This window comes from Falco rusticolus, chromosome 4 (genome assembly GCF_015220075.1).
Source record: "Falco rusticolus isolate bFalRus1 chromosome 4, bFalRus1.pri, whole genome shotgun sequence".
Taxonomy (NCBI): domain Eukaryota; kingdom Metazoa; phylum Chordata; class Aves; order Falconiformes; family Falconidae; genus Falco; species Falco rusticolus.
The window spans coordinates 91,722,439-91,980,661 of record NC_051190.1 but is presented as its reverse complement, the minus strand read 5'-3'; the positions used below and the strand labels follow the sequence as shown (position 1 = coordinate 91,980,661).

At 40.5% G+C, this 258,223-nt stretch overlaps 3 protein-coding genes and 1 gene segment (V, D, J or C); 1 reads left to right on the top strand and 3 right to left on the bottom strand.

Moving 5' to 3' along the window:
* The first annotated feature begins 8,499 nt into the window (after window positions 1–8,499).
* Window positions 8,500–66,394, top strand: LRRFIP2 (LRR binding FLII interacting protein 2). Of its 9 annotated transcripts, XM_037384772.1 has the most exons (27): window positions 8,500–9,035; window positions 18,811–18,915; window positions 28,825–28,911; window positions 30,381–30,431; window positions 33,249–33,302; window positions 33,393–33,437; window positions 36,502–36,543; window positions 37,500–37,565; window positions 39,023–39,097; window positions 39,836–39,883; window positions 39,958–40,002; window positions 41,410–41,457; window positions 41,556–41,609; window positions 43,817–43,954; window positions 46,273–46,317; window positions 46,990–47,103; window positions 47,555–47,626; window positions 52,169–52,339; window positions 52,894–52,986; window positions 54,997–55,089; window positions 58,874–58,975; window positions 59,227–59,359; window positions 60,727–60,776; window positions 62,213–62,333; window positions 63,386–63,465; window positions 64,615–64,719; window positions 65,471–66,394. In XM_037384772.1, the coding sequence occupies exons 2-27, from the start codon at window positions 18,826–18,828 to the stop codon at window positions 65,579–65,581; spliced, it is 2,133 nt and encodes a 710-aa protein (XP_037240669.1). In that variant the 5' UTR covers window positions 8,500–9,035; window positions 18,811–18,825; the 3' UTR covers window positions 65,582–66,394. The 9 variants fall into 9 exon arrangements, with proteins under 9 accessions (XP_037240669.1, XP_037240661.1, XP_037240660.1 ...); XM_037384764.1 differs by lacking the exons at window positions 30,381–30,431; window positions 33,249–33,302; window positions 33,393–33,437; ... (6 more) ...; window positions 41,556–41,609; window positions 43,817–43,954; XM_037384763.1 differs by lacking the exons at window positions 30,381–30,431; window positions 33,249–33,302; window positions 33,393–33,437; ... (6 more) ...; window positions 41,556–41,609; window positions 54,997–55,089 and having other exon boundaries at window positions 43,847–43,954.
* A 16,508-nt stretch (window positions 66,395–82,902) lies between these two features.
* LOC119147179 (immunoglobulin lambda-1 light chain) lies at window positions 82,903–104,690 on the bottom strand. The gene is made up of 6 exons (XM_037385827.1): window positions 104,376–104,690; window positions 103,951–104,260; window positions 93,863–93,912; window positions 86,331–86,624; window positions 84,822–84,893; window positions 82,903–84,019 (listed from the first exon to the last, which is right to left on the bottom strand). Exons 1-6 carry the CDS (start codon window positions 104,416–104,418, stop codon window positions 83,886–83,888), a joined length of 903 nt encoding a protein of 300 aa, XP_037241724.1. The 5' UTR covers window positions 104,419–104,690; the 3' UTR covers window positions 82,903–83,885.
* A 5,317-nt stretch (window positions 104,691–110,007) lies between these two features.
* On the bottom strand, window positions 110,008–111,051 carry LOC119147038. The segment is given in 2 exon segments: window positions 110,008–110,499; window positions 110,622–111,051. Coding segments are annotated over 2 exon segments (357 nt in total).
* An 8,376-nt stretch (window positions 111,052–119,427) lies between these two features.
* On the bottom strand, window positions 119,428–240,219 carry AMPH (amphiphysin). Of its 14 annotated transcripts, none has more exons than XM_037386516.1 (24): window positions 240,058–240,219; window positions 184,138–184,218; window positions 172,266–172,320; window positions 165,531–165,625; window positions 162,885–162,980; window positions 161,427–161,534; window positions 160,943–161,028; window positions 158,944–159,019; window positions 157,980–158,062; window positions 156,180–156,188; window positions 155,156–155,294; window positions 153,534–153,662; window positions 148,534–148,641; window positions 145,272–145,295; window positions 143,637–143,660; window positions 141,567–143,351; window positions 140,984–141,016; window positions 139,551–139,601; window positions 137,412–137,528; window positions 130,843–130,899; window positions 126,581–126,730; window positions 125,057–125,323; window positions 123,147–123,248; window positions 119,428–120,608 (listed from the first exon to the last, which is right to left on the bottom strand). In XM_037386516.1, the coding sequence occupies exons 1-24, from the start codon at window positions 240,124–240,126 to the stop codon at window positions 120,501–120,503; spliced, it is 3,852 nt and encodes a 1,283-aa protein (XP_037242413.1). In that variant the 5' UTR covers window positions 240,127–240,219; the 3' UTR covers window positions 119,428–120,500. The 14 variants fall into 14 exon arrangements, with proteins under 14 accessions (XP_037242413.1, XP_037242421.1, XP_037242416.1 ...); XM_037386524.1 differs by having other exon boundaries at window positions 142,851–143,351; XM_037386519.1 differs by lacking the exon at window positions 126,581–126,730.
* Between the last annotated feature and the right edge of the window lie 18,004 nt (window positions 240,220–258,223).

Here is a 258,223-nt window from a genome sequence, read left to right as displayed (position 1 = left end):
TGGAAGCCCACAGTGCCTCCCACCAACTGCTGACCTCCTACAGACTTAGCACCACGCCAGTCACAGGCTGGGTCAGAGCAGCTGGGTGAGCCACTGGTGTTACTTTCCAGGCCATATGTTGGGCTGTAACCTTTTATTTCTCAGTATTGAGGTAATTTCAAATTAAAAGCCTCTGGATTTTTTACAAAGTCTCCCAACAAAACTCACATTTCTCATCTTAACCTAGCACAGTCACTGGCGGATGTAAAATAGTTTAGTTCAGTGGTGCCCTTTAATCTTATACATTGTTGCCCAAAAAAAGAGCCAGTAAGTAAAATAACTGCATCTAAGAAAAACTTAGATGAGTTTCAGTTCAGTGTCTTCCTTACAACTTTTTTCTTGATTTCAATAATTTCTGGGGTAACTCTTTATAAAAACATCTCATAGTATACTTTCTGGATATAGTACTATACTACTTCTTTAAATCTGATAAATATTGAACAAGTGCAAACCTCAAAGAGCTAATTTGAAATAAGAGTTTCTACTGTTTTTCCTCATCCCGCATGAAAAATTCACACCCCCTTGGGGCTTTTTTTTTTTTTTTTAAATTGAGGTGTGCATGTTTTAACAGTAAAAACATATAGATAGGAAGCCACTTTTTTCCTGTTCTAGGTTATAGTCCACACATTACTTCCACACTTATAGATGACAAATTATAAGGAACACAACTGTTATGTATTTTCAAGTAACTAAATTTTAGTTGTATCAACCACATTTTTATGTTTAGGTAGCAGTTATTATCCTACTGGTTAAGCCTGGTACCATCTTTTACAAGCAACCCAGCCAAATGTCCTCTCTGTAACATACAAAAGTAGATAAACGCAGGTGCAAAACTGGTCGTTCTAAAAATGAACGTGGCTGTCTTCCTTTACCAGGAATTGAAAGCTGTGGTATTTTCCTCAGGAAACAGGCAAAGCTTGAAAAGTCAGCACACATCTTACTTATTCTGGTCTGGTGACTATTTAAATTTCTTCTCAAAGGTTTTGAATTAAAGCAGACATGGAGAGTTAGGAGAATACTGCGACACCTTCAGTGAAGGAGTAACCTAACAGCATGAAATTGTCATTTAAATTGCTTGTCATTAGACACTGCAACCTGCTTGAGATTACATTTAGCCTAGTTTAATATTTTAGTACATTATGTCCTGGTTTATACATATTGCATTTATGTGTATTTTTTTTTAATATATATATATATATAGACAGAAGTTACAATCTCTGTTGGTGACTTGAAGGATTCTTAAATCAATGGATTGAGATGTTTTATTTTCATTAATAAACCCTAAAAGTATATGTTTTCATCATTAAGTAGTTAAAAGAATCTGAAGTCTATAACAAAGTAACAAAACTAGGTTGTTGCATAAAAGCTTAAGGTGTGGTTCAAAGTACAGCTTTGCTCTGAAAAGTTACTGTAAAAACAGTATTAAAAAAATATCCTTATTTGTTGCGCCTTCATTCTGACACCAGATATGCTTTCTGTAGTCATGTAGAAAGCTTGGGGTTTTGGTTTTTTTTTTTTTTGGCAGTGGTGGGGTGGTTAGTCCCCTTCCCGAAATATCCAGGCCCACAAACCTGACCTTGGCCCCTGTAGTCACCCAGCATTATTTCCTGCTCATGTCTCACTTCCTGTAACAAAAGTTCTCCCTGCCAAATGGTGTCCTCATTACAGTTGTGTAATCCCAGTTTTCAAAAGTGATGCCCTTGGTGACACCTGTGTAAGCTGAGCTGAGGTTGCATAAGTAAGCAACTGGGTCTCTTTAGGTGGATGCTAATAAACAAGTCTGCACAAGAAATTGTAATCCAGTTTGTGTGTGCTCTCTCTTTTTGAGCTGAACTGCTCAAAATAGTAAGTGTAGAAAATCCTCAGGCATGAATCATCACAAAAGTTACTGGATCTCCTTTTGAATGCTACAGAAACATTGAGCAAGACCATTGTGTCACTCTTCAAAATTAAATCATGCTGCAAGTAGAACTGCCCAGTATACATGTGGCATGACATCTGCTTGCTTTTATACTGCTTTTACATTTGCTCAGCCTAGAAACAGCAGAAGACAGATTCTTTCTGATGCATCATCTATAGCTTTGTTCCGTTTCAATTGGTTTGACTTTTGCTAATGCAATTCAAGAAGTCTCACAGAGTTGCACAGATATCATGCACAGGTGTAACAGGATATCCCTTAACAATCACGATTATTTGCATGATCATCTTAAAAACCTCTGAAAAGGCAAAAAAAAAACCCTTAGAAATTGCAAATAATCTTTTCTTGTTCATGTATCAAATAGAGAACTCTGCAATGTAAAGTTTTCCTAGATCAGAACTGGACATTACATAAAGACAAATACTTGCTTTTTACTCCAAGTCACAAAGGCTGAGCTGCCATAACCCTCAGATAATTCAACATGAGTACACATAGAGATAAATTTGCTACAAAATCTAAGTAGTAATCCGATGTTCAAGCTCTAAAATGCAATGTACATTTAAAGGAATATTATAAATGTAATTTAGTTTAATTATTTTTAAAAAATACTTTCAAGTTATATATCCACTTTGCAGGTTGGCCAGTTCAAGTGTTTTAACCAGACATTTGGAGTCTTCTAGTAGCTTCACTCCCTAGCTGAATGAAAGATCCACATATCGTCATAAGAAAGACTGAAGAGGAATATGCTATATTAAAATCCAGTATAAAGTGAATGACTAAACTAAAGACAAATGTCAACAGGTTAGACTTTACAGACAAGTAAGACACGATTTTAACTGTATTTAATTTAAATTAATTAAGTATGATGAACATTTCTGTGAGCTTTTCACATTTTTCTTCTTCCTTGTTGCTTCCTAGTGTTTGAATTCCATTAGCATTGCATTTCTCTAAAATGTCAAGAATAGGAGCATTATTTTTTAAAATATTTGTACAGTATGATAGTCCTAAAATCTCAAGCATTGGAGCTACTACCTGCTCTAATTACCACCTGGGAAAGCTGGTTTTGCTCTAGAACTTGAGTGCATATACCTTATAGACAGATTTTCCTGAATTCCCAGGACTAGCTTCTGTGACCAATATACAGATTTGACAATCTCTAAAGTGCAGTGCAGTTCAGAGCCTGACATTTAAAATTTAAATTACACTCTTCTTTTGGTTCTCCAATTTAACAGTACTTCCGTGAAGGAAACATCCACCTTCCCCTTCAAATAATGATGCAGATTTATGTCAGACATACAGCAACAGAAGAGGAGAAATGCACTGGAGCAGCGAGCAGCAGCATGCAGCGTGTAGGCTCAATACCGATCAAAAAGAAGCATCTTTCTCTGTTTGGCTTGCAGTTATTCCATTTGGTTGTTCATAAATACATTTGACAGAGGGTCAACTTTGTTGCTGGAGAAAGTAAGATGAAGGCTCAGTGTAAGCTATTTTTGTTGCATGGAGAATCTGCGGACTTGAGATTTTGAAGAGAATTGTAAAGGAGTGGTTCCTTCAGGTAGCAAGCAAAAATAAAAGAGTAGTTTTATTTTTATTATATTTTCTAAAGAAGACAAAAAAATCATAGTAGATATATCTTAGTTACACTAATAATTTGTTCACCTCTGCAAAGCTGGTGGGAGCACTGTAGTAGGTGAAGATAATTTGGGTTGTGGTGGTATCAGGCATAGGAGAGTTCTGATAAACGCCCATTCGATTCTAGTGTTATAAAATCTAAATGTATTGAAAAGTCATATTTAAACTTTACATTCTAATGGCATTTCTACATAAAAAATATAACAGCTATCAGAAAACTGGCTAAGAAAAACATGTGAGTACATACTAAAAGACCCACGTTTACTGACTTAAGCTTAATATAGACCCTGCTTGTTAGTTTTGCAAACTCAGCTATGTAAGAGTGAGGTGATTTCCTTTATGTGGCTTGTGTGTCATCAGTAAAATTAACTAGCATTTAAACAAGTTCTTTTGCGGGATACGTAACACAAAGAATAGATCATAACTTCAGACTGAGTTTTCAAGAAAGGTATTTAGCATAGGAAATTATCAGTATCTCCATATATATCAAACAGAACATAAAGACAATTTAGAAGTGCATCTATCAGGTCTGTAAGGATGACAATACTTGGGTCTCTAGTTGTTTTTACAATGCAATAATAATGAAAAACTCTAGAGGAAAATTAAATATACTGCTATGTATAATAAAAAAACCTTCAAATTGTGAAGGAAAACTTTCATTTTAAAATTAATTTTTCCAGAATATAGCATCACTTTCTTAAAAAAATAAAGGTTTCTCACAAACTCTCAGTCCACAAAACTTGTGAAGATATTGCATAATTTATCTACATCTAAATCCGATCAATCAAAATAATGCCAGTATCTTCCCCTTATATCTCATTTATCAAGCTGACCTTGGGACCCAGTTCAGAACACTCTAGTGCTTAAAATTTTACTCTATAAAAGTTGTTACTAATCCATAGCAATTAAAAAAATCTTCCTATAAACACATTATAAACATAAACCACAATATTCTAGTACGTAAACACCTTAAACAAAACAAAACAAAACGACGACCAAAACAGTAAAGATAAAAATTTAGAAAGTGGGAAGCACTGTTTTCAATTGTTATGCCAATTAACAAATATGTGTTAAAAATGAAGTTTTCTACGAAAGATTGCATTTACTTGGAAATCTAGATTTCTGGGAAAACACCAAAATGCAAATTTTTCAGTTAGCCATACCCACAGCCATTCAACAGACAGTCTAACCCATTTCCCTGCTGAGGATGCAACAAATCTGATCCAGAGCAACTTATGCAATTCTACTGCTGGAAAACACCAACAAGATTTGTGGGTGCTAATCCCCATCAGAATGCATCATCCCTACTGTGCCCTACAGTTTTTTGCACTATTAGAAGTAAATGAGGTAAAGGGAAAAACTTAATCTCACTGATTCTGCAGCTACCTACCAGTAGCAGAAACCTTCCTGTCTATATTAATCCCTACAAGAACAGCTGTGAAATTTGCATAACCCCACAACAAACAGCCAGGAACTTTGAACGGTTGTTTTTTCCCACTATTTGGTAAATGTCATATGTATGCAAAAACTTTACAGAGGAAGCCTGGTAGTAGTCCTCTGGCACTCCAATGAATTCTACAAAAGACTTAAATGAATTTTGTGATAACATTCAGCATACAGTCTGCATGCATTCTGCCTTGTAACTATTTCAAATATTCTCTTTAAAGTCTTAAATTGTTTTCCATCATTTACATTTAAGTAATACAACCCTTTGCTTATTGCTTTGAATGTAACTGGAAATTGACATTACTCTGAATAAAGACAAATGCTTCAACAAAACCAGTACTGAATCATTTTAAAGATCTTTTGATTATGACAGAAATGTATCTTTAGCAGAAATTAAACTCTTAACAAAAGGTGGGGGAGCAGAAGCCTCCTGTAAGCACATCCACCAACTGTTTTGAAAAACAAAACAAACAAACAAGCAAAAGTTACACTCTGCTTTACAAAAGGGGTTTGCACTTACTTTATGGTATAGCCACACAAAGCTGATTTTCCACCTGTCACAAGGGAGTAGCAGAACACCTTTTTTGTGGGGACAGGGGGAACAAGCAGTTACTAAGAACACTGGGAATCTCTAAGAGAGGATCTACTACAGCTGGAAAAGAATGTATGTTCAAATGTGCCAAATGAATTGTTGAGTGATGGTATCTAAACTGAGGAGATGGAAACTAGAGGAAAGGGACAAAATGAGAATGAGAGAAGTAAGTGGATGTAGGCGGTCAGAACTTTTTAAAATGCAATGTTAAACCAATGGGCCTCCACCAGTAAACCAGTCTACCAGTTGAAAAAGTTATTCTTTCCGTAAGTGACAGGGGTGGTGTGGTAAGAGAGAGAGAGTGAAGAATAGGGGGGAGACAGAAGGGGAAATACATAGAATGATATCAGGGATTAAATCAAGACTATAATCCTACATGTGTGCCATCACTATTACAGTGTTAAGCAGAAGATATAATAATCATGAAACAAAAGTTTCATGGGAAGACTAGAAATGCTAGAAAAGAGGACAAAAAAAGAAGATATTCAAACCTGCACAAACAGCAAATGTTATACAGGAAAACACACTTTTCTCTCATCAAAGTTGTTTCAGCAACAAAATCACTTTAAAACTGTATACAAACTATTGTGGGAAGTTGACATTGTTGAAAGTGTTCTATACAACTGACTTAGATTCATCCTAGACATACTTTCTTGTGTGACCATCTAAGAACAAAGATTTCACCCACAGAATGCCTCAACTGAACCAAACTGTTTTACAGAGAGATTTCCAGAGAAAAGGGAGAGTGTAAATCAGCAGGTTCAATTACATACGATGAAGAATCTATACTAACCTACCATATAAAAAGACAACAGTGAAGAGAAAAATATATTGAAAGGCAGATCCAGTGATACTTTATTCATTCCTTCATTCATTTTTAGCAGAAACTCATCATTAACAGAGCAAGCTTCATAGTAGCTTCAGTAATTCATAAACAACTGTGTATTTTGTAACTGTAGCCGTTTCACAGCAAAAGTTCAAATGTAACTTTCATTTTCTGGCTGCCCATTAAAGGTTTATAATGAAACTGTATATAACTTGACTGTTTAACTACTCATTAATGATGCTGAACTCAGAATTGCTACTGTGACATCCTGTACCACTGCCTGTAGTAACCGCACTGTGTATACACACACTGTGCACTGCTTCTCAGTCAAGTAAACAATTGCCCTTTCAAGCAAAAAAAAAATAATGCATGTCTGCTCTCAAGGAGACATGAGTTTTGCTGCATCATTAAAGAAGAATGTGCAGCCTATGATATCAAAAGACTAAACGTCTGCAGATAGTAACACCTCATCAGAAAAAAATGTACAAACAATTGAAAACTTTTTTCCCCTTTATATAGAAATATATTAACGGAGGATCATTCCACACAGACCTGGGACATCCCACATTTCAGAAGATTCCACACAACCCCCCCACTGCAGAAGGAACAAAAAGTTCTCCCAGCCAAACCAAAATGATCTAAGATGTTTTTAATGAAGACTCTCCATAAAGCCCAGAAAATCAGCAGGTAAGTCCTTCTGTAAGAACTAACTTCAAATAAAACCACAGTTGTTAAGCCAGTACTTTTTCTGGTCTTTCCTACAGATGTCCCACAAGAAACTTTCTACTCCAGCTCCCTGTGGTGAGATCATCACCTATTACTACAGAAATTAATGTGATGTTAAAAATAAGCACGGTGATGCTATGATACATGATCAACCAAGGAAAGATTGAGGCTGTATAGGATTTCTCAGACAGAAAGTTATAACATACTAGGGAAACTCAAGGCAGTTGTTTTGTCTCTACTATAGTAGTTTTAATTTACTTGCATGTCCTTTTTTCTTTACTTTATGCACATCCACTTGAGCTTATTTTAGTAAGACATTTGACCTCTGCCAAGGACTCTGGTGAATGTTCTTGAGTCCCAGCAGTAGTCTTGTCATTTCAACAGTGCTTTTTCATTCCCATGTGATTTCTAACGTGCAAAATGCCACCTCCTCCACACCTCCGATCATCTCCACGTTCTTACACACCCCCTGCACTTACTGACAGAGGTGCTGAAAAGCAAATGACCCCCAGGTCTGATCCCAAGTCTTTTTCACAGCAGAGCACCACCAGCACTTCCGTGAACTTCAGTTGATTTTTTGCGTATAAACTCGAATAAATTTAAGGGTTCCATGATTACTTTTTTTTTTTTAAATGCATTATCCGCAAGGACTCTGACGCTTGCTAATATTGGAATTTCGATAGTGCAGAAGTGCGGTCGCGTTTGGGCCGCTGCCAGGTGTAGATGCTCCCACAGAGCTGCGCCCGCAGACCCTGCCCGGCGCCCCCACAGCCCCCGCCGCGCTGCGGGCCGGGGCCGGCGGGGCGCGCTGAGGCGGCGGCGGCCTCCCGGGGCCCCGGCTGGGCCGCTCGCTGGAGAACGCCGCTCCAGAGAAACCCCAGTTAAAGCCGACAAGAAAAGGAAAAGGCGAAGGCGGCAGACCTACCTCTCCCCGCTACAGCAGTCAGCCGGCCTGCCCGGGGGTAAAGCGAGGGGGCCGCGGCGGAGCTGGCTGCCGCAGCCCTCCTCACCGCGAGGCGCGACCCGCCGCCCTCCGTTGCCTGCTAGAGGAACGCGGGGAGAGGAGGCCGCTTCTCCTCCAGCACAGAGAGCACTTAACGCCAGGGCTACCGGCCGGGGTCCTCGCCTTCCCTGAGCTGGGCTGAGCAGGCGCCTCAGGACACGAGCGCCCGGGCCGACCGGCCGGACCCCTCGCCAGCGGCGCGGAGCGGAGCGGAGGGCTCCGCCGCCGCGGCCACCCGCCCCACGCATGCGCCGCCCTCTCGCCCCTTCCCCCTGGGCGGCCGCCGGCGCCTGCGCGGTTCCTTCGCCGGCCGCCGTGAGGGGCAGGGGCGGGCGGCAGTACCGGCCTCGGTCCCGCGCCGGTCCCGCCGCCGCTGCCGCGTACCCTCCCCTCAGCGCCGGCCTCTTCCTCCTCCCGTAGGATCCTGCGGGCGGTTTGAAATCAGCCGCTCTTTCCTCTACGAGTTCTCGATGTGGCCGTAACCGCCCGGCATTGAAGGGGAGGAGGCAAGAGCGGGGGGGAGAGAAGGGCGGCCTGGAGCGGTGCGGCTCGTCTTTGCCGAAAGCTCCTGTTCCAGCGGCCCCTCGGAGCGGGCCGGGGGCCGTGAGAGGTCGAAGCGAGGAGCAGCCGCCTTGCCGCGGCCCCTGGACGGTTCCTGCCCGGCGGGCACTGCGTTCGCCCTGGGGCGGCTTCTGCCGCTGTTCCTTGGACTCTGGGCGTGGGGAGCGAGGGAAGGAAGGAGCCTGCGGCGCCGCCGGGACCCACGAGCCCCCTGCACCCGTGGAACGGGGTGGAAGGGAGAGTGAGCCACCCCCGCTGAGGCGTTCTGGGGCCGCGGCGGGCTGGCCCGCAGGTGAGGCTCCCTGGGGCCCGGGCGCGGGGGGAGGGTGCCGTACACATACAAACCCGGACGGGGCGGGGAGGCAGGGTGGGAACCCGGTTCTTCGGGTTTAGGGAGGCGGGGAGGGCCCGGCGGCTCAGCCGGGACTGCCGCGTCAGGTAGGTGAGCAGAAAGGGAAACGGTAACGCCGGCGGCGTGCGGGCCTTCCCTCGGTGGCCGCTGTCAGCCCCGCTGCGGGCGGGCGAGGGGAAGCCGGCAGTGGCCGAGCCCTTCCGGCTGGCGGGAGCCACCCGCCGGCCCCGGGCCCTGCTCGCTGCCGGTCCGCAGCCTGCGCCGGGCGCTCTCCGCGCCAGGTGGGCACGGCGGGGCGGGCGGGCGGGGGGGAAGGAGGGCGTCCCGGGATCACGGCTGTGTGTCGCAGTGCCTGGTGCTCTCGCACTTCCTCGAAGCACGTTACCGCAGCTCCGCCGTTCCCCAGCAGCAGGGCGTGCCCGCTCGGTGGAGAGCTATGGTAGGGTGCAGCCAGGCTTTCTGATGCATAGTCGGGCTTTTTTTTTTTTTAAAAAATATTTTAGAGCACGTTTATTTCTTTAATCTTAGTACACCCTGCTGCTGTCATTGCAAAGGTGAGAGATGGGCACATTCGTGATTTTGGAAGGAGTCGGTAAACAGCTCTGGGCTGTGGTTTCTGTGTGTTTCAAGTGATTTCCAGTGTGAATCCTAGCGTTGTACTTTGAAGGCCAGTGTTATGTGTCTCACTGATAACAGCAACACGTTGTAGATGAAGAGGTACTACATTGAATTTGTACGACCTACTCAGTGACTCCCTCAATTTAGAGAGACACACGTTTTTGGCTTGACATGAGGAAAGTCTAGGATCAGTTTTATCCCTTTAAAGTACCAATGAACATCTTCGGAGATACGTGGCATTTTTTGTTACAAATTTCCCGCAAGATTAAATCAACACTTGTCTGGTGAGTTCTTTAGATGTTCATTGTGTCTTAACTGTAGAGTGATGTAATTAAAGGTATTGGGGCCCAGAAACAGTTATCATCTGTTATTCATCTGCATTCTTGGTTAATGTAATTGCTTAGTGATGATGTAAGAACAGATGAAAGTCGCTTTAGCAGTGCGAAATAGTTTGATGTACGTGACATGCTTTTTCCATTGTGTTGTGTTACTGGGGTTCGAAGATGTTTACCTTAAGAGTGTGAATTCAGTCTTACGTGAACTGAATTCTTGGCTGTAGTTGAGAACTTGTGAATAGAAGACAGTTGTGTGAAATGTGTCAGGTGTAAGCTTGTTGCTCTGATCATCAGTACTTCATCTGAACTGGCTCCAAAGGAGGTTATTTTTTCTTCAGTGGCTCTCACAGTACTATGCCATCTTTTGAGATGTTAACAGATGTGAACTTTTAGGAAGTTCTGTTTATATTGGATTCCAAGTCAGTGGGGATCTGTAGAACATGTTAAGGTCTAGACTTTCACATAGCGCACAAATTGTCATGTACATGTACTCAAAAACATAGATTGGTATCATATAATTGATTATCTCTGGTATGTAATGCCAGCAGAGGATTAGAAACCACTAACAGATTTGATACTATGTTGTTGTTTGTGTTTTTAAGATTCTGATGTGAAGGTGCATGTGATAGTTACGGATCAGTACAGTCTTTTAACATTAAAAAAAAAACAGAGATGCTTTCTGAGAAAGTAATCCAAATTTATTAGCTTAAACTTCTGGAAACTAGGTAACATGTCTGTGTATTTAATGGACAGATTGTATTTATCCATTACATATCTTTGAAAATAGTTTATGTAGATAGTGCTGTCTGCTTGTGAAGATGTTAAAGTGAATATTTTTTTGTATTGGGCATACAGAGTTAGAGCTGCTCCAAAGGAAGAGGTGAAGAGGCACCTCCCAAAGGGCCAGGTGGGAACAAGTGTTTCTAAGCCTACCAGCCTGCTACCACAGCAGAGGACTAGTCAGCAGGAGTGATCTCAGCTGATTGAAGAAACAGCAGGTGGAGAAAGCTCTAAGGGGGTACCCAGGAGGATTTGTCCTGCTTGCTTCAGTAGCTTTTCTTAGTGTACTGTAACTGTAGCAGTAGTAGAAAAGAGTGTAGGAGTGTATTAAATTGGTAATGGAAAAATATCTTAAATAGTTGCAGCTTGTTCCTGAATGTGGGTTGTTACCATGGGCGGCTCTGTTTGTTTCATTAAAAAAAGGAGCTTCAATGTAACAGCAGTGTTTTGCTTTGTTTTGGGGGGTTGTTTTTGGATTTTTTTAATGAGTAATGAATCATTCTTTTGCAAAATGACAGGATACTTATTTTGGAAAAGCTGACAGTGTAAAAATGATGGTGGTTCCATTTTAGAATAAAGACTTATGGAAGATTCTTGTGACTTTTCTTTTTATTATGCATTCCTGTCATTTTTCACAGTGCTCATTATAGTACTGTCATTTCCTCATATTTTAAAATCATGTTTAGTTTCTTAGTTTGTTCCTGGATCGTCAGCATTTATGGTAGCACTGATTCTAGAAAAGTCCAACTGTTACATTGATTCTCTGAAACCTGCGTATGCTTTACATCATGCCCTCGGAGTTCCTCTGGTGAAGGGACTATTATAAGAGCTTTGCAGACGCTTCTTGTCACTGATGACAATATCCTGTATGTCATGTTTTAATTTGTGGAGTAACGCTATCTCAAAGCGCAGCTGTTAGCAACTGACTGGCAGAGATCTTGTGCTTCATAAAATAAGTACCACTGCTTGAAGGTGCATCACTGCATGATACTGTCTTGGAATTTTGGTGATTTGCAAAGACAGAGGAAGGTCACCAAAGATAGCTGGTAGTTCTACGGGAGTGTAGGATACATTGGTACAGTTACGGTCTTGCATTGTTTTAAGTCATGGCTCTGGCAGGCAACAGTTTTGCGACTGCATTAGGGCTTTTGGTTGTCTCAGCTTGTGATTTTCTGTTCACCTATAGCTTCCTAACACCCACAAACTGAGGGATTTCAACCCCCTCTAAGTAGCTGTCATTCTATGACAATTCTCAGATTTTAAAATGGCAAATAAACTGCTAATACACCACATTGAAGCAGTAGATTGTGCAGTTGTCAGCTTGTACTGGATTAACTGTCAACTATCCAAAGAGTAAATTTCTTTCCTGGAGAAGCTAACATGAGCTTGTCTGCTGAGAGCACAAACTTTGTGCCAAGGGTTTCTCAAGTGGGCCATGATTAGAGATCACAGGTTATTTAAAATGGAAACACTGTACGTGAACTGGAATAACTTGGCCTCCATCATAGTGGTAAGCACTGTAATCTTTTGGCAGACAGTAATTATATGCTTTCCTCAGTCTTTGCTTTTTCCCTTTAATGTTAGGCTCTTTTACTTACATTAGCAGCTTTTTTTTTTTTTTTTTTTTTTGGTAATAGCTCTAGCTTCAATTAATTCTATCTCAACAAGGTTGTTCTGAATGAAAATTCTAAATAAGTCTTTAAAACTATTGCATTAAAACTCTTATTTCCCTCCCTGTCTCCCCACACAATCCTTTGTTGGATCGTGGTGCTCATGCAGCTCCTTTTCTTTCTCATTTGCTTTTGGGCCCACAGACAAACATACTAATTCCAAAGTCTGTACCCTTATATAGAGCGTTCTTCTGGAGAAGGTTTATGTTAGTCTTGCATAATTTTAATTTGCATGAAGTTGTGTACCTTTATGCTATGTCCATTTATTTCTGTGTCTCCTTTTAGTTTGCTTTGACAAAGCACCAAAGGTTAAGCAAATAACGTGATTTCCAATGTGATTCTTTCTGCTCTTTCTTAAATTTGAACGCTACTTCTGCTGTTTTGCAGTAATATTACCTTAGGCTTGTTTGTAGCTTTGTGTTGCTAGAGCTGCAGTTTCATGAGACAGTTCTCTAAAATTGCTGGGTTGGGTTTCCCACTGTTTGTTCTGAGCACATCAGCTTTTAGAACTTCACTTTAATTGTGGGCATGGTAGCTTCCATACCTTTGCTCATCTGCAGCATTCGTTTGTTGAAGTAAAGAGCAAGTGTTCAGTTAAGTTGTGAAGTATATTTAGATTCTTTAATTTAAACTCTGTCATCATTACATAGCACTCCTGCTTCTTAGATCTTTTTTTTTAGTTAGGTATTTGGAAAAGCTTTTCCTTTTTTTAGTAGATCTCACAAGTGTATTTTTCAGTATTTGTGGAACTGTCAAAAATCAAAATGCTATCACTGTTTGTGCTTTATCAGTAACCTGTGATTGGTTTGCTGGTGAGGAATGCTGGGCTTTTTTATTCTGTTTCCTACATTTCATCCTCCTTATCTATTAATATTTCTAACATTATTTGTCCAGGTAACCTCCATTCAGATTCTTTCTTTTAGGTTTTCTTAGACTGTTCTTTTTCAAGAAATTCTGGCCTTCCTGTCTGTTAAGTTCTCGTCTCCCACTGGCTTCATTGCCTTTTTGTTCTTTTGAAATAAAAGAATTTAAGCACTAGTTTTAAATTGAATCAACTTATAACCGAAATTGATCACACAGTCTATTACTACTTATTCTGTAATATCTTTGGGTTACGCTGAGAAAATGCTTAGGGCTATGTCAGATAAAATTCTGTAGCAAACCTAGATATTTATGTACTTTAATACTGTGAAATGACATTCAAATAACATTTTATGATGAACAACTTCCCAGTAGTGTTTATCTGTCTTATTACATGCCAAAGATAACAATTTCCAGCAACAGGGGCAGTTTAGTGCTACTGCAGTATTCTGTAGAACCTCTTTTATGGTCCATTTGATTCAGGTGTTTAAAGGTCTATAATAGGTAAAACCACTAATTTTGCAAGTGGACAGCTGCAACAGCAAGAAACTTTGCCTGGATATTGTGGAGAAAAGGTGCAACTCCTTCTCAGAATTAAAATAATTTACTGCTTTAAAGATACAAACTTCTATGTTTGTGGTTTTGGACTTGAAATGCAAGGCTGCTGGTTTATATTCCAGTATTAATTAGGAAACCGAAGCTGGTTCTAACAGCCCGTAGTTCTAGAACAGAGCTGCTTTTTTTCTGTTGTTGGATCAAATATACAGAGATTGTTTCTACACAGGTGAATTTTAATTATCTTGTGGTCTTACTTGAAAGAGAAAAGGAGAGTTTAAGTCTATTTATAGCCTGTTCACACTGTAGCGTCTGAATGCCTTGCATGTATGTGATGCCAAACACACTGGCGTAGACCCAGGCATCAGAACAGGTGGTGCCATTGAAGGTGGTGAGTGATAGGGCCTGAAACTGTAGTGTAGCTTCTGTTTTATGTAAGACAGGTCACACTTCCCCCCCCCCCCCCCCCCCCCCCCGCGAAGTGATAAAGATACAAAGAGAACATTTAGGCAGAAGTTAAAGAGCAGACAGCAAAGACTTAGGAAAGGTAAAATTTCTGTATGTCTGAGGTGCTGACAAATAAGAGGGAACTTGAGAGATTTCCCCACAGGCCTTCTGGTTTGTCTAGGGATTTCAGACACTGCAGATTTTTGGAATGAAATACGACAGGATGTCACTTCATCAGTTGTGTAATACAACGTGTAACTCTGCCTACAGTAATTGATGAACAAGTAATAGATGTGATTTAGGAATTCTGAACTGTAAATGTAGCAGATAGTAATGTACTTTCCTTATATTATCTCTTACAGTTTAGGAAGGCCAGTGTAACACTGTTCTTTGTGTGGTTGTTTTTTGTTTTGGGGTCCTGTAGTTAATTTCTGTGAGAATTCTGATGTTGCTGTATGTATTCCTTATAACATGCAGCAATTTTTATCCATAATTAGCATGTTATGAGAGTGAAGCACCTAAGAAATATTTCTGCATGCATTTGAAATATTTGGCACCTTATATTTTTCTGAGAAATAACATCATGATACCTTTAGTATTAGACTAATCAGTCTATTAGCAATGGGACTAGATCTCTTTAGTGCTGAGCCGTATAGTAAAATATTAAATACTCTGACATGCATCAGCTCAATTAAAAGTTACATGAAACAGAAGAAATTGTGACAAGACTCTTGAAGGACTATTAAAACATCTTATTAAAGAAAGTTTATATTGAGGCTTAGTTTCAAAGCTGGAAGCAATAGTAACTATAGAACCACATAACCTTTTATTTTGGAAGGAGTCTCTGGAGGTCACCCCTGCCCAATGTGTGGTTCGTTAGGGCAAATTAGTATCTTCAGGGTTGGACATTTCACAGCCTTGCCAGGCCAGTGTTTAACTACACTCTCAGTTCTTCAACTCCAGGGTTCCCTATTTGCATGGTTCCTGTTGGAGATGTGGGTGCTCTAGATTTGCGTGTACCTGTGCTGCTCCCTGCAACGCTTTATTGCACACTCCGGTGAGAGTGTAGCTCACAAGCTCCCGTTGTTGTACTTAAGGTGTGGGTTCTCCTCCCTTGCTGGGCCCTGTACTGACTGCCTGCTAGCTGGAATGCAGGACCTTGCATCTTCCAGAAGGGATGCTGTGCTCTCTGGCCTGGACAGATACCGTGATGCACTTAGTGGGATGACTTACAGCAGTGGCAAATGGGGTTTTGACTGATGCAGTTTCCTCTCCAAGGTCTCTCCCGCTGCTACAGACTTTCTTATTTTTTATACTCCTTTTCATGAGGAGCCCTTAATTTCAAACACTTCTTTCTAATTGCCTAGTTACTGTTTAATCTAACTGATGTAGTCTTGCTCTTCACCATGACTGGTTTGGGGCAAATGTCCTGTTAGACAATTTTGCATGTTTGATTCACACTCACAAAAATGGTCTTTGCATTTGTTATTATCCAGACTATTCTGCCAAGGGAGGGTCCTTGCAAGCACACCCCACTGTGTCCCCTGCATCACTAAGCAATGGCCCTACAGTTTTCTTAGTCTTTCTCTTGTTCCCAAAGTTCTTGTGGTAGCCTTTCTCTTTGTCCTTACCAGCCTTCGCTAGTTTTGATTTCAGCTGAGCTTTGGCTTTCCTATCTTTTCCTTATAGGCAAAGGCAACATCTTGGTATAACTCATAGGGAATCTGTCCCTGATACCTTTTTTGGGTTTGGGCTCAGTCAGGAGTTCTGTGCTCATCCTATGTGAGAAGTGTGGCAGATGGCTGGCAGGGGTGCCACAGCTGCCTTCCTCCACAGTGACTTTGGCACCATTATAGAATAGTTTAGGCTGGAAAAGACCTTTAAGATCTTAAGGGTCCAACTGTTAGCCAAGCACTGCCAAGTCCACCACTAAAACTGTGTCCCGAAGTGCCACATGTATGTGTCTTTTGAATACCTCCAGGGATGGTCACTCAACTGCTTCCCTGGGCAGCCTCTTCTGATGCTTGATAACCCTTTTGGTGAAGAAATTTTTCCTAATAGCCAACCTGAACATCCCCTGGCGCATCTTGAGGCCGTTTCCTCTTGTCCTATTGCTGCTTGGCCTGCCTTGCTATAACCTCAGTAAGGTCTCCCCTGAGCTTCTTCTCCAGGCTGAACCCCAGTTCCCTCAGCTGTTCCTTGTAAAACCTTAGACCTCATAAGACTTTAGACCCTTTACTAGCTTTGCCCTTCTTTAGACACACTCCAGCATCTCAATGTCTGTCTTGTAGTACTACAGTGAGACTAAGATGAAGTGCTTTTTAAAGTGCTCATTTAAAGCATCAGCATCTGATTTTTATAAATTCACTACTTTATGTATATACATTAGCACTTACTGTCAGTCTGAATATAGCTATACTAAAAATAGTATAACCTGTTAAATTCCGTTTCCCCGAATCAGTCTGTCAGCAAAGAGAATCTCGCTGAATTATCAAACCAAAGTTAGTTGTCTGTTAGAAGTTGTGTGTTGTTTAAAGAATGCCCACAAATGCAGTGCAAGTCTACGGTGTGTGCAGTTATTGTGCAGTTTATATTTGTGGTAAAAATTGAGTTAGGAAATAAAAACCTTAACATTCAAATTAAAAGCATTTTCTATTTTATGCTTAGTGGCGTTTTTTAGTAGATAGGCCTGAGTCCTTTTGCTTACATGAACTATCCATTGTAATAGCATGATTTCTTGATCTTATTTGTTTTTATAATATATAACCTTGTGAAAACCTTCTGTAGTAGGGCAGTATTATGTTGTGTTGATGCAGCTTCTACTTTGGGCCCTATCTGCTTTTCTTATTTGAAGTCAGCCAATAAAAATTACTGGGAAAAGATGCAGATTTTTGGAGGCATTTCTTCCAAATGTGGGCAGCAACCTGAGCTCTGAGCTTTTTTTGTCACAGATTTCCAAAGTTTCTTCTGCATATGTATATCTACATTAATCTGAGTACAAAACATAAGTTGACTTGCTTTTTTTTTAAGACTAAAAAGACAGACTCGTACTGAATGGATTAAGTGGCAGTACTTGTCCCAGGCTTTATCTCAGAGTCTCGCTTCAACCTGAGTTTAAGCTCTGCTGTCCTGCTTCCAAGACCCATCCCAACCTCTGATAAAGTGAGGCTGCAGTCTTGTATTTCTTCCTGAAAGTGTGCTGCTACCTAACACCAGAATTAAAGCCAAAACAAACACCACAAAAAAATCATGTTATGGGGGAGTAACAAATAAATTGAACCATGAGCCACAGGCAGATGGTAAAAACACTTCCTGGCAGGTGAGTCCTGTGTGTTGGTCCAAATACCTGTGTTTTATCCAAACACTCTGTGCTGCAAAAATGAATGAGCAGCCTGGGGAGTCATGGATGGAATCCAGGAAGGTACTTATGTCTGCTCTTCCCCATCAGGAGCAAGTTCATTACTGTCTGGTAGAACTGCATCTTCTCTGGCCCTTTCAGACACTGTGGGTTTATTCCTCTGACTCATCTGCAAATGCTTTGCTGTCCTTCAAGTTTTTTATACAATGGAGTTGTTGTGTACCTGTGCTATAGAGTACATTTAGTTTTGGTCTCAGAATAGCAACTGGAAATGAGTAAGATTATTGCATAATTGTTTTATCTGTCCTATGCAGGTTTTTATAGGAAGGGGGACATCTAGTTTCAAGGCTTTGTCTTTTCTCTCACCAATAAATATTCTATTTCTCTTGTCTAAGCACGTACAGAATATTAAAATACCTGCAGAATTTGAAGCAGAATAAAATGTATTATTCTGGGTGTATGATGCTAGTATGTTTCTCTCTTCACTTGCCAAATTAGGAATCTTGTTTGGCAAAATAATGTTTGTTTGTCTAGAAATGTCCTCTATTATAGTAAAACTTGAGTAGAAGACTGCATGAGAGCAACTGCATTAAAATGTAAATAAGCCTCATCTACCTGCTTGGATGCTTTGAACAGTTTGCTGAATCTCTTTTCTGTTTTGGAGAGAGCTCTAATGATTGTGTAAGTTTATTTCTTGAACCCATTGTTGCCTATAGGTTTTCTTCATGTCCATAAATTAAATGGATACTTATTTTTAGGAGTTGTGAAAAGTAACAGGGTACCTAGCTGTCATCATGGAGCTAGGAGCAGTTGACGGTCGTGCATAACTTTGAAGCTGTAAGTAAATTGATGGGTTGTGTTCAGTAGAAAAATGCTCTGTGCGTACCTTGTAGGATGCACTGTTCTATAAAGCTGTCATAAAATGTTGTGATAACTACTTGATGAATTTGTGCCAATGGCACTTAGGTTTCTTGAACATTATGTAACTAAAATGTTGGAAAATCAATTACATTTTGTGGTGTGGATTGTTTATTGGTTTTTAATTCCAGATCTGAAAACTGAGTTTTTCCTGTCTGTTTTTGCAAATACAGAACCAGAGAATAAACATGGGAACTCCTGGATCAGGACGGAAGAGGACTCCAGTGAAAGACAGGTTTTCTGCAGAAGATGAGGCGCTGAGTAATATTGCCAGAGAGGTTTGTTTATTTCAAATTGTCTTAAATTCAGAAATAGGGATGAAGGCTATTTTGTTATTCAGAAAGTGAATTAATTTTTTTTTTAGGCTGTGCATTAAGAAGTGTAATGAGCCCGAAATATGAGAATTAATACAAACTAAAGAGTATCTTCAATCAAATAATCACATTTATTGAATTGTTGTCACAGTGAGATATTAATTGTATGAATAGTTTAACTTTACAGGATCACACTCAGGCTTGGGAGGTATTGCTACAGATAGTTATATGCATAGTTAAAAATAAATGAGAAATCCAGTTATGTCAGATCTAAAACTGAAGAAATACCACACTTATCCCATTAAAGTGTGTAATATTTTTAAGATGGCCAGTGTTTTAGTGTTGAATAAGTAATAGTAATTATTAAAATGTATTTTTAATATATTCTGTTTCAAATGTGGTAAGTCACATTTCTGTCAAAATAAGCCTAGTATGTACTCTATACCAGGACTTTATTAACAGTCACCACCTGAAAAATAGGGACCCGGGGGAACCAGCCAAAATGCAGTTAACAAGAACTTGATACAAAGGGGAATTTTGCCCCACCGGATGTAGGGAGGAGGCAGCTGGGATTTAGTCTTACAGATGTCTATTTGGACTTGAGTTTTTCTGGGAGGAAGTGCTGTGACTTGGAAACAAAAGCCTTAGTACTGTTTGTATACAAGTGCATACAGCAGCTTTGAGCTACATCTACAAAGTTGCTCACCACAGATGACATAAATGAGTGCAAAATGCAGATTCTAATGGGCTTTGTAATGTACATTGCCTATATATGTGTGCATACAGTATATACATATAGGTGTAAGTAAGACAAAATAGGTAGATTGAAACCATTAGACAGGTCATTGAAAACACAGCATCTGTATGCTTTTTGAAATTAGCCATCAGACTGTAGGCAGAGGAAATGTTGTCAGCAAAAAATAATTTTCATTTAATTCGTAACTTTCCAGAAATCTATGTTCACACCAAATCTAATGAAAGTTCTTGCCCTATGAGAAATGTTCTATGTGGGGCTCTAGGTCATCGCTCATCAAGTTCCATATCCTGGTTTTGGGGAAAACAAAGTTAATGAAGGAGAAGGAGTCTGGCTTTAAATTTCTTTTGAGTATTCTCTGCACGGTTCCAGTACAGTAACATCAGCTTGTAATTTAGCCTAGAAAAAAGGGGTCTCGAAGGCAAGGTGTAATAAGTATTATCTTACTTAAAATTACTGTGAGGCTTTGTTCTCTTACATTGCTAACCCCCTTAATTAAAGTTTGAGTGTGCATGTAAATTAAACAAAAATTCAGGGTTCCCCCCCTCCCCTGCGTAATGCTAAATTAAAATAGTACCAGGCCTCACAGCTAGAGGTGTTATCTCACAGAGATAACTGGTCGAACATTTCTGTTCCAGGGAGTAATCTATATGAAGTCTTCCCTCCTCCTTGTTCAAAAATGAACTGGAAAGCAACTTGCTGACAAGCTCATAACTTAAGTATTCTGATATTAATCTAAATCTGCTGATAACTAATTTTTTGTGCTGATAAGCATATTCTTTAAGGGGTAGGCATTTCATATTGTCTTTAACAGGTTTACATCTATTAATAATTCTTAACACCTGTTTGAATTAAACTGTTCTTGAAGTTCCTTCTGATTTTCTTATTAGAATTCTTTTTTTCCCTGTCTAATAGTCACATATTTCAGTATTTCATGGGTCACCTTTCATGGCTTGTTAGGGAGAAGAGAATTCAACATATTTCAGAATAAAATGGTTTGTTACCTTTAATACAGGTTTGCGATGGTGTGTTGCACCACTGCTTCTTTTGTGTTGCCATATCCAGATTCCATTTAGAGTCTTAATTTAAAATTGTTATCCAATTTTTAAATAGTGTGAAAAGTTGTATGTCATCATGAATATTGTATTATCACAATATGTACTACTGTCAGGCTGTTAATCCCTTGGTCTGTGTAGGGAAAGCTGGCCCACAGATCCCAGGTCAGACAGCAGCTGTTGTCGTTGAATTGGTTGCTGTAATTCCTAGTATTAACCAACTTAGTCTAAAGAGAACTTTTATTGTAAAGGAACAGAATGCATTTCTTAGGATATAACAGCAGAAGCCAGTTAATGAAACTAAGTTCAGTCTTTAAATAACATCTGATTTTCCTGTGCTGTACATATGCCCTATCATTTGAGGCTGGGGAAAAGTTTTCAGTTACCACACTGACATAGGGCATGCCAGTTCTCAGTGCATGGATATACAGAGTAGATGTACTTTGCTGCTCTGAGGTCATTATCTCAGCAGCATGGCTTGCTTATCTTTTTATTGTCAAAGGGTGTTTTGTTCTTCAACTTCCTTTTCTAAAATTACCTATATAGCAGATGTTACTTAGAACAGTTGAATTGAGTCCCGTAATCCAGAAGTCAGATGTCTTGTGAGGAAAACATTCCTAAAAGATGTTCTAGGTATCAAGAGATGGTAAACAGAATATGCTGAAGTAAAATGCTGGCACTCGGGATGATCTGCATGGAAGAACTGCACAGGAGTGCTCTGGCATTCACAGCGATCACAAAAAGGTGCTAAGAATTATCAGAGTTTGTAATACCAGCAAAGAATTCTAGTGTAGTATATGAAGTTTGAGGGTGTTTTCCTCCAAAAGTTAAGATTTTGGGAAGCAGTAATCTTAATCTTTCTCACCGCTCTTAACTTGACAAAATTGAGATTTTCTTGCTCTATGGGACTTGCAAAAAACATGTGATATCTTCCTTTTGGTACCAATAAGCATCTGCTTTCTAGAAAATGTGGTCTAAAGAATTCTTTGGTACTGGTCCCTTAAATTCCTTTCTGTATAGTAATTTTTCTGCACTGGTTGAATCTGGTGTGTCATCTTATATGAAAATATTTAATGGAAGGCAAGGGCACTATCATAGGATCTCTTTGTGAGATTTCTTTCATTTCTCCATCTTTCCTCTGCATCAGAAAGCTTTTCTTCTGTTTGTTGTGTTTCTACCCCTTCATTCACTGTAGCAGTAGCACTGTTAATGTACAGAGCGGTTTCGTATCTTTTCCTTGCTATGAGAGTTTGTATTGAGACAAGCTCTTCTGCAGTGCCTCTGCACTAAACAAAGAGATGGTAAAACATCAACAGTGGTGGAGTTACTGCCTTATTCCAAGAACTTCTCAGTTACCAGACCTCTTTCTTTGGCACCTACTTTGTATTCTGTTGTGTGTTACCCTTTCTGGCATTGAATTGCCTGTGCTTACTGAAACTGAGGAAGACTAAAGGTGATACACTTATCCAGGGACAGGGATCTACTCAATCCTTTTTTGGGAACAATGTACTCCATATTCAGTGTCTTAAGAGAGATTAGTTGCAGTTGATGAGTTTGGAAGTCTTTCTTTGGTACAACAGAGAGGATTACCAGTTTATTGAGTTCGATTCAAAAGCTGTGGGAACAGGTATAGGTATATTGTCTAGGCATTCCCTGCAAGGAGAAAAGGAACTCTGAGTATAAATGCACCCAACTACATTGAAGTTAAGTATTGGTAATTGTCTTCTGAATATGACAAGGTTAATGTGGAGTCAGGTAATCTCTTATTAAAAAAAAAAAAGATTAACAAATTCCTATCCCTTGAAAACACGAAGAATTCCTTTTATACCACCTTCTAGTTCCTTTTTCTAGCCGTTGTAACTGAAACTGTTACCTTTCTCAAATTGACAAAGAATGTAAACCAGAGTCTGTCTTGTGGAAAGTTCTGCCTTTCCAAATGACAGATAGGGATTGTCTAGTGTGACTTGGGCTCCTGTCAAGATTACGTTCTTACAGTCTACACTGGATATGGCTGATAAAATCTCAAGATCTGTTTTCCCTGTGGGTTTTGTTGTGGAGGTTCTCTGCTTATAAAATTTTTCAGGACAGAGTATCATCAGCTGACATCTGTATTACTGTTTAACTTGTCTTTTAATTTACAGACAAGTTGTGTTTATTTGGACTATTCAGTAACAAACTGTTGTCACTAGACATCTCTGACTACTTGAGACCTCTTTCTCCAAGACCAGCCTTACGTGCAAGAGTACAGGTTTCAGTCACTTCTGTGTTCTTACACTGACTTCATTTCAAGGTCAGATACATTGAACATGATGCCAGATAGTGAGAAGACTGACTTGCCATCTCACCAGCCTCAACCTGATAAGCAGCATTTGAAGGGACAATCAAGATTTATCTTATAACCTTCTATTCTTCAGGGATGAATAACTAGCTGACAAAGAACTAGAGGTTGTGGGATGATTGCATCACTGTTCACTTGATGGCCACTTGTAGTATCTTGTCTGTACTGTTCGGGAACTGTTCTCATAACTGTTTTCACTGTAGATCAGGAGCCTGGAAACTCCTAAGAGGTGGTTTTTTTATGGGACAGAATAAAGATTCATTTGGATTTAAAATTCACTCTGTAATTGCTCAAACTTTGGGCAGAGAGTAAGGAATAGTTGTTTTTCCTTTAGTAAAAAATGTCGTGTTAATTGAGAGGGTAGAAAAAGCCAAGAGTTCAATATTAAAATGTTTGAAGACTATATCATGATTTTAAAACCAGATGACAACAGTCTTTGTCGCATTCAATCTGTTCAAAGTTCAGTACATGTTTCTCTCTGCATACAGCTTGAACTTTTCTTAAGAAGACAAAACCCCAAAGAACTCCACTCTCATACAGAGATTGTCTTTGTAGATGCTAGATGATTTTTTGTTTTAATAAGAGATCACTTACATATTTGTAAAACAGCTGTTTCTACCTCAGCATTAATTCAAAATTTTGTTTGCAGTTTGTAATAGTGTTTAAGGATATTTTACAGGAGAAGGTATATAGAGATTTTCTAATCAATATATGGATCTGGTATAATAAATAGAAAAAAAATAACAGACAGCAGAAATAAAGAAACCTGAACCTTTCAGTCATATAAACCTTAAGTTTTTGTTGTTTATAGGCTTTACATTATAGGCAACTGGAGAAAGAGTAGGGGCATCAGTAATAAGTGGAAGGCAGATATTCCTGAGGAGGCCTAAGAAACACATTTGGCCCATGAGTGATGGTGTTGCCTTGTGTCTGTAAGAGGTAGTAAGGAGAGGAGGAGGTTAAGAATCATGGAAATGAGAATACCAAAGCAATGAGCAACAAGAGAAGAATAATGCTGCATGTTCACATAATAAGAAATGATGTGATAAACGTTATATGAAAGTGTGTAGCAGTGCACTGAGAAATCCGGTGACTGTGAAACCCTCATCCTGATGCTTTGCTGGAGCACGCGGCGCACCTTGGGGCTGTGCCAACACAGAGAGACCGGCCTTCCTGGGCCTCCTGCCTCGGGAACTGCAGGACTGTAAACATCACCTAGCCCTCAGCACAGCGAGCAAAGGAGGTACACATATTGTAGCCCATGATGACAAAATAATTCTAATTTTTCAGTGAAAAGCATTCCTATTTTCTCAGAGGTGAATAACATTGTAGTATAGCCTGTGATTTATCCTTATGAAGCTTCTGTTGCTGCATCTGAGCTAATTAATGAATCCCCTCTTCTACAGTATGAAAATAACAAACAAAAACTATTGCTTTCCAGTGAATTCGTCCCACCATGTTGAGTGAGGAGAAGCGTAACATCTGTCTCCACAGTGTAGATGGGCGTTATGCTTCTCCTCACTCAACATGGTGGGAAGCTTCTACCACATTGATGCTGTATACTAATATGTTTCTTACCTTGGTGAAGAACTTGATTGTTGCGGTGAAGAGATGAAGGAAAAACACATCAGAAGGGGGATACTCCAGGCTCAATCTTTACAAAGGCATTCAAATTAAAACCTGGGGTTTTTTTCCCTTTCTCCTTTCTTTCTTGCCAAAAACATCTTGGATGTTATCCTTGGAAGTTGACAAAAAATGGTTTGAAATGTTTTCAAAAGACTGTGGCTGAATATGTATTAAAAAAAAAAAAAAAGAAAAAAATGGGTTAAGCAGAGATGGTCTTCTCAATGATTGTTAAGTAGTTGTTGGTAATTGGTTATTAGGTTAAAATGAAGAAACTGACCATGTCACCTGTAATGGAAGGAGAACATCCTTGTGCTACCCCTATGTTTAATAAACATGCAATAAAATAACCTAAGCAAAGTGAGTACTGCTCCTTAGCTGCTTGGAACACAGCCAGAATCAGCATATTCTTCCAGAATGAAATGGCGTTTATGCAGGTGCAAGGAAGCATAACTTTTTTTTTTTCATATAATAATTTTTGGTGCCTATCTTGAACTGAAGAATTCCAGGACTCAGCGTTGAACAGATAGCTTTGTTTTGTTACTCGAAGCAAAGCTAATACCCAAAGAAATGCAGATATGGCACCTGACCTAAAATCATGTATCAGTCCTTAGGGTAGAAGGCAGAAGATAAGGACTAGTATGAATGTTCTTATACAAAAATTTTACAGATTTAGTTATTAATTCTTTATTAATTGATCTTTTATCCTATTCAAAGTCTTGAGGGCCCCTTCCTTGTATATCTTTCTACCCGCTGTCTTTTGCTACAAAGATCTTCTATGTAGTCCTTTACTTCCTTTCTTGATCACTTCTCTGAATAAATCCCATGCAAAATTTTTGTATCTATACCTAAGGTTTCCAGTTTGCCATCTAGAATATATAACCAAGTGATTTCTTTCCATTTTAGCCACCAGTGTAAGCGTACTGGTATGACTGTAACAGGTTTGGATATCTCGTATTTGCAGTTGAAGTGTTCAAGAAAATTCAGCTATCGCATTTCTTTTTAGCAGTTAGAAGTCCCCTTCAGAAACTTTTAAAATAAAGTGTCAGATTTTCTAGATCTTAGACAATCCACAGTTTAATTTTTACTTCAGGAATATAGGAATTTGGTATGTTCTCTCACTTTTTAACAAGCTGTACTTCAGTCACACGATACTGTAATATATCTTTATCATAAATAATGTATTTTATTTATGTGTCTGGTCTGAAGTCTGTATAGAGAACAGTGACCAATGCAACTGAAATTGAGACTGTAGTGGCCAGTCTGTGGTTTTCTAAGACTGGGATTTGTTTAATACAAGCTGTAGAAAGCAACCTGGGCTGACCCCCAAGCTCCAGTGAGCAAGGTATAGTGATATATTTGGAAAGATCTTCAATTCAAATACTAATTGAATTAGAAAAGCATTATGACTGCCTGTCCTTTTGCTGTTTCCCTCACACACAGACACCCCCTCCCCAGAAAAAAAAAAGGGGGGGAGGGTATCAAGATTTTCTTCCTCTGCTGCTTCTATAGTGCAAACAACTTCATCTTTTCTGCTCGGTTGTCTATCCAAAGCTGTTGTGGCACTGTGTTTCCCTTAGCAGATATTTAAAGACTTCATTTCAATACAGCTGAAGAATTTAATTTCTGAAGAGCTTGTTGGTGGAAACTTTTTTCACAACTTTTATGGGCTTCTTCAGCAATACAGTAGAGTGAACAGCAGCAGCCAGGAAGAAAATTGATGTCCTTTTAAATTATGGCTATTTCTTTATTTACGTTAATTTTTAATTTCAATTACATAGTTGTTAACATTTGTCTGCATGCTCTATAAATAGCGTGAAGTCTGCTCTAACAGTTCTGCTGAGAATAAAGAATTATTTGGTATGGTGACCTTTCAAATGGTCATGTGATTTGTCCCTTGCTCTAAGGTATGGTAAAGGAAGCCTGAGAACCGTGTCTTCAGCTGACAAGTTAACTCCTTGGTCTTTTCGAAACTGTGTACTTTTTAGAGGAATCTATTTCCTCAGATTAATAATTAATGTAATATCAAACCATTTTTTGCTTAGAATTTTCTCTAAAAAGATAAAGGTTTTATTATTCAATTTCAGGCACCCATTTTATGATAAATGTTTGTAGAATTGTCCTGTTGTTGAGGGTTTAGTCAATTGGAAGAACTAGTTTCCCCTCTACAGTAGGAATGTGAAAGTTTGGTGTTTGGCTGTAGGAGTAAGAGTGGTGAAATGTCAATTGATTTTTAGTGTGAATCAGTAAACAAATGCACTTTCTATCTTTAACAATAAAGCCGTGCCAGAGTCTGAAAGCTAGATGTATGTATCTGCTGATCTGTAGACAGAACTAAAACTAGACATAGCAGCTGGTTGAGTCCTTTCTCTTTCTGTGCTGCGTAGGTGTCTACATGAAAGTATATGCCACTGACCTGTGATTACAGACAGTAACAGAGTAGGGCTGCAAGTGAGAAAAGACTCCCTGTTGCATGGGAATTCCCTTGCTTTTATTGTCTGCTGTCATCAGGTAGGAAGAAAAGTAGCTTGATGCTGCTCTGAAAAAGGATTACATTATGGCAGTCGAGAGTGCTGACACAGAATCATTTCACCCAAGTGTGCAAAATAGAGGAAACAGTCTTAATGAGTAATTGGAAGTTGAAAAACTATTTCAAGTAATAAAGCTACAATGTGTTTATCTTCTTTATTGTTGTAATTTGTCAGATTTTTTCTGTTTGTAGTTGAATTGTAATTTAAAGTTAAACTCTGAGTTAAATACCCCTTTTTCCTGAAGCACAGTAAAAGAAAGTTACTTGCAATTGTAGTGAATTTTACAGGTTTCTAATACTTTACATAAACCTATGCTGTGATAGAGGCAAAACCAGAAGAAAACTATCCTTAACCAAAGGCAAAATCCCATTGAATTTTACGTTTTTAAATTGAAATATTTTGGATGTTGGCAGTTCTGAATTTTTGGCTGCTGGTATTTCTCAGAAGTTTTTAATTAGTCTTAGATAGACCGATGGAATTTTTAGCAGAAAACCTGTCTTCAAACAGATTTAAGAATTTAAGAGAAAATTTTCACCATCTCATTGTTCAAACATGAAAAAACTGAGCTTGCATTTTCCTCAACTATCAATTTTATGTCAAAAAAATATTGCTAACCAACTGATTAAATTGGAGGGAGCATTTAGGGTCTGAAAGACTGTTTCTTTTTTGGTTGAGGCTGGATAGAAAGTGGTAAAAGCATAAGAGTTGAGTAAGCCAATAACCAGGTTTCACACGTAGTGCAGATATAACAGCTTTTTGCCACTGAAAAAAGGGTGGTCTCTCTACTGTTTGTCTTGCTTGTCTTTTTTTTGTTCGTAAGATCCTTATACAAGCAAATTCATTTCGCTAATACAGCAGAAAACTCAGAATTTTTTTGTTCTTGTTAACTTTCTGCTGTGCTCATTAGTTAGATTTGCTTGCAGCAGATTCTTGAGTGCTTGGAGCTGTGTCTGCAGAAGGTGTTGGGAGTATAAGGGCTTGAATGGATGGGTAGGGAAGTCCCTTTATGGTGACGGTCACTGTTTGTTCTTGAGGAATCTTAAATTTCTTTCTTAGATTTTGTCCAGTAGTGGATCTGATTTTGATTGCCATTTGAAGTAATTCCATTTCTAAGTGATATTCGCTTTTTTAAATAATTGCAAATGATAGCAGAGCCTTTAAATATGACATGAACAGTACTGGTTTAATATCTTCGGTTTGATTCTTTCTTTTTTGCTTTAATGTCTTCCTGTGGCCGAAGATTCTGCAGCTGCATACAAGCCTGTTTAAATACTATGCATAGGGAAAGTCCTGTTAAAGTCTGAAAGACAAAAAACTTCAGATTAGTGATAGTAATATTTCTGAACTCAGTTCTTCTATCAACATGTAATTCTTTTGATGTAATGTTCTTTTTACAGAGTTAGGTATATATCCTTTCTGAAATGCCATCCTGAGAACTTCAACTTCCTTACCACTTACATTTCATGATGTTAGATTCTTAGTGATTTCTGTGAAGAGATTATTAAATTAAGTACTTAAATGATTATACAAAAAATGTCATTTTAAATTTCCGTATTTTCAATTTCTGTGTAGGCAGAAGCCAGGCTTGCAGCCAAACGGGCAGCTCGAGCAGAAGCAAGAGATATACGTATGAGAGAGCTGGAGCGACAGCAAAAAGAGGTAGTGTAAATCATTAGTAAATAGTGCAGACTTTTAGTAAAAGTCTTAATGTGCCTTATTTCTGTACTTGCATCAGATTTTGTCTTTTGGTGTAATTCAGCTGCGTGCTACTATTTTCAGCATCAGGCAACTGCTAGCTTCTCACTTTCCCTCTCTCACATGCCCTCCTCTTTTGCCTAAGGTTGTATAGCTAAAAGGGTAACTTGCTTTGTTTTGTGGCATCTCATGAAATATTAATCTGAACATTCATTATTAACTTCCTTAATAGTTACACTTGTATTGTGGAAAAAAATCTAGACAAAATAGGCTGTTAGCACTCTTGCTTTCAAATTAAAAAAACAAAACATTTTAAATGTGATTTTTAAATTCTAGCGAAATCAGATGCTTGGATGTTTTACCTTTAACAAATGCTGTAAATCAATGCTAGCAATCAAAATGGGCAAAGATTAGTCAAATATTTATCTTTAGATATTTAAAAGGCTGAGGCTTTGCTTGTTACTGCTTTTTTGGTTTTAAATGAGCAGGAGAGCGAATATAATGATAATGTCCAGAACTCAGGCTGGCATAAACAAATTTTGCATAAAGAAGAACAGTTTTCAGCTTCTAATGTGAAGTTTAATGTTCTCTGGATTTGAATTAGTACATTTGTGTCTTGAGTCAGCTGGTGACTTTTGTGCTTTTGTAAGAGTAATTACTTGACATATGGCAAATTCTTTGCTGCTTGTTGCTGTGCAAAAGGTCCATGTAAACATGGATAACTGGCAGCACAGCATAAATAATAAATGTGACTGTATGACTTTTTCATACAACTATGAAAAAGAGAATTATTTTGCTCTGTTTTTACTGTATTCATAATATAATTAGCAACTGGATAATTTGGATATGTGCCTTTGGATATGCGCCTTTGGATATGCAGTTTTCAATTTCTTCCCATATGGATTATACTGAAAGTATTCACAGTAAATATCTATTGTCAGGATCTTTATGTTAAAAAAAAATTAGTAGGTTTGGGATAATATTTTCACATATAGTTTTGTGTTGCCTCATACTTTTTTTTTAAAAAAAACCCCTTATTTCTTGAGTAAAAAGATTAGGAACTAGATTTTCAGCAGTCTGGTTATTTCCAAGTTATTAATTTGATTCAGGTTTTGATGCAGCATGCGAAAGACCGAAAACTTCCTATTTATCATGATTACATTCAAATCCATGTATTACTGATAATTTGGGGGTAGTTTTGCTATGGTAATAACAAGTGCAGTTTTAAAAACATGGTTTTGCCCAGGTTTTATGTGTTTCTTGTTATTCCATACTTTCAGTTTTCTAATTGCTGTAGGTATCTGATATTATACTGAAGATTACATGACAATTAACGTAAATTTTTCCAAATCTTTGATTTAGGAATCCAGTTTTGTGTGGTTATTAACCTATATTGTAAATGTTTTGTTTGTTTTTGTTTTTACGTTCTGTAGTTTTCTCAGCATTCATATGATAGAAAATGGGCTCATATCCAGAAATGGATGGTAGGCTAAAACCACCTGTTGTGCATGTTTTTGCCACTCAGAGAACTAATACAGGATTTGGAGGAAGCAATTTACTAATGGTTTGCTGTGTGTCATTTCAAAGTGTTTTATTACTGAAACCAGTTACATGTAAGCTATGTATAGATGTGGATATGCAGGGTACTTTGTGGCAGCAAAAGACAAACTGAAACGAGATTTATTTTCTTAAACTGGAAAGTGTTTCGGTTTTGCCATGTGCTGGTTAAAGTCATGAAAGTATTTTACATGAAATTACATTAGTTTCAATCTAGGTAACTATTTTTTCCATAGTAAATGTTTTTATTGCAATTAACTTGTAGAGTTTTGAGTTTTTTACTTTTTCATCTTAGCAGGCTTGCCTTTATTTGCTGCTGCTTTGAGTCATGTAGCAAATGCTAGTCTTCTCACTGATGATTATTTCACTTCTAAGACTTAAAAGATTAATCATAAAAGAAAAAAACCCAAAAAAATCCAGACCCAAAAAATCACATATGTATCATCTGTATCCTTCTACCCTTTGCCCCTCATTTTCAATTAATAATGATAAAATATTTGACTGTTCATTTATTTAGATTAAATCCACTAAGCAGGACGAAGTAGAGCTAGTTGGGTTGCAATTTGAGAAAGCTCCTGTTCAATTTATGTTAATTTAGTGCAGTATTTCTTTAGGGAGTTCCTTTCAGAAACTTAATGTACCTCTTAAAAAGGCATATGGGAGATGCGAGTTTCTTTTTATGTTTTTAGGGGAGCGCTCGCTGAGTGTTTTGGACCAAGAAGATTTTAGTAGTATATGCTAAGAGTAACCATAATTTCAAATAGCTAAAACTACCGTGATGGTTAATCAGCACTTCTGTTGAGAAATCCGAGAACCATCATTAGGATTTTATTTGCAGTTGTCCTGACTTTATATTGTCTCTTTGCCTAGCTGACATTCATGTGTATATTAGTTCTATAGTCACTTGTAAATAACATAAATTTCTGGTGTCTCTTGGTAGAATAAACATTTGAATGCTTTTTTTTTTGTTGGAGAACAAGGGTTTTCAAACTGTGGAATGCAGATTGCATTTGTGAGCAAGTTCACTTTGAAATTAATGCCACCTTCTTTTTGCACTTGTAAGAGGCACATCTGCTGCAGGAGGTTTCTGAGCAGATGTGTGCACTTTCCTCGATTGGGAGACCTAACCTGTTTTAGATAGTGAGTTTTTCAAACTTAAATACTTAGAAATTGAGTTTGATAGCTACCGGCAGCAGCTATCTGTTTGTAATATGTACTGTGGTAAGTACTTCGTCCTTTGACCTGAAAATGCTAAATACTCAATGCTGGCTTTCTAATTTTTGATTGTACACCAGGAAAAGACTCATTACCCAAAGTACATTACCTACGGAAATGTACAGAAAATTGTGCCAGAAGCTGAAGTTTTGCATTATAAGATCGTATTATTAGCTGGGGTGTATACCAGTGGTTAGGAAGAATCTTGCATAAATAGCAAACTGTCTGCTTGCAAGCTGCAGATAGTATTAACAGGCATTTGTCCATTTAGACCACAGGCATAAAGTATATTTAAAATTGGTAATGATCTGTCTATAATATGTTTAAAAGTTCTACGGAATAAATGTTCATTTTAATCCTCAAAGTAGATGCTATAGAGAGAAAGACTAAAGTATCATTAGAAAGTTAAACTTACACACACATACCCTTTGGGAAATTATTTTCTTGTAGAGTATTAGCTAAGCCTCTTGAATAGTCCCAAAATAATATTGAACAAGTTAATGTACCCAGTAATAATGTAGCAAATAACCATGTGACTATAGGCAGTATGAAAGCAAGCTTTAGACTTTGGATATCCATCTATGATCTAGAGGCTGACCTTTTAACTGTAAAGATATCTGGCTTACAACCTTCAGAATATTTTGACCTATTGAAAACTGTAGGAAGTGAGGCATGTAAAGAAGGATTCCTCCTTTGAGCTCTGTTGTATAGCCTTCAAGTGGGATAGTTTAAAATAAGTTATTCTTAATACGCTTACCTACTGTTAACTAAAATTTTGGGAAGCTTATGTCATGTGAAACATTTTGATGCTTAATTTTTAAATAGTTGTACTTTTGTTCCTGCTGCTTCTCACATATTCCTTTGTGTGAGGCAAAATGAATGTTCTCTGCTCTTTCAACAGAACAAAAGATAAGTTGCCTCAGCTAGTTGTCCTCCCCCAAATTTTATAAGCTGGGTTTATTATTTTCACTGTCACTGTAGAGCAGAACTACCTATAGAATTTATAATTGACCAGTTTGCTTAAGAAGCTTTGTTTCTATAATAAAGGAGAAAATCTGAAGTATGTGTGAGGAAACAGAGAATGAGAATTTCTATTAGGGCTAAAATAACTTTTTAAAATGTTCACATTCTGACTAGTAATTATAGTAAATTTCTTACTAATGTACTTGGAGTTTCGTAAAGCTTTTCTTTAATTTTTACTTTGATTTCTTAATTTAAAAAATCTTGTACTCTTTTCTGCATTAATATAGTAATCAGAAAAAGGATTGACTACTGAACAGTGATTACTAATTTTATTAACCCCCTTTATTTACGTCTCTTAATGTAGTGTGTTGGCATACTTACCCAAATTGGGTGAAATCACAGTTCTTCTGACTTGAGTGAGTTCTGTTGCCACACTTGATTATTTGAAATTATACACAGCATTAAAAGTGCTAACAGCATGTTGCTCACCTTTGCTTGCTTTTGCTTTGTTGTCTTTATTTTTTTTTTCCCTCCTGTGGAATAACTCTGCGTTTCTTCTTTCTCAGGAAGATTCAGAGAGGGCCAGGTATTCTCACCGGTCCAGTCGACATTCATATTTGGTTTGTGTTCAAACTGTGTACTTATTCTTTTCCATCATGGCTTTTTTTTTAAAAAAAAAAAAAGTTTGGGTTTTGTTTTCATTTTCTTAGGGAGCGGATGATGCTTCAAGTCTTCTAAGTATTAGCAGTTTTAGAGTCAGTATTTTACATCATGTCTAATGTTAAAAGTTCATCTAGTATTTTATTACCGTCAATGTTAACAAGGTAGTTTATTTTTATGTATTTCAGTCTTTGCATTTGAAAAGAATCTTTGTTGTCACATGTTCTTTGACTATGTTTTTACTGTAAATAGCTCATGCTTCTTTTTTCCTTTTCTACATATATTTCTTTACAGTATATTTTTGTTGCTGAAAATAGACAAGGTGTTTCAGAATTGTTTGGAAATAGATGTAGTTCAATTGTCAATTATTTGAAATAACATAGATCTAATAACAAGTTGTAAGTGTCATCTTTTAGTGTAATTCCAGTCTAATATGATTTATTTCTTTTTTTAAAAAGCTGAGTAATTGTGCTCAGACTTCAGATATTGCCAACTAGTAAAAATTAATTGGGTTGTCTTTAAATGGTAGAGTATTAAGATTCCTACATAAGTTGTCAATTGTCTTGTGGTTACAACTGTACATCAGATCTCATGGTCAGATGTGAAGGTGCTATTAATGATCAAACAGTGGTCTCCTTTAGATAATTCACGTGGTGGGGGTGGGGAAATCTCTTGTTTCTCCTGTCTCAGAAATTCTGCAGTCAAATTTTGTTAAATTAATTAATACTACTGCTGATGCAGTCATCCTTAATCAGTGCCACTTACTGCAGATGAGTAATACTGATTTGTAACTTGGACATTCATTCCAAACTGATGCTGGTGGTTGTCTGCTCACTGTTGTATCTTTTCTTGCACTCTTTATTTTATCTTCTTATAACATCTGTGGAAGAACAAGTAGTAGTACATGAGGATACAATTTAAAGAAGGGTTTGGTATGATGCAAAGTTTGATTTCCTTGAGAATGTGACAGTAGCAAAGACTTACCTGAATGATACAACGCATACCAAAGACTGCTAATGGAAGTATTTATTGTATCTACAGGCTCTCCTGTATCCTCTTTAGGTCATATATGGTGCTCAAGAATGGTTTTGTTGAGGGCTTGCAAACATTTCCCTGGTTTTAGTAGATTTTTGGAATTAGCTTGTCATGGATCTGCATATAGGTCTGGAGAGAGACAAAATAACTAAAATACAAGAGTTGCTTTTGTTTAATTTGCAAGGTGGAGTAGGCTGTTTCTTTGTGTGACTTTAAAAGAGTGATTGTCACTAAGAGGTTTCAGCAATTAAATGTAATCTTTGATTAACTAAATTTTGTGTAAGGTCTTGCAAGTGCTGGTGTTAAGTGTTTCTGCAATTTAGCACACAGATTTTTACCAAATGAATCCTTTGAATCAGGTAGTGTTGACTACTTTGCAAACAGTAAATGGTTTACAGAAAAAGCATGTAAAATATGTGATGTGGTAACACTTTTAAACTTGAGAGCTGGTACAGGTTTGTTCAGATCTGCTCTTGCCTTGGTTAACATACAAAGTATGCTAAGAGAGAAATTAAGAAGTTTTCCCTTGACTAAATTATAGGGTTTGAACCATCAGATAACTGGGCTAATTTTTGGGTGGCTTACTCAGAATTTCTTTGACTGCCTTGGTTATTTTGTGCCTTTCAGTGAATAGAGCTTTTAATTTTTTTAATATATATTGATATATTTTTTTTATAATTTCATTCTTAAGAGTTCTTTGGATGTCAGTGGGTCTCACAGGAGCAGAGCAAGTACCTCCAGAAGGAGAGATCTTGTGGTGTGTAGCCTGGAATGAGCATGATTTGATGTGTTCACATTATAACATTTTCTGTGTCTACTTACCAAAGAAGTAGTTTGGTAAAAGCATGCTTGTTTATAGAAAACAGTAGTAACTGGACTGCTGAAATGATTGAAGTAATCAAATGTTTTGTGAGAGCAAGTTTGAGGGGTCAAAGAAAATGCAAAGTGTTCTGTCAATAAGAAAACAATATAAAATAATATGAATTAAGCCTGGATTATATTAATTTATGAATGAATACAAAATCTAAAACCAGGGAGGTTTTGATGTTAATTTGATCTCTAGAAGGAATTTTCTTCTTGTAATCCTCTCAGTAGTTCTTATGTTGAAAATTACACTGGGTAGTACTCTAGAATGCTATTACTATATCATGTAATGTTCTCAAACTACTGTCAATTTCTTATTTTGTTTGGTGTTTTAAGGAAGTTTAGGATGATACTAAGTAATATTTTGGATTGTGCTTTGACTACTCTGAGAATGGCCAAGTTACACCTGTGAAATTTTAAATGAACTGGGGAAAAAACAAGCTTGTTTTGAAAGTTTAAGATTTGTATGCTTAAAAAAACAATAAACACAACAGATTTTGTCTTTGTTGAGTAACAAGAAACACAGGGACACTGGCTAAGCTGTTATTACAAAGCTGTTTATCTTTGAAAGTTGTCAAATCTGGTAGACGAGCAGTCTCTTTACCCACAGGTGGCCATTTAATCTCACTATTCCTCCTTTATCACTCACTTGCTCCATCTGAAAACACTTTTATCCCTCCCTTCCCCACCTTTGATTCCTCCCTTGATCCCATGATGCATCCTTGCATCCTGTAATGTCTTCCATGCCCTGTGGGCAGTTACCTCCCTCAGTCTATGAGGTGCCCTGGAGAGCCCTCAGAGCATCCTGATGGGTTTCACACCTGGACAGCGGGGATAATTGATGCTCCTCTGGGCTCCTTTGCCTGTGTGGAGATGAGCCTTTTGTCACATAACCTAAAAAATACTGTCTCAGTTTAATACAATTTACCATATGAGAATTTGTTTAATTATTTAAAACTCAGTTACCAAAATGACGTTACATTTTTCACATAATCTACTGTGGTCCAAAACAATCTTGCTTTTCAGAAATTGGGATACTATCAGGAAAAAACAATTTAGATTTTATTAAAAAGTGTTCCAGCCTCAGAATGCCCTTTAGATTGAATAAATGGCATTTCTTTAGGTATAAACTTTCATAATTAGTAGAATATGTTTCCTTGTAACTTCCTTTTAAGTCTTTTTAGTAATTTATTTTTTTAAAAAAAGTTTAATCTTTTTTTTTTTAACGTCATGATTTTAATGTCTTTTTTTTTACTTCAGTATGACAATGCTAAGGATAGATCTGCAAGATACTTGGTCCCTGTATGTTAACACTTTGCATGTCTGAGTGAAGACTGCTGTTGTGCTTTGTTTTTAAGGTGTAATGACACTAACTAGCTATTTTGAATTATTGATCTCAAAATGTATATAAATTTGTACTGTCACACATTCAGAGTTAGAATAGCAGTATGATTCTAACCCTTCACATAGAATGCACGTATAAACTTTTCCTGTGAGAAAATCTCATGAATTCACATTAGACAGCTGTATTACAGTAAGCACTTTTTAGTATTTATCTGTTATTTCTAAACTCTGTAGTGAAGGGACATACACAGAATAGACTTGGAGGACATACATTTTTTTTTAAAAAGATATGTGTGTATGCATATATTTGTATTCTCAATTTCTGTGTAGAAAATTAACTTAATTAATGGAAAATTATTTAAATCCTGAGAAAAAGCAGGTGATTTGTATACCTTTACTTAAAAAAAAAATTCTTACTATTGTTATGAAGTGATGGTCGTGCATCACATTCTTATTGGTATTGTGCCAAGTAAGATTTGTGTGTGTCTTCTTAAGCAAAGACAAGCACCAAGTACCACTAAAAGGCATTTGTAAGCAGCTGAAAAAGTTGATTTTGTTTACGTAGCAGTGTTGTCTGAATTATCTACAGATAGGCAAACACAATATAGTACTTAAAATAGCCTGTAATGTTAAGCTTTTTTAGTTTATTTATTGGGTCTATATTTTTGTGTGAAATGTGAACACTGGCTTAAGCCAAGTCTACGTTCATCAGAGATAAGGTTGGTTGTAGTTTCACTTAGCAGTTGTTTTAGGCAGCGATAGAAGTATGGCATGTTATTCTAATCAAGGAATTAGAATTTTCTGTGGTGTTTCCATTGTAGATGACAAAAGTTTTAAACCCTTATGTTTGACTTTATTTTAAGATTGAAGAGGCTGTTATATAGTGGTATTAATTTTCTAAATTTTGTTCTTAGAGTCATGCTTACAGTGAATCTTATAGTTCAAAGAAGAAAGCTGCTTATTCCCATAAAGATTTATTGGTTAGTTTTCTACTGTAATACTGCATATAAAGATACTAACTGTGTAGAGTTACATATTGATACAATTATGGATGAATTTATTAGTTTGCTGGCATATACTGACATAAATGTTTTAAGGAAAAAAGGAATTGCTAGTATTGACCTAAATTCTGACCTGGAGTTGAGTGTTTGAAACTCTGCTTGTGGCAGTGGAATCCCATGAATGGAATCAGCAAAATAGAAATCACATTCTGTTGGAGGCCTGGGGGAAGGCTTTTGGAACTATTTTTTAAAAAGTGGCACTTATTTGAATTAAAGTTTATTCAGTCAGGATGGAGATACATGTTCTGTTGTTTATGCTTTGTCCACTATCAGCTGGAGGTATTTTAAATACCCATGTACAGCAGATTGAATAAACCATAAACTCTGATGTTAACCCAGCGAACTGTTGAGAAAGGCATGTGGATTACTGTGATCTTCCAAACACTGTTTTACAAAGTTCAGTGTGAAACATGAATACAGTGCCAAGAAAATAAATATTTTTTTATACAATTTTTCAGCAGGTTTTGGCACTGATGAATTAGCCATTGTGTCAGGGACTGGGGGAGTCAGAGCAGCAGTGGACACCTTTGTTGAGACAAAGCTGAAATAATTTTTATATTTACTCATAATTATTTGTATTGCAGCACTTCCCCGTGCTGTTTCCCTGTTCCCTCAGTTCTTAAAAAATTAACAGGAATCTTTCTGCCTCCTGTGGCCTCTTGAGATATGAAGCACTACATTCTGAAAGCTCTACTTTTTGCCATGTCTTCATCTCTTTGTTTTTCCTTCTTTATATATTGGGGTTTTTCCTCACATATACATATAGATGCAATTTGTGTAGGAACCATCAAGACCAACAGAAGTAAGCCAAGTGTAATCGCTAGGCTTTCAGCACGTGCACTTGGTGTAAAGAACAGCGGTAGGGTACAGACTAATGCTGATCACATAAGCATCCATCCCTTGTTAAATTCTTAGGCATGTCTATCGTTCTGTCGCCCCAAACGTGCCGATGCAGGATGGTATCTAGTGGAAAACAATTTTCAAGCAAATAATTGTACTAATTATTAGCAAGTTTTGTCGATTTTTTTTTTTTTTTTTTTTTCTTTCATGCTCCACTTGTCATGGTTTAGATAAACTTTTCAGGGTTTTCTTACTTATTCGAGAGAAATTAAACCCCAAAACTATTTACTGCTTTGGGCATGGCATTAAAAATACAGTTAATGATGATATACAGAATATATAAGTAGTTCTTGGGCTTATTTACGCTTTACTTGCTTCAGAAAGTTATATGGATTTTCAGTCAACCATTGGGATTTTCTTTACATCGCTCTGTACAAGCTCTAAGCTTGGGAATGTTTGGGCAATGTTGAGATGGAACTTTTACAAGATGTACAAATGCAGTCTTTGTTTTCTCTTTTCTTTTTTTCCCCACACAGAGTGGAATTTACTATGATCAAAGAAACTATAGCAGCCTTAGATATAGTAAACCAGTTTCTTCCTACCATACTCGGGTCTGTCTCCTTTTCCTATATTATTTTTTTTAATGTGTATAAAATACATACTTGGTTTTGCTTACTTATGCTATATGCAGCAGACTTGCCTCTCTTTCTTTCTGTAACATTGCAAATTATTACAGTTAGTAGTAGTTACAATTGTATTTCTTGCTTTAAGGGTTGGCTTTTATAAAATGAATGGATAACATGCAAGTTATTCTGTTTTCTGCATATGTGAGGTTTAAATTTTAAATAATGTTTCATGATTGCTGTATGATATAAAGAAAACAACTAGCAGCTGTGACATTTGCCTTTTCAAAGTCCTACAACAAAAAAAGTCTTTAAGTTTAGCACCAATATATTACTGTAGAAGAAAGTGTAGTACAAAGGATAAATCAGTGGTCTGTTGTGAGACAGGTAGTATCTTCCTGTACTTGGGGCTACTGTCGTGGTCAGCTTTGAATAACTACCTAGAGGAAATTGATGTGCCTTTTGAAAACGACTTAATTTCTTATAATTCTCTTCTACGCATCTTCTGATAAAAATACTAGATTGCTTTAATTAACATTTTAATTATGATTTCAAAGGTAATAGGTTTTCTTGGAGTGTTTATCATTCTTAAAGCTCCTGTCTGTTACAGAGGTAAAACTTAGCATTTTTATTTATAGAAATTTTGGGGAATATAGAGCAATAGATTAAAAAAATAATGTATATAGAAAAAAGTGTTTCTGACTTTTTCTATTCTTCACACTACAGTCATCTTCTCTATACAGTGATCCAGTGGCAACAACTAGAAGTTACAGGGTTAGTACGATATAATATCTTATCTTCGGATGTTTGAGTGACCCTCAGATGTAAAATTACGCTTTTCTTTATAGGTGTCTGCTTCTGTAAACACTGGTTTGATAAGAAGTATCAGTTTGGTTCGTAAGCACCATTTGCATGGTTGCTTTTAATTTGTATTGTATGGCCATGGGGCTTGGCAGTATTACATGAGCATTGTTTTCATATTTTTAAATAAAGCTGCAGCTTGTGTGTATTGTTTTGTGGAGGCATTCAGCTTGGGGTTTTTAACATCATTAAATTGCCTCTTTTAAGTATTTCAGTAGTTGCTGGTTTGCTCATCTGTTTACAGATAAGCATAAAGTTTATGAATACAGCAGTGATGCTGAAGAGATTAACAAGAAGTTAATCCAACCATACTAAAAAACAACTGCATGTATAATACTAAAAAAAGTATTTAAATAAGTTAGGCATTTGAATGGGAAAAATCATTGTCAGGAGATTACAGAACTTTGTGGTGAATACACTTGAAATATTTTTAAGTAAGATGTCGTATTTGAAGTTAATAAAAGGCAATAGGATGAAAATCTAATTGCATCTTCACAAACTAAAAAGTATCTAGAAGCACCGTACAGATGGCTAAGATAGCTCTACAAAAAGTTGTTGTCTTTAAAATGTGACATGCGTACCTGATACTTTATGGCTTTTGCTGCTACAATAGTTCAACTTATACTGCCATGTAGAGTCATACTAAACATGTGTAGAAAACTGACCTATTCTTATGTAATATTTTTATAGAGCTAGTGAGATCTTCTGAACCTGGATTGCAAGCAGAGATAGTTTACTTCTCTGGCTTTGTGCATATTCTCAAGGAAATATTAGAAGATCCAGTGAGACAACAAGACTGTAATGACTGCTATTATACATAATAGTATATATATAATACATATAATATAGATATTTAATATATATATCAGTATATAATTCTGATATACATATAATTAATTCTACTTTCGGCTAGCAATCCCTTCATAGGTAGGGAGAAGGCAGCATGAGACTGTAATTTTTATTTTTTTTTCAATTGTCTTGCTCAGAACTGCTTTTATTATCCACTGCTGAAATAGATTTCAGCCTTGCACCTTGAGATATTTTCCTTCAGGAAAACTGGCATACATGAGCACAAAGTAATAGCGCTTCAGTTCCCAGGGTGTATTAAAACTTCTGAAGGGTTCAGAACAGTGAAAACCAAATGGCAGTTTAAATACTTATTTTTCTTCTGAAAATTGTTAAGATTTTGTATTTTCAAAACCAATTTGGCTATTTTTTCAAGGAAATAGATTTATATTTGGAAATAGATATACCTAATAATAGGAGGAAGTGTTGCTGGAAGTTTTCACAAATTGTTTGTTGTTTCAAAAAGTATAATGTTGACTGGAATGTGCACAGATGGGATAAGATGGAGTACAGTGCATAAGAATTTCCATGTATGTGTGGCATAATTACTCCTGAGACTGAATGTAGATGGTATTTCCTTCCCTCTTTCTCAGGCATCGTTGTGTGGTGATGGATTACATAGCTCGTATAGTTCTCGCACTGTAAGTGTAATAGGCTTTTGGTTTCTTCCATTATCTTTGTTTTCTGGAGACAAAAATCTATGAAAATTGTGAAAATTTCCTTCATAACTTTTCTTTAGCCATCTGAATACAGTTACTCTTCAAGAGCAAGCTCAGTTCGAAGTAGTCCTGTGGTGAGCGTTCCTCTTGCATGATTTGCTGAATGCTTTGATACTAACGCACAACACTGATGATCATTTTACTGACCAACACACAGACTTGATTTTTCAGTTCACATCAAAAAAATTCAGTGTCAGAGATGTGATTTTTAGCAAGATGTAAAGTTTTAGCAGTAAGACAGTAAAATGTAGAAGCAATAAGGAATTTGTTTTTTCTAAATGTTTGTAATGTATATAATTGGAAGCAGTTGGAAACCGGAGTATAGTGCGCAGTTGGAGTTGTCACCTTATGCTGTAGTCGGGGCAGCCATGTGAAACTCACTATCATATGCCTGCAAAAGTCTTTCAGGGAAGAGGACTAATGCAAACTTTGTTATATCATGCAGTGAGAAGTAACTGGCTCATTTTTGCAGTGACCAGTATTTGAAACGGAGAGAAATTTGTTTCTGAATCTGTATTGTGCTGGAAGTGTCATTCCGAAGATGGCTTTTCATGCTGCACAGTAACTTTTAAATAATTCTACTCTGTTTCTACCACAGAATAATTGTCTAAGTTTCTTTGGTACAGCTGCTTATTTGTCATGGTAGACAAAAAAGCAGATGAGTGTTCTGGTATGGGTTAAACTGAAACGGTTGGTCCTTTTTTAATTTTTCACATATTCTTAACATTTCACATATTCTTAAATCTGTTTTCATTTGCTTAGTCTCTATAATAACATTTATCAGATACTGTATGTTTTTAGCTACAAGAGATGTCAGAGTGAATTTTTGAGGTTGTAGGAAAAGGGAAATTTTGCTGTTCATTAATGAAGTTCTAAAACCTAAGAGGTATTAACATCCACCTGTAAAGTCTCTCAAACTGTGAAAATACTGCTTGTCTCCTTAGTTTTTCTTAACATTAAGAATCATTCCTGAAGTACATTCTTTATACGTATATAGGAACATACGCATACCAGGTATCAGTATGTATATTTGACATCAATAATGCCAATGTACTATTCACTCATACTAATGAATGATTGAGTCCAAAATATTGGTTTAATGAAATAATTCTGAAAAGCTGATGAAGTAAAAATCTTACTGCTTTCACTTTCTGCTGTTTCTATGGTTAATGATTTGCGTTCTGTCTGGGTAGTGCATTGGAAATTTGCTCAGTAGTTACTGGAAATCGAATGGAAAAGTAGGAGAGAATATGGAAACTGCAGAAAACACTGGTGAAAACCTGAATAATTCTTAAACTGAATCGGGATTAAGATGAGGCTACATCACTCATGTACATCAAGTACAAAGAAATAAAGAATTATTTTTTTAAACGGTGAAAATTGGTTAAGGGCAACATATTTTCAAACTGTTCGTTTAAGTATTTTCGCATATAATCACTTTAAAGCTAAATATAACGTTCACTGTAAATCCTGCATTTTGAAGTAGAACGTTATCAAGACAACACTTTTGGTAAACCTACTCTTCTCATTAAGTACTATTTTTAATACATATGATGTTTTCTCAGTTAAATATTTGACTTAAATGCCCATGGCAGTTGTTGTTACTGTAATGTGCTTAGATATATTTTGTCAATTTTACCACTGATGTGTAGCGTTAGTGTTTTTTCCTCGCCTCTTTACGTGTCTTTCTTGATGTACAGCTTTGGGGAGTAAGTTTGCCTTCTATTACAAGGCCTCTTAAGAGTTTTGAATGACAGGAAACTCAGATAATATTCATAACTAATAGTGTTGGGATTGTATTGATTTGAAAAAAGACAACATTTATAAATAGAAATGTTTTTTTATTTATCGACTTGTGATTATATAATCTTTTTATGATCTACGAAGCTTTTTTTAAAAAAATAATTTTTGTAGCTTGTTTGGCAATCTGTTGGTGCTAAACCTTTTGTATCTGGAATGCTTGTATTTTTATATTACTCCGAATGAGGAAATTGGATCAATAATAAATGTTGATTGCTTTTAGTTACTGTAAACTGTAAGAATAATAAACATGGGGAGTGTTTAAAAAACAATGCATATGCATGCTCAAGTATTTGTATCAGTGCGGCATGCGTTCACGTAGACACTAAAATAGCGAAACTCTAGAAGTATGTTTAAGATTTTACAGCTGTTAAACTGTTAGAAAAGCAAGAATAAATGGCAATAATGGAGATTTAAGTTAGGATTTCCTGTTTGGTTTTTTTGAAATAAACTTTTGTTCCTTCTGTGGTATCACCTTCAGTTTTTTCACCCTTCTTCTTGTCTTTTGAAGTCCTCTGATTTTTCTGATCAAAGTGAAACTGCTGCTGACTATTTTAGTCGTTCCAACCGCAGGGGAAGCATTGTTTCCGAGGCAGATGATGTCCAAGGTTTGAATAGTGTGAGTTTAATGCTTGTTGCTATACTGTGGTGAAACTTACTAACCATGGATTTTCTTTTCATACTCTGAAAGTAAATCCTGTAAAGGCATTCAGAGCTATTTAATGGCACATAGGTTTGTTGAGGAGTTGGGGCTGGTTTTTGTTTTAAAATATCTGGAGTCTGAATTTTTAAAAAGCATGCTGGTTTATTTTAAAGGGGATTTTGCCTGTTGCTAGAAGCATGTGTCAAATGTTAACCCTTCACATTTTTTGTATGTGATAAGCTTAAGCATCTCTTAAATGTAAAATATTGGCATGTTTTTCTTAGGGAATTATCAATGTGTATTTTTGGTGTGTATTTTATGAATAATACTGCTTGGTTTAGTGACAAAAATAAATACTTACAACTGTGCCCTTGTTCAGTGCATTTTAAATGTTCGTTCATCCAAGATGAGATTTTGTCAGGATCCGTTACTGGAGCACTTGTTGGCTGTGCTCTTGCATTGAATCCCAAGTCAATAGGGCGTGTTACAGGAAAATTATCATGACAACTTCCCTGTGCATCCCTTCAGTCTGAACGTTGTTTACACCAAACCTAGCTGCCTTCTCTTTGTTTCTGCTGTAAGTTCTAGAAATTCTTGCTACTTCCAGTCAAAACTCCCGTGTTTAATAGTAGCGAAAAAAAGGGAAATTTCTGGTTTCAGACATCTTTGAAATAATAGTCAGGGTTAGTATGTGCAGTAGAAAGTAAAGCTGGGAGAACTGGGCCTATTTATTTGGGCAAAAGGGGATGCTCTTTGGTGATGAGCAGCTTGCAACTGCTTGATTAGGTGTAAGAGCCAAATTCTTTATACTTCTGCCAAGCAGTGCTGCAAGGACCAGCAGCCTCGCACTGCAGCTTAGGACGTTCAGACTAGACATTGTGAGAAGCTCCACGAGGAGGTTAGTGTTGAACTCTGACAAGTGACAGCAATGCTGGAGAACCTCCCTCAGGAACTGGTGAGACTTAGCTAGATAAAGCCGCAGCGATTCTGCTTTGGGTGGGAGGCTGGGCTAGTTGGCTGCTAGAGTAACCCCTACACCCACCGGTTCTGTGATTCTGCTTTCAGATGATTTAATACTCTTATAGTGCTGTGTAACTTGTGCATGGTGTTTAGCCCCGCCCAAAGCACGAGAGACCATTTTTCCACTTCAAATTTTAGCTTTCTCTCTAATAAACATGCTTTTCTGAAAATAATGCCCTGCTAAAAGAAAACGTGGAGACTGAGACGGGCAATTAAGCTGCCTTGTCAGTTGCTTTTAGTATCATCCTCATCATTATATGTATTATTAAATTCCAAATTTATATTTTGAACTGGAGACTTCAGATCATTTGGGTTCTTCTCATCATTTTAGTATCACAGTGGTGACAAATATTTGCAATTTACAGTTTCAGTACATCATTGGAGATGGTGAATTTGCTACGGAAATGTGAAACCACAATAGAAGGAAAAAGAAAGATCTCGTAAAGCAACATTTGTTTCTACTGTGATTGTAGCAGACTTCCATGTCTCTTCTCCCTGGGCTTGGAGAAGAACGTGTGTTCTTGGGAAAGCAAGATATTGAGATACCATACTCAATGTATCATACTTGTTTTTTTAAAATATGGTGACATGTTAAGGTCTTGATTTAACTCCACCTGTTGTGATTCATAGAAATGAAGAAAATACAGAGATCTACAATATAACTTTGCAATATTAGAGTTTTCTAAATAAGAAGGGGCTGTGGTAGTTGTTTTGCTTAGGCTTCAATACATAAAATATGAATTGAAAGTATTTTTTAAGGTTGCTATTAATTAGTGCACTTCACTTAGGGGCTTTTACCTGAATTGGTTTTGTCCTGATGTAACTGCAGGTTTCAGCAAGAAGATCGAAGGAACAAATGGGGTTTTAATAACTAGGACGTTCACGCTGGTGTCACTGATTGTCTGAAATGCACTTGCATGAAGCTTTGTGTTTGTTATGCCACCAAGTATTGTAGTCACTACCCTGTTGAAATTTAAAATAGTGAAACATGTTTTGTTTTCAGTACTTTAATACGGATAATGACTTTTTAAAACCTTCTAAAAAAAGGTTTCTGGCTTTTTCTTTACAAGCATTCATTTACTTTACAATTGAGGTGAAACTTGCTTTTTCAGGCTAAATTCTTATTTTTATTTTCTCCTTGTCTCGATCTGTGCTAACTTCTTGATTATTTTTTGTTCTTAAATATTTCTCAGCATTTTTGAACAGAAAATGGTGATTCAGTAGTCCCTTGTTACAAAAGGTGTATTGTGATCACTTTCTCTTTTCACTTTCAGCTGGAAGAAAAGAGTGAAAAATCACATTCAGAAATATTTTCAAGGGTAAGAATTTTTCCTTGAAAAATTACTGAAAAGTCAATGTTCATCCACAGATGTACAAGCATTAAAATAGCTCAAAAAGTATAAAGCTGTGTATTTTTAGCAGAGTGTATTTCAGTAATTTTTAAGAGCTTGCATGAAATGTTTAGACGTATTTTTAATCTCCAAAATAAGTGCTTTGTGTCTTTTATTTTGCAAGAAAAGAATCTTTTCTTTTTTACCAAGTTTATTTTTAGCAGTTATTAGTTTCTTGTAGAATTTATCTTCTGCGTGAGAAATATTTAGCAGGAAAGGTTGAGTATTAAGAGTCTAGGGCTATAAAAATCCATATACTAGATTCCACTGGAGGCTTTCTTCTGAATCCTGGGTAGCAGAAATTAGAATTTTTGGAAATATCTTAAACTTAGTTTTTCAGCACTAACAGCCTCCTTATGAAAGTCTTTTGAACAGACTACTGAGAACTGTAAAGTTGTGATGACTGATGAGTCATCAAAGAGGAACCAAAGTTTCACTGGGAAGAAGCGTAAGTGCTGGAAAATAATGGAAAATATTTCTAATATTAAGAAATGGTAAAAAGAAAAGAGAGGAGTGTTCTATGACTGTGAAGAAATTTATAAAGAATATATACCAGAAATTATTATATTATTCCTGATAAAATGTTTTTCACTTTTTAAGCCCTCATCTCGCAATTCTGTAAGTGCAACTCCACTGAGTGGCAACTCATCCAGGAGAGGAAGTGGAGACACAAGCAGTTTGGTGGATCCTGATGCATCCCTCAGCGAATTACGGGTAAACAGAGTTTTCAGAGAATGTGGAGCTAGTTTAAAATTGTATTTGTGGTTAGGAGGAATTTTTCTTTGCTATAGAACTTCTGGTTTCTTAATAGTAAGAAAAAGTTACAAGAACGTAATTTTCAGTCACGAGAGCTTTCTGTATTTATCTTGGTAACTGTATTTGTTGTGTTCATAAATATTTGTGGTGCTAACAGTTCAGCTTATATTAGAACAAGACCTTGTTTATGTCAAATCTGAAACTATTCTTTCCCATTTGACATGGCTTGGATTCACAGATCTAAACAAAATCTTAGTTTCCATCAAGTTGTTGTGAATCAATTATAGTTTCTATGAATTATTGCAGGCTTTGGCATTTGACAAAATGCATGTAAACCTTTTAATGCTTTTTCAACTGTAAGTTATGTCCCCATACTTCTTATGCAATGGTTCGTTCCTATGTCCTGCAGGATATCTATGATCTTAAGGACCAGATACACGATGTAGAAGGGAGATACATGCAGGGACTTAAAGAACTAAAGGTATCAGGGCTCTTCCCAAGCATGCATTCTGTATGGGTTTTTTTGGGTAATGGAGATATCACTGGTTCCACTAACTATATAACACTTTACTAACAAGTTTTTCAATTTCTTTAAAACATGTATCTAACTTATAATGCATAGAGAACATCAGTTTAAATTTGTCATTTAAATTTGTCATGTGAGTAAATTATTAAGATATGATGTAAATGTACATAAGAGAGTACATGTTCATTATTTGGTTTATGTTAAAATAGTATTAAACTTTCATATTTTTAGCAGGTGTTTTCTGGTTAGGTAATGAGATGTTCAATTGGGCTTTTTTGAGTTTTGTTAGCAAATAAATATATATTCAAAATAACTGCTATGTATTCAATAGGGAAGAATGAAATGGTATATGGTTATGACAAAGAACTGGTTTCAGCAAATACTACATCTTATAACGCGAAACTAAAGCAATGATTTTGAAAGATGTACTGCCGTGAATCTGGGCAGGCATGTTGCTTGCAGGAGAAGATTAATTTTGTTTTAATTCTTTGCCATTAAGAAATACCTTTTTTATGCTTGTGGTTTACATTCCCGTTTTCTTTGTCTCAATTACAGGTTGATATTTTCAGCGTTAGGTTAACGGGATTTGTCTGTATTTCAGCTTGTTTACATTAATATGCGTGCTTTTATTTTGTACATTTTCACACAATTAGCAGTTTGCAGTTAAAGTGTGGTTATTTTCCCCTCTTCTGTGTTGAAGGGAAACTGAATACAGCAAATGATGGGGCTTGCAGATCTTTCAGGCTATTTGTTCTGTTCTCTTTCCTGTTATCTAATTGTGAATGATTCCACGTAAAAGTAAAGAGATCTTTCCATATTAGTTTTATATCCCTATAGAGCATTTAATGAATGCTGCTTGTAGTAGACCATGTTACAGTAATGTATTTAAAAGCTTCCTTGAATTTCCTTGATTAAACAACATATTAGTTGGTATAGTGAAGAGAAAATACATAATTTGAGCTGTTCAGTGTAGTAAAAATTATTTCCTCTTTAGAGGATAAGTTACTTGGAATCGGACAGCCATATGCTCAGATGTAGTGTCTTGTTTTAATCATATTGCCATATGAATATTAAAAGGACTTTAAAGAGCAGTAGATTACAAGATTATTAGACATAGCTATGATTGTACTAAATTTGAATAAAACATGAGATTGCTTCATGTGTTCAGAATAGATCTAACTTTCAGACTTCTGCATGTTTGCCAGCATCTCATGGCTACTGTTCCAAATCATTACTGATGCAGTATTATTTATTGTAATCCATTACGGTTACCAAAGAGCACTGAATTGCATTTTATGCCATTGTTAGTACTGAATAATAGTTTTCTTAGTTAATTTGCCTTCTGTAGAGATTCTTTCAGGTATCTTTCTTTCTGATTAGGAAAGTATTGCCTTTTTCTCCATTTCTGTTTTAGCAGTTTTATCTTGTGTACATTAGAAGAGTTACTAGGATACCTGCTTTTACACTACCTTTAAGTGTTTTTTCAGTGGTTAAGTAACAGCGATTTGTAATCACACTGCCTTTGTGTCTCTGGTTGTTCATTCCTCATGCTGCTGAGAGTTTGATGTTTATCTGGCTACAAATCTGCTGGGTGTCAGCAGAATAAAATCCAATGTGGATAGTTCTGATTTAGTTAGATCTCAAAACCTTGTCATGTCTCTGATTCAGGTTTTTTGATTCTTTCTATATTCCCTTGCATCAACTAGAAAGGGATCCTTTTTCTTTCCTCAATATTTTTCTTTTGTTAAGCTAACAGAGTACTGTCTTCATGTCTTCTGGGTTTAATCATCTTGTTCTAGCCAAGCATGCTAAATTGCATAGCCTTGTAGAATTACGGATAGTATTTCTTCATAGCTTTAGGTTATGTGCAAAGCCTCATCTATTTCCATTCATGCCTGTTCCAACTGCTTCTTCCTTAGTCATCCCATTGCCTCATTCAAGTGTTTTGGAAATTCTTCCAAATCCGTATTATTTCTCATGAAACTGGGAGATTACTGAAACTGCATGGAATTCTTGAACATAGGGAACATGTGTAATACTTCAGTTGAAAAGAAGGAACAGTTCCAGAGAAGTCTTAGCACTGTTCCAGGTTTTATTTAACTGATTGGAGACCCTTAGGCATAGCTTGTTTTCTTTCTTAGAAGCAATTCTGACTCTTCTGCCTCAAAATAAATTTATTCCTTTTCCATCAGTGCAGATATTCTCCTCCATTAACTTGTTGATTGATGACACTTTAATCCAGTCTTGTAAGCCTTACCTAGTCTCCTCTTTAAGGCTGGAGTCCTGGGGCATGTGGCATACAATAAGAGGCTGAGGCAACTGGATTTGATAAGTCTTGGGGTGATGGGCAGCAGTATCGTTTTTGTTTTCAGCTGCGTGATAGGAGGCTATAAAGACAAGGCAGACTCTTTTCAGAGATGCAGTGACAGGGCAAAATGCAACAGGCATAAGTTGCACTGTAAGGGCAGAAATTCTAATTACACCTCAAGAAAAAGACTTTGCACCAGGCAGGCTGGCAGACACTGGTACAGGTTGTCCAACCAGGTTCTGCAGTGTACATCCCTGTAGATCCTTAAAATGAACTGGAGATGAGCTGTAAGCAGCATGATCTTGGTTGGCTGTGTTTAATTAGGAGATTGGACCAGATGGCATCCAGATCTTTGCCAGCCTAAATTACTGCATGCTTCCACTCACCATACTCACAGAAATAATCAAATTGGAATTTTTTTCCTAGTTGTACTTTTTGTTAAATTTTGGTATCTCCCCATAAAAAGACTGCAGCATTCATTTTAATTTTTCTTTTCTCCTCTAAATTGAATTACTCTTTGAAAATCTTTGGAAGGTTTGCTGACTCTGACATCTTGTTTTACCAATCTTCACAAGATTTGTCATGTTTACACCATCAAAAAAGAGGTTTTCTGTGACTTTAAGAATTACTTGAATGCAGTTAATATATTCTTCATTTTTTCATTGTTTTCTTCTCTCTTATCCTGAATCTTTACTGTTTGCTATTTTCTACTTCCCAGATTACAGTAGTACCTTTCTTTTATTTTCAATATTTTCATTGTCACTTCTGATCTGTAGTCTATCAGGATGCATCTTAAGTTATTTTTTCTGGAGTTTCTAAAATACTGTGTTTCTCCAGCACAAAATTCCAGAATTCAGTGAATGGAACAGAGAGGTATAAAAACATGTGGTTATGATAAAATTACAAAAGGTAAAATACATACTTAGGGACAACTTTCTCAAAATGGAGATTCAGAATATGTTTGGGAGTTGGGCTTTCTTGTTTTTTTTATACTGGAATATTGAACTGTGACTTGGTATCTCTAAAGAGAAGACACAAATACAATTCCGAAAGAAATGGTTGTGTAACTTTACTCTATAACAGATAGCACTCCTTAGTGTTTCCTTAGGGAACGTAGATTGTTACCACCTTCTCCCCTAACATCTTAGTCCTTAGTCCTACTGTTCCATTTTCTGGAAAACCCAAGCCTGGTGCCCTTCCTGTGCTAGTGTTTTTACTGTCATAATATAAAAAAATTAAAAATGGAGGTTATGCTATTTAGGCCTTGAAAGAACAGATTACATTAAATACTAAGGGATTTGTAGTAGGACACAGGTCTACTTTGGAAAGAGAATGGCATAACACTTCTTTTTCAAGTCTAAAATTGGGACTCTGAAACAAAATTTTTGTATATTTAAAAGAATGCATGTTAAAATCATTTCATGTTTAAAAGTTCCTGGAGTAATAGCTGTTCTAGTATTTGAATAGTTGACATTTGTTATAGTACCGGGGGGAGGAATGGATAAAATTATTTTGGTAAATGTGAGAGAATTGCGTGTATAGGAATATACATAGCAAGGCATATGTGCACCTTCAAGCAGAGAATCAAGCATGTGGATTTTTACATGCTTTTTTTTTTTTACCCAAAAATATTGGTAAAAAATAGACAAAATGCCTGCTTAAACAGAGAATCAGTATTACTGAAAAAATGTGACTGCCTTAAATCTTGGAATCTGAGGTAACAGCACTACTTAAATAATGAGTGTTAAGTTAAAGCTTACTCCTAGAGATTTCTGTGATCTTTTTTAGTGATTTAATTGTCTGAGTTCTCTGTCAGATTTGTTGCTTCATTCTGAGGTGTCCTCTCGTGCATGCACTGAAAATACAATAAGGCTGTGGTATTACTATTCCATCCCTATAGGTTAAGTTGTGAAGATGGCAGAGTAGAAAACACAAGTGGAATATTATCTTGTAATTTTCATACTTTTGTAATGATAACTTTTCTTTGCTGTGTATGACCTAACCTGGATAATGGAAGTTGAACTGTGACTTGGTATCTCTAAAGGGAAGACAGGAATATAATTCAGAAACAAAAATGTTTGCATAATTTTGCTGTGTAACATATAGCACCCTTCAGTGTTATGATGGTATTTTAGTATTATGAAAATGCATCAGAAAGTTAGACTAATGTAAGCTTTTCTATTATCTAGGATTCGCTAGCTGAAGTTGAAGAGAAGTACAAGAAAGCTATGGTTTCCAATGCTCAACTAGACAATGAGAAAAACAACTTGGTTTACCAAGTGGATACTCTAAAGGATGTCATTGAGGAGAAAGAAGAACAGATAGCAGAGTTCTATAGGGAGAATGAAGAGAAGTCAAAGGTACTGATTTTTAAGACTTTTTTTATAATTATAAAAATAAACCATAGAAGCCTGGACTGCCTAGTAACTAAGTCTATCTCAGTAATCAAAGATTTTTTGAGTATTGCGTCATTTTTCTTGAAAAAGGAAAACACCTCTACCACCCCACCCCAGGAAAAGAGTTATTTAATTAATTCAACACACTAAAGATAAACTGTGCATTTACATCAAATGGGACATGTTCTGTCCCACTTTGTTATGACAGCTTTTAACAACAATATTTAGATAAATTCTGTATCTGTGCTTTTCTCTTTAATATTGTGCTTAAGCCTTTAAGTGTATCTTTTCTTTCTACTCTACATTTTATTAAATAAAGTCTTCTGTAAGCAAGTATCTGGAGAACTTACCTAAAACACTGATTCTGTGATTTTTAGCCACTTGGTAGGTAAAATTTCTCAGATTGTCACAGTATTTTCTTAGATAATGTTTTGTTAAGTGATACTACTAACTTTTTTTTAAACTTTATATTGCAAATGTCAAAGCCAAAGTAAATAAAAATACTTTACTTAATACAGGAATTGGAAAGACAGAAACACACGTGCCTTGTTCTGCAGCATAAGCTGGATGAACTTAAAGAGGGCCTTCGACAGAGGGATGAATTGATAGAGGTATGTTCATATGAGATAGTGTTTGATAGAACTTCTGCAAATAAATATGGTCTAAGATTTGAATCACACACAAAATCTCACATTTTTAAGAAAGAATTTATTTTCTTCTAGGGCACAGAACTTAAGATATCAAACTCTATAAAGTTGAAGAAGTCTCTGCAGGTTTTTCATGTGTGTTACATCTTATAAAATCCTTAATTCTTGTGAGAATTGTGGTTCTCATGAAGGTTCCTTGTATCTTTTCTTCCTTGCAAGGGCAGAACTAATGTTTGTATGGCTAAAATACATTTGCATAGCCAGTTCTAATGCATGGATAATACAATGTTATTCTTTGCCTTTCCCAAAAGTTTCCATTTCAGTTATTTCAACTTTTTTGAGCATCAGCCACTGAAGTTTCCAGTAATGAATATTTGTTTACTTACCAGTCAAGAATAAATGTAGCAACAGTGGTCAGCAATGGTATTGGGTCATAACCATGTTACTGGGTGTGCGGTGTGTTCTCTTGCTTCCCTTGCCCTGTTCAGTGTGTTTCCTCCTCCTCCCCACCACCTTTTTCCTCTGGAAACAAATCGGTGTTCCCTGAAGTCCTAGAGCTATTGTGAGTCTTCATTTTGGAATGGTCCACCAAGGTATGTCCACAGAGATCAACAGTATGCAGGTGTCCTTTTCCTGTTGATTTCAATTCTTGTGCTGGAAGTCTTCGTTCAGTTAATACATCATTTTCCCACTGCCATTTGGTTTCAGTTAAAATTGATGAGCCAAGGTTTCCACTACCAGATTTTCAAAAGCTATATAATATTGCATTTCATTGATCAGTTTCTTTCCCCACTAAGTTCTTGTGCTCTCCAGGTTAGTAGTACAGTAACTCCAAAAGACTTTTGAAGAGTCCCAGATCTGTTGTGGTTACTGAGGAAATAATAAGCTTCACGAACCTGGAGTTGATATGATTTACTAGCAGAAGAAAACAAATTAGATAAGCCTAAGTAGCAGCATTTAGTGGCAGATTGATGCTGACAAGCAAAAAGCTTAGCAGGTTCTGGTTTGTTAGCTTTGTTGCTTGCTCTGGGTTCTCTTTGACTTCAATGTGAATTAAAAAGCTTTTTTACTACTTTGATTTTTGGTTGTTTGGGTTTTTCCGCTTAGGTTTTTTAAAGTATGTGAAACAAGAATATACAGTAGATTTGTCTGGAGTGTTTGCTGTGGTAGAATGTAGCATATGCATTGAATATTCACCAAATGCATACAGTTCCTTCAAAGATTTGGCCCATATTTAACATTTGAGTAACTTTTCTGTCTATTAACATTAACAGAAGATCTAGCTGAAGCCATTTAGTGTTTTGCAGAAACACATTGTCTTCCATTCCCAGGTGCAAAATCAAGTTTACTCACTAGAAGGGCAAAAAATTGTCTGTAGCCTTCAAAATTAAGTCATCTTCATACATATTTGTATGAACACAGTAAAGAATTGTAGTTATGTTTGCAGTGCAAGCAGCAAAATGCAGTGTTAAATAAAAATAGGACTGCACTTGATATATATTAATTTAGTATCAGAAAGCAGTCAGAAGCCCTATTTCACTCCCTGGATACCTGATTCAAACTTCCTTTATTCTTTCAAGAAGATTTTCTATTTTGTAAAACACTCCTAAAACTGTTTGTTAACATTAGTTTCTCTTCCAAATGGTACTTGAAAGTATCTGAAAATTACAAGGAAGTTTATTTTCCTGTAGAAAGATGTTATCCTGAGTCTGCAGTGAGAACTGTTACTAAAGAAAAGTAGCTCTAGCTGCACTAAATTCTCCTATCAACACTGATTGAATAAAATTCATTACTGTTCTCTTGCATGAATTCATAAAGAATATATTAAGTTGGTCTTTTTTTCTTTATCTTCATGCTCATAAACTCTTTGGTTGACTTCTGTTACTTATTTCCTTTATCTGTTTGAATGTTTGGGTTTTTTCCATTTCTTTACTTCTTTCCTCTTTTACTCTTCCCTCATCCTATTTACTACAGGAGAATCAACGCATGCAGCAGAATATAGACTCCATAACCAAAGAGGTGTTTGATCTCCAGGAGACAATTAATTGGAAAGATAAAAGAATAGGGGTATGAATCAAATATGGGGGGAAAGGTATTTTTGCATTTTAGAAGTAGATGAATGCCCCCCACACCCCAAGGAATGCTGTGTACACCAAAGAAATGAAGGCCAGTCCCAATTTAAATATTTAAAATGTTTTGCAATCTTTCTCTTCTTTATAAAATGAGCTCCATTTCATCTTTACTTGCATAATGATGAATAATACAAATGAAATCTATAACATAATAAACTGTTATGTATACAATTTTACAATTTTTTACAAAACATCTTTTACCTGAATTCATGGCTTGAAAAAGTCATTGTTTCCTTATTCAAAAAAAAAGGAATTTTATGCAGATTTGAAATTGTTTTTAAAGATCTAATCTCCCTAGAGGCAAATACAAGTTTTCAGAACCTGAACACTTCAAAGCTTGCTTGCCATTTGAGTCCTGCCTCTGTCATCATCTTAACAATTTGCATAGGAATTAGTGGATTTTGAAATGGTCTACACTACCTGAGATAAGAGAGATTAAATACTCTAAATAATAGAAAACCTAGAATGCTGCAGGAGCTAAGGACCAAAATGTAGAGAGGCCTCATTGAACAACTGTACATCACACTTGCGTTTGTCATACCTAGAGATAAAAAATTTGACCTTGAATTGATTTCTGTGGTCAACTTGTGCATTCCTGTATTGCACTTCTGATCTTTCTAGGGCTGGTTAGCTTGGATGCATCACTGAACCAAGCTGGTACGGTGATACCACACACAAAATACCAGAGTTACCAGGTATGGGAATTGAGAGAATCAAAACAGTGGTTAAGTGGGACCTTTTGAGGACCATCTGTAGGGCTCCTGTGGAAGGAAGAACTGTTGATGCTAACTATGCAGCTAGTGTAGGTCAGGCAGGGTTTGTCAGCTTTGCTTCTGGGCAGCACAAAAGGAGTAAAACTGTTAAGAGTCAGCCTGATCGTTGGTAATAACCACAGGACTCTGAACTTGTGGCTGTTCTGGTCCACAAGTAGATTGCCTGGGTGGTGAGAGGTTGCTGACTGGAAAGTGTTCAGAAAGGAATTTTCTGCCTCTTAGGAACTCTAGGGTTGTTTTGCTCTAATTGAATTTTAAGTCAGATTTTGACATAAAGCAATTTTCTAAGAAATCTGTGTATTTGCTGGAGTTCAAGTCACTTTGAAAAGTTATCTTTTACCTGATGATGCCCACTTTAAAAAAAAAAAAAAAAAAAAAAAGCCCTGTTATACTGTCTTATTTCAATCCATATTTATTTCATGTTTCAGTCCTTCAATTTGTATTTCAATCTTTTCTTCCATCATAAAATAATAGTTTAACATTTACAAGTGCTTTCTGAACATTCTTCTGAAAGTGTTTTTTTTTTTAACCTTTAATTAGCCATATTATTTCCATACTTAGGCTTCACCTTTGTGTTCTGGACTGTCTAGATTTGTGCAATTTTTTTTGTGCCAGAGTTAGTACAGAACATATAATTTATCTAATGTTCAACATAATAGCTACCAGCCAGATTGACCAGAAAAATACATTTTCCTTTAGCTGAAATTTTCCTGCCAGTTTCTGCGTTCTTGTAAACACCATAATGGGATTTTTTTCTTTATTTTTAATTTGGAGGGTTTTTTTACCATCTCGAAATGGAAATCTTCTGGTTCTTAAAATGAAAAAAATACTGCTGTTTTTTCTTTCTCACTTCTGTTATCTAAAAACACTTGTGTACTTTTCTTAGCTCACAGTTTTTAAGTCTTTCTCCCCAGTACCGAGTAGCTTTAATTTTCACTCTATTCCAGCTTCAGAAATCTGAGAAGCTTCATAGAGGAGTAATTTATAACTAAAATTGTGACCTAGTTCTACCATGTATGCAAGTTAGCCTGATGCTACCTCGGGAAGAAAGGGAGGCAAGCAGAACAGAGATAGCATGAGTTTGTTTTACACCTGCTGCCTTTCATTGTCCTGTTTCTACGAAGTGATTGAAATTTGCAGTTGTATTTGGTCTTAAATTAGATCAAGTTGAGGACACTTAACTGTAACTTCCAGGTTATATTCCTGAAATATACAGCTGTTTTACTGTTTGGTGGCTCCAAACTGTACATGCATTGCCAATTTACAATTAGCAATGGCGTATCTGAGTTTGGTATAGACTTCGTGCAGGTTTTTGGAATATTTAGAAAATAGGACCCCAGACAAATCTACTTTTTGATAAATTGTCACATATAATTGTATTGGTATGTTAAAACATGCCTGCAGAGCTTAGTTGTCCTGATTTCTGTGCCCCATCCCAACAGCAGAGTTGCAGAAGTAAATTTCATATGAAATCCATGTCATGTATTGTAATCCCTGAGCATACAAATACTAGCAGTTTATTACTAAAGTTTTTCAACATTGAATAATGATTGCTAATCTCTCCATAGGTAAAGAAATAGAGTTATATCAGTTTCAGTTCCTTCCCCTTCAAAATTTTCTGATTCCCAAGACTTGTGCATAGGGGGTGAGGATAGACAGGATGTTTTGGGAAGGTCAGCAGCATCCCAGGGCACTGCTAAACATACAGAATCTGTCTGCAGTATGATTCTGGGCTCTGTGTACTTTCTGTCAACTCAGTGAACTTATTTCCCCCTCCATCTCTGCCTCTGTTCCTCAGAAATGGTGAAGGTGTATGTATCTTTAAGTGGAACACAAAATCTAATGATTAGGGTTCTTCACACTGTTTATAATGTAGTTAGAGTTCTAGTATGTGTTAGGAAACAAAAGGACATCTTATGAATTCTTAAACTATGATGTGACAGCTAATGCTTTCATACATGTTAAATTACTTAAATTTTAAATGTTGCATTTACATACTAATAAACCAAGTACAACAGCACTTCTTAAACTTTTCTATTGAAATTAAGAGTAATGCATTAAAACATGGCTCTAATATACAGATCCTAGATAACTATTAAAATTCAGCATACTGCAGGTATGTGGGGCAGTTACAAAACAAAGGTACACACCTTCATTTCTTTCTCAGTATCAGTCCATTCCTAAACATTGATGCATGACATAAGGTTTAGTTAGATAATTTTCTTGGCAAAATGTGTGTGCACTTTTGCAGTTCCTGTGTGGTCAGGATTATTTATAATGCATGCAGTATTGAATTTGAATGGAATAATAGGATGCTGCCCAGTCAAGTGCAAGTGTCTGATTAGCTGCCAGCTAACACAGCTCCAGCATAGGTGGGCAAACCCATCTGCGTCCATATTGTGCTTTTAGCTGCAGTCCTTTTTTTTGTGTGTGCTAAAATAGTGCTGCTGGTGTTTGCTGCATTTTTTGTCCCCTGTAAAACTGGTTGCTTTTGGGTTTAGTAGAGTCATTGTAATACTTAAGCAACTAGTAAATAAACTAGTATTATTCAAGGTCTTCTATGAGGTAAGATTTCTACTACTTATACCCTATGAAATTTTATTTCTGGCCACAGAGTGCTTGTATTCAAAAAGAATCACTTACTCTTTTGGTATTCAATTTAGTTTATCAAAATCTACCAAAAATGGAATCCACTAAAGAAAAATCTATGCTAGAATCTACTAAGAGTTACCTGGGGAAAAAATGTGTCGTGACAAACATGCAGCAATAAGGCTAGATATGAAATTTGTAAAAGGTAGTTATCAGAGGTGTATGTTTCTATTTATTAATTACCCCTTTTCTTTTCTTTACTTTTATTGAGCTCTTTGTATTTACTTGTAGAAAAATCTCTCTGTCATGTGCTTTTTCTCTGTGCCGCTCTTTTTCTTGCGATCTGCCTGAACCCAGGCCCTAGAAAGACAGAAAGATTACTTTGACTGCATTAAGAATGAGCGAGATGAGCTCAGAGAGGAGTTGGCTGACCTGAAGGAAACAATGAAGAGAGGAGAGGTATGTTGGTAGCAGCTACTTTACAGTAACAAAATTCGAGGCATTTGGCATGAAATCAAGGTCAATGAAAAAGAGGAAGGATGGTTACTATTCTTGTGCAGTCTCAAAACCTGACCTTAGGGTAGGATAAGTGGTGCATTTCATTGTACGTGTTTCGATCAAATTGAAAAGCTTTTAAAAAACTTTTCTGTTCAGTTATGTTCTAGCACTGGTCTTGTATCAATAGGGTTTTTTTTCTTTTGTATTTTTAGAAACACGGATTAGTTATTATTCCAGATGGCACACCAAACGGTGATGTAAACCATGAATCAGTGGTTGGTGCAATAACAGTTGTATCGCAGGAAGCTGCTCAAGTCTTGGAATCTGCAGGAGAAGGACCACTAGGTAAAAATATCAAAAAATATAACTTTATAGAGTGTTTGAAGACTTTGTTTCCCTTCTGTTTGCAGTGGTTTGTGATTTACAGCCACGAAAAGATACCTGTGATGCTTCTGAAATACATGCTTACACAACTTTCAAGACTGTAATTTTCTTTTTGGTTGTTTTTTTTTTTGTTGGGTTTTTTTAAAATGTTGAGTAAAAAGACAGATCATTTGTTTTGAGTTAAAAAAAAGCAAAATATAGTATGTGCTTGGATGTGTGCAACTGTTTGGATCTCTTGATCCAGTTTGTTTTATTACTGTCAGAAAAGATCTTTCCTAAAAGTGTAATCTTTTGTATGAATGTATTTTCCATTGTTTCAAGAAAAAAAATCTTTAAAAGTATGTATAATCAATGAAAAAAACTTGTTATAGAAAACCATTTTTTGGATATGCTTTCCCCTTCCTTGAAATACTTTTGCCTTTATTAGTGTAAAGCAAGTGCAGTCTGTCATCACATTAGAGGAAAAAAAGTTTAAAAACATTCAAAAAAATGACATAGACAACAGGAAGATACTGGTGTAGGGAGCTTTATTTTGACTTGCTTTTATCCTTAAGTTTAACAAGTTATTGAATGCGTAGTCAATCCACTGTAAAACTCTGCTAGTTGACGTGCAAAGAAGCGTATCTATAGACTTGCATTATATTTTTACGTAGTACATAATAGTTACATATTTTTGTTTTGACAGAAGTTTCACTTGATACATGTTTCTGCTGTGGCTCCATCATGGTGAAATAGAGATGTCTTTATGCTTTGTTACTGTCAAACACAGTTTTCAAGGGAGCTGCTCTAATCTTAGCATGGCATTGCTTGACAGACACTTTTGTAGCCATTGCTGGTCATCTTAACTGATTAGAGATATTGCAACATTCCTGTGGGTACTTTCCCAAATAGTTTTTTCTGGTTTGAGAACACTTTCTACAAACTTTCTAAACGGATGGGGAAGCTTAGTGTGTTCCTGGAAGAGACAGAAATCTTCAAGAGAATCAGAGGACAAGTTTGTTGGAAACGGCTGTTCTAGATACTGAGACAAAACTGTTTTATTATTAAAAAAAAAGTTGCTGTTTTTAATTTGCTTTGAAGAATTACTAAAGTCAGATCTTGCTTTTAAAATTGTTACACTAATAAACAGTGTGAATGAATGTTTTTCCCTTTTTTCTGCTCTTAACTGAGGGCTGGTATGTCATTAGTGAGATATCAAAGTTTTGTGCTCCCAGTGCTATTAGTTTTAACTTTGAAAACCATTTTATTAGAAAATGAACAAAAAGTTATGAAAAACATCATCTTACTTACAGATTTCTCTGTTTTTTAATTGGGTTCTTTGGTTTTAGATATCCGGCTACGAAAACTGGCTGGAGAGAAGGAGGAATTATTGTCCCAGGTAAAATAAGCTATTCTTTTCAGAAATAGAACTTTGTATCCTTTTGCAGAATGTTAATATATTAGGAACAAGCAAATATTAAGCACCAAAGGTGCTCAATCAGATACTTAGGCACTGAAGCAAAATAAAATACTCAACTTCTTACCTGGCTGGCTACCAGAATTATCAGCTTCTCTCACTAGTGTCCTTATCCATGTGACTTAGATCTTGGTTGGTAAAGAATGCTCATTTCACTAATTGGTTAGGTGAAATCTAACTTGCTGCTGAGACTGCCATTAGTGCATGTAATTAAAGTTGTTCTTTCTTTTATTTTGTCTTATGCGGAAACACTGAAGTCAGTAAAATGACATTCTCATAAGCTCAAGTGGCACTTTTCTTCCAAAGGGCTAAGTGGTATTATTTCTTTGATCATTTCAGTTACTCAAATAAAAAATAAACGTTATCAAAAGTAGTTGTATTTAATACAGCTCAGTATTGAGAAGAGAGGACTGATGAAAGCATAGCCATTGAACAGTTGTTAAGAATACCATAGCTTTTGTGCTTCTAGCTGAACACATTGCAAATTTCAAGTGGTCAATGTTTTGGTTTTGCTGGGAAGGTACCTTAATTTTAGTATAGATAGTTGGTTTCAAATGCCAATAAAATTTAGTATAAAATGTGTGTGTATAAGTGAAAGTATTCTGTGCATATTTATCACCATATAGTTGTAGAAATCACTGTTAAAATATTTGACTTGCATCACGAATGGGAGTTTTGCAAGTATAACTCCCGTATTGCTTATCTGTAGGGCAGTATTTTAATAAGGGAGTCAAAAAGTAGCTCTCATTTTCATAAATTCCAGATACAGAGCACATAGATGATGAATCTATGTTCCCCAATTACTGGAAAAATACAGACACGGCTGCTGTAGCTTAAAATGGAATCATTTAAGACTTAATGTGTGCTACAGGCTTGTCTAGGACTATTGCTTCCAGGTGGAGTACAAGGACCCCCCAAAAAGCTGTGGATTATTCTTTCTGTAAACTCACTAAGATATCGTTTGTTATCTTCATACGTGTTTACAGTGTAAAAGCTATACTGTAGAAGAAAGGCATAAACAGAGTTTCATACCGCCTTCTCCCCTGGAAAGGCAGCTCTGTTGGAGTCACTGGGTGCCCCTGCATTGCGCAGAGGTCTCTGCAGCACTGGCCAGAGTGGTGGGTTTGGGTTGTGCATTGGCGTGCAGAGGGCACTCGCCCAACAGAGGGCAATGGGGTCTGCAGCCATCGGCCTCAGGGACTGGGTCCCTGCCTCCTTTGCACGGCTCTCCTGCTCCTGCTTATGGAACCATCTCAGCCAGTGGCATCTAAAGCCCGCTTTGCCTTTTTCTCGTTAAACATTTAGATACACAACTATTGAATTTCTAGGAGTCTCACAAAAGAACACTTCTTTTTCAGGTTAGAAAACTGAAGATGCAGTTGGAAGAAGAGCGACAGAAATATTCTAAAAGCGATGGCATGAATTCAGATATCATCGGCTTAGAGAACGGTTCTGACTTGCAGCTAATTGAAATGCAGAGTAAGTATATGGTTACTGCTTAAAGGTATTCTTACTGGGGAGAGGAAACAGACTCTGTTCCACCTCCCATTCCTATATTGTTGTGCAGTAATAGTATTGTGAATGAACAGTTGTTGAACAGCTAGTTTTTTGTTGATGTCACTCCTTGCAGGAAATTTCTTCCAGTAGAATAGCTTAAAAATCTGCCTCTTTCAGTGTTGAACAACATTCTGGGAAGTTATTTTTCAGTTGATGACCTTGCCTAGAGTGGGTGCCACTACTGGAACAATGTCAATTTTTAGATGATAGAATTTCAACTGAGGTATTTTGATAATATATTCTACCGGATTTTTTTCTTTATATATTATGGAGTCTTTGATACAGAAACTTCATCTAAAAGTCTATTATTTGCTGAAGCAAAACATCAAAAATTATTAGTTTAACACAATATTGTGTTGCTTCATAGAAGCATGTAAGCTACTTTCCATTTCAAGCAAGCTATTTCTTCAGCTGAAAACTTTACTTATTTGACAGATTGTCATTTAATATGCTTGTAGCAATGAACATGAGCAGAGTGCTGGCAATGTCAGGGCTAAAATTAACACCAAAATAATTTGCAGAGCTCCTTGGAGTTTGTCAGGCAGTTTCAAGCCTTGTGCTCCTTATCATTCAAATATTATTACACGTTTCTATGCTAAATGCTGCTGGTATTATTTCTATTGTGATTTGACCCATTTTGCAGTGTGTGTTGGTTATTGTGTTCTCTGGTTTTTTTGAGAGAGAGAGAGAGATGAGTTTGCTGATCTAAAGAAATGTATTTTAAAAGGCATGTGTATCATTTATACATCTGATATTTAATGCACACTCTTAACAGAAGCAGTAGTTGTGTTGTCTAAATAACAGGAAAACTATTTCCATGCTCTCAAAGTTTTCTGAAAGAACATCTACCTCTTTATAATCCTGTACAGAGGCTTCTCAAAAAAGATGGTCTTTTTAATTAATTTTAATTAAACGAGGAACTACCATTTTAGAGAGTTGCCTTGAGTAATATATTCATGTTTATTTTTGTCTAGGAGATGCCAACAGACAAATTAGTGAATACAAATTTAAGCTTTCAAAAGCCGAACAAGATATAACTACTTTGGAACAAAATGTAAGTCTGTATCTTCATATTTATTGTTATCAATTCACTTGCTCTGCATGCTTTTACAATATTTTCTTCAACAAAACCTATGAAAATATATTGCATCATTTGATTTACTGGTTGTTCTTTACTTTGCACAGAATGGCACTACAATTGTATTTTTTCATATTTTCTGCAATTCAATACCTGTGCATGGTCCTAACCATAAGAGAAAATTTACTAAGATGTGAATGTATGGCAGAATATAAAGAGGAACTGAAACTAGTAGTTCAAGAAAATCAGTTTATGTAGCTTACTTATTTGTAAGAAAGTTGTATAGACTGTGGAAGGTACATAATTTACTCTCTGAAATTCAAGAGTGTGTATAGATATATATATCTCACACTGGTTTACGCACACTTTGTGATTCTAAGTCAGTAAAGTGGTATTATAGTTCAGCATCTCTGTACATCACTAAAAATAACATAAAGGATTATCATTTGACTGAGATGCCTAGTTGTTTTCTTTTGTACAGCAACAGGCTACTAGTTTATCCTATGGATTTGGGGGTAGCAGGGAGCTATAAATATAACAGTCCAGCGAGTGAGTGTTAACACCTGCAGATTGCAACTGGGGTTTATCTCAAGCCCCCTATTTACTGCTGAATTCTGTGCTTGAGGTCAAGACCTCTCATGCATCATGTCTTGATGATAAGTTACAGTCTCCTTTTTACTTTGCACCTTTTCACATGGTCCCTGCTTTTTTCAAAGTTCTAGCTTTTGTTTTTAATCCCATGTGTTCCCCAATTCTTGATTTTTCTTTTTCCAGCTCCCCTCTCTTTAGTTCTTCAACTTTCTGTATATTCTTAGCTGTGCCCTATTCTATGCTGCATTCTCTACTCTTTCCTGTGACCCTCACCAGGGAGGGACAGGCAGTGAAGGGTATTCCAGGATTCTGCCCACAATCTGTTTTACTAGGTTTTTTAGACACTCTCTTTGCAATTATGGCTGCTTTTAACACAGTTAATCCCCCTTTTTCCAGAGGGGTACTGTGGATAATTCGCAGGATGCCTTGTGTTGTGGGGAATTTTCAGAAAGGGAAGAACAGCTGGTAGCAGGTGAGCTCAGAGTGGACAACCCAAGTAATCAGTCTTTCCTTCTGTCTTGTTTGGGTTTTCAGATTGGACGACTTGAGGGGCAGGTTGCAAGGTATAAAAATGCAGCAGAAAATGCAGAAAAAGTAGAAGATGAACTCAAAGCTGAAAAGCGGAAGCTTCAGCGAGAGGTAATTGACTTGATTTCCTTTTCAGCTATATGCTTCTTTCAGTCTTGTACTGCTTTGTCTTCTGCCTCCAAGCTCTGGTTTTTTGTAATTATTGGTTGCAGCTTTTAAGTGTTCTTTTGAGGAGATGTCCAAGTCTATCAGTGTTGTATTCAGACAATAACTGTAGCACATAAAACTAACAATTACAATCAGTGCAGTTCTTCGTTGAAAGGAAGGATCCAAAGTTGTATTTTCGTCTGAACATGATAACTTGTACTATTTAAACTAATCCTTCTGTAAAAATTACTGGGGAGCGGAACGCTCCCTGTGTCAAGTGCCAGCCTGGGAAGTTTCCAACATGCACCTCCCAGGAGGCTGGGAAGAAGTTCTATTTCACTAAGTTGTTGATCATGCTTGCTTAAGAGCTGCTGCATGACTAGCGTGATGGCTGCTACACATTTGTGTATACATCCATCAGCAAGTAAAAATGGTGGCGAGGACTTTACCTTGAAATATAACGTAATAGAAACTCACAGGCACCTAGTTCTGTTGGAATGAGTGCTTGTTTCATGTGTCAACTGCTTCCCAGTTTTTTTAACAGTTGAGTTCCAGTTCATCTGACTGTGATAATGGAAGTGGTTTTTAACCTATGTGGCGCTCTTTTAAAGCATATAATACTCATATTCCTGGTCTAATTTCCTTTGCTAAAGTTTAAGAGTAGCAGAAAGTCCAAGCAAACTTGGTGATCGTAACTTCTGCTTTCATTTTATAGTTAAGAACAGCACTGGATAAGATAGAAGAGATGGAGATGACCAATAACCACTTAATGAAAAGGCTGGAGAAGATGAAGGCAAATAGGACTGCGCTTTTATCTCAACAGTGAAGTGGAAATGGAAAATATGATGCACTGCTCCTTGAATAACTAGCCCCTAGCTTGTTTTTAAATACAGACTTTCACTGGCACAAACTATTTGAACACTGAACTGTTCATTGGTGTTATAGTTTCATAACTAAATGGCATACTTCTTTTTGTAACTTATGAGAGAATGAAACGTAGTTTGAATTCCCATTTGAATGACAGCGATTTCTCTGTAGCATTTGATTCTAGCGTCAGAGCTGGAGCACAATGCTGTATGTTCGATTTAGCGATAGAAAATGTTTTTACAACTGTGGAATCAAGTTTACTCACGATCTCTTTTGGCTGCTTTAATGATGCTTGATGCTCGGAGACAACTGCATGAATTCAAGAAGACACTGTATTACTGTATTATAAACTAACATATATTTGCTCAAGACATCACACAGCACAAGTGCCTTTTATCTGGTGCAATTTAGACTTCATTGTTGAAATAACCTTTGAAATCAGATAATGTTTTATTTTAAGATACATTTGGGGTATTCACTAAACTTTATACATTTTGAAAATGCATTTTTGTAAGATATTTAAATTTATAAGAAAAAATAGGGACTGTATATAAAATTCTGCTTTTTTGCATGGGCACATCTGAGTTACAGGTAATTGTCAAATACTAGCCCCTGATACTCTTAGTATTAAGAGTACAGATTTAAAAACTTCTGTTGTACACTATCAAATTATATGACATCTGCTTAAGTGTGAATTGAGATTTTAGGGTGGGAGGAAGGGGTGGGAAATGTGGCTGAGGAGTTAATTAAATAGACATTTCACTGACTGAAACCAGATGTTTTGTGTGTTCTTTTAAATACAGAGGTACCAACAGGACAAAGCAAAGTCTTTGCAGAACAGTCAGTTCCAATCTGCATGTTCTTGAAAAAATCTTGAAAAATATCTTTTGGCTCTGAAATAGTGACTTTGAAATTTTTTTCGACTTCTTAACCTGGTCTGCTACTCTTTTGACAGTACTGCCGTGGAGGAGGGGGGCAGTACAAGGAAGAAGAGGCTTTCTGGAATTGTGTGGGGTTTGTCTGGAACCTAGTTTGTGTGGACAGTGAATGCTCTTAAGAACTTCCACTCTTTTCAAGCTGGCATATCAGGAGTAGGAAATGAGCAGCACCTGCAGTGGCAATTTTGAAGTATTTGAAGTGACACTGCCCTTGTGTTGGACTGAGGCCAGCAGGTGCCCAACATTTGATCTGAGAGGAATTGTTGTTTTGGACTTGTATCAGATGCTTTTGTCTTTTTTGCAGTTTTGCAGATTGCTACCTTTCAGGAGTATTGCTCAAAGCAAGGCAGGCTTTGGGACCTTTGCAGTCCAGAGGGTTAGTACTTCTGCTTGTACCAGAACTGCTTTCCAAAGGGTAGCCATCTTGACAGTGCAAAACTGCAGCTTTTGCTCTCTTTTGGTTTTAATGCCTCTTGGACTTGCAAGAGAAAATGCCTTCCCTGTTTTCAATGTAAGCAGCAGATCTCCCATGGCCTGCTCATTAAGTAGGAGATAATTGTAGTTTGGTGATCACAAAGATCATTGTGCCATTAACTCTTTGCATTCTGTTGTGTACTTGTTCAGAAGAAACTGTCAGGGTCTTGTTCCTAGTGGTGTGTGCTCTGAAGATAAAGGGATACCTCGGGGTTTTTGTGAGTGTTGACATGGACAAAATTCAGCTAAAACCTTATTTGTCACTTGTTGGGGAGCACATCTTTTAGTTCACTTCCCCTAAACCTCACCGTTGAAGTTGGACAACTTATGGCACAGGGAAAACTGTGATTTCAATATTGAACAGTGTCAGCTGGATAAAGAGTTACTAATTTGGAGTTACCAGCCTACTGCAAAACTTCCTGGTGGAATCATGCAACTCAACAACATTTTTGTAATGACTATATCATATCTTAGGTTTATTTGAAAATTAGTGTGACTTTGCTTTTCAAGCCGTGATTTTAATGGTGCTGTTAGTTATGATGCAAGTTAATGTTGCAAATGACATAGTAGACAGACCTTTTATACATTCTAGCAGGGGATACTAAAGTTTTAAAACCAGTCCTCCAGTATGGCTTATGCTGCTTAGTAGCTGCCTATGCAAAGTTTGGCCCTTGACATCTAACAAGTGTTTGTAAAGCTCACTTGCAGCACAGTGGTGCTTCTTGGCCAGCTCTTTATTGGTTGTTGGTTTTTTTTTTTTCTTGGGAGTCTAAGCAATCATGTTTAGTTGGTGGCAAAACAAAATCTTGAGTACAAAAATGCTTTTTACTTGCACATGCCCGATTACTAATTTCCTCCTGAAGAGTCAATACAACGGTCAAGTCAATAACTATTCTAGGAGTGCAGACAGCAGTTGTTTCCTTTCTGGTGTCATCCTTTTCCATTTCTATGTCAGTGTCTTCCCGTGGTCTCTTTCTACAGTACAGAAACAAAGTGTGTTCTGTTCTATAACTTAGTCAAAACACATGTGCAGCAGATGGGATGCTAGATCCACATGCTCTACTTTAACACTGAAAATGCAGAATGTCTCCCAAAGCTTCCCAGAAAGAAAGTTTTGGGTTTGCTTTCTAGACATAATTTGTTAGAGAAGGGTAGTTCATGAGGGAGTTTAAGACTTGGTGGTCACACCAGGATTCTAATCTTACAAGCACCAAGTCAATTGGGCTTTAAAGGACACATCACAAAGTATTGATAATTCTAAGGATCTTTTTCATTCTCATTTTTCTGTAGTACTGGGAGGGGGGGGAAATTCTTTCAAAAGACTTGATTCATCTTACCAGCTCTCTGGAGGAGCTATAGAAGGTTCAAGTGCTTTTATCTGTACTAGTGTAATGTCTGCAAAGTTCAGTAGTGGAGTTTACCTTTCTATCCCCCACAAGAGAATGACCTCTAAACAGAGATAGATCAGCATGATCTTGCTCAAGTCCAAAGAGATCAGAAAAGTCTTTGATTTCAGGACCATGCTTTGAAATAAAGAGGTGGCATTGCTTGACCTCAGGAGGTGGCAACATCTTGGGAGACAAGTGTCCACTCTCACTCACCGCCCCCCTTATGCAGGCATCACTGTGTCCCCCTGAACATCAGCCATTTCAACCAGGCCACTGTCAACCTCCATGTCAGCATCCTGTGGCCGGACTGCGCCCTCCGGGGTCCTGTATTCACCTGTTGTCCCTTTGGTGGGGCCTGGACTTGGAGGTTGTTCACTGACTGGAGTATCCAGTTTCTGCCCTCTGGAAGCGACGTGGACTGGAATATAGATATTTACAAACAAAAAATGATCTACAGAAATATCTCACAGTGTTCCTGAGATTGTTGAGATGACCTGGGAGGGTACCGCAAAAAGCAGCAGCAAGAAAAAAAAAAGAAAAGATGATGAAGTTATTTTGTTTTGATAAAAGTAAAGGCATGAAAAAAAAAATATTGCTGGAGACCACAAATCGTGGCGGCTGAATTAAAAGCAAACTTTAGTTTTAATAATGGAAAGTTTATAGGGAAAGTTGTTATTTTCGGTCAGACTAACTGGTGTTTGTTTGACAAAAAACCAAGTTGAGTTTCATATAATTAAATCAGATAATTTTGGAGATGCTTGCAAGTGGAGAGAGAAGGTTGTTAGTGCCTCTTGTACGCAGGGTTATGCCCAATTGCTGCCCACAAAAAGGTACAAAGTTAGTAGAAAGTGGGCGTAAGGATAATTGTAACATGGTGTAATACCAGCATTTTTGTTGAGGGCGTGATTTTTAACACCCACCACAGTTCATTCTTCCCTTGAGCTTGTGGGGGTTTTGCTTGGTCCGTGGGGGTTTTTTGGGGCCCAGTGGAATGATTCAGTGTTTGTTAGAGGGCAGACAGCAGCAGCGAAAAAGTAAAGAGAAACTAGATTTTCCTGATTTGTCTTTTGTAGGGCAAAATGCCGCCTTTGGAGTGCCTAATGCGCTCACAATTTTTTCTACCACACTCCACAGAGCCCGTGAATCCACCTTCTGTGCCAGAAAGACCTTCACCTCACACTTCCCACTGAAAACCTGGAGTCCGTTAGCTGCAAGCTGATCTACACACGTGCACACGAGCGCGCGCACACGCTGCCATAAGAGCTACAGGGGTGAGACCTGGCAGGCTGGGCAGTAGAAATGCCAACAATATAACCCCCAGACATGTGGGGCCTTGCAGGTCCCGAGGACTGGGGTGGCTCGGGGCGCTGGGCAGGGCACTGGCAGCGGTGCGGGTGGCCGGGGCTCCTGGCCCCCCTGCCTGCAGCTCCTGCTGCCTTCGCAGCCCGGCTGCCCCTCCCCGGTTCCCCGCCGTGGCTGTTGGGGGCGACTTCTTCACCTCTGTTACTTGCCAAGGTAGAAGATGGCCAAGTCCTTGTGAACACCATTCAAAAGGAGCCTGGACAACTTAAAAGAGTGAATAAAAGAAAGAAACAAGAAAAGGACAGGGCTGGGGACAGGGTGCAAGCCCTTGCCTAGAAATGCCAACAAGTAAGATGCTTTGGTTGCCTGTGTCAGTTTGTCCCGTGCTTATCCTCAATTTCTGATGTGTGACGATGGATGGTTCTCTTGCAGCCAGCAGCCTTGTGCAACTGAAGGGTAACCAAGCCAACAGCAGAGCTCTAGCTCTGGCTTTGCGAGAGGAGAAGCTCCAAGCAACAGAAACCAAGAAGCCTGTGTGTTTAAAGGGAGAAAACTGATGCCTGAAGTCTGAAATCTTTTATTTACAAACACTGCTTTGGTCACAGCAAGTGCAGTGACATATTTTGAACAGCACCTTTGTTTTGCAGTAATGGGGAGCGTCAGAATCTGCTCCAGATAAGCCTGAGGTCTCTTTCTGAATGTTTTTGACTCCTGACAAAGCAGCTGGCTACACAGGAGGGATCTTGTTGGTTTACCCCTGTTCTAGTCATTAATACTTCCTGGGTTTTGCTTCTCCTCTTTCTGTAAGGAGAGTCAGCGCTGTCTGTTTAATGGTCAGTCTGTGACACCTGATTTATATATCATTCAGTTTCCTCATAACATGACTGAGATACGTGTACGTGGAGCTGAAAATAACTGCACCAACGTGGCTTGCGCTGTTCCTCCATCAGACAATGTCAGCCTTGTTGGGCTCCTGCCTTCAGAAGCTGCTTGGGAATTACTGAGGTCAGGAGGTTTGTGACGTGGTGGCATCCCACCTTCCCATCTTTGTTCTGAACCTTACCTTCTGTCTGTCAGGGGGGCTTCTGTTTTCTGAGTTTTCCCCTGCAAGTACCCCCATTGCTTTCTTCCTGCAGACATCCCTGCAAGTTGCCTGTGGCTCATGCTTGGCAGAGTTTTGGTTTCTCTTCTCTCCAGCTGCCAGTTATCTGAAGCCTTGCTTTCCTGGGGTCTATCAGTCTTGTTTCAGCTGCTTAATCACGGTGAAGCCTTCCTAGCTGGCAGAATGTGGAAGCGCTTCCTCCAGTGCCTGTAACAATCCCTGTTGTCACAGGACAAGAGCATTGCATGTAAGTAGCTCTGATTAATTTGACTTGTCACTTCTCTTAGGGTGAACTGGGGGGGATGCAGATGTAATGCAACAGAAACAATTCCTTGTCCTAAAAGCAGTGTATTTTTCTTTTCCCTAGGGGAGCTCTACAACATATTGTGTAATGTGAAGAAATCCCTCGGAGTGAGCCAAAGGCCACAACAGGTGACAATAAGCCCACTGGCTGCGTTTCAGAGGATTGCTGTGGATCTGCCAGTGCTGATGCCATAAAGGAAGTATACCCAGAGTGTGGTAATAAGGAAATGTACTGGGCATTCCACCTTCCCGAAGTAAGGAAGAGGACTGCGTACCTACAAATGCATCACAAGTTCTCCTGTGTCGTAATGGTGAGATAAGATATGAGAACGGAGAAATTCTGTACTGCGTTAGCTGTGGTCGTGCTAGCTGTGGTGAGAAGCAGACTTGAGTATCAGCAAAGGCTAAAGGTTTTGAGCGAAGATGCCTGGCAGAATGGGGAACACATTTGAAAGGTCTGACTCTTGTGTCCCTGCCTCCTAGTGACCTGATCTACTGAACCACTGTCTAGAGAGATCTCCTTTCCCATGGCCTGTTAGTGTTTATGATGAACTACTTTTTCGAAGCCCAGTATTCAAAAAAGCTAATTGGAGAATAGCTGTGAGGCGCAGTTCAAATTTCCTGGACTCCTGGTGTTAGAACTCATGTTTTCTTGAGGCAGAGCACTCAGGCTTTCAGGATGCTTTCTGGAGGCTATATTTGTGCGAGCTTATTTTGGTGACCGCAGACTGAGTCTTGTAAATCTTTCTAGAAAATTCTCCATTTGCTCTGACTGATGGGTTTTAAAAGTAAGCAGATCTTCTCTGGGTTGTTAATCTGTAGTTCAGTAGGACTTTTTGTTCTGAGTTTGGTTTGGGTTTTTTTTTCCTTGTTAACATAATGCTAGAGCTGGAGACTGTTTCTTCAGATGGAGTCTGGACTGTCTGGCAATGTGTTCCACAAACGTCCATCAGGCAGTGCTATTTAGAGATAACGGTTTGTGTAGTGTATCCTTAGAATTTTGCTCTTCCAGAGACGCCTGGAAGCCTTTTCCAAACAGGAGGAAATAAGTCTTGGGCAAAGCCTGGAAGAACATAATGTTGGAAACACAAATCCCAGTATTTCTGAACAAAATGAAAGCGTGGGAGAACTGGACCTGATGTTGAGGCAGGTAGATTCTGCAAGTGCTCAGTTGAGTTCAGCCAATGTGCCTTACCTGAGGGAAGTTGTGTGCAAAAGGCTCTTGAGTAAGGAAGAAGCAGTATCAGGAGAGAAAGCTGGAAGGTGCTAGAGAAGGATCCAGACCAGTCCTAGCACAAGTGAAGACTTTCCAGGGAAAGCCAGATAGGACTGAGTCCTGTCGCGGTAAGGGCCACACTTCTCAGAAGGAACAACGGGTGGTGGCTTTTTGATGGAAGAAGGTGACTGACCCCACTACCAGCAGTGCTGATGCATCTGAGCCCCGACCACAACTTGGGTAGTGTTGATGAGGATTTAGATGATGGCCTCCACAGGCCTCATCACCGGGAGTCATCCAGCAAGAGTAACTTGGTGGCCAGAATGGGTGCATGGGGAGAGCAGGCAAGACCTGGACCTGAGAGGTGTCCAGCAGAGCCCAGGCAGGAACTCCAGAATGGAAGGGAGGTGGAGCATCCTACACCAAGGGCAAGGCTAGTTGGTAAGGGGAGTTTGGAAAGGGTTGTGTCCTGATCAATTTCTGTACTTCCTAGACTGTGGTTTTAGGGAAGTAGACTGTTTCAAGCTAGCGTCTCTTACAAATGCACGTGAAGTAGTGTTGGAAACCTTATATGACAGTGTCATGTATGCAACCACTTGTTTTGTCAGCAGAGAGGTAACGGGAGCTGGATATTGTTTGAAAAACTGCTTAAAACCAAACTATACTGTGGTGTTTGTGTTTCACAATGTTTTAAGGATGAAGGGAAACAGGAAATCAGAGCTACTAATAAACAGCATGTTGCCAGAGAAAGCCAGATACTGTGTTTCTTAATGGCAGGTCAGGGCTTGAAAAGGATCAGCCTAAATCTTACTCTTTCTTGAATGGAGAGATGAATGTTGTAGGTACAGCTGGCAGCTGCTTAATGTCTACTACTTCATTGGTTTATATTATGCCTTAAGATTCGTGTTTTCTTGAAGCTTTGGGTGTATAATGAGCTAATGTGCCTTGAAACTCTTTGAACAGGGGAGTCTTTTGAGCCTTCTCGGTTATGTCTTCAGAATGTTACCAGCGTGGCATCTTCACCACTGGGATAACAGTTGTTCACCCAGCGCATGAAAGGCCACCACCTCTGAAACATGGGCAACATGATGCCACAAATTGTGTATGTGCCTTACTTCTCAGCGTAACGCGGTGAAGCACTGTGGCCTTTCTTAAGAGGCAGGGTATGGCAGGGATTATTTTGGGCAGAAGGCTCCAGGGTGGCCTTTGAAGAAGAGTCTGATATTAGCAGTACAAACCAGTTCAAAGCAGGACTGTAAACCAGATGTTGCTGTCCCCTCCTGTAGTCTCAGAAGGATGCAAGCAGGAGGAGCTCTTCCCTCCAGGTGCTTTTTGTCACCTTAGCACCCCTGCAGCCTGCAGGGACTGCCGTCTTTGGCTAGAAAGCTTGCTTCTGTGACGCCTGCCTGAAGCTTAGGAGGGTTTCTGAAACTTAGGGTGCTGCTGCTTCTCACTTCTGCGGTGGTATGCTTAGGGCTTTCAAGAAAGCAAGGCGGGGTTTTCTCTGGAAACTGCCAGATGACATCTAGCAAATGTGAGTGTATTTATTATATGCTTTCTCTGCCTTAGGTTATGGAGCCCCAGGCTAAGTCTTATGCAACGAATAACAGCCCATCCTTCCTTTTTTTTTGGAGTGCCTCTCTAACACTGGGCAGATGCAGCCTTACCCTTTAGAGCAGGCGTCCTCTAACTACAGCCCGCAGGCCAGATACAGCCCCCCAGGGTCCTCAATCCGGCCTCCGGTATTTACAGACACCCCCCTGCCGGGGGTTGGGGGGGGAAACCAAGCAGCCGCAGATGGCTGCCTGCCACTTCATCCGCGCGCCGGCCCCCTGGTTAAAAAGTTCGAGGACCCCTGCTTTAGAGGATTTTCTTCCAGTGTGCAACAAATAACTTGCTTACCAGTAGATAGGTGATGATAGGTAAATTCAGACTCCAAAGGGAGAGAATATCGCTTCTGTCTGTTGTGTACTGTTACAAAGGGGCATTTATTGGGCAAAATAAGCACTTAGCAAGGAATATGTGTTTTCAGAGGAGAACTTAACACCTCTGAGCAGATAAATCCAAGTTTATTGATGTGTTAAGGTTGTCAGGAGTTAGTACAATTTGTGACAACGCATGAATGTAATGTGGGGTCTTCCCTTCTTTTCCAGTAGGATTGTTGGCTGGGCCCTCCTTGGGGGGGGTGTAGGCTTTCTGAATAGTTCTTGGTGCCACTGGAAGGGGAGGTAACACCTCTTGCAGATTCTGTGCTCAGTTGTGACGCAGCAGCACAACCTCTCTGCCCTGGGATGCTGTGGGTGCCCCATCCTTGGAAACGTTCAAGGCCAGAGTGGACGGGGCTCTGAGCAACCCGATCTAGTTGAAGATGTCCCTGCTTATTGCAGGGGGGTTGGGCTAGTTGGCCTCTAAAGGTCCCTTCCAACCCAGACCATTCTATGATTCTATGAACTGTATGCTGAAGGCAGACCTAGCGAAGTAGAAGTCGAAAGTAACTCAGGTTTAGTTATACTTAAGTTAAACCTCTTCTGTACCAGTATAAAATATTGATTTGACAAATACGGAATTGGTTGGCCATTGAAGCATTTGCTAAATTGCATATGCTACTGTGACTTCATTGTACACTATCTTGAAAACTTCCAATTTTAAAATCAGGGAAAAGTGTATCTCTTTGAAACTGGAAAGGAAGACGCGCAATACGTGTTTTTAAGATGAGCAACTTTCACAGGCTCCGAAGCTAAATGGGTGCATCCAATGAGTTGCAAGATAACTGTAGTATCTGACCTGGCTATAAAACGGATCTGTCTGTATTTTAGTAATACATCTGTGTGTTGATCAGACTTGTTACACATTGAGCTCTGAGCTAACTCTAACCTGGGCATTTTGAATGCTATTTTTGTCACTGAGACTCCTTTCAGCTAGTCTCTGACATGTTCTTACTGAATAGACCCGTGATTTAATCCTCTGCAATCATCCCACAAAGCCACATTCTTTGTCACAAGACTGACTTTTTTCAGCCTAGTACCTCCTAAACTTTACACCTGAGTATCTGCAAGTATCAGCCATGAAGACTGGAATGTGTATTTTAGTCTCGTGAGAGTAGGTTATGAATTTTAACTAGACAATATCAAGTGATGAGGGTTTTTTTTGGCCCACATTCATCTCTGTAGAGTTAGAGTTGTGTCTGGGATGTCATAGAAGGAGGAATATGTATGTACATATATTCAATTTCATGCTGTATGATGTTTTATACAGCAGTCATCTCTGTCCCAGGAGAGTTAAAGCATGTATCAGTGAAGAGTAGGGTATGAGACATGTCAGGATGTGCATCAAAACCTCATCCTGTTGAAGCCACTTAAATACAAGTCTAATAGGCCAAAGACCTTCCCAAAGATATTTTGGGTTCTTACGTCCTGCATAAACCAGATCAATGTAGCATGAAGTATCTAGTGAGACACTTTTCTTCATACACTGTTTATGAGACTGCAGTTTTCATGAGGAATGTTTGTCAGACTCCCAAGTAAGGCAAGTTTTACGTACATTGGGTTAGGACCTGATAGAAGATTCATTAAATTGGTTTTTTTTTTTTTGGAAGTTGTTCCTCTTCTCTCACCTGAGTATTTATTCAAAACCTCTTTATTGAAAAACAAAACCTCAAAGTTTAAACTTTTTAGCCCCTCATTTCATTATACCATTTTCTAGTAAAATAGAATTGGGGTGAGGGGAGCTTTTTCAGCCTGATAGTTCATTAGCTAAATTGCCTGAATGGTCTTCATGTTTCCAAATGTGTGGTTTACCATGTTCCGTGGGATTTTGCACTGTAGCTAATAAAACTTTGTGATCGTTGTAAGTGATCATGAAAAAAATCTTCAGACATCAAGTGCAATATAAGGCATCACTTTAATGAAATAAAATTAATCTTCGGTATAATATATTTGCAAATGTGAAGAGTTTTTGGAAGTGCTAGTGATTGAGCAGGGAAGTTTCCTGAAGCGGTGACTTGTGAGAAACAGAACTTCATCCCTGGCTATGAAACAGGCACAGTGGCTGCAAGAAAGGCAGCCTCACTTGTCAGTCATATTTGCTTAAATTATGTATAGAAAAAATTCTCCATTACACTGGCACATTTGTAGAATTTATTCTCAGTGTAGTTTGTGAAAAGCTAGTGAAAAACAGCTATAGATAATTTGAATTAAAAGATACAGTGGCTTAAAAATTAACAAATGCTGTGTTGAAGATGTGTTTCAGGGTGTGATGCGGGTAAAGGGAAAGGCAGGAGATACAGTCGGAGAGAAGTGGAATTAATAGCACTTCCCGGTGCCAGGGAATAGTTAGGTTTTTTGTTCTTTTAATTGCTAATTAAACCACGAGGAGGATTAACTTCAATACTTACTTACATTTTCTTGAATGCAAGATGTATGGCAAGAGGTGCAGCTGGGAGTGAGTTCATGTGCAGCCCAGTTGTAGACATCGTCTTTTAAAGAGCTGCGCTTGCCTGAATTATCTTCAGGGCATGATCTAGTGAGCATTAAAGCTTTCTGAACAAGGGAAGCTGTTGAGCCGTCTGGTGGCTGGCTGTGGGGTGGTTCCATGAGGACTTACTGGCTCAGCACCCAGAGTAAACTTCTGGGAGATGAAGGAGCAGCAGACAGATGAAGTTGGGCAGCGCTCTCCTCTTCCTTTGGGCTCTAAAGAGTCATGTATTGAAGGGTAGGTGTGTTTGTTTCATCTAATGGAGCACCATGTGTGTTTTTACAGCATCTGGTGTGTGTGTTGAGGGAATATTTAAGTACAGGCAATAAGCTTCCACACTTTCAAGAAGTGCTGATATTAGTACAAAAGAGTTCAGGTAGCAATCAGCTTCTCTCTCCTGTCACTGTCCACGTCAGTCCATTACCTGTTGGCAAAGGAGATCTTTTGTATTTTCTGCGTTTATACGTTGCTTTGTGTGTCTAGTCCTCTTGTCAAGCTTGGGACTCATTCAGGAGTGGGAAAGACCAAAGAGCCCATTTTCCAGAGAGGCTGCTCCAGGCTGCAGAGCCATGCTGGGCAGAAGCCCTGTGTCAGCCCCCGAGCGAGGGAACGGGATGGCTGGGAGCCCTCCTGTAGGTTAGCTCCTTTCTCTGAGCACTGACTCCGTCAGTCCTGACTCTCAAACGACCGATTTTCCTTTTGGAGTACGAGGGACAGGGCCTTGGACTCCAGGGCTGTGCACTTAAATGCTGAGCACCTAACCTGTGTGCCCAGGGCCTGTGCAAGCCATCTGCTTCTCCTGGTCACCCTCCCAGTAGTAGATATTGTACCAGAGGAGCCAGCTCCAAGGCTGTCCTTTGTCTCTGTGTTTGCGGACCTTAAAATTTCTGATTTGTGTGCATTGACTAATACACAGATTAACCCAGAGTGATCCCCATCGAGCTCATTGGGATGTGGTGTATTTTTCCCAGAGCTCCGTGGCAGGAACAGTCCTGGAATCATCTGTAGGATAAATTGATGCAAAGCTGGTATTGCAGGAAGGAGCAGCTGGCCGTACCACTTCTGTGTTTGGTGCACGCATGATTGGAACAGCTTGCAGTGAAGTGTTGCAGAGGTTTGTAACAGAAACGACTGGTGTGGGTGCAGTACAAAAGGAAAAGTGCAGTGGGAGGAGGGGAGCTGGCCTCATGCTTGCGGCTGTGACAAATGAACGGCGGCACCTTTCAAACACACGGCAGCTATTGCAATCATACCCTGTGTCCTCTGTGGTGCTGTCCTTGGTTGGAGTTGGCTACATGTGGTCAGATTTCCCTCCTTTGGGAGTGACTGGTGAGTGGCAGCCAGGAATGCTGTGCTCTCTCATCTTTGGAGTAACCACCAAACACTAACAGCACCCTTTGCCATCTTAAATTTTAAAGTTATAAATGTTGGTGCTATTTTTCACAGCTTAATTGCTGCCTTAACGGTTTCTGAGTGGGGTTTTTTTGACAGCACTGTCTTTATGCCTTAATGATATTCACCTAGATGGTTCACCAATGTTTCTTCCCACTCTTAATGGTGTTGTGAGGGAAGAAAAACAGAACTATTGACCCTGTGTCCTGTGGAACGCTAATCTGCCAGGAGTCTGAGCTGCGTCTCTTGCTACCTAGTGAGATGCTGGTTACCTGGCTTCTGAAGCTCGGCAGCCCCTTGCTTTCTGACCTGGCATTTCACTATGATGAGCTAGGCTGGAAGACCTTTGCTGAAGAAGGGATTTTTGTTCCTTCCACACCTTTGTTTCAGAAAGCATCTTCATAGTGGAAGTGTTGTCTGGCTGGTACTCTTCGCTAGAGCTTGTCTAAAGGAGCGTGCCAGAGTTCAGCCGTCAGCCTTTCCCAAAGCTTTCTGAAGGAAGAAGGTTCTTTGCCCCAGAAGTAGAGGGCAGCAGAAGCAGGACAGCCAGCCCTGGGGTTAAAGTATTCATAAACTTTCATGGCTTTGGTAAGCCCATATGCACATTCTGTGTGTTTTCGCTTGCATTAAGGAGTTTACTAGCATTTATTTTGCAAGCTTCTATGAAGGCGAGTAGGTATGCTCTGTACCTCCTGGGAACTGGACCGTATTCAAGACGGATGTTAAAAGCTTTCTCAAGAAGAGTTAGGACTCGATGAAACAGTAAGAAACCTGGCGGTGTCTTGGCATAAGAAATGACTGCAGCTCCGTCTAGGGGTGATGAAGCATCAGGACAACGTTAAGCATGATGCTGTGCGGTAGGAGTGCACTGCAAATTAAGGTCTGGTTTTGACACAGGAGATACTTTGGAGGGGAAAACACGAGTTAGAGAAATACAGGTCATGAATGAAATACCCTGCTTACCGGGCCATCTGCTGAGGCTGCAGGTACAGTCAGTCTTTCCTGCGTGGAGGTTCTTGAAGCCTTACGCAGTGGCATGGTCCCTGTGAGTACTGTGGACTAAAACCACGCTAATGGCTCAAAAGGAAAATGTATTTTAGTTAAATACAACAGAGACTCAGTGATCCGGTTTTGGTTGCTGGTGGACTGAGGAATCTTGGTGGAAACAGAGTGCTTTCACCAAAAAAGCAGATCAAAACTATGCAACACAAGCTGTTAGTTAGTATTTTTAAGAGGAGGTCCAGCCTTTTGCTATGGGTAAAACAGTCAAACTGGAAGATTCAGAAAATTTTGAAAGACTATGCTCATGCTGGAAATGTTTTCCTTTTGCTCTTTTATTTGTGACTGTGCTTGAAGATAGGAATGGCTGATGTCTCTGACTCACCCTCCATCTATTCTTTCTCTTCCTCTCTGCCCCCACGCATGAGTTGAACGAACAAATGTGTTACCCGTTGCAGTCTGGCCTGGTTCGTGCCGTGTGTGTGTCCGGCTGCTGTGCCTCCTATGGCAAGTGGTGGCGAAGGGCCGGTGACTGGCGGTGCTTTGAGCTCAGTGAGCTGCCGCTTGAGCCTCAGCAACAGCTTCTGCACTTTCTTTCTGCTAGTCTGCCCCAGCTGTCAAGCAAATAGTGTTGGTCCAAGCACCCTTTATGGGTATGAGAAATGAAATTACATTAAATTATGTGAAAGTGGTTAGAGACTTCATACTAAGGGTGAAGGGACTAGATATGAAGTCTTGGTTGCTGAGTAATTGTTCAGCTAGTATCACACAATCAGCCTGGAAACAGTTTATTCTTACTGTTATTTTACAATTTGAGCCTCAAAATGTTATGCTGTTCCAGGAAAGGAAAGGAAAAGTCTCCCTGAGGTGACTAATCCATCGAGGCACCTTCCTGCAAAGTTGTGCCTCCCACGGGAGCACGTACTCTGTGACTACCTAAGCTTTCTTTTGGGGCCTTTGAGCACTTTGTCACAGCAGAGACCTGTATCTTCTTGTAGTGTGCTTTGGTTGACTATGAGAGATGATTTCCTCATTTTGGGAATTACTTCATTTATTTTAGATAGGTTATCTTGCCCCATGCATTCCCTTTGCCACAAATGGCAAAACTTCAGCTGGGGGAAGAATGAAATCTTCTTGAGAAGCTGAAGCTTCTGATTTGAAGTCTTTTAGTGCTCACTGGGAACAGTGAATGGCCTTTTCTTATGGGCCTCTCTGTTTTCAATACCTGTTGACTCTCATCTTCGTTCATCCTGACTTCTGTAAAAGAAAATCTCTGGGAGAAGTTCTGGGGATTTGGAAACTGTGGCTATAGAGTCTGTGGGTGACTTGCTGGTGGAGCTGCTGACAGCAGAGTTTATTCATTAGAAAACAAAGGGAATGGCTCCCATGTGCTCGCAAATAATACCTCGCAAAGATGGATCTTCTTGACTTATGTGTATTAGGTTGCCTCCAGGTGTTATGAAAGTATTTGTCCAAGAGGTGTCTGGTAGTTCCTGAGGTTAAGCTTCTGAGAACTAGGTAATTACTGGAAAGTGTTGCCTTGTATGCCTTATCAGGGCACGTGTAATACAATGAAGTAAAACTTACCTATGGTGGAACTATGTTTCCTGATTGTTTGGTCTCATTAGGTAAAACCTGTCAATTCCTTGTTGTTAATCATCATTTGACCTGTTTCCCTGTCAATATCTATAGGTGCAAAGGAACACATTTTCAAACTATTCCTCTGAGATTTTTTTTTTATTTCCACAGCACTTCCTAAGTGTTTGCCTGTGCCCCAGCTGTTTCAAAATCTTGAACTTGTTAGTCCACTATTTGAATCTCTCTTAAAATTTATTAGTGTTGGTACCTAGTATCACCAGTAGCTAGCTGTTGGCAGACTGCTATAATCCTTATGCAGATCTTTCTTGTTTATAGCTGCATGTGAGGGGAACCCACAAGTAGTTTTTCATATCACCTGTTGCAGGTTATTTTGGTAGCTGAGTTATCAATGTTCTCAAGCATGTAAGTTGTTGTACAGTATAGGACACAAAATTATTCTAGCAAGATAAAGAATGCATTGTGCCCATTACTACTTTGTGCTTTCACGGCAAAAGTTGATCCCATTCCGTCTTATTTTCGTTGGAAGCACCAGATTGCCTGTGACCATTTTCGTAGTATTGCATTAATTCTGCAGCTCTGTATCAGGAGTAGAGCAGCTGTAATGCTTATAATTGTAGAAGCTTGAAATCACTGGAAATGAGTTGTGACAAGACATATTACTTGAGAAGACATGTCTTTCAAGTGTTGACAAAGTCCTGACAACAGAACTTTACACTTAATAGATAACAATCAAACTCTGACTTGCACTCCTGATAAATAAAACTGCAAGTCCTGCAGACATCCTGCAGCACCCATGTTTTTGAGTAGCAATAGCCCCTACATGTACATATCACAAGCATGCAGTTAGACCAATACGCGTAGTCAACAGCGAATTTCACTGTGTTATTTGCATGTAACTTAGGCATGTGGTTTTTATCACTTTATATTTGCATTAGAAGGAAATGGCTTAGAAGTATACTGTGGTAAAAGGCAGGACGGCTGTGGTCTAACTGTCCTCAGCTTATCACCCCTTCTCATCACAGCCTACCTCCTCTGAACCAGTTGTGACTGGTTCAGTTTACAGGGTTTTTCCACTAAATAACCAAACCTTCCCGCAAACAAACATCCCAGCACCCAGAAGCCTTAAAAATCCACTCGTCCTCTACTTTGGGCTAAATAAATAAGAATTAAAAACTTTGTATGAGCAGTATATGTCTGTATAAAACTTGAGGGACACGTGAGCTGTTGCAGAGGTAAAACCTGCAGCCATGTACTTGAGAAACCCCAGAAACTGTGAGGCAGTAGCCATGTTCAGCAGGGTTCTGGGTTGCAGGCAGGCAGTGGGGTTTGTGCAAAAAGCTTTAAAAGCTGTGTTTCCCCTCTGTTTTCCTGCGCTGCATGGACAGCATCTTTCAGTTTCACGTATGAGACACGACAAGTGGATTTGGGGATCATTTTAGTGAAAGAGATCTTGGCTTCTTAATGCAACCAAGTGTTTCTCTAGCAGGGATAAAGGCAGGGGAGACCGGGACAGTAGTATCAACGATTCTACTAAAATCTACAGTAACTGCATTCCAAAAATACCTTTGTATCTGTTTGATTTCACTTTTATTGGAACTGATCCTTAACAAAAAATAGCATGGGCTATCAGCTGTTTCTCAGAGTTTGGCTGAACACTAGACATTACATCTTTCTTCACATCGAAGAGCAGCATGACATTGAAGGCAGCAATTAGTTGCATTGGCTTCAATATGCAGATTGTAAAATAGCTTGTAAGATCTGCTGTTAGTAAAGTTGCTGTGGTTGTCAGAGCTGAGCATGACTATGTTCTCCTTCCCTTGCAATGGCGTGAGCCTTAGAAGGCAGCCCTGTAGTAATGGCACTGCATTTTCCCCGACTGGGCTTAGTTCTTCAACAGAAAAGATGTAACAAGCTAGCTCCTATGTTCCGTGCAAAAGTGTTCCTGTTTAATACATTGACAAGCAGAAAACTGACAATTTTAAGGATCTTTGGTTTCCTGAGGAATTTATAGGAACAGAGGAATGAGTCAGGCTTTCTAGCCATCTTAGTACATCTCGGTGGGAATGCTGGAGAAAAACACTGGCCTCACAAATGCACCTGGAGGAAAGCTTTTATTGCCCTCTACATCGTCACAGGTACAGTGAGCATAAATGCTGCAGGCACTTATTTCCATTCTTACGGCAGTGTTTTGCCCCAGACTGAGCAAATGCTTTACCCCAATAAGTCTACTACCAACTTTTTCACAGAAACCTGAAAGGAACTGATTTCTTGAACTTGGAGATAAAAGAGTTCGGAGTCCCAAACCTGAGAACTTTTTGTATGTTGTGAAAACACTTTCTCTGTCAAATTGCCAGATTTAAGGTTTTGCTCAGCTTAAAAAGGTATCTCTAAACAAGATGATGTTCGTGATCATTACAGTTATTTTCTTTCCTCACAACGTGCAGGTTTTCAGTCTGTGTCACAGTGCTGGTGGGGGGGCCTGCTGGATTTCTTCCATTTCTGTACGTGTGAACTTGAGAGTTTTTATGTGTGTCTCAATTCTTATTTCAAAAATATTACATTCACTTTTAAAATTGTGTTTAATTGACTGTTACAGCACACATCACTCCAGAATATTTAAATCCTGATTTGGTGAATACATGAGAGTTGCAATAAATCATTGAAAGTAAAAATGAACAAATACCTGTGCATTTACAGCACAGGAATGCTCCTAATTAAGCCTTAAGCGCAGTGACAAAATGCATCTGTGCTTTATATGTCAAAAGCCCCATTACACCTCTAAACTTCTGCATGCGTAACTACTTTTAACATGAACACCTTCCTCATTTTGCAATATAGACTTTGGATTAAAATCCAAGGTATGTAGCCCTACTCCTTTTGCCCACCTCAGTTCAATACTCAGAAAAATTATGAAAACCAGACTGATATAAAAACACTAGCAGTAAAGCAAAACAAGCCCTATGCACTAATGCCAGCAAACTATTTTGGTATTTTTTTTGTTGTTGTTACACCTAACACTGAAAGCAGGAGAGTCTGTATGGATAAGTATATAGCAAAGCAAATTGAAGATGGACCATTTATGCTTTCTTTCCTTGTTGCTTGGTTGGAGCCCACATTCTGTACATGAAGAGGAGGACGATGATGTAGTACATGGAGCTTTTCAGTAGAAGGGCGATGTATACTAAATACGCTGTCCTGTGGAACAAGTGATCTGGAACAAACATAAGACAAAAAAGTCTGGTTTGATGTCAATACTGTACACCCTCCTAAATGACAGGTAGAACTGGGACTGTGTAGTCTGTTTACTGCTGCAATTGCATTAATTCCAGTAGACAGTGGGTAAATACATATGATATCTGACTGTCCCTTGTTTCTTTTTTTTATAAAAACAATATATATAAATTTATATAAACCCACTGTTTATTAGCAGTGGGTTTGCACTGCTAATAAGCTCTAGACCAAGTGGATTTCTGCCTCCATGCCACTGGCTTGTTATTCTCTGCAAAGGCAAGAACATAATTGTAGCACTTCCAGCACGGATTACTGGTAGCACCATGTTTACCTGAATCCTTTTGTGAGGGATTTTTTGAGCATAAGTGCTCATGATCCTTCCTAAATCCCTCTTCAAGCTAAAAGAAAATTTCTTTGTCCTAAGTGCTGGGCAATTGCTAGGCTGATGGAGCATCAGCTAAAGCATATAGCATTTAACTACTTCAAATCTTTCTAAAAGTGATGCTTAATGTGGGCTAATAATCTAGTAGCTGAACAGCTTCTGTAGCATCCTAATAAAGCTCCTAATAATGCTACCTAATAAAGGTAGGAGAGGCCCTTGTAATCCACAACAGAAGTGAATTCAGAGTAGCACTGAAGCATTTTTAAATTACAGACTCCAGACTTAAAAGATTTCCTGTACGCTATTTAGATAATTTTCATGATGTTCTGAGCATATGTAGCAATCTCTAACTCCTGCATGATGTGCCTCGCTTTCCCACGTTTTAATACTTTTCAATTACCTCTATTAAAAACAGTGCCGTTTCCAGGATGTGTGCTGCAGTCCTCGTCCTGAAGTGCATTTTTTTTAGAATCTAATGGGAAAAGATTGCCTCAGTTAGGCTTTTCTTTAATTTTAACAAACATGAATTTAGAAATGGGGGGGGGGAGGGGGGGGGCGGGGAGAGGCAGTACAGCAACAGTGAAATGGAAAGTTAGTATTAAACAACAAAACCAAGATGTTTAAGATCTGTCTGCAGAGCAGAGAATACAAGTAGGATTCATTTGCAGAGAGAATTTGAAGTGGGGAAATGCTTATAGAGAAGTGACTGGGTATTTGTTGCCCGAAGTGGGAGGTTTGCCTTTGCCCTTTCAGGAATGTGTCTATTAGGCTGTTACATGGCAGAGTCGCTTTTATTTGGAGTTGCAATTAATTTGACCACCTGATCTTGTCACTGAGGTAGCTGGAGTCTGCCTTCATAATGTACTGTTATTGAAAAGGCAGAATAATTTACATTGGAAGGGACCCCAGTTAGTCTGTTACTTGAATGGTTGCTCAACACTAAAGAGTAATCTTGAAGAGAGTATGATCTAAGGTTCCCTGTTGGGAATGTGATATTTTGGTGGTGGTGGTTCTCTAAAATAAACACTTGTTCTGCTTCAAGCAGCAAATTTGTGTTTGTTCTTGGTTACACTGTTTGCATGCATTAATACATAGGCTTAAAGGCATTGGTACTACATCCCTAAATGCATCCTCCACCTAATTAAACTTAAAGCATATTTATGTCAGAATATACTTTGAAGGTTGAAATGTAATGGTTATTTTGTGGCCATGCTGTCACTTACTGGAGTTACATTAATTTATAGTAAGTTGAACAGAGGTAGGTGCTCAGAAAAGATTAATTTAAACCAATATAGGCAGCTTTTCTTAAAGATTTTACTGTGATTTAAACAATTTTCATTGATGATTGGTTACTTTTTCTTTAAAATTGCACTGTTTTTCAGATTTTGCTTTGCATAATCAATCTTTCCACAATTAAATGATATGTCTTATTTTCATACATAGTTATTGCCTTACTATTGCTGACTATGGTTAAGTAATATATTTAAACTTTGCTCTACATCCCCAGCAACCTCATTTTTAAATCATTAGGGTTTTTTTTTTTTATCGCTATGACTAATATCGGGGGGTATCAGGGGGACTTAGACCTGTAAGCCATGGGTAACAGAGAGGTAATACCGTTTTCAGAAACTTCTGTAGACTAGAAAGTAACCAATGCGGCTCAGTGCAGACCTTGTGGAGCTATGCTAGCTAACCCCCGATGATGATCAAGAACTGCTCTTTTCCTATTACAAAGGGGTGTTCGTCTTTCCTGGGAAAAATGTGATAGTTTTTTAGCTACTGTTGTGCCAAGGAGCACAGGTGGTTTCATGAAGAGTAATAGAAAGCATTATTTCTATAATTTTGTTGCAAAGAGAAAGTGACATCTATAATTGCACACAGGATGAAATTTTTAACATGTAGTATATACCTCGTGTCATCAGTGAATGCTGTTGGCTTTCGTGTTCGTATTTGCAGTAATAGTTCTTGTGTTTGTTCTCCGCTGGTACAGTTAACCAGCTGCCGACTGAGTATTCATCCCCTTCTGCGGGCTTCCAAGTGTCTCCTTTTACTACATTGTCTGTTATCTCCTTATTTTCTTCATCGGTCCATGTCACCCGAATAACTTCTGGGTAGAATTTCTCAATAAGGCAAACATATGTTATCTGATTTTCATGGGTCTTCTGCAGGATTTCAGAGTTTTCTGGTGGGGAACTTCCTTTGTCTGGATTGGTTATTGGAAGAAAAAAAATTAACAAAAAGTGTTGGAAGATCAGTAGCACAGAGCAAATAAATACACAGCCACAAAATACGAATTTTAAGAGAAACAACCTAAATGTCTTATTAATAAATGTTTTAGCTCTCTAATTTGTTATGGAATACTTGGCATGGGAATAGAATTGTTTCATGTATGGAAGGAATTTTAGGTAATGGGATGGATGAGTTACAGCTGTTTCTGTCCTTGAAGTAAAAAAGTTTTTGGCAAGCTGGATGCACCTGGCATTCAAACACACTTTGTATTAAAGCCCAGATGGCAAGTTTTACTTTTCAGTCAAACCCAGTTACAATACTATTTAGAATACCTGGAAATAGAAAATATTACTTTCAACCTTACTTTTAAAAATGTTGTTCTGTAGAGAACTAAAACGAATAGAAGCTTTTATGAATATGGTACAGAAAATCGAGCTCAAAATCAGAAGGTAAGGCTCAATTCAAATATTCTAAACTCATTTTTGTTTAGATAATATAGTCTTCTAGAGTCTGAAGAAGGTTTGATCTAAGCTTTGATCCTGTACCATGTGCATGGGGAAACATTATCTAAGTCCTAAATTGTTTAGTGAACACTAACATCTAGACTGCTTCATTCTTGCTTCTTGTCAAGCAGCACATCTGATAGAGGAAGACTAGAGTAGACTAGGTCTGCTCTGTAATGCTAGAGTAGATTAAAAAGTATCTCACAAAAGATTTTTTGAGTATTTAATTAGAAAAATAAATTTAACTTTGCTTAATTAAAACCTTAGAAACCTACTCAAAATGTTTTAAAGGTTATTTTTTAGAAATGTTAAGAACCTGAAGTATTGCTGAAAATATTAATAATCTCCCTTGAAACGGAGATAGAAAACTTGAGGCAACTATGTGAAAGCCTATATCCCAGAGCCTTCCAAGCAGCGCTGCTGTCAGAGCGCATATTTGTCTGCACAAGTCTTTGGCGATTACTAAGTAGTCGTAGTAGTTCCTGAAAGAGCTTTGTTCATTTCTTTGGTAAGAGGAATTCAATATTGCTGTATACTGGTTATGCAAAAACAACTGCATGAAGATTTTGTCTGTAGTTTGTTAAAGGTAGACCACCTACCTTCCAAATCTTTGCAGTTTTATGCCCCCAGTATAACTCCCCACTGCTAATTAATGAACATCTGCTTTATTTAAATAATTTTTTTAAGCTGACATTAATTTTGTGATTTTTTGCGTAGAGGAAAAAATGCAACAAATGTTAAATATCAAAACAAACCAGAACTGTTGTTGTTGAGGGCATTGATTGAGCTACCATATTTCCTCTAGATATTTTTTCCTAGAAAAAAATATTTTTTTCTGGGATGCTGACTATTTTTGACCACCCAATTTAAAAATACATGCACGCTAGACCGCTATTTAACTGAATTAATGAAAGGCTATGACTGAACGGTCATGACTTCTCTCAAGCCTAGTCGGGGGGCTTCTGCTCATTTTGGTCCTAATCCTCTGCATGTTGAGGTCACTGTTACCCACTTAAATGGGTGTGGGATCAGGACTGTTCACTACCCAGGATTTCCCCCTGCATTTTAATCATCTGATTATTTATTGTCTGCCTGCAGATAACCGGTGCTGCAGTGCATCCAGGAGAGCTCAGTTACTCTTGGCTGGAATAAGTCAGCTTTGTTAAGACAAATCCATGGGGAAGGATCTTCCCCTTGACCAGACAGAGAGATGCAGAGGTTCAGCCGTGGTTTAGGTGACTTGTTGGCACTCACAATGTTTTCCTGTGTAGCACCTCTGTTCCCCCTGCTCTGAGCCCAACGGGCGATCTACAGCCGCATTCCTGGATTACCCTGAACCTGCTGCTCTTGGCAGTACGCTTTGCACAAGGCAGTGACCTGGTGTGCCCCTGAGTATCCAAAGTAAGTTACATTTCAGCAATTTATGGTTTATGTGAAGTCCTATAGTTCATCCTGACCTCTTTTATGCAAGCACTTGGGTGCTAAAGAAATTAATTCTGCTACGGCAACGTCGACATCACTTTTCTGTATTATACTTTTAAATCTCTATTTTAACCTGCATTATAATTTTAAAGTAGCATATCACATTCCCTTTCATCTAGATGCTGGATTATCAGAATAATAAAATAATATTTTCATAGATATTAAAAAACTTACCAGAAACAATAAGCTTTGTGCCAGTTCCAAAGATTATGTTAGAATAGCACTGTATACAAGTCCTTTGTAAAAGCCCATCTGGCCTCAATGTTCATAAAACCTCCTCCTGCGTCCCAGCCTAGCCTCATTTTCCTATTAGAAATGCAGCTGTTTCTTTTGACACTGATTTCTATGATTAAAACTTCCTTTACAAAAAGGCGTATGCATGAACCTGTGTTTGCTCATGCAAGGGATTTCACTTACGTTCGTCTTTGAGGTTTAAATAAATAAGCTTGCATGTACGCAGAATCTCAGAATTTGAAATACTGACAAAATGGGGGATGGAGCCCTAATGGGCCTTCAAAATCACAGAAATATTTAAGCAGATCCTGTGCACCTGAGATCTGTAATTTTCTAGACTGAGACTCCTTCATCATCCCCTGAGATTTCTATGGAAAACGTGAGGAACAGTAAAGGTTATCACCTTGACAACATGGTAAAGAATGTGTTTATATGTATGTTCATGTACATCTGTATATGAATATATATCCTACAACAAGAACCTAGCACTGCACCAGTTCAAGCTGATCTTCCTGGGCCACAGCTTTAGGATCTGAACATCTGCTCTATCTAAATAATTTTTTAAAAGCTGATGCTAATTTTCTGATTTTTTTTTTCTTTTTTGGGGGGGAAAAAGGCAACAGATATTTATTGTTGGCATATTTTTGAAGACATTCTGTGTATTTGCCAGGTGGAGATCTTAATAAAGACAGGAAAATGGAATCAAAAAATACTCTGGACTGCAAAGGTTGGCAATGCTGTTCCTTTAATACTAGATTTGTTTAAATGTTTGAATTAACACATCTGGAAAGGAAGAAACAAAACTAAACTGAAGCAGAAAAGCATGTTATATCTAGATAATATTTCTATATCCAAATAGCATATCTATCCATACCAGGGTTGTCATAGGTGATGTGCTTTGTGAAATGTGCTCAGTGTGAACATATGTGAATACATTTTAAATGAAAAGTGAGCTGCTTCCACAAGCTAACTGTAGGTAATCTCCATTTTTATTTGCCTCACTGGATTAAACCTTATATTATTAGGAGGAGTCCAAATCATCCAGATTTTGTCCACACAAAGAAAGCATTTTGATATTCATGGAATCATTTAGGTTGGAAAAAGACGTTTAAGATCATCAAGTCCAACTGTTAACCCAGGACTGCCAAGCCCACGGCTGAACCATGTGTCTAAGCACTGCATCTACACATTTTTTGAACACTTCCAGGAATGGTGATTTCACCACATCTCTGGGCAGCCTGCTCCAATGCATTATTATAAAAGTAGATAGTAAATTTCAGAATCCATTTCAGTTAAACATGGAATTCTGCCGTGCGTGCATAGGCAGTGCTCATGGGCAACCGTTTTTGTCTATGCTTAACTGCAAGTGAAGACTAGATACAGTTTTCAAAACTGACTTTTGTTATACAGAAGGTACTGCTTAAGACTATTTTTTTAAAGGCAGCAGAGAGATTTTAGGTGTTCATCTCCTTACAGCACTGTTTTTAAATTCCTGTGTAAATCCCTACTGCTGAATTTGAGCAACTAGATGGACAGGGTTTAAAGGTTGGTCTGGGTGAGCGGTGCAGTGTTTATGCATTGTGAGAAAACACATTAATTCAGACATGTATTTTTGTTAAAAAGCTTCCACTTTAAATGATCTGACTACTCTAGACCAATCTTCTGCATTTCATTCCCCCTAAAACAACGTAGTGATTCTTTGAAGTATTTCATACTCGTTGTTTAAAAACAAAGATGACTTAAGCATAAGGCTATCTACTTTCCAAAAGATAACCTTATGAGTTTCTTTAATTTTGGAGACTTAACATTGAAATGAAGGTGTGGACCAAATTCTGTTGTACCAGAAAATTGCTAACACTGTTACGGTTCTCTAACATTAATTTAGGGATTAACTTTGTCTTCTTTGTGCATCAGTCCTCCCAGGGATGCAGGTTTAAACTAATTTCTGAAATTATTTATTTGTTCCAGGAGAGTTGTGTGTGTTCAGAAGACCATGATGTAGCTCCTGTACCAGTGACATTGTACTCTGCAAAGCCTCATGACTAGGTTAGATGTTTCTTTTAGCTTTTCAACGCTTAATAAATTACCCTGACTAATTTTGGTAGACTAAAATTTAATTGTCTAGTTTGATATTATGCTCTTGGATTATCAAATCTAAATGGAGAGGCAGAGAGAGATGCTTCTAGCCGCTAGTTCATCCTGTCCCGTTTAGAGACTGCTACTAAGATAGAATAATTTCCACCTTGGTAATTGCCAATGTCTTTCCATTTACCATAAAATGACCCTAGATGCTTAACTTCAATGAAACACCTAAATCATACCACAATACTCACAATATGATACCAAACCAGTCTCAAATTCCAGCCTTTCTGTTACCTGAAATTTTGTAAGTCTTGAGCAGCTTTCTTTTGGTCAGAACTAATTAAAAGAGGCCAACAAGAACAAAATCAAGTTAATTACAAGTTGATGGGAGTTTGCTTTTTTGCATAGTTGACTCTTTAATTAAGATCTGGAAAAAGATTTTGCTCAAGCTCAGATCCTGATGATTCAGTTGAATTAAGGTCACTTATCTTAAGTCCTGATTTTCTCCATTTCTTTCCATTACGAGTAACTTACTGAGTTAGTGTTAGATAGCCACCTCTGAAAAGACAAGCTGTGATGAAATGCCAGCTCTTAAGCATGAGGTAACTACAGCCTTTTCTCATTCTTTTTTTCTATTAATTGGTTAGAAGCCTTGGCCACATAAAGAGAAAATCCTATATTATTAAAATTAGAGTGCTGCTTTAAAAGAATTTATTTTAAACTGTAGATACTAAAATCACGGCAACTACCTGATTAGCAAGGTAAAAATTTTCACAAAAACCAACACACTTATCCTGACATGGATGTTCCTGTTGAATTATAGTTATGATTTACTTAGTCTTTCTGACATAAATAATTAAAAACAATCTTTCCCTAATATGCTAATATAAGTTTATGTGTTTAATCAAGCTTAAAACATTTTGTAGCAATAGTTCCTCTTCCTCGTGTTCGTGTAGTTGTTTACTCTAGGATTATGGCATTTAAAGCACATTTAATGGGAAAAAGAAGATTTTTGACCTCCACTTCCCATTAAACTAAACGTCTCTCAGGAAAGGCAAAAAAAAAAAATATCAGTTATTCATATTAATGTTATTAAGGAATAAGAGCATTTGGAGGTACTAATTGATTTCTACTTGCCAAAGTTATGTGTACATGACAAAAATAATTACAGACAAGTTATTTCACATTTACTAGTTTAATTAAAAAAAGATTTTGGCAATGGCCATTGCATATTTTTCTTTGTATCTGCATTGGGAAGAGATTCTCTCTTTTTTTTTTATGCTTAATCCACAGCTGTTTAATTCCTTGCTTATTCCTTCAGTACAGCTGGAGGAAAGAACAATGGCTATGGAAACTACTACAGGCCATTTTCCACCACATTTCCAAAGAGGACTATGATCAAAAGTGGTTCAAAATAGCTCCTTCTCAGAAATGTTTGCGATTCTAAACCACTGCATTACAAATACAACAAAGCTCGTTGTAGGAATGGCAAGCTAGGGAGGAGAATCCTGCACAAGGATGGGCCCGACGGAGGCTCTCACCAGGCTCAGTGCCCTCTGGGACACTATATCACTCATCTATGTGACCACCCCAAGGGGTCATCTGTATGACCACTTATACCTTACGGTATGGAAAAAAGCATGTAACTTACCTGACACAATGACTTTTGTACCAGTGCCAAAGACCTTATGGTAGTAATCACACTGAGTAAAGCCTTTGCAGTAACAGTGCAGCTCAGTTAGCTTTATATGGGTAAATAGTATTCTTTAAAGAAAATCAGATTTGCCGTATAATCAATTTTTTGACCCTAGAAAAGTAAAAAAGGAGCAGTTGCCTAAGCTAAATTAAAAAAAAAAATGTTAAAAAATTAAAGGTGTGGAGATATTTAAGGGCATGTATGTTGTTAAGTGGACAGGATTCATCTCAACTAATTTTAGTCTTTTGAAAGTTTAAATGGACAGTGCAGACTGAGCACCATGGCTCCGTCCACTTTCTGGAGAGGGACAGCACCAGCAAAGGATCTGTTTGATCAGATACTGGCCAAGTAGTTTGCTCCTTATACACCCCCATAAATTGAGACCTAGAACTGGTGAACATGATGCTGAGATCTGAGCAGCACAAGACCCCCAGCCAATATTTTTGTTGTCAGGAACATGAAGCAAAACCCTGGATGAGTTGAGATCTAACCTCCACTAACCAGCTGCACCATTTTCAGATGGTCAAAATTAAGCAAACTGGTTTTATCTCAGGTGCTTAGCTGAGCTAAAACACAGGCAAGTATCAAAGCACCTGAAGTTTACTAGAAGCAAAATTATTTTGGTAAGTATGTCAAAATATTTTGAGTTTGGCATTCTTCCTTAGTAATAACTGACAATAATAAAGATTTTTCTGCAAAAGAAAGGAAGAGAGAGCAGCCTTTCAGCTGTGCTTATCTTCAGACAGTTCTGGGCGTATCTCAGATAACTCCTCTCATTTAGTCAGACCTAGTCCTAAGGGAAAACATATTCCTTTTCGAAGAATCTGAGTAACCCAAAGGTTTGACACTTTTTTTCCCGAATGAATCAGAATTATCACAAAGAATATGATATTTAAAGACAATAGCATCTTTCAGTTCTCTAAATGCTATCTTTGCCATATTTAAATTCGTCTTTAAAAATAAAATTGTAATAATGGGATTAGTTATAGGTCTGTGCTGCAGTAGCTGTTGTGATTCCCCCATTACATTCATAAATGCAAAACAATTATGTTTTGTTCTGCGTATGGAAGTGCTTTTTTAAGAGGAAAATCCTGTAAAGCATTCTGAAGGGTTAAAACTAGCAGGAGCTGAAATAGCAGAGCACTTCACACAGCCAGTATCTAGCTGTATTGAAAAACATTTCAGAAGTAGTTAAGTTTTACATTTTGTACTTACTTGAAACAATAAGTTTAGTTCCGCTTCCAAATACTTTGACATCAGCATCCCACGGTCTGATAATGCTTAGTAATATCCCCTGCACTGCACTTCACTTGCACGGACTACAGAAAAAGACTGTCTGCTTTAGAGGCTGTTGGTAAATCCTCCCCAGTGCAACAGCTGGATTTTTCACATTGACTAGAGTGCCATTTTGAGAAATACTTCCATTTTTATACTGAGTAAAAAGTTAAGGTTTTTAAACAGCTTTTTCTGAGAAGAAAGCAGTGCCGTGCTTATTTTATAACCATGTTCTAATCCTTTTAGCTCTGGGATTTCTCTAACAAAGATCTGTTTCCTCTGCTCTGCTAGGTTTTCTCTGAAGTAACCCCTTTTTGCTGTTCTAAGAAGAAATGTGGTCATAATATGATTCCCAGAGGAAAATAAGAAAGTTTACTCCTTATTTGTTGTTTTAAACATACAGGTAAACATTTTTTTTCCCCCGAAGTGTCCTGTCTTGTGAATTACTTTTTGTGTGAAAGTACCTTAACAGGAGTTTCATCAGACTTATATTCTGAAGCCTATATTTTAAATGCAAAGTCTAAACAGAACTTACTGATGCCCATAACTAAGTTGATGCCTTTGGTAAGTGGTTACACTGTTGTCTTTTTGGTAAAAGCAGCTGCCTTAATACACAGGCACAGTTTAATTGCAGACTTAAGCAGGGAACATTTGTGGTCAGAGGCATGGATAGCATTTTAAATTTCTCTGTAACGCTCCTCTGCTTTTTACATTTTGTCTTATATTGTCAACATGACTACAATTAATGTATTTTCTGAGCAACGTACTGTAGGCATTGCTATACGCTTTATACTGAAAGCTGCATTCATCCTATTGATTGCATAGCTTTGCCACAATTAAGAATAATACAAATGCAAAAGTAAAGTTACTTTCAATAGGGCCAGGAACTAGCAATTTATTACATTCCAGGCAATTTCCTTCCCAATCAACTTAGACTGAACCATCTCTATCAATACAAAACTTTTTGCATTTCTCACTTGCAGTTCTGAGAGTAAAATTTCAAGCAGTTCACTTTTCTTTCCCAGAACAGGAAAGAATCCATCCCAATATTTCAATTTTTACCTTACCTCATTTTTCCATTCCTCCATCCTTAATAAGTACTCAGTAATCATTCTAGAGGCAATCTCTGTATTCATGAGGTCAATATATTTGTTGCCCATCTGGGGCACCATGCACAGTTCACAGACAAAACATGATTTATCAGGCAGAAATTAATTTTCCTACAGTCTCTCATTCTTAAATATCTGAGAACCTGAATAACTGTGAAAATCGGATCAATAGCAATGGTACTTACCAGAGATAATTAGCTTCGTTCCTGTGCCAAAGTATTTGATCCAGGTGGGCCACACTAGGTTTTGACTTTACAATAACTAACGTGCTCTCTTGCTATACCATTGCTGAAGAAAATCTTGGGGGTTTTTCCCAATCAGCTCCAGGAGACTGCATGAAGGCCTGGTCTGTGGCTGCTGGGAGGATGTCTGGAATTTCAAACTTGCATCTCCTTGGTTCAGGTGATATGTAATGTCCCTCAGAGCAAATAAATCTGTTTCCTGAAGTGTTGTGTTTTTGTTAGATAACCCCTTTACTGAACGCCTAAGAAACAGGTGAAAGTTTATCTTCAATTTTAGACATACAAATAGGTCTGGGTTTGCTTAACATGTTTAACCTGCAGATTTGTGCATGTTAATAAACACACACCTTCAGGTGACTACCCTGCTCTTTCCCAAAGCTGTCTAACCCCTTTCACATGCAATTGTGACATCAAGTACTACTAGCTTGGAGTTAATCGTTAGCTGTCCTAATACAATTCCGCAGAGGGAAAGGAGGAAGAACCAGCACCATAAGCATTGCAAAGGTGTCCATGTGCTGCAGGTTGTGTATTCTGCCCCCAGTATGTGGTTGTTGTCTGATCATCCCCCGGAATCACTCCAGGCTCTGTAACAACAGCTGTTTGCATACTAGCTGATGAGAAAAGGAGGCTTTTCCTTTGTGCGTGGGTTTCTTTATGAAACAGCCCAAGATAACATCAGGGGAGTCACTGCTAGTGTCGATCAAACAGCCTGCCTGCTTAGTTTGCCATTTAAAAGAAACAGAGTACTTCTGGGATCTTGTGTGGTGTACCAACTGCAAAGCTATGTGAAGAAATTACAATCTGTGGCTAGAGAGAGAAGCTAGCCTGAGGATGAAGGTTGAAGTAGGTGTAACAAGAAATGATCTGCTCTGAAGGTTCCTGCAGGAACACTGTTATTGTACCCACAAAGCGACACAGGAGGGATGCAGGCAGAGAGCAGTGCTGAGCGGTGCTTTTCCTGATACGTCCTTAGACACATGATGGAGGAGGCCAGCAAATTTGCTGGGACTGTTGTATTATAGTCATGACAGCGAGTAACTGGGAGGTGTCATTAGAAGAAGCAAAGTGAAACACTGCATGTTGCTGACAGCTTGTCTAACTCCCCTCTGTGATCTGGGCTTGCAGGTATGAAGAGGCCAAAACTGACCTATAGCCATTTGGAGACCTAATACATATTTAAAATCGTTGTGCCACCTTTTCATCCCAACAGACTAGTATTCTTATATTTTTTTATTTATTTTTATATTTACATATATTATATATATATAATATTATATATATTACGGGACCAAACTATAATAAAGAGTTACACTTAAATGAACAAAGTGAGGAAAGTATCAGGCTACCAGAGTAAAGACAGGTATCAAGGAGAGGCTTGATAGTAGAGGAAAAAACATCTATGGATTAATTTCTCAGGCAGGAGGATCAGCATATACCTTGAGGCAGTAGATAGGAAGGATGCATAGATGCATTGCATATGAGGCATAAGTATGAATAGTTGTTCTGATCTATTGAAAGCTCTTTTCTTTGGTACTAGCTTTGGTAACTCAGTCTCCATTTTTTCAGATGCAACACCAGTGAAACACAGGCAGTAATAAGCAAGAAGATGGGGAAAAGGAATGATACAGATAGAAAAAAAGAATGAAAATGCCCACCACAGATGTTGGGAGGAATACATAAAAAATCTTCCTCTACGACCAGCTACTGTCTTGTAAGCAAAAATAACGCTCCTTTTCCTTCACTTAAAATTTTACGAATCTTCAGGCTAAAGCTCTGTATTTCAATTTTCTTTCTAAGGCCAAATATTTTGAAAAGATTTAGTACAACATACTGACCCATTTCCAGCAACAAAAATATGGAAAAGTACCCCTTTTCATTAAATAAATACTTGCGCAAGTTTGTTGCCATGCTTGAGTGAAAGGGAGGAGAAGCTGGAATGGAGAGGATGGGTTAGCTCTTGGACCTTCACCGTTCTCTTTGCACTCTGCATTTGCTCAGACAAAATCTCTGCTTTTGGTAGCTGATGCTTCCGAGGCATCAGCTGGCACCGAGCATATCCTGCTTCTCCTGCGCCTGAGGCCAGGCGGCTCATCCATACCAGGAGAAGTGAGTTGGGATCTCTTAAGTTGTTTGTGGTTGAGACGCTGAAGGAGTATTTGTCTTGGTGATCTCTGACATCCTACCACAGTGACGGTACCAGTAGGCGCAATAGTAGGTTGCAGCGTCATCTGGCGTGATATCCTTTATTGTGAGAGTACACAGTTTCTGGCTAGGAAACTTTTCAACCGTGTACCTGTATGCTTGGAAGCTGCCATCTACTACTTTTGCCCCAGCGTGGTAGAGAATCCTCTCTGGAGCATCATTTGGCTTCTGTTGGTACCAGTGTACAGCGATGTCACGAAGATCTCCATAGACACCTTTTAAGTCACAGTCCAGGCGCACACTGTCTTTAGACTTGGTGATGGATCTAGGGCTCTGCACGGGAATTTCTTGTGCAAATGCATCTAGGAAAAAAAAGGAGGAGACATGATGTCATCATCTGGAGTTGTGGGATTTGGGAAGATGCCTGTTGGCACAGCCACGGGTGCCTGTGAGGAAAGGGAGGAAAACAAGGAAGGACTCACAGGACCAAGCGGCTGCAGCCAGGAGCGCTGTCAGCAGCAGCATGCTTGCTTGTCAGGCTCTGCTGTCGCTGAGAGTCAGAGGAGAAGGAAAGCAGCGCTGGTGCAGAGTCAGCAATGCCGTGCGGCAGGAGGTGGGGTCTCCTTTGGGTGGCAGCTGGTGACACTGTGCATGAAGGCAGAGGAGCACGTCCCCTGAGCTCTCACGGGGAGATGTGAGGGTGGGGGACTCAGCGAGAAGGGGAAGGAAGGAGGAGACTGTCCCCTGCATGGGGCTTTGCTCTGTGGACAGACCATGGAGGGCTGTTGTGAAGCTGAGGCAGTGCTGCTCCCCTGTGAGACATCCCGAGGGTGTGAGCGGTGGTGAAACCATGGGGGACGCGTCTCTTTGTGGTCCGCATCAATTTTACTCTCACAGAATGGGCATAGCCATGCCACATGCTCCGCTGAGTATGAGTTCTGCTTCAGGAAGCTCTCTGACACCGTGACAGGACCACACGGGACGGTTTCTTGAGAAAGCCATCAACGTTGCCTGCAGAACTGATGGGTGCTGGAAGCCACTGTTTGTGGAGGGCAGAAGGCAACAACAAATAAGGGTGATTCACTGGACTCAGGAATCCCTTTGGAAAAATGCCGTGCGATCCTATGAACAAAGGCAGCACGAGAGAGCAGCAGTTCCTGGCTGAGCGCTCTGTCTCACACGGCTGACGAGCCCTGAGGATGCCAACAGGGTTCTGTGAAATCCCTGCGCACTTGCGTGCTGAAACTAAAGGCACAAGCCAGAAGTGTTCCTCTCTGGCTCTCCTGCAAAATGCTTGCTGTGCCCAGGGCCACAGGCTGGCTCACTGCACATCTGAAGTCCGTCTGTCAGAGTTGACGGTTTCAGCAAATCTTCCTTCCTTCGCAGCCCCCCTCTGTATCCTCTCTGCCTTCCCGTGCAATGAAAGAAGGGGATGGTTACGGGCAGCACATCACCAGCTGCGGTAGGCAAGGGACTGTAAATCTCCGGTTCAAATCAGTCCGTGTGGGATTCGGTGATGTGCCAATTAGGTATGTCCAGGGACTTACTGCTGCCGACACGTAGAGCAAAGGCGAGTACAGTGGGGGACTTTTCCTAGACATGCCAGGCAGCGGCAAGCCTGTCGTTCACATCACGAAGGTTCTTTCCTCAGCACGTTGTCTTTCTTCTTCTGCCTTCTCTTTCCTTGGGGAGAACCGTGGCTGCACTGGGAAGTCAGTGCAACGTTTGCTGCCCTCGGGGGCCACCAGACTTCTGCCGTGGCTGTGCAGGGAGCAACGAAGGCGCGGGTGAGTTTCCAATATTTGTGTGCTAATTCTTAAGGCAGCGGAGGCTTCCTCTGCCCTGGAAATAGTAGATGTGTGTTTGAAGACCAGAGTGCTGGTGATGGCCCAGGCTTTGAAGGGACGGTTGTGCAGGGGTGCAGGGTTATCTGCTCTTGCTGGGTAGCAGCACAAGGTCTGTCTGCAGCTGAGACCAGATGGAGTGAGGAGATCAAGGCAGTGGCACAGTTGCAACCGTGTGGTTCACATGCTGAGGGAGGGTTTTTGCCTTGAGGATCTTTGAGTTTCTGTCATGGTGAGTGACTCGGTATCCCAGTAGGCGCAGTAGTAGGTAGCAGCATCGTCTGGAATGACATCTTTTATTGTAAGAACACAGCGGTTCTGGCCAGAAAGCACTTCAACCATGTACCTGTGTGCTTGAAATCCACTTTCAGTGTGAGCTTTCCCTCCTGAAAAGTATAGAAACCTCTCTGGAGCTTTACCCTCCTTCTGTTGATACCAGTGTATGACGGTGCCATCAAAACTTGCCCCTAATATCTGAATTTCACATGTCATTCGTATACTCTTTCGAAACTTGGTGATGGATCTAGGGGTCTGCACAGGATTTTTTTGTGCAAATGCATCTAGGAAAAAAAAGGAGGAGACATGATGTCATCATCTGGAGTTGTGGGATTTGGGAAGATGCCTGTTGGCACGGCCATGGGTGCCTGTGAGGAAGGGTAGGAAAATCAGGAAGGACTCACAGGACCAAGCGGCTGCAGCCAGGAGCGCTGTCAGCAGCAGCATGCTTGCTTGTCAGGCTCTGCTGTCGCTGAGAGTCAGAGGAGAGTGAAAGGGAGCCCAGGTGGGGACAGCGCTGTGTGGGAGGAGGAGGTGACTCCTTGGGCGGTCTTCAGCCAGGGGTCTTCTGCGCACATGCAGATGGGGCACAGTTGCAGAAAAGCCTCTCCAGGCTGGCGAGCGCTACGGTCGGTAAGGCGGCTGCGGTCCTGTCTGCCTTTCAGGTAACGAGGGGAAGGACGGTTCAATGCCGGAGTGTGGCCCCATCTCTCCAACTCGAGGCAGAGCCCCAGAAAGGGCTGCAAGCACGAGCAGCTCCAGCTGTGTAGCGGGGTGCGAAGGTTTCAGCTGGAGGCCACCCTGGTATCGGAGGGTGCGTGCCCTCGCACGGAGGGCTGAGGGGAGCTGTGCAGTGTCCGAGCGGGTGGGAGACTTTCCCCCGTATCACTGGGGACCTCCTTTGGTGTGCAGCACAGTCCCCTGGCTGTGACATGCCCGAGTGCCGGGGGTGCCCCGTACTGGTGCTGCCCTTCACCGAAGCAGCTGGGTCCATCAGCCCGCAGCACCCGGGGCAGCTGCACCGCGGGGACGCGCCTCCACTTTGGGTTGGAGTGCGGGAGGAAAGCTACAGCTGCAGGCTCCTGGTTTCAGAGCTCAGTTGAGATGCCAAGGTTTCTTGGAAAGGAGGGCTGGAAAGGAAACGCGCGCCCTGGGAGGGCTGCTGTCAGCAGCTGTGGCAGAGGGGCATCTCCAGAAGCGGGGTGGGTGCGCTCTCTGCTCAAATCAATGTTCACAGTCTGTGGAACTGTAAAACCACCACCATGGATGTATTTGTGCTCATTTTGAAGGTCCAGGTGCATTAGGGGAGTATCTCACTGGACACTGAGCATGTTACTTTCTGTCCTAACTCCTTGGAGTTAGGAGGCACAGAACCATTCCAGTTTTCTGACTTTGCTGTCAGGCAAATGCCAGCTTCCCTAGAACCAGTCATAGATCGTAGCACCTGTTTGTAGGACTCAGTGTAGGTAATCCAAAGGGCTTGAGAGTCTGTGCTTGCAAGGGGTGTAGCTTGTGGCTGATGTTTTCCATTCTGTCCTGGACGCAGGCGAGAACCTGTGACAATAAAGATCAGGGTTTCTGGGCTGTCGTAGGAACTTGTGATGACTGAAATGCAAAGGAAGAGAAAAGAAAAAGATGAAGGAGGCTGTGCGAGATCACCTGGTCTTCTTGCCTTCTGTTATATTCATATCGTTTTTTTCCAAGAGAAGGACTGAGGGGTTGGAGATACGTTTCCATGCTCCAAGGATTCATATAGAGAAGGGAAATTCACAGCTGGCATCTATTCACACACACGGGCAGGGCATGTTGACTGTCAGGTGAGTGCTTTCAGTACGATTAAGCCTTCCTTTTAAGAGCAATGTTTCATCATATATTTACTCTCAAGTGACTGGGACTCTCCAGTTTCTGGATGTTACAGGTGCGTGTGAGCACTGAAATGAGATGATGGTTGTTAAGATCCTGTGTCTCACAGCTGTCATGAGATAGTGTTGTTTTTCCTATCGTGCTGCAGAAAATCATGGGGGGGGGTGGGGTGGGGGTGGTGCAATAGGGAAGCATCGGAACTTTTAGCAGAGTTCAGAGCGCAAAGCATCTTTTTGTAGGGCTTATCTCTGCCCAGTTAACACTGTGAGGCTCTGATAAAACCAATATGTACAGTAGTAAGTGCCAGAATCCCTCGGGGTTAAATTATCTATTGTGAGATAATAGAGGGGCTCAGTAGAATGCTTCTGAGCTTGGAATCTCCTTCTATCGCTATTGTCATCAAAAGTAGCTGTCTGTCTCCACATGTAAAGTATCCTCTTTGGCGGCTTTCCAGGAAGGTGCTGGTACCAGTGCACGACATGTTCGTTGCTCAGTCGGCAATACATGCTGGCAGAGCTGCCCGTCACCTTCCCCTGCAGCACTGGGGTTTGCACTGGCACTGCCTGTGCATCTCCACCTGGGAGGGGAAGCAGAGAAATCGGGTGAAGGGAGGAAACGGATGAAGTTTGGAGCCTGGGTTGTGTCCTCCACCCAGGGAAAGGAGAGGGGAGAGGAAAGAAGGGCTTACAGGACCAAAATGAAGTTGCAAGAAGGACTGGGAGCAGGAGCGTGCTGCCCATGTGCGTGAAGCCTGGAAATGGAGACAGAAATGTTATGGAGCCCTTCAGGTGGAGAAAGCCTCAAACGTCTGGGAGGAGGAAATGACTCATTCGGCACATCAGAGGCCATCCTTCAACTCACTGCCAGGGAGGGCGTTACATTTACTGACAAGCTAAACCACAGCAGTAACAGTGTAGAAAGGACATAAAGTACTCAGTCTGAAATTACACTTCTTCATCTATCTGTCTATCTGCTGTGTTCCTCTCAGACTGCTGAGCTCACACGTGAGAAGTCAAACTGTTCAATCCATCCTTTCCCAAGGATGCTGTCCTCTCCTCAGGCACCAGCTGTCCCAGAATCACGCTTCACCAGCCCTTCCTGAAATAAAGTGCCGGCTTTGGTAGCAGACCTTGGGTTATTCATCGTGAACTATCATCTCTTCATCTTACCTGAAGCATCTCCAAGCCGTCTGCTCAGACTTCCCCACCTACCCCAGACACGGTGAGGTGAAGCCGGGTTGGAGCAAGCGTGACTCCCAACCAGCTGTTTTACTGCTGCCTGCTTTTTCTTGTACTTTCTGTCATTTCAGAGCCCTGAAAAGGTGCCCTGCCAAGCCTCCACAGCAAATGGTCCCTTGGGCAGCAGCCACCACACTCCAATGCTCTTCCCTGAGAGAGAGATTTCTCATTTTGTGGCCCAAGAGAAAGACTTCACTCTGGATCTCTTTTTGGTCTTTGTCAGCAGCAGCGTACCCAACTAACTGTCCTCTCACCACCGGCACAGAAAGCTGATATTCTGCTGTCCTTGCGACAGATACACCCCTTGGTGTCAGGTCCTGCAGTGTAGGCATAGCTACAGAGAACAAACCTGACCCAGACTGTGAGCAGGCAGCTCCCGAGATGGAGACTTTGTCCTGATTATGTCCACTTAAGTGTAAAAGCCAGCAAGGAAGGTGTCTTCCAAGGCCAAACTAGAGCTGCAAGAAGAACCTGCAGCAATGATGTTTTCAGACAAGACGCCGGGGCCTGCAGGCACTTAGGTAATGAACGTGGAGGAGGAAAGGACTGTCCTGAGGGGGTGTGTGATGCACTCGCATTGCGTGAAACACTCACGGGGGCACAGGGTTGTGAGTGGCGTTGCCACATAAGTGAACTCTGACTGCGGCTCTGCTGCCAGCTGTCTGGCTGAGCGCTGCTGTCTCACCATGTCCATGCTTTCCCTGCTTTAGCCTGCAGCTTCCTCCTGTAAGCGGTCTTCACAACCTTGTCTTGGGACCGTCTTTCCAGGAGTTGCCCAGTGCAAGAGATCCTTGCCTCTAAGAAGGAGTCCTCAGGGTTAACAGTGTTAAAAGCAGTCATTGTCATCACAGCCATCAAGATGGGAGTGACCAGTGGTGAGTGTCACCAGTATCCTCATCATGACCTGGATCTGAAGTCTGCCAGGCTGGATCTTCAGAGCAAATATTCCCTGCCGATGCTCCCTCCCTCCAAAGCCAGCGGTTCTTTTTGCTGGCTCAGACTACTTGGGAAAGCGTCTGTGCTATTCAAGGACGAGTCTGTGCTACTCTATAATTCGGGCATCAAAGCATCACCCACAGGAGTGCTCCTTTTCCCCAGCACAGCGCATTCTGCCAGCTGAGCTGCAGGACGCTGCATTTTGCTGCTTTTCTGTGTGTCTGTTACTTATGCTTGCATACTCAGCGTAAACCTGTTGGGATGTTTTAGAGGCAGGAGGGTGCGGTGGTGGTTCCCCGCATTTGAGAGAAAGCCGGCCGCTCAGGGTACAGGCAGCTTTCTGCACAGGCTGCCTGTGGTCTGCTAGTTCTGTGGTACCACCAGTAGGCACAGTAGTAGGTACCTTCATCGCTGGAGCTGATGTCATTGATTGAGAAAGCACAGATGTTTGTCCCTTTCTTCAGGGCAGAATACTTGTTCCTGTAGGAGTTATCATCATAAGAAGCTTGTCCTGTTCCGATATACAGAATCCGTTCGGGAGCTTTGGAAGGTCTGTGTCGGTACCAATGGATAAACGCAGTCTGGAAGTCAGCTATGCCCTCAGCTGCACACTCAATCCATGCAGTTTCAGCCAGCCCTCTGCTAACAGATACGTGGCTCTGCCTCAGAAGCACTTGCTCTTGTCCATCTAGAAAGAGGGAAAGAAACCACAACAAACGTTCTTAGCCTGCTACTCATTCTCACACGGAAGTAGGGGATGCCTCCTGCTGCTTCCCCGTGCCAGGGTGACATGGGGAACTTACCAGACCAGGCTGCAGCCAGGAGCAGGAGCAGGAGCAGCAGCATCCCGAGGGCTGTTGCTGGCGTCTGCCTCTGGGAGGAAGGAGACAGCTGTCCCGCAGGGACAGTGGGCTGCGGCTGAAGGAAGGAAATGACTCACTTGGGCATCACCCCAAGAGGCTGCCCTGGCAGCAGGCGGGTGACATTGAGATACAGCAGCATGACTGAACCCCGCTAAATGTTAACGGTCAGATTATAGCTTTTGCACCAGCGCCTCAAACTCACCTTCCCGCTCTTATGCGCATACAAATACAGTTGCTTTAACTCATTTAACATGTAATTTTGTGGTCTGAAGCAGATTTTACCACTGCTGGCAGACTTAGTTGAAAGCTGCTAAACAATGCCTGGGGTCAGGTGTTGTTGCTCGGTTGCACCGCCAATAAATCAAACAAACAAACAAACAAACGAAAGAACTTGGAGCTTAAAGAACGGGAGGGGTCTTTAATTGCTGCTCATCACACAGGTCGAACTCCAAAGTTAGGGGAAACACAGAGCAGCCACTTGGGAGCTCAGGAGCAGTATTGCTGTGCAAGTGAGATGCTGCCCCCCAGAGTGGTATCTCCTAATGCCAGGTATTATGCAAAGCCACACAAAAGCTTTACAGCCCTCCTAGGCTTAGTTTAAAATGAAGATGATTAGGGCAAGCAAAATGAGGAAATTATTCCATGTAGTTTAAAGTCATTCTTCACAGGCAAGGTTGCTGCTGGTTCCCTCCAAAAGAAAACAAAACCACATCCCCTTTCTTTCTTGTCATAAGGTTATCTTTCTTCTGATGTCAGCCAGTTATTTCTTTTTCCACAGACTATCACATAGATCCGGGAACTGCTGCCCTACGGTTGTGGCTGTGACAGGAATTCGATCTTCCACTCTTCTGTGAAATGCAGCCGCTACCCCAGTGCTCACCATGCTCTGGAGACCCCGTATTGGAGACCGGTCCCAATGGGTCCGCGGGGATCAGAGCCCAGTGCTCCTCTGACTTCACCTGCCGGCTGTTTGGCCACAAACAGAACAGGGGTGAGATAAACCCTAACGTCTGTCCTTTTGCAAAACAGAAATACATATCTGTGCGTTGTGTCGTTGCTGGTTTTTTGCAGGCTCACTGCCGTGTTGGCTGAGCAGCCCCGCTGGAGGCGATGAAGAGACTGGCGTTTGCACCTAAATGAAGGTTTGGTTGGCTCCAAACGGAAAACAAAGAGAAAACAAACCCAAGTTCTCTGCCAGCAGGGAAGGACAAGAAAGATGGGTATGTTTACCCGGGACCTGCAGTCCTGAGCAGCGCTTCCCGTTCTTTTCACTTCTATCTTTCCGTTCTGCCACAGAAATGACGTAAGCGGGGCTTTATTCCAGAGATGTAGCTGGAAGCGGGGTGGGAATGGAAAGGCTTTTCCCTCTTCTAGCTAGCCCACCCTGCCGTCCTGTAAACCCACCCTGAGGCAAGTGAGCTGAAGCTATGAAAAGGCCCTTTCTGTCGGTGAAGTGCTGGCGCAGGCCGTGGCGCCTCTGCAAAATGCCCGCTGGCCCAGCAGCGCTGCGGTGCCCGCCTGCCCGCACGGCGTGCCTGCCCCAAGGCCTGGTCAAATGCTTCAGGGTCTGGTTCAGAGAGCAGAGGGCCCCCGCGGCTGCTACTGCCGCACATCCCGCCTGGCACCGCAGCAGGCAGCGCAGCCTTGCGGAGTTACTTTGCACGTTGTCAGGGCGCAGGCAGATTTGGTGGGGCCCGTCCTGATACCAAATTTCCCCCCATTGGACTTGTTTTTGAGGATGAGCCTGGAGGACATGTAGGCAATGCGTGTGGGAGCTGGGTTAGGCCTCTTTCGGCACCAGTGAGTGAAAAGCTGGTGAACAACAGGATCGGAGATGTGGCAGTTGATTGGCACCGAGTGTAGGGTGATTTTTCATTCCATGGCAATACCTCTGAGGCTGCTTTTCTATCATTTAGTCCCATTCATTCTAATCCTTGAACATCAAACGGCATCCTGTGACGTAGCTTCCACCTGAAAACCCTGTTCCTACGGGCAGTGTGTGGAGTTACCCAGAAGTGCAGAGCAAGCCCCAGTGTTTCAGACTTTTACTGACCACCCCAGTAATGAAAAACCGCATAACAGGGTAAAACCTACGTTTAGCTCTCTAGTTCAAATGGAGGTGCTTGAAACTTATTTGAGATCTGCAGGACATCTGTAGTAAATTGCTCATTTTTGTGTTCCTATGATGTTCCAAGAGCGCCATGTTCAGAATATGCTTTCTATGCATCTCACGTGGTTTACTCTCCGATTTTCTTATCAGAATGGTGTGCGCTTCCCAAGCCAAAGGCGATGCCTGGGCCCAATTATTTTTATATCAGCTGGCGTTAATCGGGCAAGCCAGACTGTCATTAGGAAGGAGTTCAATACTGAGGTCCAAAGACCTGCTGATGAGCAACCCTTTCCCTCAGCTATCTCCCATCTCCGCTGCTTCTTCATCCAGGCCATCTGAAAAAACAGGCTTTATAACGACAGCTCACTGATACTACTGCTATCAGGGTTCTTTGTTTTTCAAGTAGAAATGGGTTGCTTGCAGAAGGTACTTCACAGTGCTGGGAACATCGTATGTCACACACTTCCCCTTTCTGCTCCCAGATTGACTGGAGTTTCTCATCCCAGGTCACAGGGACACTTTTCAGTCGTCTCAGTGGGATTTCAAACGTCCTCCAATAACTGAAGACAACCTGCACACAGGGAATTTTTTCCAGCCTGGCCTAACACCTGTCAGCTTCTTATGGACAAAAAGGGTCTCCGCTAGGGAAAGCAGCAAATCAAGCAGTTTTTACATTTTTTGCAGCTCAGTGTAGAGAAGCAGCGATTGGTTTTGATGAGCCCATTTGAGCCTTTTTTGAGACACAAGTGGTCAGGTCTCTGTAACAGGTGGAAGTGAATTCAGTGTTGGCCATTGTTCTGATTTCAGCTGGGAAATTTTTAAGCTAAGAGTTTAATAATACTTTCTGCTTGATATATCTGATGAAAGGTGTACCACAGCAACTATGAAGAGAATGTAAAGCCATTCACATGCTCAGCAGTCAATTACAGTGATTAATAAGAATTTAGGTAAGTTAAGGTTTGCCTCCCAACAGTTTTCTTGTAGATGCTTCTATCTTGACAAAATATTCACCTTCAGGGCTGGCTTCTTCCTTTGTTCCAAACTTACGCTTTGTTGAGAAGACGTGAAAATGAGCTCAGCTATTTCAGCAAGGCCGACAAGATGAAGAGGTGCATGTTGCAAGGAAGGAGCTGTGAAGAATCTCATGAGAGCATTCTTCAAACATTAGGAGGTTTTAGGCCTATCTGGAACACCAGGGATGTCTTGGATAAGGAAAGAGTCTGCTCCACACCTCTGTCACCCCATCCCATCGCGCCTTGAACGTGGAGACATCTGAATGCAGCTTCTCCCCCTCCACTGGTGCTTTGACTGTGGCTTTGGTTTGTCTTTCATTCTTTCTCCCTGGCTCTCTCTTGTACTTTCTCCTTTTCCCTTTTTCTCTTGCTCCTCCCTTCCTCTTTTCTTTCCTTCCTTCCTTTGTCACTTTCTCCCATCCTCCCTCCCTTTCTCCCATCCTCCCTCCCTTCCTTTCTTCCCCCCTTTCTATCTTCCTCCCTCCCTTTCTCTCTCCTTCCTTCCCTGCCCCCCTTCCTCTCTCGCTCTCCTCCCTCCCTCCCTCCCTTTCTCTCTCCTGCTCCCTTCTTTCTTGCTTGCTCCTTCCTTTCATTATCTGCACCTGCTACCACCATTTAGGTCAATGCTCAAGGCACTACTGACTTTGGCAGAGTCAACCCAGCCCTTTCCTGGGAGTGTAAAACACACAAGGTGCTGGGAAAGCCGGTCACTTCCACTGCAGCTGGAGCTGAACCAAGCGTGGGGGAGCACTCTGCCTGTCTCCTGGCATACTACAAACCCCAACATGTTAAGGGGATCTTCCTTTTATTTCTGCTGGGCTTTGGCTGAATGCTCCACCTCGCAGAGTGCTGAGCCCTCACACTGACGGCGAGTCAAGAGGGAGTGACAGGAAGGGGCTCCAGCTCCCACTGACAGTGAGAATCCCGTTACCAATACCAAGTGTGGGAAAAGTACATTCTAGAAGTGCACCTTCCACTGCAGACCAAATGTTTATAATTTCATGTTGTAGCACTTGGCATTCATCGCTCTTAGATCTTTAAACAGCATCTTGTTGGTTTCCTGTCTTAATGGCAAAAGAGCCAGAAGCGAAGGCCTGTGGCAATTAGGAACGAGGTTTGTGGCTTTCTGGGTGGGATTAAAAACAACCCTTTGTCTGACTTAATTCTGCAAAACTACAAAAAGCTGCAAGATCAACAGCAGTGTGGCACTGGCCCAGGACTTGCCCATCACTGCTCCTGGAGACAGGCAAGTCCAGAGTTTCGTACCCTGACCACTCACTCCACGTGAGGTGCAAGAGGCAACACCGCCTGGAAAAAGAAGGTGGACTGCTCCAATATAGATCCTGGTCTACCCTTTGGCTCCTGCTGGAAGGTGTAGACCAATGCCGCGTAATCCTGGCAAGGGAGTTCTTTGCAAGTCAGCATCTGAGAAATATCCATCCTCTGACACAAATTATGATTTCCCGCCCGCCCCCCTTAAAACTTTGCTTTACAAAAATAATATGCGATACAGTACTGAATGCTTTTTTCAGAAAGCCTACATCTAGATGGCCCTCAGCAACTTCAGCAGCACTGGCTTTCTCTGTTTCTCATTAGTGTGAGTTAAAAATAATTTCGGATATGGAGCCCTTGGTTGTGAATCTGCCAGAGTGCTTTGCATTCTGTAGCTGTTGCGGGAAGCAATAGTAAGGCATTTGGGTCTTCTGGGACTTAGAAGAGTAAGTGAACGCAGTGTTTGTAGCCCTTGCTGGTACCGCAAGTTCAGGCTGTCAGTCAAGACAATGTCCAGACCCTGAGGTAGGCCAGGCTGTCGCCCTTCGTTTCTCCTGGGAGGTGGGGGAGCTCCATTCTGGGGACTGCTAAAACGAGATTAGCTTAGAAACAGTCTAAGAAATAATCTGATATGGAGAACAAGATGGTCTGCAGGGTCGGATAGGTGCCATAAACTTCACTTCTAACTACAGAAAGCTTTGACACTACTTCATAAAGAATGCTGAGAGTGTGTATTTAAGTACCGTACTTCTGTAAATAGCTCTTGTTTGTGCCTGACTTTTCTCTGATGAATAAACCATAGCTTAGGCACACCTGCCAGCTACTTGCCAGCTGTGTGGCTTACCTCAAGTCACTGAACAGCCCAGGGCAGAAGAGTCAACAACCGAGGATAGAAGGACAAGATGATCCAACATTGCTGATACCAGACCACATAATTAGACTGGAGAACAAACAGGAGTCTAATATAAAACCCAAAAGAGATATTTTTGGAGGCCATTAATTAATACATACAATGACCTTCCAAGACAGGAGACTAGCTAGCATGTTTTTCAAGAAGCCCAAAATCTTTCCTAGCCCTGCCACAGCTCCTCTGCAAAGGAAGTTCTGATGTACAGTCATAGTTCAATCCTAAGGGAGACAAAGAAATTAAAAAATATACAAACTGATACCTTGCCCCTCCACAAAAAAGCAAACAAATTGCTGAAGAGACAGTGTTGGCTTACTTTCCTGTTAAAAAAAGAGCAGAGCAGGGCTCAGCCACAGCTGGGGAAGTGAGTTAGGATCTTGCAAGTCGTTTATGTTTGAGACGCTGAAGCAGTATTTAGCTCTGTGATCTCTGACATCCTACCACGGTGTCAATCTGAGTAGGCGCAATAGTAGTTTGCAGTGTCATCTGGAGTGACTTTGTTTATTGTAAGGATACACAGTCTCTGGCTAGGAAACTTTTCAACCATGTACCTGTGTGCTTGGAAGTCGCCACCTACTACTGTTCTCTCTCCATGGTAGAGAATCCTCGTTGGAGCATCATTCAGCTTCTGTCGGTACCAGTGTACGATGGTGTCAGAAAAGTCTCCATAGATGCCTTTAAAGTCACACATGAGGCGCACAGTGCCTGCAGATTTGGTGATGGATCTAGGCGTCTGCACAGGACTTTTTTGTGCAAATGCATCTAGGAAAAAAAAGGAGGAGACATGATGTCATCATCTGGAGTTGTGGGATTTGGGAAGATGCCTGTTGGCACAGTCATGGGGGTGCCTGTGAGGAAAGGGAGGAAAACAAGGAAGGACTCACAGGACCAAGCGGCTGCAGCCAGGAGCACTGTCAGCAGCAGCATGCTTGCTTGTCAGGCTCTGCTGTCGCTGAGAGTCAGAGGAGAAGGAAAGCAGCGCTGGTGCAGAGTCAGCAATGCCGTGCGGCAGGAGGTGGGGTCTCCTTTGGGTGGCAGCTGGTGACACTGTGCATGAAGGCAGAGGAGCACGTCCCCTGAGCTCTCACGGGGAGATGTGAGGGTGGGGGACTCAGCGAGAAGGGGAAGGAAGGAGGAGACTGTCCCCTGCATGGGGCTTTGCTCTGTGGACAGACCATGGAGGGCTGTTGTGAAGCTGAGGCAGTGCTGCTCCCCTGTGAGACATCCCGAGGGTGTGAGCGGTGGTGAAACCATGGGGGACGCGTCTCTTTGTGGTCCGCATCAATTTTACTCTCACAGAATGGGCATAGCCATGCCACATGCTTCGCTGAGTATGAGTTCTGCTTCAGGAAGCTCTCTGACACCTTGACAGGACCACACGGGACGGTTTCTTGAGAAAGCCATCAACGTTGCCTGCAACACTGCAGGTGCTGGAAGCCAAGTCTCACTGGGCAGAGAGTTGCTCTGGTCTCCTGACACTCGGCCCCCAACCTTCCTCAAGCCAAAGCTGGCTACACTGACCTTTGACCTCTTTTTTCCTCTAGCCCTTCCTCATTTTGCTGCCTGAGCTTGTGAGTGCTCAGACATACAGACGGTTATCCTGGGTGTTTTCTCCCATACTTAAATACAATAGAAAATTTAACACACTTGCAGGGCAGTCTGGAATCAGGTGTGACAACGTAACATTGATAAGACATTCAGCATAGTAGGACTTGATAGAAGGAGATGAACGACAATTATGCCCTCTAAGAAATGTTTTGAGGCCAAGAGCTTATCTTTTTCCACAATACCATCTCACCTCTTCCTCTGCATATTGCCCTGCCTGTCATCATGGTCAAGGAGGACACAGCTCCAGGTGACTAATCCTCCTCCTGTCTTGCTATAGAAAGCACAGTGCAGTAAGTAGGCGTCCTCTCACCCCAATAAAACTCCTACACCACCCAGGGTCTGTGACATCAACCAATGAAGACATTGGTGGTGTTTTACTGTGCAGGTTTAGGTTCTGGTAATAAAATGGTGGTGGCTGTGTAGCTGTGGTGTCACCATGCACACACTGTATAGGGCTGGCTCTCCAAATATGTCCCTCCTCCAGAGGAATGGCTCCATGCTCTGGCTGCTTTACCTCTGCTGGCACAGGCATGTCCATTAGCAGCCTGGTGACAGGGAACTGCCAGAGTTTGACCTCAGCCCCCTGCCTGGTCTCAGGCCAGCTGCAAAAGCTCGGGCTTACAGAGATGGAGAACGCCCAGCCCTGCAGCAAGCTCAGCTGGGCACATAAGTGGCCGGTGCTACCCAGCAAGAAACATCTCTGTGCTGAAGTGCCTGACTGGAAAAAACCCCAAGCACAATTCTTCACCCTATCCCCAGTCTCCATCTGTTTTGCTTATTGATTGACGTTGTAAGTTCCTAGGGATAGGGACAGTTTCACTGTGCATTCTTCTGAAGCACCTAACACAGCAATGGGTCAATCACAAACCAGATATAACCATGACAGCAATCACAGTAACTGGATTTGTTTCCTGCTAAGTGTTCGTTTTACTACATGGGGGATCTCGATTAAAGAGTGGTCCTGAGTTTTGTTCACAGATGAAGAGCAGCCTGGTTCCTGCCTGGAGTATGGGTAATCAGATTGTATCCAGGAGGCAAATGAGAAAGGGTCAGACTGAACGTAAAGGAAACATTATTTTCATTGATTGAAAAAAAAAATGTTTGAGAGAGGAAAGTTTGGAGTTTTTCAGGACTAAAGCGAAATACTCACTTTGATGTATTTTGAAAAATATTGTTACACCTTAAAGCATGCAAAAAGGTGTACTGAAAACTTATGCATTTATTTCCAGTCACATTCATAGCTGGAAGGAAAGAGAGTGGTATCCTGTTAATAGCCCTGGGCAATCAGGACTGTAACGTCACCGCCAAATTCTCTGTCAGCAATGAAAGCAAAGATATTTAACTCTGCCCTCTTCAAAGTCAGCACAAATCTCTGCAGCCTTCAAGCATTCAAACTGGGTGAAAGAAAACAATCAATTTTGGAATCTGTCATATTAATGAGAAACTACCACAACATTCCCAAGGTGTTCCTCCTGTTATGGCCTGCCTCCAGAGTTATGGCATCTGGTGGCCATCTGGTGATGGACTCAAGGCAACTCACCACACAAACCATTCGGTACTTCCACAGGGCATGAGAGTTTGCTCAAAAGAAGGTCATTTCTGTAAGAGTAAAATCTTTGAATAGCCAAAGTAACGTTACATAAAACAAATGTTGTTTACATAAAAACAAGTATTGTTGTTCATTTGCTCATTCATCATGTGAACATAATTGGATTAAAATTTCAAACTCATTCCTCTTCATTTCTTTATTAGGAAGAGTTTGAAATCCATTGAAAAATGGTACTGTCGCAAACCACTAAACGTGTGAAGCTCTGCCAAGAGCCTCTACCCCTGGAAACCAAGTTGTTTCATCAGAGCATCTTCTCCTGTGCTGATAAAACTCACTGCCTGTTGTTTACCAATGTTCCCAGGGCTGATGCAGAGCGAAGTGGACTGATGCCAGGCCCACCTAGGAGCCTGACACCCCTAAGGGGAGCCAGAAGCCTCTGGAGCTAACAGGAATCTCCTGCGTTTTAGGTAGAAATGTATTAATACTACAGAATTGGGACCGAAACGTTCCCTTCCATTCCCTGGTTTCTGCACGGTAGAGCAATTTTTGCTCTCTGGAATGTTACCTTGTGGGGCATCAGACACACGGCCCTATATAAGCAATGACCAGGACCTTTAAAAACATTAAAAACCAGGGGAAGACATGCACTTACAGGGAAAGAGACAAGCTGGGGAGGCTTCCCGGAAGCTTCCACGCCTGTGCTGCTGCTCCTCAAGGACTGCAGCATTGTGTGCTCCCAGGCAAGGAGCACTCTAGGGCTGAAAGAGCAAGAAGACAGCCAGAGTCCTAAACCCTCTGATAGGAAAATAAGGAGACTCACCAGCTGCTGTTACTTCAAGCCTATCGGGAAGTTTCAGGCTTTGACAGCGAAAGGAAAGGGGCATAGGCTCACACCAGGGCTGAAAGGGGATGCATGGTCACGTCATCATGGTGTGAAAGCCTGTGAAGGTGGGGGGTGTCTCTTTTTACTGCAAGGGACCTCTACAAAGTGTTTGGTATTTGAGAGGGAAGAGGGAAAAACCCCGAGACAATCTCTGATTAGTTCCCATTTGGTAAACTGGAAGAGTGGAACAGTCTTCAAAGCACCAAGACTGTGCATTGCGTCCTATTGAAAGGCAGGCAAGAAGCACAAAGCAGCATGCAAAGAGACTGCTGCGTTCAACTCACTTCTGACCCTCAACACTCCACTACTGGACTTTGGCGCTGATGAAAGTCAAACAGTGCAGCACGAACACCTCAGAGCCACAAGTTGAGCCGGGCTTTCAGTCACCCCAGTGAAACCAGGACAAACCACGGGCAGGCTGAACAGAAAGAGGCAGAGACTGGAGGAGACGCAAGAAAATTACAAGGGAAACTAGCTTAAAAAAGTCAAAGTAGTGTGAAAGAGCTCGAAAATGAAGTAATTTTTTGTTTTAAAATGTTTTCCCATAGTTAATAATCTAGCTATTTATTTAAACACAAGTAGATTATAGAATTATTTTAAGCAGAGGTAGCGTATAAAATTATATTTTTGCCTCTTAAATCAAAATTGTCTCTTTGAATTGGACCAGCTGAGTAACTTGTTACTTGATGCAGATTTGCCACGTTTGGTATACAGCATGCGTTTTAATACGTATGAGACGCAAGGATAAGTTGTGTAATGTCTTATGGTTTTGCTTCTGTTATTGCACTGAATTTGCCCTGCGCATCTGCAGGTATGAGGCAACTCCAGATAACGAGAGATACTAATGCTACAAACTCGTAGCTGAAGGTTGAGCCAAATGACAGCTAATTTGGTAAATGCAAATGCCATCATCTACCACCCTCTGCTGGATAAGGAGCAGTAAAACCCTCAGAAGCCTTTTTTGAGCGGCCGTGTAGATAGATGCCACAGAGCATCCATAGGCATGGAGGGATGCTAAGAATTCCTCCAGTACTCTGAAATTTTTAAGCAAAACAGCTGTGCATCGGTCATTTTTATTTTCATGAGTACTTTTTTAGGTGGAGACCAGTGTGATGTTCTTTCTTCGGCTAGGAGATACCTGAAGATCCTCAGCATTTACACAGCCTTTCCTGTAAAACATCTTATAGGCTTAAAATACAGCATTTTCAATCCCTGCCAATGACTATGGACAACTTCCACTTTCCTTTATATCTCTAAAAGACCTTGGGAGCCACAGCAACGTGCCAGGTATGAGGTCTGTCAGATTTTGGCCACGGAGAGAGAATTTTGTATAACTTTCTTATCTGGTCATTTTGTCTTAACCTGCATAACCTATTCCTCAAGATTACCAGGTTTTTTTTGATTCATTGATACACAGACAGATTCTTCCTTCTACCGCAGGTCAGTGTGTTTAAATTTAAAAACGTAACCAGAGAATTTGAATTACCTGAAATAAATGAAGTGTAGGAAACCTGGAGTACATTCACCTTCTCCTTTGTAGCATGTAACTTGGAAACATAATAATTTAAGTATATAACTACTTATGTTTCCAGCATTTTGATGTTCTTTTTCCAATTATACCTTGTACTACAAGCAGCCTGACAAGGCAAATGCAGAGGCACTATTAGTGACCTGGGGTTAGCCTGGCTTGCACAAAAGGAGACCTGAGACTTTTTTCCTCTGAAAGCAGGTTGAGGACACACAGGACTTCTGCATTTGTCAACCCTCTTCAGCAGATGTGGGTCTCTCTGACTCCTGAAGACTATTTCTGGTGGCTACATGCTACTTTGTTGTTCTCTGCATTGCATTTAGCGCCCATGACTGGACAGAAATCCTGCATACACACAGAGGGGTACTTCTACTATTCTCTGGGCACTTTTTTTTACTAAAGTTTCCTTTAGCTGCTGTTAAACAGCTGAATATGTGGCACAATTCCCTTTGGGATGATTTCACCTTTGCCAAACTAATGTTAATTATGAGGTCTTCATGTCAGTTACAGGAGCCACCATTTGGAAAGTGCTGCAGTTGTGCAGTGATTGAACAGGTCAGCGTGAAGACATCCGTGCAAGAGAAACACAGATGTATTTGAAATGTGGCCAGAGACAGGGTATGCACAAAGATAGCATCAGAGCTGAAGTCACGTGGATAAAGACCTAAGAGAGGAACCTTCGAAAATTTACTCTCATCATACACCTATACATTTGGTGAGATGCTGAGTCCAGAAACATAGCCCCCTTCATATTCTCTAATTCTGAACCTGGACTGAGAAAGTGCCTTTTTCCTAAAATTCCTCTTCTTAATTAAACAGAATTTCTTTACACCAGGAAAAGAAAACCAAAACAGAAGCAAAGTACCTGCCACGCAGTGTCACCAGCTTGCTCGCACAAGTCCATTGCAGTCCCCTCGTCTGCTGCAAACGTCTCGCCACCAGAGAGCACATCAGAGCCAACAGTGACACTGCTGATTCCAGCTGGCTGGAAAAAACACCTTCACCCTCCTTTGTGCTGCTTTCAGACATGTGACCTTGCTTAATTAATTGAACTAATTTTGTAGCTGGGGATTGGCTTATCAGGTGGTGCTTCATCAACTGTGACCTTAGTGTTTTAAATACAAAAAGACAGACCTTTTAAATTAATTTTAAAAACTAAAAATGAAATCCGATGTTGTCCTTCAAGCAGCCAGCTGCGGTGGCTTGGAGGCTACTGTAGTACTTGTGGCTGCTATAGCTGTAATATTTGCTCACGCTTTGCCTGCACATGGGTGTGCAAGAGGGGACAGCTTTGTAAACTGTTCCTACAGCCAGTGGCTGCTCTTTCCTAACTCCATCCATCTAACCTACCCATCACGGTCACTTTCTTTTGATGCCTTTGTTCCCTGTGTCAGCTAGACACTAAGAAATTTTCATTAAGCATGAGCATAATGAGACTATGATTTATGTCTTTCCAGCATTAGGGCATCAGCAATCAGGGCATCCTGGAATCAAATGCCACGGGATCTGAGCAGGACTGTACCTCCCCTCCAGCCTCCCCTCCCTCCTCTTGTGTCAGGGACAGGTGCACCCAGCTGTGAGCTCTGAAAGAGGTGGAGCAAGGTGGGTAGAGGAGGAGGAGGAGGAGAACAAGCACAGAAGTGTCATTCAGCTTATGCATTATTCATTATTCGTGAAAGGCTGTAAACCAGACAGATGAGCTGCAAATACACAGTTCGTTCACTCACATGAAATGCTCCTCCATCTTCAGCTATTCCGTCCTGCTTCCAGGGGCCACACTGTGCATAATCAGCCTGCGGATCAGGAGACTGGGTCCCTAAATCTTTCAAGGGTTTATTTTATGTAGAATTAGAAATTACAGCTGCTCTACAAGGTTAGTAGTGTGCGCTGTCTTAGGCATAAATAAGTCTTCAGAGAAACAAAGATACAATGGCTTATTGTTTTAAAATCACACTGAAAGCATGAAATTTGGTAATTTGCCAAGTCCAATGTGATGTATTAATCAGAAAAATCCAAGAAAAGGGAGAAATAATTCTGGGCTAATATAACTCCAGGGGGGAGGGTATCACTGGTACGTAACAGCAGTACAATACTGGAAAGAATTTCCTTTGCTTGCCCTAGAATAAGCTTCTATAGATGTCAGAGAAATGCACTTATTTTATAATATTCATCTCAGGACCTGCAGACATAAAGGTGTCTGAGAGAGAAGTCTGTCTAATAAAGCTAGAGTAAGAAGAAATCCAATACGAGAAACAGTTGTTAACCCAAAATGATAAATACATTTCTATTCATGAACTCCTGTGAGAAAGGAAAATTAGGAAAATTATCGTTCTGGCTAACTTTTCAATGCCCTTCCTTTAACATCTATCATCTTAGCATATGGAATTTTGCAAGGAGTTTTAACGATGTAACAATAATTCTCGTCATCCTTCCTGCAAGACATGTATTTGCTTTGTGGCCCTGAGGTGCGTGCGTGAGGTACAACAATGTACTTCGCGTCAGAATGGAATGCCATATCCACAGTAACCTGCAGCACTTAAATGACACAGGCATCATGTGCAGTAGTATGCCTTTTAGGACACTATCAGTGCATCTAATAGCTAGCAAATAATTACAGTCCTTGCAGCAAGATGTGGACATTTGATGGGTTTTGAAATTATATTTTTCTTTATACTGAGGTGGAATTAAAAAAGGAAGAGTAGAGTGAATAAGTATTTCTTCAGAGCATGTCAGAAGAAACCATGAAGGCTCTTTGCTGTAGACTTTTCCTGTGTATATACAAGCCCAAGTGTGCTGCAAACACCTTACCAGTAGATTTAGCACATCGACCTGTACCAAGGACATTAGAAGAATCAAGGCCAAGGGTGTTGACTTCGACTTGGGTACTTCTAGCACCAAGAGGGCAATAATGGTAACTACATACAATCAGCGTGCAGTTCTTTACCCCTTTTTTACCTTTATTTCTTTACCCTTTACTACAACGGGTAAAGAAATGCTTTGGGCTGATCATAGTGTCCTCTGCTTCCTTAGGGTTACAGCTGTCACAGATGATGGTCTCACTTGATTGTAGGCCCCCATCAAAGAAGCGGCAACATGGCATCCGTGGGGAAACTGGGGCTCCGTTGTGCCATGCTGGTCTGTTGCAGTGATCTGTAGGGCGGCTATTACTGAAATGCAAGTGTTGAGATGTAGTTAAGCAGGAAACTAGCCTGGAGGTCATCAGAGTCTCACCATAGATCAGGTGTAATAGGTTCTTATGACCACCTCAAAGTGGTGCACTGGAGTCTGGAATTTATTGTGACACATTAAAACCAAAATAAAGTTGTTTCCCTGGGGAGATTCTTGGTCCTGGATCACTACTGACTGCCAAAACTGTTGAAGGAATGAAGAGAAAACCAAAGAGCTTTCCTGCAGCCTCCTTAGACTCCAATTGCTCATTGTGACATTTCAAAGCCAAAATCCTAGCTATTACAGTTGAGTCGTTCAGCTTCTTCACAAAACACGGTTATCACTAGACTTGCTTTTGAAAGCTGCTGTATTATGAAAAATAGAGAAACCAACTTTCCTTCTGTTCCAGAGCAACAAAAAAATCTGTTTCTGAAATCTGAAAATTTAGGAACAAAGTGGAAACAGATGTCATGTGCATACAAAATGAGCTCCCAACCAAAATATCATGAAAAATAAGTGAATTGCTAGGAAAACATAGATATTCCTAAATATTTGCAGCTTCCAGGCATCAGCAAACACAATATAGCAGATTCATGGAGAACTTTCTTTCTACACAAAATAAGTGGACAAGCCAAAAATTACTAAGAGGTAGCAATCTTCAGTTGAGTGACGGTCAAGCAGAAACAAGCTCCCCTGGTGCTTGTGGACTGATACTAGCTGGCAGTCAGAGTCTGGAACAGGAGGAGCAGCTAGGAGACTTGTCGACCTGTGGTTCAGACCTTGTGGAGCTCTGGCCATGACTAGGGTTGAGAGCAAGAATTTAGATGCTGCACCTGCTATGCTGTTTCTTTGGAAAAAGAGGTATTAAAATAAGATTAGATTCTCTAACACAATGTGTCAACTATACAGACTTCAGTGTTACAAAACTTCAAAAACACCACAGATGAAAACAGCTTCTTTGGATCAGAGGTTTATTTTTAATGACACAGCACTGGAAAACATAAGTTACAGATGACTTTTTGATACAGGATACATTATATATCTTATTTTAAAAGGATCTGTGAAGGTACACTGCATAAATACATATAGTGAAAATATATTGTGTTTATTTCTTCTCAGAGATTAGTTCTGTTTCTTTTTTAAAATTTATCCAGCCAATTAAATAAAAAAGTATAGATTAGCATCATAACAGCTCCCCCTCCAGATTATCTCATTGTAACTACCGCAGCTGGAAGAGGAGACTGAGCCATGCCTTCTCAAAGGTTTAGCAGCTTTGAACATGATGTTATTCATCATCTCAGAATGAAAATTTCACATTACAAACACAGATACTGTATCATGTTTTGGCAATGGAGCAGCTAGTTTTGCTTTGGAACAAAACCATTTCCTGTAATGCCAGACAGTGAAAGAGCAATGCATGTACTGATGATACTACACAGCCAAAGAACTACGATGATGTCGTCAAAATGCATATATATCCATATGCAGTCATATATACACATAGAAATTCTTGTGTGTATATATATTATGCATGTCCAAAAATAACATTGAAAAATGTTGCAGTAGTTAATTATTTTTTTAAACACATGAAACTTATAATAGTTTGACCTCATTACTACAGGATAACTGATTAAATCTTCTGCAGTGCAACTCAATACAATACACTTAGTGCAGAGAAGTTAAGGTTTTGGTATTGAGGAAGCTAATTTCAGATTTCATGGGAAAGGACCAAATACAGGATCACCATAGCTCTGACAAAGCACAAACAAACCTGTCGCCACGTACGTGTGAACAAATAAGGACATTTCTTTTTTATTTGATTTTATTTTTCAATGTACCGCTTCAGAAATTGCTAGCTTAACTGTTTGTATTCATGCTCATTTTGATATGTTTCAACAAGCTTTGTCTGGCGCCTGTCTGTAAACCCTCAACAGTTGAAACTACAAAAAGGTGGGCTCCTGTGTTTCAAAGAGGTTAAAAACCTACTGATTGAGCTTCATACCACGTTCATCTGCCTCAGCAGAGAACTACTCCAGATGGCGTGTGAAGTTCTCTGGGAAAAGTCCTTTATAACTATTTGCATCTCTGTACTGAAGCCACTCGGATTCCTTAATGCCTGTCAACCAGCCAGCCTCCTGCAAGGAAAAAGATAGAGTCTCTTAAACTTCAGGTCTCCCCTCTTCCTTGCTACAAACTTCGGACCTGAAGACATTTCAGAGTCACATGGCTAAAAGATTCAGTGTTCTGGTTAAAAAGCAGCTTCTGACTTTGCACAGACCATTTGCTCTGTTTTGCCAGACCACTCTTTTGTGAGACTGAGTGACTGTGAGCATATTGTATGGCCTTTAGCCCATCTAACCCCTAGCTGAACTCAAAACTGGGTAATCAGTCTTCCAGGTCATCCAGCATTACAGCAGATCTGCATTTATGCAAATCTCTGTTGAGACTTTTTTCAAAGTTGCCACAATCATATCAGTGCACTTGTGCAGTAAGAGCATAGCAGTGGGCCAGAAACATTACACAATACCATAAATGGGGGAAAAAACCCAGTTTTCAATCTGAATTTTCCCCCCGAGGGTTCCTTTCTCTCATCCATATATTGGCAGTCAGAAGAAATAACAGTTCTTGCAGTCTCTGGAGTTACTATCTCTAGAAACTCTAACTTAGTTAATATGCAATTATTAAAAAAAAAAAAAAAAAAAAAGCTGGAAGCCTAAACTAGAGCTTGGCATGCAAAACTGCAAACAAATCGCCAGCAGTCCAAGCAATCAAAAGAGATTTCTTATTGGAAAGTGCGGGGTTCCCTTAAGTGTGATCGATTCTACCTGGAATACAATAAAACCGGTATTTTTAAAAATGATTGATCTATTCTCATCTCAGTAACCCCGCGCCTTGTTCTTTTTAAGAACAGGAGCCAGAGCAAAGCCACAACAAACATAATTTCTAATGCTGCCGTGTTATTATTGCACAAAGAGCACACAAGGAGACAGAGTAGCTTGAACAGATCTTCATGTACACCACTGAGTCACGATTGCTCAGTGGCTGCGTGTGGTGGTGTACTGGCTCTCTGCCCCCAAATAAGCATCATTAAAGCAGATACAGCTTATGCATGTCATTGGCTGGGTATATGTAACTGGGGACATGTTTTAGAAAAGTGTGGAATATCCGAGAGAAAGAAGAGAGGAACAACAGCCTTCTAGCACAGGCAGCACAGACTAGAAAGGAATGAATAGTTTTTACTGGACAAAAATTCAACTGAAGACTAATGGAAAAAAGCCACTGGGTGGGACAGTTTTGCTTTGGATGGGGAACACAGGCTGATGTTACCAGCTGTATTAGAATTATAGTTTTAGACAGGTCAAGTTTGAAGGAGGATAAAGAATAACAAAGATAAAAAGACTCTATATAAATCAACAAAGTATCTGGCAAAAGACAAAAAGATGAAGCTTTATGGTGATGTTAAACATGAAGGGCAAATATGTACTGAGTAATAAAGATATGACCACAATGGTTTCAAAACCAGGAATACATAAAGGTTTATTTTCTCCATCATTGCACACAATTTACTCCAATTAATGCTAATGCTATTTCAACTCACACCACAGGAGAAGAATATACTTCGTGGATTCACCAAGTGAAGACTAAGCGTGTTTAATACATAACATCCTAAGAAAAACAGACTGAAGACAGAGAGCAGATTTTGCTATCCTTACAGCAGTGTCTTTTTCTGCAAATACTGATAATAAAATCAGTTGAACTACCCATGAGGTAAGATGCAGCACAATTTGAATAAGGATAACAGAATCTACCCCTACGAAAAGATCAAAGCTCCCTCGTGAAAGAAAAATCTTTTATTCTAAAAAAACAAAATAAACAAAAAATCACCCCACCCCTCAGTTACTTATCTCTCATATTAAAAGAAAGCTCAGTTGAGATGATGAACACTGGTTATTACCTACTTTTGGACAGCATCAACCATCAAAACAACTTCTAACAGTTCCTAGAACTCATATAGACTTAGGGCATTAGTATTTAGACCTATTTTAAGAAATACTTTTCATTCAGATCAGTGCTCTTAGCTACCTGACTAGTCAGGATTCAGTCCCCTACCTCTCAACCCCCAAATCAATGGGAGACTTTTCACCAACACTACTGGCACTTACAGATGCCCACAAGCAGCACCTCTCCATACCTTGGCTGTAGGACAGCACAATTTGTGTGCAGTCTCAGTGCCCTCAATGGCTGAATTTGTGTTATTTCTCCAAATCCACATGTAAAAACTCCAAACATCTACGGACCACATAATCAATTCTACTCCAATGTTAAGACACTATGATATATAGCAACATCATGCACAATTTCTAAGTCACATTCCATATTAAATCTTTGTGTGCATGTGTGCCTGTATAAAATCCAGTACAAAGTAGCATTAAAAAAGCCCTAGAAAATATGCTGAGGTCAGATCCTGCTAGCAGCATAGATCTGGGACTTTACCAGTAACCAGCTGGGCCATTTAGTCTCAAATGAAACCAAGTACAATAGACAAAATTAAAATCTTCACGTTTTCTAACAGTAATGATATTTTGAATAACATTCCCATTAGCTATAATCTGTGAGCAAAAAGGTGAGACAAAAGAAAAATGTAAGCAAAAGAAAGAATCATGTGCTTTTACCTGATCAGCTGTGGTCTCGGAAGGAATTACTAGTACAATATCTCCTCGCTTTAAATTAAGCTCATCACTGTTAGCTGCCTCGAAATCATGTAGAACTTCAACCTGAAGAAAGTAACACCAAACATACAGACACGATCTAAATGGAGACATTTCTCAACAAAATTGTCTGTTAAATCTTTATTGCAAATAAAAAATAAAAATCACGTGCCTTTTTTAGGCAAACATATGGCTATAGACAGGTACAGTCAAATCATTAATGTTGACATTGAGTCATGTCAAAGTTTTCTGTTCATATCCTTGGAAGCAGGGACATCTTAAGTAAGTCTTTCTGAGAGTACCAAAGGAAACCTAAGATCCTTTCCCAAGGTTACAGTATTTCAAGGACAGATGATACTGCAACACCACACAACTCCTGCCTCTCAGACAAGTCCTGCACCCTTATTCCTTCTGTGTAAGGAACTTGCTTTCATTCCCCACTATCACTATGAAATGTGAGAAAGGGGTGGCAGGATTTTGCAAATAAAACTGGGAAAGGCTCCCAGGAACTGATATTTCAGGCTCACTCTCATTCATTCTTTTCTTGTGGCCACTGGATATTACTCTTGCTGTAAATGTCCATAGAAGTTTGAGTGGGACGTACAGCGCCCATTTCAACAAGTGATCAGAGACAAGTAATAGGAACCCTACTTAATGCTTGCTGTGGAAAGAGCTCCCTTTCTGGGCAGATGGGTATGCCAAAAATACCTGTCATTCAAAGGGCTGATTATTAAAACATTGGCAGGATCACCATGTCATTGTGAACAGATAATTTTAACTAAATGGTTCTACCTCCTTAAGAGAGATGCTATTCTAACTTTCTCAAAGCACAGCCAGGTCCATGGTAACTCTGCAATAATGAAAGAAAATGGCATCAAGAACCAGATGGCAGGCATGTATTCTACTTCTCCTTATTTATGTCTGACCCAAGAGACCGTGATGAAAAACAAAAGATGAACTACATCAGCATGTCTGAGTCAGAGTTGTGTGATACTGTTCACCCTGACCTTAATGTTATTCTCAAAAGTTTGCTGAAAATATTGAGCAATGAGAAAAGACCAAGAAGAATGGCATACTTATGGAGTGCTATGGGACTAATTAGTATGAACTGTGCAAATTATAATAGGAAGCATGTAAAGTTCATCCATCCTCAAGGAGCTTTTCTGCTGCTCAATGATTCTAAAGTGAGACGCATTATCAAAGAACTTTGTGAACCAGGAAACCCTAGGGGTCTTGCCAGCCAAGGAGAGAATTTCTCTTATGCCTCATTAAACTTTTCTGTTTGATTATCCCAACAGTTTATAATTATAGTATTACTAAAGTCACAGAAACACATTTTGGCTTCATTACCATAAGTTGTAGAAGTCCCATGGGTTTCAACAGAACCAGAACTTCCACTATAGATTTTCAGGCCAGAAAAATGCCAATTTTTTAATATTCACAGAATCATAGAATGGTTTGGGTTGGAAGGGACCTTAAAGATCAAATACATTGTTAGTATATCAGATATATAATTAGCATATATTGTACAATATTGCTGACTAACTCTGTGGCAGTGCCGTTTTTTTCAATATATTAACTTTCAGTAGTAATTTGGTGAGATGAAAGGGTTCTTGCGCTTCAGAGAGTCTTACAGCTACATAAGGATATGCACAGCAACAATGGCGTGCAGAAAACGTATCTTGTCAGACTTCACGTATGAAGCAACAATGCAACATTAAAGCTGTGTTTGTGTGCATCTGTGTGTGCATATGCCTGGCTGTTAAACTAAGCATCCTTTGGCCACAAGAAATCATCACACTACCTGCACAGACAGACACATCCACAGAAGCTAGATCTGAAGGGATGTCTAAAAGAAGAATGAAGAAGCATACCTTAAAGAGAAAGCCAGGTGGCATTGCAGAAGCTGCTTCTTCTGCTACAACAGGCTGATCTTGAGAAGGTGCAGCCTGGATTTCTTCAGCAGGTTTTTGCTCGCTTCCAGCTTGGGGAGTTTCACTGGGAGAAGCGTCAGTGCCCTGAGTGCCCATCTCTGCTGAGGCATCTTTGGACTCGTTCACAACAACTTCGTGTTCTTCTCCCTCCCCTTCATTGTTTGATGCTGGCTCTATTACTACTGAAGGGATGCTGCTGACCTTTTCCTGGGGGAAAAAAGCAAAAAAGCACCACAAGAGTATTTAGTACTTTATTCCAAGCAGGAAAACACAATTGTTTGTTTATTGCACAAGGCATATATGGCAATGAGGATTTCTTTCTTCTCCACAGTGGCTTCTTACATTAAGACAGAAAACAGTACTTGTGCAAGAATATAAAGGAGTAATCCCTTCCTTGTTTTCACTGTTCCCCTTAGTCCTCCTAAGTCTACTTTCTGTATTGACACAAATCATTGCAGAAAGTAATAAAAATACTCTGCAGATAGTTTGGGTTTAATTTTCAATGTGCATGGGAATTAACAGGCCTTTCTCCTCCACTCTGCTTTCAACTTTGGGTGGGTTTGGGTACACCCAAGCTCCAGGAGCCACTGTCCTGTATTTCTTTGGGAATTCAAATCAGCAGGATAATAGCAATATAAAGGTGATGAAAGAAGGAAACATGACCCATTTCTGTGCCTGATTGCAGGGATTTCTCCTGATTTACAGCAATGTAATCGGGAGCAGAGAAAGCAAAAAGACTAAGGAGGTAGCATCTGACCAACAGTGAAGCCTAGGAGAAAAAGCATTTAATGAAACTTGTTGGAGCATCCAACCTGAAAAGAACATGTTAACTGATCCTCTGCCTGACCATCCTATCCTGGTGCAGAGAAGAAATAAAACATGCAATGACAGGAGGTGGCAACTGGCTGCCCAGCTGCAGGATCAGCTGCAGGAGCTGCTGTAGGAGCTGTTCCCCAGCTCTTCAGAGGTTGCAGAAGGCAGCAGCCAGATGCAGATACAAAGCTTGACCACCGTGATTTAAATAAAACAAAGTAACGCTATTGATAGGACATGGTGCCAGGGGACAAGAAAAATCAGTTACTTTCTTTGCCTATTTCTCCTGAAAGTCCCGTTAGGTTATGTGGTAAAGCTCATCTCCACAGAGGACCACAGAGAGACAACAGCAGGAGCCCAAACAATGTGCTGCCCATGCTGCTCCCAGGCCCATCACAGGAGCCATCAGTGCATCAAGTCCCATCTCCACAAGCTCAGGGGAGCACTGCAGCACAAAGGCAAGCACAGGCCAAATTAAGGACTCAGAAGTGATAACCTGTGTGGGCCCATCCCAGGGCTATCCCAGGAGAGCCTCAGCCTTTGTACTTGTTGGACCTGGCGGCACAGAACTACAGCAGCTTTGCCTTTCTCGGGCTGCTGAATCTGTCCCAATTCCCCTAACATGCTCTCCCATGCACCGACACGAGTCACCTGAGACACATCAGCCTCCTTTTCTTCTCCCTGAGGTTTGTCACCTTCAGCAACACCCTCCTGCTCAGTGGTAGCAGTGCCATCACCAGCTCCTGCTGCCACAGCCACACCGTCTTCTGCTGCCGCAGCCCCCTCGGTGACAGGTACCACCTACAGACAACAGGAGGGAGGGACCTTTCAGGATAGCAGTTCTGGATATCTGCTGAAGACACCATGGACCAGCCTCTGTTCTGTGGCCTCCCTGGGTGGTACCAACACACGGCCTTGGTTGCACTTGGGTTTCCTCCTGATTTGGGTGGGGGAGAGCAGTGCCAGGGGCAAGCTTGTGCAGGGAAGTTAACAGGTGGGAGAGGGACATGTATGAAACCTCACTAAGGCACCACTTAGAGTCCTCAGGTGTTGCTAGTGGAGTAACGGTTTGCCAAGGTGCTAGTATTTTTCCCTTCTCTTGCTTTCAAGCTGTATGGTGGAAGAAATTCACCACAGGTTTTTGCTGAGAAGAAGGAGCTTGCAAGCTGTCCAGGTGTCCACAGTACCCTGCTGGTGAAGTCTGTTCTTGGGAAGACACTCCAAGCCTTCTCCAGCTACTGTCACCTACCTCTAGATCTGAGCCGACTTCAAAAATATTGCCTTAATTACACACTCCTTTCTAATAAAGAAACTTGCAAATTGGACTGTATCAGCAGAAGAAAATATATTCTACAGCTGGATAAAGATCAGAAATCTTGAGATTCCATCAGATATCAGAAAAAACCCCAACCATAAAGATATATAGCTAGGTCAGTATAGAAAAAAAAAAGAAACATACATAGAAACCCATTCAGTCTGGGTACAACTGAACCATTTGTAATCAGTCCACGCTGAAAAGTTAATGCATGTTTTGTTCCAGTTCTTGAAAGGCTGATAGAAAAGTGTCTGCCTATAGATCAGTGTTGAATCCTTCATTTAGAAGAGACTATTGTTCTAATTTACCTGTCACCCTAACATTTGTATTGGTATATACTGGTATATGCTTACAGTAGCATATAGGACATATACTTACAGTGGATTGATCTTAAGGGTTGGAGGGTAGAAGGTAATTGACAACACTTATTCTGTTAATCCAATTAACTTCAACATGGAATTTTTCACGTACAGCAGTTATCACCAGTACAAAGTAAAAACACTGAAGAAAAATTGTTTTCTGGGTACCAATGTCAAGCTACAGTTAGCAGAAATACCTCTGATCTCCAGTTAACAGCCTGATGCTCTTTGTTTCCTCGGTTTGACCTTTCCTCCACAGATGAGGCTAACTCAGCTATCTGACCTCAACTTGACCTACCTACAATTGTTCATGGGCACTCTTCAGGCATTATTTTTTAGCAATAGCTAATATTCAGCACTACTCCTATCTACTGCTATTAATTGATGTGAGAAAGAAATTCTTCTGGAGACCTTGAAGGCAGAAAGTACTACAGGGTTTTGTAGAAATCACTGGAGAAGCTTTAGTATAAATTGAAAACATTGCTGATGAAGGATGCTCTATCATAAAAAGAAGTAACACCAAAAGACATGGACGGACGTTGACATGTTCTTCCGTGACTTGCAAGGCACGCAAGCCTGCCATTCATAGTATTACCAATTTTAGCAGCCTTGACCCAAGAAGATATTCAAATAAATGACGAGTGTAAAAAGCCCTGGAAGAGGTTAGTAGGAAAGAGGGGGAACAGAGCGCATATTAGATGGATTTTATACCATGTGCTTCTAACAGCATTCTACAGAAATCGATCTCGCTGTCTGTTGTGATTAGGATCAACACTTCTCTTCTTTTTATTGGATTTGTATAGCCCATTTTATTTCACTAAGGAGGAGAATACTAATTTACATGAATCAGTTATCAAACGCCCCGCAGTGAGAGGGTGACACTCTCACGGCCTGTAGCCATGAGTCACTGAATGTATACCACAGCTCACTATTGCATAATCATGTGCTCTTGTTTCTTAGCGTACAAAACCAATGCAAGCTAGATGATTAAAAAAAGCTTTCACAAAAATGCATGTAGGGTAGCACAGAATGAACCTCCCTATCAGCCTCAAATATAGTAGGGGGGGGGGGGGGGGGGGAAGGAAAAAAAAAAAAAAATGAGGGAGGCTCATTCCACTGAATTAATACCCAGCTATGGTGAACCACTTACTTTCATAGTCACCTGTATTACCTTACTTCATATTTAAAACCAATCCTACAGATCTCATTTCCATAGGTCACCAATAATATTAGACTGTCTTAATAGTATGCCAAATTAGCTATCTCTAGCAGTATTATTTAAATTGAGACAGTTGTCCCACTACACCAGCCACACCGGGGACAAAGAAAGGGTCACCCAGTACAATGAGGGCTGCGATAGAAGAACCACTTGACTGTTTTAATTGGGCAGAAGCGAATGCTTCTTTACCCGGGATGCAGCCGATTCACACGGTCGCACTCTCCTCCCGTTAATGTTGCTGTCAGCTCAACACAGTTCCGCAGACTGGGCAGCGGCAAGAATGAGCCCAGGGAAAGGAGATGGAGGGGTGCTGAGCCTGCTGCTGGGGGTCTGTCAGAGGAGCTCCCTGAGCTATGCCGGTTCTCCAGAACCGAAGATCTCACCCCACGGCTGGATTTAGAAAGGGACTGGGTAATTTTTATGACAGTTGATTATAACTGCAGCTAAGCTAGCTAATATGATGTCAAGAGGAACTAACCATCATGCTTTAGGGAATACATCAATTGCTTGCTAAGTCTTGGAAGACTTTTGGGGTAATTTGTTATGCAAAGGGATCACCCCCCACTGAAGGTCAGATATTAGCTTAGCAAATAGCTTGACCCCCTACGGCAGCTCTTCTGCATACCATAACACTGCTGTTTTAAACAGAACACAGGGTCAAACTCACCAGGTAAGAGACCTCAACTTTATAAGGACAAGTGGTATTAGAAAAAGGGGAAAGATTTCAAAGACTTAGCCTTGGTGCTCCCAGGATAGTGAGGAACTTCTTCTGTGTTTCTTCTTGGACAGGACTTAATAGCAGTGCCAAGCCAATGCTAGAGAAGCAACACAATGCTCTCTTGCACTGTGTCAACACCGATCTGGGCTAGATCTACTACTCCTGTCCTATATTTTCTTGCTAGTGTAATTCCACTGATTTCTACGTGGATGTGGCGACACTGTTAAGGAGTATGGCACCAGTAAGTCCCCAGCTCACTTCCCAGCGAAACTGGGATATCCTGGAGCCATAGTTATATTCTCAACTCTAGGAGATTCTAGGGGTCTAACAAACCCCAGCTGGGACAGCTGGACTTCCCATGTTCTGAAACCAACATGCGTGGAGACCAGTTCACAGTTTTTGTATACATTGTGGCACCAAAACCAGTAACAGCAAAACTGGAGGTTGTCAGCACCTCCAGATACAAATCCTAAGTGATGAATAACTAGGAGTTACAATACCTTTCTCAGTCCCTATCCCTGCATTTACTATGTACCCATTCCTCTGCTACTGCTCCCTGTGCCTCTTTGAACACATTATAGTTTCACGTTATCATGGAAGGATTCAGACCAAGTAGTTCTATCACCCCTGAAGAAATATAAGCAAGACACAATCATTCCAGCCCACACATGCGCAGCTTAACGTATGTCATTGAGCTTTTCCGATGCTTTGTAATTTGATTTTAACTGTATCTAACTTGACATAAGATTTGTGCTTTAGCAAACAAACTTGTAACATGATTATTTTCACATATATGTTTCAGTTCAGGGCATGTTGTGCTAGGAAAAAATGATTAATCAAAGCCGGGTTGGTTTTTTTTAATTTGTTTTGGTTTTCTTTTTATGCATTTTATGCATAAGATTTTTGCAAGGAAGGCTAGGCAAACACATTTATGGAAAGTGTAAAAAGTATTATGCAACATATTTCCAAATGTCAATAGAAACAGCATTATACCTTTTATTATTATACATTCTACCACAGAGCTGCTTAGTTTGCTGTCCTGAAATATTTAACACTCTATACCGCTGCAACAGGCAGTTTCTAAGGCAGGCCCTGCACTGAACGAGAGACACTCTGCTGTTAGAATATATACTGCAGATGCAGATACATCTGTGCAGCATTAGAATACATACTGCAGCTAGGTCACAACTGCATCATATTGGCCTGCATATCGATGACATGCAAATGAGAAATTTACTTTCTGCCATGATTCTCTGAACGATATTAAAGCACAACCACGCTCTTGAGGCTGATCATAGGTACCTTGCTTTCTTTCTCAGCAAGTCCAGTTGTCTCCTTATCCCCTGCCTCGACACTGTCCTGTATAAAGAGGAAATATGGTCATCACCTTACTCATGCTGAGGCAATGGATGCGGAGAAGTTGATATGAATCAAGCTTAATGGAAGCACAGCATGTATGGGATGCAGTGAAATGAATGGCTGGGACTAAATGGGATTCTATACAGCAAAGCAGAAAGATTTGTACTGCCACATATAGTCTGAAATAAAAGTAGTTATAACCTAAAACCCAACAAATAAAACCATTTATATATGTCACCATCATCACGCTCTAAGTGGTAAGGACTATTTACTTTCATTATCAGTATTCTTGTAACAGCACCAGCTTTGAAGAAGTTTGTAGTAAGCACCAACCCACAACACTGCTGACCCTGCAGCTTCCAGCAAGCTCAAATTTCTCTCACTTAAGAGTCAAACTGTTCCCATTATATCCTGCTGCTGCCCCTGCAACTCACCAGTTTCAAGGTAAACTTTCTAAAACGCTTCTTCCACTCATGTTGGACTGCAACACTTTTAAAGGGGCTGTTCAAAAGAGGTGGGTCACAAAGTTCATCTTTTTTTGCAGAATCACCTTTCTCTAGGTCCATATTCAGTGGTACACGCAGCAGGTGCCTGACATTTAAAAAACTAGACGTATCAGTGGTTTTCCAAATCTGACACCCATTTGGTGCTCAAGGGATCAAGTGCACTGAATGGTAGTGGGCTCCCCCCAAACAGTACTTTTGAGAGCACAGATGCCGTTTAACATTAGGTCCTTTTATACAGAAGGTAAACAGTCAAAACCACTCAAATTCAAGCCTGTTTGAAACAGTTGGAAGTGCTTTTTTTCTGTTCGGATTTGACTCCCTGCAGACACAGGCTATTTCTAAAGACTCTCTGCTAAGGAAAAACAAATCAAAACTCCATTACAGAAATCCACTTTGCTAATAAATTTTGAGGCTGTTTTGCAAACACAGCTAGGTCAGATCTTTCAAAAGAGCTCTACGTGTCAAGAAAGTTATGCAAATGTAGGTATTGGCATGGTAGATTGGACCATCTGCTTTAGCAATCAGAAATTAGGAGACCTCCAGTACTCAGGCTCCAGCTAACTGCATTCATGCCCACAACTGTCACTCCAAAATTTCTACAAGTTTCAGTTGAAATGGTTCCATGTTTATTTTTTAATAAAAGGATGCTCAGTTATAGCCAAACTTCGTAGCACTCATGTTTTTTTCTTATCTAACCTTCTAGTATCGCCGGCAGTCATCTCATAAGCCCCAAACGTGTCCAGATGCCAGGGCAAGGCAGCTGCTGACAGCGGTGTTTCCATAGAAACCTCTCACAGCTTTATCCCATTAAAATTACAGTATTATATAACCTTTTTTTTTTTTAATGATTAATTCTTTTCTTTTTTTGAACCTGCCAAGCCTCTGCCATGGGGTCCTTGATTTTATAGTAAGTTTGAGGAGACTGTGAAGGGTCTTAAACAGAAAAGACAAATGCAGCAAAATATAGTTATTTCTTACTGTAGCATTGTACATATGAGTCACCCACAGAAGTCTCACCTTTTTTTTTTTTTACAGTATGTTGCAGAGATGTACACAAATGTTTCTATTGCCAATAACAGCTTTACGTCCAACTGCAAGTTGGCAGATAGATGCCTTTCCTTTTACTATTAAAAAGTGCTGATTTTCTGCCATCAGCTACATTTACAAGTCTATTTGCCTTCAGAAATGAGCATTATCCTGCACTTTATAATCAGAAACATGCCAGACTGTGCCCTTCTCTTAATAATACTCCAGCAATATTCTCGGGTAAGAATCCCATCAGCCCAGCTTTGGGCCTCCTGGCAGAAGAATCTAATATATACATATACATATTTTTAAATGAGGACTGTTTTCAAGGCTGACTGAAAGCACAGTTTTGATTTGAAAGAGGAAAGTAAGGAGTGCTCCCCTTGCTTCCCAAAGCTTGGGACTTCCCAAAGTTAATTGACTATTGTGCACTAGTCAAATTAGTGGGGTTTTGCTTTTGTTTTTTTATTAGCTGGAAATTGGAATTTTGTGGATGGTGGGGTTTAAGAAGTGAGGCACAGTAGCATGAAATGTACCATTTTTAGGACATGAAAGCTAGGCTTTCATGTAAAAAAGATGACTGAAAAAACATGTAAGTAATGGTTCAGTCCCATAAACAGAGAAAAATCTGCTTCTGCAGACTTCAGCAGAATGACACTATTCAGTTCTCTCCTGTATACAAGAGCTATGTATTTTTAATGGCCTCATGCTCCATCTCTGCACTTAGCTGCACGCTCAGAATTTGGAAACAGTTGACTGCTCTTCTGTATCTAACCATTGTATTGCTCTCCCAAATAACATGCTCTGCCATTTGGGCATCGTGAATTGTACTTACAGTGGGATTTGACCACAATGAGATACCCTCAAAGCTGCAGGCTGTTTTCTGGGCTCAGCTGTACTTGCTCAGTGTCTGCAAAGAGCTTATCAGGAGGTAGTTTCATATATGCTTACACACAGCTTTGAAAACCACAGTATTTAGCTGAGTGTTTGACTGCTTTAACGGGAGAACATCAGAGCCCAGCCCAGGCAGGCATCAGACCCAAAGCGCTGAAAGGCTCTTTCCAAACTAATGAGCATAATGGAAGTCAAAAAGCTGATCTCTGAGCTATGTCTCACATGTAGGAGAAGAAAAAAGGGCAATAAGATTTCACAAGCTTTCACTTTATTATAATGTCCTCATGTCATCTTTCTTTGCATGTGAAAACATGATGTGGTGAAAGGGGTAGTATTATTTGAAAAAGTAATAGATCAGCGGTTAATGCATTATATCTCTTAGACTGTACTCTATGGATTTTACAGCTGCCTTTGGGGATGCTACGGAAATAAGGATACAACTGTTTTGCTGTGCAGAAGTCCATGCAAGGGCTTTTTACCATGGTTAACTTTGCTTCTGTTGGTGCACATGGTCATTCTCTCCCTTTAATTACCAAACATTTTATCTCCTCCTCAAAAAAGATCAACTGTTGACAGCTACTAACAAAAACTTTATTTGCTCTATGGCATTTGAGACCTGAAAGACCAAGAGAAAAATAGGTTACAAGAGCCCAGGCAGCAATTCTGATGAGCTCTGGCTATGAAGTCTTGGCAAACTTGTTCAGGGAGACTATGAAACAGCAACTAACTGAATTCAGAACTCCCTGGCCGGCAAGTGGTACCCTACTCCCTGGACCATTCTCTCCCCGATTTAAATGGAAACCCTACCAGAAAATTTAATGTGAAGCTGCTACAATGAAGAATGCATACCTCAAATTTCTGGGATTAATGAGGTGTGACAGGAAACTTACCAGAGAAAAATTAAATTGATTAGTAGCTGTCACTCCAAACTGGAGGTCACTGAACTCAGTAAAAGATTTCCAGTAAGAAAGTATCTATCAACATTTTACAAGTCCACTTTTAAAGTAAACTGTCATTCAAAAAGCAAACAAATGCAGCACTGCTGTCAAGCAATGATACGTTTTCATCTGCAACTCAGTGTACTTTTTCCTTAGCTTTGATCATATTTATCGTTAATCCTAATCTTCAAAACTCTTCTTTACAAGTCCTGGAAAGCCCTTCCCTGAAATAACAACCCCTCAGAGCCAAATGCAGAATAACTCCAATTCTGACATTTTCAAAATCAGCACTTTTACCTTATTTTCCCAAATTAGCAAGGACAATTTCATACTCAAAAAGTAACAGAAACCCAAGCACAAACCTAATCAAAACGGTTTAACTTCTCTTTAACGCCTATGGTCTTGCTCCTGGATTGCTCTTAAATTGCCTGGCTCTTGCACTTGTTTCTCCCTGCCTTTGTCCCAACAGCTTTGCAGTCCTGTGTCTCGGCTGACAGACCGTGGACCCAGAACTTCTTGTGGACAGTCAGGAAGCAAAACCAATCATCTAAAATGGTCGTGCCGGCTGATGAGAGGACGCATGGGGCTGCAGCCACGGCCTGTCATTTAATTAGTGCTTAAGATGTGCAACTGGCTTCAGAACATTGCTTTGTCTTAGTGAGAGACAAATAGGAGCTGGCTTCCTTTTAGAAAAATGGTGAACTTCTCTTACAACTCTTTTCCTCCAGTAAATCCTTACAGATCAAAGTAAAACCACCTTTTCACTTTCATTAGTATGTGTTCTTCCACATTATTCCCTGCATTCACTCATGGGAACAGGAGAGCTCCAGACCAATGACTGATTTCCCATCCATCCTCTCTCCACCTCCCCTCCCTCGTTCTTTATTCCAAACTATCAATTTTACTCTGACTAGACATGAGGCATTCTGGATAAGAGTTCGACAAAACAATGTGCCTCAGACAGGCAATTTAAATATTTGGCTTACTATAGAGTTGACAAGTTATTACAGGGATTTATATCAATGGAAAAGAAAACACACAGGAAGGGGAGAGCCTGGTCTCCAGAGACCATGGGGCTTTCTTCATTCAGTTCTTTTACTAGAATGGGATGATCCTGAAATCACTTGCTCCAGTGTGGAACAAGTGGAACAAAAGAAAAATTAAAGAAAATTATATAAATACTCAAAATTCATGCATAATTTTGTGTTTTCACACATAAGTGTAACCAGAATTAAACCCTAAACATAGCCCTGGGGAACACAAGGGGACTGCTTCCCTCCATAGCTGCAATGCTATTGCATTTCCAATGCTATTCTCATACATGGAGAATGGAAAGGGTTGGACAAACATAAGCATTTACCTTCCCTTTCCCTCAAAGTCCTCCAGAACAGGCCACCAAGCACTGTCTCCCTTTCCTTCTACAATAAATCATTTATCCTCTTTTAGGAAGATGTGAGCAAGGGAGAATTAGTTAGGCAGGTGCTACAGATAAAGTTCAACCTGCCTTTTTGTACCGTTTGTGCTGGATACCACTTTTTACTCCCATGGCATGGACAGCTGGAAGCACCCAGGCAAACTCATCAATTCATCTTTAAGAAGGTCTTTAATAAACTACATTTGTACTCCAGAACCTTGCACACCAAACTAGTACTTCTTTCTGCTGAAGACTAAGTTTGCTTAGTACCACCTGTGGCTTTTGCATGGGTCTACCACCACCAGCAGATAACCAGCCTCCCCTTGGTGAGTAGAACTAGTGGGTCTAATGCCATCCCCCTAAGTTTAATGACACTACTCAACCTGGAGTCATTGATAATACAAACCGTTAGGCTTGTAGCGTCTGAGCCATTGCCACTAATAAAAATGTTAAAGAAGATCAGCTCCAGAGACAGATTCATAGGATGCTACATATCTGGTAAGTCTTCTGTCCATGCTCTGTGCTGCCACATTTATAGGTACCAGCTACTTCCACTTTCTTCAGCTAATTTACATCTGCATCAGCTTAATATTGCTTCCCATGTGGCAGTGTATCAAATGCTTACTGAAAAACATCTAATTTTATAATAAATTGGGTATCATCATCCCTACCTAGCAGATGAAGATACACAGGGACTCACCCAAGGCCAGGAGTGACTCAGCAAGCTGAACCTGGTTCTTCTGGGAACACAAAATGGCACCAAACTGTGCTCGATGGTCAAAAAGCACAGCTATACAGCTTCTACTGGCTTCTGTGGCACAGGAGCCAACCCCCAACACAACCTCTTTTTCTGTCCAGTTTTTCAGTAGTATTCTGCATATTCTACCAGTAACAGACACTCATTAGAGACTTTGAATATGTTATGGTTTCAAGGAAAGCATGAAAACTCAGCCTACAAAAACAGATATATTTTTCCTCCAAGGTTTCTTAGCCTGTGGGTATCACCCACTGCCAAGATCTTCTGACAGCAGTATTTAGAAGATGAATCTCAGCTGGATAAAAGTGATATTCATGGAGATATCTATTATAAAAAGAGATGTTGGCCAGTAGAGAAACCCCATGCCTACCACCTCAGACCAGCTCTTAATTTGTAGCAATATCAGATACCCTGCATTGTTCTTCTTGCAGAGCTGTCATTTCTTCTCCCACCGCTTCCTGAATGCTGACATGCAAAAATCTCCAAACAGGCGCTTGGAGTTCTCTCTTCAGCTCACAGTTGGCTTCCAAAACCATGAGCCTTGTAGATACATTTATACTACAATCACTTTTTTCTGGTATTTTCATGCTCTAGCAAGGACCATACAAGATGTACATTGGCTTAGTCCTTACAGATCAGCTTGAAATGAATTGAGAAAACTGCTAATAATGTCATTTAAAAATGGCATCAATTCTTTCCCCTTCTGAAGTTCATCTGGAATCAAACACTCTGTGAATCTACAATCACTCAGCTGAACTTCAGTCTAAAATGCCAAACATCAGACGAACGACATTTTAGGGCTGAAAGGAGGATGCATGCTGGAGAGGCATGCTGTGACACAGCTGGGCGCTGGGAAAACCAGCAATGGATGGATGGTGGTGATGGAAAGGATGGCTGAAATGCAGCAGGCATATTCACCATGATGAAAGGTGGCTCAGATGAGGCCCAGGAGGTGGCATGGGGGACAGGTCACTCACCACAGCCTGCTCTGCTGGCTTGGCAGGCTCAGCAGGGATGGCCTCCTTTTCCACAACGGCAGCAGCAGGGGTTTCCTCGACCTTGGGTTCCCCAGGTGGAGCTTCTTCAGCCTCAGTCTTTGGTTTTATTGATTTTTAAGCAGACAGTGGAAAAATTGTTGAGGAGCACATGATAGTGGGGATGGAAGAGGGGAACGGGAACTGTGCCTGGCACAGTGCTGTTTCTGGCTCAGTCTTGCCAGGTTTTGCCAGGGAGAGGATGGCAATGCTTGGCCTTACAGCATCTAAAGGGCCCTTTGATGCTCAGTGTTCTACATGTAAACGAAGCCAGTCCTACATCCCTCCCTCACAAGGAAAGAAAGCATCGGCCTCCTGAGTTACAGAAAGGGTTGATAGAGGTGGGGGGAAGGCACCCAGTTTGCTCATAAATGCTCCAGAAACTGATGGCAAGCCCAAGAGCTGGAACTGGCACTTGTGTGCACAAATGCTGGGCTTCAAATATGAGTTTTTAAAATTATTCCTTATTCCCTAGTTCTGCCTGTTCTCAGACAATATAATCCCTCCTCCAGTGGATGTAAGAACAACTAGCAGAGACTCCAACAGTTTTTATATGCATAAAAGCAACCACTGACTGCTTGAATTTTGGCTGTGTGAAAATCATCCCTGGTTTCTTATGGAAATGCATTCCCTCTGGAGCTCTCAATAACCTACAAGGCATCCATTCATCAACCCACTATTGGGATTTCCACCCTTTTAAATTCTGGCCTAAGCTTGTTTTTCACCAAAAGAACCTTGCAAATAGCAGCAGCCCTGCAACACATCCAGTCCTATAGCAAAAACAGCTCACAGCAAAAGTGCGTTCTCTAATGGAGTCATCGCTTTGCAAATGCATGCGTGTACAAGAGAGCTGCAAGCTGTGCTCAGCATATTCTATTTATAAAGATGGCTGACTCAACCAGATAAAATAAACCCAGTAGATTAATTTGCCATGAACAAATTGCTCAGCATAATATAAAGCTTAAAAGCTATTTAGCTGCTTTGCAGTTGATAAGAGGCAGCTGGCTAGAAGGTCTCCTGTGATGAAGAGACAGCTTCCATTAAATTCTTCAAGATACTAAAATCTTCTCCTCCTTGGTATTTTTTAGGAAAAAAACTCATAGCCTCTCACTTGTTTTTTCACATACTCCTTAAGCACACTGATTTTTACTAAGGTACAGAGAAGTCTGCCTAAACAAGACCGTCAGGATTTGGCATAGCATAAAGAAACGTTCATTACACCGTGCTGTGCAGAAATCTCTCTGTGTAATGGATTAATGCCAGCTCTAGGGAATTTCACAAAGAAGAAATAGGACTGAAATGAAAAACACAAAATAGATTTATCCCAGGTAAGATGCCTAATGAGTTTCCTGAGGTTTAACACTGGAAGAAACTTTCAGGCTTAAAATCACAGGTAATGTTATAACGCAGATTGCATTGATGTGCTTCAAGTCGCTTGTTGACAAAGCTGTCTTCAGACTAGTTACCACTTTTCAGCTACAAGTAAAAACGGTCTCACCATATTCAGTAACAACCACAATTACAAGCACCACCAGTGGCATTATACAAAAGCCACATTAAATAATATTATCACTCTGCTGCCATCCAGGCTAACCTAAGACTGTAAGAGAAACTAAGAAACTGCCCAAGTATGATCACTCCCAAACAGATTCTCCACTCCTTAGAAATAGACTGTGCCTACTATTAATATGTGGAGAGTGGAAAAAATTACAGCAATACTGGAGACATTTAAGCAGCCATCACGTACTACCACCAGCTGTGCACTGGACCACAGTACTATCATACTTGTTTCCTAAATGCAATAAATGAACAAACTGTTTGACTACAGCTTTGAAAAGTAAACATATCTTAGAACAACCTGGTTTTCTTTTCTTTTTCTCTATGCTATCCCTGTAAAAGACTTTCAGTTAGTAAAGATTTAAAACTACAATGGTATAACCTACCAACTCTTTAAAGCTAAGATTTTGTGATTTAGAGGATTAGAAAACACACACAAAAAAAAGAGAAAATATCTTGGTACAAAGGAAAAAAGGAGCAATTTTTTAGAAGGCATTTAAAAAGGAAGCAAAAGCCACCACTTACCAAATGTTCTGTCACATTTTCATTTGCTTGCACTGTAAATGCAGAGGTATCCTAGATATAGAAATGAAAAACAATGATGCAAAAATACTTGAGATGGGATATTTGTAGGTGTCTATCAAAGACCTGATTTTTTTAATGGTTTATTCAGGTAAAGCCATTAGTAAATTCACATAGAATAAGACGACTTAGATAATTTGAATAGGTATTAAAAATAATTATTAGTTAAGCGTACTTAATATGAAAGACATTTCTTTTTCAGTTATATATTCTATACTTCTAAACTGTTCAATGTTATTAAAGGCAGCAAAAAAATCCATTCATTAAATACATTCGAATTGCAAAGATTCTGTTTCAGGCACAATGCACTTCTAAGTTGTGAAACTCAACCTTTTTTTGCAATGACATGTGCCCGTGCCTGGGGAGTACGCTAGCTCTAAGCTACTTAATGCTGGGCTTTTATTTAGTTAGTAACTATAGTAATTACACATATAAAAGTTTACCTGCATTAAGAAGATAGAAAAATGGACATGCTTTCCAACATCTTGCCCATTCAGAACCAATTAGTTCGCAAAATATTGCTGGGCCAAATAGTTTTTTCTACTGCGGTGTGGGCATCAAATTTTGATTTCCTCTGGGCAAACATTTTCCCATAATTATTAGAGGTAGCAGCCTTCTGCTTTGCCCCTTCCTTATGGATTCTTTACTAATTTAAATGTTCTGGAACAGAACTGTTAAGCACTGGAAGACTCATTCCAATCCTTGTATACACTCAGCCTTTTTGGGTACTTTTCTAACATGGTGTGCAAGGTGTGCTGTGGATGAGCTAGTCTATAAAAGGATGCTGGAAATTAACAAGGGTTATCCACCTGAAATATGGGATCCTGGCACAGCCCTGGAATTTAAAAGCATAAACATGGTATCTTCATGTGCTGAATCTCTGTGATGCCTAATACAGAGTCTCACCATCAGCACAGCAACAAACGAATAATTTAGGTTTAACTTTCAGATTAAAATATATCTTATATGAAAATCAAGATGCATAAATAAATAAAACTCATATATACACACACAGAGACACTGAAAGTATGTGCAACTGAGGAAACCATGCTTTATAGGATTTGGGGATTGTGAGAAAAACCCACAAAAGAGCACAATAAAAAAGCTAAATCAGTCTTTGTAGGAGGAAAAAATAAGTCCCACTAAGGTTCTTTTTAAGGATTTTTGCTATTAGTTTCAGTCAGGCCGAGAATAACAAGAGTATTAGCACCATTCTAGTAACACCTAGGAATAATTTCCGAGGAAAAGGTTTGGATCCGAGTCAGTATAACACTATTGTGTATGCAGAACAGATTTCCTGAAATTGTACAGCCAGTCCTAATCCCTCCTAACAGTACAGGAAAAAAAAATAAATCTCAAAATGTGTTATTTCTCACCTGTGCAAATCCATTAAATGCTGTGCTGGATGCCTAAGTAGAAGTGAAGATCAGAACAAATTATCATTTTTTTACTAGATCAGAACATGAGTAAAAACATTTTTATTTGCAAAATAAAAATGTAGGCCAGACATCAAAAAAGAAAGAAAGAAAGAAGTAAAATTAAGGGTAAGGCAGCAAGAAATATGATGACAGTGTTATTTGGTAACAGGTGTCACAGGCTGAAAGAATACAACAAAACCAAAAAGCAGAGGAACTTAAGTATTTTTATAAAATAATAATAAAAAAAGACTAGGTGCATTTAAAGTTATACAACCAAAACACAAAACCTGCGAGACACAAGGTGCCTTCGCAGTTCAAAGTTTCATTCACTGTTCTGAAATGCATTTTTGTCAGCCTGCTTCATTACATGGCTGAGGGGCACCACACTATGAGCAGTTGCATGGCAATCTTTCAAAAAAAGAATAGCGCGGGCTTGGGAGGGGCAGTGGGAAACACACAAACGGATTGTTTTTAAACGACAAGGTTATGCATGACCTAAGGAACTCTTTGTCTAGACTAGGCTACACACTGGGGTAGGTACCTCTTCTTTATCAGCCTCAATTTCCTGGTACAACAATCCATATCTCCGGTTAGCAATTTCATCTTCAGATAAATCTGAGTTGTTGGTCTCATTGTCTTTAGGACTAGTTGAACTCTCGGTGCTAGCATTTCTGGAATTTCCCATTTGAAAGAGAGTCAAGGGTCTAGCTATCTCCTTGCTCGGTCCAGGATTGCTAACGCCTGCCTGCTCCCCAGGCAAGCCTTGTTTTACTGGTGCCTCCTGACTTTTATTGCTTGTGCTCACACCGACTTCTCCCCAGGTGTTATCAGTCCCTCCTAGGTCTTGTGTAGACCATTTATCACTAATGCCTAACCAAACATGTTCCATGTTACCTTCCTCTGAGTCTTGCTGCTTGGGGAAAAAGGGCCAATTATCCAGTCCATTGGCTTGGCCATCTGACAGATTAGAAAAACCCCAAGAATCATTAGTAACTGTTGGATCCCAGTTTGCCAGCCAGGGTTCTGTTTCCAAGGCTTCAGGAATACCACCGCTACTAGGGTGCTCTTCAGCGACTGCTGCTGCTGCCCTACCTGTCACTTGGTTTTCTGCATTATCTAGGCAAGGATTACCACAGCTTGTGCTAGCAGCATCAGCTGTCTCTGGCAGCAACGCCCACTCTTTTTCAGCAGCAGACTGACCTTCAGCAGCAGCACTACCATTTGGGAGGAGGCTGATGCTATTGTCTTCAGTTCCTTTATCAGACTCTTCTGTACTGGATAATTCAGCATCACACAGAATGTTTCCAGTATCTGTAGGGTCCTTTTCTGTGTGGTCAGTTACTTCTAGGTCAACATGTGCCCTCAAGTTTATATGCTCCATGGTTGTACTCTCTCCAGTACCACTGTCAGTTTGGTCTAAGCCATCCTCAAATGTCCTTTCACGGTCCTGATCCGAGATACCAAAGACTCTCTCAGGTTCAGCACCAGTGCTTTCTACAGTTTGACAGTTGTCCACTACTATTTTGTCCCCACCTTCCGGCTCTGTGCTCAACAATGGTATTTCTCTATCTGTCTCCTCAATGACACTGACCCATTTGAATTCTTCTTCCCTCGGGTTTTCTAGACTAACACCACTCCCAGCATTCCTATCGCTATCTTCCAACTCATGTAAATTTTCTGCTTCTGTGCTGACTACCATTTCAAGATCTGATTTTGCTAAACCCTCGTGAAGTTCTGCCACACTGTTTCGTTTCGTTTCACAACCTCGCTCTTCCAGTTCCTCTGTACCTTCTACCTCCTTGCAGTTAACAGCTCTGGTTTCTACCTTTTCACTTGGCTTGGCACCTGCCCACTCGTCTTCCTCCCGCTCTTCCTCTGCCTTTTGCACATCACATGGGAGGGGTTCATCCAACAAGCTATCAGTTCCCAGGATGGGTGTCTCAAAACTGGTTATGTTCTCTAGAGGCTGATTGGTCACCACATCTTCCCATGGAGCATTTTTGGCGTCCAACTGGTCCTCCAGTGAAGTCCTCTGGTTTTCGTTTACAGAAGCTGACCCTGGTGCAGCATCCTCCTGCTCACCTACAGCAGGCCAAACACTAGCAGACAGAGTACCCGTGGATTCACTTGAGGTTTGCTCTGCCCCAGGGAAAAGCAAAGAACCGCCTGCAGTAATTTCCTGGCTGACACTGGGTGTGCTAACATCTAGGCCCCAGTTGAGTGAACCTAGATCAGTTTGAGATCTGTTAGTATCTTCTGATGACCCACTGTTTGGGGTTTCCTCCATGACCAGGTTACACAGGGAAAGACTTTTTGAAGAATCAGGCTTTAAGCAGACAGAAAAGCAAAGAAAAAACACAAGATGAAAAAGATAAAGGCGGACTTGATGAGAAAACACAAAATTTATATTTTACTAGAGCAGTTTTAATTTAAAGAATGAAAGTGACTAAATTAAGCCGTTTAAGGAAAGCTATGTGGTTTGCAACATTTGGAGGCAATAGAGTGCAATGTAAAAGAGCAGCACTGATAGACAAAACCAGAAAACTATTACACCACACTGATTAAAGCACATGTCTAGAAAGGTTGCGATGTTGGGGGTAGGTTTGCTTACCGGCTGCACCAACTCGCTGCTTGTCTGTATAGCAGAAAATCATACATGCAAAACACAGAAAAGAAGAATATGAAGTACTTCGTTAGAGCAATAGTTGGTTAATTGGCAGTTCTCTAACCAGCAGCAGTTACCAAATTGATGTGGGGAAGGAGTGGTGGATCCGCTCCTGCCACTCCACAGAAGACTAATCCCAGGTCCCTTCCAGCCTCTGCATTACATTATAAAATAAGTTCTCCACGTATGTGGAATATTTATCGCACCTTGCTTTTTTTTCTGTAAGCCACTGACAATTTTATTGCAGGAACCCTCTTACATCTCATTTGAAAAGAGGGGTTGCTCTGGGAGACAGTGACCTGAGAAGCAAACAATGCATGTGCCAGTGGAGCTTACTTGTGTTTACACTAAGGCATCACTGCATCATTCAGGCAGTGCAGAGAGCCCTGAGCATGCAGCTCCAATTCTCCATCACCCTGTGACATGCAGAGGCATTTATATCCACACAGAGTATGGCATCAAGTCACAAAGCCTGCTGTCTACGCTGCCACTTTGATCAGATACAAATGCTGCCAGGAAGATCAATAACTACTCCATGCTCAACTTATTAAGAGAAACTCAGTTAAAAGATGGAGTATCCCTAATTTCAAACATTCAGCTGTGAAGCTCACTACTTCGTTCTTTTTTATTCTAGAGCAAAGAGGAAACTAATTAATATTAACAAGCTACAAATAAAACCGTGTGAAAGGCAGACATTGATAAAGCTATCTAATATAAGTTCACACCAATAAATTCAAAACATTTCTGGGTTATTTTAGCTAGTCTAGATATTGGCAGCCTTGAAATTTTGACTAGCCTACAGACATGACTATTTTTTTAGGCTTTATTTAACCTTTCCTAATAGAAAGAGATAAGCATTTAATACACATTATATATGCCATGTGTTCACAAAACGGCTCTGCAAATCTGAATGCATGAGAAGCATCCACTTATTACTGGGCTGGCTGAAGCTGCAAAAGGTCAAAAATGAGTGTAACAGGCTTCACGTCAAGTCAACCCAGCTATGAACATGACAAAGTCAAAAGAAAGCTCACAAAAATGAGTTGTTTCCTTCCTGCAGGGAAGATTTGGCACAAGGAGGAAGGATTCATGCAGTTTCCTCAAGTAGCAGCTTCTTTTTTGAATTACTCCAATTAATTGTATGCCCACAAAGGCAAGTTAAATTCTCTCTGCACTCCTGAATTTTGAGAAAATGGTTGTCCACTGGGTTAAAGTTCTGAGGAACTACACCTTCAGATAATTAAATCAGGTGACCAGCATCCATTCCATTCCTACCCTCTAATAACTGTAATTTAGGCATGAGAATAGAAGCAACACATGCTTAGCTATAATGATTGTGAATCTTATTAGCCTAGATTTCTGACATCATTTAGATTTTGTAGGGCAAGCAACAGAGAACATTTTTCGTTGGTGGTGGTTTTAAAAGATTCCCAGTGGCATCATATACCTGAAAGTGTTTGTCACCGTCTGTCAAATCTTTATCTTGGCTTTTGGTAAAAGCATAGTAAATCTGAGTCTAGAGTATTACAAAATCAGAATCAGAGAAACATCCCTATTCACAATGATAAATGTCAGGCTTACCGTCCATAGATCCCATGGCAATGTCTGAAAAAAAGAATAGAAAAAAGAGGCTCTTAGAAAAATACTGTTCATATACTCTCTGTTCAACATGCTACATAACTGTGCACATTAACTAAGGAGAGAGATTTTATTATTATGCATTTTTATAACACATATTTCATATATTAGTGCATGTGGAGGGAGGTACATATCTGCATAATACACTTTTTCAGTTAAATAGGATGGGCAGTACACAATGGATTGTGCTATTTCCCACTCCTAAGTAGTTGTTGCTTTCCAGCAGACTCATGCTGCTGTGGGCTTGAGTAACAGCCGGATTCTGAGCTGGTGACTTTATAATTTTCAGCAGGTATAGGAGTCTCTGCAAGCTTTAAAGAGCTTTTACTCAGTTACAAATGGATCCAGCTATCCAGTGAGACGAGCGGGTTTTCTCATAACTAACACCAGGAGGGAAAATGGCATGATTTGGGGGAAAGAATACAAGGAAGTTAACCATTTTTTTCATTTTCTTGTATAACCTGTTAAATAATAAATGTTAGTGACCTCTCAGCAGAAGAGCTGAACATACAGATGAAAGAAAAGCAGCAGATTTCATGCCAAGTATTAATTTCCCACTGCATGAGGAGGAACTCTGCTGGTTGGTCCCAAAAGCTGTCTGAGATGCTTCAAAACTTATCTACTATATTCAGACCTAGGTTAAAGTCCACGATAAACAAAACCTAAAGACGCTCATAAAGTAAAATGTAAAGCTGTTCCTGAAATATTTGCAAAGATTAAATGTGACAACTAACATTTGCCTGAGACAAAGGGTTGTTGCATTTAGCTTCTTTTCTTGCCTGCTTCTTATTTTGTAAGGACGGAACAGCTCTTTGAACAGCTTCTGCTTTCACAAACAAAAGAGACGGTAATAACTCACTACTCAGATACGCAGCAAATTATCATCAACAGCCATTTCTCAACCAGCTTAATTTGATTTAAGCCTAGACATGTGCATCTTCTGTGGATGTAATTCAGCAGTGTACCTGCTTACTCTGCTATAACATTATTACCTGAACGCTCAAGCTTTAAGGAAAAGTGATAGGTCTGTTCTTATAGCACTAACTGGTACAAACCCTAGATGTCCTACTGACTTCCATGAAAGGAGAGACTGCTCATTTTTCATTTTTTCCTTTTCCTTTCATTGCTCATGAGACTTTGAGCATGAGGGGAATGGAACAAATTGAGGGAAAGGTGAGACAGACCCCAGCTAGCAAACAGGCGATGGCCAGGCACGTTTAGAAAGGTCACTTCTAAATCATGCTTCTGATGCAGCTGTAGAAACAGAAAAGCAAGTGAGGAAGGGCAGACTGAGGGCTACTTATTGTGGTCTGATAACCCTGGCAGAGCAGTGGAGGAAGGTAATTAGTTAAATAATCAACAGGGAAGTCATGCCAGGCTTCCTGAGGCGCCACGGCACAGATGACTACTCCTGTCTTCACATCACTACTCCAGCAGTTTGCTGAGGAGAAAATATCCGTGACTGAGACAAAAACTACACACATATAGAAATGCATATATACTTAAGGCTTTCATCTTAACATCCCTGCAAGGTAGAAAAGGGCTCTCTAAAGACTGTAGCCACAGGTTTCATTCTATGCTGCCATAGCAATGACCTGCCACATCCAGGGTGAGACTGAGACCCAGACTGCAGGGCTGTCTTCCCTCCCTCTAAAAACACAGTGATCTGGCTCATCCACATGCTCTTGTGGATGCGGACCACCCCTTCTCATATACCTGTCTTGGGAGGAAAGGTGAAAGGACAGGACAGACTGAAGGTGCTCAGTTGAATGCTTCCTATGCATCTAGATGAAAACTTACAAGGTACTTTTCTACATGGACTTATATTCTGTATTTCATGGTAGACTTGAATCTAAACCAACTCTTCTTCACTAAACTAATAAACTCTTCTACAGTCTGTACAATATGATGTCAGGACAAATGTGCTCCGTCACAAAAGTTAGATGTCTTTGGTTTAATGATCCCACTGCTCTAATCAGCATTATGACAAGACAAGCTGAAAAGGGAAGAGTTAGCAAAGTCACAGCCAGAGTTTTCTGTCACTGCTGAATGCCAAGGAATTTCCTTACTCTTTCCCTTCCCTGTTTAGAGGGAGCAAGAGAAATAACAAGATGCACACAGCCTCTGCTATAATTAAACACTTCTCCTAGCAAACCACAATGAGAAATTTCAGCTAACGTTGGGAGTGCTGAAAATGGAGTTTTTTCTGACAGTGCATAACCCATCAGAGATCACTACAGATCTCATTACACAACTAGGACTGCAACCAAGTAAGAAAATTAATTAACTGAGGAAGAGATCAGCAGAGAACCAGGATTATCTCAGCCTTAAAGCTTCTTGTCTTCTCACTCCTTTCCCAGTGCTGCATTCCTGAACAGCTGATTAGTCCCCTCATGTCTCACAGTACAAGCCAGGTTAGTAAGAGCCACGAGGATAATAGGTTTTGCTAACAGTGTGTTAATATTGTTTCCTTCTCTGTGTACAACACAGGGCTACAGCTCTGCTGGCCAGAACATCCCTACTGTACTATCAGCCCTATTATGGGTAGTGATGGCGAGTTCTGGGTCTTAAAATAGCAGGTCCCCTAGGGTAAGCCAAAGAAAACCAGCAACGTGACATAGCAACCTTTTTTTTTTTTTTTTCCTACTTTTCTTTTTCAAATGGCTGCAAGAAACTACCATAGCAAATAGTACCATAGAATGGAGAATTTCTCTAACACAACATCCTTAAGGAAACATCCTATTCCATCCTCTCATTTTCCTTGAGGTTAGGTCTAAAATAGATTTATAAAAGCAAAACCGCTCAGATCTTATCCACTGCTTGGTACAGAAACTCCATCGTAGCAAAGCAATCGCATGCTGACTCCACGAGACCTAGGTCCCCTGAGGCATCCTTCCAGACATGAAGGGTCAAAGCCAGGTCAGAAAAATTGTCAGAAAAACAGGCGCTGGAGAATTATAATGTTCACAGTAGGAGTTATTCTAGAGATGGAAAATAATGGCATGCCAAAGTCAAGGCCTAGGTACCAGCAGCCATACTCATTGGCAGACATCTCATCTTACCTGCTGACAATTTCCTCTCCTTCTAGCACACCATCAAGTACAGGGCTACTGAAGGGGAAAAAATTGTACACAAGGCAAATCTTTGCTACCAAACACAGCATATTTCATTGTTATGCTTCTGCCACCTCAAGGAAAAGAGATACCTGAGACATGGGTGAATGAGTAACTCCTGTTGGTGCAACTTCTGGCTTGAAAGGGTCGAAGTCCAAATCTAGCAAAGATTCCACTTTCTTAGTTTCAGGAACTTCATTCTGTTAGAAGAGAAGCATAACTCTTGAAAAACTCATCTTTCAAAAGCTGCCCTGGGCAGCAAAATATTGAGAGGCAAAAAAAAAAAAATAAAAAATAAAAAATAAAAAAATAAAATAATCACAGACTTTCCAGCTGTGGTGTAAGCCAGGAGGTGAAAAAGCTCTGGAGACTTTCCTGAGCTTTAGTATAACCCTTAATTTTATTTTTATGAGCTTCACTCTTATGATGCCTTTGTTTTCTCTGCAGTGCAGCTTTGCTTTTTCAGGCTAAACAAACTGCAGTCCTTTCAGAGAAGTGAGGAGTGTTCACCATTTGACTGTGAAGGCCCTTTTAAAGTGCTTTTAGATGGACACCAAAACTAAAAGCTACATAAATGGCACCCAATGTCCATACATTCTAATAAGTGACTCTATCCCTGAACACAGACGTTTGTAAAAAGCCAATACAGAAGGACATAAATGCATTTGATTTAAATGTCAATTCTGAACACAAATACCAATTTACATTTAATGCTGCCCTTAGCTCAAAACTTTAGGAAACATCTTACATAAGACTAACTAAATCTTGCTCCGCTGATCTGCTCTTACAAAACTGGATTACACGGTACAGTCTTTTTTTGTTCACAATTAATGAATTAGCCAAGGCCTCTGAGGTCACTACAAATACATATATTGTTTCAGTGGGCCTTTCCCACTGTAAAGTAACACGAACAAATAATTAGCATGCTTCAACACAAAAATTGAATTAGCATGAAAAAGGAGCTGAGATTTAATTATCACTAATGATAAATATTGCAGGCAGGCCTCTTGGTTTTGGTTAACAAGGCTAGTACTGCCTACTGCTAGTTGTTCAGCGTTTATTAAATAGCAAGATAAGCATGTTTTTTGATGTACAGAATACGTAGACAGAGTTCATTAGAATGCTATTTTGAAGTGTTCAGATTGGAAACGGTACCGTGGGAAATTATTTGTATGCATACATTCACATATAATCTTACATAAGAATGGTAAGACAAGGTCAGACCACATAGTTCCATGTCCTGCCCCTGACTGTGACCAAAGGGTACACCAGGGGAAGTCCACAACAACAGGGCAGTCATAAGAACAGCAAAACCAGGAGATAACAACAAAGATGATGATGATAATAGTAAAATAAACCACCAAAGCCTTTCTGTTACTAAAACATTTAAGAGTGTAAAGTTTCCAAATTAGCATTACTATTGGTAAACAGATGTTCAGGTGTAGGTGATTAATGACTTCCATATGCCATGGGACATTTGAGCTGTCTGTGTCACCTGAAGACATGGTCAAAATAGCTCCTCAGCTCCCATGTTAGGAGTGACAGACTGACCTGGAGCTATTCTGTCTGGAAGAAGAGCACCAGGGGTGATGTGAGCGGGGTCTACGCCAGCACGAGAGGCACAGGAGTTTGGCTGCTCCATGACTCCTCCAAAGCAGGATGGCAGGTGGCAGCAAAGTTGATGAGGGCAGAAGTGGAACAAAGAAAAGGCGGTGGTGGTCCATGTGGCACAGAGTTCAGCTGGGGACCTCCTTGCCATCAGGCAGGGTGAATGCAAAAACATTACATGTGATGAAAGACTTTGTGGCAAAGTAGTCTGTTGAGGATTACATAAAACAGGATAGAAAACATGTTGAGGAAGCCCCTGAGATGCAAATGGCTGGAGGCTGGGAGACTATAGAAGAAGGGGGTATAAGAAGTACCAACTTTGCTTCCTTTGTTTTATGTTTTTCCCCTGGCCTCTGCATTTGGCCACTGGTGATGACAGATTAGTCTGACACACTGAAGCCAGTGCTATAGCCTCACACTTTAAAAAGTCAAAACCAAACCCACCATGAACTAGCATGACATTCATTCAGCCATTCCTTTGATCTGATGGATTTAGGTCTCATCACATACTCCCTTGAGGCACTAGCACACATATGGTCATACAGCTCGATGAAAGAAACAGCATTAGCTAGCACATAATCTGAAATGAATGGAAATGGAAAAGTTAATTATCTTTCAGTGAGGTTTGAGAATGAAGTTGTTATTTATGAGGACTGAATCAAATCAATAGGAGTCTTAGGCCATGCGTGATGACAGCTAAGGTATCTGCAGTGACAGGGTACTAATCACTGACTGCAAAAATTACCAGTAACTGTTACCCTCAGACCAAAATGAAGAGAATGCTTGTCTGTGTAACTTTAGGAACACAGGTCCAAATAAACATAAAGATTAATTGAGGTATCACATTAGACAGAGATTCAGGAGAAACGGGAACTTCAGGAAATCCCTCAATAAGGGACAAAGCTGTGACAGGAAGGCTTGCTAATAACTCTGTGCTAATTCCACCATAGCATGATGAAGCATAAATAAATGCCAGATTTGAAAGAGGTGGCTGTGGCAGAAGCAAGGTTGTACCTCTCAGAGGACAGGTACGCACAAGGGATGGAGAAGGCACAAGAAACCTGCAAGGACCACTGGAACTGTCATCCCCTCTCTGCACAGTCTGTACAAGCCTTAAAATAGCCCTAGCAGGTATGGGTCATTCACTTTAGAGCTGCCAGACACACTCAGACATGTTAAGTACCTGGAGGGAGCATACTGTAAAGACTTACAATGTCCAAGCTAGTAACTGGACACTAGGGAGAAAAAAAGAAATAAAGTAAGGAACACTCATTTCTAAATTATTCTTTCACCTGGTCACCCAGACATCACATCTTCTCGTCTCTTTCTTTTACTTAGCAGTAATTAAATCCATTCTTGACAGTGCATTAACCAGAAGTGTAAGCTACTTTGTTGAATCAGACCAAAATAACCAACAGCATCAAGCAGAACTGTCAGCATCTTGCACAACATCAGATCCATTAGTACTGTTTGGTAAAGAAAGATGAACAACAATTACAGGCTATTTGTGTTCTGGAAGAGAGAACTGTTTGGCCAGTTTGTAATCCTCTCTGAAACATGGGATTAAAGCAGCAAAGCTCTTATTCATCAGCCGGTTGCTTTTGTGCCTCTGTGAGCAGAGTGCTAGAGACACCAGTGGTGGTCCTTTGGGAAGTCCTGCACCATTAGAGGGCTCTGCAGGCTCGATAGTTTCCTCCACACTGCCCAACAAGGGCTCTGGGAGTACAGGAGATGTCGTAAGCACAGAAACTCATAAGAGAAGTAAGTCCATGTTTCTTATGGATTTCATGCAGTATATTTTAAATAACTGGTTCTCTTATAGAAGGCTATAAAACCTATACATCACAATGTTTGGGTATGTCTGTACATGCTCAGAGATCTCAGATACAGTAAGGATGCTTTAGTGATGGGGGTGGGTTTTGTGCAGGGAGAAGTGCAGATGATTCATGAGAAGGTGGCCACAGAATAGCTTAGGTCATTCCCAGGTCATTGACTGGGGAGGAGGGAGGGACATAAATCACTCATTGAAGGGAGATCAGTTTTTCCTTGATAGATAAGAGAAAGCTTACAGTTCTCAGGCGTACACCCCATCTTTATTATGCCATTCTACTTTTCTACCAATCTCTGGTAGAAAAGATGTAAAGAATCTGGAAATCTGATTTACACTCATTTAAAGCCCTGTTTCAGTGTCATCTCTTAATTGAAAAGCCAACTGATTCTATTTTTGCTTCCTTTGCTGGCTTGACAGGTGAAGGTTAGGTGGATACAGCATTTAATGCAGGGAGCCACATCTAGCACAGGTTACACTGACTCTTGCCACTGATGTCAAGGATCATGCTCCCAGAGCGATAACTCCCATGAAGTCAGGGTACAATGATGCAACAGACCTGCAATCTCACTTCAGCAGGATGCCCCAGCAGTGGCTGCACACTGGGAACTGCCATTAATTCTTTAATTGCATGGGGACTTAACTATAAATAACTCTTTTCCCAACAGATCCATATAGGCAGCAATGCCTTTTTCTTCCCTCCACAAGGAAACAAAGCATCACATGTTCAAATTTTCTAAAATAATTTTGGTTTTCATTGCTGTGTCTAAATTCTCCTGTGTTTTTAAATGAATTAGTATAAAAACAATAATTCACATGAAAACAAAAATTCATAAACATTCTGCATAAGCTTCAGATCTGCATATTTCTCCCCAGTCTACCAGACACAGGCTCAGATTTCAGAGTTGTAATTACCATAATAGAAACAGTCCATTATTGAACAACCAGCAGTTACTATAACTGCATAAAAGCTGAATAATTGAATACAAATTATGCAGACTTATTTTACAACATTGGCTTTTCTGTTTGTTATATACAATTTTTTAACATGTTGTAATTTCATAATAATTGATAAAAGTAATTTTGATCACTCTTCTGCTGTGTAGCTAATATTTCTATGAGTCAAAACCAAGTGGATGAATAATATAGCCAGAGCAGCCTTTTATACCTGCAAAAAGTTGATTAAACCAGCCAGGTTCCATTTTTTTTAGACTGATCAAAAGAAAAAAGGAATAGTTTTTATGATTTTGATGGAAGAAACAGAAATAATGAAGGATGACACAAAGTACCACTTGAGATTCTTAGGATTAGAAAAAAAGCATCTTAGATGAACTCTCAGCTTGTAATGTAACCTGGATGCAGTTAAATCTCAAACGTGACTGCTTCACAGTATTTTTAGTCAGGCCTCTCAGAAAATCTATTTTTTTTTCAACATGTTACCAATGTTAGCCCTTTTGAGTGATTATGTGTGGCCTATGCAAAGTTAAAACACTGCGTGTGTGACCCTTTCAAGATAACATAAAATGCTAATTATGCCTCTGCCTTCAGCTTGCACCCTCCTCCTCCCTCCACACAGATATCACCCCCAAGGCCACTGTTTTGGAGAACTGAGGGTAATTGCAGGTTTGGACCCATAAACTGTCCTCTGAGGCTTACCTGTGATGGGGTCGTCACATTAATTTCCGGGACAAAGTTGTCGTCAAAGAAGTTAATGATGTTCTCCTGTTGCAACTCCTTCGTGGGTGTGAGCTTAGGCAGTGGTGGGACTGGCGGACCTTTCCTCAGCTAGACAGACAGCAAAAATATCATAGACCAGTTCAAGGATAAAAGAAAGAGCTTTAAGCTAGGCCTAAACAATTTGTGTCAGGATTTTATCGCTGCCTTAAATGTGGGCATAAGTCATGGGTTGAAAGGAAACGTTTGGTTGTTTACCTCCAAATGCCTCAAAATAAACATTGTGGGGAAAAAACCCAACTCTATGCTTCAAAAACATTCCAACTTAAGGTTTAAGATGTCATACAAAAACATTTCTTGGCTGATTTTTTTCTGCTGTGACAGGCATGCAGTGCAGGACACTTCCTCTCCTATGCAGCCCATAGTGGGAATGGTGGTACTGCACAGTACCAGGCTTCTGCAGCTTTTTGGCTTCTTAAATTCATTCCTGTTTAGCTTTGGGATTTTGTCCCTGCCCACCTGTCGCTACCTTTAAAGCCTACTTAATGCTAAGACCATATCATCTCCAGGAACCACAGTACCTCAAAGGTGCTTAGGTTACTAATTCCCCGTGCTCTCCAGAGATTCACATAACTATGACAGACTAATGGCTTGGAATAATACCAAATACTATTGGGTAATTTAAAAACCTGTCAAAATACCGAGGGAAAAAAAAATCCACAAAAAATCCTTGGGTGGTATAGTGACATAACACCATTGGCACCAGTAAGACTAAACTGAGTCCTACCAGATGAATATTCAAGCAGTGAGGCATCACATTTTGGGAGAGAGACAAAACAAGTGTGCTCACATGTAACTAAATGCAAAACTAAATTTCTTCTGATGTGCCCCCACCATAGAAATAGCAATCAGCACAGCAGCTATCCCAATTCTGAAAACATCAGTAATATCAATGTAAGTCTTTGATATGTTCGTTAAGTATCGTGTACAACTCATGCTACAGAAGAAACTGATGCATGAAACTGATTCTTATTTCACCAATAACACGACTCCAGTGACTCCGTGTCAAACTTCTCAGTTCAGTGTTAAGAACAACCAATAAGCCTTTACTTATCAGTAATTATTCACAGCAGTTTTTAAGCTAGCTCTATTATATACTGTTTCATAGGCTTGCCAGACAGTGATACTCACTGGCTAATTTTTATCCAGTCTAAGCATAAATTTGAAGATGAATGAAGTGCAGAAGTACGTAATGTACTGAAATCCACAAGGAGGTTTTAGAAATAGGTTTTTCAAACACTGCTGGTATACGGATCCTTAGAGACTAAGCAACTTTTTAAGAAGTATTCTGTTTTGTTGCCACAAGTGGCTCCAGTTTACTGGGCACCTTAAACGTTCTTCATTCCCCCTTATACAAAAACCACTTTCCACCCATGCTTGTGACACAGGGATGAATAACCAGTGAACAGAACAGAGTGCAACAGAGCCAGTGGCCTGCCTATCAGTTCTCAGTCACAGCCCAGATGAAAAATCCATCATATACATCACCTCAGCTATCTTTTACTGCACTAGAGGGCAGTTTCTCCTTCTACGTTTCTGCTTACCTGTGTGGGTGACTTAGGCCGGGCTGGTGCCGGAGATGCTGGTGCCAGCATATGATTGGGACTAGCAGTAGGGCTAGGCAGGGGAGAGACCTCCTCTGGTGGTGATGGTGTTTTTGCAATGCGGAGTGGACCTGAATCACTAGACAGAAACAAAGCAATGGTGAGTATCATGCTGACTTATTACCTTGACAATGTGATGCAACAGCTGAACTGGATCCCTGATGTAATGCCAGGGACCACAAAAGGCAGCACATACTGGAGATGAACCGAGCCATTATATAATGACTAAAGCTAAAACTGCAATCAAATTACATTAAAATTCAGTGATCTACAGCATCAAAGGAATTTCTAATTTTGAGTGATCTTGATTTTTGGAGTATCTGTTTACCTGACCATTATAACTTGAGGGAAACAGAGTACCTGCATTTTTTCAGATTCTGTATTTGAAATAATGCCTTACATGTAAATTTGTAACTATCATAAAATGTGAGATGGAATTATTGTCTTCATTTCACACAGTTCCCAGAATAAAAGGCTCTAAACATAAAAACCCCAGGGGAAAGCATAACAACGAATAACGCAAATAATTTTAAAAGCTCAGCAACTTGAGAAAGGTTTCAATAAAATAAAATATAACTAAGATTATTATAAAGATGTCAGTATTTAGAGGGACAGTCACCACAACAAACAAGCAGTAGTCATGTGACTTCAGCAGAGCTCTGCTGATGCTAAGAAAAGGTCTGGTGAAGTCCTGAGAAGGGATCTGTCTTTCCCATGAAAGGACGCAGTGCAAACACTGACACGTATTCAGCTACCTAGAAATGCTGAAAGCTTACAACTCAGGGGGGCTATAAACTATGGCACTCAACAACCACAGTACTCAGTAAGAGAAGAGCAACTCCTACACATCTTCACAGAGAACAGAAGCACTACCTGATTGAGGAGACCACAGCATAAACATGTTCCTAATGCTAACACAAGAAAAATTCATTCCTTGGAAAGGATAGACTTAGCTCACACTCACCACCTCTTTCTGTGGAAATATTAAAAAAAGAAAAAATAAGCAGTTGTTAAGAAATTTCTTTCCCCGGTACAATATTTGCCTTCAGGATAGAGCATTCAGTAGCATACAAATTTTTAAGATGTTTCTTTTTATACAGTTCTTTCAAGGAAAGATTAGATACTGTACTTGTCTAGTATCTACTTCTCATGCATCTAAAAAGCAAAGCTGTTTCATCTTACAAAGACCCACTCCTGAGTAGCCTTTTAGAGCATCATAACTAATAATGGAAGTCAAAACCTATCCAGATTTTCACACAAGGCTCTATGAACAGTACAGAAAAACAGATAACATGGTAACTAAAAAAATAATGTATTTTTAAAAACATTTAAAAAATAATTTAGGAAAACCAGACTGCATTAACCTATCTCTACCCATTTGCAGCAGTAATTATCTTTTTCTCTCACTGATGGAATGAGTAATTCAGTGGGAATGAGCATGTGAATACTGGACATGGTCTAGGAAACACAGGTGGACAAAATATCTGTCGATTACAAAAACTGCTTGAAGTTTTCAAAAACTACATTATTTTTCATCCCATAAAAGTATTTTACAAATCTTTTATGGAAACATAGTCCAGCTTGTAGGTCTGTCCTAAAGGGGCTAGAAGTGGTGATGCATAAGCCAACAGCTCTGGAGGCAGTGTGTTAAGCCTATGTGAGCATGGATTAACATCGAACTAATCCAAAACAAAAATTTTGGACATGTTCTTAATAAAGTAGTTCTGAATTTTGCACTAGGTCAGAAGGTTCAATATTTCATTCTTTGTTCTTTCAAAGTGAGATCAAAACAAATGTACAAATATCAGCCATATGTCTGAGGCAGATGCTATGTTGTTTGGGCAGTCTTAATTGTTGCTAATCTGAGTCCAACTTGAGGGCAAATTAGCAGTAGCTTGTAACATTGTTCTGATTGCTTCTGATGAACTGGGATTGGCTGGAAATTCAGCATTTATGTACTCACTCTAAGTATCATTGTGTTTTGGTAAGTCTTACTGTTTTATAACTTCAACCTCTTCTGCCTACCACTGTTACAGTACCAAGAGATCAAATTATGGCAGAGATGCTACATTTGTTGCAAGCAAAAAATCAAAAATACTGCGCTGGCATCCACCAACCTTACCAAAGCACCATGTGATTTTAAACTTTTTCTGATTTTCTTTTTTATTTTTTTTTTAATTTTAAGACAAGATTTCTCTTGAAAGTAATTAAAAATATGGTATTTTGTAACATTCTTTTAACTTCAGCTTTTCAGCTTTTATGATGCTCTTTTAGATCACATTTCTTAACTTTTCCCCACGAGGAGAAAAGATAAAAGCTGACTTACAAAGGTTGGGATTCACATCTAATCATATGCCTTTAGGAGCTAAACCCATATATAAATATTTCAAGGCTTTAAAAAAAAAAATGAGAGTTAGAAACTTTGCTGTAAACTAAGTATCTAAGAATAAATGAGCTATAATACTCTGCAGGTGCAACTTGGTTTAACAGCCTACAAAATGAACTAGGCTAAACTGCAACAGCTGAGAATCCAGCCTTTATTTTTTTTAAAAAGAAAAAATAAGTGGGTAATAAAGAAAGTTTTGCACCTTTACTCATGTTAGAAGAACTTAATCCAAGGCATCTTCATCTACCATCCTGAACAAACAGACCCAGTGACCATATTGTGCAGCAATTGTTACACAGGGTGTAGGTGATTACTACATATGCTAAAATCCACAAAGCCTACTGCAACACAATTCGTTAAAAAAAGCAGTAAATTCACCTTGGGGCCCCTTGAATGGTGAAGGCCTTGTCTGCATGCTGATCTCCCAGCTTCGTCATCACTTCATATAGTTTGTGACATAGCTGAGAAAACAAAACACTTGTCTGAGTTTATATGAAGCACTACTGTCATGATTAAACCTGGTTTGATAACTGATAATTTTAAAATGGCAAACAGATCCTTCCAAAAATACTCAGTGTCATGTATATCAAAAGGCTAAGTGGAAACGTATCAAAATCCATAGAATCAAAGAGAACAGCAGTTCTTCAAAAACATAAGCTGGTCCTCAGAGAACAAGTTTCTAAGTGTGACTGACTGCTGCCTGATCTCTGATGAAGGAGGTTTGAATTTGAAGCAACATGGGTAGCTGAGAAGGTTCATGTTTTCCTCTCAAAAACCTAATCCAAATTTACGTGGAACTTCAGTTAAACAAGATTTCCAAACACTTTTGGTTCCTATTAGTAGGTTACTATAGATAATACACTACCACTTACCAAGGTACATTCAAAAGATTCTCACTGCTCACTGAAACTGCTCAATGTGCCTAACAGTCACAGATATAATGCTGCATTGCTGACAATGCATATAACAGTCTTGAAGGGAATGCTTGACATGTTTTTCTTGTACTGATTAAAGCAATGAGATGCTTAGCAATTGGTCATGGAAAAAATGCTAAGGGCAAAAGTATGCTAAAAAGAATGGAGAAGTTATCAAAATAGAAAGTGAATTTAGTGCTACAACTGATAATGCACTGTAATCCAAAATTCTACAGGCTGCCTCTTCCTTAAGAAGAGTAGAAAAATGGCAAGTAGAGATGAATACAAAGGTTATACTATAAATCTGGATCTAGGGCAAACTCTCATGTGTGCCTCTGCTAGAGTTTTACTGCTGCATTACAAGACATTTGCTTGCTGTTATGCATATCACATAATCCATTATATATGAGATATTTATTTTTACTCACTAAAGCTATTTCCTTGTGAAACTTGGCTTCAAGGCTGGATACATTTTTGAAGGTGTTCACATAGAAGCCAACTCGTCTACGGAGGATGGCACAAAGAAAGGAAAAAGAATAAAAGATAAGGGTGAGAGGGCCACAAAGGCAAATAAATTATTGTTTTTCCAGACTACAACCAACATTCTTGATTGTTACTATTCTCAGCCAAGCACATAAGTGGGTTGAATGTCAAAACTTCAGACTAGTTCGCTCATGATTATTTCTGTTTGTGTTAAGAACTATCATACTTCACACCACACAGAGTGAACTGAGTTTAGACTACTCCACTGCGGAGGGCTTCTGCTTGTTTTAGAGAAGGGGAAGACTGCAAAAGGATTGGCATGGCTGCAGCACAAGCACACAGAATGCGAGTGCTCTGGGCACACCATCTCCCACCGGGCAGCAGGCAACCATTGACTGAAAGGAGAGCAGCACTGCGAGCAGCTGTGTCCTAAATACTATTGCAGCACCGACGTGATACAGGCGCGTCTGGAGGCAGCTTTCAGGTATACAGCTCAGTACAGCCTGGGCATCGTGTCCCAAGCTCAGCCATACTTACAGAAATCAGCCCTGAAATACATGCATATGTATGCAAGAGAAAATAATTTCTAATATAGACTAGATATTTTTACACATGCAGTCAAAAATATGCTTGCTTGGGGTGAGTGATCCCACACCTCTTGTACACTTAGAAACTAGAAGGTGTTTTGTTAGGGTTTGAATTATTCTTTTTCCTATTTAAAACTTTCATGTGTAATTTCTCCAAACTTTTATTAACAAGAACCATTTTTGGCACAAGAATAAGCCTTTAAAATGTCAACTCAATGGATCATTTTCTTGCCGAGGAATTGTAATAACGGAAAAAAAAGGACTCTGAAAGCATTCTAAATTATGCCTATTGCTCAAATCAAATTCTACCTTTCCCTGAGACTAGTTAGTAGGCAACACATATATTAAAATAAAAAGGCCTTTACACTAAATCATTGATTTGCAGTTTTACATTTAGTAAGCCCATAAAATATGTATCTTGAAGCGCTAAGAAGCTTTTCAACTGAAATAGGCAGAAACACAGCAGGAAAATCCTCTATTGATCTTAAATATAACAGGAATTAATTTGGAAGGCAGAGAAGACAAAGGATACTACAGTGACTCACAAACCATTTCCACTCCAGATTGTCACTTGGTAGAGAACATAGCACACTAATGAGATGCTTATTTTTCTACCACTTTTGTTCTCCTGTTATTTTGTCTAAATTTTCTGTACAAATGCAATTCATGGTTAAACATCCCAAATGAATGATCTATGCCATCAAATGCTTTTACATCACAGACATAGTCAGTGCATTCTGATGTAGTTATGACATAGTTTTTTCCTTCTTCTACTGCTTTGGTAGTACCTTGGTGTCATAAAGGTATATATTTATTGACACAAAATATTTATACATTTCTAAGGTCTTTTGGTTTTTTTGATACTTTTACAGAAAAATGACCTTTAAGTAGACCAATAGCAGAACACAAAAGCATGTGGCTTATGTGTACAGTTACTTTTGTCAGTGGAAACATTTGATCCTTTTTATTAAGAGTGGCTTTTTTTTTTTAAAAAAAAAAAAAAGAAAAAAGGATCAGCTGTCTCCCCACAAGGTGTCTCAGAAAGGTTATGGTTATGGTAGTCATGATCTGCTGTTCTGTGCTCTGACACAATTCTTTACCCATAAAATGGAAAACTTTTTGCACTTCAGTGAAGATATGATAATGAGTCTTAAGTACCAAGATACACTAAAAGAAATAAGTATAAATACACTTACAGTAAGTATAATTTCAGATCATTTACAGGCATTTCCCCTTTTGTTATTTCAAAAAGATAATGGATGGGATCAAACCATTTTCTATCAGCTCATTAAAATCCCCTAGTTCCCTTTCCTCACTCCCCCTTTATGCTTTCCAGACAATATCTGCCTAGGCTTACCGTGACCACAGAGATGGCAACTCTTCTTGTAAATCAGTGTTAAACTCTTCAAACACTTTCTGTGCTTTTTGAAATTCTTCTTCTGCCTAAACCAAAATGAAACAGGGTGACTTCTGCAATCACTATGACATAGCATAACCTGCCAAAATTGGTTTTGTGCTTGTTTTGGTAGGTCTTTTAAAATTTTTATTATCAATCGATGTGACTTAGTCCCACACCATGCAGGCCAACACAGGACTTGCTGTCCCCTCAGTCTCATCAAGAGAGGAAGTTAGGGCTCAAATGGGACTCATTCCTGAAAGAGGCTACGCATGCCCTCCACATGCACCAAAACACTTAACACACACTTATGCTTAAGGATATCATTATTTCAATTTCTGAGAGAGAAAAAAGAAACAATTTTTTTTTTGCTCTGTCTCTGCACAGAAACAAATTTCATCCAAGCTCCCTAGGTCTTCTGCCAGCATCCTTCTGATTGTGCTACCTTGGTAATTCTGCCTTCATCTTTTCTTTTTGAGCTCTGTAGGGCTTCTAGATGATGCCTTGCACTGTCGTAGTCCACTAGCTTTCTGCTTCGTTTTGCAATGCGAGTCTGTACAGGGGTAGAAACGAAAGTCATCACAAATAGCACTTCTTAAACTGCTATTTTACCTATGCCTTCATGTAAGTTTTTCACATGTTTTTATTCTCCCTTATCTGCTGTTCATATCTGAATTACTATATCATGTAGGAACACGGACATGGTAAAAGAGACAAACAAATCACCTTATTTTAAATAAGGAACACATTCTGAGATTATTTGGAAGGGGTTTCTGGGGTTGTAGGGCTTACAGGCCTTAGAAGTGAGACGTCATTGTTATGCATGGCTTGTCTCATTCTCCAGAGTAAGTGGACCTGTTAAACTCATGGTAACACCATCTTTTTCCCTTATATATAACATGAAAATTTAATAAATACTTAAATATTTTTTTCTAATGTTCTCAGTATAGTTGCTGTGGTACATAACTAAGATAACTGGGGTTCAACATAAAACTCGAATTCTAATCTACCTGCTATAATTCTTTTAAAACTGAACACAAGTCCTTCAATATGTACTGACTTTACAAAGCTATATATTAGATCTAAATTCCACAGGCTGAGAGGGCATAAAGAGTAGTTCGATTTGCAAGCAAGTTTGAGACTGAACGTCAGTAATGTTGGGATTTTTTTATTATTTTTTCTTTAGTCCCTGAGGTAAATGACAAAGGGGATACCTACTCAGCTATAAACCATCACTAAGAATTTCCAGCTATGTTGATACGGTCATGTTCAAATGTAAAAGTAACTACTTCTCACCCGTAATGATTCTTTATCCCTACACATTTCATTTAGCAACCATCTCCCTGGACCGAACAGGCATCTAGGAGAGGCTAGAATCTGCATAACAGTCTCTCCTGATGTGTATTACAAAATCTTTTTATAACTAATTAAAAGACAGGAACCATGGATTAGTTAAGAGAAAGATGCTTAGATACTCACAGCTGCATTTAGTCAATTACAAAAGGCCTGCTTTTCATGTTGTAATTTACCTGGCATTTTAGCAGCTGAAGCACTTAATGTCTCCCTGTTGAGGTCAGTGAGAATTATCTCATACCAAATAAACAGGAGCATGAAAAAACGTAAAAGTTTTTTCTCCAAAGGCTAATTTACTTCCAAGTACTACTGCATGAAAAATATTTTTATTCACTTGGAAAATCAGTGCAGCCTAATGTCAGGGATTTACTTACAGAACATCTTTTACATTGCAGGAGAGAACTACATCCACCTCTTCCCCCAATTCCCGCCCGCCCCCCCCCCCCCTTTTTTTTTTTAAATTTTTCTTTGTTTTTTTTTTCTTTTCTATTTATTGTATGACTCAACAGTAATTTTACAAACTGTCCTTTATAGGAGATCATTACTGTACTTTGATATCAGGAAACTGTCCTAGATATGTATCCAAGGTCAATAATGACCCATCCACCAGTTTTTGATGAAAGTCTTCCCAAAGTTCATCACATTTCTGTAAAGGTAGAAAAGACAAAAATGCGCTTAGTAGTTTAATTCCACTCCAAACCTAGGAGAAATACAAATGTAATTGGTAAAGATTAATCTTGCTGATGTTTTAAAATGTTCTTTGTGGCAATAAATCAGATTGCACTTACAAGTTAAATGAAAAGGAATACCTTGATGTTGCAAGTTTTAATTCACAACAAAAGATTTAGGTTAATAACTAGCTTGTGTTTCCATTCTTTCAAATAGTAATTGCTATGTGAAAATAAGGATATCATGGATTCAGGTTCTTCCTCAGTATTTTGGGTCCCTGAGGGTCAACAACACAGAATCTGAAGCTGCCCTAGCTCTCACACCTAAGTACATTCACTGATGATAAATCTTCCTTGCAGAGAAAAGAAGTAGAACTAAAAGTAGAAAAGTAAATAAAACATAGGAAAAAATAAAGCAGGTTTCCCATCAATTGCAAGGATTTTTAAGCTTAGCTTTCCTTGGTCATTTTTAAAATAAAAGCGGTGGAGACCTACCTTATGAAAGGTCTTTCCATCCAATACTTTTTGTGCCATTAAGATACATTTGATGACATGGCTCATGCACAGAGCTGTACCTCGTACAGCTAGGGAACTGAGATGCCAGATATGAAAGATGCCAACATCAGCAGTTACAGTGCTTTTCCCCAGTCCCCTTTGCAGCTCTGAGATAGTCACTGAGAGACACCCCTTGTAGTTTTCTGTTTTTTAAGAACTTGTTCATGCAGTTGATGTGACAAGGACCCTGTGGGGAGCAGGGTGAGATTCCTGGCCAGAAGCAAATCCTGTTACATAGAGACAGTGCTCGAGGTCCTGGGTTCTCAACTGAACAAGTCATTAGCACATGTTAGACATCCTGATCCCCCTCTGCTTTGCACATTTCAAAAATTACTGAGCTCCCTCCTTTGATGGGAGGGAAGCTAAAGGGGGTGAGCGCTGCTCTGCAGGGCTGTTATCCCCACCGGTAAGTCCGGAAAGCTATTCCCTAGTGTTTGTTTTACCATGAGCTACTATAGGGCATATTATAAATGCTGTGTGATGCCAGTATTCATATCATTCGTTTCCTACACTAACGGAGTCCTTAGTGAATTATCACAATTTATTAATCATGCTTAAAAGAAATACTTCATTTATTAACACAATATTTAATCATGGTGGTCTACAGAGCAGCACAGCATTAGATCATAGGAAGCAAGCAAGCAACTGCCAGCGTTGTGCATCTGCCTTTGTATCTGGCTGAGACATATTTTGGACAAATAAAAATCACGGATGTTTTCTGAAAGCTAATGCACTCAAAAAACATTGTTGAAGAGCTCCTTAAGCCAACATCTTCCTACCGTACAGAGGAAGATCATTTAGGTGGATCCCTTTTGGACTGATCATTTGTATCCTGGACTGCACAAATATATTGTTCTTTTTTACTCTAGGTTGAGGGACACATAAATCTACATTTGTGATAATATAGGGAAAAAAAAGTCAGAGGCAGAGATTTTGTAATATTGCCCACACAAGTATCTTTTTAAGAAGACACACCTAACATTTATCCCTATATCTAATAGAGATTAAGAGCCAATTTTTGGTCCTTTCACACACAACTACAGATTTCTGAGCGTGAAATCTAATAGTCTGCAGATACAAGATAAGGTGCTACAGCAACATGCAGTAGAAGATCTCCCAGTTTAACCTAAAACAATATAAATGGTATGGTATCTTAACTTATACAGTTTGGAAGTTGGATGTTTTTAAAATCAAAAACTCCTCAGCACCATGGAAGGGTAGAGGAAAGCAGCCATAGAGAAGAAAAGTAATCATTATGTGGATTTGGGAAGACTACTCTGTCTTCTAGATTCTTGCTGATTGTATTATCCAGGAGGCATTGCAAACTGAATGCTAGGTAGTTAAAAGCTGCACCAATAACAGTTTGCATTTTCATGTCACCAGCAGCACATTTGCTGGCAGACTTGCAGAATTAAGGATGTTTAAGCAGGTAATTCAGAGCACCTCAAGTCAAGTTCCTGCAGTGTCCTCTAGAACAACCTATTCTTCTCTAATCACTGGAGGAAGCTAAAAAGGCTAAAATGAATGGTGCCGTGCAGCCTAGTTTGCCCTTAAATTCCAGATTCTTGTCAGAGAGAGGTGCATGTCCCATCAGATAGTCTGTTTAGTGCCACTGGCTCTACAGTTGTTACATAGCACACAAGTATAAGCAGATTTGATATTTTTTAACATTCAGTTGAACAGAGAATCTGACTGTAAAACTGCATGTATGATGCCTTGTACAAATTTGTCAATTGGTTGCTATCAGGACCAATTCTGCTCACTTACGTCAGCTAGTTTGTAAAATAGACGTTGCAAATCCAGCAGCTGGTCAGCAGGAGGTGCATTTCACAAGACCAATAATTTCTATGCTCAGAAAACAGGATTTAACGTGTAACAAAGAATGAAGGGAAATTTTGGATGTACACTTCTTAACAGCTCAGATTAATCCATTTGCAGCCAAAATACTTTTTTCTTCTTTCTTCACATCTTACCTCTCCAATCATTCTCACATCTTCTCGTCCGTACCAATCTGGCTCATATACTTCATGAAGAGACTCCGTAAGCTTCTTTGAGGCATCTTGCATCCCTGTAATTAGACAGAAGAAGGAACATAGAACTGCAAACTACATGAAGCAGTTGCTTAATATCTTTATTTTGACCACATGTACCCACTATACTATTCTCTCAGGCACATTTAGAATCTTCCTTTCAAGAGCTGGAACAAAACCTTTATTTTCACCCAGCTCCCCCAGGTTAACAAGAAATGCCCCTCACAGAAAGATTAACCCATATTTGTATGTAGGAAAAAAGTTTCTATCAGATTTCGGATTCCATTTTCTATTCTGAACTAAACATATCTGAATACGAGTAACAACTTGGAGGGTAGTCCTGCCCACTAAAGACATGTAATACCCAAATGAAAGATTATCACTGAAAAAATCAATCAAATAACAACCTGCCTTTGGTTATTCTCAGCTCTTCCACACTACAAAAGTTTCCTACATTGTCCATAATGAGTACCACCCTAACCTTTGTGGAAGAACAGGCATTTCCAGGGTGGCACAGTTAAAATGGCAGAGATTTACGGGAATTGCTGGCTATAAAAATGGATTTAAGAAAAAAACTAGGTCTGCCCTAAAGAAAAGCGCTCCCCAGAATGGGGGAGGTCACACACAGGGTAGAACATAACTCAGGATTTCTGTTTCCTTGTTTTCAAAGATATTTAAGTCTCAAGAGCTTTCAGGTGTAAAGTGAGAGTGGTTGAGATTGTTATTCTTCTACCTACAATAATGATAATAAGCAAAGAACTAGCAAAACCTGAGACAGGATCTGGGGAAAAGAGATGCCTCAACTTGGGGAGAGTACCATAATGGACCTTGTTTTATTAAGAATGTTTATTTTGTATGCTCACCCAGCAGCTTTAGAAGTATGTAGAGCCCAGCACTTAGTTACGCTTACAGCAGGTCTACAGAGAGGTGTGCTAAGCCAAACTGCATCAGTCACCTTTGGAGTTCTGACTACTCCAGGTGAAACAAGAATGGGGACTACTGATGGTTATCACTCTATAATGCACAGATGAGCTGGCTTAAATGTAAAGTAGCTTCAATGATATCGTGATAAAGAGACAACATCTGTCTTCAGTGAGATCAGTGTGACTCCAGTGAATAAATTATTGCCCTCCGTGAAGGCACTGGGGTTTGCCTTTCCATTTGGATAGAACACCATTACATTAGGTGTTAAATATGGTTCTGAATCCAGTGAAACCAAACAGATCTCACCTAACATGCTAAGTGTCAGTTCAGAATCAGTAATTTTAAAACAACTCTATTTCAACTTCTTTGCAAAATATGAACATTGCTAATTTTTTTACCTAGCATTATTTTTGTTTTGTAGAAACGACATTTTTTTCTCCAAAGTCTGTTTGCTGCAGCACATCTGTGCTGTCTTGAAAATTGTGTGTGATATTCTTGAAAAATGCTAGTGTGATATTCAGATTTAACTGCTTAGTGGTTTAGGATATAGGTTTAGAATTTAGGAATAACGTCAATATTTCTATTTTCTGCACAACTAAATGTTTAGAAGTGGAAAAGGAGAATTAATTTGAAAACTGTCTAGAAGAGCAGACTTGACCTAATCAGTAGCTATTCCACCATATTCTCCAAAACACATGCTCGAGATATGACAGGAAAATAAAAGCAGTAATGCACGCTTCCTAATATAAACATGGTGGTCTATGGAATGGGTGGGATAAGGAAAAAAGATACTGAAAAAGATGAAAGTAGATGGCTGTTCTCAGACCTTGGGTTCAAGGGAGAGAATGGTTTGGGAAAGGGGGCGAACAAGTACAAAGGAAACCGTGGTGTTCAGAGGCTACAGGCTTTCACCCTTAAATCAAAAGGTGCTGAGCCAAAACAGAGTATTTGATCTCTTCAGGGATTTTCTTGGGGATGCTTTTTAATGACAGAGCCAAGGTCAGAGAATTGGTATAGTGCAAGAACTTAAGATGCATTTCTTCCTTTCCTCCTCCGTGGTTAGTATTTAAGGATGATGTGTCACCAGCAAAGAAAGGGATCGTGAATAAAGGGTCTTTTTTTGCCTAAAATATGCCAGATTACAGTAAAATACAGATGATCTTCACATATTATTCCATGCAGGACTCATTTAAAACCTTTAATGTCACGGCAAATTAATCAACTCAGGAGGTAAGGCAAAACCAACACAGTATCGCTACGCTTAAGAAGGCTGCTTCTGTCCATGTAGGGTGAACACACAGACCAGGAAGGTTTGTGCATCCCTGCTCACTCTTGATCCCATCTGATACCTGAACTTCTGCCCTTAAGCACACTACATGCCAAACCTGCCACGTATGTTCTGCAGCAGGCAGGCTAGCACAGATGCTGGCTAATCCCTTCTGCAGCTTGCACTCAGCTTGGTCACGGAGAAGGCTTGGGTAGAGCACCTTTCCCTACACAAACAAGTACGACAAGACTTAGGCATATCTCTGCTGAAGAAAATAAACTTAATATCCTGTGCTTTAGACATATGAAACTTGCACCAACTTTTACACTTTTTTTCAATTCTAAGAATCTGGTAGTCCTCCATTCTACCACATTCCTGTAAAAGACGTCAACCAAATCCAGCTGCAGCATGAAGCAAGTGGACATTGCAGTACTTGGCTCCTTTAGTCAGGGGCTTCAGTCTGAGATTTCCACAGGTCAAGATCATCCGTCCTACTCACCCTGCTACTGCATCTATAGTAGCTTTACTGCAATACCCCAAAAATGAGTGTATCGGTACATACCAATCCAGTGGCTTCCCATTCTTTTTTGTGCCTGTGGGCATAAACTTACAATGTCCAATGATTTATTTTTTTTTATTTGTCTGGTTTTCACATAGAATTATTTCTTAGGCACTGATACCTTTTATGCATTATTCAGCACTAAAGTTAAGAGGATTAATGTCTCAGCCACAGACTGCAGGCTGTCTCTGCTGTTTTTAACTGCTATCACTGAGAAAGATAAACTGTCTAAAGCAAGTCATTAAAAAAGTAAGAAATGTGAAAAGGATTTTTACTGCTGATGGACAGTTAGAAATTTATATTTAATATCAGTTGTTTCATTTAGTACTGCTTCTTCTCAGTAATTGGGTCACTTATTTAATAACTACAAATGTCAAAATAATTGAATTGCTTAGGAAAAATCATGCTTAATAATCCAGTTACTGAAGTCTGAGGCTCTTGGATGAAATCATCCTTCTTCCTATGGGAAAGAGCCCTTGCCTCTGGAACCCCAAAGGACTCCTAGAGGCCCCCACATGGTAGGGATCCTGGGGTTGGCAGTGCAAAAGCATTCCCATGAAGCACCCTAGAGACAGCAGAGGGTAGGTGACCCTTTGCCATCACAGTTCCAATGTGCTCAAGCTCCCATGAAAATTGCAACTAGCCTGAGACCCCATGTTGGCCATAGGACCCATATACTGTGGGGTTTCCTTACTCCCCAGCAGGGAATCTAAGATGAATCATGGAGACAAACTGTTTTCCTGGTCGAGTGCGGCATCTTGGTCTGGCTCTTAATATTTAATTATTTGAGTGGGGAAGAAAGCTTCATGTGTGGTTCTCCAGGGAAATGACCTACCCTGCCATAAGGGCTGTATCTGTTATTGCTAGTTACCTGTTAGAGTTTCCATTAAATCATCTCATAATTAATTACTACATTTTACAGAAAGATCATGATTAGTTTTATTGCTTTAAGAAATGACAGAATTCATTTATAGATTAGCATGTCTGGAGAATATTTGCAGTTCTGTTGGCCACAGACAGACAGCTAGGCAGCAAAATGGCTTACAGATCTCCAAAATCTCCTCTTCCCTTCCTGTAGATCAGTTACTATTACTCACTACATTTAGCTACCTGAAAAGTATGGTGCTTCTTTTTCATGATGCAAGATTCCTTTTTACCTCTGCCACCTTGTCACCTGCATGAAGATCCAGGTTTATATCTGCACTGGTACTTGCAAAGAGCTCAGGGTAGAGAATGGGAGGCTGATTTTGGGTTTCTTTAACAATTGGCCCATAAAACCCTTCAAGTCATCGACAGCTCTCAAAAGCTTAAAAAAACCCCAGATCATGAAGTAGAGAACCCAGATACACGTTGCCAAGGAGACTGGAAGAGACAGAAGACCGAGATACAAGATGACTATTGCTGTAGGGGATAGTACAGAGTCTTGTCAGTACAAACACCACTGATACATAGCATATGTCAAACTACCATGCAGGTGAAATAAAAAAGCACATACAAGCCATTCGCAAGTTCAACAGTTTTATGGCATGGTTCTTTTGAGTCCTTGAGTAACCAGCAGTCAAGATCAAGATCCAGCTAAGATTAAGAGGCATCTCTGAGTGAGAGGAGTCTGAATAATGCAAAAATTCTTTTAGGAATGTGTGATACTAAACTTCAGACTATCAAGTATGTTAAAATGAACAGACATAGCGTCATACAAAGGCTCAATTGACCATTCCTTGCTTAAATTGTGCCCAGATCTTGTACTTCCAACTCCCAATATCCAGTCACTCAAAAGTTACGCAGTAAAACTTATTACTGGAGTTCGCAACATACCAGCTTCATAAAATGCTTTTGGTTTAAGTTTGCTATCTTGCCATCTCCTGAAACCCTTTAAAATGAACTGCTTTTCTCACACCTGTGAGAGTACAAGGATGTCAAGTGCATTATTTTCCAATTACATGATCAATCTTTTTCCCTGCAAAATGAGCCCCTTGATGACAGCATGACTACAAGGTTCAAATGTCCTAGGTGCAGAAATCCCACTCCAGTGCTAAATATGGGGGTTCCCATGCTTTTGTGCACAGCCACCCCAAAATCTTTTAATGATGGCAGTCCTTTGAAGAGTAGCAACAAAGAGACTGTACCTGTTGCTGGATCTGCTTTTGCCATTCAAAATCTGGAAAGGTCTTTGCCACTGCTGAGCTAGTCAGCTTTAGGAAAGCCCCAGAGAGCTGTGTATTGTAGACTACTGTCTCGGGGTGTCCTCTCACTCCACAGCACGAAGGTATGCCAAAATGTGTACCAAGGATGCCCACTGGTGTCTTGTTGGCTTTGGAGAACAACATTTTTAAGGCTTTTGCAAGCTGCTTATCACTGGGTCTTTTTTAAGACGTGAAGATAGCAAGGTGTTAGCAAACACTTTTCATTCTCAGTAAGAAAGTCCAAATTATTTTCAGATACGGACTTAGAGGCTGCAACAAGAGAAAGATGCTGTACAGAAAAGCATAACTAAAAAGGCAAAACTTGCACAGTGACAAATTTCACACCAGGTTAAAAACAAAATGATGCAAAGAGTAGCCCACTAGACAGTAAACCTGCAAAAGGACCTCAAATGCACAGTGTTAAGAAAAGAAGAGAAAAAGAGAGAGAAAGAAAATTAAAGATGGAGAGGAGGACTGTTGTCACCAACACGGAAATCAAAGCATCGTGTAAACAGTCAGCCTACATGACAGAAAAACCATCTGGCCAACAAACAGCCTCATCACGCTGCTTCTGAGTATCCATCTGATAATGTGTGTGGGGAAGTGATGACTGAAAAATAAGGAAGTAAAATCAGCATCCAATGGGTTCCCAAAAATGACTGATGCTGAAATTTCCTCTAAGAACAAAAGACATTGTGCAAATCCCTACAAGGCAAAATATCTTTTGTCTCATACCGGATTCTCCTTGCCAAACCCACCAGTAAAGAATAGATGGTCAAAGACATTAAGCTACTGCTTTGCTCCCCGTTTTACAATTCCCATCAAAACCATCTTTCTTGCCTGCCTGTCAACAGCTGCTGAAGCTTTATTATGACACTGATTTCCAGGGATGTTCATATTCATTTTTAACATTTTTCCTACTGGACCTGAGCCAGGTTAAAAATATATACACATACATATATGTATTTATACATTTATCACCACCCACCCCACCCCCACCCCCCATTAGTGTCCCTCTGTCAGTCACCAACTCTAATTCCCTTCCCTTTAGCACCTGGCCTCCAACTCCTCCAAAGAGAAGCAGCATGAGAAAGAGAATGCTCTGCATATGATGCTAAGTTGAGTGTGCTGGATTTACAAATGTCCAGCAGGATTTCAATAGCTGTTTACTTACTCTCTGATATTTAAGTGCTGGCCAGTGAGCTTTTGCTACTTGGATTTTCAATGTAGTCTCGAAAGAGATCACATTTGATTTTTAAATTTTTCAAAAAATGGATTGAGCAGTCAGAAATACATGAGAAATCACATAATCACAGAGACTTTGGTTTTGGAGGGAGATCATCATCCAACCAGTAATATTTGGAAATGTTGCAGATTAAGCAATTCCTTGCCTTGTATGGGGTATTTCATATTCTAGCATTTGCAAAGGTAAGTAACAAGATGTGTAGATTTTGTGGGTGCTCAAAATGCATGCAACATGAGAATCTACACAGAGGTCCTGCACATGGAAGACAGTCAGCGATGAGCCATGCATGCAAGACCGTACACACAAGTTGACACTGAAGGTGCAGAATCCCTAGGAACAGGCTACAGAGCCTGTGCTGGATCCAAAGCAGAAGTGTGGACTACTAATGACAAAAGCAGTATTACGTGTATTTGTCTTTGTATACCTTAAACAAGCCTACTTGTCTCAATTTAAAAATAAATTTGCTTTATGAAAATGTGATGTAAAATTTAAAAGGCACCTTTGATGGCTGCTAAATATCCTCTGAGCTCTCTCTGGAGCCTGGAACCCTCTGCCTGGAAAAGAAAAAAAAGCAAAAAAAAAAAAGTAAGGAAGTGAAAATACATTTCAGTTATGTTATTAAAAACACATTTCAGTTATATTTTATGCCTTAAAACATGCATACAGTATGTCAAACTTAAGAGCAAAAAGCAATTTCAGGAGCTATCTGATGAATTGTGCCACATGTTGCAAGCATGCAGAGGTTTATACAGAAAAGGTGGCCTGGCCAAGATGCTATGCATAGTGTCCTCTCTAGGCTAAAATGTCTGTGTTTATTTTATCAGTCATCTGCACAGGGAAGAAATCCAGCCAAAAACAGAGAGGTATATTTTACAGCCCAGGTCCAGTTCAAGTCAGCCTGGCCAATGTCCTAACCTCAAACACAAGGAAGTATAACCAAGAACAGTGCACCTCCACTGGAAACCACTCAAAGAGGGCCACTCTAGACTTGCAGAAAATTCATGATCTTATGTAAGAGGCTTACTACTTTTGTAGATTTCCAAGTATTTTAACATTTTAATATTATGCAAGCAAATAACTACTAAAACCAATAGCATTAGTTATTTTGTTTAGCCTGGCAGTGCACCTTGCAGTCTGCTGTGAAATCTCAATATTTCTTTGGCAAATACATCAAAATGATCTTTCTTTATCTTATACAACAGTCTTTGAAAAATGCAGACTAGATAAACCAAAAAGGATTGCTTTATCTCTGATTGTATCACAAGTTGGACTTCACATCCTTCCTATGATTTGCAATAAAATCCATGCTACACTATAGCACATACTTTATTGCTAAAAAGCTGCTGTCCAGGACACCTTTAATAGCCTGAAGATTTTGGAAATGCTCCCTATTTATCAGTTCCCATAGCCTTCAAATTATTTATTTAAGCAGCTGGAAACTACAGGAATATCAGCTTGCAGTCACATTTTCTCACATACAGCTACGCCATATGGAAAAAATCAGCTGTTTTGGAGTTTCTCTCATATTTTTTATGTGAAAGTCAGAACCTGAAAGGATGCATGTGTAAATACTTTAGAAGGCAGAGTCTCAACCGGTATAAGCTGTTATAACACCACTTAAGTCAAAGGACTTCTGATGTCAGTAAAGGATTTGCGATCAGTGACAGTGATGCTCATAGCATTCAGACGCAGAGGATCCTAAGAAATTCAGCTTGAAAGGGACCTGTGGGGCTTAGAATCCATCTACCTGCAGCCATTTTAAATCCAAATGGTAGTTCTTAAAAAATACTCACTTGCCTCACCAGTATACACATTGCAACGAAGATTATATCCACCAAACTCCCTTGCCTCTCCCAGCTCCCTGCAGGGAACTGAAGGCCTTTAGAACTGCATCAGAAACCCCCAAACTGCAATGCACTGTAAGAAGAGAGGAACTGTTTTAAAGTCTCACAAACAGTAAAAATGCCTGAGTGGGCTTTGAGAGCAGACAGAATTCACTTTACAGAGTCAACAAACAGAAGGTTGCTTTTATACTGATTTGATCTGAAGTGAAACTCCTTTCTGAACCTAAATAATTCTGAGCACAGGAACTGATTTCTGACCACAAGGGTGATATCTGAGAAGATGCTGAGTGACAGCAAGAGCACACAGCCCACCAATGGTTTGGGACCATATTCAACACTCCAAGGAAAGGCAAACTCTTCCCTTGCTTCGGGATCAAAGTTGCATGTCAAAGCAGGGGTCAGACAGGCACAGGCTGAGTAATCAGTGGATTAAACCTCAGACATTAATATTATTTACTTAGAACACAACAGAAAGATCTGAAAGTAGTGGCAGCTTGATGTTGTGTCCCTGAAGAAATCACATACATGTACATCTTCACACTGTTTAGTAAAAAGTACTACCCTAATGCCTCATAACAACACATTTTATCTTCTTACATAACATGGAGGCATCCTAACACACTTCAGAAGCTGACTTTTTGTCTGCTGCTTTCTGTGCTGGAATGGGAGGCAGCGAGATGACAGAAGTTGCCTGCTTTATGCAGAGCAAGGCATAAAGTGAACAACACCACCAGAGAGGAAAGGAGATTGAACCTGGGGGCAGGATGTCTCACTCTCAGATCTGAAGAAGAGTATCTGTAAACATGCAGAAGAAAAAAGAAGTTCCTGTTATATGCAGGCTAGGCTCATCCTGGGAGGATCCCTGGTACTCTGAGAAGTCACAGGAAGGTACAGAAATTGTCTTTCCAATTCATATCTTCTTTGGCCTGAGCACTTGCGGTGAAGAGTAGCAGCAGATACAGCAACTTGATTCTTCATCACAGTCCAGCTGAACACATACCCATACAATAACAGTTTTTAGTTATTAAAGAATTTCTGATGTTTGATGAGCAGCAAACCAGAGCTGGAAGGCCCTGTTAGCTGTCCTTATGACCAGGAAAAGGTCTGTATTTACTCATACACGTGCTGTTCTGTCACTAGGACTAAATGGTGTGTCAAGGACAAACGTTGCCCAAACACTATGTTTATACCTGTACTGCTGTGTAGTTTTACGACTGGTACCCTAAACTACTATGAGAGCTATTGTGGCTGGTTAGCATCCTGCATCATCAGCAACTGCTGCTCAGGAAAACGTATAAGAAAAATTCAAAGTAATAAAACAGGATGCAAATATTTTGTGATATATGCTGTTACAAATTCTGACAATTCATTCAAAAGAAAAATAGTAACATGCATCTCCCTCAGTCTACGTTATTAACAGGTCACAAACCACTGAAATATCTAAGCAGCATAGAGGTATACGAATTTTCCCTCATCAGCAAATGTATGTCACATGACATTAAAGCATATGTGGGCAAGGGCCAGCTCCCACTGAGTTTGAGAGATAATATCTCAGTTTCAACGGCAACAGAATTAGACCTTTCTATAAAATACCAGAAATAAAAATTTGCCTTCAAAAGTCCTCAGCACTGTAAATTCTGCAAAACATAACTCTGGTCTACACAATTTGCTACAGTAAACTCACTGTTAGTGAAGAAGGATGCACTTTAACTATCTAACAGGCTAATTAATATTCACAGGATGAAAATACTGCACAGCTGGCTCTTCACATCTTGCAAACTGTGACATACAGGTTTTTAAAAGCACTGTTGTAAACATTGCCACATCTTTTAATATTGTTCCTTCTTGATGTTTATTAATACATTCTTTCTCCTTTCTGGTCTATCAAAGCATCTGGTGGCTCTGAAACCACTGCTCCAAGTATCTTCATTAAAGCCATCAATTTCGTTAATTGAGGTGCAGCTTCTTGAAGGAGAATGAAAAGTAGGTGTCATTTTGCAGATGTTGCACTCCTCTGAAATAAGATTTCCCAAGAGAGCACTGATGCTTCCTTTGTCATTTCAAAATTTCTTTTATTTGTTCTACAGGAGGCAACAAAGTGAGTAAGAGTTTCATAAAACTCAAGAAAACTCCAGAAAGAAATCTCAGTAGCATATTTAATAGCAAGCTTTGCACAATCGGGTTGTTTAACAGCAGGCATGCTCTCACTGGACTCCAGCACCAGAAACTAGTGCTTTCAGCTCACCTGGTCGAACCCAACATACAAATCACCAAAAATCTCTCAGACAATCCTGTTAAACTGCACATGAGAGCAAGGGAGGCATGCTAACAACCCAAACCATCATCTGTTATTAGGAAAACTGACCCAGCTCTTCACAGAGATGTCGCAAACAACATGTTATTCTGAACTCTGTAGCACACAGTGTCGCTGTCAGATCCTCTTTTCTACTCTCTGGTCTTATTACAGTATTATGTAGCCAGTACAGGCACGTGCACCCAGTGAGATAAGGAGGCTCAGTGTTTCAGGATCTTGTCATCTACAGCCACAGCTCTTACACACCTCTACAGCAGCATTAAGCCTTTTCAGTACTACTGATTCTTCAATATGTTTAGTTTTGGCTTTCTTTTCAAAGAACAGTATTTAAGCATATCTTAGCACTGGAATTAAGACGAAGAACCCACAAAAACTTGATGATTAAAACCATAGAAAGCATGGTTTGTGTCGTACCAGCTTTTGCTTCCTGATGCCTTAGAAAAATCGTTGCTTCCACTCAGAAATTAAAGGCTATCTTGCCTCCCCGAAAGCTGGAATTGGATGACCTATTTGCAAGGCATCATTTATTCGCAGCTTTCCAGGCAGAACAGAAGAGTTTGATTTTTCTATCATGTCACACACAGGATGTAAACACAATACATCTTTACAGGAAAGGTCAGAACAGCATGTGCTTGATACTAAAAACACATAAATAATTCTGCTCTAGTGAGAGTCAAGAACACTGTCAATGCTGAACCTGGAGCATAGGTTAATTAATAACCTGCCCCATAGAAATGCAAACCAGATAATTATTAATACTGATACTGGAATTTTGTCATTCCATTGCTAAGACATCAGGGAAATAGCTCAAAAGAAAGCATCTTCTGTATCACCTGGAAGACATTCTTTATTGTAATGTGCAATTAGCCACAATGTAAAGCAGCACCATCTCTCTGTTTGCAAATACTTTAGGTAGTATTTACTGGTAGGTTGTTTAGGACAACTCAGAAGTATGAATGCGAAGGACTTTTGCATTAAGGGAAGCTTAACAACGTAAGTGGCTATTGGGACAAATCCATAATTCAATATGAAATATATCTGCATACCAGTGTACCCTATTTTACCATTTCTCAGTCTCCTTATAGTTCCTAGAACTGTCTCCCAAATTTTAGAATCTTTTCCTTAAAGAAATACATTTCTTCTTTCCTCTTTCTACAAGCTGTAAGATACCTGGGTTTTGAATTATTTGTCTGGTGCATCACTTGAAAAAAGTTGGCTTTGCCACCTTCTCTGGAAACATACAGGTTTTTAGCACCCCGGTACCTACCAGGACAGCACCAAATCTGTGGCCCAGCCACTAGTAAGGCTCAAGAGTAAGAATTTGATCATTCTAATTATTAAGTAACATGATGAGTTGAATGCATCAAATCAAACAGGCTCCTCAGACAATTTGAACTAATCCAAAAGCATGAAACTCTGAAGGTAAGAACCAGAAAGCTCTGCCTTAGGTTAGTAGTGACTCCTAGTAGCCAGGTGAGAAAGCCCTGTGCCTGCAGTGATGCTTAACTAACCCTTTTACTGAACCAATGGTCTCTCTTTCAGATGAGGACTGAACAGAAAATACTTGGTACCCTCCTTAAACGAAATTCCAACCTTCTTGCCTGACAGCTAAACCTCTCTCTCCCCAAGCTAGGATCCCACCTTGATATCTATTACGTGTTCCTACGAGCATACTCACGTCCTCATAGTAGGGCCCAGACTAATAGTTCTAACGAAAATTTGGGGTGTGCAAAGCCAGCAGGTGCAGAATATACATGTCTATGACTAAAAGTAATCTATACATCCTAAACGGTGAGCTAGGCTTTCTGAACATGTAGTTGGCCTTTGTTTATGCCAATAGCTGCATATCCATAGCTATATTCTAAAATAACATATATAAGCTATATACTAACAGGTCTGGTAGAAAACCGTCCAGAACTGTTTGTTGTGAACTGCATGACATTCAATCCACGTGTTAAAACCCAGAGCTGGGCTATGTCACCTATCCCCAGGGTCAATTATCCCAAAGGGCTCCTGAAGAAACATGTGCCAGTCTGCTTTAAAACCAATTGGAAACAACTTGATCATTCAACTGCACTGCCTGGGAAAAAACGATTAGCACAGTTACTAAAGCTGCAGAGGCATAACAGTTTATATCCAAGGGGCAATGAAAACCAGCCCAGTGTGACAACAGTTTAGACTTTTAGATTTGGAGCAATCAATAGGCAGAATCAAAAAAGCAAAACATCAGATCAGCTGCTCTCTCGTTTGAAATGAAGAATTAGCTAGGATGGATCTGGGCTGTTCCTGCAGAGATAGTTTTGTGGCATAAAACAGAGGGCCTCACCTTCCTGGGCCTCCTGCCTAACTGGAAATTAATGAGGGTGAGATGAGATTTAATGGTACACTACATTTCTTCTTGTCTTAGGAAAAACGGTCCCTCAGACATAAGATAATTCTTAAACCTAAGTTTCAGGATGAAATGGTAATAAGCAGAGAAACCCCTCCTATAGCTCCCCAAATACTTTTCGCATTGTATTGCTTGTATCTAGCCTAGTGGTCATCCAGTGTCTGAAGTACACTTTGGGACTACTCCTGAAAAGATGCAGATGCAGTCCCCCTGAATGCAAACCTTTATTGGCTTGCAGAACAAAAGCTCCCTCCCACTAGTCTAGATTGTGTTTTCCTGCATCCAGTTCACTTCAGAGTCACTATCAGGGAGATAGCATTTGGCATTACCTTTGTTTAACAAAGGAGTGTATCGAACCAACAATATGTTGCAGCTTAACAAGTATCAAGAATCCCCTGCAGTTTAGTAGAAGTGTCCACAGACAACCAAGGAATTCTGAATATCAGCTAAGGAGAAATAGTGTCTCGCATTCACAGTAATTTTAAAGCTTGCACTTTTTGTTTATTGCTTGGATTCTTTTCTCCATCTCAAGTTCATGCACAAGACAGTAAAATAAGGGCATCTAAGTGGAGGACACATGGTAGGTTTAAAGATGGTGAAATAGATACATGTGATACCTAATAATTTCCAGAGAAAAGAAGATGTTGCAGAGCACAGATTGAATTTTGCATGATTATAATACATATTGAAGCTCCCCTTCTTCATCGTGTCCTTTGTTCAACTCCAAATTAAGACACCTATCACTGTCTACATGAGTTGGGTGCCTCTCCTCATCTTAGGGCCAATGGATGTTTCTTCAATGCAACCTATGGAATCATGAGGGTGATTAAGAAAATCCTATAGTCAAAACCATTCACTCAGCATAGCTGTTTCGTGCCATTTGTGATACATCCACAAATGGCAAACAACTGCTCTTAAGGGACTTGTCAGCTTTGTTGGAAGCCAAGGAGAACACACTAGGACCTTGCAAGTGGCAACAGATGCCAACATTTAGACAACTGACTCACAACCCTCACAAGCAGCTACTCAGCTCCATGGGGCTGTTCCAGGAACCACGAGAGACCCCAATGCAGGCCATGCCCTCGCTGGTGGCTGCTGTCCTGCAGGGTCTGAGCCAAGCAGGCAGAGCCAGGGGCTAGTAAAAAAGGCTTCACTAATACCCCTCAACTTAGCAAGGGTTTGAACCAGGTCAAGGGTCTGTCTGGGAGATCCAGATGGGAGCAGCAGGAGATGCAGCTGAAGCACAAGTCCCAGAGGCATGGGGACCAGCCTATGACATGGATTAGGGAGGGACTGTGTGCCCAGAGCTGAGCTAAAATGGGACTCCTAGGTCCATGTGCAGGGTTAGGGGTCCAAGCGGGGCCAATCAGAGCCATTAAGGCCCACAGATGCCCCCAGGGAACTGATGGGTTTCTATCTTGGCCATCCAGATGACACTGCCCAGTTCTGCACAAGTGTCTGGGAAGACCAAACTCAAAGATACCCACATTCAGGCTTCGCAATCTGGAACTGTATCGCTCTCCAGGGGTAGGGTTCAGCCGCCAAAACACCTGCACCTGTTGTGGCTGAAGAGGCCATGGGGTGCTCGAGAGGGCCACAGATCCAGTGGGTACAATACAGGACTGTGGCCAAAGCCATATGCTTCTGTACGGAGCCACAGCAGCAGGACAGGTGGGACACCATGAAGCACATGAAGTACCTGCGTGTAGGTGGTGAATCTCACCTTGCGTATCTTAATTCATTAATAGATTTTAAGGAATCAGTGGCACATCTGATACAAAAAGAGCACTTCAATAAACATTGTCTCACAGAGCAACTTTAAGACAATGCCATGCCACAGCTGTAAGGTAGCTAAGCATGCTTGTGTGAAATGGAGGTCTGGCTAAGATAAACCTGTTCAGGACCCCTAACAATTACACCCAAGGAGCAGCTTTTACTGCAAGGCACACCGAGTAAAGCAGTCTACAGGGGCAGGTTCTGCCCACTTAATAAGAGCAAAAAAAAGGCTCTTCATTTTTACCTAATTCTATAAACTAGCAACAACAGTGCTCGACATTTTGCCTTATTCTGACAATATCATGGCAGCTGCTTTTGTAGTAGCAATTGCTATATCTCTGTGTGTACATATACAATACATAATGTTAATGGTTTTAAACACTAAAAATGTATTTTAACTGTAGCCCGTAAAATAAAAGAAGTCCCATAACTACACATGGAAAAATAACGAGACATAGATATGCATAGACATAAAATAGAATATTGGTCTCTTACAGAAATGAAGCAAGCACTGTGAGTCATCAAAATATACTTGGGGATAAGGCAATTGTTACTTCCTGTCAAAAAAAGTGTAAGATGCAGTTGACTGAATAACAGAATAGAGAAGAAATTTCAGGTAAATCCCCGATGGACTAGATGATATTTTCACAGTCAACAGAAATATGCAAGATGTGTCTTTTTTATACCCTCTCTGAACTTCAGGGTCAATTAAGAGGCTGAGCACATCCCCAATTAGCTGTGCAGAGAGAAATGTTTAAGCCTCAAGAAATTTCTTGCAATACACTGAAAATCTGTGTCATACTATGTCATATATGAGTTTATATAGATTTTGTTTGTCCAACAAGTTTTGATTTAGAGTGGCAATTTTCATTTTACAACTTAAAGTGGAAGGTGAAAACAGCTGTATTCACTGTTTAAAATCTAAGTGTTTTTACTGTTGGTTTCAGCTGCAGCAGCTTACTGCTTCTGATAGGGAAAGCCCTGAGGCTCTGCAAAGCTACTGTGCTCTGTTCTCTCCAGCATGGAATGACTCAGTTTCTCCATGGTGATTCATCTGGGTAATTCATCTGTGGATAATTCAAGTCCAGAAGGGGCCCTTACCCAGCTGTATTTAGAAAGAGATGGGAACGCATCACTGGGGACCCTAAATGAGCTTTTCCTATGGATAGATCTGCTGGATGTATCCTTATACATAGCCTTCTGCTGAGTTTGGTACATACCTGCTACCCATTCTATTATTCAGGCAAGGAACAGCATGTTAAGATTTCAGTTTTTCAGTTATCTGTGTCCTGGGTGATGAGCGCTACACTCTTTCTCTTTCCTTTCTCTACCCTTGCCCTGAGCTCAACTGGGAGTCCTCAGTTATTATCTTTGGAGAGTGTTAATAAAAAGATCATTCTATACTTCAGACCAGTTGACCTCCCAAATGTTGCAGGCTCAATAATGTAGAGAAACAAGAGAAACAGACTATTTTCACAGCTTTCAGCTTACCAGGATCGCCAGAGCCTGCATGGCACCAGCAGCTACAAACAACTTACAAAGAGACAGAACTGAAGGGACAGTACTCAGAAGCAAATCTAGGTAGGTGAGATGGCCGGGGAACAGCCAGAGCACTGTTAAGTGAGACTGCAAGAATCAAAGTAAAGTTTGGACCTTCTATCAAACTGCCTCTGCCATAGAAACGCCTTGTTAGGTCAGCAACCACCACAAATAACCCTGGAGCGTACTGCAAAAGATGGGACAGCCTTTAACTGGGGCGATTCTGTTTGCAATGACCCACATTGACAGTCTGGGGTGGACCTCAGCACAAGGATCAATCACCCAGACTGACTTCTTATTTTTTAATACCTAAAATTCAGGTTTTTCTTTTTCTAAAAGGTCTAGAGTTGCAGAGAAAATCTTGAAAGCTGGACTGAATGTAAACCAAGAAGGGATGGCTGCCTGAGTTCACAGAAGACAGCAATTCTACAAGGTATTAATCAGTAAGAGAGATAATTCAGATGTACATTGTAATGCTTTGTATCTTTGCGTTGCTAGTAAGTTGTAGATCAAAGCATGGACAAAACTAAGACAATTTAAGCAACTTATATGCTTCTCATTGGTGAACATGGCAGAAAGTGCTTTTGCAGCATTTTTTCCTTTTTTTATTTTTTTTTATTTGAAGAATTGAGCACAACAGAACTCTTTCAGAGCAAGCTCAGCAAGCACATGTGTTTAGTTTAATAAACGTACAGTCTCTCTCACTTGGTGAGCCAGCGGGCTTAGCCTAATCTGAATGTGCCCTTCAAGGGAATCCTAGGTCCCTCTGCACTTACTCCTCCCCACCCAACTCCTCCCCTGGCCCTAAATCACATTCTCATCCAGATTTAGCATCATACAGTTCCTGCAGAGTCCTTGACTGTTTGTTACTACATCAAAAGAGGAGAAAATAAGAAGTAAGCAATGCTAAGATCCTCCTTAGCCATTAGCAAGAATTCCAGCTGAAAGGAAAATTCTTGGTGAAGGACAGAAAAAGCAAACACTTGAGACATAATTTTGCTTAAAAAGATTTTTTTTACTCTTTCATCTCTCTCTTTTAAATTTCACTCAGAATTTTTAGCTAAAAAAAAAAATCCCACAAAACTGTTTCTTCATGGGGATGCTCTAGCTTCTCCGTCTGCACCCAGTAAGAACTATACAGATGCGCCTTATTTCTAATAACAGTCACTAGCTGTGCAAACAGCTGGGACTGACAGCAAGGATAAGCAGCAACGTAAGGACAATGAAGAAGAAAGAAATGCTCCATTGATACCCTAGCGCACTTGGAAAAGAGGAAGGGGAAGAAAAGGGAAAATATAATGTCTTTGCAGGGTTTCAAAGATTCTGAGTGCTTCTTCAGGCCTATTAAATCCCACTGCCTTCCTGATCTCAAGAAATCTAAGGGAGGAACCACCCTTCTCAGAGAAATAGATTCATTTACTTCCTATCATTTTCATCTTTGGGAAAGAACAAAGATCTACACAACAACCAAGTAGCTCCTAAAACCTCCTTCCCTTCTACACTGAGAGAGTAAAATAAAGGCTAAGTGACTATAAGATGCAAAAGAGTTGATAAGTGTCCCAGCAGTCAGGATGCAAGGTTTGTGTTTACATGGAACTGACAGAAGTGCATGTGCTAGATAGGACTGATTCAGGGCAGGAATTGCAAGCACTGACACGAGGCAATTTTTACATTGTGTAAAATGCGTGGGAGTTGTTCACTTCACCCTCCAGTGTCTTTGTATATGTGCTCTAAATGATAGCTCACAGATGACAGATACCTCAGCTGATACTTACATAAAAAGACAGTTTTCTTGGTAGCATTAATGCAACTCATGGTATTAATTTATATGAGAAAGCTACTATATAAATGGTCACAATTAACCACCTTGGAGCCCAAAAGTCTGTCCAACAAAGCAAGGAGTAATTGAGGCTAGAATTAAGATTGCATTGGGAGTAGATCACTAACTCTTTGGGGCACCTTCATTTTCGTGTGTTGTATTTACAATAAGAGTAATTGAGCACTGCTCCACAGTAGTGCTTCACCAGCACTGCCACCACAGCCCCCTACACCAACGGGGAGCATAAAAACACACAGCAGTCTGAAACTATTAACTTATTCACTTTTTCTAAAACTGATATTATTATATACCACTGATGAAAATAATACGCAAAACGAAACCAAGGAAATATATCTCTTTGCAAGAAGGCAACTACAAAACTGCATTTAATTGGGGCTGGGTTCTGTTCTCAGTTACGCTGTTGAAAATGTGCTGTCACTGCTGATCTCAAGTGGTTTGAGCATGATGGTGTTATATTCAATTACAATATGTCCTTTTATTATGAGCACATTTCTTAGACCTCTGCTTGCACAAACCAATTGTTCTTTATTTTTGGAAACAGCAGAACAAAACCTTATAGCCCTGTAAAAAGAACAGTTGTACGCTGTAACAACTTCTTTAAAATCAGCAAGTTCAAATATACTGCATTCTTCTTAAGACACAATTAAAGAAACTGAAAAAGTGACTGACCTCTTGACGTTTGAAATTTTGAACATATTCTTCAAACTGTTCATCTTTTGTTTCATCTGCTTTTCCCAGTTTTTGAAGCACCTATATTGAAAACGAAAAGGAATAATTTAATATTTATGTCACAAAACAAAAACACTGCTACGTTCAACACTTCTGTTCTTGCAGTTAGGCTCTAAATAGCATTTTATTTTTGGGGGTGTTTGTATATACTACCGTTTCTGAAGTTCACACGGGAAATCATTTTGTTAAAATAAAAAAGGTTAAAAGCAGGAGTATGGCATGTGCATGTAAGTGTGTAAGCATATTTCAAAGTACGGAGTCCTTAGGCATATGTGTTTTTTTAATGAAGCAACTTTTTTTTTAGCAAAGAATCCCAGGGTTTCAAAGCAAGAAGAATGAGAGAAATTGGCTGGCACTACAAGCCAATTCAAACATTCAAACAGAGAAAGAAAAAAAAATAATCAAGTTTCATTCGTTTTTTTCTTCTGTTTATGGTTCATTGTATCAAGTGGTATTAACATTATCCTTATCTGCATGATTTTCAACGTGAATTCATAGAGAATAAAGAACCGTAAGGCTGTGTGAGAAGTTTTTACCACTGATGCTTATTTAAAACTTCTATTGGTGTTCATATTTGCTCCCCTCCTTAATTCAGAAGTGGATTGTCATCTACTAGATAATTAATATACTGCAATATATCAGCAGTAAGGGCTATTCATGTGATAACAATCTCAAAAGTAATTTGACACAGCTACACTTTACACTGCATTTAACTACAATAAATGCATTCAGTTATTAAATCCTGACACTACCCATTCATTTTAATATTGAAAACTTCTAGGTAGCTGCAAAGAGGCTTCACTCTTCTTGTCAAGCAACCCATAAATTTGTATGAACTACTTCTATGTGGGATGAACCGTCTCATACAGTGGTGTTGAGATCATTCTCCCATGACAAATTGACCAAACTTTCCATTTTCACAGGAAAACCCCAAACCAAACGAATGAAAAACCCTACAAAACAGAAACAGTAGAATAAACATATAAGCATCACCACTTATTCTTCTAAAAAAAACCCCTGAACAGCTTCAGTCCTGCCATATTGTCTCTCCGACCACCTGCCTCTCCTAAGCCCAGCCAGCCTCATACCACAAAACCAGCTGCAAAAAGGGGCAGCCAGCACTGCCATAGTGGAAAGCAGGGGTCAAGGTGCTCACGAAGGTGATGCAATGCTACCTGTGGACCTGGCCTATGGAATTTCAGGGAAGTTTTGATGTATTTACACCAGAAAGAATGACATCAGAAAGGAAAAAAAAAAAAAGACAAAAAGCAGCCTTTTGTGGCAGACAGCTGCATTTTAGCTTTTCATTTCCCTGCCTCATCTGGGCATTTTGGGTTGCTTTTAAGCCTGTTGACTAGTCCCAAAGTCCTCATACACTCTCATCACCAACGTCTTCATAAAATATTAAAAAGTATCACAGATGGTTTTACAGAGGAATCATTTAATTCAACATTCCAAATCATCACAGGCCTTCACATGGCTCCTTGTCACCAATAAGCCTAACAGCCTGACCCCGACTGTGGCACGACTTTGATCCACACCAGGCAGCTGTACAAAAATCTAACATCTTTTCAAAGAGGCACCTGCCAGGTAAGCCTCCTGACCACAGCAATATATTCAAATCATGTTCACAGGAACAAGTAGCAGGCATGTTCACTGTAGGCTGAGCGATTCATAACGTAGGTAATAAACCATGGCAAAAATGATTGTGATGATAAACTTCTTTCTCTTTCCCAAAATATCAATGGCACACACCCATGTCTCCAGATGTGCACTCAGGCACAATAGTACAAGGCTCAAAAGGGAACAACCCACCTCTCACAGCACCCACCTCTTATGCTTTGGGTTTTTTTCAATCCTATCTCCGACTTTCAATTTCTCTACAGATATTTAGCTGAACTGAGACTAAGACAGCGTTAAAACTTGGCCTCTGCAAAAACCAAGACCTAATCTTAATCCAGGGTTACATTAAATAACTATTAATTACATAGATTCCCAACTTTCCTAATCCTAACCCAAACCAGAACTACAGATATGTCATATGACTGGAACTAGAAGTTCCAAGCCAGAGGCTTGGCATCAGCTGAAGATACTTGCCCTCATGGAAGCTCTGCAGCCCATGCCATACACACAGACAACTGGGGTTCACTCACTCTTTTCCTACATGCAATCCTAATCCCACCCCACAATTCTATACAGAAACAGCAGAGCAGACCAGAGCTAGAATAAACTATTTCTCACGGGTCCCTTTAGATCCCATCCATACAGTCCCACAGACCACTGAATGTATAGCTCAGCCTTTTATAACCAACCTAATCGTAACCATGACTTTACTACTGGTAGTCTAAACAGAGAGGTGATCAAACTGAAGTCAAGTCTTAAAAATTGATCTACCTTTCAGCACTTATTTGTGCACTTCTGTCTCAAAGCAGAAGTCTCTTGTCAACAGAAGCGTACAGTTTGGTAACCACCTACAGGGTGTCTTTGGGGTAGGTTTAAGGCCAGATTTTCTACACTACACACAGGTTCCCCTAACTCAAATGCCTCTTGCGGGTAAGGCTGAAATAAATTTTAGACATTGTTCATCTTGTTATATAGAGCACCTGGGTGAAGATTAGAGTCAGGATCTGGTTTAGGGCTAGGGTTAGGAAAAGGCAAGTAGACAGCCTGCTAGCATTAGGTTTAAATATTGATCAAGAGAAGATAGACTTAAAAGACCCAGGTCACTGGAAAGCATCTGATGGCCCATAAAGATAAAATGAAGGCTGTACCCAGGAGCAACAAGTGCCTAACCTCCCCCTTCAGCCTCAGTTCAACCACCCTTCTAGATAAGGATTAGATTTAGTAACAGAAATAGCTCAGTTTATTGGTGGTCCCTGAGGGCAGGAGAAGGGTAGATGGACAGTGTTTTGCAAAAGCCTTGGAGTGTTCTATAATATGCCAAAGAAAGGAGGTCTGGACAGATAAGTGGATAATATTTTCTTGTAGGCCCATGTAGTAGATAACCAATATTGTGGATTTGGATGCAGGCATTGGAAAAAGAAAAAGCAGAGGAACCAAAGCTGTTGCTGAACATTCAATGGCCCATAGGGCTCCAAGGAGGCCTGGACTTGGAGAAGGCAGGTGGCTAGCAATTATTTTTTTTCTTAGCATGCCTGTACAGAGAAATAATTTTTGGTGTTAGAGTTAAGAACATCTGTCAATGTGTATGAACAGTCTGTACCATTTAAAATAAATTAAAACAATTAAAGAAACAGACATGAACTGAACCTCAATAAACATTCTACAGTCAAGTATTCTGTAGTCTTTTGAAGACTATATAAAATACGTGGTGAACATAATCACCCTACCCAAAAAAGAAGTAGGTGAAAAGATACCCCATTTCATATATTTAGACTAAATCATGCACCAGTAAGTTTTCTTTTAAAGTGACATATAAAAACACAAAAATAATGTGAGGTGGGGTTGGGGGGTGGGGAGGGAACAGAGACAGACACAGACTTTGAAATTTGAAACAGCTGCTTTATTTTTTTCTTAACTGTGGTCACCAAATGTGATATTGTACAATTTCATGAATGCACTGATTTACATTGAGGGTCTAAAATGAATATCAGTGTTGACCCAGCATCTTGCTAAGAATATATGAACTAAATACTTAAGTCTGAATTACTTAATTAGCACTAAATTAGCACTGAGAATGAAGTAAAAGACAAATTTGATCTGATGGTAAACCTAGATGATGCCGAAGGAACACATGTAGAGAGGCATTGTCTGGCAATGAGGTACCAAGATAGATAAGTGACAGATTCTACACAAATACATAAAATTTGAGCAAGAACATCAAACATGTCTGATAATATTCAGAAATGTCATCAAGAGTACACATCTAGGTACAAAACACAAGAATATTCCTATTTGGAGATGGTGCATCTTTAATAAACTCTTTGGAAGACATAAGACTGAACACTTCCTCTTTAGTCTTTTAAGTGCCTTCATCTACCAAATAATACATTTCAGTTCTATGAAGGTCTGAAGTGTTACAAAGAAACAGTAATATGCTGATCTTGATGTAAAATGATGAATTTTATAATGACTCAATGTTGTTAGTATCTGCAACATACCAAAGAAAGGGAACTAATATAATAGAAAAAGTTACAGTTGAGCTTGAGTAAGCTTGATTATATTGAAAACTTTTGTCTTGTGCCAAGGATGACAGTGTTACAGTAGCTGCTGAGAATACCACCCGGACAGGTATACCCATCCTCCTCTAAAAAATTTTCAAGACTAGCAATTCAAGGAAAGGAGGAAAAAAAAAAACAACCCACACACAAAAAACCCCACCCAAAACAACTCTGATTGTCTGATGTAAACTGTGGTCACCCAGAGCTGCCTCAAGAGCAGCACAGCTCCCTGCACTGCAGCAGCAGTAGGGTGGACAGGAGTTGACAGTAATCTCATCACACATCCCAGCATGCATCATCCCCAGTCATGTAGCAGTATTCTAAACAGCCGCCAGCATGTTCAAAACCATTCAGGGCAGGAAGACATGACTGCTCAGAAAAGACTACCCAGGACAAGAGTTTATTAGAAATTCCCAGGACTGTTAAAACACTAAAAAAGCTAAGCTAATCTAACTCACAAGTAGCACTGTTTAAGGCTACTACAGAATAACCTCAGGATGAAAAGCAAGACACACACTTGTGAGAGTCCAAAACCATTGTCATGGACTGTCCAAAAATCTTCTGAGAACAGCAAAGTACTCTGAATCTCCACAGATGCAAACTCATGCGTGACTTTTTACTAGTGCTGTTCTTCATTTTCTCTTTGGTTTCTCTGAGCAAGTTATAATTGTATATAAGCAATAGGCATTTAAAAAATATAGATTCCAAGAACTTTTTGGTATTGTATTGATTCCTGCAGAAATTAATTTACACGGAATATGACCTAAAATCTCAGGGTACACGTGCAAAGCAATTGTTATCATAGGTGGGGAAGTGATAGGATAAACAAAGTGGGTTTTGTTTGGGTTTTTTTCCATTGTTTTCCCTCCAAGAATTTCCATTTGAGAGTGCTGGAGTAAGTTTCTGGCTAAACAGAGCAAAAGATTAACATTCTTTGGCTTTCATGCTAATAAGTTAGGCAGCTGAGCACTTTAGGGAGAAAAAAACCACTTTCTTTTTAGAGTTAAAACCTTGGGTTTCCAAACAAGCTCCGGTTTTTTTGCGCTAGCCAGAAACTGTACCATATTTAATATTATTAGGATTTTGTAAAGTAGATCAGCAACCAGACATACCCAAAAAGTATAAATTACTGTATCACACAATTAAGATACGCATCTGAAATAGGCAGTATATTACTTGGTTTCAGTTCTGCTGGGAATATTTTGATCCCAACACAGCTCCAATGCAACAGGCTAAACCACTTCTCTTTTCCAAGAGGTTGACTGAATGTCATGCTTTCCACACTCTCCAGCCACACAGTTTCCACTTGCCTTTGTACTGCTGCTATTCCACCATTGTGTTCCTGCAGAAACAACAGCTGACAGTGACAAATATTTGCCCAGGCCTCTGTTCTCATTAATATCTGTTGAAGGGTTGTGGAAAAAAAATCTCTTTGTCGTTGACAGACTCTCAAAAGCCCGAAAACCTGTTTAGTAAAATGCCCAACGGTCTGTTTTAAGACAGCTATAGAAAATGCAGAAAGACACTCCAACAAAGCTCTTCAATGATAAGCAATTGTTTTGTGTCATGCTAGTTCATAGCAGAACCACACTAGCTATCCCGAGGACTGCAGCTGGCAACCAGGCAGACATGGGAGGTGAGTCAAGAAGGGCGATGCTCTGGTCTGTTGCAGTCTCAAGAAGATCCACTGGTGCATAAAACACAAAGATAATAATTTAAGAAAGCACGCTTTAAATCATTAAGGAGCAAACTATGACATTCCAATCCAGAACACACAACACCTTTTTAAAAGAAATAATTGCCATGGAGATGGCCAATAAATTTACAAGAGCTCAGTCAGACACAGAAGAAAGCAGAAGACTTGCAAGAAACACCTACGCTTTCACTCTGCTCTGGTCATTCTCTCTTCTTCCTCATCTTCAGCAGTCCACATTGTTTCCGTTACTGATCTTCAGAAATGACTAAACTTAGCACAGGTTTCAAGATCAACCAGACAATCTCTTACTATATCTTTTACTGTACTAGTATTTGTTCCCCAGCCTCCCATTTAAGTTATCTTTTACACTGGGCACAATTACCCTCATTTGCCCACCATTTACAGTTGAATTTCATTGCTGAAATTTGACACAGTGGATTGTATACTAGGAGAAAGGCCATCACAGTAAACTGCAATTTGGGAATCTACCTTTAGTGGAGAACTGCAACTCCACAATTGCTATCCTAATATATGACAGAAGCAGTTTCTGCTGCACAGTGTCACAAAGCAAAAGAGAAGTAAAATCTTAAAATGCATTAATGCATGAAATGTGGCCCAAGCAACAGAAGAGGGCAGCTGCTAGGTACCAGGCACTCTGCAGTATGGAAAAGCATAAAAGCCACTCTACAGGTCAGAGTAATTATCCATATAATACACCAACCTCTCTCCACCTTTCCTCAGAAGAAGATGCCTAAGGAAGATACATGACAAGTGTGCAGTGACACTCCTCCAGAACCCTCTCCCAACCCCTAACAAACTGCATTTCAATGAATTCCTGATGTGGGCTCTTTACATTTTATAGTCCTGATGAATTTTTCTTATCGATGGATAGTCCTGCTGCTTGCAAAGCTCCGATAAGGTATTTGCTGTTTCAAGAAGCATAAGGGTTCACTTTTCTCATGGCTGCTTTTCTTTTGTTAATTTTTTGTCAGCTTTTGCTTGCTAGTGCTTTGAGAATTGTAAAATACCATGATGTATGGAAACAATTTGCTAACAAATGAGAAGAGTACTGAATAGTATCCAGACAAGGATAAAACACTACGATAAGATATACTCTCTTAATGAAAATTGAAAGAGGAAAACCTGGTCCTTCTATGCAGCCTAAATGACAAATACAAACATTATGCTATGAAAGATGATTATAATAAACTTTCTGCAAATTACAGAATCTAATTGTACAACGTTGCCCAGATAATATAAAAATACTCTAGAGAGATCCACAAAATAAACAAGATTATGACTTCTCTCAGAATGAAGCCACAGACTTCTACATTAGTCCTTGGTCATTTGGTTAAAACCAGAAAGTACTTCACAGAGAGCAGTGACTCACACATTGCAGTGCCCCACAACTGCACAGACCCTTGCTCACCCTTTTCTTTGCAACATCCAGCAAATTTGGTCTACTGGAAGTAGACACCCTTGTAAAATTTAACACACTAGTAGGTGGCTGTTGTTCTGTGTGTGTTCCCAAGAAGTCCAGTCGTAAAACTTAGCTGGGCAGAAGGAATTTAAAGAAACTGAAGGACGAGCTTTGAAGTCCATTAGGTCTCATTATGCTGGTGAGAAGGGAAGGGATACTATGAAGACAGTTATGAAGATGTACTGCTAGGGTCGTCTTCTGCTTGTTTGCTAAGACCTTCACAGGGTTTAACACTATGAGCCTGTCCCACATAGTAAGGTGGCTCATCAGACACTTTGCATGTATTCTGAAAGGTGCTTATTCCCAGTGGATGTGAAAGCCTGGTTCAGCTTCAAAGAACTGCCATGTACTTCAAAAGGTAAACAAGCTCTTAGAACAGTTTTCCCCAGTCTGCTCTGCATGACTGTCCTGTATAATAAAGGACAGCATCCAGGTAGAGATGCTGGAATGGTGCACAGCAGGTGATTTTCACGGGATATAGCTTGGAGACAAAAACAAAATGGAAAGAAATGTGAAACAACATAGACCAAGATGTAGAGAAAGAAACAAAAAAAAGGAAAAGAGAAATCAAAGAAATAATTAAATGGAAGAAAAAACATTGAGACAATAGGGACCAATCTAAAAGCAAAGAATCAACTTTGAGAAACCGTGGGTTTGATTTATTTGCCTTCCCGTAGGCATCTCAGATGGCACAGGATGTTTCAAACATCTCTGTGCAGGTGGCAAACATGACACAGGACCTATGGAAGTGTCTTCTGGAAAAGCAGCTTGAGGCAAGGCAGGATGCAACTCAAGCAGCCTATGTGTGGGCAGATGAATTGAGCTATTAATATCATAGCAACATCTACAAGCCTCAAACTTCTGAATATTCTTTTTCCTCACAAAATTTCTTAATGCAATAATAGTTCATTCTTTGCTCACTTTACCATTGGGGAAACAAGATACAGGAAAGGCAAGTAACATCTACACCAAGTTCAGAGGAAATTAGTCACAAGCAGTGTACTAAATCTGTTCGAGGCTAGCACCTTAATCTCCGGGCTATCCTTCTGTGAAAAGGAGTTTCGTAGTACAGAAATTTGCTGTATTCAGATTATCTGCACTAGAGCTATACAAAACAGGGAAAGTAAAGAAAAAGGCATTTTAAACAACTGGAAAGACAATCGGTTTGCCCTTCTCTGGCTATTGCTGTTCTCACATTTCCTGAAAAGACTGATAACTTCTTTTGGCTGAACAAGAGCTAAATTTAACTGCCTGCACAATCACCAATGATTTCCTTGGCTGAATTTCTGTGTCCCTCACTGTATCCCAAATAAATCAAAGTGCTACTCTGCCGAATTAATACAAAGTCCTGTCAGCCACTGTTGTTTCTGCCTATACTTACTCATATAGCTGAAAAATACCCGGATAGATTTCTAATAGCGACCAGAGGGTCTCTGCCTTGTAGAAACTAGCTGTGCATCCAGGCTCACTTACATGTTCCTCATTATTTTCCTCCCTCTTACCAGCTCCTCCGCTTTCCTACTCCCATTTGGTGTGTCCTCTATACTTACTGTTGATCAGACACTTTCCTTAATACTGCTCCCTCCAAAAAATAACAGCAACAGAAGAAATGTTATTTACTCCCCTGATAACATTTCACTCTATTCATGTGACAACTTCATTTACTGAACTTCTATGCACTTTTGTCCCATTTGGACTTCAAGGTTTTCAAAGCAGTAGACTATCTGATCCTTTGCCCTTTTATAGCATCAAAGACAAGGGCACTATCATCTGGATTTGTTTGACAATCCTACCAAAAAGCCATGATTAATAATTTCTCTTCTGATGTTTACGTTCACCTGGTGACCAGCTAGCTGCTCTGCTGTGTATTTACTTGATACTCCTAATCTTTAAGAACTAGGGAAAAAGGCTAAAGCAGTCCCTAGAAAAACGTTTCTCGTCATGTTTTCAAAGCATAAAAAGTAGCATAGCATCAAATTTGATCAAATGATCAAATATCAAAAGATGGAGTAGATTGCCTATATAGAACGTTTTAAAAATTTACTTCTGCGATCTTGTCAACAGAAGACTAAAATCAACTACAAAGACATGTATCTTTGTGCACGTATCTGTGTACAAAAATCTTTGTGCTAAAACAAACAATTCTGTCTCCGGTACAGAAGGGCCACTAAAGCTCATCCTTGCACAAGAAGCCTAATATAATTTAGCCTACCAAAATCCTCAGCAGTGATACCTGACAGGCAATCTGTTATCTCTAAATTAATCAAGTATTTCCTGGGCCAAGAAAAGAGATTTCAAATATAAAATTGCGATTTACCTGTGGCTACCACAGTTTTCACTTTATTAATTAAACATTTAAATTATACCTGTAAAAAGACAACTTTGTTCTTTACAGACTGTCTCTCTGGATTTATCACAGCAAGTATGTGATGTTCTTCCTCTCTGCTGGGAGTTAAATAAAAAATAATCAAGCAAAAAGCTTTTCAGTCACAAGGCCAAGATCACATTCAATATAACAGGCCTTGAACTTAAAAGTACACATGCATTCTCCCACTGTCCAGTCCCACAGAAGATAGGTAGATAGATATATGACTTTTACTTTATTTAGCTCTGATTGTATGCTTTCAGTGGATCAAAGAAATAAGGAAACCAGACTTTCACTTTTAGTGATGTTTTCCAGGCTATTTCCCCTTATGTCACATTGCAGTACCTGATTTTCTGTACTCAGTTCCGATATCTAATGACAGTATTTCCTATTGGTCTTGACTAAACTCAAATGGAACCAATTTATAATAAAATAAATGGATTTTGGCACCGAGTGTTAGTAATAAAATGCAATGTCCCCTCAATAGAATGATATGATGTTGGTAAATGTCATCTGATAGCATTATAGGTATCTCTAGGTTACTTCTCATCACAAAACGCAGACAAAAGGTAATTTACAAATGAAAGTCATTTCTTCAATGTGGAGGAAGACCAGATAAAAGCTTTTTTGTAAAAAAAAAAAAAAACAACAATCAGAATTGCTGGGGAGGAAAAAAAGATAATCTGATTTAACAGAGACATTTGGATTTGATATAATACGATTTTTCTAATGGTTGCCTGTGAGATTATAATCCACAACCTTAGACCCAAAATTACAATTACGTCAGTAACCATGCATAGATGATGACAGACATGAGAGTTCAGCCATGCCTACATGGGTAATTAACAGAGCTCACACATTTTTCATTGCAGAACCTCAAAGAGTTAACAGGCGAATTAACTTTCCTTCCACTTCACCACTACATCTAGAAGACAGGCAACTAGTGGTTGTGTTTTATCAGTTTGGCTTCTAAATTAATCCATATGCTCCGAGTAGCAATACAGATGCTTAATGTTGACTGCCTCCTCCAGTCTGAGCTGTGACATTTCCACAGATACTCTTGCTCCTTGAGAAAGCTGAGGCTGGAAAGAGATGCCCACATTTGGTCCAGCACGCACTGAGATGTGGATGCTGCCCACCCTGAGGCTCCTTCACATCCAGCAAGGTCTGAATTTCTCTCTGTAAACTTGGGGCACTCTTCGTTACAGGACTGATATGGTGGAGCCTTGGGGGAAAACTCAAAAGTCTCCAGCATGGTTTGGTGGCTTGCCAACAGAATATTTCACCAGCTGTTAAGAGAGTCTCAAGTCATGCCACACATAGCAACACAGAACATGAAGATAACTTTGTCTAGCTCTTTGCAAAACATTTTCCAGATTGATATTCATCTGTGAAGGAATTTATTGTTCTTCATAAATCGTGTATGTATTGCACACTACTTATCAGTGATGGGTCTGACACGGCAACACTTGCTGATGAGGTACTCCACCTTTGGGATGCTCCAGACCTCTCTCCTCACCCAGAGGAAGACAGTGACACTGATGTAACACTTCCAAGTAAATTCACTCCTCTTTAGATGGAATGATAAATACATTTGATTCAAATAATTGAGAAAATTATCCCCCAACATTGCAAAAAATTAGATAGACAATATATATTTGGTTCAACTAATTCAACACCTCAGGAAATCTTTGTAGCCACACAGGTTGGTCTGTCTTTTTTAAAAATAGCTTTTTCAGAAATTTACTGATCTACAAGAGATTTATTTCAGAATTATTGGAAGATTTTGTGAAGGCATGATCTTATAATCACAAATTCCTCAAGACCATCTCTATAAAGAAATAATTAAACCATTACAATATGGCTAGCATTATGTGCTAGTCAGATATTTTTGAAGAAGGTTAGCAGTTTTCCTCCTCATCACTTCATAGAATTACTCAGCATATTTGCATTACTGAAGGTCAGACAGTACCTCACAACACTGAAGTATTCTTAAGCTGTTCAGTACCATAGTGTATTCCTACTTTTCTCATTAATTGCTGCTAAGGATAAGTTTGCCTGTTTTCAAGAGTTTATGTGCATCATTTCTTCATGCTCACCCCAGCTTGTGGCCTTTTACTTACTGAAAAGGAAAAAAGCTCTGAACTGAAGCTGAGGTCAGCAAGGACTACCAGCAGTGGTGGTGTCAAGTGCTCCAGCTTTGACACCCAGACTTTGCATGAGACACCGCAGGCAAATTGGGCTTTATCCCCTCCCGTGGGGCTTGGGACTAAGACTCCAGAATCAGCCCTCAGAACAGCTGGACATTGAAACAGATGTGATGTTACTCAGATCAGCAGCATGCATGGCACAGGTAGGGTCTGCTTTCTAGGGAAGTTTTTTCTTTGCCGAGCAAACAGCAGTCCCGTTCCACTCAAGGTACTTCTGTAAAAGCAACACACTTCAGAGCTCTCTAACAGTCAGAATTTCCAGGCAAAAAGGTGTCCAGAAAAGAAGCCTATCGATGATGGAAAACAAACAGCATGCACGCACTGCTTTACTACAGGAGAAGCCATGTTTTTCTGGGGTTACTGCTCATCTGGAGTCATGTTCTAATGACTTTTAATGGTCCTTACTCAGGCAAACACAGACAGAAGGATGTACCAGAGTGAGAGTGAGATTAACAAGGAGAAACAATTCATGATCTAGACAAAGGACGTTTTCATTACAGAAGAGAGGGTTAAGACAGGTAAGAAAAAATAGCACAGACTCTGTAGGTGTAAGGAAATGTAGAAAACAGGACTTCCAGAATTGGGACAAAAAGTAACAGTGGGATGCTGTGGCCATATAACCTGTTAGCATAGTCACCAAGACATGCTGGAGAAACAGCAGCAGCAAACTGAGGCGACCTTCATCAGCAAGCCCTGTGCTGCAAGGCCTTTTAGACTCTTCAGAAGCAAATTGTTTGCACTGAGGCTGAAGCCACGCTTCAGCAAATGGCTCAACAGAAATCTTCATCATCACGCATAAGATGGAAGGAACTTCTTCCACAGGAAATGGGCGCAGGCTAGTTACTGCTGAAAATCACCAGGGATATGGTACCTAGCTGAATTCAGCTGGAGGTAAGAGGACACTAAGTTGAGTCTTTCACTTTAAGTGTCATGGAAGAGCATGGAACTGCAGCAAACAACTCTAGCCTTGCTTCTTCTGAAGATCAGCTGTGCTGGTGTCCTGCATCCAGTAGCAAAAAAGGAAAAATTATCACTATTCTCCAGAAAATAACTTTTTAAAAGTAATTAATTAATTAATTTGGAAGATCATCATTCCTGCCTTCCGTTTACTCTTTTCTACATTGAGCAAATGCCATGACTTCAGCCTTTCCTTGTGGTCAAGTTTTCTAACATTCAGCTATTCTCTTCATTTTTCTCTAGACTCTCTCCAGTTTGGAGGCAAATTTCTTCTCTAGGAATTGTATGTCTACATTAGACTTTCCTTAAATTACTCCAAGTCTGCAAATTCCTATTGACTTTCCCATCTTTTCAGTAGCTTTGAAAATCAGTCATATGTAGGAAAATACTTAGAAAAACATTTGATGTAATTTAAAGTCAGTGGTAGAAAGAAATGTGTTAAGCACTGAAAATCAGCCTACACGTGAACATGGATCTGAAAATGGCATTGGACGTGAAAAAGCAGAAAAGGAGATTAAACTACAATTTGATATTCAGGGCTAAATCCTATGGAAAAAACCACTTTGCACATCTCTCATCAAAAAGGTATCAATTCCTCAGTTTCCCACTCCATTTGGAGCTCAAATGTACAGTCAGTCTAAATACTCCTATCTACCATGATCACCATAGTGACTATCTCCCAAGTACCTTGTACAATAACTCTGGATTTGATTGTAACACCTCCATTTCTAGGGGGAAGAAACCGAGGCACAGGAATTGATTAAGCATCCATGCCAATCTGTAATTAATCATGCAATATGCCAAAAAGAGAGCTTTAAACTGAACATGTAGATGATGTGGATCAACACCATGCCTATACAATACTCTTTCAACAACTATTGAGCACACCAAGAACTAAAAAGCCAGGTATAATAGAGTACAAGTATATTAGAGTACAAGTATATAAAAGGTACAAATCTCGAGTATTTCACTCAGGTAATTAGATCTGTGGATCTGAACGTGTGAGAAAGATGAGCAGAATTAGTTTCTCTATCACTCCCAAATATAAAGCCATACATATGGCAACCATTACTTAATATTGTCTATCATATCTAGTCAAGCTGTCATATTTCTTGTAGCAAAAAGTTAAAAGTTAAAGACACTGGTGCAAAAATAAGTAAATCAAAGCTCACTGGGAATAGTTCTGTAAATGTAAAGCCTGATTTGTTTTTTTTTTCCTTTGTATAGATTGTAGCCCCTGAAATATTCAGCTGTGTAAAATAGCTTCTGCAGCAAGTACTTTCTTAAAAAGACATGTTTTAAGTGATTTTGATTATATGCTTTCATAAAGGAAGCTCTTCACATAATGAACCACAATGGCATTAAATGGCAAGCAGAACTGCAGGCATTTATTTATAAACATAAATGTAACCTCTGGCAGCTACTAACAGATTAGAAATGCACCACAGTCATAACATTTTGTTCGTTTATAGGAATATAAAGGAGTTTTTCTAGGAATACAGAAGTATTTGTCACCCACAGGTACTGAAGGATGTTAGACAGAAGCACTTTAGGAAACTCTTAAGTGTCTTTAAAAAAAATAAATATTGGTTTTGTTATTTAAACATATAGACATTGTTTCCAACTAAGAAAGATCACTGAATGCACTGCAATGGCACAGAAGCTTGTTTAATGGAATAACTAAAGTTGCAGGGCTAAATTATCCTTCCAGGGATGTTTATCTGTGGTAGCTCCAGGAATCCCTTCACTGAGCAAGACCATAGCTTTAATGATGCTTTAATGATGTAAATCCCTTCAAAGCCAATGGGATTAACCACACAGAGGGAAGTATACTGTGGTCTTTAGACCCTGACCCACGTGTAGCAGAATCAAAGCCTGCCAGTCTCATTGGAGGGCTTCTGAAAAATCCAGACTGATGCCAAAGACTTTCTAAGCATTTACACTCAGGGTGAATATTCCGATTACTAGATGCCTTACGCTGTTGCAAGCTAAAAGAAAAACATCATCTAGGACGTTGAGTACTGAAACAAAAATTGATCCAAACAACTCTGTACAAAAGGAAGGAAATTACCTTCTATACCCTGCAAAACAAACTGAAACTAGAAGAGGGATGTACGACATAACTCTGCAGTAACACGGAAGTGATCCATGCTTGTGACTGTCTCCGTTTTGCCTGCCTGTATGGAGCAGAAAGCTCTCCAGTTTGCACCCTAAAACGTGTTCAGACTCCCTAGAGGTCCCCTTCAGCTTGAAAGGAAGCATCACCTTTTATAACCAAATATAAGCACTGTCCTTATCTGGTATTTTACTCTGTTAACCAGATGCTACAAAGCACAGCATCAAGAGGACTTGTGAGAAATTTGAAGAAATGTTTTTTAAATACCACAGTGAAGACTGCTATCAAGTCAGTCTCAATTTAACTAAAATATCGGTATGATACCCAACTTAAATAGTATATATTGCATATACTGTATAAGAACTGTAGATACAGTATATCTATATAACTGTATATATATTGTATATACTACAGTTGAACATCAGATCTGTCCCTAGAAAGCCAGCTTTCCACTCAACAGTAGAAGGTATTGGTGGCTGGATGCTGAGGTATGCAGAAGAAGAGTCTGCTACAAAAAGGCTGAAAAGGAAGGAGATGTACCCTGCTCCGTGGTATGTAAACCCAAGTGCACCTGTACATGATGCCAAATTATTGTAATATATGACAGGAGTATTATGGACCCTTTCTTGATCCAACATACCTATGAAGTACTTGTACTTTACTCTGAGCCTGAACACTTCCCTGCTGATGAATTCCACCTCCCTGCTCCTTTCATACAAGATGGTTGTTAGAATGGTACCTGAAGGCAGCAGCTCCCAGAAAGACTGTGGTTTCCAGGGAAAGAGATAATTATTTTCAGAATCGTCTTACCTACTATAACAGTAACAAAATACTGTAATAGATGTAGTGTATTCCACAGCAAAAAGTCCCATAATAGCTGACATCTAGAAGTTGTGGAAGTTGGTCAATAGTTTGCATTTCTGATTATTATATTATACACTATGAGATGCAGTCTATTAAATTTTGCCCATCGCTTATCTCTGCGCAGACAGTGAGATTGCTGATAGAGCTAAAATAACTGTGATTCTCCACGGGGACTATGGGAGGGGAAAAAAAGAAGAATGGTACCTACATCTATGAATTTTTAGAAACAAAAGCCTTTAAAGGACTCTCCATCAATGAACAGGATCATGGCATATCCTTTACTCAGACCTTTTTATAGAGGAAAAAAGGCTCTTCAGGTATTTGCAGTGATCTGGTTGCTTACTCTGTACCTTAAGAGTGGTTTACAACCTTAGACCACAGATTTTAAAAAGCTGTCAGGCCGCATTTTTCCACGAGGGAAAAGGTACCAAGTTGTTAGAGTTAGTTAGACTGGACTTTCTCAGAATAACTAACTCTTTCCTTGTTCACAAAATGCAACTATTGCAGTAGTATCCTGGCACCAAGTTTCCTTCTAAATAAGCAGCATTTCCCCTCAGCAGAACAACAGGTACTTTAGACAGCTAAAGGTTTGCAAACTTTAGAATAGGGCCATTACACTGATTTCCTGTCACAGGAGCAGTTTAACATGAAGTGGTCTACGTTTATACTGTACTGCAAGGTCTTATTCTAGAGCAACCTACTAGTATCGCCACTGCTCTGACCTTGCATGTAGGATACCCACTGTAATCACAAGGCTATAAACCTGCAAGGAATGAGGCACCCATGAGTAAGTCTGCCCAAGGATATATGCACATACATATATATACACAGCCATATATATATGGCATATACACACACATATATGAATGTGTGTCTCCAGTGGCACACATTTTATTTTTTGTTTTAGTATATATGTGCACACACTCCCATAGCTGTATATACACTCTCCAGTACACTCTAGCCTCAAAACTGGCATTCAATCCATGGTACTCGAGTGAATCCAAGTTAAAAACCCTAGAAACCTGTAGAATGCCAGGTCCTCAACATCTACCGTTTTGATCTAGAAAAGGATCATCAGCAGCTCAAAACCCTGATGTAGACACAGCCAATGTCTCCTGGCCTCCAAGGAACTGGTAAAGACAAAACTGATTGCACTGTGTGACTTTTTATCCTGGATGGGAGAGCCTTGGGGCCAGTCTCTGCTTCAGGTGGGCACATCTGGGTGGTGTGGCATTAAATTAACCCCAGTCTACATAGCACCTCTGCTACAAGTACATGGTATAGCCCCATTCAGGTGTCATGTAGTCCAGGAATGTCCAATTTTGGAATTGGGGGGGGGGAGGGGGGTTGTGGTTTTGTTTGTTTGTTTGTTTTGGGTTTGGTTTTTGTGTTTGTTTTTTTTTTAAAAAAAAGCATTAAAATCACAAATGAGGGTAGATCATATAATCACAATTTCTGCTGTTCACCTGTTTGCAAAGATTCTATAGAAGACTTTTTACTTATCCTTTGTTACAACTGATATGAAATAGTTTAAATAAAAATATAAGTATTAAAATGGCATAATTATATAATAATAAAAATCTTAAACCTACTCGTTCAAGTCTCCTTGAAATGTATAGTTTCTAAAACAGTTCCACCAATATATGCATAAGGTGCAAGTCAATACACTAAATGGAGCAAATTATTTTTTTTAATTTCTCTGTCGTGTTTATCAGACTTCCTTTTACAACATGAAGAACTCCATTTCTACTGAAATCTGAACCACAACATTAAGGAAACGTAACATCATCAAGTATCACACACAAACATCTTCTGACTCCATTAATAAATTAGAATGCTGTGAGAAAATAACACAGGAAAAGCTTTATTTAATACACATAATAAACTCAAGGAATCAGATGTTAGTGAATTTCTAATTCTTAACGAACTCAGAGCTAGGAGACAGAAACCTTGAGCTGACTTACGACCAACTCTGTTGTGATCTAAACCACAAACACATTAAAATCTGATGCCTTTTTTAGGCTTCTTGTCATGCTGAGTAACAAAACTTCAGGACAAGACTTCTGTATCAGCACTCCTGGTCTATTTATGCCCCCTCCATTGTAATTTCAATGTGACTCCTGCTCATTTAATCCATGCAATGTTCTTGGCTGCTACGATTCCTGTAGGCCTGCAGGTAAATTGATGAAAATAAGGGCAGGTGATTATGTGAGGTATTCTGAAACTGTGACAGTGCTAAGGCAACAAAAGCTGAGGAGAGGCATCCTAGAGGAAAGGTTGCCTGCATAATGATGCTACCCCTCTGAAGGCAGTTCTTGCCAAGTTTCACATGCTCTTTTCTGTGAAGACTCAGGGCTCTACATCAAAAGCTCATAATATGCAACATAATAACAGGACAGAGTTGTTCTTAGCTTTGTGCCTTTTTATAACTTCTATCCCTTATTTTTTCTTTGGGAGATGAATTTTATGCACTAGATACCTACCAAGACTGATAACCACAATGGAAATCCTGGCTACTGCAAGAAATCATGTTAATTATTCAGTAGATGCCATTGCTTCCTCAAATTTAAATTAATCCCAGCCCCTCAGCAAGTTGCTAGGAGTCCACCAGAGATGCTACATTTTCATAAAAGTAGCGAAGCTAAATCTTTTTAGTCCCCAGTGTTGATCACAGTGTATTTTTCACAACAGTAAGAATAAAACAATTCAAGTTGTTATGTTCTACCTTTCTTAACTTTTTCCTTTCTCCTGTTCTCCTCTTCCTGCCCTGAGCCGCTGTCAGCACTGCTATGGGCTGTGAGACATTTGCCACATCCTTCAAAAAGAAGCTACATTTCAGTAGTGCCTGGAATGGTTTCTTCAATAAAACACTGCATTCCTCACGGATGATAAAACAATATAAATGCAAAGCTGTGTGATTATTCTAAGACTGTGATTAAGTGCAAGTCAGTGTGATTAACGGGGCTACAACATATGAATCCTCTGCTTTCTCTTTCTACAATTAACTTAATTGATTCTAAATCTCCGAAATTAGTATGACACTATTTAAAGCAAGGTTTTCAGATTCAAAGTACCATGTTGGTACAGCATTTCTCATTCTAACCTTCAGCTATTTACTATTTTGTTTCAGAATAGATACACATCTGTAAATGCCCGGTCACAGTGGCAGATTCCTGGGGAAATCACTGCACATGGATTACCACACTAGTCTAAATATAAATGTTTCAGAGATTTCAGGGTCATGCTTGGGTAAGAAAAAAATAGACAGTTTTACCACAGCCATACAAGACTCCTTTATAACTATGGACAAGGAAGGTTTTTTATTATTAGGTATGAAAGTATCTGAAAGTATATGAAATCTACAAAAAAAATCACAGACCTGAAGAATTTCTCAATCCCTGAAGAAAGACAGGGAAGAATCCAGCTTGGGTGTTCAGAGGTCAGGTAAATATTTGACATATACTGCTCAAAGCAATATCCCTCTAAAGAACCAGTTATCAAGCTCGGTCACCCAAAAAACTATTTTTTTTCTTACAACCACCTTCCTACGTCCACCAGGCTGTCCACATAGTGGAAAAACATTGACAATTTACTAAAAGGTTACATTGCTGCTGCAGTCAGCACCGGGCACCACTCTGGGCTCCTCGTTCACGTGGCACAAGTCAACACCCAGCTTTGCTGCAGGCAAATCACTGCGGGCTCTGAACCTTATGTAAAGGCATCCAGTGACTTTCCCATCACTACCTGCTCCCCCTCACCCTGCTGAGCAGGACCCCCTCATCACAGCACCCGTAGTCAAGTATTAGTAGCCTGAGACAATAGAAAGAATCAGTGAAAAAAGGAAGACCAGAAATATAAAAGTGATCCCAAGAGATGCTGCCTTTTCTTTTTCAGTTGCGTGTGGGGGGTTGCTTCCCTTTTTTTAACCTTTTTTTTTCCTTCTTTTCTTTTTTCTTTTAGCCCTTTCTTCAATGCAGAACTTAAGACAGATGAAAGACCCATGACTGTGCAACTGCGTAAAAATCAGTGCAAGTAAATCCCATTCATCAAGAAACAGTGCAAGAACAGAAGCGTGGAGATGAGAACAATTGACTGCAGAATGCAGCACCCTGCATCCTAGGTAGCATAAAGCAGCCTTGAATTTATGAGGCGTCATAGTAAGATTTTACAATATCACAAGAGTTTGCATTTCAAATCTAATACATGGGATCAATGCAAAGATTTTAATAGATACAGACAGATCCTAGTCTTTGTATTGTATTTGGGTTATGAAATCAAGCACTCGGCATCCAGAGTACCTAGTGTCTCAGGCTCGTCCTGAGCCCTGTCCCCCAGAGGGGCTCTTTCTGGAAAGAAAATGGTTTTTATGCTGCCCTACGTGCTGGCTCGTGCTGTATAAAAGCAGTTAGAAACTGCTGGGCATATTCAAGGATATGCTGAATAACCCCTTGCAAATCTGCTAGTCTCTGGCCAAAGCGGATTTTCCCATCACTCCCACACCTCCCGTTGCCAGCACGCAGTGCATGTTCAACGCTATTTTGTGCTTAGCAGTTCTTCTCAATATACACTTTCTGATGAAAACAAAAAAAATTTGTGTTTTCCTTTTAACAAGTCTGTCCATTCTATTCAAGAACAAAGGAAAAAAAATAATCTCAAAGGGATCCTGTTTAAACCTAGAAGAAAACACAAAAGCCCAGCAAAGTTATTTTTGGCATGGAGGGGACCCTGCAAAACTTCACCTGCAAGTCAGGACAACTTGGAAAGCCATCACTATTAAATTGAAGGTGTATCAGAAGAGAATCAATCAAGTAATCAAAGAGATTAAGAATAAGAACGCAACATCTAGCTCTGCTGCCAGCATAATTTAGAGACGACTTTGAAGTAGCCACAGAGGAATTTACCCTGTTACCTTGTACAGGATAGAAAGCCCAGGAAGAACTGAAGGGTTTATTACACAAGTAAAAGAGGAATGCAATGTGTTTTGCATAACATGCCATAAAATGTAAGGCTTTAACTTCACAGCATTTTACCCATAAACCTAAGAAATCTGATTTCTGCCCAAACCACCATGCAATCACTGCCAGTTAATTTCCATGCAATTATTTGTCCTCTGAGCAGATTTTACATTCCAAAAAGATGCCAATAAAGATGCCAACAGTAAGAGATAAGGTCTGAAAGATAATTAGACACCCATATGGTCACAGTTCAATGATCCCAAAGTTGAAGCGCATTAAGAAATATTTAGAAACTAAATTGCAAGGTACCTCAATATCTACTTACGGACAGAAAAACCTCATCTTTGGATGATCTGGCAGGCACACTTTAGCCTGTCCAAAAGCTATAATGTCTTTTGCCAGTTTCCTATGTCATGAGGTAAATTATATTCAAAAGGATTTTTCTACCAGTTTTGATTCAAAACATACTGCAGTAAGACTTACTGTAGATATTAAGTTTTTCATGTCTGGTTAGTCTGTGTGCACAGAGACCCTTAGCTATAGCTGTGATATGAAAGATATTAAGTATTCAACTCTTCAGAATTGCCACTTTTTACCTTGCCTAACTTGAAGAAAATATATATTCCTCAAGATACTAGATAGGCTCCATGTCAGGAGAAAATGTTGTATATTACGTGTAGCAAGGGACAGGGGCAGCAAAACCTCTGGCTCACGCCTTGCACACAGATAGTGCTGAGATTTCTCCCAGGCTTGCAGCTCCTAGATCTCCTTTTACAGCCAGAGTTCCTCCTTTCTCTTTTTGTGAAGTACTACAGATTACTATAGATCAAATATAAATATGCTGTCACACACCAAGCAAATCACAGGCAAAAAAGAGCTTCCTCTGAAACACAAGGATAGAACAATTTTCATTAAATGAAAAGAGACATAACAGACACAGTCCCAACCCACACAGCTTCATTGTTGTGGGTTTTAATATTTTTCTTTGGGATCCAGAGTCTGATCTTTTTATGCTGCACAAAGAGGCATTACATTGACATCTCCAAATTTTAACTGGAATTTGAGGTGAGAGCTGAGCAATTCAGCAATGAAATTCTTTTGAGAACAACTCATCTGTTCAGTCAACCGCTTACATACAGTTTAGTAATCTACGCAAAAAACTGAGAAAGAGTCCATAACTAAGGAGAATCAGAGTTCCCCTATTCAAAGATAGCAATTATTTTCTCTTGTCTACAAGGTTTGCACTATTGAACTCCCCTTCTGCTTAAATTGACCTTTTATTCAAGTGCAGCTCCTGTGTGATTAAAACTCATTATATAAAAATAGCTCCTTACTTAGCAGAACAATTTCCAATGCCTTTCAAGAAGCTTGTCTAATGTTGGCCTTTAAAATACAATTATTATACCTCATTTTGATAGAATTGCTGTGCCAATAGAGAACTGGATTACATTTTACATTAAATTCACCCATAGACTTTGAGAAAGAACTTCTGGTTGAAAAGTCTTTTATCATCAGTGAGTCTGACAGCAAGAACTTAATTTAATTCCCACGTTTTTCATTGTGTATGTCAAGACATCAGACCAAGAAGGTTTCTGTGTTTTTGTTTTTCATTGTAAATTCAGACACTTTCTCTAGGGTAAACTTGTGCCATTTCTAGAATTTCTTTCCTCTCCAGACTATCCCAAATTTAAAAGTTTTTCAGATGTAGAGGGGAGAACGTTACTGAAAAACTGAAAGCACATCTAGGTGCAATAAAACATCTATTATGTGTTCTCAATATTTATTGGGTAATTTACATTACTTTGCTTGCAGTCATCAGATTAGAGGGACCCTCTGATATTTCTGTAGTGGTTGAGCTGGTATCAGAACAGTGTATCTTCATTTCCTTAACCTCTTCCTTAGTGATCAGATAAATGCTTCCCAAATGATACAGACTGAAAGGAAGATGCTGTCACTTCTGCAAGAATAATGTGCTCTTAGAAAAGAAATTTTGTGGGGCTGAAGCATCTGTTTGGTTGTTTTTCCTTCTTGAAAGAGAAAAGGGCTTTTTATAAACAAACATTTTTCACAGCCATGCTCATCCAGGGCCTGCTGCTCTGGTTCAACTCCTCTGCACGGAGCTGTTCTGCTGACTCACCGTGTCCCTGGGCAAGGTGAGTCCCATCATTGCCGGCTCAGGGAAAGGCTAAGCACGGGAATGGAAATACACGCTCATTGTCACCGCATCACGAAGCTACGAGAAGGAGTGCACTACTAGAAAGAAAACTTATGAGCAGCTGAGCTTAGCTGGAAGCCCTCACTGAAGGTTACCTGCTTTTAGTTTTATTTAAAATAGCACAGGGGAGTACCAAGACATATATATTCAGAGCTTCCATGTACATAGGCATACCAGTGACCCATGTTTGGCAAGAACATGGAGTATTTTCTTCCTGAAAAAAATGTACTGACTGTACTGTTAGCAATATGTAGTACTCAATTTATACTCACCTATTAACTAAGCCCTTGGTTTTCTTATTAAAAAAAACAAACCCAAAACAAAAAACCCCCAGAAAACTCATTTCTGCTATTAGAAAGACCAGATTGCTGCAGAAAACTACAATCCAAAAAAAGATCTCAATTTTTTCATTTCTTATAATTTGATATTTTAATTATCCTCCTGTCAAACGTCTAAGGTTGTTGTTTCACTTAAAGGCTTTGGAAGCTGTGGCAGCGAAGGAAGGAGACAGATACTACAGCTAAATGAATACCAGATGGCTTATCAAAAAGCGTAAAGTGTAGGGGTGTGCAGAGGCACCAGGCTTGGGTGGGTTTGCATGGCTTTGCTAGAGTAGCAGCTCCATCTTGGCTCATGAAACCCTTTTTCAACTCTGGTGGGCACGCTAATGTAGCTGTACAGCTTAGAGACATAGCTTTGCTATCACTGCACTGTATTTTATTTTACCACAGAGGCACACTTGATTACAAATTAGCAATAGAAGCACTTGAGGAAAGGACTGGCAACCATAAAATAGAGGCAACCTTACCCAGATACAAAAAACTTCGGGAAATACATTGCGGCTTTCTCTGTTATAATGGCTTTAAGGAAGTAATGATGACTTGGGTTTTAGCTAAGTACTGTTGCCAACTCAGAAAATCACCTTCTGAGGAGCCTTTAACAGTACAGCACAGAGTCAAACTGTTTCTGTAAATCACGGCTTTGTTAAAAATCCCATCGACAACAAACAGGTAGCATAAAAAGTGACATCAGGATTTTCAGGATTTTCTGTCCTCTTATAAATACTTCTGTGCAAGAGAGAAACACCACATGAAGCCCCCAAGGTATTTCATGTGAGAAAACAACAAAACTAGTCAGCATTTCTGAGAGAAAAGAACTGTTACTCCCCCAAATTAAACAGTGATGTGCAAGTGATGTGCGGCTCTGCTCTCTGCCCCTTTCTACCTACCTACAGCTCCACTGTTACCACCAGTATCCTTTCAAATGTTCCCTTTTGGTTTTCTATTTTATTCTTTGTTTTTCCCTTTTATTCTGTACCAGCATCTCTGAGATTTCTGGTTTCTTGGTCTGTCCTTAATCCAATTCTCATTCCTTTCCCTCCCAAGTAGTTGTCTTCTCAACTTGTTTTCCCCTCACTGTCTTTGTGATCACCCCTTCTTTTAAGATAGGTGATCTTGACATCCAACTACAAATTTACCGCATAATCTAACCTGGCACTACCTCAAAGATTTATTGCCTCAATTAAACAGAAGCTCTGCTCATGACCAGATACATAATTTTAAAGCTCTTAATTACACATGCAACTTGAACTTTTTCCAGTTTAAATCAAGTACATTTTTGGTTTGTACTAATAATTTATTGAGACTACTTTATGATAATAAAGAAAGCTACATGACTAGTTCATTTATTTTTTAATTGATTTTTTAAAAATGTGGTCTATGTATAGACAAGGCAATGAGTGACCATGGAATACAACAATAAAGAGAAATTCAATTTGCAGGTTAGCAAACTTGAAGGAGGAATGATTGAAGAGCTATTTTAAAAGTACACTAGAGCAATAACTAACTTTAAGAAATTGCAGTCTGCTCAAAAACATAAAAGAAGAAGATAATTAGATTAAATTCACAAATAAATATAATTTCACAAGAATAATTCTTCAGCTGTAACTAGACATCTGCTCATGCTTTGGAACTGTCAACTCCATCTATGCGGACAATCTCCCTATGCAGTCACAGCAGCACTAGCCAGCCTCTCACAACTGGGAATCACTCCCATATTTATGCTACAGAGGTAAATAGTTTCATATTTGTAAGTCTTTTCCTGGGAACAAGTCACAGGAGGCTCATATTTTTGCAGGAATAGCCTGCTACTGTTTGATCCTGTTACATTTCAGGAGGAAATCTTGCCTTAATGCATCTCTCACAACAGATTTTTGGGTAAGACCGTGAAGACAACTGTAAAAGAAAGTGGCTTCGGTGTCCATCCCCCCCAACAACCATCCCTACACACTATTCCTAATAGCAGCAAATAATAGTAACAACTGCCTGATCTGGAAATTCATTACAAACTGTGGTGAAAACTTTAATCAAAGACTTGATTTGCATTGGTTTTTTTTCCTGCACCATTCCTCCCCCCCCCCTCCTCTGAAGATGAAGCTATGAATAAAGAGCCTCAAGACCTGATTTTATTTATCTGAACTTAGCAGACCTCAGAATGATCAAGGCTGGCTGTTCATCATGCTTTCAAATTCTCAGTAGCAATATACAGCTTCTACTTCTCATTAACAAGTTATGAAGTACTAATTGCTGGTTAATCACATGAAATGCTTATTAGCAGTATACAAAACAGTCAGCAGCAGCTGTGAAAAAGTAACTTGCAATAAATAAAAAAATGTACCAATTAACTTATCTCAGTTTTCCTTGCTTATCTCAACATTTTACTATCTTGCCATTAAATAGACTAAATTGCTCCTAAAAAAGCATTTATTTCTTTAAATATAATAGCAACCTAAAGTAAACACAGAGCAGTATGTAAACCTATTTAAAACAGAATATAAAAGTACGGTTTGTTGGTAATGCAAAGAGTGCATCTATGTATTAGCCTTTCAAATACTGTAGTTTTATAAACATTTTAAATAAAATTACATTTAGGGTACAAGCAATCAGTCTTTTCTGAGAAATGCATGTATGGATCCTTAGTGTATTTTCTTCCTCCAAAGTAAGCCAAAATTTATCAAAAGAGCTATTCAACAGGTATCAGCAAAGTGAGAGAAGTGTCTTACAGGGCAGGCACACCAGAGTCCAAAGCTTTGAGGCAGGATGGAAAAGAGGATAAGGAGGACAGTCAGACCCATGACTCAAATTTATAAACTTCCAGGTGACAGTTTCACTCTTGGGGAACGTATAGAGGATGGGAGTCAATACTGTAAAAATTTAAGCATTTTCTCAGCCATGAAGGATTATTCTCACTAGAACATACCAGTAGCCACGTAACTCCACTCTACCTGTTCAGCCATGAATTGTAAGAATTGCTCAAAAAGATGAATTTCAGTTTGAGTTTTCTTTACCTAACAGTGTGTTTCCTCTACATACAGAAAGAGTGCATTTACCAAGCACAGTGCAGAGCTGTATGGAAGTGCTTCTGCAAACCTAGAGACCAGAAGCACAGAGTCTCATCCCTGCTGCAGGTGCCTGGACACTTGCTCAGGGAGCCAGACAGCATCGCGCAGTGCTGCGCAGCACAGAGCACGTCTGCCCAAAGGCCTCAGTTCATCTGCTCTCCCAGTGCAGGTGCTTCCTCTAAAGAAACCGTGAGCTGCACCCACTGCTTTAGATTAAAACTCACTAAATAAAGTTTTTCTTAAGGCCGTTAACACAAACTGAAATCCAATCTCAAACAGCCATTAGGAAGGCACTCCCGAAACACCACGCTTGGACTCCACTGTTTGGCACACACGTGTCACCAAGGACCACCTTGGACCACCTTTTCTTGTGGAAACCAGTCAGTGCAAGGGTATTGAACAAAGCCTGCCATGAAACCATCTGAATACAGATTCAAAACTGTATTTCCAGTCATAAACCTGCTAGAGATTTTGACACATGCAAAACCTTGAATGTTTTTAAGCTCCTGGAAAAGTACTAATGGCAATGTGCCAGATACTTGAACTTTGTGATGCCAGGTGGAGAGAGCACAGGACACATGGAGAGCATAGAAGGTGACACTCCCATCTTCTATTTATCTCCACCAGCTATATTCTTAGTGTTTCAGGTACAAGACAGCCATAATACCCCAGGCAGTGCTGACACAAGAGTGCCTATCTGTACCTTAATATGCATACCACCAATAAACTGTTATTCCTCCTTATTTTCTACTGAAATCTGAATATTTTTGGTTAAAAACAGCATGAAAACAGAGATCAATAAACAAAGAAAACTCAAATCAATAAAGACCTGTACATTTGAAAAGAGGAATACATATTCTTTTTTTTTTTTTTTAAAGATTACAAGATTAAAGATTTTATCCAGATTAACTCTTCAAGTTTGACTCACTTCCTTTTGATGTTAAAAAGAGGCAGGGGGAGAAAGCGGCAAGTAATCTACAGAGTAAATTAACACTTCCGATTGTGTTTCACCCCACAGTGACATAAGACTCACATGTTCTACTCAAACCATTGCTCAACTCATAATTGTTCCAGTTATGTTTATTATTTCCACCTGACTTCTATCGTGGCATTTTTATTTAATCTCTTTTCCCATTCGGGAGGGCGTCAACAGGAATGTTAGAAGTGAACCTCATTTGCAGGGGGCCTGAGTCAGCAAGACCATACTGGGTTCAGCAAGTGATCATGCCTAGTCCTTCAGCAAGCTTGTACTGGGAAAACATGTTGGTTTAATGTTTGGAGCACTTTTGCTAGTGAAGATCACAGCCATTTAGCAACTTTCAACATGGGGTCATCCCCTGGCTGGGCTGGCTCCCTGTAACCACGTCACTGCAGTGACGTTTACTGAAGTGGCACAGGTACGTCAGCAATGCCAGACCCGTTACAGGCATGTATTAGTAACCCATCACACAGTTTTCCTCGGCTTGTTTCATGGTCTTTACAACAACGGGAGTATTTGCTCAATAAACGTCTGTCTCAGCTGGCTGTGTCTACAGCATAAGCATTTAGGTGCATCCTGTTCCTGATTGCCTACACACCGCTCCCTAGGAGTTACACATTCATCAAAATTAAAATATGTTCCCTGGATTCAGACATCACAATCAAGGCTTGAGAGCAAAACTGTGAGCAATCAACACATTAAGTCATTCCAACCTTGGCAGAAGACAAAAGTGTTCAACTCAAGAAATAATTCATGCTTGAAATAAATAATTAAGGGCTGTATTGTGCCTCTGAGGTAGAGTCCTATCCTGGGAGTAGCTCACAGATACACCACCAAGCCCGGTGCCTTCTGCAGACTCCAAAAGACTGTCAGAGCAGGGCAAGATGATACCAGGCTTGAAGAATTCCTTTTTTCCTTGTAACTGATCTGTAAGCTAGAATCTCACGCAGTCCAGATACTACAAACAGCCTGTGATTAGCAGTGCCACACAGCTCTGTGAAAAGAAAACACAGTGTATGCCACCTGCAAACTACTCAGGCTGGTTTGTCACTGAAGATAAGCACTTCTAGCAAATTGCGTCTTAAGGTTGGAATTTTCCATTTGGATCCTTCCAGTGGCCCCCTGAAGAGGTCCCAAAAGCCAAATCTTGACATCATTATTATGCCACGTCACACAGATCAACTTCTGTGACATGTTCTCTCACTTCACATGGCAACAAGTGGTGAGGCATTTTAATATTGCTAGAGCAGAATTTAGGGAGAAATAAGTTATTACAGTCAGTCTCTAAATGACAGATATATCCTAAATGACAGGGTATTTGACATTATTGTTTTATCCTTCTCCCCTCCACAGGAGCAGGGGAAGGTACAGTCTCCCTGCAGATGCTCACAAATCCAGTCTAGCAGGAAAGAACATTCCAGCCAAGGAAGTAAAGACCATCAGTGCAGCAAAAGTCAAAGAACTTAAAAAATTATTAATAAGGTTTCCCTGCAGGCATTAATGACAACGATTCCAATGGCTCATTTTACCTAAAAGCAGCAAAATTTCATCTCATTCATAAACAAGTTCATGCCAGCATTTAGATTCAAGACCACGCAAGAAATATTTATAGTCTGGCTTTTGCAACTTGTCATGTTCTAGCACTGACCTTCACCAGCAAACCATGACAACAGTTTAGGGAAAGAAAAGCCCAAAGCTTCAGAAGATACAGCAATCCCACTTCCATTAACATGGGAGTTGCTCTATTTTGCCTTTTAAATACATCAAATGCACACAACTAGTCATATCTTGGGATGAACTCCAATCTTTCTTTGGTCTTTTATTGGTAAGATTTAATTCCTTTCCATTTTAAACCATGTTATTGCATTCACAGACCCTTCAAAGTGAAGCCACAACTTAGAGACCAAAATTTTAAAGTTGTGCAATGATTGAATTTTACATATATGCTCTTAAATAAATTAAAATCTAGAAAAGGGTTCCCATGAGTTGAACAGACACCAAGCTCCCTTCAGCCATCCCAATTAGCCCATAAGAAATGTACATTAAAAGTGCCAAACTTTAGGGAAGGTAGATCTGTAATTTCTACTCTGGTTTAAAAATTGCTTCTAGAACAAAATGAGAAAACTTCTGAGAAAGCACAATCACCAATCAAAAAAAGTATTTCCAAACTCATAATCAGATTATGATTCTTCCACATGACAGAAGACAAACTTTACAGTATTCCTAATGGAGTAAAGAACATGTGGAAGTGTGCTTCTTAGAAACGGACAGCAGAGACTTGAACCTCACATAAAAAAAAAGCATTGTTATCACAGACCACAGAATGGTCAGGGCTGGAAGAGACCTCTGGAGATCATCAAGTCCAACCCCCTGCTAAGGCAGGTTCTCCCAGAGCAGGCTGCACAGATTCACATCCAGGTGGGTTTTGAATGTCTTCAAAGAAGGAGACCCCACGGCCTCTCTAGGCAGCCTGTGCCAGGGCTCAGTCACCCTCAAGTAATGTTTTTCCTCACATTTGGATGGAACTGCCTGTGTTGCAGTTTGTGCCCGTTGCCCCCTGTGCTGTCACTGGGCACCACTGAAAAGAGCCTGGCCCCGGCCCCCTGGCACCCACTTGCCCTTGAGATATTTGTAGACATTGGTAAGATCCCCTCTCAGTCTTCTCTTCTGCAGGCTAAACAGGCCCAGCTCTATCAACACCCTAATTGTGAACTTTACTTTAAACAACAGAGTAATTCTTTTCTCAGTCAAGGTATTTTCCATGTCTAGACTCCCTGGAGTCCTGGGAGGTGCAACAGAAGGTTTTTTTGGAGGCTGAACTTTGACATAATCCATCTTTCAATCACAACACAGACAAATCAACTGGAACAAGAGATGCAAACCCATTAGAAACCAGTTTTCAGTATTTCTGATGATCATGAGACCCCAGATGTCCAATAACTTCACCACGATAATGTTAAGCTCCCACATGCATTAGAAGCTCACTACACAGCTTTGATCCTACCTGCATGAGGAATGTACACTTCTTCAGGCTTTGTTATTACTACGTCTTACACTATTAGGCAATAACGAATACATAATTTGATTTTTGTCTTCTGTCTATATATAAATGTACAGAGAAACATATATATAAAAACATCTGATGTACATGCAGAGCTGAGGAGCCAGTGGTGCAAAGCTACCATCTGTGGGATTACGATGGAATGCTTCTGTGCCTGAAAGCCCCCAAGTGGTTAGTTTTACCCTATTGATACTGTTTTGCTTTTCTCCCTGCTTTGCCAAATGCTGTATCTTCAATTTTCCCTTCCCAAGGAAAATTGTCTATGTTGTAACAAAATTTTCATACATCATAGCCAGGAATACATAGCTCACTTCCGTTTCATGTCATCTAGGTGACTCGGAGTTTGCAGGTATGCTGCTTTGAAGAAAATAAAATAGCAGGCTGCCAAAGCACATTTGTCCTAAAGTATGATTTGGCCCCAGAATTTCTTTCCTAACAGGAAACAGCACTGATGTTTCAAGTAAAGAACAAGATCGGTTGATCTAAGACAGCAAGAAAAATAACTAAAAATTATTCTCCTAAATAAAAACATACAATCATATGTAGAATTCAAAGCCCTTAACCCACTTCCCAAACCTTGTTCTGAGTTGAGGCACAGTGCCCAAGGATATCTACCATCCCTCATGCACGTGCTGCGCACTAGCCTCATTTGCTTACCTTTGTCAAGTATGAAGTATCAGATTTTACTGCCAAGATGTTTTTTATCCTTAATACTATGTAGTGTGTTTGAGCCTTTAGTGAGACTCACTTTGAAAAAGGATCTGATCTACCTTCCTATACACAACCACCTTGACAGGCCTTAAGAAAGGTCTGGTCCTCTACATTGAATAGCATAAAGCTGTGAAAAGGCTTACGTTTACATTACCCTTACTGCCTTTTGACTTCTCCCATCAGTTAGATAAAGATTAATTTATACCTCAGAATTGTACCTCCAGACATTGATTATTCATACTCCTTCACTGCAACAGAGTACACACATCCACAACTCTGACACGTCAGACCTGTTCTTATAAAACACAGTAAAAAACAGCCTAAGAGATTCCATGACTCGCTCGCCAATTTCATTGCTTCATTATCATTATAGACAACGTTGTTCCTAATGCGCAGCCCAAACATTTCTTTCTTCAAATTAAGCTGTTTGCACCTTGTCCTACAGCCAGTTGACACAGTTAATCATCACTATCTTTAGGGGTAAGCAAAAGCAAGTAGCTTCACACATGAGAAGACATCATATCTGCACTTAATGTTTTCTGTTCCAGACTTAGAAAACTCAGTTTCCTCAGCCTCTTATTACATGTAATTTTTCTCCCTGAACCTCTGTGTACACCTTCGAAGTATTTTTTGAGGAATGGTTGCCCAAAGCTATACAAATGAAATCTTAACATCTCTCACTTGAGTAATTTACCTTCTGCATTTGATAAACATTTCTTCACTGGCTCTCATCATGCCCTGGCCTTGTACTGTTTGCTTTAGTTAATTTTTACTGAATTTCAGCTTGTTGGTTCTGTTTGCCACATTACTTTGGACTATAATCCCATTCTCCATTCTGCCTTGGGAAACCTGCACCAGTATGAAGTCCATGAAACACATTGTCTGTGCCATCAAGCAGCGATAGTTGCAGGACCAAGTAAGCATGATGTTGGATACATTAGACAAGAGTCTTTCTTCTTTACCTGTTTCTTAACACTATCAGAAGTGATAATGTTTGCACCAAACAATCTTCTCTTTATATACATGTCCTTCCTGATTCTGCGCACTCTCTCCAATAAACCTAGGATTTTCTGCATCCCTGGATTTACCCTCCTCCCTCTAAAACTCCTGGATGTCTTCTCTACCAATTCAGTAACCATCACACTTTCATCTGTCCTTTTAGGACTCCTTTTCATACGTACAGGATGGAAACGTGTTTTTTCTCTCATCAAGCTGTTGTATTTACACAAATCCAACTTACTTGTTAGCTGTTTAGCAATATTTTCAATACTTGTATACACAGGCAGATTTCAGGGATAGTGGAGTGACTATTCAGGCTCCATTCCCCTCCACCACCCCACCTGTCCTCCATAATTCAAACTGAAGTAATTTAAAGTATCTTTCTGAGCATTCATGGCAAAAGTGCTCTAGAAGAAGCATGCAAATTTGCCCGATACCTTATCTAAGCTATATGCCATCCAGCACAGCATAGGTTAAGACATTTGTTTGACTCACAGTGCTGCAGCTCAGTATTTGGTTAATCTTTTTTTCTGCTTGAACCTCCCTCATCATATCTACACCTTTTATGAACTTCCCTTGAGCTTGTAGGTGGATTCCTCTATAAGGCAGCTGTGATGAGCAAGTCTCCTGTCTGAACACTACCGAAAACAACCTCCTGAGCCAAGCACTCCAACTTTTCATTGGAAGTGTCACACAACAGTAAAAAACAAAGAGCTAACAAAATCTCAAAAGAAACACGGAAATTTTGTTTTAAAAAAAGTAAGAAAAATTATCAACAGGAGCAGAATGACAGACCTTGTTTCATGGTATCACATAAGATAGTAATGAAGGGAGAGCTACTTAATTTTTGAAGTAGTAACTTGTTGAGCTTCTGCCACTTACCTAAAAGTGTCTTATTTGAAAAAATCAGCAGCTTTTCCCCAAAACTTTCTGACTTAACAGGGGAAAATAATATTTTTGTTAATTTTGAAAAGAGATTTTATTCTGGTTTTTATTTAGGCTGCCAAAATATTGTGTTTAATTCTTAGAAGTTAAAAAAATGAGATGCTCTGACTTTATGCTGGAGACTTTTTTTTTTTTTTTAAATAAGGGACTCACAGAATGGCAACACGTAAAATTAGTTTTGTTGATTTTGCTGTGAATTAAAATAATTTCAGGACAGCATGAAAGTAATTGACAAACAAAGTATACTCAATATTTTATACACTAAGGGACACTTCTTCCAGTTGAAACTTCATTTCATTCTCAACTTTAAAAAGAGTTTAAATACAAAAATTTCTACCACCCCTAATAATTGTATTTGTATTCCCCACAATTTATATCAGAGGAATCACTTGTAGAGTATTAAGATTACTTTGCTGATGTGCTGTGATTTGCAAATGCAATTAAAAACAACACAGAAAAGTTGTAAAAGATGACCTACAGAACACTACAAAAATAAATTTAAAAAAATAAATATAAAAGTGATAAATATGGAAGTATTTTTAAAGTTGGCAAGATCTAAAGATTTCCTGACATCTTCCCACTGTAAGGGCAGAACTGCTGACACCAACTTTTTATCATTTGGGCTGTTTAAGGTTAACAATTTTCTGTTGCCTCTTTTGTTCTGTCCATAGAGAAAAACAACGGCCTCTAATGAAAAATGCATGCAAGCACACAATATCAGGGGTATTTTTTGACCGTCATTGGAGTCAACCTGAGCTTTTCATATGAAACTTCAGAGAAGGATTGATGGCATTACTCAACTGAAGAGATAAAAGACATTTGAAAAATTGCTTTCTGAGCTTCCCTAGCCTTAAGGGTCTTGTTCCCACCCTTTCCCATTCCCATGTACTTTAGGGGTGTAGAAAAAAAATAGAAGATATATATATATCCCATCTGGGAAAAAGAAAATAAATGCTGTATTCTGTTCTATGCTTTGATTGAAGCGACAAAAATATATATTGCATGCACTTAATATTGCAAAATACACCAGTAGTTCACAAATCTTTGGAATAGAGCTGACACATAAACATTTTTATTTGTAAATACCCTAAAGGTGAAAGGATGCTACAGACTACTTAACGCAGGTCTCTAGATCTCTAGCGTGCAGCAGAACAGAGCTTTACCAGTGGATTTACAGTTGGTCTGCATTTTGGCATTCACTATGTTAACCGTATATTAAACACAGACCAAAACCTGCAAAAAACATACTGTCTAGAAAATTGGTTAGTAAAAAATTAGTAGATTAGTAGGTAAAGACCATATGGGGTCTATCCTGTACCTTTTGTTGAGGGGGACAGGGGATATAACAGCAAAATCAGCTGCAAAAGCATGAATATATTAAAAACCTAAACATACACATCATTTAAAAAAATAATCTATCAAGGGCTGTCAAACATTAAGTGTTACTTTCTGGAAAAACGGAATGGTGGAAAGGAAAGTACAAGCCTTCTACTGCCCTTGGCATGTAGACATGCTCAGACACTGAGATCCTCTGAAAGACACAAATTCTGTGAGTCACAAGGTCTTGCTTAGCCAAACCCTTTAGTTTGTGCTTAGCTTTAAATTAATTAGACGTGGCACAGATAAATTATTCATTATTCTTTAGTACTTCGGTTTATTATTCTTAAGTGGAGATGAAGCAAAGCACATCTACTAAGGCTGTGCTCAGGCCCATATAAGAAACCAGAGCAATGAGAATTTTTGCTGCCTCAGGTTCACCCTTGACAATGGTCTAACGCCCTTCCTAGGATCAGCACCTTCCAGAGACTTCTCTGTAAGAGGCTACAGATGTATCCATAGATCCATTGCAACTACAAGCCTCTGTACCCACTGTGACAATTTCTGGTAACACTCACTGCCACACTGTAAGATACAGTCAGCCATGTATCAAGTACTGCCTTAATTTAAATACTGTAAGTCCCTCAGCAACGAAGAACTAAATGAAGAGCTGGCTCAGAGCCCACACAGGTAAGACAAAAATAATGCAAGTAGAGGTAGCTACTCATTATGGATAAAAACATTTTCAAAACCTTTACTCAGATTTTACTCTGTTTCTGCTCAGGCAGCACTCCCACTTGCAAGGGAGTTTGCTGGTGTCGGAGGTGGGCGAGCAAGGCCACACCATGGAGGGACCAAGCTGTGTGGCTGAAATGAGGTTCCAGGCCCACGGGCAGGCATGGGGGGAGGCTAGGCAGGGACTGTAACAGCTCCTCAAGGCTGGAATCACACTGAAACAACAATTTAAAAAAAATCTGCTTTTGACATCTACTTTTTGCATTTCCCTTTTTTTTGCCCAGTGCTTTTGGAATCAGACAGCTCTTTCCTCAACTGAACATCTTTGTCTACCTCTCAGGACAGCATAATCCTCAAAAAACAGGTAAGATCTATCGTATATATAATGATACTCGCTATGTTTGCATGTGTGATGCTTAAATAAGTTTTCCACAAAGGTCCACATGTAGGTGGGCCTCTCCCAGAGCACAGAAGATGCCACAGCAAGAACATTACATTTCACATAGAGACACCAGCAGTCAGCCAGGTTTTCACCCGGCAGAAGATAACCAACATAAGGCCAGTGAAGCCAGCAGGCCGTCTAGAGCTTACAGCACCTGAGAATATATCCCTGTATTTCCACATCAGCTTACACTGTGTTACCTTGAAATTAGTAATTGTGATATGTACCATACACAGAAGTTTCCATAGTATAAACCTGACATCACAGCAGACAAGGGCAAGATGTAAAGAAACACTTAATCCTCCCAGGTCCAGCGTAACCAGGCAGGAAGGTACGTGCTCCTGCATTGAATACTTCGATACAGCTTATGCTTACCAATCAACCATACAGCATGTGTGGAAAAATGTCTAGCCTGAAACTACTCCCACACAGTTACATGCATCCACAGAGTGTCAAATAAAATGTACAAAATCTCCAGCTGTCTACATAAAGTGTGTCTGCATGGAAAAAAGGTGTCTGGGGAGAGCCTTTCCCCCCACTATGGAAAACAGTATATCATACGTGCAAGGATGTTATTTCTTGTTATTGGACTCTCCAGAAACATTATAAGAGCAAGCTAACAGCAGAGCACAGACACCAGAAAGTTGATAGGTGCTGCAATTTAATAATTACAATATTTTGGCTGCTGCTGTATACAAAATCATTTTACAGTGACAGAATGGCACTCAGAGTGCATTACGTAGATAGGTTGAAGCTAAATATGTCAGAGTAATTCGTAAGTTTTCAGAGTCAGTGTGCAAAGCAGGGTTCCAATAAATACATATTGATCCATTCAGGTTGACTAATAAGGGAATCTGGGTCTCAATCTTGACTTCCACAGAGGCATTGCCATTGCTTTGCCGCTAAACAGAACTGTTCATGAGGCAATATAATGAAGAAGGAGCAACTCAGGCCATGATTAGGCAAAGCATGATGTGGAGATCATTCAACACCTTTTTTTTTAAAAAAAACCAACACATCACAAAAACAAAACAAGCAAAAAAAACCAAACCCCACAAAAACTCCCAGCTAAACCAAATCCATTTCCATTGATTCCGCAGAGCTCGCATATGTGAGCCAAAGGCTGGCAAAGGGGCAGAACAGCCCTTCAATTTCACTTGGGCATTTCAGGGACCTGTCTCAGGAAGTCAGCCCTAAAACTGTAAATGGCAAGAGTTACTGAGGGACCCAGTAGCTTTTTTCCTTCTCCCTGTTCATCTCTCCATAGGTCTCAGTTCTTCCAACCAAAGAAAACTGCTGGTGACCTCCACCCTGAGAGCCAAGTGCTCCCTTGCAGGGACAAAAGAACTGCAGAGTAGACATGTGTCAAGGACAATGATTCTCCTTCACTGTTTGGAGTTCATGGGAAGACGTGGGAAGACTAGAGAGAGGCCAGCAGAGGACTGCTGAGATGCTCAGAGGACTGGAGCATTGGGCATAAGAAGGGAGGTGGGCTTGTTCAGCCAGGAAAAGGCAGAGCTAAGGGAAAGAAACCTGTTTTCTGTTTCCAAATACCTAACTAGCCATTACAGAAAAGACCAAGCCAAGTCCTATTCACCGGCTCACAGAGAAAGGGACAGAACAGTCACGAGCTGCAACAAGGGAAATTCTGCGCAGATATGAGGGATCAAGGAAATCACCATGAAATAGTGAAGACAGAGGAAGAGGGAGGGATGGGAATGGGGACTGCACGGGCTGTATATGTGATTGAGGAATGCACTAAGAAACACGCACAGGGAAAGGAGGGGAAACCATTTGCTCTCATTTTTAATAAACCCATGTTAGGTATTTTTCTTTTGTAAAATAAGCTCCCCCCAACTTTATCCTTTTTCCAAAATATGAAAAAAGGAGACTGGTGCACTGTCCTTTCCTGAATCTTGTGACAATGCTGGGTTTTTTTGTTGTTTGTTTTTAATTAAACAAATAAACATAAACAGTTTGCACTTATTCGGAGGGAGGGGTGGTGGTGCAGGAATCAAAAGCAGGAAGGACTGTCTTTTAGGCTAGTATAGGCTGGACCCACATAAGTACATTGTACACCTTCAGCCAGGCCTCAAGAGAAGTGAGACACAAAAACAAGGTGGTGATGTGCACAAAAAGAAAATGGAGCAATCAAACTGCATGCACGTTCCAAGTATCATCAACTGATTGGTACAAACAGGCAAGGAAAAATTAGCAAGATTAAAAACAGTGACAGACGGCCCCAGACTGATCTATTAAGCCCTCTGTATTTGTGCGTAGGCGTTCGTTGCAAGGGGAGTTAGCAAAAGGCTTGAACAAGTGAGCCTGCATGCACCCTTGCAAAACATTAGCACAAGTCAGTGTCAGGCATTTCCCCCCAGCTGGATGCAGTAGCTGTGCAGGTTTACTCAAATTTGCTGAAACAGTTATAATTAGCCACAAAACTCACAGTATCAGCAAATTAGAAGTATTGATTTATGCAGGCCATGGGTAGGTCAACCAGGGAAGGTCAGCCAGGAATTTTATGAGGCTAGGACACATTTACTGATGGTGTAGCCAGGCAAACTCCCTCAGAGCAAGGCGAAACCCCAGCTTATAACTGCTCAAGATTTCACAGCACGGCTTCTGACATCCTCCAAGTGAAAACTCCTCTTAAATCAGAATATGTGTATACACGCTACTACATCTATAAGCACAGGTGTGATCTGCAGAAAGCTATGCAACCAGATAAAACTTAAATCCAGTCCCATGCAGAGCCAGTACAGAGAGTACACATAGTATTAAATATTGTACTAGCACAGCGAACTGGATTATATTTAACCCACAGAACCTCATCCTGTTGCGAATAAAATTGGCATAAGCAGAATCAGATCTTTACAGGATAGCTACTACAGTGATTTGATATCAAGTTCATCACAATTTGTAATAGGCATAAAGCCTATAAAGATGGGTGTAATCAGTGTTTAATGCGTGGCTCTGATCTGAATTCTTTTATTCTGACTGAACTCCCACACAATTCAGTTCAAGATAAGGTTATGTATTAAAACAACTCAAAATATTTAAAAAAGGCAAAGAGGATAAATGGAGCCAAGGTGCAAAGCTGACTGACACTGTATTTTTGCACATTTCTTCCTGCTATGTGTACACAGATAAACTGCATAGTCCACTATATTTCCATAAGATTACCGATAGCATAAAATACCTCTTGGTATGAGTATCTGAGTCACAGAAACACTCATGTCGATGGAGGAGCATTTCCCTGATTTATCCCATACAAATCAACCACTGCCCTTTCTTTAGAGGTGGGTGAGGAAGGAAGAGCTCTATCACTCCTACACTTGTCAGAGACCAAAGGATCAGTCAGATCACAGATGGGAGCATAGGCACTTTCTCATGTCTCTGGTGAAATTTGCTACTGCAGATTTTGTGGACTAACCAACAATACACGCCCACACATCCAGGATTAGAAAACAACCCATAGTTTTGAAATTATTATGCTTTTTACTATAGCTCAGGTTTATATAACACAAACAGTAACTGGATTTGATATTCTACAACAGATAACAGTCTTCTGGAAAATATGAGATATTAATTGTAAATCTTAATTTGTCAGTCTTTCTAATACAGCTACAAAAACATTTTATATCAGACACATCAGCGTTGACTTATGTCCATATCTGAACCCCTAGTCCTCTCTTTTCTTATTTTTTAGTACACATAAAGATATTAAGAATTTACCAATTTTCCCTGTAATTTGAAACAGGTAGCCCCACTGAAACTTAAATTCTCACCTGGAGGTGCTTGCTGGCCTTTGTTAGCCATTGTTTAATTTTAATCCTGTATCAGCACTATCTTGTGTGTACCCGACCCAGCTTCTTCATTGTTTACTAAATTATAAATGCTTTAAGGCTGAGTTCTTTAATTCTTATAGCATCACATGTTATATAAAAGTTATCCAGCCATCTGTTTGGGCTCAATTTATGTTAACACATGAATGTGCTTGCTCTCCACATTGGCATAAAGGTATGATAAAATTCTCTTAAGGCTGAAATATGGAAGTTTTATCTTAGTTCCTAAGTAATACGGAAAAGGACATTGTAGAGAAAGTACAACGTTTTCCTAAAACTTTAGATAGGAGTTGCATTTTGTTGTGGAACAAGATCTACAAAGAAAATCTACAGGTATCCCATTCATGACAGACAGACCCTTCCAGCAAATATGGTAACGCAGGAGAACTTAGCTAGTGGAGTTTTATCATCAGTTGTCTACCAGCTTCCTATTGCAGCCAACATCCCATGGCAGGCCTGTGTTAAGTTTCCCAATGATTACTCTCATTCACTTAAATGGATGCCCAGTCTGACCATGTACCAGTGTCAAGTCTACACCTTTTATATGTCTCGGTTTTGTGACTGTTAAGCTACTCTGTTGTGCATCAGTCAAAGTCTTCTCTCTGTGCACAAAAGCATTAGCTTAGGGGTAAGGAAATGACATGTTTTCACAGCTTATTATGCTAATATCTTAAGGGCCAGACTAACTGTATTCAGGCTGTGGACCCAATTTTTTTCCTGGGTGAACACGAATGCAATCCCTCTCTCCTGCAATGCACAGAGATACCCTGCAGCCCAGGCATAGGGGCTTTCACCCTTCAGGTGAGACCTTGCCTCATGGCACATGAAGGCTTGGAGAATGCCTGTTCTGCTAGGGGAGACACTGCATGGAGATGAGGATGCAGACAACAAGCTGTACTTTCACAGAGTAACCTAAAACTGTACTCTGAGTCTCCCCAGAGTCACCGTTTCTAGACGGCTGAGGGGCGCCAGGTGAAACCCTCCATAGCACACTTAAGCAGGCACAGAAAGTTCAGGAATGAGGAAATGAGTTAACCCTAAATTAAGTGAGGACAGTCAGTGGGTACTGAGCTCTTTTGAAAGTCCCAGAGTTAAAAACCTTGGGTGAAACATACTCTCTTTTTAACACTTTTCAGTAGTACAGCAGGTAATTTTAAGCTGATGGAAACCACCTGCTCACTACTGCTATAGCTAAAGCTAGTTTAGATGTAGACATAACCTGTTGGTGTACATATCTTAGAGTGGAAATGAGTTTGTGATGCTTTTTAGAAAGCCTTTCCCCACTTTTGTACTATTTCAACGTTTGGGTTTTTTTTAAAAATAATAATGTTATCTAATAAAAAAAGACAGAAATCCATCACAATCCACCAGAGGTATTTTTGTTGTTGTTAGCACTTAATGATAACACCTTCCCTGAAGCAGAACTGAAAATACCCTGAGCTTCAGAGAGAGGGAGAAGGAATAACAAGTGTTTTGCATTTGAGACCAAATTTTCACTGCATTTTTTTTTTTTAGTTCAGATCCATTAAATGTGAAAATCTTCTAAGATACATTCATGTTTAATAAAAGTTGCTTGATTGGTGACTGCTTTTATGCAAGTAAGGAATCTTTCTGCATAATGGAGTGTAAAAAAAAAAGTCTTTGAGCCAGAAAAGGGAGAAGTCTGGGCCAGGTTTATATTACTACTTCAATCCTTCAAACACTTCTGATAACAGGTACTACTGAGCAATCTAACACCACTACTAAACAGCATACTTTGTGGCAAGCCTTTGGTAGGATGGGCTACTGATGGGCATTGATATAATGGAAATTGGAAATGAAAGGGGAATAAATTATTGCTCACGAAAAGAGATCTTTCAGAAAAGTGACTTGGCAACCTCAATACCGCACAGTGCCTCCATTAAAATATATTTTTATGGGTCAATTTTTTTAAAATTATTTTCCAGATAAACCCTGCCTATAGAAAACAGCCCCCACTATAGAAACCAGAACTGAACAGCACAGAGTTGAAACACTGAGCAAAACACACCATACTCAAACTTGCATTCAATTCATCCTGCAGTCTGCAAACGTGTGTTCTTGATCCAAAATACTTGTCAGTCCATATTTGACAGAGGTTCTTCCTCCCTGCCCTGCTACATTGCTATGTCATGACTCGTGGAGATACAACTTGTTAAGGAGTTAAGATGCCATTCAAATGGCAGGTGTGTTTGTCAGCTAACAGTTGCTTAAATTCCTTCCTGATTTGCTTCTCAGTTTGGCTGTCAAATCAACCTAGATTCTCAGCCAACATCTGAATTACCATTTATTTTTACCCCAATACAAAACTTTGCACAAAAAAACCCCAAACCCAATCCTGGCACTCTGCTTGTGACAAATATGTTCTTGGACTGGTGCTACAGGAAAACATGATGCCAGGGTGGTGTAAAGAATAAAACCCTCTTCAGCTCTGCAAAACATCAGCAAGGTTTGTGTTCTCTGAAACATGCTTTTCAGACCCTGAAATTACAGATTTCATAGGAGGGGCTTTTTAGTACAAGAGAAGAGGGCAGAAGTAAGCTCAAAAGCCCTGGGGTACACATAGCACCTTGACTTCACTGAATCTGGAGTGACAGCACTGCTGGGCTAAATCCTAAGGTGACTGGTTGATGAAGTTCCTGTGGACTCAGCTGCAGGTCCCAATAAAAACAAAGCTTATTAATGTAGCCCACTGCAGATTCATTCAACCTGCACATTTGCACTTAAGCACTGCTTTCTTAATTACTAGGCAACTTTGCTCTCCCTTTCTCCTTTCCTGTCTTTCAGCATTTCCCCAGGTACTCAGCACTGCCTATGTGGGGTGCTGTCACTTTATTCCCGGCTTCCCACCACATGGGGAGGACCTTGGTCAGCCCTGCAGACCCCGAGGGAATAGCCCCGTTCCAGCAGCACCACCTGTCCCTCCTCTCATGCACAACAGGAGGCAAAAACCACAAAATGCACATTCAGTACTCTTCGAAAGCCTGCAACGTTGAGGCTCAGTACTGATTTTTAAATGCACAGTCATCTCTGAAGTGTGCAGCTGTGCTCACCTATCAAGTAACCAGATGGTGCAACAGAAGTCAAATAATTTTCTAAATGGCTTTGGTGGTTAAGTCCGCGATAGCTTGTTTGGTTAGATGTACAAGAAGAGAGGAAGGGAAAGAGAAAGCAGCAAGGAAAGGACGACAGGATGAGGGGGACAAAGAAGGAATAGAACAGATGAACAAACATGAAGGAAGATATGACTGTCCCAATACTAACGCTGCCTGCACATTTTTACTGAAAATTAAGTAGGCAATGTTTAGAGATGTGCTATCAAGAAAGTTTCATTTTGGCAGTTTGCAAGACTGTCACATCATAAGGAATATATTAATTTTTTACTATTTAATCCAGACACTATTTGAGAACATAGAAAGAGGCCTGTACTATTTTTTTAAAATCAGAGACATTTCCCTGCACTGTTATATTTCCCCATTTCTTGAAATCCACACTCCATATTTCATATTCATACCTCATCTCCAAATGTCTGGCTTGCTTTTGGATGTCAGCCAGCCATCTTCTCACCTGGAGATTAACCTCATTCTGTTGTGGTTGTTTTCCACTTGCCGCTTCACATCTAATGAATCCGCTCCTTTACCACTTCCTGAACGTAGCCCCGCAGTGCCCACGCTGTGGCTGCAGCAACCAGCCATTCCCTGCCTGCCTGGGGTCCCCTCCGTTACTACCGTGCATTTTTCTCCCTACGCATTTCTTCCCTGAGCAAGGTCAGCTGTGAGGACAGCTGCCCAAACCAACCTGCCTCTGGACTGAACTACACTCTCCCCTCTCTTCAGGCCCGAGTACACCCACAAATTTTTCTTTTCCTTTGTTCTGCCTTTGATCATAGCACTTCTGTTTCCCCTGTGATAAGAATGCTGTTACTACAGATCTGAGAAACATGAAGCAATCAATTACATTCTCTCTTTGATTAGCCTCATTAACCATTCCTTACAATTTTTATAGTACTAAAATCTGTCCTATACTTAAAATTACTGACAATTTTGAAAAAAAAAAAAAAATCTTTCATGTTCACATTAGATCCATTTCTACAGTGGGCCTTGTGTATTTACAAAGCTCACCCAAACTGCATATAGCGGCAACGCTAGCGTAAAAAGATAACACCCGCATAAACCAACTAGGATTTAGGTGATAATGGCGATTTGAACAACTGGAAGACTAGTTTAAACATAACCAACAGCGTCCACACACAGATCTGTACAGTTTTAATAACAGTATCACATTTTCATTTATTCCTCTGCCCTGCACACAAATAAGTCTTTAACCAACCTCCTGAATCTAAACCTAATGAGCATAGGCACAGCAGCGTTAAAGAAACTAGCAAACCAACTAAAGCCAAGACAAGCAAACTATAGAACAAAAATCTATCTAAGGATTACTGTGAGGGGGATGAGGCTCCTGAATCTAAACCTAATATATGCATTTTATGTGAAAAATCAATGGCATTTCTCGTATGTCAGACTGATTATTCTCCATAGAAAATTGATCACCTTTATTCAAACAAGCTTCTCTGTACGCAGTGTTTCATATGCTTCTACTTTGTACTTAATACATATTAACCCTCACGCTTGTGGGTCACTTAACTGGGCTCTGCAGAGACATAAAGCATGAACCATCAGTGGAAACAGTCGTGTTCCCATGGCACTGCAGACCGTCACCTCCCTCAACTACATACCACTAACCCCTTATACTTCTGTAAGGACAGAACCAAATGATTACTGATGATCACAGTCTAGAAAGGAAATTCAGATTCTTTGTGTTCTTTAGGCAATTTTTGTCATCTCAAATCCCTATTTTGTTAACAATAAGATGACAGTCTCTTCTTATAATGTTTTTCTAACAGAAACCTGGAAAAAGTAGGATCAACGGTTTCTTGTAAGCACATGCAGGCACATGTGTACACACTATAAAGATGGCATTTTTTGAAATGTTTCTGGAAAAAATAATAGGGGTTTGTTTGCTGATCTAGACTGGAAATTATTTTTCAAATGGTTGTTTTAGTGACAGCCCAAGACTTTGGCAGGCCTTCCTCTCCTCTTTTGTATCATAGATAAAGAGGACTGATTGCAGTTCATGGACTGTAGCACCAGCCTCTGTATCGCTACAAAGCACAGATTTAGCAGTTTTGTGGGTACAAAAAAGTGAGGTGAAAGTGACTCCAAACCGAGACTTCAAGGGAGCATCAAAAGAATTAATCTGCTGCAGAGACAGGGAGAACAAAGGAGAGGATCTTATCTGGGAGTAAGCAGGAGCTTTTGTCAGAGAAGGGGTGGTTAGAAAAAGAAAGCAGAACAACAGAAACAACTGAGAAGAAGTAGCAGAACACTGTGAGTCAAAGAGCAGAGAGTTGAACTGTTGAGTGGTCCAGCCCCTGATTCCTCTATGCCCTCACCCATAAAAAAGCTGCTGAACTCCTCTCCTATTGCCCCAACAACCTTCTTAGAAAATATCTAAACAGAATTGTACCAACTAAGTGCTTGTCCACACCAGTTCCCGTTTCTGCGATCTCTCACAGGTGCTCCTGTCCTACAGATAATGAAGAGTAATTACCGAGAAAACAGAAAGAAACGTAGACAGCCAGGAAGACCAACAGGCTATTTCCTGCATTAGCTTTCTCATAGCACAAATGGACACTTCAGAAATGTGTTGTATGTGTCTTTACTGCAGGCCTATGTTTTACTTCACTCTCTTAGATTAATAAACTCCAATTAGCAGAGACTCAACACGACCAAACAACGCAACTGCTTTTCCAAGTTGGACATTGGTTTGTGATTCTGGCAACTATTGACTAACTAGGTACTCATGAGGTCAGGAACAAATTATCTTGTATTTTAGAACAGCAAAGTGCCAGTAATGCACAGCACTGACGCTGCAGAGAACATTTAGTGAAGACCGACCCAGCACTTAAAACACTTTGGATTGGAGGGTCCAAACAGCTGAGTTTGCAGCAGAACCCAATGAACTAAATGAAACAACAGTTCCCTAGGGAAAATGCTCTCTGTGTTGAAGCAGCAGAGCCATCTGCTACCTCTTCTCTCCCCATTCCACAGTCCCCAAGGTGAGTGGGAGGACTGGCATAGCAGGCACTGACTGCTGCCTGATCAGAGATCTTGGTGGGGGTGAATCCCACTGTGCATATTTTAGACAGGTGAAAAAATCCCACTGCCATCTCAGGCAAGCTCAGAGCACTATGGTCCTCTTCACATAGGCAACTTCACAAAAGCATTACAAGGCATCTTTCACTTCTTATTTTCATTTTTTCCCCTAACTCAGCAGCCTGCTATCCCACAAGTGCTTTTATTACCTGGCAAGCCAGTAAGAGGGGCTCCCCACAGCCTGGCCAGCCATGCTTAGGTGCTGCAGGCAATCACAGGCATGCTGCTCTTCCCTCCATGCTCACCCTTACCTCAAACTTGCTGCCATTTATCCCCAATGAAATATCCTGCTACAACAGACAATGAGCAGTCTTCTTCACAGTTCCTCCTAACCAGCGCAGAAAACCTGGGCTACTGAGATGAAAGGCAAAGCATATTCTCCTTTCCTGCCCTCATTCCCTGTACTCTCACCCTCACCGTCTAAAGCAGCTGGCTGGACCAGGGGCCAGTAGGTGTTCATCCTACTCTAGGAGACAGATGTTGGTGATGAATCTGGACCAGGAATTCCTGTATTTTCCAGCTACACAAGTTATCACCACCCCAACATCTCCCCATTATGTGCATATAAAGTCACACTCTTAATAGTGCCACAGCTAGAAGGTGGCACTGTGCTGTGGAGCAGCTGTGGACCACTGATGACAGCCTCACTGGCAGTTAGCACAGGGAAGACCTTGGGTCAGAAACATTGGGTCTTAGACAACATGAGAACACAAGAACATCTGCTAGAGGAGCAAGATGTAGTGAAGAACAGAGCCCAGACTCAAGCCCATCAAATTAGCAGTTTTTAAAAAAATTTAAAGAGAAGTTCCAAGTGAAGCATAGAAAAAACGGTAGAGGAATGGATGCATGCTCAAGAGCTAAAAGGGAAATGGGAAAGAATGCCAGTGAAAAGATGAAATTGTCAAGCAGGCACAGAAGAGGAGGTGGTTACCCTGATATTAATAATGTTTTGATCAGCAAACATGGAGATATGGATCCCCACAACACCGAAGAAACAGCACTTTCTTGACTTGATGAAGACTAAGTGACAATGAGGAAGGGTGTATTACATAGCAACTCACAGGACCGTGGTTGACATTGCATATGGGGAGAAAATTGGAACAGGAGAAACTGATTACCTTCCCTCACATAGCAGGGGCAACAACACATGGGAATGTAGCAGGAAGGAGCCCTGGGGGGGTTCTCTCCCCTTTCTTCAACCCTTGGCACCCAGACAAGCAAAACCTACCTCTACCTTTTAACCTGCACACTAGAAACTGAAACAATTGAAAGCAATCAATATTTTAGTAATAGCTACTATCTGGCCTGGTTGGAAGGGTCATATGATAACTCCAGCTAGATCATAGGGAATGCTGAGAGGAGAGGAAAACCACCTGCAAATGTTGAGGCAAGAAGAATGAACACAGAAGAATCCTCTGCATCTACAACAGGGAACAAAGGGCTCAAACTGCAAAAAAGGACATTTCTAATCAGTGAGAAGAGAACTTTCTGACTGGATGTGCCTAAACAATGTCATAGATCATTTTAGAGAAGCTGCAAAATTTCTACTATTATGTAAAAAAGCCGGCAAGAAAATCACTCCTAATGAATAATTTTAAGTACAGCTGATTCTGCTTTGGTTTAGAAGAATGTGCCAGATGACCACTTGCACCCCCTCTTTTCTAGAATTTCTCTTGAGAAAAAAAATTTAAAAAGGGAAAATCAAGTTTTTATTATACTGGAACCTAAAGTGAAAAGAATCTGAGCTGAGCAGTTTAGACCATACCATCCACATGAAAAACTAGCAACTTCTACTTGGTCTTCATCTGTAAACTCAAAGACTGACAATTAGATCTTCAGAGATAAGTTGCCTTAGTTGCGCGTGCTTGTGCCAGCAAGACCCTAAATGTTGAGGTCTTTCATAATACTGTAATGACTTCAGTGTCCTAGTTTACATCATCTATGGGGCCAATGTTTTAAATCATTAGGCAGTAATTTGCTTTTATGAACCTGAGGTTGCTAGAGCCATATCATCACACTGCAGGCAGGTCAGCAAAGATATAATACATGTAGCATGCCTTTCACCATTATATTCTTGTGTGCAGATACCCATCTCCCAACTCAGGGCTGATGCCATCGCCTACAGAAGACACTATGCAAACAGAATCATCAAATTCCCTTCGACATGTGTGTGTTATCTTTTTCCTTTACGGAATCTCCTCCTCCACAACACTTCAAACACTAGTTAAAGTCTCCAAAGTTCTCAGACTGGAGTGTTTACTGGTTTAAATTTTGGATGAAGGCAAATATACTACTGAGTAGAAGCTCAGCGTCAAAAAGCACATTAGTAAGATTTTCAAGAGCTACTCCAGAAACAGCCAGGAACAGGCCTTCCTGGACCTGAGTTTCAGCACTGTTGGGAGAGCATCAGCTGTGTTTATTCCGAGTGTGTGATCACACCCTGGAACAGCCTTCCCAGAGTGGTGGTCGATGCCCCATGCCTGTCAGCGTTTAAGGGGCATGTGGACAGTGCCCTTAATACCATGCTGTAGCTGTTGGTCAGCCCTGACCGTGGGCAGGCGGTTGGACTAGATCATCATTGCAGGGCCCTTCCAGTTGAACTATGCTGTGCTATGCTATTCTTCCTCCCACCTCCTCCTTTCTGAACGAGCATAAGCCAAGGAAAATTGTGATGATATTTCTGCCCTGCACTAGCAGAAAACACTGAATACTCGTCACCATGCCCCAGCCTAGGCATTGCCTCTGTTACGTTGTGTGGGAAGAAGGCCTGTACCTCCCACTGGGGGAAATATCTCTGGATCATCTCAAGAGAACTGGACCATCTGTACAAATTTGCCAGAAGCAAGTGTCAAGTGCAGGTTCTGAAAGTCTTCTGTTTTCACCCAGTTGGGTTGGCTTTCCACAGGATAGCAAATCACTCGACATGTGACACTAGCAAGGCTCAAGGCACTTGCAGTTAAGATTTTATGATCAATGTCATCTAGAGATGAGCTGTGAGCAACGTGAAATGTTCCAGACAGGGTGTTATGCTTCTTTTTAATTTTTTCAGCCCCTTCCTTGGCTCAAAGATCAAGCCTTTGGGCTGATGCAGGACATGCTCCTCAACTGAACGGCTGCAAATCCTTGGGAGGTGAGCAGCACCTGTTTGTGTCCCCATGGATTGTTTTTTCCTCCTTGTACTCATTTCCAGAAATGCCTGATCCGTTTCCTATGGATAAACATGCTGACACAAAAGACCCTCAGAAGAACAGTACTCCATGAGACAGAAGGTCCATCGGGCCAAATACTCCATATCCAAAGCGGTCAAACAGCACCGTCTAAAGGAGAGCCTGTGAGCAGAGCAGGTCTACTTCTGCCAGGGTCCTGGGGTGCCAAGAGTGAGAATGTGAAGGATGAGGATCAGGGCTGACCACACATGAAAGACTATGATGGAGGAGGTGTGGTACCATGGGATATTTTCCAAGTATGGCACGTAGCGATGACAAGCACACTTTTTGTCTTCAGAAACGTGCTCCGCCGCTGTGCTTCTTGGCCAGGGATGCACGGGAAGCGCCCTCGTGCCTGCCCTGCGCTTGCCTTGCAGGCAGGGAGAGCTGACAAGGGGCAGCTCCTGATGGGGCAGCGAGCCTGGAGCCCTGCCAAGCAGAGGCTGTTCTGCACAAGCGAGAAGCCCTGGGGAAACGGAGCCGAGGGCAGAGCAGAGCTGGCTCCTGCCAAGGCTTGTGATGGGCAAGAGAGCCAGAGCACCAGGGCACGGGGGTGCCTCGGAGGTGCAAGCGCAGCAGGCGAGAACCTGGCCGAAAGGGCTCGGAGGAGCCCTGACAAGAGGCTGTGCTCGGTGCGACAGAGGACAACAAGCAACTCCTGGGGGGACCACACTGGGCCCCCCTCCCCGGGAGCCCCGAAAGCTTCCTCCCCCCGGATGCAGGGCACGAGGGCCACCTTCGTGGAGCACGAGCAGCGGGCACCCAGCCAGAATGGCCCAAAGGAGCCCTGGCCAGGGGCCCTGCGCGGTGCTGCAGAGGCAGGCAAAAAACCCCCAGGGCGGGACGCTTGGTAGCCCACCGCGGGGGAAAAAAAGCCTTCCTCCCCCCAGCTGCAGGGCACGAGAGGCCACCTTCGCGGGGCACGAGCAGCAGGCGGTGACCTGGCCCGAGGGACCCGAGGAGCCCTGACAAGTGGTCGCGCTCAGTGCTGCAGAGGAAGGCGAAAAACCCCCGGGGGCCAGTGCCAATGTGCCCCGGGGGAAAATTCCTTCCTGACCCCAGGCAGCGCTGGCGATCGGCTGTTCCCTGAGCATGTGAGCGGGACCGGCCTCCTCGTCCCACGGGCCGGGCACGCCTCCCGGGAGATGCCAAGCCTCTCCCTCTGACCTGGAGCCATCGCAGGGGCTTCCAAGAGTGACCAAATGCCCCCGGCCCGAGCTACTCAGGGGGCAAGACTCCTGCTGGCACCTGATGGGACACCAGTGGGTGCTCCAAAGCTCCGGGACCCCTGGCAATACCGCTGCATCTTGTTTCTTACGGCTGCTGCCCCTGGCTCCACGGGGATGAGGACGGCGAGCCCTGCGGCGCTCCTCAAGAAGGCGTTCCCGTGGTGTTGCCACCGCTGTCCAGCTGAGAAGGCCCAACAGCCTCGGGCACCCCCAGGGGTGGGTGGTTCTTCTCCTCTCCTGAGGGGCTGCTGTCTGTTCCCCGAAGGCTGAAACAACATCTCCACCCGTCAGATGGGCTTTGGCCGTGGCCCTGCCGGGAGCTGCCCTTGCAGCGGAGAAGCTCCAGCAGCCTCGTCCAGGCTCCAGGCTCCCTCCCTCAGCCCCCAGGGAATTCCATGATTCCCTCGAGGACTCCCTCTCGGGTGTCTTCAGGCCGGTGCCAGGCCAGCTCTGGCAGGGGGACACGGGACGATGCCCCTTTTATACTCCCCTGGAGCACTGTGACTGCTCGTTGCCAGGTGACAGCACTGTGACATAGGGGTGACACATCCCCCCAGGCATAGCCCTGCCCCCGCCCAGCACCCTTGGAAGGAAGGGCTCTGGGGTGCTGGCCCCGAGGCAGCCCCTGTTGCCCAGGAGGCCCGGGGGAGCTGTCCCTGCCCTTGGTGGCCACGCACGGGGCTCAGCTGCTAGGCTTCCCTGGCACTTCCTCTGCCACTCAGCTCCCAAGGACAAACCCCAGGCTGTTCCTCCTCTCTCAGGCTCTGTCAGGGACCAATCCTGCATTCCGGAGGTGACCTCTATGAGGCCTTGCCTCTCTGCACCAGAGCCAATGCCCACAAAGCTCTCCTGGGCTGCCTGGTCCCCCGAGTCAGAGGACCAGGTCTGCAGGAACAGTGACTTTCCATTTGTGGACATTGTGAGAGACCAGTTGTATCGGTTAGAATGTTCAGAACTCTGTGGGGCCTGATAGGGTTCATCCCAGAGCACTGAAGGAGCCAGCAGATGTTACAGCAGAACCCCCCCTCAGTCACCGACAAGTGGTCTTGGGAGTCTGAGGAAGTCCACCCTGACTGGAAACCAGTCAACAGTATTCCAATTTACAACAGCAGCATGAGGGAAGACCCAGGAAACTAGAGATGTATTAGCTGGACTGCGCAGTTGCTGGAAAAATTGTGGAGAGGATCACACTGGGTGCTTTTGAAAGGCATAGAAAGAGCAATGCAATTAAAAAGGCACAGTCAACATGGGTTCACAAAGGGAAAGTCTGTTCCATTAATTTGATATCCTTCCGCAATAAGGCCACCTGCCTAGTGGATGAAGGGAAGGTGGTAGATGTAGTTTTTCTGGATTTTAGTAAAGCTTCTCACACTGTCCCTGACAGCATAGTTATGGACATTTGTCCACCTGTGGGATGGGCAGGTACACAACACGCTGGGTGAAGAAGTGGCTGAAGGGCAGGGCTCAAAGAGCTGCAGTGACTAGAGCTACATAAGTGCTAGATGTGCTACAGCAGTGTGCCCTGGCAGCCAAGGGGGCAAAGCCCCACCTGGGGTGCATCAAACACAGCATAGCCAGCCGCTCACAAGACGTGGTTATCCCGCTGTCTTTAGCGCTGGTGCAGCCTCACCTTGAGTGCTGTGTGCGGTTCTGGGCCCCACCATTCATAAAGGCTGTGAAGGTCCTTGTCTGCATCCCAGGGAGGGCACCCAAGCTGGCGAAGGGGCTGGAAGGCATGGCCTCTGAGGACACAAGTTTTGCCTAGGTTAGAGAAGGGCAACTTCACTGTTCTCTACAGCTGCCTGAGGAGCGAGGTACCAAGATCTTCCCCCAGTACCTCGTGCCAGGATGCATGGGAACAGCTTAAAGCTGCGCCTGTCAGGGGAGGTTTGGACTTGACACCAGGAAACATTTCTTTAGTGAGAGGGTGGTCAAACTCTGGAACGGGCTTCCTGGGGAGACAGGTGATGCCCCACACCTGTCAGCATTTAAGGCATGTGGACAGTGCCCTTAATACCATGGTTTAACTTTTGGTCTGCACTGAAACGGTCAGGCAGTGGGAGTAGACACTCATTGTAGGTCCCGTCCAGCTGAACTATGCTATTCATTCACGTAGAGGTGTTGAGTTACAAAAGAGAGGACAGGGAGATAACTAGTGTTGTAAATCAGGTTAGCAGCTTCAATTCAGAGGAACCTAGGATACAAACTCAAGTTTTTTATCCAAATAATCTTGTCCCCAGAACTGACTCTGCCAGCCTTGGTTACCAATACATACAGGTTTCATTATAAACAGGTATTTGAACACATCAGTGTTTAATTTGCTTTTATGACTGGGATGTAGGCTCCTAAGTTGCTCTGATGCTTTTAAAACTTTAATCCGGATTCTTCAGCTGATTGTTGGCAGCTTCCAGCACATGCTGCAAGCTCAGCACGTCCATGCTTCCTGAATATGGGGGGAAAAGTCATTGAAGAAATGCAATGAAGAGCACTTCAGTTTAGTAAATGAGACACTCATGGATTCAAAGTCAGGGTGCCAGGGCACATGAGCTACCACTAAGAGTACCATCTTCTGGACGATGTGAAAAATTGAGTGACCGATTGTTATTATTTCTAGTTGTTTTAAATCACATTTCATTTTGATTACTAGCCTGGTCCAGCACATTTTGGGCAATTGCCTCCTTCCTCTCATTAGCACTTCAGTTCATGATTAAGTGCGCAATTACTTACTTTCTTTAGCCTTATACCATTTTTTTTAATGTCATTTGCCATACTAAACCATTGGTACATGTACCTCGCCCATTTCCACAATGTAGACTAAATATTTCTGGGATCCTGTAGGAAATATTATTGAGGTTATAAAGTCTGCTCTATCACGGATGATTGCTTTTGTTTAAACTAAGAAAATAGCATCAAGTACAGATTCTATGTAACTCTCAGATTTAACACTTCTAATACAAGACAGACTCACCCAATACAACATGTTTTCACATCAGTTTTTTTGCTTTTGTCATATAAGAAATTGATTAGACACACATGTATATGGGCACATGCACGACCTACACCACAACCAAAATTTCTCCTAGATTGCAAGTAACTGAAGATAATTATAGCAACCTTAGAAAAACAGTTTCCATAGATGAAGGTTTATGTTTTACAGACACTCCATATTTTTAATACATACGTTGCATCAATAACAAATAGTAGAAAACTATGTATAAATGTGTTATAAACTCAATTGACTGAAGTTGCTCAAATCCAACATAAGCAACAAGATAAAAGAACTCAGAATGTATTCAAGATCTCTTTAAGCCACTGTGATATTACACACCTGTCACAATTACACCCTATTCACACCATCAGAAATCATATAAATCATGGATTTTTAACTCCTGATGCAATTTACTTGTTGTCAAGTACCCAAAGCAAACAAAACTCAGGTAGTTCTGTATCTTTCCTATTTGGGGGCCTTTTATTTAATGGTTTTTAATGTAAATTTTCAGCAAAAATAATGAAGGATTTAATGTTGTAAAACCATAAAGGAACTAAAAGCTAACTAGAAGTTGAAGCACAAGAGAACAGATGTGCACAGTTCATGCAGTAACTACACACATGCATGCCATGAGTGGGGAAGCAAAAATACAGAGCTACATGGTACTGTGACCTACTCTTATCAGGCCACTAACAGCTTGCTTTCCCCGTAAATAACCAATGTTTAGGCCATCAACGTGAGAAACAACCACCACAGATGCCATAACAAGGCCAAAATTGCTAGATGCTCCCAGGTGCAATACATGTAGATCAGACACGTTTTCCCCTTGTTAGTGTGACTGATCACCAAAGCAAAGGTAAGAGCAGCCCTGCTGTCAGAGTCCACCAGCATACCCAGTTTGGGCCCAAGGCACGCATCAGGCTCAAGGGAGCTACCCTGGGGCTGGTGCATGAGCAGTCCAGGACACCAGGTAGTTAGATTAAAGTGTCCTTTGCTGAAATGTGTGGGCATACCAGAAACAAGACCTCCCATGTTTGAGCAGACACATGTCTGGAAGCACTACCTGTGATGCAAGACTTCCACCAATGCCTTACCAGACAGTTATTCTTAACACCACTAACAAAGATACAAGGAAACAAATAGTATTTTTAAGCTTCTACTCTAACTACTGACCCACACACAGCTCACACCATAGCATCATCAGATCCCTTCAAACTATTAAAGACTGTATTACGTGTTTTACTGGAAAACAGTTGCAGTCCAACCTGCAGCAATGGAAAGCATCATGACTTTTGCATTGACAAGTCTAGTGCTTTATGGCCTCATGAGCTAGATAGGAGTATTTGAAAGGGAAAATCCATCACTTGCCTGCAACAGCCTCAACTACTAGATTATTAAATTATGATATGATTACATATGAGACTTTTCTACATGTTAATTGTTGGAACTTTTATTCCCTTGGAGCTCCACAGAATTTAACGTGTGGCAAAAAGGGAGGGGAGTTTTATAGGCAGTAAAGTATGAGAAAAAACAGTCTTAAAATAATCCCTTAGTTCTCCAGAGCCCTATTACATATTGCACGTAACAATACAGGATACATGCTAGAGGGGTAAAAAAAGGTTTCATCAGTCCTCAAAAGATGATTTGCAATGCTTGCTGACAACTGTGCCTCCCGAATTCATGCTGAGAACAGCTTTAAAACAAACCATACTAACAGCTGATACGGATGCTATATACAGTCATACACAAATGCTTTTCTTCACGGTTTAGCATCTCTGTCTATGGTCCTGTTCCGAGACACCCAACAGCTGAACAAGAGTTACTTGTATGTAAGATTTATACCCGTCAGCTTTTATTAGTGAAGAGCAACAAAACAAACAACGACCAACGAGGTCCTCGTCCTTGATCAGAAACTCGCACCAATTCTCCCCGACTTTGCTGGTTGCTCATTTCCAGGCTCCGGTAGCACAGGAGTTTTTTAAGCAATAACCACCCGCAGCCGCACAGCATTGTGATCAGCCCCATGACATTCCCCGAGCCGAAGCCGCTGCTAAGGCAGGCGTGGGCCCCCGCCAGCGCTGCCCGCGGGTTTCTGTCACACCGGGGGGCTCCTGTCACACACACCGCCGCGGCCGGCGGGCCCGGCTGCCGGGCCAGCGCAGCACGGAGGATCGCTTCAGCTGGGGATGAGCCGGCGCGGATATTAAAGGAAAAGCAATCCTCTTAGGAGGGCTGGCGGCAGGCGGTGAGGCGAGGCGAACCCCGTATCCCCCCGGCCGCCGCGCACCCCTCGCCCGCCCCCTCCCCCGCGGGCAGCCCCGCGCAGGGCAAGGAGGGGGCGGCGGCGCGCGGGGGCTGCGGCGGGTGCGCACCGGCACCGCCCGCACCGCGCGGCCCGGCCCGGCGGGGAGCGACCGGCCGGCGGGGCGCGGGGTGGGCACCGGCACGGCCGGGCGGCGCGGGGGGGCGCCGCGGTTAAATGGGACAGTTATATAATAACGCCCCGACCGCCACCTCCCACCCCTCAGCGGCACCCCTCGGCTGCGGCTCGGCGCCCCCGCGGGCAGGGAGCGGGAGAGCCGCAGCGGCGGGCGCTGAGGGCGAGCGGGGCGGCCTCCCCCGCCGGACCCCGGGCGCCGCGGCCGCCCCCTTCCTCCTCCCGCCCGCTGAGGAGAGGCCGCCCCTCCCTGCCGACACCCACCCCACCCCCCTCATCCAGCAGCGCACCTTCTCCTGGGCGCGGTTGAGGCGTTTCTGGACGTTTTTGGCGAAGATGCCGGTCTTCATGTCGGCCATGGCTGGCGGCGGGGATGGGGAGGGTGAGGGCGGGGGAAGGCGGGCGAAGCAGAGCCCGGCGGCAGCGAGCGGCAGCGGCGAGGCAGGCAGGGAGGGAGGGCGGGCGGGCGAGGAGGAGGAGGAGGAGGAGGAGGAGGAGGAGGAGGAGGAGGAGGAGGAGGGCCTTAAAGACACAGCGGGGAGGGGCGGGGCCGCCGCCGTCGCCTCAGGTGAGCCGCGCGCCTCCCGCCCCCGGCCCGCAGGGGAGGCGGCTGCTGGGCTCCCGTGGGCGAGCAGCCCCGTCTCCTGCAGGTGAGGCAATTCCGCTAGATAATAAAAAAATCTCAAGAGAGATAACGGGGGTGACAATTTCCAGCAACCGTCAGCGCTGCGGCAGCTGATGGCCGTGCCCGCTGCCGGCATGAGCTCCCCTCGTACAGCCAGAGAGCATGAGGCACCCATCCATTCCCCTAGAAATTTCCACACGCTTTCCAAGCTCCTTTGACACCTCTCACTCTGGTTTTTGGGGCAGCAGCGTCGCGTGGTTAGGTTCGGGGACTTGCACCCCTAAGCTGGGTGGGAGCTGGGCTTGCTGGCAGAGGTGGCTGCCGTTCTGGTGGTGCGCCTCAACTTGCCATGCCAGTGCTCTCGGCATCTTCCTGTCCACCGCTCACTCCTGTGCCAGTGTAGCAGCCAGCAGGAATAAACTGGCTCCAGACCGGTTTCAGGTTTTTGGTCTTATCCCTGAAATTACAACTTGCAGTCAGAAGTAGAAGGCAGCCGCAACAAAACTCTCCATCCTCCCTTGATGCTCAAGCACCCCAAAATCTTCCAAATACAGAATCGCTCGGTGCTGGTCACTCAAGATTAGCAAAGTCAGCCTTCCTGGGTACTGTGGGACCAGATTTGCTTCAGACATTGATTTCTGCTGTTTGGCCAAGCATGGAGCTCCCTGATGCAGAGGGTAGAAACCCAACAGCAAACACAGCAAAGCAATACAAAGCAAACAAAACACTGGAACTCCAGGCTATGAGCCTGCACCTATATTCTTCTACAGTGAGCTGTTCCATTTGTAATATTTTTCATTGATTTTTCAAATTGGTACAAAACACAAGCCAGAAGGTCTTGTACCTGCCAAAAGAAAATGTCTTGTACACCTAGTAAGTACAGCTATGTTTCCTGAGACCTGTATTTCTGACATCCGCACAGTCCCAGACCTGCACAACACATTTTCCTGTGGTATGAGGAAGCCGACTCAACATACCGACTGCAGCAGTAACAATGTTTGTTGAGAAATTGTGACCTACATAAACCTTACTTAATACTCACATAAACATATTTTAAAAAGAAGAAGAAGAAAAAAAACACCAACAAAAGCAGAAAAACAAAGAAAACACATCATAGCAACCGAGGAAACTATTTTATCCAAAAAGATTGCAGGCAGTCTCTTATAATGCTGTTAGGCTGGTGAAAGATCAAAACAAAATCCCGGTGTGCACAGGGCTTCCAAATTCTTTGAAGTAATTTTTCACATCTTCTTCAGAGTTTCTGGCCCATTTGGCATCTGATTCCAAAAGGACCACACTGCTTTAATAATAAAAAAATGATGACAAAGAGGGGATCTTAACTTTGATTAGTCATGCATTTTCTTCTCCTAAGGGCAACCAAGGTAGCACATATCAGCAGCAGAGAGTGTATCTGGTTGCATTCAGGCTGTTAGGGGGAGGGAGGACACTCTCCTGTGCCTTTTTGTCCCCTGTTGTCTGATGCAACGATAGTTGATCCCCCACTGCCAAGCCTGAAAATGCTTTTTCGTGCTGGTGGATGAGAAGCATGAAGATGTGTGGGCTGTACTCAGTCATACAGCTGCTCTTTTCCTCCTCAGTCAGTCGGCTGGCGCTGGCTTTGCCCCATGTAACGGCCTTGGAAAATGGCCAGAAATGGCTTTTTCACTGGCTGGTTTACCAATGTGCATGTTGCTCTCCATCAGCTAGATTTTGGAAAGTAATTATCAGCAAACAATCAGGATGATCTCTCCATACTCTCTGTCAGTGTGGCATGTAACATTTATTATAAATCTCTCTCAAGAGAGAAATTCCCTGTTAAGATGTCTCAGAGCAAATTTCTCTCTGTGTGTTGCTGATACCTTGGTCTGAAAGACTAAGATGTTTAAAAATGAAGAATCATTGACTACAATTTACCCTGCTTGCTTTCTCCTATATTTGTTCTGTTACTGTTTATTTGATGTTATTTTTCAAATGAGATTTAATTTCAGTTTCACTCTTGAGTAGCAGGGATGATCAGTCATTCACAGAAGAATGTTTCTAATGGAGTGGTGATTTTTGAATGTAAAATCTGTAAAGGGAAGGAAGAAGGTAAATATTACTACACTACTACTGCTACATCACCACTTTTGCCAGGTGATGATCTGTGTTCACCCAAAATGTTAGTCAGAGAAAGGAGAAATCTGCATCTCTTCTGACTCACCAACAGCATGGTTTCTCATCACACATTTCTGCTTTTCTGAGCACTCTTCATTCATGTAAAGCAACAAAATTAGGAGAAACTGCTTCGTAGGAGACAATTTTACAATATCGATAAGAGAAAAAAAATTGCACGTGTCTTACAGCCATCTCCATTGCAATGATAATTACAATATAGATATCAAATGCTTTGGAGTAACAGAGCAATTGTCATCTCACAGAGCTCCAAAAACAGCAGCCTGAGGAAAGTTGTAACTCACAGCCTGGACATGGCAGGTAAAAGACATCCCCATCACAAGCACAGCACTTTAATATTCACTGCAGTGGCAGATTGGAGTGGGAAATGAAGATTATTCAAATGAAGCTGCAGTGCAGCCCAGGAGTTGAAATAGCACTGTAATTGCAGATTTTGGGAGACAGAATATATGGACCCAAATTCAATGCCAGTGAAGACGAAGAGATAAGAAATCATGGGAAAGCAAGATGAGAAGTCAAATGATTTCAGGTGTACAACAGGACCTGAATTGTAAATGACCTTTTACAAACAACAGCTTGGTAGTATAGTTGCAGTTTAGGTCAGCATATAACAGGCAGTAAAAGACTAGCTAAATTATCGGGCCAGTTTCTGTAGGTCTTTCTGCTTTTTGGATGTGGGTCACAGAGAGGAGAGCTGCCTGTCAGAATTGCAAGAAAAGGAAAGTAAGGAACACAGTGGAAAATACAGGTCAAAAGAAAAAAATGTTTTCATAAAATAATGTGGTGCCAAACTCTATAAAAATCTAGTCCAGAGGAAATGTTTTATAAACGTGAAATTAAAAAGCATACATGTTCTATGTTTAAAGACTTAGGCATTTATTTTTAATTAAAATTCTTATTATTAAACTATAGATTTATTTATTTTTTTAAAATTTTCCTTTGCTGCCATCACTTCAGATTAACACCTCTCCCTCAGTCTTATTTGCTGCTCAGGTAATAAACCCACCTTCCCATCAGCTTCAGCTTCAGCCGAGCACAGGCCTTTGGGGTTGCTGGTTTACGCTGCACATGTGCCTCGCTCGCTGGGAGCTGGTGCTGAGTGACAAGAGGGTCCTGGTTTCTCTTCCTTCATTCCCAAATTTATCACTGAGGAGCAGCTCAGCACCCAAGTCCTTCCTCCCCACAGTGCAGCCAAGGATGTATTCTGTATATGCTAACATATGTTGAACCTGTACTTCCATTCTGGCACAGAACACCAATTCCATCACTGGGAAGCATTTTATCTGAAAGGCACCGTTCAGTTTCAGCTTTGGTATTTGAACCTATCTGGCTTCACAGAGCTACATACAGGCAGACTGTGCTCAGCACTGACCTCACTCTGTTCCCATAGAGGTCTGTTCTCCTGCTGACTTCAATCAGCAAACACCTAGACCGACACCCCAGACTCTGAAACGCCCTGAAACGAACCTTGTGTGGGAACGTGGTACTAAAAGGAGCCTGCAGAACTCGCTCCCAGAACAAACACCATTGATGCTTCTGGAAGAAATTTGCTCCCGAGTAGCACCCTTAGGACACGGATGTCTGTGCTGGACTTCTGCAGGGCAGAAGTGCACACCTTTTCTTCCTTTTCATCTTCCCTGAAAAACAAGGAATTAGAGAAATTACCTTCAAACAGAGGGGGGAAAGTATGCTAGAAAGAGAGTATGTGGAGTTATTGTTGCCTTTGGGTGAATCTTTCCAGGTTTCAGGCTGCATGAGTAGATCAGATGACATGAGAAGAGATCCAAAATCCTCAAGGGTTAGCAAGTGGGGGCAGGAGTGAGTAACTAAGTATTGTTTAGTTCATACCGGGCAATTTTACTTTTTACACAGTTGCAGTGTCAATGAAATATAAACTTGAGGAAAAGAGTAGGGTGATGAAAGTGACAAGCTTTCTTGAGAACCAAAAAAGAGTTTCTGCATGGCCAGAGCTGCAGGGATCCACAGATCCCTCCCCTGGTGAGAATAACTGCCAACATGGACCTGTTGCAAAAAGGGTTGCACAAAGAAATGGGCTTTAAGTTGTATCATTTAGGTAACAACAGTGTCTTGATAGGCTGTGTATATAGTACCGATTCTAGCACTGGGAATGAATGCTGAACAGGATACTCATTCTCTGGTTGGCCTCATCCTGATGTATCAGATTTTAAAATAAAAACACAGCGAAAGGTACAGAAGATGAATTTTGGACAACCATGCTGGCAACATAAGAGCCACCTAAGTGGAAAAAACTCCCGTAAAGTAATTAAAAAAAAAAAAAAAAAAAAGTCTCCCAAACTAAGACTCTTCAGAAGCATGTAATTTTTCTGGAAAGTACCATCTAGTCTTAGCTGACATTCAGGCTTCCATAGTCTATCTGAGGCCAGCATTCAGAGATAATTGAAAATTGCTGTTGAAAAGTCTGGGCATAGATGTTTTTGACATGTTTCATCTTCTCAGTCAGAAGGTCACAGGCTAGAACCAGAAATATCTGCCCTCTTAAATGGCAGGTAAAAAGGACAGAAAGGCTTTCTGTAGGACATCCTTTGGATCTCTCCTGAAAGAAAAGCCAACCTCTTTGCTTAAAAAGTGTATTCCTCCACACACAATGTTTCATACCCATCCTTTTCTCTTTCACATCAAATATATTTATGATATTCCTAACACTGACAGTGAGAATCCAGAAAATCATACTTTTTGTTTGCATAACAACAAAAATTATTATTGTGACACTTAATCTTTCTCTTTTTACTTTTTCTTTTTTTTTTTTAAAGCAACTCCACCACAATCTTGCCTTCTTTGGGGAATGCTTCACCAGTGGTGAGTTCCTCTCACAAGTTAGGCGCTTGTAAAGGGAACAGCTGCATGGCATCAATTGGGTTCCATAAATGACGCTTTGCTCATGAATCAGCTGATAATGGCATTGTGAGCCCCTTATAGCATCATCTTGCTGCTTTGTTTTTGTTCCTGTTCATGCAGTTACACAGTGCCGTCATTTCCACCACTCACATGGTCTAGGAGGAGGGATGTAGTGAAAGACGTGTAACACTAATCCTAAAATGTTCAAAATTTGGAGAAAGATGACTAGCCATAACTATTCTGACTGTGTATGCCCCTAATTTAGAAAGGCCACGAAACGCAAGATAATACATACCTGCAAAATAGTAAGTAGTTTTATCTTAATCTTATGGAGATCATAGATTTGGTTTTCTTCAGTAAGACAGACGTATGTAAACCACTGTGGACTAATTGCACTGGTTTAATATCTGACACGGTGTTTTCTAAATATTGGTAGATTTTCCCTCCTAGTCACCTGGAGCTGGGCTATGGAGGCTGGAAACCTCCTCTCCTGCAGCAGATCTTCTTGTCTTGACACTCACTGCTTTTAAGGAAGTGATAACAATGCAGAGTAACCAGGGATCGGCTTGCAGGGATACAGAAGACTGCCTGTGAGAGCAGCACTGCCCAGATGTTGCTACTAGCCCTAGGCCTGCCAGGCATGTCCGAAAAAGCTAGTCTGCAGGGAATGATGGCCTCTGGCCCCAGGAGGGGCACTTTAATAATGAAAACTGTACACCATAGCAAAAGATTAACCCAAACTTCAAAAAGGCACCCCCTCTTGAGACTCTGTCAAATTGGAGCATCTGCGGCTTTAAATCATGAAGTTGAAAGTCAGGTTTTAAACATATGAACTCTCTGAAGATGCCCCTAGCTTTTGACTAACAAGGATCCCTATTCAAATCTCTCTGCTTTTCTTTTTTGTTGCATGGTTTGTTCTTAGTTGAGATACATTAGTCCTGACTTCTCTTACCATAATCCATAAATTGTTCCAAGGAATCCCAAACTGAATTTCATGCCTGTGCTCTGCATCAGAGCTTTGGGCATGCCAGCATTTTTCTCATGAAAATTAGTATGAGCAGCACACTAAAAATTTGCAACATACATTTCTTTTTGCAGGAAGAAAATCCTTCATTTACAGTGGCTTTGGTTATAGTATTATTCATCCCAAAGGTGTCGTGGACTGATGCGGGGGGGAAGCCATCCCTGGAGTCAATTAAAACAGCCCTACCTGTAAATGGCCTGACTAGCTTAAGAGATTGTTATTTAGCTGTCGCTAGCATATTCTTCAGCATGCTTGAAAAGTTGTGTTCCACGTTTGGGTTTTTTCTGTTGGTTCTTCCCACCCCCCCACCCCAAAACATATCTCTACAGCATTTAGAAGAGCCATATGCAAACAGCAGGGATTGGAGGTAAGATAGCCTTTGCATCCAGATCCCAGCAAAACTTTCTTTGGTCCTTCCCCAGACTCCATTTCTGATATGTATCACCTTATTATAGATGTATGCGTGATAATAAATACTCCACTCATCCAGCATCTGTCTCTGGAAAGATATTTTTCTGAACTATTTCAATGATTAGATGAAGACTACTTTGGATGCTAACAGTTGCTATAACAGTCACTATAGGAACCAAACTCTCTAACTGTTGCAGGCTTCCTAGTCCTTGGCATGTGAGACAGTGATTTTTCTCACACTGTGGGGGGAAAAAAAAGTCTAACTAATAATGTTATGCCAGTCTTATTTTAGAAGCATCTTTTTGCATCTTTTTGCAGCTTTTATCAAAGGCAGCCTTGGTAAAAAGTTAAAGTTATACATCATCCAAATTAAATTTTAACACCTTCTCCCTTACTTTTCCCCTTTTCAAAACAGTATTGAGAAATGTTCACACATCACTACTCTTCTCCCTGTTGTATCTGAGAAACAGCACGCAGAGCTAACTACACACTAATGATATCTTCTAACTGCATGTCTCTTAAAAACAGTGCTTTTAGAAGAAAAACCTTTGGTAAATCTTAATCACCAGTGAATTAACGACTATTGCATATCAATTAAATTTTTAAAACCTGCAAATGCCTTTAGACGAATACATCCCGTATAATCAAGGATGAATGCATTGCTCTGTAGGGAGAGGTCATGGACTTCCTGTGCTGCTCGTTATTCCCTGAACACCTGTAACACAGGGAGATGAAATGAAATCTGTCATGCAAAGGAAAATCAGGAACAGGGTCAGAAAGCAGACTGAAGGCTCAGGCCCCTGCGCGCAGTTACTAGAATAAAGATTTTCAGTGGATGGGGCAAGAATTTGCAGAAAAGGCATGAGCAGAACATGGTGGTGAATATTTTTCATTGTGCACTGATTTCTCTTCACCTCAGCATAGCATTGTTCAAACTCAGTATTTTCAGGTGCCCTCCCACTTTTCCTTTGAAGCAAAAGATCTAGTCATGTCCCCTTCAGTGTCAAGGGAAGAATTTCTCATCAAGATTAATGCAATAGCAGACAAGCATTAAATAAATTTAAGAGTGTTAGTAGTGTACGTGCAGGTGAGTGTCAATACTTTCACTATGCCAGAGCTGACATGCTCCAGTTGACACACAACTTAACAAGGAGATCAAAGGGGCTGCCTGAGAAACAGGTGAGAAACCCATGGAGGCAAGGGTCAGAGCAGTTATACACACAAAGCTAATTATTTCAGTATCATTGATATCTACCTGTGAACAAATCTTTGAAGCCTCCGCTGCTTCTGTACGTCAAGCGTGAAACAAGTTTATTCTGATCCTTCTCTTTGTGTCTGCCAAAACTCCCTTTTTCCTGTTAGCCAGTATCTGCTAAAATGCTTCTAAAATCCCAAAGCAAGATTAAAAGATATGGGAATTTTAGGAAAGGAAGGAAAGCCTTCTTGGAAAGTCTTTTTTTTTTTTTTTTCTCATTACAACATCTCAGACTTGGAGTGAGGCTGACTTCATCTCACTTCACCTTGGTGGCAGCAAGGAGAGATGAGGTAGAAGTCCAGCTCTGCACCTGAACCTGCCATGACATGCACGTTGGAGGTGCTTGTGGGAGCAGACCCCCAGCACGGGCAGGCACACACCTTCTGCCCCTTCAGTTTAACCTCTGGGGCAGGAATGGGGTGAAAAACTTGGAGGAAATGTTATGATGTCTCAAGACAGGAATGGCTGCTGCCAGTGCCACAGCCTAACTGCCCTCTAGCCTGGTGCTCACAGAGCTCTCGTGGGATTTGAGAGACGAGGCTTTAAGCGAGGCTCAAAACACATGTCTCTCTTTGCAGAGTAGATGCTCCAAATGCTAGACTATTACTAGACAAGTGGGTGGTTACAATCTCACCTCCTACCCTTCCCACCCAGAGAAGAAAAATCATGATTTAAGGCGTCAGGCGCTGAGTCCTGGTTTCACAAAGACACCTAGCTACACCTACGTTCACGTGAGAAAAACATCTCTGCCTTCAGCATTTGACCGCAGCTGGCAGAGGTGTGCCCGCAGTTGGAGTGGCTCCGAGAAGCCTGTTTGGAACCCTCCTCCCCAGGCTGCAGCCGTGTGTGAGCCGAGGGCAGGTCTGGATACAGCTCAGCTGCGCAACCCAGGTGCAGGCTCCTGAGATAACGGCTGAGACATGTGGAGATGCTGCGAGAAAGCGTGTTGGCTAGAGACATGCAAAGCGTGGAAAATAAAACAGAGACAGAGACAGAGACAAATTTGTTGAGACGGGGATAGACAGTAAATTGAGGAAAACTCACAGGAAAAACTGTAACCTGAAGAAGTATTAAAACATAAGGGAAAAACAAAGACTCAGAAGAGCAACGTGAAGGCTCAGCCCCGTTGCAAGGAGGGATTGAGGAGGCCAGCCCTTGGCCTGCCAGTTCTCATCCAGTGTCTCGCTGGGGTGGTGGCATATTAGCTCAGCAACTCAGCAGTCTTAGCTCTTAGACAATAGCGAACTGCTTTGCAATTCTAAGTCCTGGGGGGGTGGGGGCGGGCGGGGGATACACTGCGTAAACCTTGCTGTTAGTTCCCATCTGCTCATGGTTAAGAGCTGCCTGAACAAAGCGACTGAAGGAGTCTGGGTTACACAGTTAACAGCCTTTTCTCCCTCTCCCACTCCTCAGTTCTCAGGAAACTGTGGAAAACTGTCTCAGCCTCTCTGGACCCAACTTTGCAATCTAGTGTGGGCTTTGCAGGACTGAGCTGCTGAACTTTTAATTTTCAGCTGGGCCTAATGACCTAGGTAGGGGACAAAAGGCAAGGGTGACATATGGAGATGCAGGGGTGAGCAGGGAGCAATGGGGCATGATGAAGATGAGCAGAAGCAGGCTGAACCAGATTGTGGAGCATAAATGTGAAAAGATATTTTAAGTCATGCTCTGTATTACATGACTCATCAAAATATTGCTTAACATACAGAGTTTACATGACACATTTCTACATACTTTGAGACATAACTCAAAACCTTGATCCAAAAGAGCAGTGCTGCCAATTTCTAGGCTCCAAAATTAGCCTGCAGGCGTCAGAAGGGCAGTAAGATGGGATCATTCAGCAGCACGAACCAGCAAGACCCCTCTGCTGACATCATCTTTTGCAACATTCATTATTCTGGAAAACTCCCCCATATAAAGAATTTGGAAAAGGTAAACAGGACTGAGCAAGAGAGAGGAAGAAGTTGTCTATGCTCATACTGAAGCCTGTCACAATGCAAATGAACAGAATCTGCTTTCTATATTGATTGTCACCTTTATCACTAAGATAGAACACATTTAACTGAGCTACACTATGAAAGTGGTTTTAGAAGAAAGCAAAAGGAGAGGAAAATAACTTGCAAAAAAGCTTTCAGTCTTCTATGGGGAGTGAGAATTAAAGGACCACATGAATGGGTGTCAACAGTGTCAAACCTATTGGCTGGTTCCCACAGACAGATCAATGCCCAGTTAATGTTGGTCTCCCTTGTAATCTGGCACAATCAAGAAACAGCCCTTAGGAGAGGACCAGGTGGAATTGCTTACACTTTCATAGAATTATAATTGCAGTCAGAGAGAACTACAAAGCTCTTTTGAAGTTCTAGGGCTTGGAGGTGTGCCTCAGCTACTATCAAATAATTTAATAAAAACTTCTCTTTGACTTGAATAAGATTTGGTTTAGGATTTCATAGTCTGAGGCAGAGGATGCATCTGTCCACGTGTTTTGGCTCTGTGCAACATAAGCCGACTGCAACTGTAATGTAGGCTATGGTACTACCCAACCTTGATGTGCAGTTGCCTATGCCGAGACAATGAACAGGTTTGCTCTGAAATGCCACTCCAGCTGTTACTTTTAATTTGTTTTTAATATGAGTTTCTAGGCACGCATTTTTCTAGTGAGCCCGTGTCGTTAGGTGAATGTGAAAACATGCTCCTTTTGAAATCTGAAAAGTCAAGCCTAATCCGTCTAATTGTATTGCATCCTAGGGGGAACAAAATCAAAGCACAGGGCATTGAAGATTGTGGAGGAAATCAAATTCCTTTGTAAGCCTTTACAGTAATTGTTAAGGGGAGGGTTTCATCTCCTTAAAGGCTAGAGGCTGGAAAAGGAAGAAGGAGAAGAGTTTGGGATACATATCAAATGATGCTGTAGTATCTAGTTCAGCCAGTGTTGTTCAGGCAGATGGCCTCAATGAATATTTAAAGAAATGCAGCAGGTGAATTATAACGGAGATAGAAATAATGCTGGTGTCAGCATGAAACCATACAAATAATGTGCAAGACCATCCATTCAGAAGTTTTAAATTTTTAGAATATTTTTCACCCGGCCAAGATCATAACATCATTTTGGTGCCATAATTTTTACACTGGTAATCCATCATGTACGTGACAGTTACACCAGTGCATTTATAAATTCCGGATGTACATCCCTGGCGATTCATTCATAGCAGCAGTCCCAATATTTTACTGTAATATCTTAATAAATCAATTCATGCACTTGATGACTGTACCAGAATGTTTGTCATGAGAGGAACATGTTAGGAACAGCCGTTTATTAATCCTAAGAGATGCTGTGCATAACTCATGACAGAGCAAGGAAAGGCAGCTGCCCAAGAGCGGATATAATTTCAGAACAGACACAACAACAAAAGGCAGCAAGCAGGGTGCCATTGTTTTTCCCCTGCATCTACAGAGATCTTTCTAAAGCACATGATGAACCTCATTAGGAAAATCTTCTTACCACTCTTTGCTAATGGAACTGCCTATGGGGAAATTGAAAAAATGAACGATCAGAAAGATTACACTAGCTAGGCAGAATGGTGTGAATTTGGTCTGAGGTTTATTGAGGGCAATGAGACACTTTTGATTATCTTGTTTAAGCAAGATGAGTTTTTTGAGTCGACGTCAATAATCCAATGAGTTTTTTGAGTAATGTGCAGATGAGGTCACATGGCACCTGCTGATAAGAGCTACTGATGGGAATGTATTTAGTGCATTGTACCACCTGCCAGCAGGTAAGAGAGGAGGGGCTGCTAATGACAGGGTAAGCTAGAGAAAACAGGCCCACTTTGGAACAAACCATTTGCTGTAAAAAAAAAAGCACATTCTATATTCAGTGCTAGTACATTCTATATTAGTGCTAGAAGCTAAAACTGCAGAGGTTGGAAGTATCGTTTAAGGGGGGATCTGCAGGTCTGGGCATTTGGTTTCAACCTGATTTTTTCTGAGTATTGAGAAATATAAAATACAACTCTGGAAACAAAGATCCTGCCTATACTATGAAATTTTTTTCTCATTAAAATTAAATTAAAACAGATCACATGAAAGATGTCTAACCAGAATATTTTTGCTTCTTTTTTTTTTTTTCCCTCTCCAAAGTGCTCTCTAAAATATTCAAGTGCAACTGATTTAGTTGGCAAAGCAGGGCTATTTCCACACTCTGGAAGAATATTTACCAGCAGCTTGAGGCGTAAGTCTATGGCAGACACAAAGAAGTGACAGCACGAACAGACTAACGCAACGTTAAGAGGAGGTTTCGTAGCTGGTTACGCACCACCCTTTCATGTCTTAAAATACATAACTAGAAACAAGCAATGAGAATATACGTTGAATAAGATATCACCATTTCTTCTGTTGTGTTTCATATTTAAATTAGGCTTAAATGTTGTATTGAAAAGGACGAATGCCTGAGTATAATTAAAATTACTGCAATGATTTTAACTATCACTGTGCTGAGGTTCTGCTTTCATCATTCTTACTTTACAAAGTTGATCCAAATGGAGTCCAGCATAACAAAAGATTGCAGACATAAAACTGGAAAAGTCTGAGGGATAGCATCTGTGAAAACCAAATGGACTATGTTATCACATATAGTATAAATCTACCCTTAGCTTTTTGTTCATAAAAAAGGTTGAAAATCTACCAGACTAAGTTTCCATGCAATTCTGGCTGAGTTTTGTGATCCTGCTCTCATAGGTTGAGATCACAGCCAGACCGTCACTCATCTGTGTTGGCCTTATGGTTTGGGTCATCTTTGAAGCATCACCACTCACTGTGCTTCAGTTCACACCCCACAGCAGGCACAACATGAAACCAGATTCCTTTTGGATGTAACTAAACCAGAATGCATGCTTCCAGAGTTGTTCTTTTTTGCTGCAGTTGCTTGCACACAGGACCGAAGGTGACTGATGCTAATGCAAGGCAGGTGAAGCATCTGAATCCTCAGCACTAGTTGCTTTGCTCTACTTGCACCATGCTGCTCACTGATGCCTACATAGCCAAAGATCACATTGCTCTGTCTCTCAGTACTAAGAAATCACTGCAGAATATGGAATTCTGCCACCTCACTCTGGTATGGGTCCACCAAGGTCAGAGTGCACGACAGAGATTTTGCTTTTGTTGCAAGAAGGTCTTGTCTTCGGTATTTTTCCCCATCTTTTTGCTTATATTTTGGGGTATTTTTTGGGGTGGTGAGTTGTTATGTGTTTGTATTTTTACACCTAAATCACATGAGGGAAAGGTTTGCAGCACATAAATAAAAAGTTGCAAAGAGTTATATTCATTTCTTTGAGAAAACCACGTGAAGAGGGCATAAAGGAAGCCTATGCACTGGCGGGACCCCACGCACCTTTCCATGTATTTGTTTATTTGAACCTGAGCGCGAGCTATCTCATTCTCATTTACAAGGTAATCTTGACCTTTACGTGTGTATCAAGTCATTGTGGTGCCCAGCATTCTCAGAATAGCACCGGCTATGAATTTTCTCCTTCATCATCCTTCTGAAGCCTAACCATCTGTCATTGAGTGAGATTTATTGGCCATTTTGAGGTGAAGCAGGAATAGATCTGTTGTTTTCTCAGGATGGGAGCTACCTTGGGTATGGGGTTCTGTTGCACCACCCAGTAGCCTGAAGAGCTGAAAGTGTTGCAGTGTGACATTCTGAATGACAAATCTTGTCCGAGTGAAATTATTGATCCTATTTGCTTTCATGCCAGTGACCCTTTTAAGAAAGATTAATAACAGCAAAGAACAATGGCCACCTCAGGGCTGTAATATTCCCTTCTAGTACACCACCTCTACCCTGCACGCCAAAACCCTTGAGAGAGAGAAGGGACCAAGGTTTCTACATTGAGCAAATGATATGTTTCACCTCTCTTTCATGCTTAGCGTCAGAACACTAGATTGCTTTTATTGGGTCCTTCACCAGGGAGAGTTTAGCGCCCTGGCACAGCTTGCGTGTAATGAAGCAGACCACATGGCCAGGGGTGGGGGCATCTGATGCACGGCAAAGGCCGGCACACATCCCTTAAGTGAGCTGCCACTGTGGTAGGTGGGGCAGTATCTGACTTCAGGGGGAGGTAAGGGGAGCCTGTAGCAGTGCACTCGCACAGAGCCTGCCAAAAATACTGCCAAACACAGGTTTTCTGCTGACACACCAACCTGCCACCAGTCACTTCTCCAGAGAGTACGTAACCTGCGGGCTCCATGCCTGGACACAGGACGCTCAGCCCCGCCATGCCAGAAATTCTTGAGGTTCCCACAGAAGGGATTTTTTAAAGCCCCTGCCTACTTCTTCACAACATTGTGACTGACTTTAAATTGGCCTTAAAATAGATTTGCTACCTTAGAACAGATCTGACTGGAAAAATATTTACTCCTGTTCAGTAACACAGAAATGTTTTTCTCCCATTGCAGGGATAATGGGAAAACTGACTGAGTAGCTGATGAATGCAGATCAGAGGAAGAGAATCATCAAGGACCGAATGAACCTTTGGATGGAGCTGTTCCAATCCCAGCACCATTTCCTTGGTGTTTGTGAAAGTGTTATTAAAATGAGCAAAAGTTTTTTTGTGTGAAGAAACAGTGGAGAGGAGCACTACTGCCAGAAAGAGGCCACAGTTAAAGAAAGGAAATGCTGTAGCTATGTCGTGTCCAAAGCAGTTTCTGACACAGTTCAGCCTTTTCTGGAACAACTGGTTTTATATCAGGTGAGAGGTAAAATGATAAAAGAATATCCCATGCTTAGTGGAAGTTTATAATGGTATGATCTAGTAGACCTTGCACATAGAACTTCAAGGGGCCTGTAGGATGGGATATTTCTTAGAAATATCTAAAAGCATCTTCTTCTTCTTCATCATCTTCTTATTTTCTTCTTTTCTCCTTCATCTCTTCTCTTCCTCTCTTCTTCTCTTCTTCTCCTCCATCTCTGTCTTCCTTTTCTCCTTCTCCTTCTTCTCCTCCTTTTCCTTCTCTTTCTCATTCTCCTTCTCCTTCAGCATAGTGCCCTAAAGGCTCAATTTAGGGACCTTTAGGCTCAACTTCGGGAACTTAAGGTCGACTTTGGCCTGACTTAGGGCACTTAGGCTCAACTTAGGCTTGTGTTATGTACTTTAGGCTCAACTTAGAGCCCTTAGGCTTGATTTGGGGACCTGTAGGTTTGACTTAGGCTTGTCACAGAGCCATTAGGCTTGACTTAGTTCCTTTAGTCTCTACTTAGGCTCAACTTAGGGACCTTAGGCTCGACTTAGACTACACTTAGGCTCAACTTGGGCTCAACTTAGGGACCTTAAGCTCAGCTCTAGGCTCAACTTTGGGACATTAAGCTCAAATGAAGTTCAGCTTTAGGCCTTTTGGCTCAACTTAGGGCCCTTAGGCTCAACTTACTACCACCTGCAATTGGCTAAAATGAATTTGAAGTAAGATATATTAGCCATTAAAAAAATTACTAAAAGCATACCTCCTTCCATGTACATTTGATTCTGCACCGCGTTCAATTAGACATTCTCATGCAAGCTTTTTAAATAAAGTTTTATCAGATTAGTAAGAGATGATTTAAAACTTACATTTCACAGCTCCAGAGCGATCGTGTGCTTGATGTGGAACTGTCACCAACATCAGGAATAACCCCCTTAACTCCAATGTAGCATTAAGAAGCAGGCACTCTCTTTATTGCAGCGCTGGAAGCACAGGTATCGCTCTAGCCAACATGCACTCCAAGTTACTTGAGCGTACACATTATACAAAGTAAGAGTACTTACATGTCCATAGCGCATTACCTACTCTTTTTTACTGACAGGGCCTGTGGACCTGTGGAGAGAGGAGACAACGTTGGAGCAGTTTTGGTGGCAGGACTTGGGACCCCGTGCAGGACCCATGCTGGAGCAGACTCTGTCTGAAGGAGGGCACCCCATGGAAGGGACTCAGGCTGGAGCTGGGGAAGAGCATGAGGAGGCCTCCCCCTGAGGTAGAAGAAACCACGTGGGATGAACTGACCACAACTGCCCTTCCTTGTCCCCCAGAGGGGAGGAGAATGGGAAATCAGGAGTAAAGTTAATCCCGATAGAAGTGAGGGCTGGGGGGATGGTGTTTTGAAGATTTTGCTTTACTTCTCATTCGTCTGCTCTGATTTGACTGCTAATCAATTAAACTGTTTTCCCTGAGTTCACTCTGTTTTCCTCATGATGGTAATTGCTGCGTGGTCTCCCTGTACTTACCTCATGAGCTTTTTTGTTGTATTTTCACTCCGCTGTCCGGTGGAGGAGGGGGAGTGACAAGAGCAGCTTTGGTCAGCATGGGTCAACCCACCACACAAAAAAAGTCACAGCAGCACAGGAAAGAGAGGAGACTGGAGGAGGGGCAAGGAGGGCCTGGGGTGCACAAGAGGGGAGACAGGGCCCCAAGGACCTGGGACTCGCCACAGCTCTCACTCTCGGCACCACCAAGAGAGTTTGACAGTTCACAGGCTTCTTTCTCCTTCTCCCTTTGTCTTCTGTAATGCCAGTTGCTTGGCTGCCATCCCTCCGCCTAGGAGGACCATGGCAAGGGGGCAACACCTGAGAATGCAACGGCCCCGGTGGGCTTAGAGTCCCACTGGTGGCCTTAGACAATTATACCTCCAGATCATTGATAAAAAAAGCTGTTCCCACTGACCTTTCAGTTCTGACTCTACCTAGTTTTATATTGTTAGCAAATATTTTTGGTTTTGCTATCCAGTCCTTTTCTAGATTACCAGTGATTACACTGAGGATCCTAACTCCCAACACTTATCCTTGTGGAACTTTACCAGCAGATTTTATGTATTATCAGATTTTACAAGGAAGAGTAAAGTCTCATTTTAAACTCTCAAATTTAATAGAAACCCTTGGCTTCTTTTTTGAAGGCCTATTTGTTGTTTACTTTTTTTTTTTTTTTTAAATCCTGAAGAGGGATTTTAATATGAGCTTTTGCAGTTTTTTCAAGCGTAAAACATTATACCATCTGAATCGGTTATTGACAGGTTCATCAACTCCTTCTAGAAACTCAGATAAATGGCAGGCATAACTTCCATCTCCATAATCCACGTTCACTTCTCCCCAATATAAGATATAAGCCAGATATATCCATGTGTCTTTTTTTTTTTTTTTTTTTAAATAGCAATTCTATTGATTTATCCAGTAAAGAACAGAAAATTACTGGTCTGTGTTTCTATGGATTTGTCATGGAGCCTTTCAGAAAACATCAGTGTCATATTTACTACTTTCTATTCTTCTAGTATTAGGACTTACTTAAAAGAGAAATTTACCCACCACAGTTAATCTTACAGCAACATACCATTTTGAGATCCACCAGAGTTTTAGTCGAATACCTAGTGATGCTTGTTGTTTGAAACTATTTATTGATTTCTGTCCTTCATTTTCTACAAACAGTTTAATTTCAGTAGTCTCCATGTTAAAAAAGGCTCTACTTCAAGCTTTCCCCAAACGCTTTCATAATAAACACTTATTCAATACTTACTTCAAGTAACTACTTTGTTTTTTCCTGCTGGGGCCTCTCTTTTTTGAAACCCTTTTATGCTTCCATTTTCTATATTTTCTATACATACAATTTGATGATGGGATTTTTGTTCGCTTTGCCAGTCTTAGTGTATTGTTTCTCGCTGAGTCTCTTGGCCTACTTTATTGTGGCTTGACATTAACTTGCCGGAATGTAATGTTCTTTTTTGTTTTCCTTCACAACGAGACACAATGAGTCTTTGCTGAAGATCTGTTTACATCTAAAGAGTCTCTTTACTTTGCTGTCTGTCAAGGCTTGCTTTGGAAAGGGGAGATGCTTTTAAATAAAGTGTGCTGTTGTGAATTTAGCATTTTTCATACCACTTGTAAACAATGAACTACTGCTTTTCATTTGCTCCCTCATTTTTATTCAGTTTTTGTTGTTGTTGTTGGTTTTGAACAGTCAAGCTTTACTGTGACAGATGACTTTTGTGTTTCTACATCTTACAAGGACAGTGCATTTGATCACACGAAGGACTCTTTCACTAAGTGCCTTTCAGTTGTAGCATTCCAGTTCTGTGCC

Bases quoted from the DNA above. Each gene is read 5' to 3' on its own strand.
- LOC119147179 (XM_037385827.1), bottom strand. From the start codon at position 104,418: ATGCTGCTGCTCCTGCTCCTGCTCCTGGCTGCAGCCTGGTCTG. The intron at 104,261-104,375 runs GTAAGTTCCCCA...CCCTCTTTCTAG, and splicing joins CCTGGCTGCAGCCTGGTCTG to ATGGACAAGAGCAAGTGCTT. The intron at 84,894-86,330 runs GTATATACTACA...TTTTCCCATTAG, and splicing joins GCATTCACTGATGACACGAG to ATTCTAAAAAAAATGCACTT.
- LRRFIP2 (XM_037384772.1), top strand. From the start codon at position 18,826: ATGGGAACTCCTGGATCAGGACGGAAGAGGACTCCAGTGAAAGACAGG. The intron at 39,098-39,835 runs GTCTGTCTCCTT...TTCACACTACAG, and splicing joins TTTCTTCCTACCATACTCGG to TCATCTTCTCTATACAGTGA. The intron at 47,104-47,554 runs GTAAACAGAGTT...TATGTCCTGCAG, and splicing joins CATCCCTCAGCGAATTACGG to GATATCTATGATCTTAAGGA.
- AMPH (XM_037386516.1), bottom strand. From the start codon at position 240,126: ATGGCCGACATGAAGACCGGCATCTTCGCCAAAAACGTCCAGAAACGC. The intron at 126,731-130,842 runs GTACCTATGATC...TGTTGTCTGTAG, and splicing joins TTGCTGAGAAAGAAAGCAAG to GTGGTACCTGTCACCGAGGG. The intron at 120,609-123,146 runs GTAAAAGCACAT...TTTTCCTTGCAG, and splicing joins CCGAGACCACAGCTGATCAG to GAGGCTGGCTGGTTGACAGG.